This window comes from Symphalangus syndactylus, chromosome 14, assembly GCF_028878055.3.
Source record: "Symphalangus syndactylus isolate Jambi chromosome 14, NHGRI_mSymSyn1-v2.1_pri, whole genome shotgun sequence".
Lineage (NCBI taxonomy): Eukaryota > Metazoa > Chordata > Mammalia > Primates > Hylobatidae > Symphalangus > Symphalangus syndactylus.
Window position 1 is genome coordinate 56,632,567 of NC_072436.2, and position 288,358 is coordinate 56,920,924.

The following is a 288,358-nucleotide window of genomic DNA, read 5'->3' on the forward strand; positions in this document are numbered from 1 at the left end:
CCATTTTTTGTGTGTTTTATTTTTGCCTTTTTAAGTTTTTAAATAATTATATGGGGTACATTTGTGTTACATAAATATATTGCATAGTGGTGAAGTCTGAGTTTTTAAAGTAAGCTCACCAGATAGAGTACCTCGGAACCATTAGTGATTATTGATCTAATTCTCAACTCTTATGAGTCTTCCATGTCTATTATTCTACTCTCTATGTCTATGTGTACCCACTATTCAGCTCCTACTGATAAGTGAGAAAAAGACATATTTGGCTTTCTGTTTATGAGTTGTTCGACTTAAGACAATGACCTCCAGTTCCATCCATATTGCTGCCAGAGATATAATTTCATGTTTTTTTATGATGAAATTATTTTTCATGGTGTATATATTCCACATTCTCTTTATCCAATTATCCATTACTAGACACTTAGGTTAAATCTATATCTTTGTTATTGTAAATAGTGCTGCAATGAACATATGAGTGCAGGCATTTTCTGAAACAATGATTTATTTTCTGGGGTACATATCATGGAGTGGGATTGCTGATTGAATGATAGATCTATTTTAGTTGCTTGAGAAGCCTTTACAATTTTTTTCACATAGGTCGCACTAATTTACATTATCAACAACAGTGTATAAATGAGTTTTCTCTGAATTCTCATCCATATCTATAATTTTTTGACTTCATAATAATAGGCACTTTGACTGATGTAAAGTTGTGTCTCACTGTTGTTTTAATATTAATTTACCTGATGATTAGTGTTGTTCAGCCTTTTATTTCCACATGCTTTTTGGCCATTTGAATATCTTCTTCACAAAATGTCTGTTGATGTCTTTTGCCCACATTTTAATGGTGTAATTTATTTATTTGTTGTTGTTGCTGAGTTGTCTGTGTTCTTGTTAGATTCTAGATGTTATTTATTGCACAGTAATGTAATAAATCTAAAAGTCAGGAAACAACAGGTGCTGGAGAGGATGTGGAGAAATAGGAACACTATTACACTGTTGGTGGGATGGTAAACTAGTTCAACCATTGTGGAAGGCAATGTGGCAATTCCTCAAGGATCTAGAACTAGAAATACCATTTGACCCAGCAATCCCATTACTGGGCATATACCATCCCATTACCGGGTATATACCCAAAGGATTATAAATCATGCTGCCATAAAGACCCATGCACACGTATGTTTATTGCAGCACTACTCACAATAGCAAAGACTTGGAACCAACCCAAATGTCCAAAAATGATAGACTGGATTAAGAAAATGTGGCACATATACACCATGGAATACTATGCAGCCATAAAAGATGATGAGTTCATGTCCTTTGTAGGGACATGGATGAAGTTGGAAGCCATCATTCTCAGCAAACTATTGCAAGGACAAAAAACCAAACACCGCATGTTCTCACTCATAGGTGGGAATTGAACAATGAGAACACATGGACACAGGAAGCAGAACATCACACACTGGGGCCTGTTATGGGGTTAGCGGGGTGGGGAAGGATAGCATTAGAAGAAATACCTAATGTTAAATGATGAGTTAATGGATGCAGCACACCAACATGGCACACATATACATATGCAACAAAGCTGCACGTTGTGCACATGTACCCTAAAACTTAAAGTATAACAAAAAATAAAAATTAAATAAAAATTAAAAAAATCAATTGCAAAAAAACTGTTGAAAGTATAAAAATATGAGGCAATTAAACAACACAATTTTGACCAATCATTGGTTCACCAATAAAATTAAGATATTAATTTTTAAAAACACAAAGAAAAATGAAGCCACAACATACCAAACCCTCTGAGATACAGGAAGAGCAGTACTAAGAGAGAAGCTTATAGTTCTAAATGTCTACTAAAAAATAGAAAGATTATAAACTAGCAATCTATTGATTTACTTCAAGGAACTAGACATTTTGGAGCAAACCAACCCCAGAGCTAGAAGAAAATAAATAAAGATCGTGGCAGATTTCAAAAATATTGAAACAAAAAAGCAAAATATAAGGAATCAACAAAACAAAATGTGGTTATTTTAAAACATGAACACAATTGATAGAACACTAACTAGGTCAACCAGAAAAAAAAAAAAAAAAAACCACACAGAAGATTCAAGTTAGCACAAGCAGAAATGATAAAGGTGGTATTACAACTGACCCAACAGAAATACAAAAGATTATCAAGACATGCTGAATATCTCTATGCTCACAAACTAGAAAATCTAGAGGAAATCAATAAATTTCTGGAAATATTCAACCCTCCCAAACTGAACCAGGAAGGAAAAGAAATCCTAAATACACCAATACGAGTAATCAGATTGAATCAGAAATTGAAAATCTCCCAACCCCAAAAGCCCAGAACCAGATAAATTCAAGGTCTAATTTTACCAAATGTACCATTCTTACTGGAACTATTCCAAAAGATTAAAGAGAAGAGATTCTTTCTCAGCTTTGTCTAAAATACTCGTGTCACCTGATACCAAAATCAGGCAAGGATACAACTACAACAACAAAAAGCTACGGGGAAATGTCCCTAATGAACGTAGATACGAAATAGTAAGCAGAATACTAGCTAGCTGAAACCAACAGCACAATAAAAAGATAATACATCACAACCAACTGGGTTTATTCCAGGGATGCAAAGCTTGTCTAAAATAAACACATCAATAAATATGATTCAACATATAACATAATTAAAAACAGAAAACATAAGACCATCTCAATGAATGCAAAAAAGTCATTCAATAAAATTCAATATCCCTTCATGAAAAATTCCTCAACAAGCTTAGCATCAAAGAAACCTACCTCAAAATAATAAAAGCCACATACAAAAACCAACAAAAAACTCTTAAATAAATCAATAGAACAGGGATCTTCTTAAATTTTGTAAAAACCTATGCAACTGATTTATTCAATATGCTGGACTTGGTAGTGAAGAAATGAATGACTTTAATTAAAAAAAAAAAAGCCACATACGACAAAACAACATTATACAGAATGAGAAAAAGTTGCAAAAATATTCCTGAAGAACATGAAAAAGAATGCACACTTTCACCACTCCTATTCAATATATTAGTGAAAGTCCTAGCCAGAATAATCAGAAAAAAAAAGAAACGTATGTTTCAAGTTCCAAGCTAAGGAATCCAGGAGTGCCGTGCCCAGAGACTTGTTTTTTAATCTATGAATAACATCCAAACCCCCGGCATATCCGTTGGAACACAGGATTTACGGGTGATTGAGGCTCTTTCTTTTGGGTTAAGTGGAAGTTGCTAGGTGGAGGGGGTTAATTAAAATTACTACATAAGCTGCATGCGTTGTGTCAAATGATCATAGTTTTCTTGTCCAGCCTGCTGTTCCTGAACCACACTGTTTGAAAGTCCTCAATAAACTCTACGTCTTGTTCACTGGTTTGGCCTGTTGCACATGATGCCAGTCCTATTGGTGTCAATATTGGTCTGGCATGACATCCAGTCAACCTGGCAAAAGGTCCAAAAATAACCTCATGAGCACCCAGACAATGGAATCTAAAAAGAGGAGACCCCTGCAGAGACCCTGGGCAGGCTCTTAATTTCTACGTGGGGCTCAACAGCTGCTATCCATGATGGATGGGACCCAGTGCATGAGTATGGGGATACCGCCACAATGCCAAAAGTTCTGGAAAAACTGCCTCAGTGGGTGCATCTTACAAAGTGAAAGTCAGATGCCCAAGCTGTGGCATTTTCAGGTGGGTGGTTCCTCCTGACTCCACTCTGAGCAGCCACTGAGACAGTGCTCACTGTGTAGGCTACAGTGTGTCAGTCACAAGAAAAGCTACTCCTAGAAAAACATGCCAGACTAGCTCAGACTAATCAGAGACCTTTCTGTCCTGCCTGTGGAAGCAGAATGGCAAACTGGGGACCGCGGCTTGTGGAGCGGCACATTTGAAGGATTTCTGGCCATCACACGAATCAGTTAGGGCTGTGATGACTAAATTATCATGGGACCCTAAGGCCTGGTTCCCATGAAGAGCTCCAGGGGGAGGAGGATGAAGTTTGGGGTAAGTCCATGGGGGTTCCTGTCCTCTCTACACATCTGGTAGCTACCACCAAGGTAAAAATGGGCCAACTGCACCAGCAGAGGCGAGTCCCAGAAGACGTTTCCCACCTGAAATAAGGAAGCACACCACAATGTGGGATCCCACCACTGTGGAATTGCTGACACTTAGAAGAGAGAGTTGATCACAGGGTGGCTTCTTCATCTGTGAGGCATGCAGGAGGAGGGCATTATACTCCCTGAACTCAAGATTATTAAAGTGGGCCTGGCGCAGTGGCTCACGCTTGTAATCCCAGCACTTTGGGAGGCCGAGGCGGGCAGATCACGAGGTCAGGAGATCGAGACCATGGTGAAACCCCATCTCTACTAAAAATACAAAAAAATTAGCTGGGTGTGGTGGCGGGCGCCTGTAGTCCCAGCTACTCGGAGAGGCTGAGGCAGGAGAATGGCGTGAACCCGGGAGGCGGAGGTTGCAGTGAGCCGAGATTGCGCCACTGCACTCCAGCCTGGGCAACAGAGCGAGACTCCATCCCCCCCCCAAAAAAAAAAAAAAAAGATTATTAAAGTGACATCCATCAAAAACCATCTGGGCCTGAGGCAGCACCTCGATGGTGTCAGTCATGGAGATTGGACCATCCCTCTCCTTAGATGGGTGATTGCAGACTGCAAGGGACCCTGGTGAAATGAGGGAGATGTCCGCTTTCTTAGTGTGTTCTCGCATTGCAAGAAATACCTGAAACTGAGTAATTCATATAGAAAATAGGTTTAATTTACTCATGATTCTACCGGCTGTACGGGAAGCATGACGATAGAATCTGTTCAGCTTCTGGGGAGGCCTCAGGAAATTTACAATGATAGTGAAAGGCAAAAGGGGAGCAGCCACTTTATATGGTGGGAGCAGGAGCAAAGAAAGAGTGAGGGTGGAGGTGCTACACAGTGTTAAACAACCGAATCTCATGCAAACTCATTTACTATCATAGCAAGGGGATGGTGCTAACCATTATTCATAAATCCGCACCCATGGTACAACCAGCAGGCCCTGCCTCAAACATTAGGGAAGCAAAATCACATACAGTTGTTATGACAGGTGGGACATCCTGAAAACCTCACTAGACATGTCCCACATCGCCCTGGAGCTGTCTCAGGGGAGCAGTCTCCTCCAGTGTTTAGAGGCACAGGCACAGATAATAGGGCTGACACTGTCCAGATGTGTCATATTCAACACATTGCACAACTGCTCTGTTCTGTATGTAATTTATCTTCTTTAAACTGTAACTTGACACTTCAATTAAATATATTCTGCAAATATGTAAAAATAAGATGATTGCTAAATGATTATCAAGGCATAATCACATAATCTGAAGTTATACTTTCCTGAGAGATAGGATTACCGCCCATATTTTCCAGGACACTCTCATCCGCTCTGGACACTTCCCTGTCCTCAGGCGTCCCATCCCAGAGCTTGCTATATAGTAGGAGACATGCAAATAGGGTCCTCCCTCTGCTGATGAAAACCAGCCCAGCCCTGACCCTGCAGCTCTGAAAGCAGAGCCCCAGCCCTGGGATTTTCAGGTGTTTTCATTTGTTGATCAGCACTAAACACAGAAGACTCATTATGGAGTTTGGGCTGATCTGAGTTTTCCTTGTTGCTATTTTAAAAGGTGAGATTCATGGGGAACTAGAGATGTTGAGTTTGAGTGGACACGAGTGAGAGAAACAGTGGATTTGTGTGGCAGTTTCTGACCAGGGTGTCTCTATGTTTGCAGGTGTCCAGTGTGAGGTGCAGCTGTTGGAGTCTGGGGGAGGCTTGGTCCAGCCTGGGGGGTCCCTGAGATTCTCCTGTGCAGCCTCTGGCTTCACCTTCAGTGACTACTACCTGGGCTGGTTCTGCCAAGCTCCAGGGAAGGGGCTGGAGTGGGTTGGCCGTATTAGAAAAAAAGCTAACAGTTACACCACAGAATACGCCGCGTCTGTGAAAGGCAGATTCACCATCTCAAGAGATGATTCAAAGAACACACTGTATCTGCAAATGAACAGCCTGAAAACCGAGGACACGGCCGTGTATTACTGTGGTAGAGAAACAGCGAGGGGAGGTCAATGTGAGCCCAGACACAAACCTCCCTGCAGGGGCGCGCGGGGCCACCAGGGGGCGTGCGGGAACCACCGAGGACAGGACAGGTCCCAGGAGCAGGTGCTGGGGGAGGTGTCCTTTCTCAGCTGCAGGAGGCTAGTTTGTTTTTGCAGGACTCTGGAGCCTTATGGGGTTGCAATATTTTGTACCAGATAAGCACAAAACACTTAATTTCATTATGCTTTGCTTTAGTTTTTCAAAACAACATAAAGGTAATCATTTTCCCAACAAACATGATACAGCCTACTACATATGAGATGCTTCTTATGTTCCAAGGTTTCTTTTCAGGACTTACTATGGATTACATATTTTCAATTTTTTTCTGACATGGAATGCCAATGCCTCCGGATTGCAGATTATTTTTTCAATTTATCCCTTAAAAATAATTTTTCCAAAGCCCCACTCAAAACCAGGGTATTATTAGAACTTTGTGGTGTAAGCATTGGACCAGCATTGAGAATACATTCAATTTGGTTCACGTGCTCTCAAATATCCTTTTTTATTTAAAAGTTGTTCTCAGTTGTAATACCACACAAAATATTAACAATTTATAATATTGACACAGGTTAAATATCGTATAATTTAATGACATTTGATTGGAAAAAACTACGTTTCATCTGTCTTGACTATTTTTTCTTCTCTGTGAAATGTATGCTAATTAATTACTAAGTTTCTGGTGTTACTGTTATCTTTTCTTATTGCTAGGATTTAATTTTAGGAGGTATACTGAAATACATTTTATTAATTCATATAATAATGTTCATATTTTGGATAGGGTTTTAATATTCACTGTATTATTTACTGAATTTTAAACTATTCTACACTTTTTAATTTTTTCTTTTTATGAGATAAAATGTACATGTAAGAAAAAATTTATAGATCCAAAATGCGTCACTAGAGAGTTTCTGGCAAATGTGAATACGCTTGTCCCAAACACCTAAGGTAGCCTGAAGAGCAAGTCCATACCCCCAAAATGTGTCTTTCTCTGTGCCTGCGGTCAAACCCTGCATGGGGAAATGTTTTGATTTCTGACGCCATAGATGCATTATTTTCTGTTTTGAGCTTTATATAGATGGAATCAAACAGTATAGACCTTTTTTTGGTAAGGGGCTACTTTGCTATTTTTTAGGTTAATTCATGCTATTTAATGTATGAAATTAGATCAACATAGTGTCGTTTATTCAATTAATGGGCTGACTCTGATATGAAACCTCAAAGTTTTCATGTATATATGGAGAGAGAGAGAGGGAGGAAGGACAGAGATTTTATATCTGACACAGTCCATTAAGTAAATATATGACAATATATTGATCTATTTTTTTGTTGATGGACTTTGTATTTGTTTCCAGTATATGAATATTATAAGCAAAGCTATTACAAATACCTTAGTGAAAGTTTTTCTACCTATGTTGTCTCAATTTTGTTGAGAAAATATGTATTGTAAGAGTAAGTTTAATTTTTTTCAGTTTTATTGAGGTAGAAATAAAATATATTTTAAAATGTATAGGTTTAAGGTGCACCACTTGTTGTTTTGATAGTATTAGTCCATTCTCACACTGCTATAAAAAATGCCTGAGACTGAGTAATTTGAAAAAAAAAATATATTTAATTGGCTCACGGTTCTGCAGGCTGTAAAGGAAGTGCAGTGGCTTCTCCTTCTGGGGAGACAGGAAAGTTAGGGTCATGGCAGAAGACAAAGGGGAGCAGGCACATCACATGGCCAGAGCAGGAGCCACAGGACGCGGGTCGGGGTGTGGGGGGTACTACACACTGTTAGACAACTATATCCTGTGAGAACTCACGCACATTCGTGAGAACAGCACCAGGAGTCGGTGGCAAACCACTCACGAAAGGCCCACCCCATGACCCAGTCATCTCCCACCAGGTCCCACCCCAGGACTGAGGATTATAACATAACATGAGATTTGGTCCAGGACACAGATCCAAACCACATCATATACCCATTGTGGAATGCTCATCATGGTTAAGGTAATTTGTATATTCATCTTCTCACAGAGCTACCATTTTTTGTTTGATTTTTGAGACGGAGTATTGCTCTTGTCGTCCAGGCTGGAGTTCAATGGCACCATCTCAGCTCACTGCAACCTCCAACTCCTGGGTTCAAGCGATTCTCCTGCCTCAGCTTCCCGAGTAGCTGGGATTACAGGTGCCCAACACCATACCCAGCTATTTTTTTTTTTTTTTGTACTTTTGGCAGAGACAGAGTTTCACCACGTTGGCCAGGCTGGCCTCGAACACCTGACCTCAAGAGATCTGTCGGCCTCGGCCTCCCAAAGTGCTGGGATTACAGACGTGAGCCACCGCACCCAGCCCATTTTATTATTTTAAAAATGTACTGGGTGTGAGTGTGTGCATGTGTTTGTGTGTCTCATTAGAACACCTAAGATCTACCCTTTTAGCAAAAATCACTTTTACAGTACAGTATTAAACACAGGAAAATTGGTGTACATTAGATCTCCAGAATTCATTCACCCTGCACAACTGAAACTGTCTCCTTTAACCAACATCACCCGATTTCCCTCTCCTCCCAGGTCCTGGGACCCACTAGTCTACCCTCTGCTTTCAAGAGCTTGGATGTGTTAGATCCCACACGTAAATGAGATCAGGCAGCATGTGTCTTTCTGCATCTGGCTTATTCCACTTAGCATCATGTCCTCCAGGCCCATCCGTGTTGTTGCAAATGCCAGAATTTCCTTCTTTTCAAAGCTAAATAAAATTCAGTTTTATGTGGACACATTTTCTTTAAACATTCATTAATCTATGGTCATTAAACTCTTTCCCAAATCTACACTATTATAAATAATCTGGCAGTGAACGTATGTTTAACATAATAATTTTATTTCATTTGAATATATAACAAGAAGTGGGATCACCAGATCGTATGATAACTTTATTTTTCAATTTATTGATTAACCAATCCTACCACACCATATAATGATTTCCTTTCCCCACATTCTTGCAAACACTTGTTATATTTTGTCTTGCTGATAATAGTCATTTTAAGTGGTTTGAGGTGATATTTCAATGTGTTTTAGATTTGAACTTCTCTGAAAATTAGTAATGTTGAGAACCTTTTTAGGCTCTCTTTTTCATGAGTGTGTTAGCTGAAAAAAAAAGTCTAACCAGGTTTTTTCTCTTTTATCAGGTCGTTCGTAATTTGCACATAGTTTTTTTTTTCCTGTGCTTTTGGTATTAAATTCAAACAAACTATTTCTGAATCAATGACAGGAAGTTTTTCCATGTTGTCTATGAGTTGGTGGTTTCAAGTTATGTCCATTTTTAGTTGATTTTTTACATGGTGTGAGAGAAGATCTAATTTTATTTCTTTTGTGCATGGATGTCCAGTTATCCATCATTTATTGAGGAGACTGTCTTTCTTCACTGTGTCTTCTTGGCATACAAAATCAGAAAGACACATAATTAAAAAAAGAAAATATCAGATGAATATTCCTGATGAACACAGACCTAAAAGTTCTCAACAAAATACTGGCAAATAGAATCCAGAAGCATTTAAAATATAATACATCATGATCAAGTGGGTTTTACCCTGGGATGCAAGGTTCATTCAACATCTGCAAATCAATAACTGTGATTCATTGTGTAAGCAGAATAAAAGCAAAAACCATATGTTATCTCAATAGATGCTGAAAAAGCTTTTGATATGATCCAACACTCACCCATAATAAAAGCTCTTAGCAGACTAGGCATCAAAAAACATACCTCAAAATAATAAGAGCCATCTATGACAAAACCACAGTCAACATTATACTGAGTGAGCAAAAGCTCAAACCCCGTGAGAATTGAAACAAGACAAAGATGCCCTTTCACCACTCCTATTGAACATAGCACTGAAAATCCTAGTCAGGGCAACCAGGCAATAGCAAAAATAAAAGGCAGCCGATATGGTTTGTACTAGTGCCCCCACTCAAATTTCATTTCAAATTGTAATTCCCAGGGTTGGGGGTGGGGCCTGGTGAAAGGTGATTCTATCATGAGGATGGGTCTCCATCTCTTGTGCTGTTCTCGTGATAGTCCTCAGAACATCTAAAAGAAGAGGAAAGACCATAGTTTAGTAATGCCTGCTTTGTATAGATGTAATTGGTTACTCAACATAAAGAAAAAAATTTCCAAAACATTTTTCTTGTTTCCTATGCCTTTGAATACTAGAATTGATATAATAAATTATTTAAGTGAATAGAATTAAAGAAAAGAAATTTCAAAACTTTCCATACAAGTCATCTTAATTTTCTTTGAAGAGGATAGTATGCAAACTGATGCTGAAAAACCACTGTGGCTTCTTTGAAGAATCATTTTAGTTCACTTGGGAGCTTTATCATCAATACCTATAGTTATTTCTATTAATCTTGTTTTTCTTGTAAATTTGAATTTAATCATTGATAACATCCTTTACATGCTATACCACCAACCCACCATTTCCTGAAATATGATATAAACTCAGGGAAAAGGCAATGTCACGTAAATTCATATACACATATAGGCACAAAGTATAAACATTTGCATATGCATATTTTCAAAAGGTTGAATCAATAAAAATCTTTGCACTCATAATACTGGAGCAAGTTATTACAAATCTTTTTTTTTAAGTGGCTTTATTGAGGGCATGTACCATCATGAGTGAACCATCAAGGATCCCATAAATCTTTATCAGGAATGTTGCTGAGGTTATTAAATATTCTAAAACAAGATGAAATGCAATGTAATAGAAAAGTAATGTAAAATAATACTCTAAATATAATCCACATGATCCAAATATAAAGTGTAGCATTGAATTGTGGTCTTCTAGCCATAAAAATGAAAAAAAAAAAAAACTTCTTTTGATGAGTATGTGCAAATGGTTCTGAGTGTTTGTCCTTCACATAAGATTCCAGAACAATGGCTTTCAGTGAAAGTTATTACAATAGGCTATTAATTAAACTCTATAGGAAACAAATGCTCACACCCTTCTTTTTTCCCTTGGGGAATAAAAGATCTTTTAAAGAAGACTGCTCAGATTTTAAAGGAAAATTTTACACACATTGACTTCATTAATGATTCTGTGGAAAGCTTTGGTTTTCCTAAGTAAATATACCATTACATATTTGTGAAATGGAAAACCATCTTCATAAGAGTTTGACCACCTTCACCAGATGCTTTTTCTAATAAGGCTTTGCTATTAATAAATGAACAAAGTAACTTAATTAGCTTTTATATTGAAAAGTATACAGAGTAAATTAACTGTTCTTGTTCAGCTACACAGACAGTGAACAGCCAATAGAAAGTAAATACTCTTTTGTGTTTTGTTTTTGTTTTTGTTTTTGTTCGAGACTGAGTTTCACTCTTGTTGCCCAGGCTGGAGTGCAACAGCATGATTTTGGCTCACCACAACCTCCACCTCCCAAGTTCAAGAGATTCTCCTGCCTCAGCCTCCTGAGTAGCTGAGATTACTATTTGGTTGTAAAAGCACTTGCAGGCCAGGGTGGTGGCTCACACCTGTAATCCCAGCACTTTGGGAGGCTGAGATGGGCGGATCACAAGGTCAAGAGATCAAGACCATACTGGCCTAGGTGGTGAAACCCCTGTCTCTACTAAAAATACAAAAATTCTCTGGGCGCGGTGGCACACACCTGTAGTCCCAGCTACTTGTGAGGCTGAGGCAGGAGAACTACTTGAACCCGGGAGGCAGAGGTCGCAGTGAGCCAAGATCGTGCCACTGCCCTCCAGCCTGGTGAAAGAGTGAGACTTCGTTTTAAAAATAAATAAATAAATAAAATAAAAGCATTTGCTTTTTATTTATTTATACTAGATTGTTCTAATACTAATTCTAGTATTTATTTTTTATTTATAAATAAATATATTAATTAAATTAAATAAAAGCATTTGCCCCACCAAACAGGGTCCACTTGGTAGATCATTTCTGTAATCCCTAAACTTTGAGAGGCTGAGGGGGGAGAATGGCCTCAGGCCAGAAGTTTGAGAACAGCTTGTGTAACATAGTGAGAGCCTATTTCTACAAAAAATCCAAAAAATTAGCTGGGTGTGGTGTCTTGAACCTGTAGTCTTAGCTGCTCTAGAGGCAAAGGCAGGAGGATTGCTTGAACCCAGGAGTTCAAGGTTGCAGTGAGCCATGATCCTGCCACTGAATTCCAGCCTGGGAGACAGAGTGAGACCCTGTTTCAAAACATAATAAAATAACATTTAAAATAAAATAAAAGCATCACTTGCTCCTATATATTCTTATGAATAACTTATAGGGTGTTTTGTGATACACAGAAAAAGATTCACTTCAGTCAATTTGGATGAATTAGGCAAGAAAAGATACTATACAAATCATTAATGTAACTATATACTCGATAATAATTCTTTGATGTTTTAAATACACATAAAGTGTGAATTCTCAGATTGATTTTAATACCATTTTAAGTCATCAACCATAATTCTAAATCTCTGGACTACTTTTGGAGCCTTAGCACAAAAATATTTTCACTTTATCAGAAAGGAGTTTATAGAAGGGCCTAAATACAAAGATCAGATTCAGACTGTAGCTTTCCAAAGTTTCAGTAGTTAAATTCAGATGAACTAGGTGCAATTACAGCCTTTGTTTCTCAAATGTGGAGACATGGGAGAATTCCAATAGGAACTTCAGAGACCAATTCTGATGTTCTCTGTGGTGGGGGTGGGGTAGGCTGTTTCCATGGTAGCCACACCAGTAAGCTTCCTGTGCTGGGAAGTAGCTCCTGTATGTCTGGACCTTGGAGAGTATGCCAAAATAATTACTAAACATTCAAGGCTTTCTCATTAGAGGGATGGATATTAAAAGCATTAGTCTATCCAGCCCCACAGAGAAATAATTGAAAATCGTATTAAAGTCCCTGAAGACATACATTTATGTGTTTTTAAAATGAACATACAACAATTGTAGAATTGTGTGAAATGTTCAGCATTCAAACTCTTCAACAGTTACGTCATGATGATTGAAGTAAATTTTACCTCATTACCAAGAAATCAATGTGTTATTACACCATTGCCAAAAAAGTACTAATCCACATTTTCTTCTCACTTTTCACTTTTTCAGGTATGCTATTTTTGTTTCTAATTTTTACTAAAAAAAATAAACTTTTAAAGTTTCCAACCAGGCATTCTCCCAAAATGAAGAATGGATAGATTGATATCTTAGCAAAATGAATAAGCATAGAAATAAATAACTGATTGAAGTAAGAATAAGAGGGGAAAAGTGTGTACCTTTTTAATGTGACCTATGGTTTGCCTTATTAATGTCAGATTGATTTTTTGAAAAAAATAGTTGATGGCATGCCAAGACCAGCTTGTTGATGGAGACCCTAACCCAGTGGCACTGGAGGAATTAAAGACACACACACAGAAATATAGAGTGTGGAGTGGGAAAATCAGGGGGCCGACAGCCTTCAGAGCTGAGAGCCCCAAACAGAGATTTACCCACATATTTATTGACAGTAAGCCAGTGATAAGCGTTGTTTCTATAGATTTACTAAAAGTATTCCTTACAGGAAACAAAGGGATGGGTGAAACAAAGGGATGGGCTCTGGCTAGTTATCTGCAGCAGGAACATGTCCTTAAGGCACAGATTGCTCATGCTGTTGTTCATGGCTTAAGAATGCTTTTGAGCGGTTCTCCACCCTGGGTGGGCCAGGTGTTCCTTGCCCTCATTCCAGTAAACCCACAACCTTCCAGTGTGGGCGTTATGGCCATCACAAAAATGTCACAGTGCTGCAGAGATTTTATTTATGGCCAGTTTTGGGGCTACTTTATGGCCAGATTTGGGGGCCTGTTCCCCAAAAATGGCATTTCAACCATGATCTCAAAGCAAGTATGGCAATTTTCAAACATTTTTGCTTTCAGGAGTCTTCCAAAATAAGAAAAGCCACACTATGCCTCTTCCTAGTGTAATAAACTCATATCCACCAGTAATACTTCAGAAAGAAATGCAGAACTGTACATTAGTAGAACCACAACGAGGCAAGGCTATATTTTTAAAAATCTCACAAGGACTTAGCAACCAGATGAGTAGTAAGAACATTACCCTTCAAAATATGTCAGTTTTTCAATAATGATGTTCTAGAGTAAAACATCTGGTCAATCCTTAACTTGTACAACAAATGCCCTTCCTTTCTAACAGTACATATACACACATTCTTATATATTTTAGCCAAAAAAATAAAACTGTATTATTCAGCTTAATCACCTACACCTATTCATCAAATTTGTCACTAAATGACTTGTGATTATTTCCAAATATAAATCCACTCTCACAGAAAAAGAAATTGCTGCCATCAAGTATACTCAAAAGCATATTTACTGTCCTGAAGGAAAATTTATAAAGAGTTCTTAAAATATATTGAAAAAAGAACATAAAAGCAAAAATGTATGGCTTTTCAAGCCTCCTACTTTGAAAAGGACAACTACTCTTTAGATTATCAACGTAGAGATAATCTAAGCTATGAATCTCACATACCTAAGCTAGAAAGTGCCTTCACAGACACACACATGCACACACACACACACACACACACATTCACATGCATGAAAAAAGAAAAACTGGTTAACAGGATTTCTTTAAAAAGATACAACAAGTACAAACCAAGAGGAGGACTGATATATCTGACTACATTAAAATTAATAATTTCTGTTCATCAGAATATATCACAGAAGAATAGAAATACTGCAGGGAGCAGGGGCTTATGCCTGTAATCCTAGCACTTTGGGAGGCCAAGGCCGACTGATTTCTGGAGGTCAGGAGATCAAGACCAAAGTAGCCAACATGGTAAAACCCCATCTCTACTAAAAACACAAAAAATTAGCCTAGCATGGTAGTGAATGCCCTTAATCCCAGCTACTCAGGAGACTGAGGCACAAGAATTGCTTGAACCCAAGAGGTGGAAGTTTCAGTGAGTCAAGATCATGCCACTGCATTCCAGCCTGGGTGACAATGCAAGACTCTATCTCCAAAAGAAAAGAAAAAGAATAGAAATACATGCCATGGATAGGAGAGATATCTGCAATGCACGTAACTTTGATAAGGATTAAGTTCCAATATATCTAAAGTTATCCCCTCAACAGTAAAAAAGAGAGAGGACAATAATAGACTTTTTACAGAAGAAACACAAACATTTCACAACCTCATTCATACCTTGGGAGATGAAAATTAAGATCATGAGATACCATTTCACATCCACCAGATGGGTAAAATTTAAATGTTTGTCAATACAAATTGTCACGGATGTGAGGGGCAATCAGAAAACCCAGGCTAAGTTGCAATCAGGTAAAATCGGATAAAACTACTTTGGAAAGGAATTTGGTATTATTTAACAAATTTGAATCTTCACACACATTAATACCCAGGAATTCTACTTCTATATATATACACTAGAGAAATTACTGAACATATTTATCAGGATACACCATTAACACTGTTTACACAAGCACAATTTGGGAGAGCAAAATAACTGGAAATGATTCAAATACTATCAATAGCAGAAAGTATCAAAAATTGGGTTATAGAAAGGAACATAATATTAAGGAAAAACAAGAGGTAGAAGAATACGTGCAAAATTATTAGATTTCTATAAGTAAAAGAACATTCAAAGCTAAACATGCACATTGCATATGGGAAAGTATTTTGAAGAAGAAACCTTTTGAAAGCTAGGCTCTGATAAGCTGACTTGTAGACTATTAGTTCACAGACTCACAGAATCAGAGTCTTGGAGTTTGAGAAAGATATAGGAGATATATTATGGTTCAGCCACAAGGAATCCCTCCTACACCTACACAAACTTTCTCTAAGCAAATGCTATGTAGTCACCACTAGAATGCCGCATGAGATAAGGTTCTTGCCATCACATCAGGCTGCTCATTTCACTTTTGGTCCATTTTAATTAGCAAAATACTGATCCTCAAGATGACTCAATTTAGACTTCACTATAACTTGCGTTTCTTCTTTAGTAGTCTAGATTTATATAGAATATTTCTCTTTTGTTCCTCATGTGACCATGTTTTCGGCACTTAAAAACAGTTATCCTTTCTTCCTAAATCTTCCATCTATCCATGAAATATTATCAATTATTTTAAATATATGTTATGCTGCCTGAACTTTCTCAGGTATATTAAAGTCCTTTCTGAAGCATGGCACCCCAAAATGAACACAATACCCCAAATGGCATCTAAATATTTCACACTCTTGCCTTTGCCATTGCCTCAATAACTAACACGTATTTTAATATTCACATTTAGTGCTTCAAGACTCTCCTTATTTATGATAACCTTTTATAATCAGATGTTTTGTTTTGTTTTTATATCAGTAGTACGCAAGCTTTCTCTTTAACATTAATATTGTAAGATTGGTCCCATAAAGGAATTGCAAGAATAACTTTAAGTACATTCGTATTTCAACTGTTCTAAAGATAGCATCTGGATTAACATGAAAATCTCATAAGGCCAAAAGGCAACATCTGATTTTTAAAAATAAAATGGCCTATTTCTCATGTTAAATTTACTGAGAGCTAATCAATATAAAAATGCATTCAATTCCCTCACACTCTCAGTTAGTGTTTTGAATCCAACTGACATTGAGAGGCTCATCTTTAATGTTCAATTTTGTATAAAATCCCTCTTTGAATGTTAGCGTTCATTACATCATTTAATTGTATAAAAACAGTAAAAAATGTTTGGGGAGGGAAAATAGAACTTGTAGTTTGAAATGGTAGAAGTTTACCATTGATGGTGGCTAGCCTGAATAACAATTTGTGTCCACTCTGAATAACAAATTGTGTTGAACATCAGCATAATAGGCAGACCATATTGTATCAACCAAGTCACTGGAAAAGGAAGCAGATCTTTACAAGTGAAGTCTCAGTTCAATAATAGCAGAAATGAGAGTCTAGTCTTTTAAGAGTCGAGGGGAATAATCACAGATCACTTAGAGTTAGTATAGAAATGCTCCATTAAAAGCATCATTTGTCTAATAACTTGAAATAATTGTTCCTTCTTAAAAAATAAAAATAAAACCTGTGAGAAAAACAAAAGCAATGCTATTGATTGTAGATCGATAATAGGGCCTTCAAGGTACATGGTGGAGTTTAATTCCAAACATTAAGGACACAGAGGGGGACCAAGAATTAAGCCAAATCATAGTCATTCTTTCAATAAGAAAAAAGGAACTAATAAGAGAAGAGGAATGGATGCTAGATGATCTATAGAGAGGTCAGTAAGTAGTTCAATATTCAAAGGTTGCAGAGAGAGGCCTAAGATGTACTTATAGGAAATATCTTGAATTTTTTCTTGTCAAACTATTGCTGTTCAAGTTTTATTATTTCTTGCAAATAGATAATTTTTAATCCCATGGTTTAAAGCTATGCATCTTTTATGGGCTCCCCAAGTTGGAATACACATAATAAACATGTAACAATTTTACTTCTAATCTGTACTTCAAAAGTTAGCACTGCACAGTCCTTAGGCATGGGGACTCCATGGCTAAGATGTGTATTTCAACATACTAATTGCATAGTCTCAGCCAAATTATTAACTTCTCCAGGCATCAGTTTCCCATTTATTAACATGTAGATAACAGAATGCCTATCTCTTAATGTCATTATGAGAATTAAAAATTTAAGACCTAGAAAGTGGCTAAACACTACCTGGCATATAAGTAACTAACAGAAGTTATTATCATTAACAAACACCTCATGAAAAAAATTTGGTAAGTTCTAGTGTTCTATAGCACTGTAGGATGACTACAGATAATGATAATACATTATGTACTTCCAAGAGCTATAAGGAGGATATTGAATATTCCCAACACAAAGAAAATGAAAAATGTTTGAGGTGATGGATTTGCTAATTACCCTGATATGGTCACTATACATTCTATGTATCAAAACATCACCACGTTTGCATGACTATTTACAGCTACTGTACATAAATTAAATGAATAAAACAAAACAAAACAAGTTAATTTGAGTTAAATTTGAAATGCAAATAGATAATTGATGATTTCATCAAAAAAGTTTAATTTAAAATAACCAATAGTCAAAGAACACTAAACACACACTTGCCATTTAAAAAATTAAAATTTATCTGCTTCCATCATGAAAGATCACAAAATATGAACAAAACCAATATCTCTAAGCAAATCAACCACTACAATAGGTATAAATTAGACATTTCCAATACTAGAATATTAGGTAAAATTCACCCAAAATAAAACATCACCAATTCTAAATCACTAAATCGAGTTTATTTTGGATGAAAGTAGACTAAAGTTTATCTTTATAATAAAAAAGGAGAATAGCCGGGTGTGGTGGCTCACACCTGTAATCCCAGCACTTTGGGAGGCCGAGGCAGGCAGATCACGAGGTCAGGAGATCGGGACCAACCTGGCTAACATGGTGAAATCCTGTCTCCACTAAAAACACAAAACTTTAGCCAGGGGTGGTGGTGAACACCTGTAGTCCCAGCTACTTGGGAAGCTGAGGCAGGAGAATGGCGTGAACCCAGGAGGCAGGGCTTGCAGTGAGCTGAGATCGTGCCACTGCACTCCAGCCTGGGAGACAGAGTGAGACTCTGTCTCAAAAAAAAAAAAAAAAAAAAAGGAGAACAAGAATATTAACACATGCTACCACCTCATAATTAAGGCCAATGTCTATCTGTTTAAGAAAACAAATTGTATCCAAATGTTCTGTAAGACTCACTTAAATATTTTAACGTAATTAAAATATAAAAAGAGCCTTAAGCAATATAATCTCCTTATCCTACTGCCTTAAGAAGTTAATTCCAAACAACATTGATCAAAACTTGAAACAGAAACTTCTGCTAGGTAACACTTTTAAGTATCTGAAATCAACACAACTCATTTTGCTTGAAAATACATGATAATGTATGCATACTACACCCAGATGACTTTTCCCTAGTCATCCTAATTAATGAAGTCTTACCATATGAGTATTCTCTTTTAATTACACAATGAAGCATTTCCTCAATTAAAACTTTTTTAAAATTTAAATAATTATTTTTTAAATTTTAATTATTTTGACATAAGGCTATTAGCACAAGATCTGCTAAAGTTACATTGAGCTGGCTAGAATTACCATTTAGGAAAAGATTGGGATCAGGTTATAAAATTGTAGTTATTTTAGTGAGTTTAACTGAAGGTAATCAACATCATTGCAAAAGTTGTGACTCTGAACATTGATATACTATTTAGAACCCAGTTTTTAAAAGGATAATTAAGATGTCATGCTGTTTACTCAATCTAGCAATAAAAGGAATATAAATTAAATTTATTAAAATTATCATGAAGCAATGGGGAAAATATTAGTATATTTACCTGGGGAAACAATGTCATCTATCGTGAGTATTTCTTCTTTGTTAACGTTCGTGTGCGTGTGTTTGTATCAAATATCTTCGTTTGCTTCCCTCTCTTACCTCCTTACCATTTAGCATAAGTTGTATTGACTTTATATCATAGTATTTAAGTATTGTTCAGTTCACATCATAGTATTTAAGCTACGGGATAGCAATGAGATGAGTAAACATCACCCAAGAACTTTGTGTCTCCTTTTGCAGAAAGGGTTAATAAATTTGCAGTTGTACACAGGGTTGTTCAATCATGTTAGGTGGAAGTATGACCTTGTTCTTGTCTTTATTTGAAGATTAAATAGGGTTTAAGGAGATACGTATGGGTGCCAAGTTGACAAGGAGTTGATTGATTCTGATGTTTAATTTTACATGTGAACTTGAATAGGTCACAATACCAGAAAGTTGCTCAAATATTATTCTACTGCAGACGTTTTGGTGAAGGTAATTTTTTCAGATGAGATAAACATTTAAATGAATAGACATTGAGTAAAGCTGATTACCCTCCAATAATGTGGGTGGGCATCAACCAATCAGTTGAATAGAATGAAGTCCAACCTTTCCCCTAGGAAGAGGAAATTCTGCCAGCAGACGGCCTTCAGACTTAACTTGCAGCATCTCCGACTGATGGGCCACACCCTGTAGATTTTGGACTTGCCAGCCTCCACAATCACATAAACCAATTCCTTAAAATAAATCTCCTTCTCACTGTATATAGACACACACATCCTATTTGTCCTGCTTTTCTGGAGAGCCCTAATACATAGCCCCATACTTAACAGTTTGAGCTCTGAACCCAAATAACCTGGGTATAAATCCTGACTCTACTGTAAACTAGTTGGGAGACCTGGGCAAATTACTTAACCACATTGAGCCTCAGTCTCCTCATCTACAAAATGGAATGATAAATATTAGCCTTTACCTCACAGGATTGTTTGAGGTTTAAATAAACTTTGTATGTAAAAATATTTAGAAAAATCATGTTCTATGTGTTGGGCATTTTCTAAACATTAACAAATATTAACTATCATTCCCAAGCTTCTTCCAATATAGCTAGAGACTTTCAGTTAGGCTTAGTAAGAAGGGACAACACGAATAAATTTTAGAAATAATTTACACGATTGTTTGGGAATCTATTTTTTAAGACATATTCAAGATGAAGGAATATTGAACCCACAGGTGTTCAAAATTGTGGTTTTCTGAATGAAATAGCAATAATTAGCATTTGAAAACAGGTGAAGTAAAAGTATACTTTCCTTTATACAATAGTTGTTTTATTAAAAAGTGCCGACCAATATCTGAAAAATAGTATCATATGAAGCTATTGATACAATCTCAGAAATGCTTTAAACATGTTTTCTAGGCCAGGCACGGTGGCTCACGCCTGTAATCCCAGCACTTTGTGGGGACGAGGGGGGCGGATCACAAGGTCAGGAGATCAAGACCATCTTGGCTAACACGGTGAAACCCCATCTCTACTAAAAATACAAAAAATTAGCAGGGGGTGGTGGCGGGCACCTGTAGTCCCAGCTACTTGGGAGGCTGAGGCAGGAGAATGGTGTGAACCCAGGAGTCAGAGCTTGCAGTGAGCCGAGATCGTGCCACTGCACTCCAGCCTGGATGACAGAGCAAGATTCTGTCTCAGAAAAAAAAAACAAAAAAAAACATGGCTTCTAATTTCTAATTGTTAGTAGTTCTTAAGATATTGCCTCTATTTTTATATTCTATACTTGACCTCTATATATATTTTTTACTTTTCTCATCCTTTCTTCTCACTATTCACATATAGCCTTGTCCTATAATTTCATCTCTCTGCAATTCTCTGCCAAGTGTACATTATGTGTATTTTTGTTTACTGTGTTTTGTCACCAGAAGAAAGTCTAGCTGAATATTTATATTTTTTGGCCTGGAAAGAACTTCATATTGTTGACACAGGAGGTGAAAACTATTAGGGAAAAAAATGATAGAAATTACTACTCAAAAACAGAATGCCTAACATATATCTAAGAAATTGACAAAGAATAAATAAATGAATGAAGAAAGAATATTTCTTATACACCGTCAACCTTTTAATAGAATAATAATACTTATTATTATATTGTGGTGTTCTATACTTTACAATAAACATTCATACAAATTATCTTATTTTATACCAATCCTGTAAAGAAGACAGAATGCAGGATTTTTTAAATGTTGGCTCTAAGGACATTTTGGGTCAGATACATCTTTGTTCTGGGCAACTACCCTTTTGAGCAGTATGCGTGGCCTTTACCCAATAGAAGTCAGCAGTCGCCCCTACTTCACCCGCTTTGTGACAACCAAAAGTGTCTCCAGATATCACCAAATGTCCCCTGGGAGACAGAATCATCACCATTTGAAAACCATTGGCAGAAAGAAAGAGTATCTTCTTTTTTAACAAATTGGTTAGGTGAAAGAGAGAAATAAAGTGACTTGCCCAAATACACGCCTTTTCTGAATGACCTACAAGTTTGATAATTATAGGACACTATCACACAAATCTTTTGGATAAAACATTAATCACCACCTAAGAAACTGATTTTCATGTGTCACCGTCTTACATTACAGGTATTTCTGAACTCACTTTCTTCCCAGCTAATTCAGTCATTATCTCAAGCTACTTTCTTCCTACAAAAGAAAAATATGTCATTATAAATTTCAATTCAGAAATAAGTATTAGGAAAATTTGCCTAGGCATAAAACATATTTACACAGTGCGTGCTTCAGTTGGTTTCAAAGCACTTTCTATATTAGTCTTTACAAGATGTATGAAACAAGCTATCATACCTATTGATTAGGCAGGTAATATACCATCCAACCTTTATTATCTGCCTCTGTCATACACATGAAAAACATTTTCTTTTTGCTGAAGCTTCATAGCAGGAAAACTAGTTACATATTAAAAGTTAAGGGTAGAGTTGAAGATGCTTAAATTATCGGACCAAAAATACTTCCAGTGATCCTGAGCTTCTGCTGAAGCTTTGTATGTTTGCTCAGTGACCTGACTACATGCAGTCTCATTCAGTGTACTAAACAGCATTTCTTTTTTCACATTTTTAACTTTACCCTCGTCTGAAAAAATACCGGATTTTCGTATTAATATTCTTTTTTTTTTTTTTTGAGACGGAGTCTCACTCTGTCGCCCAGACTGGAGTGTGGTGGCGCGATCTCGGCTCACTGCAAGCTCTGCCTCCCAGGTTCACGCCATTCTTCTGCGTCAGCCTCCCGAGAGCTGGGACTACAGGAGGCCGCCCCCATGCTGGGCTAATTTTTTTGTATTTTTTAGTAGAGACGGGGTTTCACCGTGTTAGCCAGGATGGTCTCGATCTCTTGTCCTCCTGATCCGCCTGCCTCGGCCTCCCAAAGTGCTGGGATTACAGGCGTGAGCCACTGTGCCTGGCCCTTTCATATTAATATTCTAAACACAAAAACTTCACATAATTAGTTAACCACTGTATCTAAGTAGTGTTTAAACTCTTTTCAAACTAATTTCTCAATAAAAGAAAGAAAAATGGAATTTTCCATGTGATGCATTGCCATCTGTGTGCAGGCTGATAAGATGAAAAGAGAATATTTGAATGTCAGAGGATTAGAGTTAGAAACCGTACCTTCCATGACATACACCAGTGACCCCATATGTCCTTCTTTGATGATGCAATTGTCTTTGCCATACTCCACCGGGTACATACAATGCACAATCTCCTGGATCTGCAACAGCTCCAAGTTCTTCATAAAGTAATTATCAAGGATAGCTTCCTTTGTAAGATCCTTGGACCTATGGCAAGAAAGGGAAGATTTACTGGCACATCTGACAAGCTCTTTCATAGTTTATGCAGTTTAGCAAAGCCATACAGTGCTCTGGCACACCACAAATGTATTTTCTTGTTAGGAATCCAATAATTTTATGGAAGACCTAAGAACAAAGTAGTTCCATGGCAGCAAAAAAAAAGGCACTAAGAATTTTTTTTAAGTACTCTATCATTTAATGAATAAATGACCTACCAACCAACCAACAAACAAAATCATACAAGTTCATTGTGCTTTGGACTTTTTCTTAATCACAAAGATTGCTGGAAAATCAATGGATACACACTTTAAAGTTTGTAATTTAGTTTAAGAATAAATATGAACAAAAATTTTAAACTCCAAGACAAATACTATTACTACGGTTTATATTTGTAAAAGAACATCAGGGATGTATTGTACTATACACAACTACAGAAAAAAGTCTACATATTTTATATGTGCCTCTTCTGCTAGACTTTATGCTCCCTATAGACAGGGATCATTTTAAATTTGTTTTTTACTGTATGCCCAGTATCAACTAAGATGCTAGTCATCTATAAAATAGTATTTAAAAAACACCAACCTAACAGGTTTATGTGTGAAGACTGGTGAATATAATTGTTACTTTCAGTAAATGGTGGGAGATAGTATTGCTCCAGTAATATTTTTGGATTGAAAAAGATAAGAATTGGGCCGGGTGTGGTGGCTCACACCTGTAATCCCAGCACTTCAGGAGGCCGAGGTGGGCAGATCACGAGGTTAGGAGATTGAGACCATCCTGGCTAACACAGTGAAACTCTACTAAAAATACAAAAAATACAAAAAACTCTCTACTAAAAATACAAAAAACTGGCCGGGCGTGGTGGCAGGCGCCTGTAGTTCCAGCTACTAGGGAGGCTGAGGCAGGAGAATGGCATGAACCTGGGAGGCGGAGCTTGCAATGAGCTGAGATCATGCCACTGCACTCCTGCTTGGGTGACAGAGCAAGACTCCATCTCAGAAAAAAAAAAAAAAAGAAAGAAAGAAAAAGATAAGAATTGGATTCCTACTTAGCTGTTTGAAACAACTGGTAGAAATCAGATAGTTCTTTATACATGTCTCACGCTTTTTTAGAGAATATTTCTTTCTTCAAGTAGCTTAGATTGAGGTAATCAGGTAGACAAAACTATTGAACAAGATGTTTGAAGTGCAACATGTTTTAGGTATGGGATTCAAAACACTCATAAATTTGTAATTGAAATTCAGTGGTTAACAAAAAAGTTTGAGCAGAACTTAAAACATTGTGGTGTTTATTTGCTGGGATAAGAAATTCCAAATGACTTTCTAAGAATGCAAAAATCGAAGTGGAAGAGACATTAAGAAATATTTTATCAAGAGGAGGACAATCAGAGCACTATCAAAAAAGTTAGAAGCTGGATAAGATGAAAGCAAAGACCTTAGAAATCCAGAGAGGAGACAGCACATTTGGAACGTGGGTTATCTTTCTGTTTCTGAATTTTCATATTATCATCTACAAAATGATATTTTAAAAATACCAACTTAACAGGTTTATATTTTTATGTGAAGACTGAGGAATAAAATGTTACTTTCAGCAGATGGTAGGAGATAAATGTTGTAGCAGTATTAATTGCAGTATTATCTTCACCACTCCTTATAATTACCTTCACCACTCCTGGTCTCAAGAATACCAGTGGCACCTTCATATTGACTCCTGAGATCTACTGTTCTGGGATTATTTTTTCAAGAATCTGGGATTATTTGGTATTCAGGAAATTAATTTTGGCCAAATTGTATTATATCTTCTGTTTCCTAAAAAATTGTTTTCTTTTTTTTTTTTTTTCAGAGAGTGAGGCCATTTGATGGGTTCATAGTTTCTTGCACAATAAAAACGAATCAAGAAGCACAACTTGTTTAGCTACATACAGATGGTATGTTACTCTTTGGGAAGTATTTATAGTGCCCCAAAAAGATTTAATTAAGTCCTAGAAATGCAGCAAGATTAAAAATGAAGCCCTCTTCCAAGAACATAATTATAATTAGCACCATCCAAAGATGGTTGAAGAAAGCCACTTTCTCCCCTGTCATAAATAAGATTATTAACCTGTTTGATGAAGACATTACAAAAGATTGAACAATGGGCTCTAACACAATTCCTTAGAATTATCCAAACTTTCCAATTGTTTATCACAGAGTGCAGAATGGGATGAGAAGGAGGGGATTTCAGGATGCTTTTGTTTCTCAAATTTTATTTTGGATGAAGGACATTTAATTTCAGGTCTCTGAAGAAACAAACTGGAGGCTTCCATATAGGCTGTTGTGTCACCTTAAAAGAAACTAATCAATACAGAACCTACATCTTACTATTTATACCTTCATACAGGTATTGCCAAATTGCATTATTGTCTTTGAATTGACACAGATAATTTGTCTCTGTTCTCACAGCAAGATAGATATCTTGTGCCTATGTGTAGTACAACCCTAAAGATGTTCTTGTCAGAGAATAATACTCAAAGCCCTGCCTTTTCATGTAATTTTCCTTTAAGTCCTTTCCCATTGAGGGCTGAAAACCTTAGGTCAACACTCATTATTCTTTACTTGCTCCAACATTACAGATTATAATTAATCAGGGCCTCTAGCTAACTCTTCTTTGAATTCTTTTCTTTCCCCAAGGAAATGTTCTAAGACACTCACTGTAACTAAGATATAATGCATATACAATCAGTTAGTTGAGCTGTGTTATTAGTATTAGAGTCGGGGAAAGCTGATATCACAAGTACCAGATGGTAGCCATCTGCTCAACCCAGAGTATTTATTTTAACAACATTTTGAAATAATTCAACAGCCTGACTTATATAAGAGGCAACCACAAAGATCATAGTTTTTTTTATCTTTACTATCTGCCTCTGTGTACAAATAATTTATTTTTAAAAATCTTTTTCTTCCCTGCCCAAAATGTGTGGCTTTTTAAATCCAAACACCCATAAAGGTAACTTGATTAATTTGAGCTAGCCCTATTCCTTTGTCATCATTGAGTTGATATATATAGCTAATAATTCAGCTTCTGAAATATTAGTTATATATAATGATATGCTAGCATTCTGGTTGTCTGGATGGGGTGGAGAAAAGCGGAGGAAGCCATGGTATGTAGCATTTGCCAATTTCCATGGTGTAAATACTCCCACCATGGCCAATTTCAAGCTTTTATGCAAAATTAACCTGTTTGCAAAGTTCCTGGAAATTAAAAAGCAGAACTTACATGAGCCAGAGAAAGTTGGCTCCAGCACAATATTGGATAGAGGTTATTTTTCTAACCCCTTAAGAATTTAGTGTAACTTAATTTATAAATTCTGAAACCAACATGATAATCTTTTTTCTTTCCTTAAAAAAAATTTATGAGGTGGTATAATATCCACAGATAATTTAATGCCAGGATTAGAAATAGTTCTTCCAAACGTTCAATTTTAGAATAATAAATTGGAAAATCCATTTCCCCATTTACTTTTTACAGAGAAAATTTCTGAGTATAAAGAAAGAATACTTAATAGAATGTCTTTCTACACAATCTTAGGTAAAAACGGGCAATTTTAGAATATAGGAAAACATATACCTACTTCTCAAATAAGGGAGACAGCACTATTTACTGTTTATTAACAGACCCTTGCTAGTTTTTCTTAAGCTAATAAAAGGACATTCCACTTTTTCATTACCATGTAGTAGGCTTGCAATATGTAAGGGCAGTAGGGTTATTTCAAGGAGTAGAGAAGGCTAGTTCAGATTGGGTGGTCAGGAAGGCCTCTCTGATATAAGGATTACATGATAATGAGATCCAACCATTGTCTTCTCTATTGCAATGATGAGGAAAAGCATTCTAAGTAGAAGTAAAAACAAGGACAAAGGTGTAGAGTTTGGAAGGACCTTGATATATTCAAGGATCAGAAAGGAGACCTGTATGGTTGAAGCATACAGTGAGAAAGAAGGAATAGGATGGGAGAATAAGATAACTGAAGTAGGCAGGGGATGGGTCTCATAGAACCTTGAAGGCTACTATAAAGAGTTTTATTTTATTCCAAAGACCAGTGAAGGACTATAAGAAGGGGTATGATTTATAGACAATATGACAGACAAAAATAATAAATTACATAAATTTACTTTAAAATGTTACTGAATTCATGGAGGTTTTCTGTTGTGGATTTCATCAATTAATGAATATTAAAAGCAAAATTGATTATCATGTTAATGAGAAAGTTTTATAATGGAAACTCTTGGGAACCACTGTCTCATAATGTTTACATTTATTTGGACTTTAAATCACTTACTCTCGGGCAACTCTTACATATTAGGAGAGAATGATGTCTCATCTCAATTTTAAGAACTATCTCCAGAGGCCTGAAGTGTGCCCATTCTCTACTTTCACTCATGTTTTAGATCAGTTTCCCCCTCAGTCAGGTCACAGGCAATAGTAAGCATGCCAAGAACAGACTTTCCCAGAAATGTGAGCATTAACATCTGATCTATTTGATTAAAAAAGACTTCCAGGTACTTTAAAAGACATAGTCAAAGCTATTAATTTATTGCTAAGAATGGAAATCCTCTAAAGTAATTTGAAAATGTAGCACAAAACTTCCACACTAACATTTTTTGACTAAAAACATCACTCACTAAATTTCTTTTGCACTCAGTGGTCAACTTTGGGGTCAAATGTCAGGAGAAACAATAAATTATTTTCTTTCCATTTAACATTTTTTTAATTATAATTTAAGTTTTAGGGTACATTGCACAACATGCAGGTTTGTTACATATGTATACATGTGCCATGTTGGTGTGCTGCACCCATTAACTCGTCATTTACATTAGGTATATTTCCTAATGCTATCCCTCCCCCTCCCCCCACCCCATGACAGGCCCCAGTGTGTGATGTACCCCTTCCTGTGTCCAAGTGTTCTCATTGTTCAATTCCCACCTAAGAGTGAGAACATGCAGTGTTTGGTTTTTTGTCCTTGCGATATTTACTGAGAATGATGGTTTCCAGCTTCATCCATGTCCCTACAAAGGACATGAACTCATCCTTTTTATGGCTGCATAATATTCCATGGTGCATATGTGCCACATTTTCTTCATCCAGTCTATCGTTGTTGGACATTCGGGTTGGTTCCAAGTCTTTGCTATTGTGAATAGTGCCACAATAAACATACATGTGCATGTATCTTTATAGCAGCATGATTTATAATCCTTTGGGTATATACCCAGTAATGGGATGGCTGGGTCAAATGGTATTTCTAATTCTAGATCCCTGAGGAATCGCCACACTGTCTTCCACAATGGTTGAACTAGTTTACAGTCCCACCAATGGTGTAAAAGTGTTCCTATTTCTCCACATCCTCTCCAGCACCTGTTGTTTCCTGAGTTTTTAATGATCGCCATTCCAAGTGGTGTGAGATGGTATCTCATTGTGGTTTTGATTTGCATTTCTCTGATGGCCAGTAATGATGAGAATTTTTTCATATGTCTTTTGGCTGCATAAATGTCTTAGCTTGAGAAGTGTCTGTTCGTATCCTTTGCCCACTTTTTGATGGGGTTGTTTGTTTTTTTTCTTGTAAATTTGTTTGAGTTCTTTGTAGATTCTGGATATAAGCCCTTTGTCAGATGAGTACATTACAAAAATTTTCTCCCATTCTGTAGATTGCCTGTTCACTCTGATGGTAGTTTCTTTTGCTGTGCAGAAGCTCTTTAGTTTAATTAGATCCCATTTGTCAATTCTGGCTTTTGTTGCTGTTGCTTTTGGTGTTTTAGTCATGAAGTCCTTGCCCATGACTATGTCCTGAATGGTATTGCCTAGGTTTTCTTCTAGGGTTTTTATGGTTTTAGATCTAACATTTAAGTCTTTAATCCACTAGAATTAATTTTTGTATAAGGTGTAAGGAAGGGATCCAGTTTCAGCTTTCTACATATGGCTAGCCTGTTTTCCCAGCACCATTTATTAAATAAGGAAGCCTTTCCCCGTTTCTTGTTTTTGTCAGGTTTGTCAAAGATCAGATAGTTGTAGATGTGGCATTATTTCTGAGGGCTCTGTTCTGTTCCATTGGTCTATATCTCTGTTTTGGTACCAGTACGATGCTGTTTTGGTTACTGTAGCCTTTTAGTATAGTTTGAAGTCAGGTAGCGTGATGACTCTCGGTTTGTTCTTTTGGCTTAGGATTGACTTGGCAATGTGGGCTCTTTTTTGGTTCTATGTCAACTTTAAAGTAGTTTTTTCCAATTCTGTGAAGAAAGTTATTGGTAGCTTGATGGGGATGGCATTGAATCTATAAATTACCTTGGGCAGTATGGCCATTTTCATAATATTGATTCTTCCTACCCATGAGCATGAAATGTTCTTCCATTTGTTTGTATCCTCTTTTATTTCATTGAGCAGTGGTTTGTAGTTGTCCTTGAAGAGGTCCTTCATGTCTCTTGTAAGTTGGATTCCTAGGTATTTTTTTCTCTTTGAAGCAATTGTGAATGGGAGTTCACTCATGATTTGGCTCTCTGTTTTTCTGTTATTGGTGTATAAGAATGCTTGTGGTTTTTGCACATCAATTTTGTATTCTGTGACTTTGCAGAAGTTGCTTATCAGCTTAAGGAGATTTTGGGCTGAGATGATGGGGTTTTCTAAATATACAATCATGTCATCTGCAAACAGGGACAATTGGACTTCCTCTTTTCCTAATTGAATACCCTTTATTTCCTTCTCCTGCCTGATTGCCCTGGCCAGAATTTCCAACACTATGTTGAATAGGAGTGGTGAGAGAGGGCATCCCTATCTTGTGCCAGTTTTCAAAGGGAATGCTTCCAGTTTTTGCCGTTTCAGAATGATATAGGCCATGGGTTTGTCATAAATAGCTCTTATTATTTTGAGATATGTCCCATCAATACCTAATTTATTGAGAGTTTTTAGCATGAAGGGCTGTTGAATTTTGTCAAAGGCCTTTTCTGCATCTATTGAGATAATCAAGTGGTTTTTGTCATTGGTTCTGTTTATATGCTGGATTACATTTATTGATTTGCGTATGTTGAACCAGCCTTGCATCCCAGGGATGAAGCCCACTTGATCATGTTGGATAAGCTTTTTGATGTGCTGCTGGATTCGTTTTGCCAGTATTTTATTGAGGATTTTTGCATTGATGTTGATCAGGGATATTCATCTAAAATTCTCTTTTTTTGTTGTGTCTCTGCCAGGCTTTGGTAGCAGGATGATGCTGGCCTCATAAAATGAGTTAGGCAGGATACCCTCTTTTTCTATTGATTGGAATAATTTCAGAAGGAATGGTACCAGTTCCTCCTTGTACCTCTGGTACAATTTGGCTGTGAATCCGTCTGGTCCTGGGCTTTTTTTGGTTGGTAAGCTATTAATTATTTCCGCAATTTCAGAGCCTGTTATTGGGCTATTCAGAGATTCAACTTCTTCCTGGTTTAGTCTTGGGAGAGTGTATGTGTCGAGGAATTTATCCATTTCTTCTAGATTTTCAAGTTTATTTGCATAGAGGTGTTTATAGTATTCTCTGATGGTAGTTTGTATTTCTGTGTGATCGGTGGTGATATCCCCTTTATCATTTTTTATTGCATGTATTTGATTCTTCTCTCTTTTCTTCTTTATTAGTCTTGCTAGTGATCTATCAATTTTGTTGATCTTTTCAAAAAACCAGCTCCTGGATTCACTGATTTCTTTGAAAGGTTTTTTGTCTCTATCTTCTTCAGTTCTGCTCTGATCTTAGTTATTTCTTGCCTTCTGCTAGCTTTTGAATGTGTTTGCTCTTGCTTTTCTAGCTCTTTTAATTGTGATGTTAGGGTGTCAATTTTAGATCTTTGCTGCTTTCTCTTGTGGGCATTTAGTGCTATAAATTTCCCTCTACACACTGCTTTGAATGTGTCCCAGATATTCTGGTATGTTGTGTCTTTGTTCTCGTTGGTTTCAAAGAACATCTTTATTTCTGCCTTCATTTCGTTATGTACCCAGTAGTCATTCAAGAGTAGGTTGTTCAGTTTCCACGTAGTTGAGTGGTTTTGAGTGAGTTTCTTCATCCTGAGTTCTAGTTTGATTGCACTGTGGTCTGAGAGACAGTTTGTTATAATTTCTGTTCTTTTACATTTGCTGAGGAGTGCTTTACTTCCAACTATGTGGTCAATTTTGGAAGAAGTGTGGTGTTGTGCTGAGAAGAATGTATATTCTGTTGATTTGAGGTGGAGAGTTCTGCGGATGTTTATTAGGTCCATTTGGTGCAGGGCTGAGTTCAGTTCCTGGATATCCTTGTTAACTTTCTGTCTCCTTGATCTGTCTAATGTTGACAGTGAGGTGTTAAAGTCTCCCATTATTATTGTGTGAGAGTCTAAGTCTCTTTGTAGGTCTCTAAGGACTTGCTTTATGAATATGGGTGCTCCTGTATTGGGTGCATATATATTTAAAATAGTTAGCTCTTCTTGTTAAATTGATCCCTTTACTATTATATAATGGCCTTCTTTGTCTCTTTTGATCTTTGTTGGTTTAAAGTCTGTTTTATCAGAGACTAGGATTGCAACCCCTACCTTTTTTTGTTTTCCATTTGCTTGGTAGATCTTCCTGCATCCCTTTATTTTGAGCTTATGTGTGTCTCTGTTCGTGAGATGTGTCTCCTGAATACAGCACACTGATGGGGCTTGACTCTTTATCCGATTTGCCAGTCTCTGTCTTTTAATTGCAGCATTTAGCCTATTTATATTTAATATTAATATTGTTATGTGTGAATTTTATCCTGTCATTATGATGTTAGCTGGTTATTTTGCTCGTTAGTTGATGTAGTTTCTTCCTAGCCTCGATGGTCTTTACAATTTGGCATGTTTTTGCAGTGGCTGTTACCAGTTTTTCCTTTCCATGTTTAGTGCTTCCTTCAGGAGCTCTTGTAGGGCAGGCCTGGTGGTGGCAAAATCTCTCAGCATTTGCTTGTCTGTAAAGGATTTTATTTCTCCTTCACTTATGAAGCTTAGTTTGGCTGGATATGAAATTCTGGGTTGAAAATTCTTTTCTTTAAGAATGTTGAATATCGGCCCCCACTCTCTTCTGGCTTGTAGAGTTTCTGCCGAGAGATCAGCTGTTAGTCTGATGGGCTTCCCTTTGTGGGTAACCCAATCTTTCTCTCTGGCTGCATTTAACATTTTTTCCTTCATTTCAACTTTGGTGAATCTGACAATTATGTGTCTTGGAGTTGCTCTTCTCGAGGAGTATCTTTGTGGCATTCTTTGTATTTCCTGAGTCTGAATGTTGGCCTGCCTTGCTAGATTGGGGAAGTTCTCCTGGATAATACCCTGCAGAGCGTTTTCCAACTTGGTTCCATTCCCCCCATCACTTTCAGGTACACCAATGAGATGTAAATTTGGTCTTTTCACATAGTCCCATAGTTCTTGGAGGCTTTGTTCATTTCTTTTTACTCTTTTTTCTCTAAACTTCTCTTCTTGCTTCATTTCATTCATTTGCTCTTCCATCACTGATAACCTTTCTTCCAGTTGATCGAATTGGCTACTGAAGCTTGTGCATTCATCACGTAGTTCTCGTGCCATGGTTTTCATCTCCATCAGGTCATTTAAGGACTTCTCTACACTGGTTATTCTGGTTAGCCATTTGTCTAATCTTTTTTCAAGGTTTTTAGCTTCTTTGCTTTGGGTTCGAACTTCCTCCTTTAGCTCAGAGAAGTTTGATCATCTGAAGCCTTCTTCTCTCAACTCATCAAAGTCAATCCAGCTTTGTTCCATTGCTGGCGAGGGGCTGTGTTGCTTTGGAGTGGAGAGGTGCTCTGATTTTTAGAATTTTCAGCTTTTCTGCTCTGTTTTTTCCTCATCTTTTTGGTTTTATCTACCATTGGTATTTGATGATGGTGACCAACAGATGGGGTTTTGGTGTGGATGTCCTTTCTGTTTGTTAGTTTTCCTTCTAACAGTCAGGACCCTCAGCTGCAGGTCTGTTGGAGTTTGCTGAGGTCCACTCCAGGTGCTGTTTGCCTGGGTATCAGCAGCAGAGGCTGCAGAACAGCGAGTATTGCTGAACAGCAATGGTTGCTGCCTAATTGTTCCTCTGGAAGGTTTGTCTCAGAGGAGTACCCCAGCATGTGAAGTGTCAGTCTGCCCCTACTGGGGGGTGCCTCCCAGTTACGGTACTTGGGGGTCAGGGGCTCACTTGAGGAGGCAGTCTGTCCGTTCTCAGATCTCAAACTCCATGCTGCGAGAACCGCTACTCTCTTCAAAGCTGTCAGACAGGGACATTTAAGTCTGCAGAGATTTCTGCTGCCTTTTGTTTGGCTATGCCCTGCCCCCAGAGGTGGAGTCTACAGAGGCAGGCAGGCCTCCTTGAGCTGCAGTGGGCTCCACCCAGTTCGAGCTTCCTGGATGCTTTGTTTACCTACTCAAGGCTCGGCAATTGTGGGTGCCCCTCCCCCAGCCTCACTGCCACCTTGCAGTTTGATCTCAGACTGCTGTGCTAGCAGTGAGTGAGGCTCCGTGGGCATGGGACCCTCTGAGCCAGGCGCAGGATATAATCTCCTGGTGTGCCTTTTGCTAAGACCATTGGAAAAGCACAGTATTAGGGTGGGGGTGACCCGATTTTCCAGGTGCCATCTGTCACCCCTTCCCTTGGCTAGGAAGGGGAATTCCCTGACCCCTTGCACTTCCTGGGTGAGGAGTTGCCTTGCTGTGCTTTGGCTGACACTCGGTGGGCTGTACCCACTGTCCTGCTCCCATTGTCCAATGAGCCCCAGTGAGATGAACCCGGTACCTCAGTTGGAAATGCAGAAATCACCCATCTTCTGTGTCACTCACCCTGGGAGCTGTAGACTAGAGCTGTTCCTATTCAGCCATCTTGGAACTGCCCTCCAATCTCATATTTTTCGTTCTAGCTCAGATCTCTCTCATATCTCCAAAGTGGTATATCCAAGTCACTCAACACTTTCATTTGTATTTCTCACACTTAACATACCTAAAACTAAATTTCTAAACTTTGTCCCCCAAATCTGTTCCACTGACAGTCTTTTAATACCACAGTAAAGGTTCGGTGCGGTGCTCACGGCTGTAATCCCAGCACTTTCAGAGGCCAAGATGGGCGGATCACGAGGTCAGGAGTTCGAGACCAGCTTGGCCAACATGGTGAAACCCATCTCTACTAAAAATACCAAAATTAGCCAGGCATGGTGGCAGGCGCCTGTAATCCCAGCTACTCGGGAGGCTGAGACAGGATAATCACTTGGACCTGGGAGGCAGAGGTTGCAGTGAGCCGAGATTGCGCCACTGCACTCCAGCCTGGGTGACAGGGGGAGACTCTGTCTCAAAAAAAAAAAGAAAGAAAAAGAAATCCTATTGGTCCTACTTTCAAAAATGAACAAAACAGACACCCTACTACCTCAGAGCGTTTGCTCAATCTGTTCCTGTTGCCAGAAATGTTCTTTTCTAAGATAAATGCAGTTTATTCCATCTTCTCCTTCAGATTTTCTCTCAAATGTCACCTTCTCCATCAATCACACCCTGAACATTCCATTTAAAACTATAATCCTTCTCCCAGAGCTCCTAATCCTCTTTACCTTGCTCTATTTTTTCCTCCATACATTTTTGTTACATTTTAACATACTCTACCAAATTCTAATATGACATATAAATGTCCAGTTCCTGCTTTTAGAATTTAAACTCTATGAAGGCAGAGATTATTCTATTCCAGCAGCTAAAATAGGGTCTAGCACTTAACAGATACTATTAAATATTTAGGCCGAGTGTGGTGGCTCACGCCTGTAATCCCAACACTTTGGGAGGCCAAGGTGGGTGGATCATGAGGTCAGGAGACCAAGACCAACCTGGCTAACACGACGAAACCCTGTCTCTACTAAAAATACAAAAAATTAGCCAGGCATGGTGGCGGGTGCCTGTAGGCCCAGTACTCGGGAGGCTGAGGCAGGAGAATGCCATGAACCTGGGAGGCGGAGGTTGCAGTGAGCCAAGATTGCTCCACTGCACTCCAGCCTGGGCAACAGTGAGAGACTCTATCACAAGAATAAATAAATAAATAAATAAATAAATAAGGTAAAAAGATATCATTAAATATTTAACAAGTTAATTGACTATAAACTAGCATTTATCCATTCTATTCATTCATTCAAGAAATATACATTGTCAGCTGGGCACGGTGGCTCACATCTGTAATCCCAGCACTTCGGGATGCTACTGGAGTTAGAAAGATCAATAAGAGGAACAGATAAAGAAGGACCATTTATTAACTATCTACTATGTGCCAAGCACACACATTATTTGTCAGAATCTAAAGTAATTTCTTCAAGGTTACATAGCTAATAAGTATAAAAATGAATTTCAAAAGTTAGTCAACTTGACTTTGAAGTTCACATTCACTCCACTATACCAGGCTGCTCCTTCATAAATTATACTAATCCCTGTCATAAAGCAAGATTTCATATTTGGCTATTATTATTTATCCAAAAATACAAATGTTTCTAATACTTTGGGATACAATTTTACCTGTTACAGAACACATTGCAGAATCAAATATGGACTTTATACAGAGCATCACTTAGAGAATGTATGAAGAAGGCAAGGCAATCTTCTCAACTTATGCCTTTAACACGTTCAAAGCTGACATTTTTCATCTGGACAGGATCTATTGCAGAATCAAGCCCCATTGTTGTCCAGAAGCAGACTAAAGGGAAGAAAAGAAATGCTTATATTTGATAGATTAATAACATTCCAATCACCTTACTTTTTAGATGCAAGAAAGCAAAGCCTAGAAAAATTAAATGTCTAAGAGAACCAACTTCACATATCAAATCAGAATGAGGAATATAAACTAGGTCTTCTGGATTTCTAAACCATTTTCAAAGAGTAAGTGATTCACATTAAAAAGACATATTTCAGCTGTTCTGCCTATGGAGTAGCCATTCCATTCTTTTATTCCTTTACTTTCTTAATAAACTTGAAAAAATAAAAATTAAAAAATAATAAGACATATTTGTACTTTCCAGTTAATAAAATCAAAAATTATTTTCCACTTCTCATTGTAGTATCTAATGATAGAAATCTTAAATCAGCATTTCTCAATCTTTGGTGTGAATAAAACTCACTTGAGAAATATGTTAAAATGCAGGTTCTCAGGCCATAGCACAGAACTCTGTTTGTAAATTTGAGAAAGGGCCCAGGAGAATTTGCATTTTTAACAAAAACTTAGATTATTCTGATATAACTGGTCACAGATCTACACTTTGAAATATATTGCCTTAAAGTTAGCAGAAAATACTGACACACACTAATAAAAAATTGAGGTTTAACACATTATTACACTTCCCATGTAGTCTTCTTCCTCTGACAACTGTTATTACTTGCCCTCAGATGACCTATCAGTTATGACATCATTAAGTACAACCAAGACAGAAAAAGTCTGATAGGACAGTAAAATATTTGAGATCAATTTTGGAGAACTATTACAAGGATTTGTTAAATCTTTCCCACTCAGAAACTTCCAAACTAGAGCAGTTATAAATGAGTAAATTGAGCAATTTCTAATTTCCTAAAAAGAAGCCCAAAAATACTTTTAAGATAGGATGAAAAATGAGTTGGCAAAATACAGGGGTAAGAAGAAATCCTTAATAAATCAAGAACACAAAAGTTGGGAGAGCAAATTTAAAACAGTAATTCTAGAATGGACACTAATGGTTTTAGCCCACTAAAATATTTTTTTAAGAATCTGTACATATCCTTAATAATAAAGAGAATAGAGAACACAGGGTGAAAACTGCATGGTGGTTGAAAAGGTAATTGGAAACACTTAAGTCTAACACTATTACTTCATTTCAGATAAGCAAACTATGAAAAAGGGAAACATTTAATGTGATTTTCTGAATAAATTGAATTTATTAGTTTATCTTTGAAATAGAAGGCTATTTCAGCTTGTATTGCTATTCTAAAATTCTTCCACGTAATTTTCAAATTAATTAATTAATTAATTAATTTTCCTTTCACCCTGTTGATCAGGATAATTTTTAAATTTTATAACTGGACAGGTATCATTTTCTAAAAATCTGAGAAACTAACCACTACTAGGAATGAAAGCCTAGCTTCTAGAACTATAAACATTAATATGTTCTTTCTTTAAGGTTTAGATTAAGCATTAAATAGAATCATGTATTTAAAGGAATAAGAAACTAACAAGTTAGATTAATAAAAGAACTTTTACCAGGTAAAATGGGTTTTTTAAAAATCCATAAATGCCGAATAGCAGCAGAACGAAGAGAGTCAGACAGGTTCATCTTAGGGAATCTAGGAGAGAAAGAAAAAGCCTTACATCAAATAACATTAATGAAATATGACAGCTCAATGAAATGCAAATGTTAGGTTATTGATAATCATATTTCATCACATGCAATTTTGGAACCTGACATTCTTTTTCATAACTGCTATGATTTCCTGTAAGTACCCTATTATCAAAAACTTCATTAAGGCTGAGCATGGTGGCTCATGCCTATAATCCCAGCACTTTAAGAGGTCATGGCAGGAGGATCACTTGAGCCCTGGAGTTCAAGACCAGACTGGACAACATGGCAAGATTACATCTCTACAAAAATCACCTGGACGTGGTGGCACACGCCTGTGGTCCTAGCTACTCAGGAGGCTGAGGTGAGAGAATCACTTGACCCCAGAAAGTTAAGGCTGCTATGAGCCGTGATTACACCACTGCACTCCTGGCTTGGGCGATGAAGCAAGACTGTGTCTCAAAACACACACACACACACACACACACACACACACACACACATACACACACACAAAACAAAGAAACAAAAACCTTTATTAAGCCACTCATACTTCCTATTCTTCAATTTGTTTTCTCTCTTGAGAAAGGGAAACCATCAGCAGAATCTCCATTTCTACATAAAGTTACAAATATAGTGGAATTCAATCAATACAAAGATGGATGGTCTTAGAAAAGTTACTTAAAACTTAAATGTAGGACTATGACTTCCTTCCAGTTATTCTTCTCAAACAGGGACAGTTTCAAATCAACTTACCACTGGTTTTTTTTTGAGAGTGATTGCGCTTTCAGAAAACCTGCTGCAAAACCAGTTTTCAATGCATCTTGGTGAGCTTCAGGTATGTTTTTGGTTTTCATGAGTTTGTCCAAACTCTCAACATCTGATACTCTGTCCCACAAAAGAAACCCCTGAATACACAAACAACACATCAATACTGGTTAACGACACAGTGACACTCCCCAACAATATTGTGACCACTCAAAAAATTTCACTAAAATTCTATAATTTTTACTGTCAATGTGAAGAAATGGATTAAGACTCAACAATGAATTAATCAATAACTAGGAAACCAACACTAGATCCTATTCCTGCATTAATCAATTAATAGTATCAAGAAAGTGGCATTATTCTCTACAAGAATACTATACTGAAAACAGGTCACATATTATCTCAGGGTTTGATTAGCTTAATGTTCACATCCCTTTATCTCTGCTAGAGGAAAAATTTCATTAATTTACTAAATGTCTACTAAGCACCACTCACATACTTGGCCTTATATAAGTTCTGAAGATGTGGCCAGGTGCAGTGGCTCACACCTGTAATCCCAGCACTCTGGGAGGCCAAGGAGGGCAGATCACGAGGCCAGGAGATCGAGACCATGCTGGCTAACATGGTGAAATCCTGTCTCTACTAAAAATACAAAAAATTAGCCAGGCATGGTGGCAGGCACCTGTAGTCCCAGCTACTCAGGAGGCTGAGGCAGGAAAATGGTGTAAACCAGGGAGGCGGAGCTTGCAGTGAGCTGAAATCGAGCCACTACACTCCAGCCTGGGAGATAGCACAAGACTCCATCGCAAAAAAAAAAAGGTTTTGAAGATGTAACTATAAATAAACCACTGGCCTTAAAGTTTTCAGTCTATTAGAGAAACATATGTAAATAGCTAAGTTTCTTAAATCATTTCGATATTATGTTAGAAGTATTATATATGGTAACTCAGGAAGACAGGAAAGGCCTTATAGAGAACAGGACATCTGAAACACCACTATACAAATTCCACTATATTTGTAACTTAATCTATGTAGAAATGGAGATTCCGCTGATGGTTTCCCTTTCTCAAGAGAGAAAATAAACACCATGAACAATTTGACAGGGGTATGAAACAATTAGCCTTCAGTGCTCAAGAACTACCAGCAATCTTACATAAGACTTCAATGCCAAGAGAAGAGCAGGAAACGGAGGGGCATATTGAATGGCGAGAAGAGAAACATGGCAGGTAGAGACCAAATGATGAAATTCCCAGTGTATCGGGTAGAGGTACGCAATAAAGCAAAGTAATGTAACTAGATCATCATTTCAGAAGGACTGATGAGTGGCAGTCTGGAGGTGCGACTGAATGCAGCAAGACTAGAGACAAGGAGACTACACAAGTATTCATTAGAGTAATTTAGGCAACAGATGGTTATAGCCTATCTATGGCAGTGGAACAGTTTTAAGAAAGATTTAGGAGGTTGAGTCAACAGGACTTTAGTGGTTAATGGATGTGGGAGGTGAGGCAAGATGGACAAATGTAGGTTGATAGCCAGGTTTTTAGCTTGGGTGAATGCTGCTCATTCCGCAGGTGTAGGTTTGTGGGAAAAAAATCTAGTAAGTGGAGAGGCAAGTCTGGTGGCCAGAAGAGTTAGAGGTATAATGATGACACAGGTTAATAATCCCTTATTGCTAGTGGAAAGAAGGAAAAAAATCTATCAGCCAATGAAAGAAATCAGATATTGAATCTCTTCATTTTTTGTTTGCTTGTTTGTTGTTTTTTGTGTTTTTTTTTTTTTTGAGATGGAGTCTCACTCTGTCACCAGGCTGGAGGGCAGTGGTGCAATCTTGGCTCACTGCAACCTCCACCTCCCAGGTTCAAGTGATTCTCCTGCTTCAGCCTCCCGACTAGCTGGGACAACAGGCGTCCACCACCACGCCTGGCTAATATTTTGTACTTTTAATAGAGACAAGGTTTCATCATATTGGCCAGGATCGTCTCAATCTCTTGATCATGTGATCTGCCCGCCTTGGCCTCCCAAAGTGCTGGGATTACAGGCGTGAGCCACTGCGCCCAGTCTATTTCTGATTTTAAATTCATGTTTTTCTTCCTCCAGTTTTTGATAGCATTTTATCTAATTTGTTTATACACGTGCTTTATATAATACTTTAGAAATTTAAGCTATGAGTTTATCTTTAAATATGACTTTATTCATATTCCATAAATTGTACAGGTTTCTTTTACAGCTTTACTGAAGTATAGCTGATACACGGTGAACAATACTAATCCACTTTGTCAGTATAGACAAGTTTGCATTCTTTGGAAACTTATGTAAATGAAATCACATAGTATGTATGCTTTTATTTCCGGTTTTTCACTAACCACTTTTACTTTGAGATTCATCCATATTCATGACATGTATCAATAGTGCATTTTTTGGATATATTGCTATTTATTCATTTACCTGGAAATTTGGGTTGTTTCCAGTTTTTAACTCCTATAAATAAAGCTGTTATGACATTTGTATGTAAGCCTTTGTGTGGAAATGTGCTTTCATTTCTCTTGGGTAAATACCTAGGAGTAGAATAGCTAGGAGGGTGTATGTTGAATGTTTTAAGAAACTACCAAATTGTTTTCCAAGGTGGCCATACTAGTTTACATTCCCAACAGCAGCATGCCAGTTGCTCCACATCCTCACCAACAATTGCGATGATGTAATTTGAGATGTTCTATTAGGTATGTATTGTTATCTTATTATGGTTTTGGTTTGCATTTCCTCAAACTATTCATATTGAGCATCTTTTTGTGTGCTTATTTGCCATCTGCATACCCTCCAGTACAATGCTGAGCAGAAGTGGTGAAAGTGTACATCATATTTTCCTGATCTTAGAAGGAAAGCATTCAGTCTCTCACCTTTAAGTGTGATGTTAGCTGTAGGGTTTTTTGTAGGTGCTTTTTATCACGTTGAAGAAGTTCCCTTCTACTTTGCTGGGAGTTTTTAATCGGGAATTTTGGATTTTGTCAAATTATTTTATGAAATCTATTGAAATAATCATGTAATTTTAAAAAACCTGCTACTAACATTGATTTTTTGAATGTTAAACCAATTTGCACTAAGCTAAAGTCTGCTTGGTCATGATGTATTATCATTTTTATAGATTATTGGATTTATTTTTCTAAAATTATGTTAAGAAATTTTGAATCATGTGAAGGTGAGCCCTTTGGCTTCCCAGCGATTATATTTCCTCAGCTATTTGAAGGAGTTTGGTTAAGGTGGCCTAAAAAAAACTTCCTAAAAACAAATTAAGTCAGCTTGAGACTTCCTTCTTTGAGAAGACATTTAGGGTGGAGTAAGAAGTAAATTTTTAAAAAGGTATATGGACATTTTTTTCTACCTGTGCAATACCATAATTCAGAACTATTCCATACTGTTGTTCTGGAAAAATTTTGCTCGTGGAATGTCAATGTAATGACTGATATTAAAATGTCTGAAAATGAAGCATCAAACAAAACTGTTGTTTAAAATCTTAAAAAAATAGAAAAAGATGAACAGGTATATATAAAAAGAGAGGGTGATGAATCAAATGTGATAAAATGTGCAAGAATCTGGGTGAAGGGGATACAGGAGTTCTTTGTACTGTCCTTGCAATGTTTCTGTAAATTTAAAAAGACTTCAAAATAAATTATTAGAAAAATAATTTTTTAGAAGAGAAAGTTTGGGTCGGGTGTGGTGGCTCATGCCTGTAATCCCAACACTTTGGGAGGCCAAGGTGGGCAGATCACCTGAGGTCAGGAGCTCGAGACCAGCCTGGCCAACATGGTGAAACCCCGTCTCTTCTAAAAATACAAAAATTAGCTGGGTGTGGTGGCGCATGCTTGTAATTCCAGCTACTTGGGAGGCCGAGGCAGGAGAATGGCTTGAACCCGGGAGGTGGAGTTTACAATGAACCGAGATCGCACCACTGCACTCCAACCTGGGAGACAGAGCAAAACTCTATCTAAAAAAAAAAAAAAAGTTTGCATCTATGTTCACGAGGAATACTGATCTGTAGTTTCTTTTCCTTTAAATATCATTTTCTGGTTTTTGTATCAGAATAACATTCAACTGATAGAATGAGTTGGGAAGTATTCTATTCTCTTCATTTTTTTGGAAGAGTTTATGTAGAATCAGTATTATTTCTTTATGAAATGTTTGGTGCAATTCCCAAGTGAAGCCATTTTCCTTTTGCCTTTGCATTTCATCTGAATTTTAGAATCAGTATGTCAATTTCTACAAAAATGCTTACTCTCATTGTGATTGGGATTACAATGAATCTATAGATAAATTTGGAGAGAACTGCTCATGATAAACGCTTTCATTTTTTCTATATCTTAAAATGTCTTTATTTTTGCCTTTCTTTAAATTTTTTTAAATTAACCTTTTATCTTTATATAATAGTAGACTAACATGCAGTTGTAAGAAATAATACGGAGAAATCTCATGTAGCCCTTACCCAGGTCCCCCATTGGTAACGTCTTGAAAAACTATAGTACTGTATCACACCAGAATACTGACACTGATAGTGAAGAGACGGAGCATTTTCATTATCACAAGGATTCATCACTTGCCCTTTTGTATCTACACCCATTTCCTCTCCTCCCAACCTCTACACTACCCCTTTAAACTCTGGCAACCACTGATCTGTTCTTCATTTCTATAATTTTGTCAAGAATTCTGTATAAATGGAATAATATTGTATGTAATCTTTGGGGACTGGCTTTTTTCACATGGTAGTTCTCTGTAGACTCATCCAAGTTGTTACATTGTATCAACAATTCATTCCTTTTTATTGCTGAGTAGTATTCCACAGTATGGAGGTGCTGCAGTTAACCATTTACCCTTTGAAGGACAGTTAGGCTGTTTGGGTTAGTGTAAATAAAGCTACTACAACCATTCATATATAGATTTTGTACCCAGGAGTGAAATTGCTGGGTCGTATGGTAGTTACATGTTTAAAGAAACTATTAAGCTGTTTTACAGAGTGGCTGTACCATTTAACATTCCCACTATCAATGTATGAGTGATCCAGCTTTTCCACAACCAGCCAGTATTTTATGTTGCTGCTATTTTCATTTTTTTAAACATTCTGATAGATGTGTAGTGATATTGCATTATAACTTTGTTTGCGTTACCCCAATGGTTAAATGATGTTGAATGTCTTTTCATGTGCTTTTCATCTGTATGTCCTCTTTGGTGAAATATTGGTTCGTATCTTTTGTAATGGATTGAGTTTTGAGATTAATTTACATATTCTAGATACTCATCCTTTGTTGCATATATGGTTTGCAAAGATTTTCCCTGAGTCTGTAGCTTGTCTCTTCATCCTCTTAATAGGGTCTTTTGCAGAGCAAATGTTTAATTTTAAAAGTCCAGTTTATGTATTTTTTTCTTTTATGGATCCCGAGTATTTTCTCCTGGGTTTTTTTCTAAACCTTTTACGTGTTTACATTTTACCCTTAAGTCCATGACTCTTTTTGAGATGATATTTGTACAAAGCATGAAGTTTAAGTCAAGGCTTTTCTTTTTGCCTATAAATGTTCAGTTACTTCAGCACCACTTGGTGAAATTGTTTTAGTATTTTTGTCAAAATCAGTAGATCATATTTGTGTGAGTCTATTTCTGGGTTCTCTATCAACTTCCAATGATCTATGTTTCTATGCTCCTACCAATGCCAAACAGTCTTGATGATTGTAGCTATATAATAAAAATATTTAAATCGGATAGACTGACTCCTCCACTTTGACCTTCTTCAAAATCATTTCAGCTTTTCTAATTCCATTCTTTTTCCATATAAGTTTTAAAATAATCTTGTCTATATCTACAAAAAGCATTGCTGAACTTTTAGTGGGAATTGCATTATATTTATATTTCAATTTGGGAGAATTTACATCTTTATTATATTGAGCCTTCCAGTTCATAGTCAACTGACATTTTTATTGAGGTGAAATTTGCATTGCATGAAATTAACCATTTTACAGTGTAAAATTAAGTGGCATTTAGTACATTCACCATGTTGTACAACCACCACCTGTGTCTAGTTCCAAAACATTTTCATTGTCCCCAAAGAAAACCCTGTCTTGATTAAGCAGTCACTCCCCATTCCTTCCTTCCTCCAGCTCACTCTGCTTTCTGTCTTGATGAACTTAACCTATTCTGGATATCGCATATCAATAAAGCCATACAATATGTGACATTTTGTATCTGGTTTCTTTTAGTTAGCATGTTTTTGAGGTTCCTCCATGTTGTAGCATGTATCCATACCTCAATCTTTTTTCGACTAAATAATATTCCAGAGTATATATATGCCATAATTTGCTCATCCATCTATAAATGTACATTTGGGTTGTTTTCTGCTAAGAACATTTGTGCATAAATATTTGAGTACCTGTTCTGCTTTCATTTTTGAAAGATATTTTTACTGGGCATAGAATTCTACATTGTCAGTTTTACTTTTCCAGTACTTTAAAGATATTGGTCCACTCTCTTTTTTTATTTTTTTTTGAGACAGAGTCTCACTCTGTCACCCAGGCTGGAGTGCAGTGGTGCAATCTCGGCTCACTGCAAGCTCTGCCTCCCAGGTTAACACCATTCTCCTGCCTCAGCCTCCCGAGTAGCTGGGACTACAGATGCCCGCCACCACGCCCTCCTAATTTTTTGTATTTTTAGTAGAGATGGGGTTTCGCCGTGTTAGACAGGATGGTCTCGATCTCCTGACCTGGTGATCCACCCGTCTTGGCCTCCCAAAGTGCTGGGATTACAGGCGTGAGCCACTGCGCCCAGCTGGTCCACTATCTTTTTGCTCGCATTGTTTCTGAAGAAAAATCTGCTGAAATCTTTATTTTTGTTCCTCTGTCCATAACACATAATTTTTCTGTGGCTGCTTCTAAGATTTTCAATCTATATCTAGTTTTGAGCAGTTTATGATGTTCCTTGGTCTGATTTTTCATAATATTTCTTGTGCTTGTTTTTTAATATTCTTGGATTCATATGTTTCTAGTTTTTATGAAATTTGAAAAACTTTTGGTCATTACTTCCCTGTCTTTCTTCTGCCTCTGCTACTATAATCACACATTAGAATGCCTTAAGTTGTCCCACAGTTCACTGCTGTGCTCATTCTTTTTTCTTTATTTTTTTAATTTTTTTTTTTTACAATCTTCTTACTCTTAGAGCTTCATTTTGGGATTTCTATTGCTAAGCTTTTCTTCTGCAAAGTCTAATCTCCCATGAATCACATTTATGGTATTTTTCATCTCACCTCACACACTGTAGTTTTGATCAGAATTCCAGTCTTTTCTTATCTTCTATATCTCTCATTAACTTTTTGATCATATGGAAGATAGTTATAATAGCTGTTTGATTGTCCTTGTCAGCTAATTATAACATCTATGTCAGGTCTAGATCAGTTCGTGTTGATTTTTTTCCTCATTGTGAGTTGAAGTTTCCTTTCCTGTCCATGCCTGGTAATTTTTTTGCTGGATACGGTACCTTGTGAATTTTACCTTTTTAAGTGCTGGATATTTATGTATTCCTATAGATATTCTTCAGCTTTTTTTCTAAGATATGGCTAAATTACTTGGAAACAGTTTGATCCTTTTAGGTCTTGCTTTTGAAATTTGTTAGGTGGGATAACACCATGTTTCATCTAGGGTTAATTATTCCTCATTACTGAGGCAAGAACGTTCTGGGTGCAATAGTTAATGACTTATAAGACTTTGCAGACAATTTGTTGAGAATAGGCATTATTACTACCTTTGTGTACCAAGTATTATTCTAATCCTTTCAGGTGCTTCTTTCCCCAGTCTTGGGTAGTTTCCTTGCACACACGCACTGCTCAGTACTCAGCTAAATATGTGAGGAGGCCCCTACAGATCTTTGAAGTTCTATCACTGTGCAATTCTCTCCTCTCAAATAATCTGTCCTGTGAACTCTAGCTCTCTGGGTACTCTTAGACTCTTGGCCTCATCTCCTGTAGTCATGGGGTCTGCTATATTCTACTTGGTTTACCTCTTTCCTCAACGTTGGCAAGAAACTCTCTCTAGGCAATAATCTAGAGCAAAAGTGAGGTTCACCACTTTCCTCTTTCTCATGGATCACTCTCCTTCATTGCCTGAAGTCCAGTGTCTTGAAAATAATTGTTTCATATATCTTGAACAGTTTTTTGGTTGTTTCAGGCAAGAGGATAAATCTGGTCCCCCATACTATATCTTGGATTGAAGCAGAACTCTAATGAACAGTAATACTTTTAAAAATCATTATTTCAAGAATATTATTGATAATTTGGGTATATTCCCCTCAGTGGCTTATTCTCATCACTTCCTTGGAAGTCTTTCCGCAGCTTGAGGATACTCGAAATCGTGTGGATATCAATTTAAAAGACTATTAGAAACCAGGAGTGGATTAAATTGTTAAATAACTTACAGAACATTATGTATGTTGGACAACTCCTCTATACCATTCCAAAATCCTCTTAGCTTCTCCCTTTACTCCAGGCATTGCTGCAGCACCCAGTTCCTTTCACACTTTGACTGGCTTCACATGGCTGCAATTGGACAGTGCCTCTCCTTGGCTGGTTCCATACACTTCTCACTTCCTTTCCTGGGGCTTGGGTCCATCACTAGGAACCTCCTCTGTATTAGACATAGACAACCAGAAAGTGTGAGGGAGTTTAACACACATGGAGCTGCTCTTGACCAGTGGGGAACAGGGGCCAATAGATAACTGATTTCCTCCTTTGACTGTTGAGCAGACACTTCTGAGACCCATTTCTTAACACTTTATAAGAGATCCCAGGTGCAGTGAGCACCAATCTTCTATAGTGGTGGCCAACTCTATTTTTCTTGGATTGGCTCTTTTCTTCCTTCCCTGTTCCACTGTGCTTCTTGTGCACAACTGCTTCCTGGAACCACACCTCTAAATAAACTACCTGCCAACAAGACTTAATCTTAGGATCTGCTCTTAGGGGAAGCCAGCATAATATGACAACATAGAATATTGACATGTATATATGCATATATTAATCTAGTTTGATGTAGTTATGCAATGATACTTTTGAAAACTAATGTGAAATAGTACCCACAGTAATTCTGAAAGTTCACTGAAAATAAAAGGTTTTAAAAAATCAAATTTAAAACATCAAATCAAGCATTTATTGGGTGCTTACTATATATAAGGCATCATGCTAAACACTGTGGAAACTAGCAAGAAGTAGAATTATCATACATATGAAGCCAAAGAGAAAAATGTTTAGAACACTTGCAACTAAATTGCCACTAGAACTGGCACTAGAACTAGAACACTACCAACTAAAAATTATATAACTACTATTTTTTTGTTTTGCTTTGTTTTTTGTTTTTGAGATGGAGTCTCACTCTGTCTCCCAGGTCTCGAATTCCTGGCCTCAAGTGATCCACCTGACTTGGCCTCCCAACGTCAAGTGGCTAGGATTACAGGTATGAGCCACTGTGCCTGGCCCAGTCTTTCTCAAATCAATTGTGCCACATAACATAATTATGGTAGTGACTATCCTATCATATTCATGATTCATAACCGTATTCAAATGGGAAGGGATTATATAAAGGTATGGGTCACTGGCAGGCATCTTAGAATTCTGCCTACCACATTCTTGTTCCCATCAGTCAGAGTCAAAAACTTCACTAATTATGAAGAATTGGGTAGAGTGCTAAGAAGGGTTTGCTTCAGTATTGGGAAAAAATTAGCCCTTAACTAAAGGCTGCTCTTGTCTTGCCTAACAAAGCTTAAAAGCATGACCTTAAAGAAGGAAATTGTTTCCATGTAACTTAACCATACCCTAGAACAAGCTCACAACTGTTTAAGAGAATATAAATATATTCAGCACACCACAAAATAAAAGTCTAAATTTTGGCATCTAAAAAAAATTAGTAAGCATGCAAAAGGCAGGAAGATATTATCCATAATGGGGAGAAAAATCACTCAAAACAGACAGGGAAATTGCTTAGATGATAAAATTAGTAGATAAGGATATTTGAACCATTATTATAACTTTATTCCATATATACATGAAGCTAGAGGAAAAACTGAGCATGTTAAGTAGGGACATTAAAGATATAAAAAGACCTAAATCTAACACCATGTACAGTACAAGATGAAAAATATAGTGAGTGGGATTAATGGCAGATTAGATATTACAGAAAAAATTATTAATGAACTTGAAGACTAAGCAAAAGACACTATCCAATATGAACCACACACACACACACACACACAAATGAAAAGAGTGAACAAAGCATCAGTGACCATGGGACAGCTTTAAGCAGCCTAATATATATGTAATAGGAGTCACCAATGGAAAAGAGAGGAGTGGTAACTGAAAAAGCACTTGGGCCAGGTGCAGTGGCTCATGCCTGTAATCTCAGCACTTGGGGAGGCTGAGGCAAGCGGATCACCTGAGGTCAGGAGTTCAAGACCAGCCTGGTCAACATGGTGAAACCCCGTCTCTACTAAAAATATAAAAATTAGCTGGGCGTGTTGGCAGGCACCTGTAATCCCAGCTACTTGGGAGGCTAAGGAGGTGAATCACTTGAACCCAGGAGGTGGCGCCTGCAGTGAGCCGAGACCGTGCCATTGCACTCCAGCTGGGCAACAAAAACAAAACTCTGTCTCAAAAAAAAAAAAAAAAAAGGCACTTGAAGAAAAGATGGCCAAACATTTTCCAAATTTTATGAAAATTATAAGGAACCAAGAATCTCAACAAATCCCAAGCACAAGAAAACTAGCCCAAGGCTCATCATAAACAAATTGTTTAAAACTAGTGATAAATAGAAAAAGTTGAAATTAACCAAAGAGAAAACATATATTACATACAGAGGGACAAAAATAAAGTTGACAGATTTCTCGTGTGAAAAAATGTAAGCCAGAAATAAGGGGAGCAATGTACTTAAAATATAGAAAGAAGAAACTTTCAACTTGGGCATTTATACCCTGTGAAAATATCTTTCTAAAATGAAAGCAAAATAAATATATTTTAAGACATTTTAAAAGAAAGCAAAATAATTCATCACCAACTGACCCATACTACAAGAAATGTTAAACGAAGTATTTTAGGCATAAGAGAAATGATACCAAATGGAAATATGGATCTGCACAAAGGATTAAAAAGCAAAAGAAATGGTAACTACATAGATAACTACATTAGTTTTTTCTTGCTATTTAAATCTCTTTAAAAGATAATTGACTATTAAATAAAAATAGCAATGCAGTGTGGGGCTTAAAACATATGAAAAGTAAGGTAATAATAGCACAAAATTTAATAGGGGAGAAATGGATGTATACTATTTTAAGATTAGTATACTATACCATACATCATTGGAAGGTAGATTGTGCTAAGTTAAAGGCATATACTGCAAACCCTAAAAAACCAATATAATAACAAATTGAAGAGTTACAATGAAAGGGTCCAGAATAAGCCACTGTGGCATAAAAGTTATTTTGAGCTGAAGGCATTTGAGTTCCTGAAAAACTTTCTCTGCCTAAAAGCAGTGCCTCCCAAAAGAACTCAATTGTCATAAATCCCCTCCCCAGGAGCAACTGTCTACTGGATTGTTTCACTAGTAAATTCTACTAAATGTTTAAGGAAGAAATAATACCAATTCTATACAAACTCTTCCATAAAATTGAAAAGGAAGGAATATTTCCCAACTTATTCTATGAGGCCAACATTATCACGAAACCAAAACCAGACAAAGACATGACAAGAAAAGAAAACTACGGATTAATGTCCTTCATAGATTATCATAGGAGAAAAAGTTTAAACAAAATTTCAGCAAATTGAATCCAGCAATTTATAAGAAGGATAACACATCGTGACCTAATAGGCTTTATTCCAGTAATGCACAGTTGGTTTCAGAATTTTAATATTCAAAATTCAATGTCATTTTCAATTAAAAAGTGGACAAAGGATTCAAGTAGTCATTTCTCTAAAGAAAATTTACAAATGGCCAAAAAATACAGAAAAGATGCTCAACATCATTAGTCTTTAGGGAAATACAAATCAAATGAGCTACCAGTTCACATGCAGCAGGATAGCTATTTTAAAAAATGGAAAATAACATGTGTTGGTGAAGATGTGAAGACACTGGAACCCTCATACATTTAAGGTGGGAATATGAAATAGTTCAGTCACTATGGAAAACAATTTGGCAGTTCCTCAAAAAGTTAAATGGAGAATGACTATATGACCCTAGACTTCTACTCCTAGGTATATAATCAAAAGAACTGAAAACTAGTACTCAAACAAAATATATGTGCACACGTTTATATAGCAGCACTATTCATAAAAGCCAAAAGGTGAAAAGAACCCAAATGTCCACTGATGCGTGAATGGATATACAAATTGTGGTAAATCCATACAATCAAATATTGTTCAGCCACAAAAAGAAATGAAGTAGCAATACATGCTACAACATGGATGACCAAAAACATCATGCTAAGCAGAAGAATCCAGATACAAAGGTCATATACTGCATGATTCAATTTATATGAAATATTTAGAGTAAGTAAATTCATAAAGACAGAAAGGAGATTAGTGATTGCCAGGGGGCTGAGGGCAAGAGGTATAGAGAATGACTGCTTCATGGGTATGGGGTTTCCTTTTGTGGTGATAAAAATATTTTGGAACTAGAGGTGGTGGTAGCACAACATTGTGAATGTACTAAATGCCACTATATTTTACAATTTAAAATGGTTAATTTTATGTGAATTTTATCTTAATAAAAAAATTAAAAATTAGCCATTTACTATATTAAATAAGTACTATATTTAAAAAGAAAAATATGATTCTCTTAACAGATGCAGCAAAGTGTTTAACAAAATCCAAAATCCATTCCTGATAAAATCTCTCAGCAAAATAGAAATAGTAGGGAGCTTGCTAAGCCTGATAAATGATGTCTACTAATATCCTACAGCTAACATCATACTTAATGTTGAAACAGTGAATGCTGTCCTTCTAAGTTCAGTGACAAGAAAGGGATGTCCACCCTAATCATCTCTATTCAGTGTTGTACTGGAAGTTCTAGCCAGTGCAATAAGACAAGAAAAGGAAATAAAAGGCATTCATATTTGAAATGAAGAAGTAAAACTTTATTCATGGACTAATATCATCTATATGAAAAATCTGATCATCTATGATTGTCTATTTGTATCATCCATGTGAAAAATCTGATGATGTCTAAAAAAAGCTGCAAGACTAATAAATGAGTTTATTAAGGTTGAAGGATACAAGATCAATGTAAAAAATCAAATAAATTAAAAATGTATATTATCTTCTAGCAACAATCAAAAATTAAAATTTTCAAAAATTACCATTTACATTGGCATTAACAAATTTGAAATACTTAGCAAGGAATCTGTCAAATATGTGCAATACCTGCTCACTGGAATCTACAAAACATTGCTGAGATAAAGAAGCTTTAAATAAACAGAGTGATATACTGTGTTCATGGGCCAGAAGACTCAATATTATTAAGACAACAATTCTCTTCAAATTGGTCTGTAGATTCAGTACAATCCCAATAAAAATCCCTACCATGATTTTAGAATTGACAAGCTGATACATAAGAAATTGTAAAAGATCTAGAATAGCCAAAATTACTATGCAAAGAACAAAGTTGGAGACTTAATGCTACTGATTTCAAGGCTTCTTAAAAAGCTATAGTAAACAAGACAGTGTTGCATTAATGTAAAGATCAGCACATAAATCAGTAGAACAGAATAGAAAATCCAGATATAGATCCACACATAATTGACAACTGATTTTCTGCAACAGTCAATTCTGTGGAGACATGTTAATCTTTTCAACAAATGATGCTGTAACAATTGGATATTCATATACAAAAAAATAAACTTGGAGCCATACTTTGTACTGTATACAAAAATGAACTTGAAATGCATTATAGACTTAAATGAAAAACCTAAAACTACAAAACTTCTAGAAGGAAACACGGAAAAAAACCTTTGTGAACTTGGTTTATACAAAGATTTATTAAGTATAACACCAACAACATAATCCATGAAAGAATAAATTAATAAAATAGACTTCATCAGAATTAAAACCTTTTGCCTTCCAAAAGACCCTGTTAAGAAAATGTAAAGACTTTTGAGAAGTGTCTGTTCATATCCTTCACCTACTTTTTGATGGGGTTGTTTGTTTTTTTCTTGTAAATTTGTTTGAGTTCATTGTAGATTCTGGATATTAGCCCTTTGTCAGATGAGTAGATTGCAAAAATTTTCTCCCATTCTGTAGGTTGCCTGTTCACTCTGGTGGTAGTTTTTTTTGCTCTTCAGAAGCTCTTTAGTTTAATTAGATCCCATTTGTCAATTTTGGCTTTTGTTGCCATTGCTTTTGGTGTTTTAGACATGAAGTCCTTGCGAAGGATATGAACAGACACTTCTCAAAAGAAGACATTTATGCAGCCAAAAGACACATGAAAAAATGCTCATCATCACTGGCCATCAGAGAAATGCAAATCAAAACCACAGTGAGATACCATCTCACACCAGTTAGAATGGCCATCATTAAAAAGTCAGGAAACAACAGGTGCTGGAGAAGATGTGGAGAAACAGGAACACTTTTACACTGTTGGTGGGACTGTGAACTAGTTCAACCACTGTGGAAGTCAGTGTGGTGATTCCTCAGGGATCTAGAACTAGAAATACCATTTGACCCAGCCATCCCATTACTGGGTATATACCTAAAGGATTATAAAACATGCTACTATAAAGACACATGCACATGTATGCTTATTGCGGCACTATTCACAACAGCAAAGACTTCGAACCAACACAAATGTCCAACAGTGATAGACTGGATTAAGAAAATGTGGTACATATACACCATGGAATACTATGCAGCCATAAAAATGGATGAGTTCATGTCCTTTGTAGGGACATGGATGAGGCTGGAAACCATCATTCTCAGCAAACTCGCAAGGACCAAAAACCAGACACCGCATGTTCTCACTCATAGGTGGGAAGTGAACAATGAGAACATGTGGACACAGAAAGGGGAACATCACACACTGGGGCCTGTTGTGGGGTGGGGGGAGGGGGGAGGGATAGCATTAGGAGATATACCTAATGTTAAAAGAAGAGTTAATGGGTGCAACACACCAACATGGCACATGTATACATACGTAACAAATCTGCACGTTGTGCACATGTACCCTAAAACTTAAAGTATAATAAAAAAGGGCAGAGATAAAACCGACTGGAAAAAACAAAAACAAAACAAAACAAAACAAACCAGGAACCTGTGGTACTATAACAAAAGATCTAACATCCGTATAAAAAAAAAGGAAGTGTAAAGACAACTATAGTCCGAGATAAAATATTTGGAAATCACACATCAGATAAAAAGCCTGTGTTCAGAACATATAAGGAACTCTCAAAACTCAATAGGAAGAATATAAACAATCACAATGAGCTACAGTCTTTCCTTGATATCTGTGGAGGATTGGCGCCAGGACCTCCTGCAGATTACCCAAATTTGTGGATGTTCAAGTCCCTGATATACAAAGTGGCATAGGTGTTTACATATAACCTATACACTTCCTCCCATATACCTTAAATCATCTCTTGATTACTTACAATACCTAATACAATGTGAGCACCATGTAAATGGTTGTTATACTGCGTTGTTTAGAAAATGACAAGGCAAAAACGTCTGTGCATGTCAGTACAAATGCAATTTTTAAAAAATGTTTTCTACCTGCATTGGTTGAATCAACATATGTGGAACCCATGGAGATGAAGAATTGACTGTACTACTGCACAGCTATTAGAATGGCTAAAATTTGAAAGATTAACCATAACAAGTGTAGGGGTAGAAATGTGTACTACCCTCAAAAAAAAAAAAAAAGCGGCCAGGCATGGTGGCTCACGCTTATAATCCCAGCACTTTGGGAGGCTGAGGCGGGCGGATCACGAGGTCAGGAGATTGAGACCACGGTGAAACCCTGTCTCTACTAAAAATACAAAAAATTAGCTGGGCGTGGTGGCGGGCACCTGTAGTCCCAGCTACTCGGAGAGGCTGAGGCAGGAGAATGGCGTGAACCCAGGAGGCAGAGCTTGCAGTGAGCCGAGATTGCGCCACTGCACTCCAGCCTGGGTGACAGAGCAAGACTCCGTCTCAAAAAAAAAAAAAAAAAAAGAAATGTGTACTACCTTTCCTTACCATAACAGTCATGGCCAACACTACTATAACAAAAGACAGGTTAACAAGAGAAAAGCGTAACAAATGTATTTAATCAAGGTTCTTTGTGGCATGGGAGCCTTCAGACCCAAAGACCCAGGACAAACTATTTTTACGCTTAGGTTTGATGAAGAATTGACAGCTGTGTGGAAATGTGATTGGACAAAAGGGTACAGTCTAATGGTAATGGACTGAAGGGGGAAGCTCAGTAAGGCCTGTCCATTCATATGCTTTTTGGTCTTTCTGTGGAGCATTTCTTTCCGCTGGGCATAGGACATGACACCTGTCACATGAGGGTCTCCAAGGGAAAAGGGGGAAGGTCAGAGTATGACCTTTCTAGGTTCTATGACCTGCCTTGGGGAAGAGGAATTCTGGTTTCTATGACACTTTTCTAGGAGAAAACGGGATAGAGAGAGGAGGGCAGGAGAGGGTCAGAGAGACCTTGCCTCTGAGGACTTCAAATCTCCTTTAAAGTTTTGTTACTGGAAAGGGGTCCCAATCCAGATGCCAAGAGAGGGTTCTTGGACTTCATGCAAGGAAGAATTTGAGATGAGTACATAAAGTGAAAGCAAGTTTAATAAGAAAATAAAGAATAAAAGAATGGCTACTCTATTGGCAGAGCAGTGGCATAGGCTGCTCAATTGAGTATACTTAGAGTTATTTCTTGATTATATGCTAAACAATGGGTGGATTATTCATGAGTTTTCTGGGAAAGGAAAGGAGATTTCCCAGAACTGGGGGTTCCTACCCTTTTTAGACCATATAGGGTAACTTTCGGATGTTGACATGTTTATTAGTTCATTTTTATGCAGCTATGAAGAAAGACCTGAGCCTGGGTAATATAAAAAGGGAAGAGATTTAATTGACTCACAGTTCCCCATTGCTGGGGAGGCCTTAGGAAACTTACAATCATGGTGTAAGGCAAAGGAGAAGCAGGTACCTTCTTCACATGGCGGCAGGACAGATTGAGTGCAAACAGGGGAAATGCCAGATCTCTTGAGAACTGATTCACTATCATGAGAACAGCATGGGGGAAACTGTCTCTCATGATCCAATTATCTCCACCTGGTCCTGTCCTTGACACGTGGGGATTATTGGGATTACAATTCAAGGTGAGATTTGGGTGGGGACACAGAACCAAACCATATCACCATGGCATTTGTAAACTGTCCTGGCACTGGTGGGAGTGTCTTCTAGAATGATAATGCATTATAATTGGCATATAATGAGCAGTGGTGATGACCAGAGGTCACTTTTTTTATTATACTTTAAGTTCTAGGGTACATGTGCACAACGTGCAGGTTTGTTACATATGTATACATGTGCCATGTTGGTGTGCTGCACCCATTAATTCGTCATTTACATTAGGTGTACCTCCTAATGCTATCCCTCCCCCCTCCCCCCACCCCACGACAGGCCCTGGTGTGTGATGTTCCCCTTTCTGTGTCCACGTGTTCTCATTGTTCAATTCCCACCTATGAATGAGAACATGCGGTGTCTGGTTTTTTGTCCTATAGTTTGCTGAGCAGGATGGGACATGGATGAAGCTGGAAACCAGAGGTCACTTTCATCACCATCTTGGTTTTGGTGGATTTTGGCCAGCTTTTTTACCACATCCTGTTTTATCAGCAAGGTCTCTGTGACCTGTTTCTTCTGCTGACCTCCTATCTCATCCTGTGACTAAGAATGCCTAACCTCCTGGGAATGCAGCCCAATAGGTTTTGGCCTTATTTTGCCCAGCCCCTATTCAAGACGGAGTCGCTCTGGTTCAAATGTCTCTGACACTCCTAAGTCAGGCTTTCAGTTATTTACAGTTCATTAAGTTAGGAGTCAAAGTAGAAAGGCAGCCTCGGGCCAAATTTAGTTTAATTTAACAATTTATTATCTTGGTTGGGGTGATGTGTTGTGTGTGTGTATATATATATATATATATATCAACTCATCAAATTGTATACTTAAATATGTGCAGTTCACTGTTAAGTCAATAAAGCTAGTTTTTAGAAAGTTATTACTGTTAGTAATATGCCAGACACTATGGTTCTCAGACAACATGCCTCCCCTGGGTAACCTTATCCAAACTCACAATTACCATCCATACTCTGACGATTCTCAAATATGCATCTCCAGCCCAGGCCATTCTGCTGAGATTCAGACCTGTTAATCCAGCTGCGTTAACATGGCCACTTATCAGTTCCGCAAGCACCCTAATTCAGCATGCCCAAAGCAGAATTTTTGATATTCTCCCTTCACTTGATTTTTCTCTCATGTATCCCAGCACAATGAAAGGCAACACCATCTATCCAGCTGTGAAAATGAAACAGTCATAATTTTGATTTCTTCTCCCTCATCTCCAACATCCCAAATGCATCGTGAATCCCTCCACTTCTCACCAACGTTACATTAATCCAAACTACCCATCACTTCTCTGGCAACAGTCTCCTGATCAGTCTTCTTGCCGCCAAACTCACTCTTAGAGTTCACACACACAAAGCAGCCAGAGATTTTTAAATACAGACATGATCTTTCCATTCCCCAGATTAAAATATTTCAGAAACTTCTCATTCCCTTGGGATGAAGTGCAAACTCTTCAACGAGTCACACACACAAGGTGGTCCCTATTTTTGTCCCGACTCCCCTCTAAAATGGTCATCGTTTGCCACTTCCCTTCTCACTCTCCTAGCTCCAGTCATAATTAAAACTGGGGGTATTCGCAGGCGCCTGAAATGGCCGTTCAACTCCTGTTCTTTATTCAACAGGTGGCCTCACAGCAATAATGAAAAGTGGTAGCACAGGAGAAAAAAGCAGGCAAAAGTAATTTTATCAAGTTCCTATTTCAGTCAGAGGTTCTTGTTGTATAGGCAAAGTAGGAAAAAAGAAACAAAGATGACTTTGGTGGAAGTATTTCTAAAGGAGAATGCATTTTTATGTTTTCACCAAGCTATCAGCTCCTCTGGATTTTAATATTATAGTGGGGTCATAACAAGCATTTCCTCTATTGTTGGCTTTACACAGATGTAAAGTGGTGCTCAGGAAGCCAGGAGACTGATGAATAGTTGGTTTAATGTATTTGAATCATTCAGCACTTTGAGTTAAATGTGCATATTTCTGTTCAAAATAGACAATGGGGAGGGTCAGTCCCCTCTTTCCCTCTCTAACTTACATAACATCAGGCCTCACTGCTTTAACTAATGAGTATTTAGAAGTAAAGGCTCCTACTGATTCCAGAGAGTCATTAATTCTCTGCTTGCAGAGCCGCTGTGGAGTTTTTAATTGGCCACATTTTTTTAGCTTTTACCAAGCTGCTTCTGAGCAGCAGTGCTGACCCCTGGGCTCCTGTGTGTACCACACACCAGACACATAATGGGCTTGAAAGTACCCTTGCAAGGAATTTTACTGGGGACCAGGAACAAATTACAAAGAAGATGCATATTCTAGCCATTCTGTTGACAAAGATGTCTCAGAACTCTTAGTTTTAGGGAACCTAACTGACCTTGAAAGAAAATGTATATTTAAAACCAGTATGTATAACCTGGTAGAATAAGCGGAGGAGGTGAGTTACAAAATTCTCTTAAACTAATTGCACAGTCAGCCCTACCCTTTGTAATAATGAATATTTGCTCCATTATAGCTCCAGGTTTATTATTTTCTAAATAGCCTCATTGATCTTGCCTCAGTGGGCTTTCCATTTTTACACATTACATTCTCTTGGGAATTGAAAAGCATGGTGTCTCTGAAGACGCTCAGTCAACTTGAAAACACTCATTTTTGAAAATGTCTTAACCCGCCTTCAAATTGAAGCAATTCAGACTTTGACCAAACAAACGTTAGAGCCGAGACACATCACTCGTGTTGTATATGTTTCTACCATCGCTGGCAAGCTGTTTGTCTGAAAGGTCATTTACAGACCATTTTTTAAGGGTATTCAAAATTCAGAGATGTATACTCATAACTAAAATGAATGTACATGTAATTGAGAGCATGACACTTTATTATAATGGATTCTGCATTTATTCAATATCATAAATATTTTGTGGAAGGCCCTACTATTTCATTATGACTCCAACTACTAAACTTATAGCAAAATCATAATGTGTGGTGGAAGGGAAAGGAGAAAGAAGAAATAAGTAGAAAAGGCTAGGAAGCAACCCCAACTCAAGATAAATTCAAGTTGGAAAGGCAAGAGTTTTGTGTTTTGTATTGATTTGAGATTTCATTTTACTCATCAATAATTCCCTATTTGAAAGAAGGAAGGGCAATTTAAATATTCTAAACTCATGGCTGAGGGGTCCATAAAGTCTGGAAGCTCTATGACCCCAAATAATCAAACTTCAAATACTCTAGTGTTTAAAAAAAAAAATAACAAGAATGGCATATTCATCAGTAATTGAATCAAAGGCAATACAGGAAATAAAGTAGGCAAAATGTTTAAACTATTATAATGCTTGAAAGTTACAAATCTTCCCTCTGTTGTCTAAAATTTTAACCATTTTAGTAAACTTAAGCTAAAGTAAACCAATAGACTTACCCACATTACTTTTCAAGTAGTTAGGTAAAAAAGGTAATAAAAGGCAAATAAGTACTGCGAATTAATCCTCTGCTGGCGACATCATACCTCACAACAGTGCCTCAGCAAGCCACTTAATGTGAACTTCAACAGCTTTTAATCAGTTTTGTATGAAGAGACATGATTTGATTTGGGTTTTCAAATGGCTTTATCAAGCATTCCCACAGTTCCAAGAATACTAAATAACAATTAGTTCTTAGGACAAAAAAGTTTGCCTATATTAACCTTCAACACCCAGACATCCAAAGGCGGCACTTGCTTTTTCATTAAAATGAGATCATGTTAGCAGCTGAAAATGTAAGTATATGGAAAGGTTGTGAAACTTCTTTCAAATTATTACCTTGGAACAATGACAATAGTTGGGATTTCTCTTTTGCAGAGGGAAGAGGAGAGGCAAATTCCAGTCCTCCTCTCCCCAAAATTTTAGTCTCCGGATTTATTTGTGCTGAAATCCAGAGTTATCTACTGCTTGAAACCTAAGGAGAATGCATCAGCATTTCGGGACCACCTGGGACCAAGGGGGGCTGGGAGACTTCCAGATGGATTGTAAGACAATTCACTGATATTTACATAATGAGAATAAATATTTTTCCTAAGATAGCATTTCCCTTCAGTGTCTTGAGACCACCAGCAAAACAGGGAGGTACAGAAATTCTATTACATTAATAGTCTTTGTTTTTATGGCTTTGGCATTTATTAACTAGTGGGAGCTGCTTATTGGGTCATAAACTTTACTAATGGGGATATGATCTCTAAATTATAAATCTTGTTCAGTATATGGCTTAGTTATAAAAAGAATAATTATTTAAAGTGTCTGTATGGCTGCAATGTATCATGTTTATCGGCATGAATCCTATAATGGCCATTTCATTGCTAATTGTGGGCTTGAACCAGAAACAACCAGGGCAGTAACACACATCTATGCAATAGAATAAGCAGTTGTCACCCCACAAACTCAGGAGCATTGTCATTGGTTTGCTTCCTTTCTTTTCCTCCCCCCACTTCTCAAATGAACTACATTATGAGCCTCTACAAGGGCTAAATTATCTACATATTTAAACTCTTGAAGGAAAGACAACTGACTGAAGAGTTGAACAGGTAAGTGATGAATGTGTCAGCTTGAAAAGTTCTAGGGAAGTGTCATCCTTCTAAAAGCCTGCTGTCTGGGGAATGAAAAATCTTAAAGTGACAAAGTGGCTTGGCACTGTCAGTTGCCTTAAAAAAACCTGGGACAAAAATCAAGTAGTCAAATTTAGGGTTTATGGTAGTTTTAGTATATAAATTGAGTATACTAGTTTGGCGTTAAGTCCTGAAAGGGTCGGGGGGAGCGTCTATTCTAACAATAGCACATGTGGAATTATCCTAGGCTTATATATAGAAATCATTTATTGATTAACTTCAATTTTTTAAAAATGAAAGGGCCATTGTTGTGGAGAGTAAATTGGTACATGAGTGCCAAGAAGCCAGCAAGACACTGCTGCAAATGTGGAGTGGTAGAGTCCAAAGGATCCCTTGAGATGTCATCAGCTCTTCTTTTTCTCAGAGTAGTCCCTGAAAGGTAAATGGTGCAGCTCCTTCTTGAGAGGCCTCCATTGTCTCCCAGAACACCAGGAAAAGGGATTTATGATACATAGCACCCAACACTGAACAATGAGATAGACTGGGATAGAATTCTTACACTGAATTCCCAGAGGTACATGGCTATGGGTTTTAATCAAATGTACACTACATGACAAGAGTTCTGCTGAAGAAAAATAAAAATAGAACTAGAAAAATGTAGGGGAAAAATGTTGCAGTTTCTGAGTATTTAAACCTCTAGGGTGGGGCGCGTGGGATGTGTGTGTAAAACAAACCAAAAAAAAAAAAATCTCAAAATCTTCCGCTTTCACATTTGTAAATATTTTAGACATAATAAAGTTTTGGTCAAACTATAATTATATACACATGCATATATTCCTAAGCTAACAAACTGACTTTAGATAGAAAAAAGGGCATTACAAATATAAATACTGCACGTTTCCAGTGTGTGTGTACATGCACGTGCGCGCACGTGTGTGTGTGTGTTGGAGGGAGGTTCTTTTTCTTCCCATAGCTTTACTAAGTTCAAAAGATAAACATATTTACTCTAGAGAGGTTTAAGATTATTTTGATGAGGTGGGTTGCTACAGAACTTAATTATGTAAGTAATAAACGTGTCAAAAGCTTTCAGAAATGTTTAACAGAATCACAACTTATTGCTGTGATATAATTTGATTTTGTATTGTCATATATAACCTTCAAAAGTCATTTTCTATTCATATAGTAATGAATCAAACTATGTTGGATGAAAAATTATCAGAAGATTTTTTGGTATAAATCATACATATAATAAAAATATTCAACATGTTTTAAGATGGCATTTTAAATAGGAACAGTACATCGGCAATATAACATGATGTTCTGTAAAACTAACATGACAAAATAGGATTCATTGTGGTTTATGGATTTCCATTTAATATAAACCTTGTTTCTTTTTTGTTTTGTTGTTGTTTTTAGATTTTCCATTTGTTTACTTATTTAACAAATAATTATAATAAAACTATATTGTTGGGCTTATAATGTACAAACATATACAAAAATAATGCACAAACAGTGGGAGAAGGAACAAAGAAAGAAACTCACAACAAACTGGTTATACAAGGGGATTTCCTCAGACTGATAAAGAATAGTTATGAAAAACCTATGGTAAACATCATACTTAATGAACAACTGAATAATTTTAGCCTAAGGTCAAGAACAAGGCAAGATGTCTACTGTAACCACTTACATTCCACATTTTAATGGAGGTTCTTGCTAGTTCAATCAAGAAAGAGAAATAAAACACATCAATCTTAGAAACGAAGAAGTAAAATTGTATTCTCAGACAACACTCTCCTATATGCTAAACTTTAAAAAATTTTATTATTATTATACTTTGAGTTTTAGGGTACATGTGCACGACGTGCAGGTTGGTTACATATGTATACATGTGCCATGCTGGTATGCTGCACCCATTAACTCGTCATTTAGCATTAGGTATATCTCCTAATGCTATTCCCCCTCTGTTGCGGTAAGTCAGGGACTCCAAACGGAGGGACCGGCTGAAGCCACGGCAGAAGAACGTGGATTGTGAAGATTTTATGGACATTTATTAGTTCCCCAAATACTTCTGTAATTTCTTACGCCTGTCTTTACTGCGATCTCTAAACATAAATTGTAAAGATTTCATGGACACATCACTTCCCCAATCCATACCCTTGTGATTTCCTATGCCTGTCTTTGCTTTAATCTCTTAATCCTGTCAGCCGAGAAGGATGTATATCGTCTCAGGACCCTGTAATAATTGCGTTAACTACACAAATTGTACAGCATGTGTGTCTGAGCAATATGAAATGTGGGCACCCTGAAAAAAGAACAGGATAACAGCAGTTGTTTAGGGAATAAGAGAGATAACCTTAAATTCTGACCACCAGTGAGCCGGGCAGAACAGAGCCATATTTCTCTTCTTTCAAAAGCAAATGGGAGAAATATTGCTGAATTCTTTTTCTAAGCGTGGAACGTCCCTGAGAAGGAGAATGTGCACCTAGGGGTAGGTCTCTGAACTAGCCCCCCTGGGGCACACCTGTCTCTTAGGGTCACGATTGCAGAGGTGAAATAAACTCCAGTCTCCCATAGCGCTCCCAGGCTTATTAGGAAGAGGAGACTCCCGCCTAATAAATTTTGGTCAGACTGGTTGATCTCAAAACCCTGTCTCCTGATAAGATGTTATCAATGGCAATGGTGCCTGAAACTTCATTAGCAATTTTAATTTTGCCTCAGAGCTGTGGTCCTGTGATCCAGCCCTGCCTCCACTTGCCTTGTGATATTCTATTACCCTGTTAAGTACTTGATGTCTGTCACCCACACCTATTTGCACACTCCCTCCCCTTTTGAAACTCCCTAATAACTTGCTGGTTTTTGTGGCTTGTGGGGCATCACGGATCCTACCAATGTGTGATGTCTCCCCTGGATGCCCAGCTTTAAAATTTCTCTCTTTCGTACTCTGTCCCTTTATTTCTCAAGCCAGCTGATGCTTAGGAAAATAGAAAAGAACCTACGTGATTATTGGGGCAGGTCCCCCAATATCTGGCACCCACGTATTCTTTCTTTTTTCCTAAGTGCATGAGGGAACCTGATTCCCTTTGGTAGGTGTGGTGAAACGTCAATCGGCTTGGTCCACAGATAAGTGTGTTCAACTCCCTGAGTGGTGAGTAGTCTGTGTAAGGTCTGGGTTAACTATGGGTCTATTCAGGGCAGTACAAAAATACTGTCCTTCGTTTCCTGAAAAAGGAACCGTGTATATAAAATTGTGGAATTGTGTTTGTAAAGCATTCAGGGAACTGGTCTCCACAGGAAATTATGTTCCCGTAACTGTTTGGGGTGACTGGGCCTTGGTAGGTGCTGTCCTGATGACATACCAATCCCGTGACCCCCTACAGTTACCACAGTTTTCTGAATCTGACGATCCTCCACCTTTTCCTCAACCTTCCTCTCCCACCAGGCCTTCATTATCTGACCAGACTCTCCCTTCGGCTACTGATCCCCCACCTAAGGATGCTGAAAATTCAATGTCTAACTCTGGTAAGTTTAGCTTAAAGTTACCCCCTACTTATCTTACTTCTTTTCACAAAGAGCAGGTACTTGAAACTCTGGCGGCTGAGACTCACACAGCCAGGTACCATAGATATGCTAATTCTTCTCTCTTCAAACCTCCAGCATCAGCTAATGGCTCCAGCACCAAACTATAATTTATCTATCAGTCTCCAGGCCCTCCCCCATCCACTACAGCCCCTCACTCTCCTGTCGTTTCGGTTCCTCAACTGGTCTGCGTCGATATGTGCCACTCAATCTTACCTTTTTTAAAAACAATTTAAGAATTCTTGTACTCAGTATGGTCCTACTTTTCCTTACGTTAAAATGGTATTGCAGACTTTTTGTACTAAGGTCATTTTGCTTCCTTTAGACTGTGACCTTTTGGCAAAAAGCTGTTCTAACTCCATCTCAGTCTGGTGGTTGGAGGAGGCCGGTTTACAGGCTCAGCTAAATCAGAGCAATGACATTCTAGTTACTCAGGCTCAGCTTACAGGCTCCCATAGTTTCTCTAATACTTATGCCCAATTAAACTTTGATACTCTTGCCACAGAACAAGTAGCAAAGGTGTGTGTGAGAGCTTGGGATAAATTACACGCCCCAGGCCAAGCTCCTGTTTCTTTTACTACTATTAAACAAGCTCAATTGCTTTTACTACCTAATATCATTTTAAACAAAGGAGATAAGACACGTGGCCCTGGGATTCAGCAGTGGCCACTTTCTAAAGAAAAACTGGAGACTTTAAGTCAATTGGTTTCCGAGCAGTTACAACTTGAAAGTGTAGAATCTTCTCTTTCCCGTTGGAATTCTGTGTTCCTACTAAAAAAGAAATCAGGCAAATGGCAGATGGTAACCGATTTAAGGGCCATTAAAGCTGTAATTAAACCTATGGGGTCCGTCCAACTCGGCATGCCTGCCCCTACCTTAATACCTAAACATTGGCCTCTTATAGTTATTGATCTTACAGATTTTTTTTTCATATTGCTTTACATAAATCGGATTATGAAAAATTTGCTTTTACTTTACCATCTATAAATAATCAGGAGCCTGCAGCTCGTTATCAATGGAAAGTACTTCCTCAGGGAATGCTAAATAGCCCTGCAATCTGCCAGTTTTATGTTGGACAAGTGCTTTCACCAGTTCAAGCCCAATTTACCGAGGCCTATATTCTTCATTATATTGACATTTTGATTTCTGTCCCCACTGATAAAGAATTGACTGTTAGCAAATTTTGAGCCTCTGTGTTACAGAGGCTGGATTACACATCACTCAGGATAAAATTCAACAGACCACTCCTGTTCAGTATTTAGGAACGGTGGTCGATAAACAATGTATTCAACCTCAAAAAGTTCAAATTAGGAGAGATTCTTTAAAAGACTTCCAAAAACTTTTGGGTAACATTAATTATTTAAGACCTATTTTAGGCATTCCAACCTATGTGCTAACTTGTTCTCTGCACTGCGGGGAGATTCTGATCTCCGCAGCCCTAGAACTTTGACCTCTGAGGCTTTACTAGAACTGGAATTTGTAGAGGAAAGAATCCAGACTGCCCAGTTGTTTAGAGTACAGCCATTTCAGCCTCTTCAGCTTCTAGTTATTGCTTCATTACACTCCCCTACTGGACTAATAGTTCAACATGATGATTTACTGGAGTGGTGTTTTCTTCCTCATTGTGTCAAAACTATCTAGACCAAATAGCCATATTAATTGGACAGCCTCGGTGCACAGAATACTTCACATTTCTGGATTTGATCCGAATGTAATTGTAGTTCCTTTGAATCGGCTCAAAGTTCAAGCTGCCTTTCAACATTCTGTACTGTGGCAAATTCACTTGGCTGATTTTATTGGTGTTATTGACAATCATCATCCAAAAAACAAATTGTTTGATTTTATAAAAATGACGTCTTGGGTGGTTCCTCGATGAACCAAAAATCAACCCATCCCTGAGGCCGTTAGTGTTCACTGATGGCTCCAGTAATGGCAATGCCGGCTATATAGGTCCTACAAACTTATTTCTACCTCTTATACTTCTGCTCAAAAGGCATTTAACTGCTACGACTACTGCCTTACAGGATTTTCCCAAACCTTTAAATATTGTCTCAGATTCGGCTTGTGTTGTACATGCCAACAAAATATAGAAACTGCTACTATCAAACATATTGATAATTCTGAATTGGCTTTATTTTCAAGGTTACAACAGGTGGTTCGCCAACGTGGACACCCTTTCTACATTACACATATTAGGTCTCATACCACTTTACTAGGACCCATGTCTGCCGGTAACCATGAAGTCAGCTGTTTGGTCTCTTTTACAACCCAAGAAGCTCAGGAGTTCCATAATCTCACTCACATCAATGCCGCTGGCTTAAAGGATAAATTTGCTCTTACCTGGAAACAGGCTAAGTTTATTGTTCACAGCTGCCCTCAGTGCCCGGTCTTCATACTTCCAAATCAGGAACCTGGTGTTAATCGTAGAGGCCTGACTCCTAATGCTTTATGGCAAATGGATGTGACTCATGTTAGCTCCTTTGGCAGACTGTTATATGTGCATGTCTCAGTAGATACCTTCTCAGGTTTTATCTGGGCTACTTGCCAAACAGGGGAAGTCACGGCCCATGTTAAAAAAACATCTGTATTCTTGCTTTGCAGTTATGGGGCTTCCATATCAAATAGAGACAGATAATGCCCCTGGATATGTTAGTAAGGCTTTTGATTCATTTATGCAACAGTGGGGAATTCCCCATATTACTGGAATCCCTTACAATCCTCAGTGACAGGCTGTGGCAGAACGGGCCAATCGCACTTTAAAAACCCAATTGTCCAAACAGTCTGAAAAACCAAAACATGATTTAACTATTCCACACTCCCAATTACATTTGGCATTGTTTACCTTAATTTTTTAAAATGTTCCTAAAGATAATACTCTAACTGCAGCCGAACGCCATTATACAGGCAAAAAATTCTCTTTAAACGAAGGCAAGCCAGTATTATGGAAAAACTCCCAAACCAATACCTGGGAACCTGGCACAATTATAACGTGGGGAAGAGGATATGCTTGTGTTTCACCAGGAGATCATCAATCCCGCCTGGGTACCCACCAAAAGACTCAAACTTCAGGTGAATACTGACAATCAAAACCACAGTAAAGAGACATCTGTGTCAGAGACAGCCTTCAGACGTGGTGAGATCTGTGCTGACTCCTCAGAAACAGGCACACCAAATCACAACGGGTGTATATCAATCCTCCCTGATGGCAATGGAGACCCATCTAACTAATCACACTTCTTCTGATTACCTTTTTCTCCTTACAAACCTAAAAATCTCACCATTTCTATTAGCCTGAAAATAACATCCCTCTGTTCTTCTCTTCCTCCTTCAGCACTCAATCTTGCTTACACTAGGTTTTATTTAATGATTCTCCTCCTTATACTTTCTGTCTCACTAGTTTCCTCTCACTGATTTACCTGCTACACATAATTATTCTTATTGGGCTTATGTGCCTTTTCCTCCACTTATTCGACCTCTCACCTGGATAGATGCTCCTGCAGAAATCTACACTAATGATAGTGTGTGGATGCCTGGAGCCACAGATGACCGTTGCCCTGCTCAACCAGAAGGCACTGCATTTAATGTTACCATGGGTTATAAATACCCCCCCGTGCCTCGGACATGCACCTGGTTGCATCCATCTAGAAACTCAAGTCTGAGCTGCTTATCTTCCGGAAACATCAGCTACAGATAAAACGGGACATTTGGTCTCTGGCCTCTCCCTTTCTCCTTTAAAACAAATGAAAGGAGTAATGTAAGATACCCCATACTTTCAACATAAATCTGCAGGAAAACCATGTCCTAAAAATTTTGAGGGCCCATCTAAAACTTTAATTTGGGAAGATTGTGTTAACTCACATGCAGTAATATTAAAAAATGACTCATATGGTTTAGTAATAGACTGGGCACCAAAGGGCTATTTAAAAAACAATTGCTCTTCTGGTGGAAGGGAATGCCTGGATGCTACTTATTTCTTATCAGGAGAAAGAGAATGATCATTCTACTTTGCATACGAGGATCAGCTCATTCTTTACCTTAAAATGGGAAGATAAAGGCATTACCCGCCCCCAGGTCTCGTATGATACTCCCTATTCTGAGCCCAGAACACCCAGAACTTTGGAAATTGGCCTATTGCCATGTCTGGACTGCGAGTATGGGAAGGGAAAATTATTCTGTTGTCCCCACTACAGTCCCACTCTCTCAGTATCAACGTAGACCCAGACATTCTGCTTTACTTACCTCCAACCTGACTGTTCCCATACAGAGTTGTGTTAACCCTCCTTACATGCTATTAGTAGGAAATATCAAAATTTGGATGAATAATCAAACTGTCCAATGCATCAATTGTAATCTATACACTTTTATTAACTTCCATTTTGACTCCAGGAAAAGTGTAACGTTGGTTCGAGCTCAAGAAGGAATCTAGATTCCGGTAACTTTACCTAGACCTTGGGAATCCTCCCCCTCAATACGTTTAATTAATGAAGTTCTACAGCAAATTCTAAAAACATCTAAGAGATTTGTTTTCACTTTAATCACTGTTATCATGGGCCTAATTACAGTCACTGCAATGGCCACCACTGCGGGAATGGCATTACACCAATCTATTCAAACGGCTCATTTTGTTAATGATCAGCAAGCCAATTCCACCCAAATGTGGAATTGTCAACAAGGAATTGATCAGAAATTGGCAAATCAAAATAATGATTTAAGACAGTCTGTTATCTGACTTGGAGATCAGGTAGTGAGTCTTGAGCATGGCATGCAAATGCAGTGCAATTGGAATACTTCAGATTTCTGCATGACCCCGTATTCCTATAACAAGACTGATCATTCATGGGAAATGGTCAAAGGACACCTTCTAGGTAGGGAAGATAATTTATCATTGGACATAACTAAATTAAAGAAACAAATTTTTGAAGCCTCTCAAGCTCACTTATCCATCGTGCCTGGAGCTGAGGCGTTAGATCAGGTGGCAGAAAATCTTTATGGATTAAACCCCATGACTTGGATTAAGTCTATTGGGGGCTGCACCGTAGTAAATTTTGGAATTATGTTTCTCTGTTTAATCGGCTTGCTTTTAGTGTGCCGGACCAGTCAAAGAATCCTGCTTCAAAATCGAGAGAATGAACAAGCCTTCATCGCCACGGCACATGTATATAAAAAGAAAGGGAGAGATGTTGCGGGAAGTCAGGGACCCCAAACGGAGGGACTAGCTGAAGCCATGGCAGAAGAATGTGGATTGTGAAGATTTTATGGACATTAGTTCCCCAAATTAATGCTTTTGTAATTTCTTACGCCTGTCTTTACTGCAACTCTAAATTGTAAAGATTTCATGGACACTTATCACTTCCCCAATCCACACCCTTGTGATTTCCTATGAATGTCTTTGCTTTAATCTCTTAATCCTGTCAGCTGAGAAGGATGTATATTGTCTCAGGACCCTGTAATAATTGCGTTAACTACACAAATTGTACAGCATGTGTGTCTGAGCAATATGAAATGTGGGTACCCTGAAAAAAGAACAGGATAACAGCAATTGTTCAGGGAATAAGAGAGATAACCTTAAACTCTGACCACCAGTGAGCCCGGCAGAACAGAGCCATATTTCTCTTCTTTCAAAAGCAAATGGGAGAAATATCGCTGAATTCTTTCTCTCAGCATGGAACGTCCCTGAGAAAGAGAATGCGCACCTAGGGTTAGGTCTCTGAACTAGCCCCCCTGGGGCGTACCTGTCTCTTACGGTCGAGATTACAGAGGTGAAATAAACTCCAGTCTCCCATAGTGCTCCCAGGCTTATTAGGAAGAGGAAACTCCCGCCTAATAAATCTTGGTCAGACCGGTTGATCTCAAAACCCTGTCCCCTGATAAGATGTTGTCAGTGACAATGGTGCCTGAAACTTCATTAGCAATTTTAATTTTGCTGCAGAGCTGTGGTCCTGTGATCTTGCCCCGCCTCCACTTGCCTTGTGATATTCTATTACCCTGTTAAGTACTTAACGTCTGTCACCCACACCTATTCGCACATTCCTTCCCCCTTGAAACTCCCTAATAAAAACTTACTGGTTTTTGTGGCTTGTGGGGCATCACGGATCCTACCAACGTGTGGTGTCTCTCCCCTGGATGCCCAGCTTTAAAATTTCTCTCTTTTGTACTCTGTCCCTTTATTTCTCAAGCCAGCTGATGCTTAGGAAAATAGAAAAGAACCTACGTGATTATCAGGTTCCCTCATGCACTTAGGAAAAAAGAAAGACCACGTGGGCGCTAGATATTGGGGGACTTGCCCCTATAACCACGTAGGTTCTTTTCTATTTTCCTAAGCATCGGCTGGCTTGAGAAATAAAGGCACAGAGTACAAAAGAGAGAAATTTTAAAGCTGGGCATCCGGGAGAGACATCACACATTGGTAGGATCCGTGATGCCCCACAAGCCACAAAAACCAGCAAGTTTTTATTAGGGAGTTTCAAGAGGGGAGGGAGTGTGCAAATAGGTGTGGGTGACAGACATCAAGTACTTAACAGGGTAATAGAATATCACAAGGCAAGTGGAGGCAGGGCTAGATCACAGGACCACAGCTCTGAGGCAAAATTAAAATTGCTAATGAAGTTTCAGGCACCATTGTCATTGATAACATCTTATCAGGAGACAGGGTTTTGAGATCAACCGGTCTGACCAAGATTTATTAGGCAGGAGTTTCCTCTAATAAGCCTGGGAGCGCTATGGGAGACTGGAGTTTATTTCACCTCTGTAATCTCGACCATAAGAGACAGGTACGTCCCGGCGGGGCCAGTTCAGAGACCTACCCCTAGGTGCGCATTCTCTTTCTCAGGGACGTTCCATGCTGAGAGAAAGAATTCAGCGATATTTCTCCCATTTGCTTTTGAAAGAAGAGAAATATGGCTCTGTTCTGCCCGGCTCACTGGCGGTCAGAGTTTAAGGTTATCTCTCTTATTCCCTAAACAACTGCTGTTATCCTGTTCTTTTTTCAGGGTGCCCACATTTCATATTGCTCAAACACATGCTGTACAATTTCTGTAGTTAGCGCAATTATTACAGGGTCCTGAGACGATATACATCCTTCTCGGCTGACAGGATTAAGAGATTAAAGCAAAGACTGGCATAGGAAATCACAAGGGTGTGGATTGGGGAAGTGATGTGTCCATGAAATCTTTACAATTTATGTTTAGAGATTGCAGTAAAGACAGGCGTAAGAAATTACAAAAGTATTAATTTGGGGAACTAATAAATGTCCATAAAATCTTCACAATCCACGTTCTTCTGCCATGGCTTCAGCCGGTCCCTCCGTTTGGGGTCCCTGACTTCTCGCAACACACCCCCTCCCCCCACCCCACAACAGTCCCCTGTGTGTGATGTTTCCCTTCCTGTGTCCATGTGTTCTCATTGTTCAATTCCTACCTATGAGTGAGAACATGTGGTGTTCGGTTTTTTGTCCTTGCGATAGTTTGCTGAGAATGATGGTTTCCAGCTTCATCTATGTCCCTACAAAGGACATGAACTCATCATTTTTTATGGCTGCATAGTATTCCATGGTGTATATGTGTCACATTTTCTTAATCCAGTCTATCGTTGTTGGACACTTAGGTTGGTTCCAAGTCTTTGCCATTGTGAATAGTGCCCCTATAAACATACGTGTGCATGTGTCTTTATAGCAGCATGATTTATAATCCTTTGGGTATATACCCAGTAATGGGATGGCTGGGTCAAATGGTATTTCTAGTTCTAGATCCCTGAGAAATCGCCACACTGACTTCCACAATGGTTTAGCTAGTTTACAGTCCCACCAACAGTGTAAAAGTGTTCTTATTTCTTCACATCCTCTCCAGCACCTGTTGTTTCCTGACTTTTTAATGATCCCCACTTTAAATGGTGTGAGATGGTATCTCATTGTGGTTTTGATTTGCATTTCTCTGATGGCCAGTGATGATGAGCATTTTTTCATGTGTCTTTTGGCTGCATAAATGTCTTCTTTCCAGAAATGTCTGTTCATGTCCTTCGCCCACTTTTTGATGGGGTTTTTTTTTTTTCTTGTATATTTGTTTGAGTTCATTGTAGATTCTGGATATTAGCCCTTTGTCAGATGAGTAGGTTGCAAAAATTTTCTCCCATTTTGTAGGTTGCCTGTTCACTCTGATGGTAGTTTCTTTTGCTGTGCAGAAGCTCTTTAGTTCAGTTAGATCCCATTTGTCTATTTTGGCTTTTGTTGCCATTGCTTTTGGTGTTTTAGACATGAAGTCCTTGCCCATGCGTATGTCCTGAATGGTACTGCCTAGGTTTTCTTCTAGGGTTTTTATGGTTTTAGGTCTAACATTTAAGTCCTTAATCCATCTTGAATTAATTTTTGTATAAGGTGTAAGGAAGGGATCCAGTTTCAGCTTTCTAAGTATGGCTAGCCAGTTTTCCCAGCACCATTTATTAAATAGGGAATCCTTTCCCCATTGCTTGTTTTTCTCAAGTTTGTCAAACATCAGATGGTTGTAGGTATGTGGCATTATTTCTGAGGGCTCTGTTCTGTTCCATTGGTCTGTATCTCTGTTTTGGTACCAGTGCCAGGCTGTTTTGGTTACTGTAGCCTTGTAGTATAGTTTGAAGTCTGGTGGTGTGATGCTTCCAGCTTTGTTCTTTTGGCTTAGGATTGACTTGGCGATGTGGGCTCTTTTTTGGTTCCATATGAACTTTAGTTTTTTCCAATTCTGTGAAGAAAGTCATTGCTAGCTTGATGGGGATGGCATTGAATCTATAAATTACCTTGGGCAGTATGGCCGTTTTCATGATATTGATTCTTCCAACCCATGAGCATGGAATGTTCTTCCATTTGTTTGTATCCTCTGTTATTTCATTGAGCAGTGGTTTGTAGTTCTTCTTGAAGAGGTACTTCACATCCCTTGTAAGTTGGATTCCTAGGTATTTTATTCTCTTTGAAGCAGTTGTGAATGGGAGTTCACTCATGATTTGGCTCTGTTTCTCTGTTATTGGTGTATAAGTTTGCTTGTGATTTTTGCACATTGGTTTTGTATCCTCAGACTTGGCTGAACTTGCCTATCAGCTTTTTGTTTTCAATGAAATTATATCTACTAAAGTAAATGTGGCAAAACGAGAGAAGTAAATCATAGAGAACTGACCGACACTGGCATGGTTTTTTCTAAGCCAAACACGTCCTTCAAAAAGGTCCAGTAGTCAATGTATTTCGCAGGAATAGGTGATGGCATACCAAGCCAAACATCTTCACATCTCTAGAAAAAAAACAAAAATGGATATGATTAGAACCACATTTCAAAGTACAGTTTTGAAAATTCCACACCAAACAGTTTATTTGCAAAGTGAAAATTTCTACCATCTACTTTAGGTTCATAAGGACTTTGTGGTTCACTGGATACTTGTTCTTGATTCTTCATTCCCTGCCCGTATAAGAATTATGTGCCCACATTCTTTGTCATATGACTCTGTAGAACCTCCCGTGGAGTAAGAAGGGTATATTTTCCTGTTCCTTTGATATGGGTTGGTCCACATGACTGGCTTTGACCTATGTACTGTTAGCAGACATATCATGGCCAGAGGCTCTAGCGTGCTGGCATCATTTGGCTTGGCCTTCTGTGCCTCTGCCATCACCATGAAAAGAACATGGCCCAGGATGCTGCTGTTCTTAGAATGACCAAGGTGGATCAGACCAGGATGGACTTGCGGACTAAGAGCCAAGCTTAGCTGAATCCAGCCATGCTTCACTGACCTACATGCCCATAGACAAGAAAAAGAAATGTGTCTTGCTGCGAACCACTGAAATTTAAGGAGTTGTTATGCAGCATGAATATAGTGATAGATCCCCCTATACTTTCTTAAGAATCCAATTTTTATTTTTATTTTACTATTTTTTTTAAAGACAGGGTCTCACTTTGTTGCCCAGGCTGGAGTACACTGGCGCAATCTCTGCTCACTGCAACCTCCGACTCCCGGGTTTGAGTGATTATCGTGCCTCAGCCTCCAGAGTAGCTGGGATTACAGGCACATGCCACCACGCCCGGCTAATTTTTGTATTTTTAGGAGAGATGGGTTTCACCATATAGGCCGGACTGGTCTGGTCTCACAAACTCCTGGCTTCAAGTTACCCGTTCACCTCAGCCTCCCAAAGTGCTGGAATTACAGACGTGAACTGCCACCTAAAGAACCCAATTTTTAAAATACAAACTGGTAGCTATACTGGCTGGTTGGTTACTGTTTCTTCAGTAAACAATGAAAAGAACACTGGATCATCATGGTATGATCATGCAGATAAGCCACTTTGTGTGTGTGTGTGTGTATACATATACACACACAGATGCACATTTTATATAATATGTAAATACATGTATATACATACACACAAACTTTTTGCATATGCTTCAATGGTTAATATCAACAGGAGACGAAGTCCATACATATGGTTGCTTGTATTTCTACTGTCAAGGTTAACTGTTGTAGATAAGAGGTTCTACATCTTTACTAGTGTTACATTAGTATCCAGAATCACAAGGTGTCACAGAAACATAGGTAAAGGCTCCATAATTTGATGTGATGGAATTTTGGAAGAAAGCTGAATAAGTGGTGTTTCAGTTGCACTTTATAGGATGAAAAACAGTTCAAAAGAGGGTTTAGAGTTGTGAAGGGTGTTCCAGGCATAGGAACCAGCATAAGCAAAGGCCTGGAGATCTAAAATCTATTTTCAAGAAAGGGTGAGTAGCCCAGTGTGGTTTGTGGCACATGGTGCAAAGTAGCAAGGGAGATGGTTAGAAGGAGAAGCTGGGGCCAAACTTCTGGACTTCTGTGCTAGTTTATACTTGAGGCTGTGGTTAGGGGAAGTCACTGGTAGGTCTTGGCCAGGGAAATGACAGAAATCTGATTAGAAACTGATTAGCTAACTTGCTGCAGCTGAAGCGGGCATGGAGGACAGGAGCTACCTCTGAGAGACACTGCTGCAGGAGAACATGAAATAGCTAGAAGGGGATCAACTTGAAATGGTGACAAAAGGAAGGTGTAGTGCTATGGCTTGAGTTGTGTTCTCATGCAAAAGAGGTATGTGAAGTCCTAATCCCTAGTACCTCAGAATGTGACCTTCTTTGGAAATAGGGTTTTTGCAGACGTAATTAGGTAAATTAAGATGAGCAAAATGAGATCATACTGGAGTAGGGTGGGACCCTAATCCAATATGACTGGCCTCCCTATAAAAAGACAGCCAGGTAAAGACAGAGACACACAGGGGAAACATCAGGTGACCATAGAGGCAGAGATTAGAGTTTTGCAGCAGCAAACCAAGGAACACCAAAGATTGCCAGCAAACCATCAGAGTCTAGGAAGAGGCAGGGAAGGATTCCCACACAGGTATCAGAGAAAGCACCACCCTGCTGACACCTAGATTTTGGACTGCTAGCCTCCAGAACTGTGGAAGAATAAATTTCTGTTGTTTTAAGCAACTCAGTCTGTGTTACTTCGTGAGGGCATCACTAGGAAACTAACACATGTAAGGATGGTTCTAAGAATTGTAAATTTAGTAATAGTTGACAGTGTCTGTTATTAGTTTCCTGGGGCTGCCGTAATGAAGTACCACAAAGTAAGTGGCTTAAAGCGACAGCAACTTATTCTTTCACAGTTCAGAAGGCCAGAAGTCCAAAACCAAGGTGTTGGCAGCGTTGGATCTTTCCGGAGGCTCTAAGTGAGAATTTATTCCATGCCTCTCTCCTGGCTTCTGGTGGTGGCTGGCAGTCATTCCTTGGCTTGTAAGCACATCACTCCAAAGTCTGCCTCCAACTTCACATGGTGTTCTCTGTGTATACCAATATGTCTTCATGCGGCTTTCTTATAAAGTCACCAATCACTTCATTTAGGGTCCACTCTAATCCAGCATAATTTCATTTTAATTAATTATATCTGCAAAGATTATTTCCAAATAAGGTCACATTCTGAGGTTTAGGGTAGATGTGAGTTTTGGAGGGGACAATATTCAACCCAATGTAATATCATAAGGAAAGCAGGAAAAGTTTAAAAACATTTTTTAGTAGGAAAACAAGGCTCAGAGGAAAATTCTAAGTTCAACTGTGGGCATTTTTTCTTTCAGGTGCCCATGGGACATCAAGGTGAAGATTCTGGTAAATATCTGTAAATACGGTTCTATATAGCACAGAGCTAGAATCCAGAACTGTGTAAAGATATAGAAGTCACTGGAATATGAGTGATATGTAAAACTGACAATTGATAACACTGTCACAGAATCAGAAGAGAACTAAGTACCAGCATCTCTAATTCAGGTGTAAAACCTTAATTTAAGAGATGATTTATGATAATGGTAAACTAGTTGCAGATTTGTGCAGGGTTATAGGTAGGAATCTTGTAATCACCTAGTAGTAATAGGAATAACAATAAACTTATTGGATATTTACTACATGGCTGATACTCTTTTAAGTGTTTTTACATGTATTAGGTTATTTAATCATCACAGAAACCACTTAAGAGATACATATTATGATGATTATTTACAGAAAAAGAAACTGAGACACAGAAGGATTAAATAGATTGTCTCAAGTCAAACCTCCAGTCAGTGGAGAAGCCTGGATTATAATAACCTGGGCAGTGGAGCTGCAGAACTATGCTCATCTGCCGGGCTATCCTCCAGAGCTGAGAAGGATCTATTCAGAAGCAGCTGGCTTTCATCCTACATAGCTACATTTGTTCCTCACACTTCCAACAAGAAAAGTTAAGTAGAAAACAAGGCAGCTCTTGAAGTGACACTACTCTTCTCTCTCAAGGATGCTGCCTCTCAGAAGTTGAGCCCAAATCACCAACTGGCAGTATGAAGAGGGAAATGACCATTCAGATGGCTGATGGCTAAACCCACTCCTAAGGGGTGTTTTGTGCAACTCATACCACATGGAACTTGGTAAAACAAAGTTCCTACTTTACTACTTACTACTTACATCAAAAAGTAGTAAACCATTACACACACACACACACACACACACCAAATATATTTTAATCAATGAAGGCTAAGATCAATAGTCATTCAACTCCACTATTTAACATGTCCTCAAAAATTTCATTACAAAACTTACAGCAATATTTGCTCTTAAGTGATATTTGTAAATTTAATCTCATTATAGAGAAACAGCACAAATATATGCCTTCAAAAATCACCATCCTCTAATAGGTCTTTTAAATAAAAGTTTTCAACACAGAAATAATGCATTATGTAGCTCATATAAATATGATGAAATTATTCGGGGACTGGATCCACTTATGAAACAGGTCAGGACTGGAAGATTCTGCCTCATAGCTTATGAGTTAGCAAAAGTGGTTTTGTTTTTCTATTTTTTGAGCAAGGAATTGTGATTTAAATGCTGACAACAAAGAGAAAATAATAGAACTTACAATGCAATCATGACAACGCAAGAATTTGGAGATGAGATCAAATTTGTTAGCAACTTGGGCACAATGAAACTCAAGTAAATATTCATGAGATTTGGAATTATGGATAATTTAAGATGAAAAGGTAACAATAGTCCATTTCTTTAAATCCTGACCACTTTAAACACCATGGCTCTCACAAAGCTCTCCTGACTACGCCGGCCCCATTGTGCTCTTTCTTTCGAATCAATACCACTTCCCTTGATTACTTTTCCTTTTGTCACTCTTCCTTAGGTTCCGGGTGGGAGTGACTTTCTGTCCAAATAATTCATAAATGCCAGAAGCACATTAGCAGTGCTGTAGGTCCATCTATTTCCAACCCCCAATTTCAGGGAGATTATCACACCTGTTGGCTTAAAATGGACTAATGGAATCAAATTTGGGACCAACGGAAGGTTAGGAAACGGGAGGTTTCCAAGGCTCAGGGGATGGGGTGAGGGGCATCAATAAAGTAGAGGAAAAGACACTTTCTTCATCATTTTGTCTATAATTGGATCTACTTAAGGAATCTCATGGCCAGCCCCTTGGTAAAATGAAGACATTTTTGGCAACATAAGAAATTCACATATTACCACTGCCTAATTGTACTTTCTAATAAATCTGCAAATGTTCCAAATATTATAGAATCTTTATGAAAATCCGGGCAGTGAGTTAAAATACTGTCTTCATTGACTTTTTATTAATCCTACGCTATGCAATGCAAAGAAAACTCGTATCATATGGCTTTCCCAGCAGTGCATATCAATTTTAAGTTGGAATAACTGCGTGGTACTTTTACAACAGGAGGAGTCATCCACAGAAGTTGATCCCACCCACTCCAAGTGAGAACAAGCTTACTTGTGTCTCTGTAAGACAGATTCCTCTGGCAGTGCAGGTTTGGAATTTGGGATCTTAACTGTCTATGTGTAGCGGGCTCTGTCAGCACCATTTCCTATCCCCTCATCCTTTCCATCCACTCTGGAGCACACCAACCTGACTTCCAACTGCCAGCACCTGCGTTCCTTTGCCCTTGGGCTTCTCTTTGGCCTCTGAGGCTTGATTTGGCTGTCCCTGTGGCAAGCCACAAGTGCCAGGGAATTATTTCCTTTCCTCCACTTCAAGAACAGCCCTCAGTGACTGATGGGAGTTGACGGATGAATACCACAGCTCCCTTGCACTTTGGGTGGGATGACTCTGAAGTGTCAGTGTTTCCCAGTTGCATTAAGCTCTAATCATTAGGTCAGGTGTGGGGACTCACACCTGCAATTCCACCATTTGGGGTGGCTGAGGTGGGAGATCACTTAAAGCCAAGACTTCTGAACCAGCCTGGTCAACATAGTGAGACCCTGCCTCTACAAAAGAAAAAAAAAATAGCAGGGTGTGGTGGTGTGGGCCTATAGTCCCAGCTGCTTGGGAGGCTGAGGTAGGAGGATTGCTTGAGCCCAGGGGTTCAAGGCTGCAGTGGGCCATGATCGCACCACTACACTCCACCCTGGGTGACAGAGTGAGACCCTGTCCCCAAACAAAACAAAACCCTCAATCGTCTACGTCATCTACATTTGTAACTGGCTTGCTAATATGCCTTTAGTAGCTCCTTCCCTTTCCTTTCTCACTCTCCCACTCCCTTACTAGTGTTTTCACTCCTCCTCCCAAAATGATTTACACTTAAATCTTTGTCTCCAAGTCTGCTTCTAGAGGAAGTCAGATGTAGATTCTAAGCAATTTTCCATTTATCAAAATTAAGAATATGTCTAAGAAAGCCACAGCGCAGCTTGAAACAAAGCAACTTCCTGGCAAACTGGATGGATCCAGAGTCTCCAAGTCACTTCCAGATAACTCAAAAGACAGCACCCAAATCTCAGAAGAAAACTTGATGTAATCTGGAGCATAAACAATACATGCTACATAGTGTTTTCTGGAAGAAGGAAGAACTATGAAATGCAGAGTGAAATTCAATGATACAAAAATCATGATTCTAAAATGGGAATAATTGTCTCCAAGAAGGCCCTATGACATCTTCCAAGCTGGCCGTCACTCGAGGCACTTGAGATGTAAAACCAGTTGGCAATAAACTACTCGTTCATCAGTGGTGAAAAAACGTAGCTGCCGATCTGTAAAATCGCACACCCTTGAAATGGGAAGCAAAGATGGCACTGGGTGAAAACCCAGTAAACAGCAGCTGCCCAGTGAGAATAGCAAAGCTGTGTGTGAGCTAATGGGCCCTAGATTCATTTGCTTTGACATTTGTAAAAGGAAATTTAATTGGATTATGTCTCCTTCTAGTTTAAAATTTTCTACTGTAATACTGGCCACCAGATGCATGAGGGGAAAAGATCGGGAGCCAATTAAATTCCATGCTTCACTGAAGCAAGGTTATTTTTATTCCTCCCAAATGCAAGGCAGATAGAGTCATGTTAGTGATTTCACCATGTTACTCCCCTCTACTCTCTAGGAAAAGGATGGTTCTATGAGAAATATCTATACATTTATGGAAAAGGCCAGTGGTGTGTACAGTATTAAAATTGTGGTTTTCTCAGATTTTCTCCCTTCGAATAAAGTTAACATGGCTTTAGAAATAATCTAGTTTGACAAAATCATAAAAGCAATTAAATTTTAAGCAAATCAAACTGAAATAAATTTGGGGAAGAGGATTTTGCGAATATTTCTTGAGATAATCAAGAGCGTTCTGATAGCAAGGAAAAGCTCATATATAAAGCCAGAAGATTAGCTTATATTTCTACACATTTCTGACTTTACAGCAATGCCAGTATTTCATGATTGTCTCCCCTTTCCTTAGACAAAGCTTCAACAGAGTTGTCATCTATGTGTGAGTTGTAGCTAGAAGACAGGTGTAGTTTCTAAACAAAACCTTTCCTTGGAAGTGCAATGCAGGGCAAGTAAAGTTTTCAGGGAGATGTGGGTTTTTGGGCTTCAATGATAGGCTTACGTGCACAATTCAAGTGGATACAAACGGATGCTGTAGATGAAAGTGGATTCCTGGAGTATCATTTCCTACTAGGTTATTGCTCTGTGTTAGATCACCAGTATGTGTTTGCCAGTTATTTTTTAAGTCTAAGAGGAATGGTTAACAACCTTTTATTTTGACTGTTACATTCAACCACAAATATGAGAAATAACTTTACTTATTTAAAAAATTGGCACCAGCCCGACTATATAAATCCTTACCATTAGGAATATCTCTGAGCCTCAGCTTCCTATCTATAAATTGGGGATAATACTTATTCTTGCAAGATTGTTGGGACAACAAAATGTCACAGGTTATTCCATGCTCTAAATGCCAAAAGGAGAGTCTCAACAAGGCGGGTGTCCAAAGATGTTTCCCAAGGTGTACCCAACTGCCCCCTACTTCCTGATGCCAAGGCCTTATATCATCCTATTGTGAAAGAGACTGCTTTAGAGCTGACTGCTAATGCTTCTGCAGTTATGATGTTCGTAAAATGAAGCCACATCCAATTTTTCTCAGAAATGTCGAAAGATAAGATGCCAGACACACAGTGTAAGTTATAAAGTTTATATGAGAACCGATTTAGTGTTATTTTTTAAAACGTGACTTCTGAGATTAACCAAGACAGGCTCTAAACAGTGGGACCTATTCTGCCAGTTTTACAGCTACCATCTGTGAGCAAACACAATAGAATGGAAGTGGGGTCTCCAGGCCATGATAGTGCCAGGGCAACATGCTGAGACCATAGATAGTCACATAATGGAGTGAGAGTTAAATTACAGCCCCATGGCTCACCATGGGCTGCTGCGGGGCCAGGCAGAGGGATAACCAAGGGAGTCCAATGAGAATCCAGGCTACAGGCCATTGGCTACAGGCCATAGCCAACAGTCATGATGGATGACAGCTTACATCCAACCATGTAGGAAAAACCTGTCACCAGAGGGCAGTAAGACTAATCAAAGCTAGACTAGCTACACTATAGTACTCTTTAAATTCTCCTTGTTTGTTGTTGACCCCTATTCTTACTAGCTGAGGCCACCTAACTAGCACATGAGGGGAGCCACCTCTGAGTCCAGGAAACTGGTCCTCAAATCCAGCAGACCAAGCCCCAGAAGCAGTTAGTGTAGACCTGGCTTTTATACTGGCTGTGGGGCTTGTTCTGAGCTCAAGGCTTTATTCTGCTAACAGATTGTGCTGGGTCAGTCTGTTTGCCCCTCAAGATCCATTCTTTGCCCTTTTCACTCTGCATTCTGCCCTGGGAGACTGACTCTGTGGATTGCATCACTCCTCAAGCTTCCTTGCTCTCTGGCTTCTGGGCGGGTTCAGCCAATGTGAAGCAGCATCAGGAGATCAGAAAACAGGAGAATCAAGAGGTCAGAGTATGGATTTCACTTCTTCACCCTGTTCCCTCCCTGCCAGGCCATGGTTTGGGAGTGGCTATAGTAGCTACACTACTCTACCTGCTGCTATACTTCCAGCTCCTCTGCTGGGCTCCAATAACACCAGTCCCCCAGTCCCTCCCTGTTTCTCCTGTTATTGCCAGTCCCTGAGTGCTCCACCCCCCTTCCCTGCCCCGCCACCGCTTGGTTCCCTTAACGCTACCCACCCTGTCAACAGTCCCTTTAACAAATCCATCTCCAGGATCCCTTTGAGTATGCTGTGTATTTCCAGCTGTAACCTCACGGGTATAGGGACTTAGCCAGCTCTGACCCCATGGCAGGGTGAAAGCTTGGTCTGAGCGTGCTGAGTGGCTCCCTCTGATTGCCGAATGGTGCTAACTTCAAGATTTCCCATCACTATACTCACTGTTTTGGAGAGATGCCCTGCTACAACTCCCTTCCAATCTCAAGTCTTATGGACCAGACCACACCCCTACTCAGCCTGTGGTTGGCTGAAGCCTGTGGTCTTGTTCCTGGTTTCTGGCCTCTCCCTTCTCACCCCACGATGGTTAGTCACACTAGACTGGGAAGGTGTCCCAAATTTCCACCCATAACATCCATCCTATCCATTCACGCTGATGCAGACAGAATTAGAGTCGAATCTGGTACTGAAGCCTACTCAGCTTTCATCAGCCAGTAAGTTTTTTTTTTATTTCTCAATAAGATTCCCAGTCCAGAAATGAGATCCTGCTGATGACAATATGCAGCCCAGGAGTAAAAATATCCAGGTTCCAGGTGGTAGCCTGCCCTGGTAACTTCTACAGAGCTCTTCATAACACCTCTGAAACTTTAACCCAAGCCAGCCTGTCCAGCTCATATACTGGAGGAAGGGTGCAGCTTCCCAACCCTGGGGCCTCCATCTAACCTTTGCTTCCACATGGGAGCTCAGCCTGCCATTCCTTCTTCTCAAAAGACCTCTGGTCTCATCACTTCACACTCAGGGCTGGGGTGCCTTCACAACCTGATGGATCTTACTCTGAAGCCCTACATGGGACCGGCTGGCTATGGAAGACTGCCCAAACGCTGGCAATCCCGAAAGTCTTAACTGGGAGGTTTTCTCTGCCCAGTTCCACTCCCGGGACCTACACATCTGGTCTGACTCCACCATGGCCTCTTATGGCATAACCACTCTCCTCTCAGTTCCCTACCATGAATAGAAGATCGGGAAATAACCAGGGAACCAGCTGGGGAGGAGGCTGTCACACTGCCAGGCTCTCAGTTGATACCAAGAACAGTCAACAGGGGCTTCAAAAGTAGTTGCTTGACAAGCTGTGATGTACTATCCAGAATCCCCTTGAGGAGGTATTTGGTAGCCCAGCTGCTGGGAGTCCCCTTCCTAGATTTCCTGAGCTACAAACATGTCTTGGCTGCAAAGAGCCACGCTGCACAAAGTCATATCTCTTCTTGAACCAAACCACTGGGACAAAGGCCAGGCCATTCTGGCCCAACTCAGGATAACGCTGAAAAGACATGCTAACTCCAGAGCTCCCTATGGGTTGGCCAAGGCTATCTTTGGGCTTCCATTGCAATTCGACTTCTCCCTCTGCCCACTCTTCTTTTTTTCCCCTACTTTCCATGGGAGTTGATCCAAGGACACTCCCAAATAAACATCCTGCACATTAGACTCCATCTGCTTCCTGGAGAGCCCCATCTGTGACAAACTCTGACCCAGCAGTGTTTCAGGGCATTATTCAACATTATTAATAACATTTGAGCACACTTACATGGGTCAGTAGATATCATACTTTTTGCTCCTGTATTCTACTGTATAAACTGTTCAACATTGTGCTCAACCCCTTCATGCTAAATATTTTCACATGAGATTATAGACTCACTGGTAACATTCCCAAGGTATTTTATGTCTTCTTTATGAAATAATAACAAGCTTATCAGTACCAGAGTGCTTTGAACTCTTTGGAATCTAGTTAAGTTCTCATTATTGGTGAAATTGATCAGGTACCATTTTATGTCTATTTTTCTTTTCTTTTTAATTGGCTGAAAAAGAATAGTCCTTTCTGAATGCCTCCTGCAGACTGAAATATTTCTAGGCTTTATCAGCAGAATTGATGAGGCCCTATGACTAAATTTCCCACCGTAAATGAATCACAATTAGAAGAACCTAGTGCTGAAGCACAAGCTGTTTCTGATGTGACGTTCCTGGCCTAGAACCATTCTCTTGCTGTTAAAGAATAGAATCTCCCATCTTAACCTTGGCAGGGACTGCCCAGTCCCCTGACTTGAGGCAAGTAAGACATCTCCATTTTACAAAAAATAATAGCATCTAACACTTAAGCCCTTACCATGGGGGAGGTATTGTGGTAAATGACTTGTGTATATTGACTTCCTTAATCCTCACAACCCTAACGGAAGAACTATTCTTATCACCATTTTTGAGATGGGAAAACCTGAAAGGTTGAGTACTTTGTAAAAAGTCATCCAGTTAGTTGATCGTAGAGGTAAGGATTTGAACTAGGGTCCCTGTGATTGGAGACCTTCTGTTCCACATTGCCTCTCAAAAGCATCTGAGGTCCACGGCTTGATACCTGTCCCAGTTGAAAGAGTTGAAAAGTGATGGAACTGGGGAGGGGTGATTAAAGGCAGAGTGGATCTTTGGCCTTCCTATGCAGTGACTTCTCTTCTAGTGTGGATGGTGATCTTTTAGTGGGTCATGAAATCAATGTAATGGGTCACGAACAACATTCAAAAGAGAGGAGAAAAAGAGGTGGTGGGGAATGAGAAAAAGGAAAAGAAAGGAAGAGAGAAATGAAAAAAGAAAAGAATGTATCATACTGAACCACATGTAGTCAGAACAGTATTAATCCGTGAAACTTTTGTTCTGTTATATATGTGCATGCTGTGTTATGAAAAAAATATCTTTCTTACTGTAGGTTGTAGTACCAAAAGATGACTGGATCTCATTCAAACTCAATAGTCATCAGGAAAATAAAAATTAAAGTAGTAAAATATGTTTTCGGAGGCAAAATGTGTAAAAACAACCTGAATGCCTGTCAATAAAGAGCAGATTTATAGGGCCAGGCGCAGTGGCTCATGCCTGTAATCTCAGCACTTTGGGAGGCCGAGGCGGGCAGATCACAAAGTCAGGAGTTCAAGACCAGAGTGGCCAACATGGTGAAAAGCTGTCTCTACTAAAAATACAAAAAAATTAGCCAGCATAGTGGCGTGTGCCTGTAGTCCCAGCTACTCAGGAAGCTGAGGCAGGAGAATCACTTGAACCTCGGAGGTGGAAGTTGCAGTAAGCCGAGATCACACCACTGCACACCAGCTTGGGCAACAGGGTAAGACTTCGTCTCAAAAAAAAAGAGAAAAGAGATTAGTAAATTATTATATATTCATAATAAAGCTATTAAGAATGGCTTAGGTCTATACATATTAAACTAGGGAAATTTTCCATGATTAAGAAAGAAAAGCACACTCCAGAAAAATGCATGTGGTATGACCTTATTTTTGTACAATACATGATGAAATGATAAAATCCCCAACACAGAGGTAAACATTTGGGTGGTGGATTGAGAGGAATGGAAGAGGAAAGACAGAAGTAGAAAGTAAGGAAAACAATGACAAAGGTTTATAGCAAAAATAGGTATGTCCTGTATATTATTCAGGGGCTCATGGGAAATGGCAGACATATACAAACTGTGGAAATCGAGGAGAGTTTAATAAAGTGACTAGTTACAAAGTTGTGGGAACTGTTTAGGAAAACCAACAGGGGCTAGTCCCCTGGGTTTATAACAGCAGGGAGCCATTACTACCACCTGAGGCTGAAGGGGTACATGAGGGTGGTTACCAGAGCCTGGAGTGACCAGCCATATGCAAAGAGCCTCTAGAGAAGTGTTGTGGACTTTGGAAGGAGGAGGCCATCAATCTGCTGTGACTGGCAGGGAGGAAGAAGATTTCTCTCTCCTTTCACCCTCTACTCTCCTGCTGGTGCATCCCACTGGTCAACCCAACTGGAGGCGTAGGGGACCCACTGATGTGGCCTACAAAGGTCAGCTGCCAAGGACTGCCCTGGGCAGGGTCAGAGCACGGTAGAGGGCTCTGGAGAGCAGTCTTAAAGGGACACAGGGACACAGTCAATACAGACTACTAGAACATTCAATGAAAAGGTAGAAGAATACAAATCCCATCTACCATGTTTCTATTTGTATGTAAAAATTAAATATTCACATGGATAAAAATGAAAGAGTTATCAGGGCAAATGACAGTATTGATTTGTTTTTGTGAATAGTATTTCAGATTTGGGTTAATCCAATCTAATGTCTTCAAAAATAATTATATTTAAAGGACAGTTTTCTTTTTTATTCTCCGCAGCAACAGACCTGAGTTAAAATTCTGACTCTGCCTTACATTGCTGTTTCTCTAACTTCCTCATCTCTGAACTGGGAATAATAAATACACCTAAGATTGCTAAGAGGATTAAATAAGCTAGGTGATTTTGAGATCTTAGAACAGTAGTTGGCACACAGTAAATGCTTTAAGTGTTTGCTGTTATGTATGGGGACAACAGGACAAGAGCCTCCATGGCCAGGCGTGGTGGCTCACGTCTGTAATCCTAGCACTTTAGGAGGCCAAGGCAGGCGGATCACTTGAGGCCGAGAGTTCGAGACCAGCCTGGCCAACAAGGTGAAACCTTGTCTCCACTAAAAATACAAAAATTAGCTGGGTGTGGTGGCGCACACCCGTAATCCCAGCTATTCAGGAGGCTGAGGCAGGAGAATTGCTTGAACCCAGGAGGTGGAGGTTGTGGTAAGCTGAGATTCCACCACTGCACTCCAGCCTGGGCGACAGAGTGAGACTCCACCTCCAGTCTACCCACCATCCAGCCAAAGCAAGTTCCCTGTAAAGGGCACTCTTGATCATGTTGCTGTCTTCCTTGAAGTTAGTCAGTGGTCTCCAGACCTCAGAGGACAATATTCAAATGTCACCCTTACAGCTATCTCCAGCTTCATCCTTTTCACCTCTTCCCCATGTGCCTTCCCTCTGGCCACATCAATTCCTCCTGGTTCTGTACAAGTACCATGCTGTCCCATGTCCAGAGAATTGTTAGAAATGCCTTTTCCAGACCATGTCACTTTCCTACCTGGCTAACTCTTACTACTCATCATTGAAATTTCAAATGTCACCTCCCCTGAAAATACTTCCTGTTCCCCCCAGTCTGTTTAGAAGCAGCTACCACACCTCATCCCATAGAATCCCATGCAGGCTCTATCACGCCACACTCCAATCATGAGCATACCAATTCCCCCATCAGTAGTAGGCCTCTCAAAGGTAGCAGTGACAATTTTTGTCTCTGGACCCCAGCCTAGAGCAGAGAACCTGATGAGAGTTGATACTTAATCTTGATTTATCTGGGGATTACATTCATAAATGAACAAGATAAGTAACTTAACTGACCCTGAGTCATTCAGCTAAGTAAGTGGCAGGGCCAAAATTCAAACCCAGCTCTGTTTGACTCCAAAGGCTACTACTTTCCCCCAAGCATCTGGAAGTTCTATGGCTGCCCTTGGACGAGCTACATGCCTGAGGGAACTCCCAGGGGCACTAGACCAGCTCCAGCCAGAATGAGCTGCTCAGCAGAGACCAGGAGAAATAAATGCCTCCTTTCTGGGAGAATCAACCACATGACATTTGCTTTATCAAGGGACTTTCTCAAGAAAATCAATTTCTGGAGCATGTTAAAATACAAACAAACCACCACCCACCCGCCCACTTCTTAAAGATAATTGGTCCTAAGAGATCTTAGAGAATTCAGACAATTCCACAATGCTGAGAGCACCATCTGATCACGTGAACTTTGTTTTCCCTAACTAAGCATTTTTCTACAGAATTTTGATTTAAAATTTGGCTTCACTGTGAAATGTGCATCCCCATACTCTATCGTTTCACCCATGGCAAACCTGTGTGCACAGCCATGGATACCCTAGGGATTCTTGCCATAGGCACTTGAGATTTGCTCTTGTGGCTTATGATGATGTTACCAGAATCCCTTGATAACAGTGTTTATATCTATTTATAACTGTAACCTATTATCCTATTTTCCATATAATTGGATGGAACCGAGGATAAAAAAAATTTAGCTGCATAAGAAAAGTCATGCTTTTACAGAGCAGATGTTTGCTCAGCATGAAAAGTAAATTAGCCTTTAACACAAATACCCAGAAACACATAAGCACCCTTTCCAAAAGCACTAATGTTAATATTTTATCATGAAAAATAATTTAAAGATAAAGGATATTAAACATTCAAGGGAAGCAACCACAGATGGTTTTTAAAATAGGTATTCATTTTACCTCTTTAAGGTATGATGCTGGTTGCAATTCAGGCACTGGATTCTTTCTCCAGTTCAGGGCAGAGAAAAATGACTTATAATCTATTTGTTTTTCACTGTCTTCAAACCTGAAAATATAATAATACATAATTTGACTCAATTTGCAGAATTCAAGACCAAAATGTCAGTTTCAATTTTTATCATGAAAACATAATATCATATATGCTTCAATATCTGATATTTTTCTTATTTCTTACAATTTCTTATTGCTTCTGACCCTCCAGAATGTTAAATTCTTTGAGCAGGGATCTTGCCTATCTAATTCATCAAAATATCCCCAACAACAAGATCAGTGCTGGCACTTAGTAGGTGCTCAATAAATACTTGTTGTAGTTGCCACAGAAGCAAATTTGCTCATTCAGTAACTAAGACCATAGTGATATTTTGTTAAAAATATTTAAAGGTCCTTTTAGTTTAATGGTTGATATTACATGTCAGCAAAATAGAATGTCCTTGTATTTCTTAAATTGCATACCTTTTAAATCTTTAAGGCAAACTAGATTCATTTGTCTACCAGTATATTTCTTGAAAAAATAAAAGACATCTTTATCATTTATTATGTAGCCATTAAAAGGGGTTATTTAGATCGAAATTTGCTATCATATAAATATGTTCTTGATACACTGTTAAGTAGAAAGGAGGCTGTAAAACAATATGTAGAGTTATGATCCCACTTTAGGTTTATATTTATATTAAAAAACAGAAAAAGTATGGTAGCAATAGACTTACATATTAAGAATAGGTATCTCTGGGAAGAGAGATTTTGATTTTTTATTTTTCTTTAGGCTTTTGCGTATCATCTGAATTGTTTTAAGTTTATGATAAGAAAAACTTCAGCCCATTTTCATTTTGAACAAAAATTAATAAATGATTAGTCTGTACCATAAAAATATAGGTCAAAAATAATGAATCTCTTTGACCACTATTTCCTAATTATGGATATTAGCTAAAATTCTTCCTTAACCATAATAGAGATTTGGCCATGAAGATTCAGTAATTTCAACACAATTGCTACAATGACCTAAACACAAAATACTTCTTAATATAATGCCTCAATGCCACCTATCCTAAATATGATCACATTCTGCCAGTTTTTAAGGCTAATCATCATGTAACACCAGTTTTTGAAGGAAAATACCAAGTGGTCACTAGACATTGTTCCAGGCACCCTATTCCAGGCTCCTGCCCTTAAAATATACTTCTAATCAGTCCAAAGATTTTTCTCTTTTCTTTTCAAAGTACTAAAAAATTAATAGCTTATATTTATAAACTAATAAAAATTAGCAGCAATAAATTAAATGTTACAAGCTGAAGTCACATAGCCTCATGAATCTAAACAAAATGGAATCAACAAAGTGACCAGAAGAGGGAAAAGGGGAATTCTGTAATTCTTTTGTGTACACTTTCTTTGGCCAAGGATTCTAAGATACAATTCCAATATGCTACCCCCTGCCCACTGTTTACCCTTTAAATTATGGCTCACTAGTCATTTCAACTCCTTTAAAGGACATACTCTGTTTATGGAAAGATTTATAGCCAAAATGTAGGACCATTATTCCTTTTATTTGTGTATGTTTTGGGGGAAGAATGAAAACTCAATTAAAGATGTCTCATAATAAACTTTTTTTTTTAGCACAGAGCCTTGAAAGAAAGTATTTCCTAATATCCCCAGTAGGAGCTAAGGTCAAAGAATGAGATCATGTAGGACCTTTGGTTTTTATGCTGAGGAAAACTAAGAGCCACTAGAGCATATTATACAGAAAGGTTATGAGACCTTCAATGTTCTGAATGTTTGTGTCCCCTCAAAATTCATATACTGAAACCTCATCAATGTGATGATATTAGGAGTTGGGGCTTTAGGAAAGGTGATTAGATAGTGAGGGCTCTGCCCTCATGATGAGATTAGTGCCCTTATATTAATTAAAGAGGCCCCAGAGAACACTCTTGCCCCTTCTGCCATGTAATCCTGTAAGGATTCAGAGAGAAGGCATCATCTGTGAGCCAGGAAGTGGGCCCTCATCAGACCCAAATCTGTTGTAATCTTGGTCTTGGACATCCCAGCTATGAGAGCTCTGAGCAATGAATTTCTGTTGTTTATAAGCCACCTAGTTTACGGTATTGTTATAGCAATCTGAACAGACTAAGAAGGGACTTATGATATTTTTAAAAGATCACTCTGACTGATATATTCAGAGTAGAACACAGAGGGCAAGGCAGAAGTGGCAAGGACAGTTAGAAGTCCCTTGCAGGGATCCAGATGAGAGATAACGGCAGTTTAGATGAGGGTGGTGGCACTGGAAGGCAGTGAGGAGTGGCCAATTCTGAATATATTTTGAATGTAGGATTCCTAAAAGACTATATATATTATGTAAGAGAGAGAGGGAAAAAGAGAGCGTATTCAGGATGACTCCAACGCCTTTGCTTGAATAATTGGAGCAATGAAGCTGCCCTGAGATGAGAAAGACTGCAGGGGCTGCAGGTTGGAAAGATCTTGAGTTCAGTTTTGGATATGCCACATTTGGATGGAAAGTGAGCAAGTGGGGCTATGAGTCTGAAGCTCAAGGAAGTAGTCCATTTGAAGATACAAATATGGGAGTCATTAGCCATATAGAAGGTATTTAAAGCCATAAAATTGGGAGACTTGAGGAGATCATCAATAAAATAAGTTTCTGTATCTGTTCTTAAAGTACAGAATTTGTCAGTAAATTCCCATTACATCAATTATAAGAAGCACTTAACTCAATCCTAGAGGTTTCAGAAGTATAGTATCCTGGTAATCTGGGAACCAGACAAAGACTACCAAATAAATCTAGGGTCACATCAGACTTCACTCCTCATATACAATCCACTAAGCAGTCCTGTGGGTACTACCGCTGTAGCATATAACAAGTCTATCTATTTCTGTCCATCTCTTTTACCACTCCCTAATTCCAGGCCACTATTGTCTCTCATCTGGATTATAGCAATAACTTCCTGTCTTGGTATTGCTACTTCTACTCTTACCTTGCTACAGACCATTCTCCACCACAGTGCTCTTTCTAAAACACAGATCAGATCAATCACTTTCTTGCTTGCAATCTTCCAGTGGCTTCCCAATCCACTTAGAACACAAGGTAAACTCCTTATCAGGGTTTATAAGACCCAACTTAATTTCGCTGCTGATGGCCTCTCTGATTACATCTCCTCACTTGAAAACTCTGTCTACAATGTTTCCGGTATACTAGCCTTCTTCTGGTTGCCTGACCATGCCAAGACTGCTGGCAGGAATGCAAGGCATTTGCATTTCTGGTCCCTTTGTCTGGAAAGTCCCATTTCAAATGTTTCTTCCTTAGAAAGTCCTCCTGAAGTTCCTCTTATCTGAGTCCCTATGCCTGAATTTGCATTTGCCCTAGATGATGGCACCAGAACACACTGGAAAATTTCTGGAAGTCACCACAGGAAGTCCTATCATTAGACTTTGTTACCAGTAACTCTGATATTTACCTGTTACCTCATAACACACAGTCTTCTTTCCTGCCCAGTTCATTATGTCAGACTCAAAACATTGAACCATTTATCCATTTAGGGGGACATTTAAGAAGAGTATTTAGGAATCAAATCATATTCAGGAAGGCCCACTGAATAAAAGTATACATAGCTCAGAAATAATGTCTAAAAGTTTTTTGAGAAAAAATGCTTGAACGAGTTCATCTTTCCAAAATCCCAGAGCCAGGCCTAAAGGAAGAGTTGTGGTAATGTGGTAAAATACTCCCAAGTTTTTCTTTTCAGTTCTGTCTTAGAGGATCTCAGTGTGTGTGGGAATCCCCCCAAGAGGCACAAGGGAGAAAAGAACAAAGGATATTTCAATTAAAAGGAATAAAACTAGCTCATGTTTCTTGGAAGAATTCTCTGCTCTTGGGAAGTAGATAGAGTTGCGGTAAATCACGATGAATCAATCACAAGTACTTCTCTCCCTTTTCCCCCAAATCCTACCAAAATGACCAAAAACCAATAAAAATAGGTTATAATCCACAATGACAAAGAGAACTGGAAAAAAGACCACAGTAGAGAAGAGATGCCACTCTTTTCAAGATGAAAAGTAAACAGAGGATTGGTAACTAACTTGGCAGAGCTGAGGAAGAGAAGCTGAACCCTAAATGTCCCTGTCAGTAGGGAGAGGGCACTCAGAGTCCAGTCGATTTGGCCCACAAAATTCCTGGGAGACTGAGTGACTGCAGACTCTGGGGGCCAATAAAGGCAGGAATATGGTGTGGCACTGAAAACACACTGTTTGAAAGCCTGAAGACAGCGGGGGCTGGGCGCGGTGGCTCATGCCTGTAATCCCAGCACTTTGGGAGGCCAAGGCAGGCAGATCACGAGGTCAGGAGATTGCGACCATCCTGGCTAACACAGTGAAAAACCCCGTCTCTACTAAAAATACAAAAAATTAGCCAGGCGTGGTGGTGGGCACCTGTAATCCCAGCTACTCGGGAGGCTGAGGCAGGAGAATGGCGTGAATCCGGGAGGTGGAGCTTGCAGTGAGCTGAGATTGCGCCACTGCACTCCAGCCTGCGTGACAGAGCGAGACTCCATCTCAAAAGAAAAAAAAAAAAGACAGCCTGAAGGAAGCAAGAGCAACTGAACTGCCACGTATCTTCCTCCATACTGTGCTCCTCCCTGTAGAGAGCAGAGGTTTGTTCCCCAGATAAATTCAATGAAAGAAGCTCCAGTTTGAGAAGAGGAGGCAAAATGGAGTGCAGAAGACCAGGGGCGGTCAGGTGCCTTCCTTCCCCTTTTCTATTCCCAGAATACCAGTGGCCATGCTTAAACTCTCCCTTTCCCCCATCACACCCTCCCTCTTATCTTTGCAGGAGAAGATAGGATTCTTCTCTCCATACTCTGAATGGTTCCAGAGAAATCTCCAGATTCCAGCTGGGGATTCTCTAATAAAATGAAGGCTCAGGAGTTGACTGGGTAGTGAAATCCATTAATCAACAAACCCCTTCCCCCAACCAAAGCATCTAACATTAAAGACAGAAGCCAAAATGGCAACAGAAAAAAATAATAATAAGGAACCAAAGGCAATTCAGGGAATAGAGGGAAAGATGTGAGATACGAGGATGTATTACATTCCTGAAAAAAGAACAGAAGACTACAAGAAAGGAATATCTGGATGAAAAATGTGCTCTTGGAATTAAAAATATTAATATGATAGTAAAAGATGCTGTAGAAGGGTGGAATAAAAACTTAAGGAAATCCCTTAGTAAATGCATCCTAATGAAAAACAAAATCTGGGAGAGAAAATATCCAAATTCGAGAGATCTAAAATCTTTGTATTTATTATTTATTTATTTTTCATACAGGGTCTTGCTCTGTTGCCCAGGCTGGAGTGCAGTGGCGCGATTATAGCTTACTGTAGCCTCGATCTCCCAGGCTCAAGTGATCCTCCAGCTTCAGCCTACTGGGTAACTGTGACTACAGGCGCGCACCACCATGCCTGGCTAATTTTTTTATTTTTATTTTTTTGTAGAGACAGGGTTTCGGGTTTCACTATGTTGCCAGGATGGCCGAGAACTCCTGAGCTCAAGTCTCCTCTTGCCTTGGCCTCCCAAAGTACTGGGATTACAGGTGTGAACCACCACATCTGGCCTTAAAATCTTAGCAACAGGAGTTCTCATAATAGAGAAGAAATTATTAAATAATAGAAAATTTCTCAGAACCAAAGGACAGTGACTCCAAACTAGAAGAGCCTATAGGGTGTTAAGCAGAATGAATCCATATATAGCTACACACGCACACACACAAACACACACACACACACACACTCTCTCTCTCTCTCATCATGAACTCCCAGAATACTAGGAATAAAGGGAAGATCCTAAGAGCATTCCAAAAGAATAAATAGCAATGGAAATCAATATTAAGCTAAATTTTCAGTCACTATAACAGGAAGTTAGCAGACAGTATCCGCAAATGATCAATTATGATATCATATGCAGTGCACTCAATATGTGCATGCTATTTTAAGTAGCAGAAGCAGCTAGAAGTGCTGAAAGTGGCTTCTTGTTGTGAATGGGTCTGGGGGGTGGAGAAGAATGGCCAGAGACTGCTGTTGTTGAAATAAGCTTTTTAGAATGATTTGCTAATTTTTGACTATCAACATATGTCAGTGTGATATGAAGAAAATTTTAAGGAGTGTAAAAAGCAGATGAGAGACTCTGAGACATGATTTTCCAGGTAGTAAACATGTAAAAGTCAGATGTGGAAAGAAAGAACTGCTCCTAGTCGGGAGTATATTCAGGAGGAATGAGTCTCTCAGTTTTCCTCCCTGCTCCAAAATCCTGCCCGTAGCCTCCTGGGCCACTGACGTAGGGTGACTTTTCATGCCATCATTTGTTGTTATAACATGCACTCTAATATACAACATGCACTCTAATATACACCATGCTTGTTAGATGAGGTTGTAAGGAGAGAATAAAGACATAAGGAAGATCTCCAGTCCTAACAATAGTATAGGTCAGAGGAGGAGGAGGAGGCAGGGGAAGCAGTTCAGAGACAGAGAAAGGTCTGAATATTACAGGAGAACAAATCAGTCAGTGACTACAGTTACCCCTGAAGGTTATCTCTCTAAGTCCCCCATCACGGAGGCCTACCTCTGTCTCATGGCTAGAAGCATCATTTACCAAATCCTAGCCATCCTTTCAAAATAATCTGGAAAAGCCTACGAATCGTATAGAAGATATATCTCCTTATTTCATGGCCATGCTGTGCTTTCCATAAAAAAAAAAAGTGGTTCCAATTCTCCACCTGAGTCCCCTGCTTCACTCCTCTCCAAACGACATTGGCTCTTGTTCAAACTCTGATCCATGGTCAAAGGACAAAGATTTGCCACTCTGGAGGAAATTCTTTTCAAAAGGCTTTGAAAGCACTTCCAAAGAAGAACTTTCTATGGCCACATTGTTGGAATCAGTGTGCAGCCTTCCAGGGTGACTGCCCTAAAGGGCAGCACTAATTCTGGCTTTTAAGTGTTCCTACACTTGTTAAAAAGTCAGCCTTCTTACTTTCAAGTCCTAGCTCACAGTGCGAAAGTGTTTTCCTAAAACCTCCATAAATTCTTCTTTCCCTTTGATACTTGTGAATCCACCATTTTCTCCAGTACACAAACTCAGAGACATGTTTGTGGAAAAAGGGGCGGGGGGAAGGCAATTCCTCTGGTTCCTTTCTAGATAATACGACCCCTCAAACAGAACATGCTTCCTGATGTCTTGCTAGGTGGGAGTTCTTAGAACTGGGTCTGATGTGACATTTGACTGATGTTCATACCCCCCCTCCCCAAAATGATAAATGGCTTGAAAATCACAGAAACCAAGAAGGCATCCATCTCCTTGCTACGGGGAATAATCCTGAGCTGCTCTATTTCCACCCTTGGTAGAGGTAAAAGCCTCAGTGGCAGCTGTATTTTGCTGAAGAGGAGCCTTCTTCTCCTCTATTGCAAAGGTCACCTCATCATTTAGGGGAATGGTCTGGAAGGGAGAGAAGACGGTGAAGATCCATTTTTTGACTCAGTTGTATTTGGTTTCAGTCCATTACCCAACAAACCCAGGGTTGCATCTTGAAACACCTGGTAAAAGTCGTCAAGGCCAGACACTTGAGAAGAGATGGAGCTCTGGGCCCCCGCGTCAAGTTGCCAACAAGTAACTCTGGTTATCTCTAAATAGTCATGCCTCTAAATTCCAATTCTGACTCCACCACAGAGGTGGGTCACAGCTGCCAGGTAAGGACTGTAGATAGAGTCGATACTCTGTCCATATGGTTTGGGATTTAAAAGAAAAATCTTTTCAACTAGAAATCCCGTCATATTTGAAAAGGTAGAAATCTGGGTGGGTGGATGGGTCTGACAAAGAGACAGAGTGAGATGAGAGAGCACACAAAGGAGGAAAAAGGGAGACAGAAAGACAGAGAGAAGGGGCTTCTCTGTGAAAACTTCATCAGTACACTAAACACTCTGCCACAATAGCTACCACATGGCTCAGCCCTTGCTTTTCAGCCTCACTGCCAGGTATTGTTGGGTGAAATCACAGGAGCCCCAACCCTGCCTCTGGGAGCGGGGCAGGGGGCAAGGCTGGGTAGACTATAATTAGATGATTTTAAAGCCCTGTTAACTTTTTCCATTTTAACTGATACTTCTGGATGAGGTACCAGCTCTTTTGGGAGGCCAGTTCTAAGGCATTCCATGGAACCCAAAGCCAACTATAAAAGTCTAGCTCAGGACAGAGCTGCTAGGGAAAGAGTTATACTTGAATCTCTAGTTATTCCAAGTCTAGATCCAGAAGGCCACAATTAGGGGAGGAGGCTGCCTCTTTCCTTCCCAGTCCCACGAAGAATACAGAATGGAATGGCTCAGAATTCCCTCTACCTCTTATGGTCTAACAATCAGAATTTTTTGCTTATTATTACAGAGGAATATTAATATCCAAATGAAGACTCAGAGGGGTTGAGTAAATGCCCAAGAATCGCATGGTCAGGAAACAGTAGAGTTGACCTGCAGAGGCAGGAGCAGCTCTGGTGGACACCAAGCCCATGTTTTTCTCCCCCATGTCCAGTGCATTAGCACAGGACAAGTCTTTGAGGCTGCAAAAATGAACGAGACCTAGTCCCTACCCTCAGGAGCTCAGATAGAGGCAAAGGTTTAGAGTATCTTAGGCAGTTGTAGTCCTACTTCCATTAGACGCTCATCTTGGCCTGGAGCACAGTCTTTTGGTAAGAAACTCTCAGAGTTTATACTTACGAAATGAGGAATAATGCCTACCGTCAATTAAAATGCACCTTTTCATATGCTCAAAAATTTACAAAATATTCTAAGGCCCTTAGCACTACATCAATACAAAGTGTCACTCCTATTATTAATGGATAATTGCTACCACTATATAGAACAGTTAAGTCTTGATGCTCTGTACATTAATGAAATGAATTTGCTTGGTAAGTAAGGTGACCTTATACCAGCTCCCACAGCACAAACTGACAGGGGCTGAGGTAACCAGATATAAAAAGTTTTGAAGTCCTGATTCCAGTTTGAGTTATGCTAACATAATAAGGAAAAGACCAAGCTGAATTATAAGAAAAATGGGAATGGAGTAGAAGGAAAGTCCTGGTACCAAAATGTAGGGTTAGGAGAAATACATGGGTAACAATTACTGGGTGAAAGAAAGCATCCATCCCTTTAGCCATATTGTTTTTCATCTCCTGATCTGAATTCACCACACAGCAGGGTTACACAGCTGCTCAACAGCTGCCCAGCTCCATCCCAAGGCAGGTAAAACTATTCTTGGGCAAGAGCATGCATGGAACAAAATCAACAAGCTCCATGCCTGCCTCCCACGGGAGACTGTAGACGTCAGAGGGGGCTCTGGCTTAGCGTGCCATAAGGAGGGCTGTGCAGAAAGAGACTCTCGTCAGCGGTCTGTAGGGAACCATAAGAATGCAGAATATAAATGTAAGCTGCAGGCTGATGGGCCCATTAGGAATTTGGGCAGTCTTTGTAAGGAATTATAGAGATGATGCAAAACACTAAGCATGTGACCCAAATCATGGCAGGGCATACTGGAGGGAGAGGGGAATGGGAATGAGACATTTTCTAATCTGATTAGTCTGAAGTTTCCCCTGAGTGTGGTGAAGGGTCACTGCACAATTAGAGGCAGAGTTAGACTGAACATGGTCTGCTTAGCAGCTGAGTGGGATGACCTCCTCAAAGCTAAGCTGGGCTTGAAGACAGATGTGTTCAGAGACTGAGACGACTTCGAAGCAAGTTCTGAAACAATCTTTTTGCATTTAAGGTCAAATCATAAAGGCAAAGACAAAACAGTCTGCTGAGAGAATGAGAGAATGATGACTTGGTGGCCTTAGCACTGGATAAGAAACATGTAGTTCCTCCAGAGGCCAGGCTCTCACATTACTGGACTCTCCAAGACAACTCATCCTCAAGACCATCAAAAGATAATCTAATAAATATCCACAACTTCCTGACTAGAAGACAGCTTAATGGGTGAAAGGCATTCAGATCCAATTGTTGAAAAACATGGCTTCCTCTACATAGAAAGACACAGGTTTCTTCCAGTTCATTTCTAAGTCCAAGTGTGTGGTCTATGGTCCCTGACTTAAATTTATCTCCTAGTCCTCAATCAATTCTTTGCACCAGGTATTGTGCTGGGTACTTTATGTATGTTCTCTCAATTAATCCTCCAAACCACTAGGAAATAGGTACTCTTACCTCATTCGAGAGATAAGGAATCTGAGGTTCAAGCAGGTCAAAACCCTTGCACGAGATCACACAGCTAATAAGTGGACTCAAAGAATTTAAGAGATGGGAGTGGAGGAGGGGGGTAAAATTGTCAGGTTGTGACAACTCATTGGTTATTTATAGGTGGTAAATCAAACAGAAGCAGTGTCTGCATCTGAATGAATCAAAGTTCAAGTCACAACTCTTCATTCCAAGGTAAGGGATAAAGAGACACATAAATACTGATGTGAGAATTCTTAGGAGGAGATAATCACTCTGATTATCAGCCAAATGAATGCAACAGAGTTTCATGGATATGGTGCCACTTGAAATGGGTCTTCAAGGAAGAGGAAGCTTTCAGCAAGTGAAAACCATTGGGAGCTATTGCCTACTGAAGAAATAGCAAGAGAAAAGGCCAAAAAAAGGGGGGGGAGGGGGAAGGTGGGAGGTACATGTGTAATATGCTAAACGGCCCATGTGACTGGACTACTGGGAACAGGAAGGGGAGTTTTGGTGGTGGGGGATGATAACTGTGAAGAACTCTGAGTCCAAGGCCTGCCTACTTCATCTCAGTTCCTTTACGGCAGGATCCCTTACACGGCTGCTAGCAAATAAAAGCAAACAGAGTTAAACAAAAACAAAATCAAAACAAAACAAATAGAGCTGATAATCTAGAAAATTATTCCAGGTTGATTCAATGCACACACACATCCAACTAGATTTGCCCTCTTCTGGGTTTCCCTCCTGATACCTTGGACCCTAGTTCCCTGACATAGAATTTGGCTTTATCTGTTCCTTTGGTTTCTCCTTTTGTCTCATACAAGGACTCCCCACTTCAGACCCTATTTGAGAACAATGCTTCAGCTGTCAACCCTAAGCCCAACTATGGAGAAGGAGCTTAATTCAAAGTTAAAGAGCTGGTCCTTCCTTAGAGAGCAAAGAGACACCACAGAAGGTTTGTGAGTAAAAGTGCAATATGATGACATACATTTTTGCTCTTAGAAGGTATTTAGCTGCTTTTTGTAAAGATGGATTTAAACATTTAGAGACTGGTGGATGAAAGACCAATGTGGTGGCACTGCAGTATTTAAGCAGCAATGTGGGTCAGAACAAGAATGATGATAGTGGAAATGGAGAGGAGAGAGTAGACGCAGGCAGTAAGGAGAAGGTAGAACTGTCAAGACATCCTAATATACTGGCTATTTGTAGACAGTAACTCAAAATGATTAGAAGCAGAGGATGTGCATTTGAAAAGTTCAGGATTCAAGTCACAGCTCTTCTTCTACACTATGTGACTTTGGGCAAAATACCTCATCTCTCTAAACCTCAGCAACCTTATGTATGAGATAAGAAAGATAACAGTTTCCACCTCACCAAGCTGTTCTCAAAAAGTAAATGACATAATGTATCCAAAGCAATGATGACAATGCCTAGAACACAGCCAAAAATGTCAGAATTATCAAGATATATAAGTCAGAGGAGCAGCTAGAGTGAGTGATGCTATAGGAAGCATAAGAGATGGCCAGAGTCTAGGTGGCTGAGAGGGAAATCAAAAGTCAGTTTCGACAGGAGAATTGATGTGTTTTAGAAAGCAGTTCACCATGCTCTCGTTTTACAGCATCATAATCTCTATGTTTTACATCTGGTGCTCTATCAGGACAGAGCCCCATGCTAATAACCCTAGGTTCTCTTACTGCATAGCTATCAGGAACTGCTGCTTTGAAAAACCTGCCCTGAATTTTACATCTAATGTCCTCCTAACCAACAAAGTTGTGTATTTCATTTTGTCCCAGGAATCTGTGGATATATAAGTGTGTACTCATGTTAAAAATATAAAATAATAATTTGTAATAGGCTCTCTAACATTCAAAATCAAGACAAACTTTTCCTTCTATAACACTTAAATGGAGGTAGGTCACCAATAATATAATGAAAACAGATAAGGGTAAATCAAGGGTAATTAAAGGGAGATGTAAAACCAGGAATGGTCCCCCAAATAAAACTATGCAGGACAATCCCTATCAAGAGTGGAACTCTAACTTACCTTGACAATAAGGATTCTAGAAGATCATCACTCAAAGGTAATCTGAAGGATTTGCACAGCCTCTTAATGTCTTTGGTGGGTAATACATTTTTTCTGCATTAAAACAAAGTAAATGAACTTTTATATACCTTGTATACCTTTAGTAACAATTACATACTATAGGAAAGAAAATACATTTGTGATGTTTCCTGAGAATGTACACATGGAAGTATAAAAATTGGTATTGGAATTCACAATAAGGAAGAACAGTCACATTTCATTTCATCAACTTTTTCTATTTCAGAGGCCACCAGATTCCATCCTTACAAAGGCTTTTCCTTCAAGATACAGATTCTTGGTTGGTGACAGTATAGCCTATTAAGGCTGCAGCCACAAATGTTGCTCTAAGTAACTGATGTGCATTCTTGACCACTAGTCAAAAATGGTTCTAATATTTGAAAACATCTCTTAAGTTGACAGGCATCTATGAGCCTCCAACACAAGTATGATATGACTTGAGGGTGTTTTTCTGTTCTTTTCCTTGGATCCAAACCTTATAACCTGGAAGCCCCAGCTGGGGCCTCAATCTTCACTTCAATTTTTTCAGATGCTAGCAGTTTTCTCTAGAGCAGCCCAACAGTCATTTTCTCCAGTCTTCTGGGGGGCAAAGAAATGCTTGTCCAATGTTCTCATTGAGCCAACACTTTTCTAGGCATCGGGCAAAATTAGAACCAACAGGAAAGAAAGTTGGTTCTTTTCTTTGCAATGAGAATGTTTATATCTAGAATCAAAGCTTGTTAGATCTGGAAGAACCTCAGGCTATCTGGTCAAGTGGCCTCGTTTCTGAGAAGCGTTCCTTGAATGAAGGGGGGCCACACTTCTCACTCTGGGGAAGGGGGCACCACCAGGGTGGAAGGCAGAGACAGGGCAATGCAAAACTCAGGCCGCACATCTTCTAGGAAGCTTGGGGAAGCTTAAAGAGTCAAGGAAAAATATCATCTTTATAAAAACTCAAAGAGGATGCATTATGGATTAATTAAAAACATGTTTATTTCTAAGACAAACTATGGGACCTACACAGATATTCAGGGAATGCAGTTGGCCACTTGGGTTCAGACTTCAAGTTTGGGGATAAGGCAAGAGGTCACAAGGAAGAGAGATGGCAGTGGTGTGCAGCAATACGGATTAGAAGCTAGAGCGAGAACTAAGATTTTTCTAATTCCAGATGAAATCAGTAAATTTATATTTCTCCCCACTGTATCAGGTCTGTAAGATGAATGCAAAGAAACATATTAAGTTGTTTGCATCCAGTTGCATATAACAATGACTCAATGAAGCTCAACACGCACATAATCAATGTATAAGAAATAGCTTATGCTGAACTTCATTATTTTCAAAAAGAAATAATTTCAAAGAAATTCTACAGAATGTTTGCTTGAAAATTCCATTTTCTGTTTATTATAAAAGTTACATTTATAAATCCCCATCAGTACTAAAATAATGTTAAAAAGACAACATCTCAGAATTAACCCTCCTAACATTTTGATTTACTATGCTTCAGTTGAAAGCTTCCAGAAACAAATGAAAAGAACATGCAAGGGAGAAGCCTATTCTTTCAAAGATACAGGGCCTCCCCTATTCCATCAACAAGACTAGCCTGGCCAACATGGTGAAACCCTGTCTCTACTAAAAATACAAAAAAAAAAAAAAAAAAAATTAGCTGGGCATGGCGGTGCGAGCCTGTAGTCCCAACTACTCAAGTAGGCTGAGGCAGGAGAATCTCTTGAACCTGGGAGGTGGAGGTTGCAGTGAGCCGAGGTTGCGCCACTGCACTCTAGCCTGAGCGACAGAGCAAGATGCCATATAACACACATACACACACGCTCACCATCACTGGGAAATATCTGTACCCAAATACTTCTCCAAAAATGATTTAAGGTGTTTGTGCTAAATAGTAGAGTATGAGTATGATGACACATGTCAATTTTCTTTTTGCCCTTTTTGATAAAATAGAAATTCCTTCATTACTCAGGTTTACAGAAATGTAAATGATTAGAATCAATAAAACAAAAGCTCACTTTTGTCGATCTTTATACACACAGGAATAAATCAAAGTGTCGAAATCCTCAAACATATTTTTCTTTAACTTTTCATGGGCCAGTGCAATTAACAAATTCGTATCTGGACATGTGCCCTCAGGTGCACGGTAGTGACATGCAATGGTTACAAATTCTTGCTCTGTGAGGTTTCCAACAGTCAAAGACATCAATATGTCTCTGTAATAAAAATGGAAAAACATTTATAAACTGATATCTAAGAACACAGTATTTCACATCTCCTTCTATTTAAAAGATCCAAATCCCATTTTGCAAAACTTTTAACAACTGTACAGAGGTCAGGTGATTTTTTTAACTTAATTTCTCTACTTAATTTGGGAGCAGCAGGAAGGCACCAATGCCAGAATGGAAAATCATAGGCACTGTAGCTTATAAATAAAATGGCATTTTGCCCAGAGTCAAACACCTACCAAATAACAGCCTGCAACCAGGAAGTAAATTTTTAAAGGCTTTGAATGGTCAAAAAACCTGTCACTAAGTACTTGACTTTATCCAATGCCTACTAATCTTCCTTACACAAAGTAGTAACAGGCGTGGGTTTCTGGTTTCCTGGGACATAAAATTTGTAAGTTAATAAATTAGGTGTTTTGGGATGGAGAAAGCAATCATGCACATTTCTGTAATAAAAAGTAAAAATGGACACATCCCGGCAGTGAGAAAAAAAATAAGAGAAAAAAATTAAAAGTTAAAAGACCTATGTAAGCGTACAGCTGTCTGCGTCTTTAGAAGGCAAATGATACTGAGATTATTAGGTAGAGCTAAAAAAAAAACTAAACAACATACCAATGAAGAAGACTCAAGGCTTAACAAATTGGCTGAATTGTTTTCAATGTAACTCTGTATGAAAGCCATAAACTATGCAGCATATATCAGACAGAATTATATCAAAATGATTAAAATGCAAAATGTTATGGTGGTTACAGGAATAAGCTTCCACTGTCTAGAAAGTTTACTTACTGGAAATAATTCAGTTCCCAAGAATCATGAATAAACAAGGGAATAGAAAATTTTATTTGGCCTTCTGCTAGAAAGAGGTCTTTCAGAATAAAAGCTTTCACTTCTTTCAGGTATTTCTGGACATTATCATTTAATAATTCTAGATTCTCCTAGTCAAGAATTTCCAGAGTCTAGGAAATCCCAAAGCATTGCTGTTGACCTATCTAAAGGAAATTCTTTTAATCTCCATCTACTTCTCAAGTTTCCTGGGTTCTTTTGTTTCAATTTGGTTTTGCTTTTGTATTTTTAAGGGGAAATGAATGCAAAATCCAACCAAGATGATCCCTGAATTTCAGCAAGTCAGGTCAGACAATCAATTAGTAATATTGGCAGGCGGCTCACTATATGGAAAACACTGTAAAAGGCTCTCTGGCATTTGAACTTTTCAGGGTCTGTTATCTATTTGCACTGTCCAAGCATATAGATGATCTTTCAAAGCCACAAACTGGTAGGGCCACTTAAATAAACTGAGTAATAGCAATAACCTCTGCCATTTGTTGAGTACTGCGTGCCAGGTCCTGTGCTAGCAAGGACTTCTGGCATCTAGCCTAGGAGGTGGTGCTACTATTATCCCCACTGTACAGATGTGAACTGAGGCACAGAAATGTTAAATAACCTGCCTAATGTCACAAAAGCCAGAATGTGAACCCATGTAGTCTGGCTCTAAAGCTCATGCTCTTGCCTACTACTCTATCCCTCTTCTGTTGGGACACAGAAGGCAGAGAGAAATGATGGAGTGGGGCTCAGTCAGGAAATGTGCCTAAAGGCAGTGGGGTTTAACCTGATTTGTTACGGACCTCTATTGCCTTTATTGTCCATCATCTCTGCTTTGAGGGCTATCACTAACCATTATTTAAAAAGTAAGAGAAAATAATTTCAGAAAACTTGAGTCACCAACCATCTCTGACAGAGGGCTAAGTAACCACGAAAGAGCCACTCCAAGGAAAGCCCCTGGCTCCACTACAACGCTGGTCAAGAAACAGTCATGCCATGTGTGTTTTTACACTACACCATCATTAAAAGCATTATGTTTGGGGCCAGGCGTGGTGGCTCACGCTCGTAATCCTGGCACTTAGAAAGGCCAAGACAGGCAGATCGCCTGAGGTCAGGAGTTCGAGATCAGCCTGGCACATGGTGAAACCCCATCTCTACTAAAAATACAAAAATTAGCTGGGCATGGTGGCACACACCTGTAATCCCAGGTGCCTCGGGAGGCTGAGGCACGAGAATCACTTGAACCAAGAGGCAGAGTTTGCAGTAGCTGAGATCATGCCACTGCACTCCAGCCTGGGTGACAGAGTGAGACTCTGTCGCAAAAAAATAAATAAAAATAAAAAAGAAGATTATAGAAAAATAAATCTAAAAGTTAAAAAAAAAGTTATGATGTCTGGGAGGCTGAGGTGATTGCTTCAGCCCAGCAGTTTGAGGCTGCAGTGAGCTATGACCATGCCACTGTACTCCAGCCAGGGCAACATAGTGAGAACCCATCTCTACCAAAAAAAAAAAAAAAAAATAGCTGGGCATGGTGGCATGCACCTATAATCCCAGCTACTTGGGAAGCTGAGGCAGGAGGATCACTTAAGTTTAGGAGTTTGAGGCTGCAGTGAGCTATGATCATACCACCGCACTCCAGCCTGAGTGACAAAGACCCCATCTCTAAAAAAAGTATGGTATTGATTGATATTTATTGGTATGATAGATGTCCACGCTATGTTCATAAATGTAGTATGATCCCAGTGAAAAATCAAGATACAGGTGCACATATGGTCATAGAAATAAGACCAGAAGGATGCATGCCAAAACATCAATAGTATCCTGAATGGCTGAGATGTCTTTTAAAAAAAAGTATTTCCATTTTTTTCTGAATTTTTATAATAATCAAATATTTTTTCTAAATGAAAAAAAAATTCGAAAGCATTTCCTTTTGAGAATAGGATATGGCGTGAAGAAGAGAAAGTGGCATGTTCCCAAGAACAAGGAAAAAGAACATGTGGAGCAATAACTAGAAACTTTCCATACACCTTTCACTAAGCTTATTATAGCACCACCAGAACATAAACGTTTATTTGCCTTTTCATTGGATAAACTGAAATTATCCTGGCTTCACTGCAGTTAAAATTTATATCTGCTGGGTTTCTGTATGTTTGGGTTTTAAACAGCTCAGTATTCCAGTTTTACATGACTTTACATCAAAGTTTCAAACAAGCTGTGCTATATTTGAAACTGCCGACAGCCCTGCAAGGCATCAGGGGCTCCTGGAGCGGCTGCCTGTGTGGCTGCTGTGCCCACATAAGGCAGGTTCCTGCACCAGGAATCTCAATCAGGATGTACAAGCCTCACCTTGCAGGCCTCAGATGGCTGTCTCCACTCTGCCCCGCATTTGCCACATGTGTGTTTTTCAGGACTCATCCCCGCCCTGTTAAACTTTAGTAGGATTCACAAAGAATTAAATATCCAAAGTCACGCATTCCATTTATTGTGGTAAAATACACATGGCATAAAATTTGCCACCTGTGACATTTAGTATATTCACAATGTTGTACTACCACCATCTCTATCTAGTTCTGAATCATTTCCATCACCCCAAAGAAACCTCATACCCATTGAGCAACCATGCCTCTTTCCTCCCTCCTTCCTAACCCTCCTCCCTACCCAGAATCTGCTATCTCTACAGATTTGCCACATTCTGGATATTTTATATAAATGGAATTATGTAATATATATTCTTTTGTGATTGGGTTCTCTCAGCACATTTCCAAGGTTCATCCATGTTGCAGCATGTATCAGGACTTCATCGTTTTTCACGGCTGAACTCTTACTCATTGTACTATTATACTATTGTTCATTCTATGAATGTGCCATATTTTGTTTATCCACTCATACATAGACCGACATGTGGGTTGTTTCCACCTTTGGCTGTTGTGAATAGTGCTGCTATGAACATCTGTGTACAAGTTTTTGTGTAAACACCTGTTTTCAATTCTTTGGGGCATATATACCAAGGAGTGAAACTCCTCGGTCACAGGTAAGTCTGTTTAACCTATTGTGGCACTGCCAAACTGCTTTCTGCACACTCTATTTTTGCTTAGCAGCAGCCACAAAAACATAGGTCCAACTTCCATCAAGCATAGCCCGCCCTTCCTCACCTGAAACATCATACTGAACTTGAAATAAGATCTGATACCAAAATCTAATCTCAGTACTTCTTGACCAATCATTTCAGGGAAATAAAAATGTATTTTAAAAGCATTTGTGACTGTATTGATCTTGTGTCCTGTAATAATTATTACTAATCTTGAAGATTTAGATAGCAAGTTACCTTTGCCTTTAGCCAATATTGCACTACATTCCTGGCACTAATATTTTATAGAGTATAATACTATAATATCACAGTATTATTTAGTTAATCTTATAAAGGATGCTGCCATGATTTTCTCTTGACTTTTGTAACTAAAGTCATAAGACTCAAAAAAATGCCAAGATGCTCTAGGGTATTGAGAATTCTATGCAGAATTCTGAAACATGAAACGCTAAACAGCTTTATAAGACATAATTCCATTAAAGTCATCCAGTAAAATGGTGAATCAAAACTTCCTTTTAAAGCTCTGAATCTCAGGGTATTTTCTTACTTGTTGCATCATTGAAGTCTAAGCAATGTCTTTCAAATAAACTAAAAAAAAAAATTAAGTTTTAGCATAAACAAGGGCTCAAGAGCCTAAGCCTTCAGACCCTAAGGCATACAACAAAATCTAGTTGAGCCTAAATTAAGCCAAGCAGCAGTTTTGGCGACAGTTAGGTAGCATCCTTTCTCATTACTTTCAATTTGATACTCATCAAATAAAATGTGTTTTGCTTCCTGTAATCAGAAGCTGTGCCCACCTGCTCATATCCTACCCTCCCTCCCTCAGGCTTTCTCTTACACTTGCGGGCCTAAGCTGCCCATACAAAACAGAAACCCTTGCTGTATTGTCACTTATATTCCAGCATGTCATACTGTGGTTTTGTTCATTGTTGAATCTGTGGCTACAGTATTGTCAGACAGTAGGGGTGGTAGAGATAGCTGGTAGAATATGTGTCAGAGGAAGGAGAGATGGGAAAATACATCACAGAGAGTCCGATACAAATGTCTGACCAAACAGGTTTTGCTATAGGCCTAACTAGAGTTTAATGCCATATACAAAGCTCTTCAACTTCACTGGAGAACAAGGCCACTATAGATGGCCACTTCACTTCGGCTTCATACTGCCCACCTTCAGAGAGCACAGTTATAGACTTGTGGTATAAGTGGTTTCTTCTGGAGTTATGCAACATGGTGGCCTCACAAGAGAGACCAAGGAATTCCAAAGAAAAGGAAAAAAAAGGGATCACTGTAGACTATCAGAAAACTACTCCAGCTGAGGTCACAAGCTTGTTTTCAACTGGGAGGTAGTGTGGAAAAAGTGTGAGCTTTCAAATTACATTGACCTGTATTAAAATTCCAGTCCCACTAATTCACCAGTAAATGGGAACTGTGAGAAACTACTCAACTTCTCTGAACCTCAGTTCCTTATCTGTGAAAGGGGACAAGACCACTTGTGAAATAGAATTTTATTTTCCTATAGAAGCCAGGATGATATGTTAAAACAGAAGTCAGATCATGTTCTTTGCCTATTCAAAACCCTGTGAGGGCTTGCCATCTCTCTCAAAGTAGAACTCAAAAGTCTCAAGATGGCTTACAAGGCCTTACATGATCTGGCCCCTCCTCTGTCGTCGCTAGGAATTCACCCTCTACAACCCTTCCCATCCTTCCCTCCACACCTGTCTAAAACAAGCCAGGCACAGTTCAACTTCAGAGCCTTTCTACTTGCTGTTCTCTCTACCTAGAATGGAATGTTCTTCCCCGAGACAGTCACATAGGCTGTTCCTTCACCTCCTGTTGGGCATCTTATCTTGTTAGATGTCATCTTCTCTGTGAGGCCTTCTCTGGCCAACCTTCTTAAAAGCGTGACCCCTGGCCGGGCGTGGTGGCTCACACCTGTAATCCCAGCACTTTGGGAGGCTGAGGCAGGCAGATCAGCTGAGGTCAGGGGTTGGAGCTCAGCCTGGCCAACATGGCAAAACCCCATATCTACTAAAAATACAAAAATTAGCCGGGTGTGGTGGCGCATGCCTATAGTCCCAGCTACTTGGGAGACTGAGGCAGAAGAATCGCTTGAACCTGGAAGGCAGAGGTTGTAGTGAGCTGAGATTGTGCCATTGCACTCCAGCCTGGGCAATAAGTGCGAAATTCCATCTCAAAAAAAAAAAAAAAGTGTGACCCCTTCCTCTACAACTCTGGCACTTCTTAACACTTTTCCTGCTTTCTCTTCCTCAGTGTCATTCATCACACTCTAACGGTATATAATTACTTATTTTGAAGACAGTCTTTATCTCCCTCCCACCCCCACTGGAGAGTAAGATCCACAGAGAGTAGTGGTTTTTGTCTACTTTGTTCATTGTTGAATCTGTGACACCTTAAATAGCCCCTGGCACATAGTAAGCTCTCTATAATGAATAGTCTGATGAATAACTGAAAAATGAGGATTAAGTTAGCAAGATATAAAATGCATTCAGCATAGTACCTTGAACTATGAATGCTCAATAAATGATAGCAATTTTTATTATTCTCACCATCTCACAATGGAGATAATTTCAAATTGTATTAAACTGAAAGGACTACTTCTCTTAAGTTTATCTTGGAGAAATGTGACATGCTTTTGATGACTCTGAAACCTTAGAATCTATCTGCAGGATATAAAATGAAAATGGCATGCTTGTTTTAAACAGTCATATTCAGGAGTAAGTCTAAAGTGCTAAAGAAATAAACTCCAGGTGTGCCTTCTTGTATACAATGAATAAATCTGAAATGCTCCATAAATACTTAATTTTTAGAAATTGAATTAGATGCCCTCTTTCACTCTCTATTACATATAAAGATAAGCTGTCTTTATCTTGGTCATTTTAAATTGGCAGTGGCATCTAACAGCTTTAAATTCCTCTAATTTCTGTCAAGTTCTTAATGACAAGCAAGCACACTGAACCCTGAAATAAATAATAAATCCTTTTTTTTTAAGAGGCGGTGTCTCACTTCACACGCAGGCTGGAGTGCAGTGGTGTGATCATGGCTCACTGCAACCACAAACTCCTGGGCTCAAGCAATCCTCCCACCTTAGCCTCCCAAGTAGCTAGCTCCACAGGTGTGCACTACCACGCTTGGCTAATTTTTAAACTTTCTTGTAGAGATGGGGTCTTGCTATGTTGCCCAGGTTGGTCTCCTAGGCTCAAGTGATCCTCTCACTTTGGCCTCCCAAAGTGCTGGGGTTATAGGTGTGAGCCACTGTGCCTGGTTTAAAGAAATCCTTTTGAAACTAAGTATTTACATACTATAAATAACAGCCAAATTCATCTGCCTTGTAAATTGATTTTTTGATATATTTTCTCAAAGAGAAGTACATCTGCAGTGAAAATCATTGACCCTGTTGTCTTATTCCAAATAAATGTAAGTAGCTTCATGTTTTCTCTGTATTACTGTTCTAATCTTCATTTCACATCAACTATAATACTATGGTTTTTTCCTGTTTTGACATGTAATAGAATGTACATGGTAATTTTAATTTATTTAGTTTGAAATTCAGTATGTCTTGGTGCACTAGACTTCAGGCCTGTTTAAGTGTAGCCAAACAAAATGAGATATTTTCATGCAGTTAAGAGTAATTGCTGTATACCATTAACATTCTATTCTTCATAGAAGTATAATTTTAGAAATTCTTTAAAATGTTCATCTATAATTCGCCCATGATTTGGTACAATATGCATTTAAACAAGCTAAAGCAACAGTGGGTTTTTTAGTTTTGTTTTTTAAATTGTGTCAACATTTTTGGTAACTGTTAACAGCAAATGAAGTCTCAATACTGGTGGCTTAACTTGCAAGGTAAGCAGGAGTGAATATTCATTTCATTTACAAGCAGAGTTCTTCGTTTTCTACCACTGCCTTTGCATTAACACCCACTTTATGTTCAGGGATTATTCGTCTCCAAGCAAACCCCATTTGTTTGGCTTTTTGTTTTTAACTGTCTCTCACTTGGTTACCAGATGGTTTAGAGGCCTACAAGACCATGGTGAGCTCTGTGACAATCAGGGGGCCTTACATGATGAAGGGTGCCTCCAGATCAACCCACAGGTACTTACTGATCACACAACGGGTGAATACAAAACAGTCTGTGCCGTATCGGTGCTTGTAATCAATTTAGTAATTCAAGATTTACTCACATCAAATAATTATCAGTAATATAATCAGATTCTTAAATCTTTTTGAACACACACTTAAAAATGTAAAATTTGGGCCAGGCACAGAGTTTCTTGCCTGTAATTCTAGCAACTCGGGAGGCCAAGGTGGGAGGGTGACTTGAAGCCAGGAGTTCAAGGCCAGCCTGGGAAACCTAATGAGACTCCACCTCTACCAAAAAGTTAAAAAATTAACCAGGTATGGTAGCACATGCCTGTAATCCCAGCTACTCGGGAGGCTGAGGTAGGAGGATCATTTGAGCCAATGAGGTCAAAGTTGTAGTGAGCTATGATCATTCTGCTGTATGCCAGCCTGGGTGACAGAGCAAGACCATGTCTCAAAGGAAAACAAAATGTGTACATATATATATGCTTTACTCCATTGTAACAGTAATACATTTCCAATTATAGAGATTTTGGATAATATGCAAAAGCAAGGAAAAAAAGAAAAGAAAAACAATACACACTCTTGCCACCCAAATATAACCAAGTAAACATCCTGGTATACTCCTCTGCAGTCTCTTTACTATGCATGGGCATTTGTCTTTTTCTTAATAGGTGTGAACATATTTTCATCTTTTTCACTTAACTAATACATGTCCATGTTATTACAGACTATTCTGAAACCAAAATGCTAAACCATACTTCTGTTACTAGATATTACATGTTTTTTCAAATTTTTATATAAATAATGCCATAATGAGCATCTACATGCATAAACATTTGTCTGTATTTACAATTGTTCCCTTCAGATGGCGTTCCAGAAGTACAATTAGTGAGGCAAAACAAAGGAACATTTGACCAGCTTAGGCAACATAGCAAGACCCCGTCTCTACAGAAATTTTACAAAATTAGCTCAGCATTGTGGTGTGTGCCTGCAGTCAAAGCTACTTGGGAGGCTGAGAGGCAGGAGAATTGCTTGAGTCCAGGAGTTTGAGGCTTCAGTGAGCTATGATGGTACCACTGCATTCCAGCCTGGGTGACAGAGTGAGAAAGTATCTCAAAAATGAAAAGTAAAATAAAAATTAAAAATAAAGTAATGCTTAAAAAGGCCTTGACACATAGTACTAAGCTGCTTTTACCCTTCCATCAGCAATGAGTAACAGCCCACAACAATGGAATATCCTTTCAAAAAGTGTTTCCTGTCAAACATGGAGACAGAAGTAAAAGAAAAAAAAGTGTTTTTTTTTTCTTTCTTTAACAGAGTCTCATTCTGTCACCCAGGCTGGAGTGGAGTGGTGCAATCTAAGCTGACTGCAACCTCTGCCTCCTGGGATCAAGTGATCCTCCCACCTCAGCCTCCCGAGTATCTGGGGACTGCAGGTATGTGAGGTATGTGCCACTACGCTCAGCAATTTTTTTTTTTTTTGGTAGAGACGGGCTTGGCTTTTTGTTTTGCCCAGGCTGGTTTCAAACTCCTGGGCTGAAGCCATCTGCCTGCCTCAGCCTCCCCAAAGTTGGGATTATAGGCATGAACCACCATGCCTGGCCATAAAAGGTGTTTCCTAATTCAACAAGTAAAAATGATGTCTCATTTTAATCAATAATAATTTGATTACTAATAAACTTCAACATCTCTTCCCCTTATTTGTTAAGAAATATTTCTTCTATTGTGTTCTGTCTGCACACATCCCTTGTCCATGAATCCATTCATTCATTCATTCAATAAACACTGATTGAATATTAACTTTATGTCAAATGATGGAGAATAATAGAGGAATGGACCAGATTTGACCCCCAACCCTCAGTATCTACATCCTAGAATTAATCACAGACTAAAGGGAAAGCCAAGTCAATGAAGTAGAAAAATTGCTACAGAAAAGATATGTCCAAAACCTCCATCCAGTCTGACATGTGTATACATATAGGGAGAAATCCAGGAAAGCTTCACAGCAGAGCTGGTAGCAGAGCAGATCTTGAAGATGAAAGGCAATCTGCCAACCAGAGAAGTGGGAGCTGAGTAAGGGAAGAAGGCTGAGAGGAATGACAGAAAGAATCATATCCTCAAAGATTCAAAGAGGGCAAGAAGAACCAGGTGTGGTGGATCACACCTGTAATCCCAGCACTTTGGGATGCTGAGGCGCGTGGATCACTTGAGGTCAGGAGTTTGAGACCAGCCTGGCCAACATGGTGAAACCCCATCTCTACTAAAAATACAAAAAAATTAGCCAGGCATGATGGTGCACACCTGTAGTCCCAGATACTTGGGAGGCTGAAGCAGGAGAATTGCTTGAACTCGGGAGGTGGAGGTTGCAGTAAGCCGAGATTGTGCCACTGCACTCCAGCCTGGGCAACAACGAAGCAAGACTCTATCTAAAAAAAAAAAAAAAAAAAAGAGGGCAAGAAGATGGTATAATAACATCTGAGAAGCTGTACAAAGTGTTAATAACAGGCAGAGACATTATCAAGAGCTCAGTGTATGTCAAACACTGATCTGCTTCACACACATAGACTCATTTAACCCTCATGACAATCCTTTCAGTAGGAACTTGGTTCCCATTTTACTGATGAGGAACTAAGGCCCAGAGAGCTTTAACAGATTGCCCAAGGGCACAGTACTATTAATAGTAACTAGTGGAGCCAAGAATTGAGCCACGATGTTCAGGATTCATAGTATGATTAGAATATAGTGAAAACAAAGCAAGAGATAAATTAGAGAGCTGGCAGGCGGGGCCCAATCATGAGAGGTGCATGTGTGCGCCATGTTAGGATGCCCAGGTTTTCTTCTTTTGGTTAACGGAGTCACTTGAAGGGTGCTGAGCAAGACAGAATTATGAGCAGAGAGTTAGAAGCCCCACCACTCAGGAAGCAATGCAGAGGTAGGCATGGGAGTGCTTCTGGGATGAAGAGAATGGGCTGAGGTTGCAGCTCAGAGGCATAAACTAGAATTAAATGTGCTGGACCTCGGATGGACTCTAAGCCTCTTGTTGAGTGTCTGGGAGACAGGGCCATCATGGAAGCCAGTTTGGACAGCAGGAGGGACACCTTTTCTACCGAGATGAAAAAGGAATGCCATGTGGGCATGAGTGTGGTTGACATCTCAGGATCTCTCTATGCTCTATTAAACTGGAGATGAGGTTTTCTGTTATAAATTGGAGGAAAATGGTGAAGTTAGGAGCTTAAGAGTGAGAAACTCTGAAATATCCATTGTGGAGAGTGGAAACAGGTACAACTAGGCCTTGATTCCCTCCTTAACTGCTTCTTCATCCTCAGCTACTCACCAATCCGATCCATCAGTTGTCCAGCTTCTCATCTGTGCCTTTGATTTCTATTGGCCCTTTCCTTTTGGACCTCATTGGTCCTTTCCTTTCAGCATATAGAATGTTCATGTCTCTCTCAACTTAAAACAACAGCAAAACCCAGTCCATGACTTTCTGCCCAGTAAAGTCGTCCTGGTAGTGTCCACCAGCCTGCCAGAACCTGTCTTCCACAGCAGCCTGGTGACAAGAAGCCACAGCAGCAGTGTTTGGCAGTGGTCTGGCCCTCCCCAGACAAACTGAGCATCCCTGGGGTTCCTGGACAACGAAGGGCAAAGGAAAAGAGAAGAGGTCTCAAGAATATACTGACAAATCTCCAAGAGGAATTCCAGATAATATGGCAAATGCGAATTAAATGAGAAAGTAAAAGAGAGGTGACCATATGCCAGTCTGGAGCAGGTGGAATGTGTAATGATGGTTCCAAGGGCAATCAAGGAGTTCACATTTATGGTGAAGATTTCTCTTGATTTTTTTTCTTCCTGTCACCTTATTTTGTGTTTTCATTTTTTCATGTATTGTTACTATTACCTTATACTGATTGCTTCTTGTCTTTTGCAATACATCCTAAATATAGCAGGTTCTTGAATAACATCACCTCGTTCAACATTATTTTATGATAACATTGATGGGGAAAAAAATGGCTCCAGGCTGGAGCCAATGTCTGCATGAAGTTTGTACTTTCTCCCCATGTCTGTGTGGGTTTTCTCTGGTTTCTTCTCACATCCCAAAGCTGTGCACATGAGGTGAGCTGGCATGTCTATATGGTCCCAGTGTGACTGAGTGTGGATGTGTGAGTGTACCCTGCAATGGGATGGTGTTCTGTCCAGGGCTGGTTCCCACCTTGTACCCTGAGCTGCTGGGACAGGCTCCAGCCACCCATGACCTTGAACTGGAATAAGCACATCGGAAAATGAATGAACAAATGAATACGAATTAGGACAAAACAAAAACTCATCAAGTCTATGGCAATAAAGGACATGGGACAAAAGCGCTCAGCAAGCCTGCTCTACTTGTAATTTTTTGGTTTTGAACTGCAAGGTGGGAAAAGATGCTCCTTAAAATGTTCGCTCTGCAAACATTTATTCCCTGATTTAACCCATCAGTACCATGGCCACTGCCACTCACTGATTCACCAAAATTGGGTAAATCATTGTCTTGTTTTTATTAATTTTTTTTTGAGACAGTTTTACTCTTGTTGCCCGGGCTGGAGTGCAATAGTGTGATCTCAGCTCACTGCAACCTCCGCCTCCCGGGTTTAAGCAATTCTCCTGCCTCAGTCTCGTGAGTAGCTGGGATTACAGGCATCCGCCACCTCACCCGGCTAATTTTTTGTATTTTTAGTAGAGATGGGGTTTCACCATGTTGGCCAGGCTGGTCTTGAACTCCTGACCTTAGGTGATCCACCTGCTTCGGCCTCCCAAAGTGCTGGGATTACAGGCATGAGTCACTGCACCCAGTCTGTTTATATTTCTTAAATGTATGTATAGCTGACATTTATTTCGGTGCTTGATATTGTAAGTGTTTGGGTCTTTATTTAGAAGTTTGGTGACTTTTTTGTGAACAGAAATATGCTATAGGAACTTAACTTTCGTTTATCTCAATTAGCCTAAGGGAAAATTGGTTTCATTATATGTCATTCACCTAAAGTCAGTTTCTAAGAACCTACTGACAGCATTAAGGACTTACCATATTTGGTTTGCTCTTAGGTTCTGCAATTCCATTTAGAATCCTATTCTTGATTAACTTGAAATTGCCCTAAAATATCTTAAACCTATATATACCTAATTATCAAAGAAATGGATGAAATATGATTTTACATTCAGATGAAATATGAGGAATTTTACCATTAGTCTCCTTATTCTGAGTTTCAGTTATTTTATTTGTGGCATAACCCATTTCATCTACCTTTTTAATTTTTCTAATCATGTCATTCACCTCTTTGAAATAATGTTTTCGCTTTGAATTCACATATGTAAGCGCGTGTGTGTATATGTGTATAAAACCTGTTTTAATGTCCAATGCTGCTCCAATTTTTAAAGATAAGATGTCCTCCTGAGTTCTTAATTTTTGATTTTTTCATCATGTTCTGGATTAAGTTATTAAGGTAACATATTACTTTGAGCAATTCACTAAAGAAACTAGATATTTTTTGTTTTCTTAAAGGTTTAAAAAACATTTCTATTGTTCCATGCATAAAAAACAACTTGTTTACCCTCAAAGCACTGAAGATTTAACCACTGCCTCTTGTGTATTGCCTGAGGTCATACCTTTTTGGGTTTTAGAGCATTGGTTCTGCTGGTGATGGTGGTATTTTTAAGCATTGTTTTGGATAAGTTTGCTTTGATGCTTGTAAGAGTCTTTTATGTGACCTTTCACATTTTTGCCAAGTATATTTAATGATCTCTTTTCGTATATTTTACACGGATCACAGTGAATTCTCTCAACTTACAAATACTTTATTTAGCTTAGAAAATGATTTTTTAAACGATCTTTGATTATCACTTTAGCTGTTCTCTCTCTACCTTCGTTTCTGCTCTCTTCTTTGTCATTGTTTCAATCCCTCTCTAATTTTGCTCTCTAGGTGGTATTTCTAAAGATAGTTCTCTGGCTTATTACCAAGTTTCTGCAGTGTCCAGTTTTCTATTAGTGCCTCTAATTTAATTTTTAATTCAGAAAATGTGTTTTGTAAGTTTTAACACATCTTTCTTTATTCTTCTCTGCTTGCTTCTCAAAATGGCTTGCTCCTGCTGAGACTCTGATATATTTTGTTGTGACCATAATGAAAATTCTAAGGCCCCCCAACCATCTGAATGGACCCCTCCTCTCAACCAAGCACATTCCAAAGTTAACCTGAAAAACTAGTTCAGGCCAGGATGGGAAGTGGGAGCCAGACATGCTTCATTATACCCTCCTCCCTTTTGGAATTATTGATAGAACAGACTTTTTAAGTCTCATTAGAAACATGTACAATCTATTCTCTCTGAAGCCTGCTACCTGGAGGCTTCATCTGCATAGTAAAACCTTGGTCTTCGCAACCCCTTATAATAACACAGACAATCCTTTCTATTGGTAATAACTCTTTCAACCCATTGCCAATCAGAACATCTTTAAATCTACCTATGACCCAAAAGCCTGCCCTAACCCCAACCCCTTCAAATTGTCCCACCTTCCTGGACCAAACCAATGTATGTCTTACATGTATTTATTGAAGTCTGAAGTCCCCCTAAAATACATAAACCAAGCTGTGCCCTGATCTACCTTGGGCACACATCTTGGGACCTCCTCAGGCTCTGTCATGGGCATGTCCATAACCCTGGCAAAATAAACTTTTTAAATTGATTGAGACCTTTCTCAGATACTTGTGATTTGCAATAACATAACTAGTTTCTTAGAACAAACAAAAAAAAACTAACTTTTCGTACAATAAAACTAACTTTTCAGAATCTGTATGGATTCTCCTACACTGCGTGGTTTAGTTTTTCTCTGCTCATGCAACTTTACAAAGAGGTCCTGGGCAATGGTGTGTGGCTATGGCTCACAAATTCCACAGGCTCTGTCACAGATGGCATGCATGTGTATGTGTCCATGTGTGTAGACAGAGGCAGAGTGGTCAAGGAAAGGAGGGACCTAGTTGTATCCATTCTAAATAAATGTGCTGAATCACTATGAAAAGAGGGCATATTTATTTAGGGAAGGAGGGTGGGAGGGAGGAAGAAAGACCAGCTTTTGATTTAGAGACCAAGAAGCCAAATTTGGGATAGGTGCTTGGTAGCAAAAGAAGAGGATGAGGGGCAGAGCAAAAGCTGGGAGCCTTGTGCCAATGCCCCAACCACTGACAAAGGAATTCCAAGAGAGGCTCTCCATGCAGTGTTCCAGAGTTGTGTAGTTCACAACCAGCACAACCCTTAGCAGTGGCTCTTCTCTGGGACCACTGAGTCACATGGAAGCCCCAGGGTAGACTTTTGGGCTTGTGCTCAATTGACAAATTGTCATTAAGACAACTAGGTCTCGCATGCCAGGAAATAAATCAAAAAGGCAGAAATATAAGTCCATCAATGAATAAAATGATTTACTTCCTTCCCAGAATATGAAGTAGGAGAATTTCTTACATTTGTTGTTGTGGCCTATTTTTTTTATTTGTTTTGGGTCTTCTATGAAGAATTCTGAGCTTGGGAGAGGGTAGTACTGGGCTGAGAATCAAATCACTTATCTGAATTAGAAGTCATAGACACGATCTAGGCAAGTTACCCAGCTACATTTTGACAGTGGCTGGAACTTTGAAACTTTGCAATGTCAGTAAGAAATCATTTTCAATCCAGATAATGTAATGAGAACTTGTTCTTGGCTCCTTGTTTAAAACACTCTGTGCTTAAATCGTATGTAATGGATCCCAGCATGTAACCACAGAACATCAGTCCTAAACATAGCAGTTTTCAAAGTAATGGAAGAAATCCATATGCTGATAGCTTCAACTCTAAAACTTAGGTGGCTCTAAATCAAAAAATAAAGTAAATATGCTCACCTAGTGTTTCACATTTCTATTATAAAATATAAGGGAAAATGGGCACAAATAATAAAGATCAAACAAAATGGGGAAGCTGGTTGTCAGTTATAACCCTAACTTCCCTGCCACTTCAGGGGCCCAGCCATATTCCAGCTTAGGGAGGGAGTGTGCAACTCTAGCAGGCGCTGGCACAAAGTTCTACCCAGGTTACAGAATGGTCACTCACAGGGTCCAATTTGTACTGAGCTCATTTGTCGCAATGGTAACTAGCCACAACCAGAGCCACTTCATGCCCAAGCCTCCTGCAGCAGGGAATTAAACCTGCATGGTGGCAGCAGATACAACCGGTGCAGGGGGCCTCTGTGCCTCAAGGGGCAGTGAGCTTTTCTCAAAGTCATTTCCATTCCCTCTGTGGGATACTGCATCATTGCCTTCAATACCTCCTTCTTGCTATCTACACCGTTTCCCATGTCACTGTGCTGTCACATTCTCCAAAGGGGCACAATTTTCCTGTTCTTTGACAATGGGGTCAGCCACAGGACTGGTTTTGGCCAAGAGAATGACGTGGAAGTCAAAGTATGCCAATTCTGCGCCTAGGCCTCAAGAGGTCTTCTTGTTTCCTACTCCGACTGCACTTCTGCCATCACCATGAGAACAACATACTTGGGTTAGCCCGCTGCTCCTTGAAGGAGAATGACAGACATGTGGAACAGAGCCATCCCAGCTGGGCCCAGCTCAGATCAACGAATGCCCAACCGACCCAAGGACCTGTAAGCTAAATAAATGTGTGTGTGTGGTTTTTTTGTTGTTGTTGGTTTTGTGTGTGTGTGTGTTTTTTTTTTTGCGTGACAGATTTTCAGATCATTTATTACACATCAAAATTCTGGCAATTGATGACTGATGTCCAGCTGATTTTTATATTTCTAGTAGAGATGGGGTTGCACCATGCTGCCCAGGTTGGTCGGAAATTCCTGGGCTCAAGTTGTCCACCAGCCTTGGCCTGCCACAGTGCTGAGACTACAGGCATGAGCCACCACACCCAGGTTACAGTTGCTTTATGAACACCATGAACGCATCATGGTCTCCTCTTTTGCACTGACTTCTAGGAAGCTCAGAGCCAGGCCTGTGGCTGACTGCTAGTAAATGCCTCCAACTTCAGAACCTGTAAATATACTCTGTATGCCAGCCCCACTCCTGGCTCCCCTGTTCTTTCTTACTTGCATTTTTTCTTTTATTTTTAGCATTTGCATATTCATTTTATCCTACAGAACTGTCTACATCTTTCTAGCTTGCCTTAAATCCAATTCTGAAACAAGGCAAAATAGATAAATATAAAAATACATACAACAGTGAGAAGAACAACTGAAGGGGTATTTACTCAGAAAGTGTTTTTTAATCCTACTCCAACTGCCCCCATTCCAAAAGACAGTCTTCAGAAAGGCAGAGTCAAGGAAAAAGATTTTAATCAGAGCCAAGATCTCAAAGTTGATGGAGACAGCTACTGAGTCATCCAGGGGCACATACATGCTTTCTAGACCCAGGGTGTAAGTTCCATGTGGCCAGTGGTAAGAAAAAGTGGATGGAACTAATCTCATGGATATTTGCTGGCTTAGTGCTTAGCATATGTTAATTCATCTAATGCCCCCAGTAAGCTCTTGAATGATTCTCATTTCAAGATGATGAACCTGAAGCATTAGAGAGGCAGAACGAATTGTCAACCTTAGCTAGTTTGATTCTAAATCTTAACTTATGAAATTGCTAGACTGCCTGGTGCAAATAACAGCTCTGCAACTTAATATGTAATTCTGGCTACATTCCTTAACCTCTCTGCTTCTTAGTTTCCTCATCTGCAAAATGGGAATAATAATAGTGCCCACTTTGTAGGATTGCTGTGAGGAGTAAATGAGTTAATATGTAGAAAGCATTTAGTGCAACATTTGTCACATGGTAGGCAGCAAGCATATAAATGTTAGCTTTTATGATTATTTTAAGTGGTAGAATGAATCATCCTTCAAGAAAGGTCAAAATAAGTCTAGGAATGCCTGTCAATATGATCCTATTAAGTGAGAGAAAATTGAATCCAAACAAAAGGCACCACCCACCTTTGTTCATTCATTCATTCATTCATCCATCTATTATCCAACTAACACGCATGTGGGAATAAAAAGATATGCTGGGTAGCACCAGCCATAAATAAAATGAGTTCAAAGAGGCAAGGATTACTCTGAGCTGCGGTGGTAAGGAATATCTTAAGAGAAGAAATATAATTTAGTTCATGTCTTCAGGAGCAGGCAGAAGAAACTGGACAGCAAAGGAGAGACCCCTCCAAAATGGTGTGGGGAAGAGAGTGACCCAGATTGGCAGCACAGAACCAGCAGTCCAAGGCCACAGATGAGGCTGGCACTCCCAAAAGGCAGCTCATTCATCTCTGAGCCTCTATCATCCACCATGGGACCCGATACAGAGCATGTGCGCAATATATGTTTATTGAATGAAGAAAGAATAAACTTACATGATTAAACACTGTACTATGTGGCACGCCTTCCACACCCAGTACTTTGAGTTGCAAAATTTACTGGAATGAAAAGCCTTCCCTATGGTGGCCCAAGTGCCATTACCCTCCTGCCATGCAGTATCCTCTCATTTTATACCCTAATTTTTACATCATAACTCTCCCTCTGAGGAACTACAAATTAGCATTTACTTACTGATCCCATTTTTGAACACAAAATTTGCAATCTAATTAAAGAAGAAATCATGGGTGGCACTAACCAGTTCATTTCTTACCAACTAAATGGCTATATAGCGGCCTTGCTTTTATTCATAGAAGCTTCATTTAGAAAACAGACCATTAGAACATTGTATTTTGGATGAAACAGTAGTTTCACTGTTAATGATTTCCTGATTTCCACAAGAATATAATCATAGAAAAAGAAATAAAATAAACACAATACAAATATATGTGTATATATAAAACCCCAGAAAAAGAGTTGGTCCTTTTTCCACTCTTTAGAAACGTAAGAAACACTCTATCTGTTTTGGCACAACATTATATGGTTTATTTATTCTAAAATGCCAATAATTTTTTCTAGCGTCCCATAAAATTCAAGGTTATAAGAATGGATGTGCTTCAAAAATAGAAAGAGAGAAGCTTGAGCATGATTAAGATTTTTAAATAGTGTAACTGATTTTAACTAGGCCTATACGATCACAGCCAAATCCAGTTTAGCATAGGTAACAATAATAATGTGACATTCCCTAATAATAACGTGTCTAGTCAGTATTTTCCACAGTGTAATTTTAGAGAGTCTTATGGTATGGGAGAGAGATTGTGCATGGCAAAATGGTAGACTAGGCAGCAATTAAAACTCACACTCCTGGCTGAGCTTGCAAAAAACAGAGAGAAATGTCCCCAGGTACCAATGCAAAGAGGTAGCTGACGGCCAGAGAGGAAGGTGAACAAGCTAATAGGTGGCAGCAGGATGAGAGGTAGTTGGGGTGGGAAGGAAGGGGGATCAAACCCTGTAGCAGGTAAGAGCTTAGATTTTTAACACTCACCGGGGCACAAAAGACAAGACCTCCAGTCCAGGAGAGCAGCAATTGGGAACTCCTACACATTAAACCTATGCATAAAGCTAGAACTGTAAAAGGCTGCCAAGTGAAGTGAAAGAATTAATCAATTCTACCCATTGGACAAGAGAGATGACAATGAGGCTTTTCTCGACTGAGTCTCTAGGTATAAAAAAATAAGTTATCTGATAGAAATCAAAGCCAATATTCCACCTAATAAGAATTTGGAGTATACATTTATTTTGCCCACTTACGATATAAAGCTCTGATATAGTTCACATGTTTGTCCCCTCCAAATCTCACATTGAAAGGTAATCCCCAGTGTTGGAGGTGGGGCATGGTGGGAGGTATTTGGATCATGGAGGCAGATCCTTCATGAATGGCTCAGCGCCATCCCCTCAGTGATGAGTGAGCTCTCGCTCTGAGTTCACATGAGATCTGTTTAAAAGAACTTGACACCTCCTTACTCTCTCTCTTGCTCCCTCTCATCATGTAATATGCCAGCTCCCCCCTTTGCTTTCTGCCCTGATTGTAAGCTTCCAGAGCTCTCACCAGAGGCAGATGCTAGCACCACACTTCGTGTACAGTTTGAAGATCCATAAGCCAAAATTAATATTTTTTATTTATACATTACCCAGCCTCAGGTGTTCCTTCATAACAAAAAAAAATTGACTAACCCACGTTCCAAGGCAATTAATTAACATCAAAATTAGTATGAAATTAGACCAGTTTATAAGCTAGCCTGGAAGGGTAAAATAAAAATTACTCAAAGAGTTCTATTGCCAGATGCTAAAATTAGCAGGTGAGTTTGAGAAAAAGTAGGGTTTGCATAGTCTCAAAGTATCTCTTTCAAGGTATTTATTAAGTGCAAAAGGAAAGATAGTAACTTTCCAATGGAGAAACCTGGCAGACATTACCTGAATCAAGTGATCAAGGCCAACATCACCAGTAGTAAGACATACTGACATCATGAACCACTTGATACGATGTTCTAAGAAGGAGACAACATCATTTCTGTGGTATTCTTTCCAAAAGTGTATAATCTCAGTCCAACTATGAGAAAACATCAGACAACTCCAAATTGAACAACATTCTACAAAATAACTGACCACAATTCTTAAAAAGTACCAAGGTCATAAAAGACAAAGAAAGGTTGAGGAACTGTTACAGACCACAGAAGACTAACAAGAAACAACTACTAAATGCAGTGTGGGATCCTGGATAGGATCCCGGGACAGAAAAATGACATTAGTAAAAAATTGGTAAAATTCAAATGAAGTTTTTAGTCTGTAGAATTGTCCCAATGTTAATTGTTTGGGTTTAATAACTGCACTGTGGTAAGATGTTAACATAGAAAAAGCTGGGTGAGGGAAATATGGGAATTCTAGTTTGGTAAATTTTCTGTAAGTCTACAATTAGTTCAACATAAAAGATTTCTAAAAAACTACTCTAAATGGTCAACCAAAGCAACAAAGGAACAATGAAGTGGAGGAATAAAGTCCAATTGAAGATGAGCTCAGAAAACAAAAGGAAACAATCCACCCTAAGTCAGCAGATATAACAGAAAAATTGGCATTCCATGAATTTGGGACAATAGAACAAAAATCAGTAATGAACCATGAAATTATTATGTTTAAAATTATTAAAGAGATAAAACACAGAGAAGCCATAAGAACAAGATGCTATGGAAAAGAACAGAAACATGAAACAACAATTAAATAGTACAAGAATAAGAAGGCAGAGTCACTGAATCAATGAACTAGATGGGACATTTAAGGAAAATTCCAGAAATGTAGCAGCACAGAATGAAAAATAAACGAAAAGAATGAAAGATCAAAAGACATGGAGAAAAAGGAGTTTGACAGGATGTTAAGAGAGAACAAGAACAGGTTGAAAGTTTGAGAAGGAAAACAGGCAAAATGAACAAGAGAAGTTATTTGAAGAGATAATGCCTCAGAATAATTCTCAAACTGACGAATTATAAATAGTCCCAAGATGCATTGTAATAAAACAGCAGAACACCAAAAACAAAGAAAGACAGCCAGAGGGAATAAAGGCTGATGACTACAAAGGAACAATTATATTAACAAGAGATGTACCAACAATGGAGGCAGAAGACATAGAGTATCTTCAAAAGATAAAAGGAAAATAGTTACATCTAGAATTATGTACCCGTTTAAACTTCAAAAGTAAGAGAAAAATACATGCATTTCAGAAATTAAGACTTAATTCCCAGGGTTATGAAGCAAGTCTTATTAAATATCAAAGAATAAAGAAGACGCAGACAATGTTCTCTAACTAAATGTAATAAAAAGAGAAATTAAGAACCAAATGAGAGTAACTTCATACATATATGGAAATGTCAAAACAAATTTTTAAATAATTAATTGGCAAAAAAAGAAATAATACTAGAAAATATTCATATATGGAGGATAATAAACACTAAATACACCACACCTAAGTAATACTCAGAAGGCAAATTAAAGCCTTAGTACATTTCTTAGAAAAGAAACACTGAAAATCAGTGAAACAGATACCCAAGTCAAGAAGTTAGAAAATAAACACAGAGAAAGTACAAAGAACAACATGATAAAAATAAGAATAGAAATTGATGAATTAATGAAATAGAAAACAAAGTTTAAAAAGAGGGTTAACAAGTTAAAATTTGGTTGTGTAAAAAAAATCTAAAAAACAACTCTAGTAAAATCGATTTTTTAAAACGGTACAAATCCACAATAACAGGAGTAAAAAGGTGATAAAAAATTAAAAATTAGGTGAAATGGAAAAGTTTCTAGAAGCTACATAATTTTCAAAACCAACTCAAGAAGAAATAGAAATCTGGAATAAAATGTATTAGACGAATTGAATCATTAAAAATCTACCAACTGAAAAAAGGAAGGGCCATATGGTTTTACAGACAACTTACAGAAAATCTTAAAAAAACTGACATAATCCAGCATATAAACAGAACCAAAGACAAAAACCACACGATTTTCTCAATAGATGCAGAAAAGGCCTTTGACAAAATTCAACAACCCTTCATGCTAAAAACTCTCAATAAATTAGGTATTAATGGGACGTATCTCAAAATAATAAGAGATATCTATGACAAACCCACAGCCAATATCATACTGAATGGGCAAAAACCGGAAGCATTCCCTTTGAAAACTGGCACAAGACAGGGATGCCCTCTCTCACCACTCCTATTCAACATAGTGTTGGAAGTTCTGGCCAGGGCAATCAGGCAGGAGAAAGAAACAAAGGGCATTCAATTAGGAAAAGAGGAAGTCAAATTGTCCCTGTTTGCAGATGACATGATTGTACATCTAGAAAACCCCATCGCCTCAGCCCAGAATCTCCTCAAGCTGATAAGCAACTTCAGCAAAGTCTCAGGATACAAAATCCATGTACAAAAATCACAAGCATTCTTATACACCAATAACAGACAGAGAGCCAAATCATGAGTGAACTCCCATTCACAATTGCTTCAAAGAGAATAAAATACCTAGGAATCCAACTTACAAGGGATGTGAAGGACCTCTTCAAGGAGAACCACAAACCACTGCTCAATGAAATAAAAGAGGATACAAACAAATGGAAGAACATTCCATGCTCATGGGTAGGAAGAATCAATATCGTGAAAATGGCCATACTGCCCAAGGTAATTTATAGATTCAACGCCATTCCCATCAAGCTACCAATGACTTTCTTCACAGAATTGGAAAAAGCTACTTTAAAGTTCATATGGAACCAAAAAAGAGCCCGCATCACCAAGTCAATCCTAAGCCACAAGAACAAAGCTGGAGGCATCACACTACCTGACTTCAAACTATAATACAAGGCTACAGTAACCAAAACAGCATGGTACTGGTACCAAAACACAGATATAGACCAATGGAACAGAACAGAGCCCTCAGAAATAATGCCACATGTCTACAACTATCTGATCTTTGAAGAACTTGACAAAAACAAGCAATGGGGAAAGGATTCCCTATTAAATAAATGATGCTGGGAAAACTGGCTAGTCATATATAAAAAGCTGAAACTGGATCCCTTCCTTACACCTTATACAAAAATTAATTCAAGATGGATTAAAGACTTAAATGTTAGACCTAAAACCATAAAAACCCTAGAAGAAAACCTAGGCAATACCATTCAGGACATACGCATGGGCAAGGACTTCATGTCTAAAACACCAAAAGCAATGGCAACAAAAGCCAAAATAGACAAATGGGATCTAACTGAACTAAAGAGCTTCCGCACAGCAAAAGAAACTACCATCAGAGTGAACAGGCAACCTACAGAATGGGAGAAAATTTTTGCAACCTACTCACCTGACAAAGGGCTAATATCCAGAATCTACAATGAACTCCAACAAATTTACAAGAAAAAAAAACCCCATCAAAAAGTGGGCGAAGGATATGAGCAGGCACTTCTCAAGAAGTGCAGCCAAAAAACACATGAAAAAATGCTCATCATCACTGGCCATCAGAGAAATGCAAATCAAAACCACAATGAGATACCATCTCACACCAGTTAGAATGGCCATCATTAAAAAGTCAGGAAACAACAGGTGCTGGAGAGGATGTGGAGAAATAGGAGCACTTTTACACTGTTGGTGGGACTGTAAACTAGTTCAACCATTGTGGAAGTCAGTGTGGCGATTCCTCAGGGATCTAGAAGTAGAAATACCATTTGGCCCAGCCATCCCATTACTGGGTATATACCCAAAGGATTATAAATCATGCTGCTATAAAGACACATGCACACGTATGTTTATAGCGGCACTATTCACAATAGCAAAGACTTGGAACCAATCTAAATGTCCAACAACAGACTGGATTAAGAAAATGTGGCACATATACACCATGGAATACTATGAAGCCATAAAAAATGATGAGTTCATGTCCTTTGTAGGGACATGGATGAAGCTGGAAACGATCATTCTCAGCAAACTATCACAAGGACAAAAAACCAAACACCTCATGTTCTCACTCATAGATGGGAATTGAACAATGAGAACACATGGACACAGGAAGGGGAACATCACACTCCGGGGACTGTTGTGGGGTGGGGGGAGGGGGGAGGGATAGCATTAGGAGATATACCTAATGCTAAATGACGAGTTAATGGGTGCAGCATACCAGCATGGCACATGTATACATATGTAACCAACCTGCACATTGTGCACATGTACCCTAAAACTTAAAGTATAATAATAATAAAATTAAAAAAAAAAGAATGTCTGGAGCTTTAACTTGGAAGATTCTATAACTGGAAGCTTGAATCATGCATGACAAGGGCCATTAACTGAGATATCAGCTGGGGCTCTCAATCAAATTACCACGCACATATGGTTGGTTTCTCCGTGTAGCCTGGGCTTCTTTATAGCATAGTAGCCTCAAGGTGGCAGGACCTCTTACACACGCAGTAGCTCAGGTTCCAAAGGGAAGTGTCATAGCAGACAATGCACAACCTGCATCTTTTCTAACTTGGCTTGGAAGTCACGCAGCATTACCTCTGTCATATTCTATTGGTTACATGTGAATCACAAGCCCACTCAAGATTCAAGGGAGGTGCCAAGATCATACACTGGGGAAAAGATAGTCTCATCAATAAATGGTGCTGGGAAAACTGGATATCCATATACAAAAAAATGAAACGAGACCCCATCTCTCACCATATCAAATCAAAAATAAAATCAAAATGTATTAAAGACTTAAATCTAAGACCTCAAACCATGAAACTACTACAAGAAAACATTGGGAAACTCTCCAGGACATCAGTCTGGGCAAAGATTTCTTGGGTAATACACCACAAGCACAGGCAACTACAGCAAAAATGGGCAAATGGGATCACATCAAGTTAAAAAGCTTCTGCACAACAAAGGAAACAATCAACAAAGTGAAGAGAGAAGCCACAGAATGGGAGAAAATATCTACAAACTACCCATCTGAGAAGGGATTAATAACCAGAATATATAAGGAGCTCAAACAACTCTATAGGGAAAAAATCTAATGATATGATTTATAAATGGGCAAAAAATTTGAATATACATTTCTCAAAAGACATACAAATGGCAAACAGGCATATGAAAAGATGCTCAACATCATTAATCATCAGATAAATGCAAATCAAAAGTACAACGAGGTATCATCTCACCCCAGTTAAAATGGCTCATATCCCAAGAGACAGGCAATAACAAATGCTGGAGAGGATGTGGAGAAAAGAGAACCCTTTTACACTGTTGGTGGGAATGTAAATTAGCATAACCACTGTGGAGAACAGTTTGGAGGTTTCTCAAAAAACTAAAAACAGAGCTACCATATGATCCAGCAATCCCACTGCTGGGTATATATCCAAAAGGAAAGAAATCAGTATATCGAAGAGATATCTGCACTTTCTTTTTTTTTTTTTTTTTTTGAGACGGAGTCTCGCTCTGTCGCCCAGGCTGGAGTGCAGTGGCGCAATCTCGGCTCACTGCAAGCTCCCCCTCCCGGGTTCACGCCATTCTCCTGCCTCAGCCTCTCCGAGTAGCTGGGACTACAGGCGCCCGCCACCACGCCCGGCTAATTTTTTCTATTTTTTAGTAGAGACGGGGTTTCACCATGGTCTCGATCTCCTGACCTCATGATCCGCCCGCCTCGGCCTCCCAAAGTGCTGGGATTACAAGCGTGAGCCACCGCGCCCGGCCAATATCTGCACTTTCATGTGTGTTGCAGCTCTGTTCACAAGAGCCAAGATTTGGAAGCAACCTAAGTGTCCACCAATATGTAAGTAAATAAAGAAAATGTGGTGCTCATGCACAATGGAGTACTATTCAGTCAAAAAAAATGAGATTTGCTCATTAGGTTAAGTGAAATAAGCCAGACATAAAAGACAAACATCGCATGTTCTCACTTATTTGTGGGATCTACAAGTCAAAACAATCAAACCCACGGAGATACAGAGCAGAAGGATGCTTATCAGAGGCTAGAAAGGGTAGTAGGGGAGGGGGAGGGCAGCAGGTGGGGATGGTTAATGGGTACAAAAAAATCGAATGATAGTATTTGATAGCAGAGCAGGGAGACTATAGTCAATGACAATTTAACTGCATACTTTAAAATAACTTAGAGTGTCATTAGATTGTTTGTAATACGAAGGTTAAATGCTTAAGGGGATGCCTCATTTTCCATGATGTGATTATTATGCATTGCATTTCTGTATCAAAACATTTCAGGTATCCCATAAATATATACACCTACTATGTACCCACAAAAATAAGAAATTGTAAATTAAAAAAGATTCAACGGGAAATGACATAGCCGTATCCCTCAGAAGAAGGAGGGTCAAGTTCACATTATAGGGGAGCATGTTGGATAGGAGATACTGTTGAAGCAATCTTTGGAAAATATAATCCACTATATGTGTGGTATACAGTTTCTTTCAGTTAAATAAAGATCATTGGTATCCAGCATTCCTCAGTTAACTGGGATATTATTTTAGTGAGAATACTTCAGTTTTCAAGAAATACAAATGTATTACATAAGGAAACTATGAAAACTATAAGATTTGAGAAAATATAAAAGGCCAGTATTTTAGCTTCCTTTGCAAATGAGATTTTGATATTTTAACAGTCAAAACTATACCATAGAATAAGAAAAAAAAAAACGTATGGGTAAGACATCAGTAATTAAATGAGAATTTGAAAATTATGAAAACTCTTCCATTTAAAAATTATATTCTAAAGCTCTAGAATTATTTTTTCTTTACTTTAATATAAAATATGTTGGCCCATAATGTAAGAATTTCAAATAAGCATTTTAAGAATTTAAGATGAACCTTGATCCCTACTTCACACCATATACAAAATTTAATTTGAGATAAGTCATAGACTTAAAAGCGAAAGCTAAAACCATAAAGCTATTAGAGGGAAACATAGGAGACTATCCTAGGCAACTTTAAGCCAGCAGAAGGCATCTTAAACAGATCACAGAAAGCAACCACCACAAAAGACTGACAATGTGGACTTGGAAATGTAAACTGATACAACCACTTTGGTAAAAGGTCTAGCAGTTTCTCAAAAAACTGAACACACACTTACTTTATCTATGACCCAGCAATTCAATTCCTAGGTATAACCAAGAGAAATAAAAACACATGTTTACAGAAATATTTGTGCCAGGAATATTCAGACCAGATTTATTCATATTAGCCCCAAATTGAAAACAACCCAGGTATCCTTTGGCAGGGGAATGAATCAACAAATGGTGGTATATTCATACAATGGAATGCTACTCAGTAATATAAAGAAATTAGTGATACACTGTATAATATGAATGAATCTCAAAATACTGAACGAAAGAAGTCACAAAAGAGGATACATTGTATAATTCCGTTCATATGAAATTCTAGAACAGAGAAAAACCACCTATAGTTTTAAAAAAAAAACCACCTAAAGTGAAAAAAAAAAAAAAATGAGAACAGTAGTTACCTCCTGAATGGCAGATGTGCACAGGAATCGACTAGGATGGAGCATGAGGGAACTTTCTGGAGTGATGGTAATGTTCTGTGTGTTAGTAGGGATCTGGCTTGCACAAGTGTACATTTGTCAAAACCCAGCAAATGTATAAAGTTTGTGCATTTTATTGAACATAAATTTTACATCAAAAGAAAAACCATAGTAAGCATGGTAAAATATTTAGAGGGAGGTAACTGATGTCTACGGTTTTCCTTGAAATGCACCAAAATTAAGATGGGTTAATAGATGGATATAAGAATGTATAAATGGAGAGATATGTGATAAAGCAAATAAAGTAAGAGGTTAATGGTACAGTGGTGGATATATGGGGTGTCCACTGTTTAATCTTGCCAAATTTTCTGGATGTTTTAAAATTTTCATAAAATGTTGGAGAAAATGAGTGGGTAAAACATGCTAATTTGATAGGAATTTGAAAATTATAAAAACTATTTCATCTCAAAACTTAACTTTAAACCTCTGAAACTTTGTAATTCCATAAACATAAAATATTGTGGCCCCTAAAATAGGAATTTTAAGGAAGCACATTACAATTATTTGACTGTAGTCAATAATCAGAGTAGGTAGATTATCAACTACAACAACCTGTGCACTACTCTATGATTCTAAGCCTCTTGACTTTTGCTCAGAACATTGTGCCAGCATCTGCCATTAGCTGTTTCTTGAAACTGAAGCAAGAAATAAAAAATGTTCTTTCTGAAAAAATGTTCTATAAGCTCTTTTCCCAGACTTTTTGGTTTTATTTGTTTGGGTTTTATTTTATTTAAACTGAAGTTTTAAAAAATAATTGCTCATTGTAAAAAAATTTAAAAATCAAGGAATGAAGCATACTCCACTAATAGCTTGGTGTGTAGCCTGCTAGCATTTCTTCAAAGGATATACATTCCTTGAAATATTTATATAAATATACATGCACACACAACTTTTACATTTTTGGCATAAGTAGGATATTAACGTACTTCTGGATTTTGCTTTATCTACAAAACAGCACAACACATATGTGGTAACCACTCATAGCTGTTCACCAAGATCTGGTTTCCCTCCTTCTTCTGAGCACATGAGTGGGGTCCTGTGACTAGTGCTAGCCAGTAAATTGAGAGTGTAAATGATATGTATTTCCTTCCAACTAAGAATTTGTTGTACTTGACCCTCCAAAATTCTCTTTCCTTTATGGCAATGTGACTGGGAACATTCAAGGTAGTGGCTATTCTGTCAGCCTCAGTCTCTGAGTGGCTACTATGAACAAAATTCCCCGGACAACCACAATGGATACATAAAGTCAGCAAAAAATAAACCTTGGTTGATTTAATTCCCTGAGGTTCAGGGGTTGTTGTTACTGCAGAATTACTTAAGACAATTCTAACTGATACATCAAACATTTTTTCTGGTATGCATATGTGGTCTACCTCTTTCTAATGGCTAAAAAATATTGTCTGAAATTAATGCAATAGAATATGTCCAAGTATTTCCCTATTGTTGGGCATTTTATTTTTCCAAATGTTTACTATTACAAAGTTTGCTGCAATAAATATTGTGTATGCACATACACACATATTTATCAATCCACCTGTCCAAATTTTTTCAAATAAAACATTTCTACAAGTGCAATTACCAGGTAAGAATCTAAACATTAGACACATTCTGCCGACTGCCCTCCAAAATGCTGAACCAACTTAAACTCCCATCAGTGGAAAATGAGAGTACCTGTTACCACACATGTTCACCTGGAGTCAGTTATATTATTCTTTTTAAATGTTGCCAATATAGTATGTGGAAATAATATTTCAGCATTGTTTCCGTTTGTGTCATTACTGGGCATCTTTTCATAGGTTTAAAGACTATGTGTATTTCTTCTGTGAACTATTCCTGTCTTTGATCCATTTTTGTCTGTTGATTTTATAGGAGTTCTGAAGTACTTAATGTTAATCCCCTGGCTCTTACACTGGTTATAAATATTTTCTCTTAGTCTGTCCCTTGTCTTTTAAGTTTGTGATATCTTTTGCTATAGAGAGATATAAAATTCTTCTGTAGTCAATATAATCTTTCCTTTATGGCTTTTGGAAACTGTGCTCCACAACAAAATAAGTGTATAAAGGCATTTTCTAGTTGACTGTCACCAGAATCTTTATTAATAATCCATTCTTTCTCTACTGATTTGAAACGTTCTCCATACTTATACGAAAGTTCATAAAAATGGGTCTTTTATGGACTCTACACTGTATTTCACTAATATTTTTGTTTCTCTGCTGGAAAATGTTTTCAAATGTATGTAAATCATATACCTTCCTAGTATCTACATTTTAATATTCTTTCAACATTTTATTGGATATTCTCAACCCCTTATTCTTCTTGATGAACCTTCATAATCGATCAGTCAGTTTATCTCCCTTAACTCTGTTAAACAAAACCAAATCTAACAACAGCAACAGCAAAAACCTACTGTATAATTCTGATTGGAATTGCTTCAAATCTATAAATTTGGAAAATCAGAATTTTCACAATATTGTCTTCCCATTCAGAGATATCAAGTTTAAAAATTGCATTCATTTTAGTCTTATGCTTCTTGTCCAATTTATTCCCAGATATTTCATTTTTGTTGCTACAGCAAATAGTATTCTCCTTTTCAGAACACTTCCTAACTAGTTATTGCTGATGTAAAGTAAAGCTATTGTTCTATATATAGCTTTCTTATATTCAGCTACTTTCCTGAATACTCTTAATAGTTCCAACCATTTTAAAAGTGATTCCTTTGGATTTTCCAAGTATACAATCATATTTGGATTCTAATTTTAAAAAATTAGTCTTCAGTTCTATTTTTAACTATTTATACAGTGATTCCTAAAGGCCTCTTTCCACAATACCTAGAGTAACAAAATAATGGAATTTCATGTCTGGGAGGTGCCTTATATGATCTAATGGAAGAATTACCTAGTCTAGTACCTACTGGGGTAGGTATGTAACATAAATAGGAGAAAGTGCCTTAGTGTGAGACAATAAGGACTTGTAGAAACTGAGAAGAAATGCAGAGAACAGGCTCTATCTAAGGAAGGCGAGTGCCATTCACCCCCAAAAGATTGTTGCCATAGAGAAATGTGGGTCCAATTTCTATTTTCCAAGAGGCACCAGATACATATATTCTTAGGTTTAAACTCCTAATTTTAAAAACATTAAACAAAAGCCATACAAAATATAACTCCCAGCTTTCAGCCTATAAACCTGTTTTTAATCCAATACCTTCATTTAAGGCAAGGGAAACTCAGAAAAGTTCATCAGAGGTTGCAAAAGTAGCCAAGCGTAGAGGAGGGCTTTGCCTCTTGTTTAGCTGCTTGGCGAGTCAAAACAATATTTTCAAAGTACTAAAACTAGGTAGATGCTTTGCTTGTTTTGGTTACAAAGACTTTAGTCCCTGTTGTCAACATATATTCGTGTTCCCTGTTTGGCTCATGTTGGTTTGGATTTACTATCCCTGCAATATTCATAGCAAATGAAAAGGGTACCTTTTATTTCTTTTATTTCCCCCCAGGTTTATTAAAGTATAATTGACAAATAGAATTGTATATATTTACAACACATAATGTAATGTTTTGATATACGTATACATTTAGAAGTAATTAACTCAAGCTAACTCACATATCTATCACCTCACACGCTTATTTTTTTGTGGTGACAACATTTAAGAGCTACTCTCTTAGCAATCCAAGTATATAATACATCATTATTCACTATAGTCACCATGATGCACAATACATCTCCAGATCTCCAGAACTTATTCATCCTAACGGAAACTTTCTACAAAGGCTATCTTTTAAATAGCCTTTCTATATTTGGAGAAATTCCCACATAAGTTTCCTACCACCCCAACATAGAGGTCAGAGCTCAATTTCCCAGACTTCCTTGCAATTAGAAATATGCAGGTGACCCAGGCTCTCTACCAATCAGGGAAGCTTACTTAAGACTGTGCCTCAGAAGGGATTAACAGAAGAAAAGCAGCTCACGGTGGGGCACGTTTAGTGTCAAAGGAGCCCAGCCTTCAGGGGTGGTAAAGGATGATTGCCAGAAATAGTGGTAGTTATGGCTGTGGTAAAATCAAGTTCTTGGCATCAATGCAAGTGCAGCAGTGAGTCATGGGTGGTGGTAACAGAGGTCATTTTCTCATGAGACAAGTTCTACAGCCCTCTTTTGGGCACTGTTCCTATAGTTCAGCCTTGAGCTTGTTTCTCCAGCCCTTCCAAAGACACTGTGAACCACCCAGCCTCCTTTTAATAAATTCTTTTTTTTCACTTAATTAGCCAGAGAGGATATTCCTTTTTAAAACTAAGCCCTCACCAATACAAACACCACCACCAGGCAGTGACAGAATCAAATCAAAGATCTCCATCTTTTGATTCCCAGGCTAGCATTCTTTCTACACCATCACATTATTTCTATTTAATGCTTTTAGGAAAGTTCAAAATGCTGTTTTCAAAAACATATATGGAAATTTCCATTTTGAAGACAGGCTATGAATACTGTCCAAGAATCTATTTGGTTCATGATAAGAACCTATGTTTGAGTGCTTTGGGATTTTGTCTTTGTTTTTGCTTTTGTTCATATAGATTCATAGACTAGCGGCTTCCTTAAAAGATGCTAGACTGCTTACAATAAAAAACACCAATAGCAATGTACACAGAGTAGTCCAAATAAAAATAGGGCAAAACCATATAAAGGGAGAGATAATTTTTCTAGATAAATCAGGATGAGATCATTATCACATTCTAAGCACTAAATTTACAATCTGCTTCCATGAAGTAAAGGACAGCAATAGGGTGGATTATATTAATGTTTCCCAGCCTTGGTCCACCAACAATGATGTTTATTATTTTCCATCTTCAAGGCCTACAAGTTTTTAAGAGTTTCTCTTTCAACCTCATTTATTAAAGAATGTTTTGAATGACCCCCACCATGAGAAAATATAAAGCTTATTGAAATACTGGAAACAAGATGTACATTCCTATCACTGTTGTTGATGACACCAGTTTACAACTATCGGGATAAAGCATTTTCACTTTCTGAGTATCCACCATGCATTAGTCAGCTACAACAAGAATTTTCGTATCAAATGTATTCATCACAACAGTTGTGCCCTATGTATTACTATCCCCATTTTACAGATGAAAAAATTATTTAGCAGCTTCCCCAAGGCCACTAAGCTGGTAAACAAGAGAGCCAAGAGCTAGATCTGGGTTTGCCAACTCCAAAACCAGTGATGATAACTATTTCTATTATATTACCTCTTTTAGGAAGAATTTTAGTTTTACAAGAGAGAAAATTTCCTTGAGGTTCTAAATCTTAGAAGGAATTTATTACATGGATGTTCACAGGAGAGCTACTGACTCTGCAATTGATAATGGGGATCTGAAGAAAAAATCTGTAATAATTTACTATGTTCATTGAGGTCTGATACACTGGGTTCTGGAGGTATCTGGGAAAGACACAAGAGTGAACCATGCATGGGCCCTGCCCTCTGAGAGCTTCCCCAGGTAGAGAGAAGAGACAAGCATTCAGCTAACCAAAATACACACAGGCTACATGGGGCCAGGTGTCATCTCTGATGGGTAGATCAAGGCTCAGGGAGGTGGCCAGAGAGATGGACTGACCACATCTTCCTTGGCATTGGGCTCCCAGTGCTGCTGCTGCGGCTGCTGCCTGTGGTTCAGAGTCCAGGGCCCTCACTGGGAAGCCCCACCCTGCCTATGTTCCGAACTGCATGAAATACTAGCCCTGCCAAGCTTAGTCCCTGCCCTGCTCCCTGCTGAAATCTGCCCACCACTGCCACCAGGTATCTATCCCAAGGCTCTGAGCAAAGTTAGCTGCACTCTCTTGGATAATGATCAGCAGCTCTCATAGGCGAATCTGATAGGCGATGCCAAAAAGATTCTCGAGAGGATCACTGAAACAGAAGCAGAAGTGGTGAATTCCCACAAGGCAAAAGAGAAATGTTCCCTACCCAAATAAAAAAATTAAAAAAACAAAACACAACATTCCCTACTTCTGTTTCCTGATGGCTGCCTGTCCCTGCATTCCATCAGGTCTATTCTGAGGCAAATATCTCCAAAGGCCCACACATTAATCCGTTATTGACCATGGCACCTTATACAGAGGTAGTTTATCAGCTCCTATCCTCAAAATTTTTCTGAGAAGAGATGCACATCTCTGAGAAGAGCAATGCTGGGGGCTTGGACCACTGCCAAGAGCAGCAGGTCTGGGCCCTGAAGCCCCAGGTGTATGCTGAGAGTGCCAGCTATCTAAGCAGAAGAGAGTCAGGGCCACAGAGGCCAAGCCCATAGGCCTATGCTGCAATCCTGCCTTTGCTTGCCTCTGCTCTTCTCTACTATCTCAATGTACAAATTTGAAAAGAGAACGTTTTACAAGAATATTGTAAACTTACATTTTCAGAGTTTCCAGTTGTCAGAGCCTAAAAGGGACCTCAGAGACCAATATATGAACAAAAGAGTGAGATACAGGTAGGTGAAGTGAGTTGCCCAAGTTGGCTAGTGAGGATCAGGCCTAGCTTCTCATTTCCCTAAGTAACAGCCAGATGGCCCTTCCCTGGTGCAAGGAAATCAATTATTTACTTGATTGCTACAAGCTTTAGACTGAACGTTCCTTGAGAAATAGGATCGTTCATTAAACTATTCGAGAAATAGGATCGTTCATTAAATTATTCAGCAAACATCTATTGCACTTGGCAGGAGCTGATGTGGAGACAGGGAAGCAAACAAGTAACAACTTGACAGGAGGCTACCAGTGAATAGTAGGTGTAAAGCATTTAGCATGATGCTTAGCCCCCAGTAAGTGCTCAATACATGGTGGCTTCTACAAAAGTATTCTTCTAGTGAGATGGAAATATGGAGAGAAAGGTAGGCAAACTCACGTGACACACTGATGCAGGGTTAAGAGCAGAGGAATGATCCAATCAGAGTTTAGGAAGGTCACTCTGGCAAAACTTTGGAGGATGAAAGTTAAGAAAAAGAATCAGTTACACTGCTCTCCAGAGGGTCCAAGTAAACAGTGATGAAAAGCTGAACTACAACCATGAAGCTGGAGATGGAAAGAAGGGAAAGTTCCCAGAGGTAGTTCAAGACGTATAATTCCGAAGGGTGAGTGGGAGAGGTCGAGAGAGGAGAGACACAAAGCCAACACCTGCTCTGGGCTCTTGGGGATGCCCATAACGGCCTTTATCAGGATACAGTCTCCTAGCTGCTACTTTATGAAAGAAGAAAATGAGGTCAAGTTAGGGAAAGTTATTTTTCGGATGCCTAAGAGACATGCGAGGGGGAAATGTCCCAGAGGTATTCATGTTTCCAGGTTTATAGTTCAGGAGAAAGGTCTGAGCTTGAGGAACTAGCATGGACACAATCAGCCTACAGGTCAGAGCCAAAGCAGTGAGGGCTAGATAAAATGTACACATTCAGAACACATGTACACAGGGAGGGGAACATCATACACCGGGGCCTGTCGGGGGGTCGGGACCTAGGGGAGGGATAGCATCAGGAGAAATACCTAATGTAGATGACGGGTTGATGGATGCCGCAAACCACCATGGCACGTGTATACCTACGTAACAAACCTGCATGTTCTGCACATGTACCCCAGAACTTAAAGTATAATAAAAAAAAAAGAAAGGAAGGAAGGAAGGAGAAAAGAAAAAAGAGAAGGTGGAACACAAAAGACACAAAAGCAGAGAATTATCTCAGTGGATTTCATCTGAGGCATATTGAACACTAAACAAAAAAAAAGTACCCATTCAACTAGTACTTATTAACACCCTATTGTTTGCTAGACACTGAAATAAGTCATAAGGCTAAAGCAGTAAACAAGAAAGAGAAGGTACCTGCCCTCGAAGAGGTTATATTCTGATGAAGAGAGTCAGAATATATACACACACACACACACACAAACACACATACACACACATACATAATGAAAGGAAAATATTAGCTAGTAAAAGCACTGAGCAAAGAATTGAATTAGGGTATGATGTGATAGACATGGGCTATGTGGTTCCTTTTTCTTTGCTCAGGAAAAAGTTTGAAAAGCATAAGATGGGGGTGAAGACAAGGTGCAGGGACCATTTGTGGGCTGAGCACAAATGAGCAGCCCCAAGCACAGAGGGCTGAGCACCCGGCACCAAACATGTCATATGGATCCAGACATCTAGACTATTGGTCTATGCTCTCATTTGAAGGCCATGCCATCACCTCCAAACTAGAACCCCCAGGAACAACTCTAGTGGTTCATTATTTCATTTAGCAACTCTATCGAGCCCAGCAGTAGGGGATGCTGCAGGGAACAAGACCATTGAGTTTCCTGCCCTCAGAAAGCTCACATTCGAATAGGGGAAGACACACACAGCACACACAGACACCCCATCCCCAAGTAAACAGATCTCTAAATAAAATAACTGCAAGTTGTGCTAAGTGCTGTGAAAAATATAAACAAGTGGCTAAGAATAACAGCAGGTGATCTACTCTAGATAGGATCTAGAAAGCCCCTCTGGGAGTTGATATTTGAGATGAGTCCTAGAGTGTGCCATGCACAGGATGGTGGTGACTGCATTTCAGGCAGAGGGAACTTGGTGTGCATAGGCTCAGAGACAGGAAAGAGCTTGATGTGTTTGAGAAACCCAAAGACAGTCAGTGAGGCCAAAAGACAGGGCTGCAGAAAAAGAGGTGATGACACTGGAAATACAAACAGACTCACATCACTCAAGGCCTTGGTGGCTGCAGTTAAACGTTTTGATCTTATCGTGAGGACAATGGCAAGCCACTGAAGGACCTTTCAAGCCAGGTGAAACCTGATCTGAGTTTCATTTTAAGGAATTTCTGGGACGGGGAGGTCCTTCTTTTTGAGCATGCAGCTCCTTGAGGCCACCCCTCCAATCACAGCGTAGGTGCCCTTCATCCCACCCACAATTAGGGTCAGGCCTCCATCTGCAAAGCAACTTTTCCTCCTTGGATTGCCTGCCTGGCCTAAGTGCTTCCCAAAAAGCCCTATAAACTCACTAAAGTGTTTCCAATAGACTTTGCGAGTGTTGGGAAAATGGATGCTTTTGTAAAAGGACACAAATAATAAAACGAAACCACTCCCTCATTTCTGATGGAAATTTCTTGCTTTCTCCTCCACTGCTTTCCATTAGCCCATGGCCTGTGTAATTGTCTCTGCTCTTTACTGTCTCCATTTATTTTCCAAAACTCTGTGAACATGTGTATGTGACTATGAACGATAACAAAGAACTATAAATTCTTATTGATCCCAGAAGGTTGGGAATTCTAAACAATAAAAACACGTCCTCTGACTGCTTCTCTCCAAAGAACATTTTGGAGACATAAAAGAGCTTTGTTAAAACAAGAAATGAGCTCTTGGGACACTCTGGGCCTAATGGTGGGCTCCAGGCCACCAGGTAGTGATGCAATAGGCGACTGCAGACACAAAGTTAGAAAGACCTCCCTGCTACCCTCTCCTGGGCTCACTTCCTCATTTCTCAGCCCACATCTTGACTGCATCAAGCGGAGTTTACTATATAGCTTTCAGCCACTATTGTTGTCAGGAGCCAGAATTCTCAGCCTAAAGAGAAAGTCCCCTTTGTCCTCCATCCATGATTTAATTTATTCTCCTAAATGCTCCTGCTCCATTCACTTTGTTTTCAGCCTAAGAAGTCTCACAAATGTACTAGACCCTGAATTTGAATTTCCCTGTGTTTCCGCTGTTTGGAAATTTGCCTTGGTCAGCCACTGGATAGTCCCAGAATTCAGCTTCACCTTAGAGAAAATCTTTATCATGATTTGTTATAATATTTCCAACTACTGTCATATATTTTTCCCTCAATTCCTATATTTTCAAGTCTTTCAGAATACACACGTGTGTAAGCACATGTATACACAGATGCATACATATCACCTTTGCTCTGATAATCGGTGAAGTTTTTACTATTTTCCAACTTCATCACATTCCTGGAGATGTCCCTCCTTTGTCCCCCAGATTTTGGTGGGGAGGAGGTGCTCTTAGTGGTGCTTTTTTCTGTCTTTCTCACTCAGATGCACCATTCCTGGCATTCTGCTGATCCTTCAACCTCCTGATTCATAAGACAATGTGTGACCAGCTGACTTTCTATGCTCTTGTCCCTCTGTTCCCATGTACAAACTCCATTTATATGTAAATTCATAACATTTACTAGTGTTAGTGGCCAAAACTTGACCACAAAATAATACAAACTCAAAGAAACGCCACTTCCTAATAAAAAATAGTTAACTGATTAGGAAAGAAATAGTTCTTTCTGTTCTTTGGACAACCTTGAGGGGAAAACAGATGATTGTTAGCAGAATATGGCTTACCTGAATGTATTATAATCCATCATGTTTGTGTGCTTACAGTCAGCAGCTTTAAATACCTGCTTGAGCTCTCTGAATTTTCCTTCTTCTTGCTTCAGCTTTTGTAGGATAAGTCTGAGGTTACTGAAAGGATACTGTAAGGGGGAAATGAAAGGAAAAACATATTTAAATATTCCTTACAGTTCAGGAGCCCAATCTTGCTGATGGCCAGCAAAGGGACTTCACACTGTGAACATGAAGTTAGCAGGTTTGTCTCTGCAAAGAAACCAACACCGAGAAGGCATGACTAGCTTTGTATCTCCTCAGTTAAAGCTTCTGGACAACAGCTGACATCAGCATAGGCCCCAACTCTGAGGGAAATGAGCTTAGGAACACCAGACCACAGAGATGAGAAAACCACCCCTGGTTCCATCTCAGCCTACTCCCTATAACCCTTGGATATTGGCCCAATATGCTGGGAGATCCTAATGGAGAAAATGGGGATTCAGAACTGGATAAGTAGCCCTCCATTTTCTCTAGATCTTTAGAATGGGGTCCCCTTGGAACTGTTGTCCATTAGGCAACGCACTGATGAAAGCAAGGCTGGGTATCAAAGATCCATGCAGGCACCCTCACCCTCGCACAGTCATTCTCGGGGCTGTCCACTGTTCCTGTCTCTTATCCTGTGACTAGCTTTTTGACTTGGTAAGAATACTTCTTGCATCCAGTGAAACATAAGGTCATAAATAATTATAGCTAAGAGACCAAAAATGAGAAGATTAAATTTTACAATAAAAATATTGATGGCAATTTAGTCTAAAGATCCCTCTCTCCCACCAGAAAATGATCCAGATGGTTTGGCACCTATCGCAGACCCCTACTCCTCCCACCTTTTTGCATTTCCTTTCATCTATTTCCAAGACAGGATCTATTAGCTCTTTTGAAAAGATTCCTCAGGCTGATATTAAATAGTATAGCAATCTTTCTCTGCTTAGAATGTCTTTGTTAAGGGCAGTTTTCAAATAACGCAGTTTTCACTTGGGATGCTGATTCCAGATAATGTCCTACCCTGCTTTTATTATCCCCAAAGGAAAAAAAAAAAACCTTTATGTCTTATGTTTATGCTATATATATTTCATATTAAGGTATAGGCTCACCCTCTGATTGGAAATAGAACTCTAATTTACCATGGCAACACTAATTGAGCTTACCATGGGCCTCATGGTTAGCTCAGTGCTTCATACACATTATCACATCTAATATTCATAGCAATTCTACCAAATAGGCACTGTTGTTCCTCCCGTTCCAAAGATGAAGAAACTGAAGCTCAGGAAAAACACATATCTAAGGTCCCTCAGCCATGAATGTGGAGTCAGGTTCCCAAGCCAGGCCTGCTGGTCTATAGAAATCTAAACTCCCAATGACTGAGTTTCTCATCCAGATTCAGTGTTTTTGAATAGCTACTGGTTCAAGGTTTTATGATAACCTGAATCCCTAAGACTACAAATGGAGAGATGGCATGGCAGCCATGGAGGGCGCTTCTCACGCCTCCTGTAAAGAGAGACCCTGTGGAGAAGAGCATTGTTGGCTGACAGACTCCAGCTGCCATACCTTCCAGATTCACAGAGTTCACAGGCAATGTCGCTGCTGGGGCCACCCTCTCCCCAGGCTGTTCCCACCCAATGACACAGCACAGCAGGGGGACTAGAACCAGGCCATTCTTGCCTGACAGGGGACCTCTCTGATGGGCAGTCTGCTCCGGGGCTCCCCATCAGCCTGGTGGAGACTTTCTCAGAGCTGTGCTGTCAGCTGAGGCTCTCCCTACCCACCCCTCCTTCCTCTCTCTCTCCTTCCACAGGGGTTCAACCTGCCTCCCGGTCTGAAGTTCCCCCCTGCCCACTCCTGCCCCCTCCCCCTTTATCCTTCTCAGAAATTTCCACCACGACATCTCTCACACTTCTCATTATGTCTTGGCGTCTGCTTCTCAGGGGACCCAAACTGATATGAACGATGTGATGTACACAGAGACATCCATCTTAGCAACTTAACCCCAGCCATTTTATATATAAATGAGACAAAATTGGCACTGTATGTATATAAATGACACATAAATATTATCACTTATAGGTAAACTTTTAAAATAAAATTTTCCAGATAGATTTTTCCATATTAGGCAATGACTCCCAAATAAACATGTTTGTACACTGAACTAGTCCGCATTTAAAATCAAGATTTTATCAATATGTTATTTTTACTGAACAGCATTGCCATAATGGCACTTTCAGTGACAGTACCCACCTGCCATCTTATTTCAAAAAAACAAAAAAAAACAAAAAAAAAACTCTTTGAGCTCACTGTTGCCAATGTATCCTTCAATCCTTATTTAGGCCTCAGGTGGCTACTGTTATGGGAAGCTGCAAACCCAGCAACTATTAAGTTCCCTTGAGGTTTCTGTTTGTTCAGGTCTTGGCCTTCTCTGTTGGCCTGTGCCAATTAACTGGGACGGCACAGTGTGTGACACCAGATTTTTCTTCCTTTCCTATAGTTGTTGAATTTCTTTCTGAAAACATTGTTAGCATCAGCAGAAAACCCAGGAAAACTTGATTCAACCCCGGCCCTCCCTCCCACCTGTGCCTGGAATCCGTGATGCTGGGCAGAAGAGAACCCAGCATGTGAACAGAGTAGACAAGAACCTGGCCTCTGTGATGGGACATGTGGCCAAGTCACACGAATCCATTATTCATGCCCACATGTGTGAATGCACAATGTAAAACTGGTGGCAAGATGAAGAAGAAAAGGCCCTAGAGAAAGAAAAACACAGACCGAGAAGGGCTGAGAGGCAAGTCAAGAATTACACAAAGTAAATTCACCTTATCTGCATTCTGCTCCATGTAGTTTAAGGTATACTCATCAGCATTGAGCAAATGAAATAGGTAACCATTCACATTCACTGTGACTCCAATGTACAGATCCTCGGCCTTGATATATTCAGATAGTTCACTTTTAAAGACTTCTTGTCCAGGCTTCTTAACGTGACTTCTTTTCAAGAACATCCTACCAGCAATTCCTATAAAAAAATAGAAAAGTTCATGAGCAGCCTTTATTCTTAAAAGAACCATCTGACTTGCCTTCAGTTACTTTATCTTCAAGCACAAACTACCATATAAGTTACCTGTGAACTCATATTGCCTGTTATTTTTGGACTTAAGGGAAGAATCAGGCAGTGAATGAAGAAATAAGACTTCCTAGGTGAGGATATTCAAGACAAAAAGCAAAGCCAGGCATGGTGGCTTGTGTCTGCAGTCCCAGCAATGAAGAGGCTGAGGCACGAGGATCACTTGAGGCCAGCAGTACAAGACCAGCCTGAGCAGCATAGCAAGATTCCATCTCAAAAAAACAAAACAAAAAACAAAAAAAAGAGAAAAAATGGTGTGTAATTCTAGCCTTTTCTTCTCTCTCTCTACTCCCTTCCCGGTCCAATGAACGCTTGGCAAGGACCTCCTATATATGCCCAGCAGCATACTGGGAGTGTGGAACATCAGGAAGACACTCATCTTTAGAGCATGTTTAAACAGTACCAGTTAGAAAATTCCTCACTTGTGCTTATTTCCACCTATTTGTCCCAGATGATGTCTTATACTTAATGTGACATGCAAACTACGTAGCAAATACTCTACTTCTGTAAAGGAGATTACTTAAGTGTTTAAAGATAACTATGGGAGTCCCCTTAAGTCTTTTTTTCCTACAGGTAAAATCCCTTTGCTTCTTTTAGTAATGCCTCATATTTCTTACTTTCCAGAACTGTCATCATTTCATCTGTTCTCTTCTAGACATTATTTGTTTTGACCTCTTGGAAAGTAGCCAGTAGAGCTGAACAGGCAACTCCAGCATCTTCTGATACCGAACTGAAATCTACAGACCTACAAATATAGCCTGAGACCAGATAAGCTTTTTGGTCACTTCATCCCACTCCTCCTACCACATTCAGAAACGATGGGTGGTAAAAAGACACAGGCTTCCGAGCTCTGTCATTTGCTCGCTTGCTGGGTGATCTTTAGGAGTTATTTAATCTCTCTGAATTCTTATTGGTAAAACGGGAATCAGATGTGTGGAGGCCCTGAAAATGTACTTCTCAGGTCGCCTATAGTGGGGAACATAACTGATGGAAGGCCCCAGCTGCTGTGTTCTTACATCAATCTTCAGGTGTGTGTTGAGGTCACTCTTCCCACAGGCTGCTGCCAACAGATGAGTGAGCAAGGCAGGGACAGTAAGGCTCACTCCTACAAAACAAGGACTCCTCCAACTAGCAACTTTGCCTCAAGGACTCCTTGTCAACCTTGTCGAAATTTTCTTAGAATTTCACTGTAGTCTAAGACTCCCTCTTTCCTCCTTCCCTCTGTGCTTCACAGACATCAGAACTGCACTACAGTCTGACAGCTCTCTCAGCCACTTCTGGCTCCTTCCACATTTTCCCTCACCAGCATTCCCCCTATTAAATATCTTGCACATTTAATCTTGTCTTGGCATTTGCTTCTTGGAGGAGCTGGACTAACACAAAACTTAACCTCATAAAGTCCTTGTAAGGATAATAGTAAGTTCTCAATCATGGCCACTATGATTACTAGTAAGCTTGTTGTTGACTACCATCACTCCTTTCTATTTCATACATGCTGCAACTTGTTTGGCCACATCTTCCCCATTCTAAGTGTATAGAGTTGATTTTTGACCTGTAAGAGCATGACTTATATTCATCCCTATGCAATTTCATATTTTAAGATTTGATCCATTATTCAAATCACTCTGGAGCCTTAGTTATACAAGTTATTCATTACTCATTGGTGTGCTAAGTAGCTCATACCAGCTCATAGGAGCTGACAGTTGAATTTTCAGAGATTTTGCAAGCCAGTTTTTAAACTCTTGGCTGCTTGAAATTGGCCATGGTTGGGGTATTCACACCATGGAAACTGGCAAACAGTACAAATCAGGGCTTTTAAAATCTTTTCAAAGAGGCAGTTAACCAGCACATCACTGATTATTCTTCCCAAATGTGTGTCTTCAGCACTGATAAAAGTTCTAAACATGTTGAGACAAAGAACAGGATCCTACAGTGCCATGACTGGGTAAGTCAATGGCTCTCCTCAGCAATGACGGTGGTACCAGCATATTGCAGAGAGGCATTCTGTGGACCTGAGTGCTGGAACCTTGGCAACAACCTGAACAGACAGAAGGACAAGATAAAGATGGACCCTGACGATTCAATTTGTGTATCTGGGATTCTTGTCTTACAGCCAAAGAAAAATTTTGTAAGTAGGACTACCAAGAATACAGACTTCCTCTTGGCTTGCTGGCTACAAGTAAAACTAGTGGTACTCAGACCATGATTTTGAAGCCCTTGGGTTCCATAGAGGTGCCTCAGAGGCCACAGCAGAAGTGGGGATAGTGGCAAAAAGGAGGTAACTCCAGGTCCCCCAGCCCTAAGCCAACCATAACTGTTCCACTTCTATCATTTTAAATGTTTAAGTTCCCATTTAAGAGATCTGTAAAAAGAACCCTATTGTTCGGGGTTTTTTTTTTTTTATAAAGCCATTATTGTAGATAATCTAAGCTACAAAATCAGATCATGTTCCCTTATTTTCAACATGAAGAGACATTTAAAATGTTCTCAAGAAAATACTGTGAAGAGTATATCTCTTACCTGAATTCCTCTGTATAGGTTCAAACACTGAAATGGTGTCATCACTGAGATAATATGAAACAACAAACCTCCTGTCCAAGTCAACAGATTTGTCTGTGACTAGTTTTGCAAAAAAACGGAGTATATTGCTTTTGGAGCCATAGCTAAATGGAAGAGAAATGACAGTTACAGCATTATACAGGTAATCTTCCACATATTATGTTTTTAAAAAGTCTGCAAAAGGTATAATATCGCTTTAATATAGTAGGCATAAACTGTCCAAAGTGAAAGAGTTCAACCATCTTCTAATTAAGGTTCTAAATCTAAATGCAGAGGAATTTTCTCAGTATATTGAGATATCTCTCATTCTTTACATGTCCTGGGTAACACATTGGGAAAATGAACCCAAAACAAACGTCATAAACACACTGCTCAAACCAGTTGCAATAACAGGCTGTTCTCTAATGACAAGGCTAGTCACCAATCACAATAATCATGCTGGAAAGAAGAGCAAGCACCTAGCCCTACTGCCTGGGAAATCCTGGGCTCTGCCAGTATCTGGGGCTACCTCCCCAATTCACCACTCACTGTCTCATGCCCTTTACTTTTCTGTCTTCCAGCCCACATCCTCCCCTCTCAGACTCACTCCTCCAGCTTCCCAGCATGCCCCCAACTTCCTTCAAGGGAAAAATTAACTTTTCCTTTTCAAATGCTGTAACAAATATGATCGACCCACCTTTTTTTTAAAAAAATAGTGCTTATCACTCGTACTGTAAGCCATTACAAGTCTGTTTTTCAAGGACAAAGACTGTCTTATTAACCATTATCTAATATAATACTTTTTACATTGTAAGTATTCAATAAATGTTTATGGAAAATTGTTATGAGATCTGTATTGATTGGAATTTGCACTCAGAATTCTATGCATAAATAGAATAGTCTAGTAGACTAAAGATAGGATCAAATTACAGAATTAAAAGTTACCGAAGTTGATTGCCTGGTCACTGAAGAAACTGATTTATGATCTGTCAGCAGAAGCATGTCTGTGGATATCAGCTAGTGAAAGGTGGACTTTTTAAGAAACAATAAACCCTTGGAGAGGTCTTTGATAACTAAAATCATTACCCCAGGGAGGTACACAGGAGAATAAACCATGTCCTCTGTCACAACCCTAAGCAGAGAAGTCTTCCCTTGCAGGGTCTCCTATGCTGAAAATCATTCTTTCCTTGTGTTCTCCTCAGTGAGCCGAGATTGCGCCACTGCACTCCAGCCTGGGCAACAGAGCGAGACTCCGTCTCAAAAAAAAAAAATAAATAAAAAAAAAATAAACCAAGTATTTCTGATTTGCAGAGGCAAAAAGTGCTTTTCTCTGCTCCTTTCTCAGGCTGTACAAGAATCCGGGCTGAGAAAGGATGGCACCAAGATTCCTAGGCTTGAGGCCCCATGTGAGACGGTGTGCAGCAGTTTGGAAGGCTCACCCCAGAACAACCTGAGCAAAGCAGCCAGGTCTGCATGGCTGTTTTCTCTGTACCCAGTTTCCTGGCTTCAGACAGACCTCATATAGTGTGGGGGAAAGCTATGCTTTGTCAACCATCTTCTCTGGTATATAATTGGATTTATACGTAACAAATAGATTTGGTAGCCCCTCTCACACAAAAAGCCGTAACATTTCAGATACTCGAAATATCACTGAAACAACTGAGGAAGGTCTAACTTCAGGAAAAGGAATATTACTGTAAATTTAACTTCTTGGAATTTATAAGTGTATATGTTAACTGTGGGTTTTTCACACTTTCAATATGCCTTTTTTTTTCACCTAAATCTAGTGTTCTGGAGATCTCATCAATTGAGAATATAATCTACTCAATAAAATTTTTAGACTAGCAGTTCACAAAGTTTATTTTATATAAAAGTCCCCTGGGGAGCTTGTTAAATATACAGAATCCAGAGTCCAATCCCCAGAGATATGGGGTGATTCAGTAGTTAGCTCACATCTCCAGAAACCTGCATTATTAATAAGCACCCCAGAAGATTCTGATAAGGTGGTCCCCTGGGCATACTTTGAGAAGCAATGCAAATGTTTTCAGATATTTCCCTATTAACTACTTTTCGAGCTTCCCAGAATATTCTTTTTTATCACAATACTCCAGCTGACCACCTACTTATACCTCCTGCATCAATTCTAAGGTCACACTCAATGTAGCTCTATATAGACTTGTACTCTTGGATGGCTGTTTTAAAAATGTGTTTATTCCCATTGTCCCCAAACAAATTATAAGTTCCTAGGTCCAGAAGCCATGTCTTAACTTTTTCTACATACAGCCCAGAGTTATCTAAAATCGTTATCTCAAATTCTTCTCCCAATTTCTTTTGAATCCATTTCCATTAGGTTTGCTCTACCTGAACTGCTCTTGTAGAGGTCAACAATGATCTCCACAATGCCAATTCCAATGCTTAATTTTTTGTGCCTATCTAACTTAACCAATCAGCAGCAATTGGCACAAATGATCACTCCTTCAGTGTTACTCTTGCTTCACTGGCTTCCGGGATCCAGCATTCTCTTGCTTTTGCTCCTACCTCCTTGTTTGCTCCTTTTTAGTCTCCTATGTTGGTTCCTCCTTTTTTCCCCAAGCTCCTAATTGGGGATGTTCCAGAGTTTATTCCTTCGTCACGCTCTGCTCTAGGTATACTCACTCCCTTGGTGATCTCATCCAATCTCAAAGGCTTTAATACAATTTGGTATCATGGCTTTAAAAACCATCTACATGCTGATGGCATCCACATTCACCTATCTTCTGAACCCTATACTCACTCACACACGTATCCAACGGCCTACTTGGTATTGCCACTTGATATCTAATAGACATCCCAAACTTAACTGGTTCTAAAACTGAACTTCTACTCCTGTCCCGAAACCTACCCTATCTCCAGTCTTTCTCATCTCAGTGGATGGCAACTCCACCCTTCCAGTTGCTCAAGCCCAAATTTTGAGAGTCATCTTAACTCACTTGTTTCATACTTCATATCCAGTTTGTCAGGGAATCCCACTGGCCCTACCCTCAAAGTAATTCCAGGATCCACTAATTAATTTCATCATTTCCACTGCACTCACCCAGATCTGAGCAACCAAACTTTTCTCTTGGACTACTGCAGTAGCTTCTTACCCAGTCTTAATTTCCACCATTGCCATCTATAGTCTGCTCTCAACACTACACTGGAATGATTCTTTTAAGAAGAAAATCAGCTCAAGTCACTTCTCTGCTCAAATTTTCTAATGGCCCCCTTATCACTTAAAGTCAAAAGCGTCCTTAAACAGTCTGTAGAGCTCTGTGTACCCAGGCCCCCATACACTCTCATCTCCTTTCTGTGTGCTCTGCTCTTTACTCATCTACTCCATCCATGTCAGCCTCCCGGATGCTCCTTGCACATCCCAAGCACACTTCTTGCTCTGGGCCTTTACACCAACTGTTCCTTTTGCCTGGAGCACATTTCTTCTCCTCAGTAAAGTCCATCAAGCCCACACTACTTAAAATTGCAAACAGGAATGTTCCTCAGCCTCATACTCCCAATCTGCCTTTATTCTTTCCACAGCAACTTAATACCTTCTTTATTTTTTTCATAGTACTTAACATCTTGTAAATACTTCATAATTTACTTATGTATTAATTGATGGTCCACCTCCCAGAATTAGAATATAAGTTCCACGATGGCAGGCCTTGGTGTCTATTTTGTTCACTGACGTATCACAAACACCCAGAACACTGCTTGGCACACAGCAGGGATTCAAGAACTAGTTGTTCACTAAGATAATGAATGGCTCATCCAGGGCTATACACCCTGAAAGCCTCAAACATATCTAGAGCTATAGAGTCTTATGATTGGAAGACACATGAAGGCTTATTTTTATTAATGGGGAAACATTTTTCAAAGAAGGGAAAAATGGAGACAGCAGATGGGCAATATCTGTAACAAGACAGAGATGAAGATTAAACCATGAATTTTTGGATGCTATATGGTTATGACTGGCACAAGTCTGGTATAATAACCCTCCTGGTGAGAAGACATCTGTCTCTTCTATCCATGATTAAGAACTGGATGAGTGAACATTTATTCTATTTGCTCACTTCATCCATTCCTTCTCTTCTTAGACAAACTACTGATCCCCAAATATATAGCCAGCACCACTAATTCTTATGGAAGCAATAAAGCTGGCCCCTGCCCTCAAGGAGCTCTTGGTCTAAGAGGAGACCACAAATTACATAAACAAGTCATTAAGATGCACTGTTATATGTATAGGTATAGGTTCTGTCAAAAGACAGGTAAATTCCAGAAGTCAGATTTCCCTGGGTTCAGTTCCTAGTTCAGCTAAAAATTAGCTGTGTGACCTTGAGGAAGTTGCATGGCTTCTCTGAGCCTCAGTTTTCTCATGTAAAAAATGGGTACAATAACATTATCTACTTTCCAAGGATTTGATGATTACATTAGATTAAGTATTGTAACATAGCACATAGCAACCATTAATGGCTTATTATGAGTAATCAGTAATAGTAGCAATATTATTATTAGAGATATAATCAACAGAGTACTGTGGGCACACAAAGAACAGAGTAACCAACTCAGCCTGGTGCAGCAAGAAAGATATTATCCTGGTTCTCCCTCCTCAGACTAGACAATCTGCCCGGCAGGCTACCGCAGCGATATCTACCCAGATAATAAAGAAGATCTTTATATCCATCAAAAGCTCATATGCTTTAACCTGAAACGATTCCCTTCAATGACTCACAGATCAGTGTTAACCTCATAACAATAGCACCAAGTACATTTTCAATAGCAACATATATAATCAATGTGTCATGTACAATTTCATGTCTCAATTCACAGTTTATTTGTATTTTAAAAAACTATTCTTTGTATGTTTTGTGAAATCATCTTCCTTAGGTTCTTACAGTTTTGAAACCTTGGGTTATTCAAACTCATGTATAAGTCTCCAGCTGAATGTGCTAGTTACTACGGAAACACCGTCCCTGTGTGATAAGAGCTTGAGGAATGTGTATTCCTGGCACAGATTGAGCAGTGGACAGAAAGAACAAAATGAGAGACATTTGTGCCTATACTACCATTCTCCAGCCACGACAACATGACAAGAACATGGAATACCATCTACAGTCAGTGTTCTGTGGGCAAGTTTACCCAGTGTAGACAGAAAGAGGCACTAAGTCAACTACTCACAAAGAATGGTTTTCCCCTGGGTTCCAGAAGCAACACCCTGGATAATATTTCATCTTGTTTACTTATAAGAAAAATTCCCTCTCCTTTTACAATAGGCACATTCTTCCTGCCCACCTCCTTTGGGTGGTTGTCCTTAAAAACAGCAGTTAGCAATCAAAAGTCCTACCCTGGAACCTCCCCTAAACACTGTTCTCGATAAGGGAGGACAGAGTATAAGCTGGCAACCCTCTTATGTGATAAAAATCAGTGGTTCTCAAACACTGGTGTGTCTCAGAATCCACTGGAAGACTTGAGAAAATTCAGAATGTTGGGCCCCTTCCCCAGAGCTTTTATCTCAGTCAGTCTGGGGGCTGGGGGCGGGGGGCGGGGGGAGGAACCAAAATTAGCATTTCTAAAAAGTACAGGGACCATTCCTGAGAACCATCAAATCTAAAACTTAAAAATAGAACCCTAAAATCCTTAAAAGATTATTTCTAGAAAGACAAAAGGACATCATGTCATAGCAAAGGCAGACTTTAAGACATTCTATATAATTCTTAATTGATGTTTACCATTTTTATAGATATAAGACAACTGCTGTTCTCTCTCCTTCAAATGTGGTACAATAGCACCTGACCCCAATCAATTTTATGAAATTCCGGATGTCTTTTTCTTCTCCTTCTCCTAGACTTACCACGTTCCCTTTATCACTGTTTCTCCCCAGGATCTCCTGATCCATTATTTCCCTCACACAGGACTGTAACCCTTAGCCCACATCCTATTCAAGCATCTACAGTGTTTCCCCACCACTTTTCCCCTGACTTCTTTCTCCAGGGCCTGCTCTCCCTGCAGAAGCAAAAAGTAGCCGAGGGCAGTGTCTACACTCTACATGCATGATTTACAGGCAGGTTTTTCTCCACGCCTATTAGGAATACTTCTGAAAGTCCATCATTTAAAATTATATTCAGCCAAGTGAGAAGTCTATGGTTACTGAACTCAACCAACCTATCAAGTGAAAACAACATTAATCACCAAATAACATTTTTAAAAACACGTATAAACCCTTGAAATCTCTATAGCAGGGGTTGGCAAACCACAGTCAGTGAGCCAAATCTACCAGGCCACCTGTTTTTATATGACTTTTGAGATAAGAATGGTTTTTGCATTTTGAAACGGTTGGCAAAATCAAAATACGAGTAATATTTTCTGATACGTAAAAATTATATGAAACTTGAATGTCATTGTCCATAAAAAAAGTCTTACTGGAACACAGTCACACAATCATTTACATTCTGTCTGTGGTGCTTTCGCCCTACAAAGGCAGATCTCAGTGGTTGTGACAGACACGGTATGGCCCACAAAGCCAAAAATATTTCCTATTTAAGAAAGATTTCCCTTTAAGAAAGAGCTGGATAACTCCTACTCTACATCTTTCCTATTTTCGAGAGGCAAATATATAGATAGATATGGAAAGGCAACATATATTGGAGATAATATTACTTTAGGGGCCTCCAGATGATACTTACTAAAATAAGCACTCAAGTAAGAACCTGTTAATACGTGCATGTTAATCAACCTCATTCAAAGCCTATAATAATGTCTCCCTGGACTTGCAATTAGATGAGCTGCGTGACATCTGTTTTGTCATAAGAACTATGTTATAAACCCCAAACACATTTGGGAAAGATCAGACTAAAATCATGGTTCCCTCAAGCACCTGTCTTTTTCCATAAACTTCTTGAAGTTCCTCCGATGAGGTGTGGGCCTGAGGTCTATGCAGTTACGGAGAGAATCCTCCTCAGAACCAAAACCGTTGTAAGGTGGAAATTTCCTTTCTATTTTTGGAGGAGGAGAAGGACGCTTGCACGAAACCGAAGTAAAGTTCTCTACAACAAAACAAAGGCACACAAAACATCAATATTTTTTTTTTGCCCTGATTATGGCTATTTTGAAAGGTTTGCTATGTTTTCAAGATGAACATGGAGACCTTTGTAGACTCTTTTAAACTCTTTCAAACAAAACATAGCAAAATCCTGTGAGAGTACTTTTCAATCATGTTTACAAAAACCATGGAACTCACTTAATAATCACCATTGGTTCAAAAGTAAAAAAAAAAAAAAAAAAACTATGTCAAATAAGTAAACGTTTATATTTTGTCATCACATTCCCATTTCTGAATATTTTTTGTTCTCCTCTGGTTTTTCCAATAATATGAAAATTCACACTTGAAATTTATGCCACTCATTCCATATTTTAACCTGTAATTTAGCCCTCTCCTATCTCAGTCAACACTCACTAATAAAATTCTTTTCCAAACAGGACTTACTCCTGACTATTCACCTTTATCCTTCCCCATCCACCATCTCCTCCTACTGCACCCTCTATTTGAGTACCCTCCATTGCCTCCAAAGCAACTCCAGGTCATAGTACTTCCCCATGTAGTTCAAAAAACAAACACCAAAACAAAACTTTCCTCTCACCAGCCACGGCCCCAGGTAGCTTTTGTCAAGCCCAAGAAAAGACTACAATTGCACTCAAATGCAATGAAGCAAACAAAACAGAAAGAGAAAAAACTTTTAAAATAGCCAACTGCCTACTCTCTCCAAGGGAGTGCTACGCGGTAAATACTGTTGATTTTATTTATATACTTATCATCTGTGAGGAAAGAGAGGTGGAGAGAGAGCTGGTAACATATTTGTAATAGACTAGAAGCTTTCAGGTACTCATTTGCGAGGCTGTACAATCTCAGAAGCAACCGTGCTCTCCAGAGCAAAGAACATATTGACCTGATCTATCCAAGTCACTGTTTGTCCCCAACATAAATGGCAAAAAAAGATGCCAGATCTTTCCTAAAACAAAACAAAACAAACTCCCACAGAATCTATTTTCTATTTCTTCACCAAGCTTCAGTATGACATAGGTGTTTTCAATCATGAATGAAAGGAGTTCTACATAAGCAAATATTTCCTTTTCCACTGTCAAAGTTCCCACAGAGGAAGAGTACAAATTTTAGTGCACACCTCCAGAAGAGAAAGTGGAGATCAATTTTTCATCCAAGACAACCTAACTCTTAATATTAAAGTCGTTGTTTGGTTTTTGTTTTGTTTTTTAACTGATGATCAAAAGGCTAAGGGCTTGAGGTCATTTCTAACTCTTGTTGAAAACATTTTCAGCTTTCATATTTCCTTAGAATTCCTAGCAGCCTTTGTGTGAAATTTCCCCAAAAACAATCCCCAAAAGAGTATTGTTACATCCTAACAGAGACTGCTTACAGCAGACATGTTTATAAAGGTGACTCAGTGAAAGGGGGAGCCAGTCTGCCAGTACAAGTGACTTGTGAGCTTCAACTATTGCTATTTTTATGGTGATTAAAGAAAAGTCTTGGAAATAAAGAGGAGAGTTCAAATCTTGGAACTGGGCAGAATTGTGGTAGACTCTATCATTGCTAACCATGACATCTAACGCACCACTGTTTGGTCTTTCATTTCAGGAAGAACATCATAGCCATGGCAGGAGAGCTCTATGTGATTTAAAAATCTGGGCCTGAGCAGTTTCTTAAAACAGGAGACATACACATACAACTCTACATACCAATCTCAGCAGTCTAACCAAAAGAGGACACATATTGAATCTCAAAGTAATTAGGACCGCATTCTACACTTCCCCTCAGAATTACGGGGCTTATAACACACTGTTGTTTTCTCAACCACATAATTTTTGCAACAAATTTAAGTAACAAAAGAACCAATTTAGAGCTTTCCTCTGCACGCACAGTGCCATCTAGTGTATAAAAGCTGAGAACTTTTCCACTCCATCATGCCTGAGTTTTATACCACCACATACATCTTTTTCGAAACTCTGGCTCCAGACCCAACTTTAAATCCTATTTATCTGAGTAATTTGCATACATTCACAAAGCTCTGGACTCACAGCTGAATGACAAGTTTCCTCACTTTGGTTTTCCATCATCCCAGCATCCTGCATGTTTTAGGTGTTCAAAAATATTCATTGAATAAATGAAAATCTATACATTTTTGTACAAAGCATCTTCCCCAATGTCTCAAGTTGGCATTCTGCTAGATCCTGAGACAGATATGTCTTTTCATTATCTGATTCCTCTAATTCCAAGTGACTTGTCAAAACATATATATATTATCTCGAATGCCCATCCATGGTTGACTAGATTCCAACAAATTGGCAGACAGATGATACGTATTGCAAAGGAGTCCTAATGCTTCTTCGTGGTGATTTTCTATTCACCTTCTCAGTGGGAAAGACTCCTGGGAAAAGCCTTTAGTTACCTCAAAGTTCACTGCTTATGTTCTAGTAGCCTAGAGATGAATACAGGTTTTGGGAGGCTGGAAGCCTAAATAATTTGGGCAAAGTTCTTCTAGACAAAGAATGTCAAATTACTAAGACAAAGGCCTTTGATTGGGACCCCTGGAAAGGAAGACCTCTAAAGATTATGCTTCATTAGCTTCAAGGTAAATCCACTTGTGCTTGTATTCAATACCACGTCAAATGATTTCAATGAAACCTAAATTCGTGAATCACATCATGTTAGAGCTATAAAATCTTTAAGAATCCTCCCATCTCAACCATCTTCATTTTATAGGGGAAGCAAAATAAACAAAATTGTTAGGTCCATCAGGGCCATGTGATGAGACCAGAAGCCAATTCTATCCTATTGGTGCAATTTTAAGGGTCCAATTCACTCAAATAATCATTAAACACTCATCTTAAATGTCCTGCTGTTCCTGAAAATTCAGATGGCCAGAAATGACTCCACAAAATTAAAGGTGCTTTAAGATTTTTGTTCAATCTAAGCATAGCCCAATAAGTGTTCAAAACCAATGAGAATGAACAATCTTGTTACTAGTTTCATTGTCCCAGCTACTAAGAAAAAATAAGAAAGTCCACTGATAGACAAATAATAACCTAAAGCAGAAATTCCTACGTAAGAACAGTTTACATTTGATCCCTGTCCTTTTAGTGAAAGAGACACCTGCTGGAACCCTTAGAGCCTTTTTCAACCTTCATGCTATAGGAAAGATCAACAGACCTCCCTCTGCCGGACCGTGTTCATTCACATAAAATAATGAGGGAGTGACATGCTACAGCCTGGCAGGCAACCCAGGGCCAGCAGGATGGCTAAACCGCCTGATGGAGGGGGTCACACTGCACTATTAAAGAGAAGAAATCTATGGAATCACCTTCTCCTTAGAATCCTTAAATGTATGAAGGAATCATCTTAAGAGATTGAGTTTTACACAGGAGCTCAAATGTCTCTTGGAATTCTAGCAAGCCCTCCACTTCTACATAAATAGAAAGGTTATCCGTGTACCTTTCTTGGGACTGTGGCCAACTCCTCCTCTGTCTGCCGTTTTTTTATCCCCCAAAGTATGTTGGGGTATCATTACACAGGAGAAGGTACTAGAGCACCAAGGTGGCATACTGCGTTAGAAATCTCCCCCGACTTCCTGCTAGAAAGGCCCCTAGCTGTGTTGCTGGTGCTTGTCAGATCCTTCCTGCGTGCTGCACAGTGGAGATACCCACGTTTTCTACTGAACACAATTATTGACAAGGGAGGAAATGTGACCACAACTATTGACAGAACCACAATTATTGATGGGACTTTGTCCTGGTTTGGGTTTTAAGGATACCAAAACATAACGTGTGTAATTTGGTCAATTTAAAAAATTGCTGAGACCAGATGAACTATAAATAAAATTAAAATGGCAGAAATAACTGTATCTAAGTAACATTAAGGATATTAATTTAACCTTACCAAAAAATCAGGAAAAGCAAATGCAAAGATTATCAGAGAATACTGATTCATTCTCCCCTCCACCTCAACATAATTTCTAGTCTTTACTTACATTAAGTATACTGTTGTAACTCAAGAAATGTTGTGTAATAATAGTGTCTGTTAAATGGGATATTTTAACATGTTATGAGAAATATAAAAAGTCAATGTGACTATGAAATGCATCATAATTTTGCATTTGTATAATTTTGTTTAAATGCATAATGCTCATGCTGTATTAGCTTTAAAGGCAGACTACTTTTTTTTTTACATAATACAATTAGTCCACAGAGTGAACAAAAGAAGTGAACAGAAAGAAATTAAGCACAAGGACTCGACTGAAATGGACCATAGGACATTTGAAGCTGATACATTTACCCAAGATGGCTCGATTTGGAGCACACCAGGGAATTCACACTGCCTCGAAAAATCTTCTAGAGAAGCCGTTAAGACCCTAACAACATAGTAAGTCCCACCAGTAGGACGTTCATTTTCTCAAATGCAACTTTCGTATTCTCACCAAGCTGACAGACAAACATCAACCAAAAGTTAGACTTTATGTTTAAGGAATCATATAATGCTTTGGAACACTTACCACATCCTTTATATTAAGGTAATCATCAGGTGAAATTAAGGTTTTTGGTGACTCATCTTAATATATACATATAAATTTTCATTCTACACTAAAGACTTACGGATTCCAAACAGGCATCTACATTTATTAAAGGCCAAATTCTTTTCCCATAGTCTAGGGGCCACCAGCAGCTTCTCTATAGCAGCTGCCACCTGCACATTCCTGGCTGCTTCTTGTCCACAGTCCCCAAGGCAAATATGCCCAACTGTGTCCACTGAAGGGGACTAATTTTAGAAAATAAAATAAAAAGAGGCCACCAATTTGGCCCCAGTAGGGCCCGTACATTTTGACTAATCTGGCATGCAGATGCAGTGCAACAAATTCCCCTAATGAACCTAAGAGTAAAACTGAAAGCCTTTTTCACTCTAACCCCCTTGTGTACTTGATGTGCCTTCTCTCACAATATAAAGATTCCTAGAAGGCCAGGAATACTACAAAATGCAGACAACAAGACACATAACATGGCTTCATCTCATTCTAGTGACAAAGCACCTTGTCTTTTAAGAAGCTGCGGTTGCACCTGGCTTCCATCTCGCCCCTCGGGGAAGTGTGTTCATATGAATACTCCAAGGTTCAGAAAGAAGTACAGGACTAAGTACCCACTATCCCAACTCCAGTCCCAAACTGGGAGGTCAGCAAGTCCCATCAATTCCTAGCAGCGGCAGGTACCTGGAGCCTCAGGTAGAGGGGAGTTTAACAAATGAGGGTTTATGCTTTAGGGTTCACGTCACGTCCTCCACCAGCTTCCAAGACACTCATAACACGGTGTCACACGCTGCAGGTCTCAGTTGCCCTTCCAGCCTAGAAACCTCTTACACAACTCTATCTCCTAAGTCTACTACAGTGACCTACATACAGTAGGTGCTTAATCAATTGCTCATTTTCATTCTGAGCTGAACTAACCTTATTGGAATGGAGTTAATATCTGAGAAGAGAGAAGCTTAAAACCTGGCTGAGCCTCACCAGGAAAGGTAGAGCAAACTAGCAGAAGAGAATTCCCTCAATAACTCAATTAGGTATATCCATTGTGGTAAGAAGAATTAAGTGAAAAGAAAAGTATTCAGATTTCCATTTCAATTGCTAAACCAAAACATTTGCCCCCCAAGCATCAGGCAGACAAGTTCAAATCTTGGCTCACTCTTTGCTCACTGCATAACCTTGGACAAATGAGCGCCCTTTAAGCCTCGGTTTCTTTCACCTCTAAAATGGGGATAATGAGCCTATCCATAGAGAATTGTTAGGAATATATAAGACAACAAACGGCTGGAAGATAGCAAATGCACAATAAGTGGTAGCTATTATGAGCCTAGCATTTGAAACTCCAAAGTAAAATCTTAATTAGGGAACAATTTAATTTAAAAAATATTTTTAATTAACATATGTATCACTTACCAATTCCATATTTAGACTTATAATAAGACTTTGTAAATTCATCACAGTCATAAAGGAGCACTTTTCTTCCCCACACATTGATGGTGACTCCTAGGGACAGGTCACTATCTTTGTAAAACTCTTGGTCTATTTTTCCTAGCTAATAAAGACAAAGGAACATAGCATTGGCACCATGGACCCTCCAAAGAACCAAGAACCCCTTCCCAGAGAAAAAAAGGAAATTAAAGATAAAACTTCAATCTTTAATAAGTAAATTTTAAAAATCAAATAAAAAGGCAACCAGTTGATGTTAATATTCTAAAGTATTATTTTAGCACTGTAGTATTATACTTACAAACTGCAATGCATTGCATATATTTATATAGACATTTCAGCATGTTTATTACTGATAAATAGCAGTACAATGCATACATTTATGTATTCATCGATTTCATTCACAATCTCACAAGAGAAGAGTACGTAACTCGCCCCACTGTTCAGGTTCCAAAAGAGGTCACACTAGAAACAGGTAACAAAATATGAGGTTCCTTCCCTTATATCTATCGAACAGGTAGCTACCCGCTTGGTTCTTTATAAAGTCACCATATGAATTGGGAACTGCTCGATCTGTTACCTGGCCTGGTTGGTAGACTCTAGGTGGGCAATTCTGGAAGACAAAATCAAAACAAGATGTAGGATTTAATCCACTCCCTTTCTTACTATAACCCCAGGGCTGGCATAGAGGTGGCACTCAATGAATATTTGTTGAATGAATGAATAAAATGAATTAACTGATGTTGGCATGCTGTAAATGTCAGGTTTCTCATTATTATTTTGTATTTAGCCTATTTTTCAAAGCCATTCTAAAAGCAGGTTTTTCTGGCACCTCCTGGTTGCCTGCTATGCGTATCCCAGGGCTCCCTCTGGGACAAATTGTGCCTCCCCTGCCTCCTAGCAAACGCAGTAGGGCTTCCAGCAGTGGGCTCAGAGAATCTGGGAAAGCCTCCCGGTGAGGACTGAATGGCCAGCAGTTATTTGCCTCGGAAATTAGCATTATGGTCACTTTTCCATATGCACTAAGAAGACACTTTATCCAAATAAGAAAGAAAATATAACATAGAGCTTTTGAAAAAGCCTTTATGTTTTTAAGTGTCCTTATAGGTGTTTACAGGTCGTTAGACGACATTTTTTTTGTTTTTTTTTTTTTTTTACTATGTTATGACATTTTAAAGACGGGAAAATAAGCTGAAAGAGGTTAAGTGATTTGCCCAAGGTAACACAGCTATTAAGGGGCAGACTCACAACTCTAATCCAGGTCTGGGCTGTTTCTGCTGCACCCAAATTACATGAGGTCTCAAATGGCCATAAATATTTGTAGAAATCAATCTGACAACTCTTTTTAATATTAAACAAAATCGAAAAGTCATCACTGCCACTAGCTAGTGGCCAGTTGGTGACTAGTTGCTACATTCAGAAAAGGCACTTTGGTTTGTAAACTTGCATGTGCATGTTTGTGAGTGCATGTGTACATGCACGTAGGTGCACGTGTATAAGTGTGTGTTTGTATTCACAACCCAGACCAAACCATGGGCTCTCTTCAGTAGTCTGCAGTGCCCTGTCCAAAGCCACAAGCAATTCTTTTACTAAGGAGTCATTTAGTTTCATAAAACTGGATGTGAACTCAATGATGAATAGGTGCTTTCTCTTACATTTGACTTTTTTCCTTTACTTGCCTTAACTTCAATGTTCCAACTCTAATTGATCATATTCTCTGTATTTCTTTCACAGATGTATATTAACAGAGAGCATAAAATGGAAGTTTTCTGAATACCTGAACTAGTGCATGGTTACTATCATCATATAGTCATAACACACAACATTCCGAACAGTGACTAGTCTCTTGACCCACAAGCAAATTCAGAAGGTGGTTGTGTCCACTGCTCACCTTGGGCAGCTTACTCCTCCGGAGGAACACGTTGACAGCATCTCGGCCTGAGTTGGGTGGAAGCAATTCTTTGATTTCAATAGTATCATCACACAAGAAGTAATGCAGGATGAGTTCTCTACGGTCTCCAAACATCGAGACTGAGTCATCCCACAGGCAGAAGAAACGCAAAATCTTGCCATGATACTGGTAGAACTGTTTTGGGGTGTTGAGGGATTTGTAGGGACGTAAGGGCTCTACGTGTTCTACAGCCTGCAAATGGAGAAAATGTCAATAATAGTTGCAGGCTTTGCATAATCACTTCTAAGATACACACAATCAAGTGACAAATATATAAAGATATATTTTTGGTCAGGCACGGTGGCTGATGCCTGTAATTCCAGCATTTTGGGAGGCCAAGGTGGGAAAACTGCTTGAGTTCAGGAGTTCAAGACCAGCCTGTGCAACACGGCAAAAACACAACTCTTAAAAAAAATAATACTAATTGCCAGGTGTGGTGTCACACGCCTGTAGTCCCAGCTACTTGGGAGGCTGAGATGGGAGAATTGCTTGACCCCAGGAGGTCAAGGCTGCAGTGAGCCATGTTCACACCACTGCACTACAGCCTGGTCAACAGAGTGAGACTCCATTTCAGAGGAAAAAAAAAAAGAAAACAAAAAAGATATATTTTTCTACAGATTATTTTGTGATTTTGTTTTTAATTTCAACTATGACATAGATACATATGCACCTATAACCAGTTTTAACCTTAAGAATTGGCCGGGCACGGTGGCTCACGCCTATAATTCCCAGCACTTTGGGAGGCCGAGGCGGGTGGATCACGAGGTCAGGATATTGAGACCATCTGGCTAACACGGTGAAAAACCTCGTCTCTACTAAAAATACAAAAAATTAGCCGGGCGTGGTGGCAGGCACCTGTAGTCCCAGCTACTCGGGAGGCTGAGGCAGGAGAATGGTATGAACCTAGGAGGTGGAGCTCGCAGTGAGCAGAGATCGTGCCACTGCACTCCAGCCTGGGCGACAGAGTGAGACTCCATCTCAAAAAAAAAAAAAAGAATAGAGACAAGCATGAGGAAGTTTTTCATATAAACATTAATACACTAAACTACACTTCTGGCTAGGTGGGGTGGCTCACACCTGTAATCTCAGCACCTTGGGAGGCCACAGTTGGGTCGATCACTTGAAGCCAGGAGTTTGAGACCAGCCTGGCCGTCTCTACTAAAAATACAAAAAAGTTCCGCCAGGTCCGGTGGCAGGTGCCAGTAATCCCAGCTACTCAGGAGGCTGAGGCAGGAGGATCCCTTGAACCTGGGAGGCAGAAGTTGCAATGAGCCGAGGTTGTGTCACTGCACTCCAGCCTGGGCAACAGAGCAATACTCTGTCCAAAAAAAGAAAAAAAAAAGATTAAAAAAAAAAAACTATACTTCTTTAATATTTTTTAAAACTGACTTTTCAAGAAGATTTAAAATTCTTATTTAAGAACAGACAAAATAATCTACGGTGACAGAAATAAGAACAGTAATTGCCTCTGGGTAGGGAATTTGACCAGAAAGGGGGAGAAAGGAACTTTCTGAGGTGGTAAAAATATTCTACATCTCGATTTTTGTGTTGGTTACTCAACTGCACACATTTTACAAAACTTGTTGACCTATACACTTAAGATTTATATGTTTGACTCTGTTAATTGACTCTATCTCAACCAAAAACATAATTTGTCTTTTCACTGGGAAATTCATATGTGTACATACTTCTTACTCATTCAAAGATTTTTGTGAAGGTAAAAGGGAAGAAATATATTCACTGTTTTATTTTAGCTCAAAAAGCTTTAGGTACAAGGATAAGAATGCCCCGGAGAAACAGGAGCACAGCAAATGGAGAAGGTCTTAAGGTCTGCAGAGCCTCTGCCTCGGCTGTCCTGTCCCAGGAACCACTAGTTCCAGAGTCTTCTTGAGGCAACTCTTCCCTCTATTTGCACTTTCACAGCCCTTTCATGGAGTAAAACTGCCCCCATTTCATCTGATGTAACCAAATAGGACTGTTATATAAGGAAGTGCACACTGACAAGGAAGATATTATCCCAAATCAGGTTATACAATCTTTTTGTAAATTCTCGAAATTTCTATCTGTCGAGGGCAGTCTTAACCCAAGACAGTGGGGAGACATGATGGCTTTCCAAAGACTCTTCAGTCTTATCCCTGATATTTAAATGAAATTATGGGACCACTATTTCAATCGATTGAAAAATGTTTCTTCGGCATTATGAGGCCTCTAAGAAAAGCATTATTGATAATATACCATTGGGATTCTTTTCAGTCTAAGTTAAATTGTTTAATTTTAACTTTACAGTTCAAGACAGCAAACGCTGCAGAAGTGAATATGTGAAAGTCAACATAGAAGCCTCTTATTAAACTCCTAATTTCCCAAAGATTTCTATATTTATTGAAGAATCTTCTCCCTGAGGGAATAAATGCTAAAATGATGTCCCCACTCTGAAAGGAAATTATTTAAAACATTTCTTAGCTGTTCTTGGTATTTATTCTCAATTCCTGGCACAAAAGATCTTTTCCTGGAGGTGGCTGGCAAGATGGCCGAATAGGAACAGCGCTGGTCTGCAGCTCCCAGGGAGATCAATGCAGAAGGAGGGTGATTTCTGCATTTCCAACTGAGGTATCCGGCTCATCTCATTGGGACTGGTTAGACAGTAGGTGCAGCCCATAGAGGGCGAGCTGAAGCAGGGTAGGGCATCACCTCACCCTGGAAGTGCAAGGGGTTGGGGAACTCCCTCCCCTAGCCAAGGGAAGCCGTGAGGGACGGTGTGGTGAGGAATAGCGTACTCCAGCCCAGATACTATGCCTTTCCCATGGTCTTTGCAACCCTCAGACCAGGAGATTCCCTCGGGTGCCTACAGCACCAGGGCCCTAGGTTTCAAGCACAAAACTGGGCAGCTGTTTGGGCAGACACCAAGCTAGCTGCAGGAGTTTTTTTCATACCCCAGTGGTGCCTGGAACACCAGTGAGACAGAACTGCTCACTCCCCTGGAAAAGAGGTGGAAGCCAGGGAGCCAAGTGGTCTAGCTCAGTGGATCCCCCCAGCAAGCTAAGACCAATGGCTTGAAATTCTCGCTGCCAGCACAGCAGTCTGAAGTCAATTTGGGACGCTGGAGCTTGGTGGGGGGAGGGGCGTCCCCCATTACTGAGGCTTGTTTAGGCGGTTTTCCCCTCACAGTGTAAACAAAGCTGCCAGGAACTTGTAACTGGGCGGAGTCCACCACAGCTCAGCAATGACTTTGTAGCCAGACTACCACTCTAGATTCCTCCTCTCTGGGTAAGGCATCTCTGAAAGAAAGGCAGCAGCCCCAGTCACAGGCTTATAGATAAAACTCCCATCTTCCTGGGACACAGCACAAGGGGGAAGGGGTGGCTGTGGACACAGCTTCGGCAGACTTAAACGTTCCTCCTTCCAGCTCTAAAGAGAGCAGCAGACCTCCCGGCACAGTGCTCGAGCTCTGCTAAAGGACAGATTGCCTCCTCAAGTGGGTCCCTGACCCCTGTGCCTGCTAGGAGACACCTCCCAAGAGGGGTTGACAGACACCGCTTAAAGGAGACCTCCAGCTGGCATCTGGAGGGTGCCCCTCTGGGATGAAGCTTCCAGAGGAAGGAACAGGCAGCAATCTTTGCTGTTGTGCAGCCTCTGCTGGTGATACCCAGGCAAACAAGGTCTGGATTGGACCTCCAGCAAACTCCAGCAGACCTGCAGCAGAGAAACCTGACTATTAGAAGGAAAACTAACAAACAGAAAGGAATAGCATCAACATCAACAAAAAGGATGTCCAAACGAAAACTCCATCTGAAGGTCACCAACAGCAAAGACCAAAGGTAGATAAATCTACAAAGATGAAGAAAAACCAGCACAAAAAGGCTGAAAAATTCCCAAAACCAGAACACCTCTTCTCCTCCAAAGGATCACAACTCCTCGCCAGCAAGAGAACAAAACTGGATGGAGAATGAGTTTGATGAATTGACAGTAGACTTCAGAAGGTGGGTAATAACAAACTCCTCTGAGCTAAGGGAGCATGTTCTAACCCAATGCAAGGAAGCTAAGAACCTTGAAAAAACGTTAGAGGAATTGCTAACTAGAATAACCAGTTTAGAGAAGAACATAAATGACCTGACGGAGCTGAAAAACACAGCACAAGAACTTTGTGAAGCATACACAAGTATCAATAGCTGAATCGACTAAGTGGAAGAAAGGATATCAGAGATGGAAGATCAACTTAATGAAATAAAGCGTAAAGACAAGATTAGAGAAGAAAGAATGAAAAGGAACAAACAAAGCCTCCAAGAAATACGGGACTATGTGAAAAGACCAAATGTATGTTTGATTGGCGTACCTGGAAGTGATAGGGAGAATGGAACCAAGTTGGAAAACACACTTCAGGATATTATCCAGGAGAACTTCCCCAACCTAGCAAGACAGGCAAACATTCAAATTTAGGAAATACAGAGGACACCACAAAGATACTCCTCAAGAAGAGCAACTGCAAGACACATAATTGTCAGATTCACCAAAGTTGAAATGATGGAAAAAGTGTCAAGGGCAGCCAGAGAGAAAGGTCAGGTTACCTACAAAGGGAAGCCCATCAGACTAAGAACTGATCTCTTGGCAGAAACTCTACAAGCCAGAAGAGAGTGGGGGCCAATGTTCAACATTCTTAAAGAAAAGAATTTTCAACCCAGAATTTCATATCCAGCCAAACTAAGCTTCATAAGCAAGGGGGAAATAAAATCCTTTACAGATTAGCAAATGCTGAAAGATTTTGTCATCACCAGGCCTGCCTTACAAGAGCTCCTGAAGGAAGCACTGAATGTGGAAAGGAAAAACCAGTACCAGCCGCTGCAAAAACATACCAAATTGTAAAGACCATTGACACTATGAAGAAACTGCATCAAATAATGGACAAAATAACCATCTAGCATCATAATTACAGGATCAAATTCACACATAACAATATTAACCTTAAATGTAAACAGGCTAAATGTCCCAATTAAAAGACATAGACTGGCAAATTGGATAAAGAGTCAAGACACATCAGTGTGCTGTATTCAGGAGACCCATCTCACATGCAAAGACACATATAGGCTCAAAATAAGAGAAGGGAGGAAGATTTACCAAGCAAACAGAAAGCAAAAAAAAGCAGGAGTTTCTATCCTAGTCTCTGATAAAACAGACTTTAAACCAACAAAGATCAAAAAAGACAAAGAAGGGCATTTCATAATGGTAGAGATCAATGCAACAAGAAGAGCCAACTATCCTAAATATATATGCACCCAATACAGGAGTACCCAGATTCATAAAGCAAGTCCTTAGAGACCTACAGAGAGATTTAGACTCCCACACAATAATAATGAGAGACTTTAACACCCCACTGTCAATATCAGACAGATCAACAAAACAGAAAATTAACAAGGATATTCAGGACTTGAACTCAGCTCTAGACCAAGCGGACCTAATAGACATCTACAGAACTCTCCACCCCAAATCAACACAGTATACATTCTTCTCAGCACCACATCACATTTATTCTAAAGTTGACCACATAACGGGAAGTAAAACACTCCTCAGAAAATGCAAAAGAATGGAAATCATAACAAACAGTCTCTCAGATCACAGAGCAATCAACTTAGAACTCAGGATTAAGAAACTCACTCAAAACCGCACAACTGCATGGAAACTGAACAAAATTAAGGCAGAAATAAATAAGTTCTTTGAAACAAATGACAACAAAGACACAATATACCGGAACCTCTGGGACACAACTAAAGCAATGTTTAGAGGCAAATTTATAAGCACTAAATGCCCACAGGAGAAAGTGGGAAAGATCTAAAATCAACACACTAACATCACAATTAAAAGAACTAGAGAAGCAAGAGCAAATAAATTCAAAAGCTAGAAGGAGGCAAAAAATAACTAAGATCAGAGTGGAACTGAAGGAGACAGAGACATGAAAAACCCTTAAAAAAAAATCAATGAATCCAGGAGGTGGTTTTTTGAAAAGATCAACAAAATAGATAGACTGGTAGCCAGACTAATAAAGAAAAAAAGTGAGAAGAATCAAATGAACACAATAAAAAACGATAAACAGGATACCACCACTGATCCCACAGAAATACAAACTACCATCAGAGAATAGTATAAAAACCTCTACGCAGATAAACTAGAAAATCTAGAAGAAATAGATAAATTTGTGGACACATACACCCTCCCAAGACTAACCCGGGAAGAAGTCAAATCCCTGAATAGATCAATAACAAGTTCTGAAATTGAGGCAGTAATTAATAGCCTACCAACCAAAAACAGCCCAGGACCAGATGGATTCACAGCCAAATTCTACCAGAGGTACAAAGAGAAGCTGGTACCATTCCTTCTGAAACTATTCCAAACAATAGAAAAAGAGGCATTCCTCCCTAACTCATTTTAGGAGGCCAGTATCATCCTGATACCAAAACCTGGCAGAGACACAACAACAACAACAACAACAAAAAAAAAAAAAAAAGGAAATTTCAGGCCAGTATCCCCAATGAAGATCGATGCGCAAATCCTGAATAAAATACTGGCAAACCGAATCCAGCAGCACACGAAAAAGCTTATCCACAAAGATCAAGTCAGCTTCATCCCTGGGATGCAAGGCTGGTTTGACATACGCAAATCAATAAATGTAATCCATCACATAAACAGAACCAGTGACAAAAATCACATGATTATCTCAATAGATGCAGAAAAGGCCTTCAATAAAATTCAACACCCCTTCATGCTAAAAACTCTCCATAAACTAGGTATTGATGGAACGTATCTCAAAATAGTAAGAGCTATTTATGACAAACCCACAGCCAATATCATACTGAATGGGCAAAAGCTGGAAGAATTCCCTTTGAAAACTGGCACAAGAAACGGATGCCCCGTCTCACCACTCCTATTCAACATTGTATTGGAAGTTCTGGCCAGGGCAATCAGGCAAGAGAAAAAAATGAAGGGTATTCAAATAGAAAGAGAGGAACTCAAATTGTCTCTGTTTGCAGATGACATCATTGTATATTTAGAAAACCCCATCGTCTCAGCCCAAAATCTCCTTAAGCTGATAAGCAACTTCAGCAAAGTCTCAGGATACAAAATCAATGTGCAAAAATCACAAGCATTCCTATACACCAATAATAGCCAAATCATGAGTGAACTCCCATTCACAATTGCTACAAAGAGAATAAAATACCTAGGAATATTATTCCTTATAAGGGATGTGAAGGACCTCTTCAAGAACTACAAACCACTGCTCAAGGAAATAAGGGAGGACACAAACGGAAAAACATTCCATGCTCATAGATAGAAGAATCAATACCATAAAAATGGCCATACTGCCCAAAGTAATTTATAGATTCAATGCCATCTCCATCAAGCTACCATTGACTTTCTTCACAGAATTAGAAAAAACTACTTTAAATTTCATATGGAACCAAAAAAGAGCTCATACAGCAAAGACAATCCTAAGCAAAAAGAACAAAGCTGGAGGCATCACACTACCTGACTTCAAACTATACTACAAGTTTACAGTAACCAAAACAGCATGGTACTGGTACCAAAATAGAGATATAGACCAATGGAACAGAAGAGAGGCCTCAAAAATAACACCACACATCTACAACCATCTGATCTTTGACAAACCTGGCAAAAACAAGCAATGAGGAAAGGATTACCTATTTAATGAATGGTGTTGGGAAAACTGGCTAGTCATATGCAGAAAACTGAAACTGGACCTCTTCCTTACACCTTATACAAAAATTAATTCAAGATGGACTAAAGACCTAAACATAAGACCTAAAATCATAAAAACTCTAAAGAAAACCTAGGCAATACCATTCAGGACATAGGCATGGGCAAAGACTTCATGACTAAAACACCAAAAGCAATGGCAACAAAAGCCAAAATTGACAAATGGGATCTATTTAAACTAATGAGCTTCTGTACAGCAAAAGAAACTATCATCAGAGTGAATAGGCTACCTACAGAATGGAAGAAAATTTTTGCAATCTATCCAACTGACAAGGGGCTAATATCCAGAATCTACAAGGAACTTAAATTTACAAAAAAAAAAAAAAAAAAAAAAATCAAAAAGAGGACAAAGGATGTGAACGGACACTTCTCAAAACAAGACATTTATGCAGCCAAGAAACATGAAAAAAAGCTCATCATCACTGGTAATTAGAGAAATGCAAATCAAAACCACAATGAGATACCATCTCATGCCACTTAGAATGGCCATCATTGGGAGGCTGAGGCAGCTGGATCACGAGGTCAGGAGTTCAATGCCAACCTGGCCAAGATGGTGAAACCCTGTCTCTACTAAAAATATTAAAAAAAAAAAAATTAGCCGGGTGTGGTGGCAGGCCCCTGTAATCCCAGCTACTCAGGAGGCTGAGGCAGAGAATTGCTTGAACCTGGGAAGAGGAGTTTGCAGTGAGCCAAGATCGCGCCACTGTACTACAGCCTGGTCAACAGAGTGAGACTCCATTTCAAAAAATAAAGAATGGCAATCATTAAAAAGCCAGGAAACAACAGATGCTGGAGAGGATGTGGAGAAATAGGAATGCTTTTACACTGTTGGTGGGAGTGTAAATTAGTTTAACCATTGTGGAACACAATGTGGCAATTCCTTAAGGATCTAGAACCAGAAATACCATTTGACCCAGCAATCCCATTACTGGGTATATGTCCAAAGGATTATAAATCATCCTACTATAAAGACACATGCACACGTATGTTTACTGCAGCACTATTCACAATAGCAAAGACTTGGAACCAATGCAAATGCTCATCAATGATAGGCTGGATAAAGAAAATGTGGCACATACACACCATGGGATACTATGCAGTCATAAAAAAGGATGAGTTCATGTCCTTTGCAGGGACATGGATGAAGTTGGAAACCAGCATTCTCAGCAAACTAACACAGGAACAGAAAACAAAACACTGCATGTTCTCACTCATAAATGGGAGTTGAACAATGAGAACACATGGACACAGGGAGGGGAACATCACACAACCAGGGCCTGTCAGGGGGTGGGGGGATAGGGGAGAGACAGCATTAGCAGAAATACCTAAAGTAAATGATGGGTTGATGGGTGCAGAAAACCACCATGGCACATGTATACCTATGTAACAAACCTGCACATTCTGCACATGTCACAGAACTTAAAGTATAATTTTAAATATATATATATTTTTTTCTTCATAAACCTATGAAATCCCACAGTGCTCTGTGCATTTTCATATAATCCATCATTATTCACAATCACTATCATGTAACAACAACTGTTAGTGAATGAGTGCAGCCATATGCAAAAGGGTGGCAATTCATTTGGATCCATTTCCTTCAAGTTCTCTCTGCTGGTTCTAAATTCTTTCTATTTATCTAGACTCTTTCATCCAGGGCATTTGGAAAAAATAAAACTGAATCCAAACCAAAAAAAATCCCTTTGTACGTCAATATACAGGCATTTCACCTTAGATATTCCAGGATCAACAATATATATATATCTCCAGAGGGTTGTAGGCCTACAACAACATTAAAGAATAATTCTGCTGGGGCCGGGAGGCAGGAATACATGAATGATCCTACAGGTGGCTTTTAAAAAGAGATCAAAACAGAATCAAAAGCGAATTTTGTTCTAAATTTTGTTACCTCTCTGCAAGGAAATGAATTATATGTTTTAAAACAATAAAAATCAGACAAAACTCATCTATAGGGATAGAAATGACAACAGCAGTTGTCTGTGGTGTGGAGTGGGATTGATTCAAAAAACACATGAGGAGACTTTCTGGGGGAAGAGAATTGCTCTACATCTCAATCTGGGGGTAGGTTATAGGGTACGTGTATTTGTTAAGACTCATCCAACTGTACACTTAATTTCTGTGTATTTTACTGTGTGTAATCACACTTCCATAGAAAAGGAAAAAGGAAACAAGTGACAATGACGGAAATCAGGGTAAGAGTCAAGACATTTGCCATCCAGTCCCAGCAAGGAGATTAGCTGAGTGTTGTCACCTTCCACCCCTTTGAGTGTTCAAATTCTTCTGGAAAACAAAATTTGGGCCCAGGGACTGTTTAAAAAATAGGAAGACAAAAATAATACTAAAAATACTGAGTTTTTTCTCCCTTACACTAGCTGGGGTCAGACCTTGTACATAAACATCCTTTCCTAAAGGGGGTATACCAGAATCACGGTCCTCCTTATTCTTCCAGAGCATCTTGGCATCCAGTGCCACCCTAACAGGACCTGGAATTTCCTAGGAGGAAGAAAAAATGTGTACCCAAGGCTTGGTTCACCAAATCACTAGTATAGAAGCAAAGATCTTTCTAGCCAGAGTTAGGCAACTAAAATGCAAAAACACAAGCCAAGGAAATGTGGATACAACTCATATACCATCAGTGACCACAAAGTCAATTGTGGGTGCCTAGAAACTGTCTCACCTGTGCAGTTCACTGAAGACTCCTACTGCCTGAAAGAGAGAGTCTCTACAGAGAGAATTTGGGTGAGGCAGTGAGGAAGTCATTCTTGCTCTGTGGCTAACACTCAGCCTTCCCTCTAGTCCAAAGAAGAACAAAACAACTGGAATAACTATGGCTCTAAAAGCTCTTTCACATCTGCATCAGGAGTACAAACACCCTTTACTGACTTTCCAAAGGGATTTTTATTTTGAAGACAAGAACTCAATGAACGTCAATTCCTTACCTCTCTCCGAATCTTCACGTAAGGATCTTCTGGACGTTGTACTGGGGGATTCACTTTGACCCCTATTTTCCTCAAAAAGTTTCTTGTGAATGCATCACAGTCATAAATCTTGAATTTCCAGCCATAGAAGACAACCTCTGTGCCGACATTAAAATGATACACAGTATAAAACTGATCGTCATCAGGAGGCGGAAGAGTAATCCGATGACGCCGGAGAAAAGTCCCTATGGCATGAAAGAAAATACAACTGTTTTATCATGTCGCTAACAAGTAAGAAGATACAGCACATTCACTAACAACCCTGAATACTTTCCCGCAACAGAAAACTGGGCAAAGGACTTGTTCTAGGAAGCAGCATTAGTACATTCCAACTCTGAGGGAGTCAGAAGGAGCTGAGATTTCTGAGGTTCAGAGCTCTGTGGCCAGCCTTGCATGTGGTTAGAGTTGCCTAAGTGGTGGTTGGGAAGTATTTTAATAAACCATAAAGACTGGGGTGAGGATGGGGGATGAAGGACAGAGGACATAGGCAGAATGATGAAAAATACCAGATGCTGCCATCATGTCTTTTCCTAGAACAAGCCTGCTCACATTCAGCCACCAGCAAGCACTCAATGTAAGCACACTCAACAGGCATTAGGGCAACAATGCAGAGTGCTCACAAAAATGTGTACTCATGGCTCAAAAAAAGCTAGTAAGCTTTGGAATGATAGGTGCCAATATTGACTTAGAAGTTTCAATAAGGATGAATGACTTTTGGCTGCTGTGAAGTTTCATGGAATCTTCTTTCCTCTATCAACCTATTTTTCCTCCTCCTTCCTCTATAACCTCTGTCCACCTCCACCCAAGCACTACCTCAAGTGAGGGTTATCAGAGGCTTCATAGTTCTAGCCAGTGCTCTGGGCCAAAAGCTCTAGATCTCATCCCATCTTCTACTTCCAACCCTGATACCCATTCATTTCTCCTCTTGAGAATATGTTCCCAGGGTCCCCACGTATATCCAAAAGAGTGGTCAGCCACTGGAGGTAAAAGGGTTCCTTGCCTACATGAGTGTACCAACTATACCACACCATACCAGCCAAGTTACCCCAATATTGCTGCAATCTGTTGTTAAGGATTGTTTAGGTGGCAGGCACGGTGGCTCACACCTGTAATCCCACCACTTTTGGAGGCCGAAGCAAGCAGATTGCTTTAGCCCAAGAGTTCGAGACCAGGCTGGGCAACATGGCAAAATCCTATCTCTACAAAAGAAAAAAAAATTAATTAAAAAAAATTAGCTGGGTATGGTGGTGCCCACATGTGGTCCCAGCTACTCGGGAGGCTGAAAGGTGGGAGGATTACTTGAGTCCAGGAGGTTGAGGTTAAAGTAAGCCACGATCACACTATTGTACTCTAGCTTGGGCAACAGAGTGAGGCCCTGTCTCAAAAAAAAGAAAAGAAAACGAAAAAAGAATTTTTCAAGGTTTGAGATTTTATCCTACTTGCAAGATGACAAGTTAGCCTTCCATAGTTTCATGAATGCTGGTAGAAGACACAGGTGCCTTGGTCAGAGATAAAAGGCAGTTTATTAATCAACAGCAGTAAGAACAGCCTGAATATTAGCATTTCTTTTTACAGTTTCCTAAGCCCCAATTCCCACAGGATGACACAGTAAGGGCCAGGTAACATTTGTACATGCAGTGGGTTACATTACAGAAGAGTAACCCTTAGCTTGGGGAACGCAAATCTTTTATAATTAACATTAAGCATACCTGCTCTTTATCTCCAAGGGAGCTACTATCTTTATTAGACTTTATTCTGGAAGGAGACCGTAAGCCTCTATCTTCCAAGGCTATAAGCAAACCTATACTTTGCTCCAGAGGAAGAGACTATTTTTGTCTTCCACAGCTACTTGCTGTATAAATATCCTTGAAGAGATAGTCCAGAACAAAGAGAAGTCAGTGCCTCTGCTTGCAAGATACAGAAATGCATGATACCCATGGAGAATTGTCTCTCAATATCTGTAACTGACTTAGGTCTGAGAATCTACTCCAAGAACAAAGAGAAAAGGAAAGCAGAACTGTGGATCTAATGATTCAATAAAAATTGGCTTGTGGGAACTCTGCATGGAGGTATTTTAATATAAAGATGTCAACCTATCTTCTCTGTATTTTATACAGCACTGAAAATGGTGCCTTTTCTCAAAGTCTAGAGACACTTAGAAATTAGTCATTGCTTATTCATTATGGAATATTTAATGAATATCTTTATGTGCCAGGAATTGTGTTGGGCTCTCTTCCATTATTCTACTTATCATCTTTTCACTCTGTTGAGAGGAAATTACCTAAAATCATTTTGGCTTCTTTTCTTTGCAGCAATTTTTAATTACTTGGTGCATTAAATTAAAATAATAAAAGTATAAAATTAGAACTGGCCTAGAATATTTTTAAATTTACTACATAAAAGATGATATAATTTTACTGCAAAAAAATTATAGTTCAATTAGCCTTTAATTCATAGCACTGAAAACAGTATGCAAATTATTTAATCATTAAAGATTAGACATTTAGAACAAATTGCATACTTAAACATGTATAAAAGGATAGGCATTTCAGGTATTTTCAGGAACCATTATATACTACTTTAAAAATACTTATATTGTGACAGTTTTTAAAATATATAAGAATTATTCAACAGTCAGAAGCTTCTTCAAAAATCCCATCTATCTTGCATTTTTACTTCATTATAGAAATTCAAATAAGCAAGTTAGTGATGATTTTTGTTCCATAAGACTTTGAATAGGAGTCCTATATTTTTCTAGGTGGGAAAAACTTGCCCACCCACTGGGCTTTTAAGTAATACTAATCACAATCATCATCATAGCCCTAGGATAAACTTTCACTTACACTGTCTCATTTAATCCTCAATAATTCTATAAGGCAGATAATACATGAAATATGAATATTCAGTTTAAGGATGAGAAAACCAAAACTCAAAGAGGTTAAATGACATGCCCAAGGTCATGCCCTAACGAATGGCAGTAAAAGACCTTGAAGTTGGGCTTTCAGACTAACTAAATACCATTACTTTCCATAGTTTGCACTGAGCTGTATCTCACTGTACTGCAGCTACATATTACTTGAGGAGGAAGAGCCCTAGGCATAACAGGATGGAAATGGATAAAAGAGCTACCAGCCACCATGAAAAGAAAAGAGAAATGAAGCTGCTCTTCAGAAAGAAAAGCCTCTCTCCTCTAAGGGGAAATTTTCAGAGATGCCCACCCACTGCTATGGCAATGCACCCTGCAGGGCCTGCCCCACCAGCTGACTTGCCTCTCCCAGGAGCCTGCAGATCTCAAGCCCCCCAATTCTTCCTTCTCTTAGCCTCTACACTTCTCTCACTAGATGCTTCTCAGAAAAGGCCAGGGAAGTTCTTCTTGGTAACAAAAAAGAATCCTGAACACCCATGAGTTAGAGAGAAAAGGCAGGTCTAACACTAACAGGTTTTGATAACCAAAAATCTAACGTCACAATTCCATATTAATCAGAAAACCAACGTGGGCCATTTGACATGTACAGTTGCACATGAGAGCTTTCAATAACATATTCATAGGATTTCTCAACTGTGTCCTTTGAGACTTAAAATTTCTAATTATCAGAATTTGTATGTTTTTAGTCTTCCACAATAAATGGCAGAAACTCCATCAGCAGGAATTTGTTTTGGGATATCGAAGAAATGGGCAGGACACCATGTCTTTGGCCCACATTGAAGAGCAGGTGAAATCATCAAGGTAGATAAATAAAGATACTGTTACAAAACAGAAAAACAACTAAAGCACCGTATTTGCCCTTTAAATTTTCAGATGTTTATCTTAACTGCCCAATAAAGACTATTGGGACACATGTCCAGCTTTTCCTCATCTTCATGTTTTACATTTCTCTTCCTTTGTAAAAGCCCTGCTATCTGGCTATACTCTTCAAGCTTTAACTTTCTAACATTTCCCAGTGGTTTAGATCAAAGTGACCATATATCCATTTATGTTTCATGTGTTTCATGTTTTTTTTTCTGAATGCTTTTTTACGATAGCATTCCTCCCTCCTTACACAAGAATGATTTTCAAGTACATCATTATGACTATCTTCAGCTTGCCTTTGGAATCTGCCTATGTGAGATTTGAAATCAAGAGTCTGAATTGAAAAGTCTTAATAAAAGCCTTTCCAAGATTCTAAAAGAAGCTACATTTCATATTTCTTCTCGGATAGTTTAATAAAACTAAGATGAACTGGACAGGGGCCAGTGAGCTATAGGATTATGAGCTTTCACTTGAAAGATAACAACAATAATGCAAGTCACTAACCCAGGCCTGGGGTGTCCTGTGACCTCCAGTCTATCATTTGTGCAAGTTTGGTGTGATGGTGGGAAAGTAATCAGAAAATAAGCAGAGCTTAGTGAGGGAGTATCAGAACAAAATGTTTAGGTGAAAACCTGTAAGAAATTTTTTCTTTTTGCTACACCAATACTATTACATAATCAAATACATATAGGTAAAATAGATGTCCACAGAAATTATAAATTGTAAATTCTTTGTTCTTAAATAATCTTCAACCATTTTCTAATGCATTCTTGCCAATCTTTAAAAACTGCCTTATATGTTTTAAATGACCCTAAAGAATCTAAAACCTCTTGCCCCTTTGTAAAATAAAATGTCATACTTTTAACCTTAAAATTTTTGAAAACCTGTTTTTAAAATGTTATGGTATTTCCATATTTCCTGAAAGATTTACCAGTAGGCCAAATTCACCAAATAAAATGGCCAGGGAGTGGATAGTGCATCAGTTGGAACACACAGAACAATGAAGACAGCTCATATTACCTCCTCATACTCATCTTCCTCTTTTCCCACCACTAGAAAAACCAAGCAGAGACACTAAATTGAATTCCCTTTATCTTTCCATCACCTCCCCAGTGGCTCTCCTCTAACATGGTAGAATAGCCTGGTCATGATCCAGGCACCTCTGATTCCCAATCTCCATTTCTAGTCTTGACTTTTTTCCTGAGAACACATGCTAAGTTTCTACCTGCCTGGAGGGACATCACCACACAGATGTCTAACACTCCTTCAAAGGCCTCATGCCCTGAAACACACCCCAGATTCAAACCCCAATCCTGTTTCTTACTCTGTGTTCCTGGGCTTTATAAAGGTATCATGACTCAACCACAGAGACCTCTGAGGCCGATACAGTTTGGATATTTTTCCCCTCCAAATCTCACGCTGAAATGTGATCCCCAGTGTTGGAGATGGGGCCTGCTGGGAGGTGTTTGGGTTATGGGGGTGGATCCCACATGAATGTCTTTGTGTTGTCCTCGCAGTAATGAGGGAGTTCTTTCTGTTGGTTACCGTAAAATCTGATTGTTAACAAGAGTCTGACAAAAAGGAGGGGATCCTTTCTCTCTTGCTCCCCATCTTGCCATGTGACACACCTGCTCTCCTTTCACCTTCCACCATGAGTGAAAGCTTCCTGAGGCCTCACCAGATGCAGAAGCTGGTGCCATGCTTCTTGTACAGTCTGCAGAACTGTGACCCACATAATCCTCTTTTCTTTATAAATTACCCAGCCCCAGGTATTCCTTTAGAGCAATGCAAAACAGACTAAGCAAATTACCTCCCTAAGCCTGTTTCCTTTTCTGTAAAAACAGTGACAATAACTACGTTAGATGGTCATCTGGAGATTAAATGAGATAATGGTAAGGTAGGCACTTTTTCATTAGATATTCCTCCTCCTCACTCTCTGTATTTAATCACTGGCCAATACGTATCAACTCTGCCCACCAAATGTCTCTCAAACCCTTCCCGAATTTTCTATTCCTACCATCATTGTCCTGGCTTGGACACTCAGCATTTCTAGCCTGAACAATTGCAAAACTCTTGGACTGGTGGCCTTGCTCCCTTTCCTTTCCAATCTGGTGGCCTATTATTGCTCCATGAGATAAGGTTATGATGGGACTCAGTCCTTTAGTCCATTGTCCTTTAGTCCATTTTCCCAAAACATAGCACAGTGCCTGAGATAGAATAGGCTTCCAACAAACACTTCTTGGCAATGCTGGCTGGCTCCAAATTCATTATTCCAACCACCAGACATAACGAAGCCATGCTCTAAGAAAAACCTCAATCTCATGAGCATTGAAGGAAGTCCTTTGCACACTTAATGAGGCTGCATGACAACCTTATTCTCAGAGCCCATGGCCCTCAAATCCCTGCTTCTCCCCCTTGAACTCATTGTGGTGTATCAATACAGAGCCCTCAGGCCTAGATTAGTAATTAGTAAGCAAAATTTGTTCAGCATAGGCAGAAATCATGAGATGTGTTAAATAACAATACATAAGTAGGTTAAGTACAGCATGGACATGTTAAACATAGAAAGGGACAGAAAAACCAAAAGATAACTGATTTTCAGTAGGTCATAAATACACGAGGCACCTGGACTCTAAATATTCATGATATGCTAAATGTATGAGGACACTAAATATTCATGAGCACCCAGTATTTATGAGGCCTCAATTTGGCCACTCATTCATCGGTGACACCCATTCTGGCCCCATGTGACCTCTGCCCAAGAAACACAAACAAAACCCAAGACTATCCAGCAGGCTTATTGACAAGCTACAGCCATGGCCAGGCACACTTCTCCCTGCATCTCTCCAACAGAGCAAGTGTGTGCCCTCAGCCTGAGGCCCCTCCTGTCAGTGGTTCTCCTTGCTTGAACCTCAATTCTGGTCTCCAAACCATACTAGTAGCAGGGAAGGTTACTGAAACAGAGACAGAACCATTGTTGACCCCAGGATTCAGGCAGTATGGTCCTTCTGCCTACTTGTGCCCTGTCCCAAGTGTGTGAACATACCCTATCACTTTCCCTCTTGCATCTCATCATGTGTTTTAAATTAATGTAGCATGTGATTCATGCATTTTAATGTGATCCATGAGCCCTGTTTTGTGGCCTCTGGGAAAGCCTGCATGTACAATTCTCAAAGGCCACTACTGCATCCAGGTAACATCCCATGCAACAACTCTCCCTGCCGCATGGAGAACAGATTGTAGGAGGAGCAAGAATGGAAAAAGGGAGACCACGTTAGGCAGCTATTCCATTCCTCTAGTAAACGGATGAGGGTAGCTTAGGTGAGGATCGTAGTGAAGGGGATGGAAAGACATGGACATATTCAGGATATGTTTTTCTAGGAGAGTGAAGAACAGGGATGGTAGTTATGAGCAAGTAGGGAAAGTAAAAGGAGTAGATATTGTAGTTAGTGAAGGCAATTTCAGAGACTGAGATACTGGAGGTGGCAATACTCTAAAAGGCAAAGAAACAACAACACACCCAAGAATCAGCTCCTCAAGGAACTGAGTACCCTGAAAGGTCATTTACGCAAGTGACCAAACACACACTCAAATCCTCTTATACTTCTAGCAGGCTGTCAGTGAAAAACCACCCCTATCTACACGAGGAAACAAACAAATCTGTGACTCTGCTCTCCTCCGCCCCTACACCAGACCCCTAACCCCAACCCTACCCAGGTCCATTCCCTACAATACAACTTCTAGCAGCTCTCTGTCAGAAAGTTCTTCCTCTTACTGACCTGAATCCTGACCCCTAGGTCCCATCCATGAAGATACAGAGAATAAGGTCACCCCTTCTCCACATGACAGCCCTTTAGATTCCTGTGGACATTAATCAAGCACACTTGAGTCTCCCCATTACAGACAAATATCTCTTTTCACTATTCTGTCTTGCACATGACAAATGTTCAGCTCTTTCGCCGTCATAGTTGCTGTCCCCTGAAGTCATCCAGAACTCAGCAGCATCGCAAGAGAAGGACCCACAGCACAAACGGAAGAAATCAGTCATCTCCATTGATCTCTGCCATACTTAATGCAACCTAGGATTAGCTTCTCTGGTGGCCACATCACAGAGTTAACTCTTACTTGTGGCTGAGAGGAGTATGGACAAAGATGACTGGCATACACAGGGTGAAGGAACAATGACTCTCTGGTGAGGTACCATCGAAGTCTGTAGTTAACAGGTTTGAGGATGAGGAGGGGGTGGTTGAAACAAATGACAGTAAATTCAAGAAAGAAGACAATACCAATCTGGAAGCTGCAGTGGAGAACAGCTTTCTCTTCTCCCCTAATGGTGTTGTGAAGGAAGTGATCTGCTCACGGGAAGGTGACCAAAGGGTTTGAGGAAAAAGTCAAAGGCACAGGAGAGTTTACTCATACCAGAGCAGCACCTGAAAGAATACAAGTATGCCACGGAGGAGTGAGAGGCCCAGCCAATGCTGACGTGCGGAGGGTACAAAGCTGGCAAGTCACAATCAGTAACTACAAGCTAATGGCATGTTCATATTCACCACTGCCAGCAGGTTAGACAACCTAAACGGTAACATGCAGTCTTTTGAAAAGCTAAAGGCAGGCAGTATATAAAGGCAGGAGTCAGAAGTGAAGGAACCATAACTCTGCTTTAAATAGATACCTTGAAGCAATCCACTATTTTTCACCTCTGGTTCATTTACTTGAATTGTGTCATCTTCAAGGTAGAAGTAGATTTTGTAGTATCTTATTCTGTACTTGGTTTGGCTTCTATCCAAATATGCATCAAAAGATAATACCTGTTGGAATCATAATTAGAAACTAAGAAATGAAAAGAAAATTCAGCAAACTTAAAATCAACAAAGCAGCTGCCTGTATACTTTTTCTTAACATAAAGAAAAAAGTAGAGAGAATTTTTCCAAGAAGACATTCTACACATCAGCTATGCAAATGGATATACAATCTAAGATAAAATACATAAAGATTATTTAATACTTTTATCACCATCTGGTTAAAACAAGGAAATGATATTCAAGTAATACATCCATCGTTCAACTTTTATAAACTGAACTAGAGTGTGCCTTTGGGATTTCACAGTGGGATTCTAAATGTATATGTTATAGAGACAAAATATTCTTTCTCACAAGATGAATAAGTTTTGTCATTTTTTTCCTATTAACAAAAACACAAAGCTGCCTTGGTTCTGGCATAAAATTATCCTAAGTGTTGGTCCTGATGATTGCTTGCCTTCAGGCAATTCAAGCAGGCATATCAAAAATTCATCCAATGCCCTGGAGACCCCACCTTACACTTCGGGAACCTCAAGAAGCCTAGCCCAATGCTAGACTCAGACTCATCTTGTATGGGGGTGGTAGGGAATAAGGAAGGGAAGGACAGGTGGATTCTAAAGCAGTTATAGTAAAATTCAGAGACAGTCAAAAATATCTTTGAAAAGTCCTTAACTACTTTAGAAAAACTGTGCCTCTCAGTAAGTAAAACACAGCCCATTTTTCTCCCATGTTACCTGCTTCTTCAGTTGAAGACCAGTTAAAATCATTTCTTTATGCTTAGGTGCCATGTTGTATGAATAATATATATCTTTAGCCATTGGAAACATTCTTAATATGGCAACCTGCTCACACACTGAGCACGACAAGGTAATTGAGGACAACTGTGGGAAAAGTAGATTCAGGCTACCATTCCAAGCTTGACCTGCGGCTCAAGCTCTCTGAGAGCTCCATTTAAATATTCTCTGTCTCTCACTTTTGATCAATTTTTATAAATGAAGTTGCAAAACTTAACTGTGCATATAACTCCAGGGTTATTCAATGTGGACAGTAAGATATATACGAGTGAGTCTGTTAGATGCAATGTATCCTCTAGGAGTGGTGGTCAGTTAACCTAAGTAAGAATATATACTCCAGGAGTGTTTAGCATTATTTTCTTCAGAAGCCCCCACTTCAGAAGTGGCTAACGGAATGCCTCAGTAGCTTTTTCTTTTATCAACACAAGAAGGTTTGTCAAATGCCATAAATGATGTTAGAATAAATTCTAGTGAAATGATTATACTGAAAATGCACATATCAGTTACAAATACTAACCAGGCACTGTCCTTACAGGACAGGTTCTAAGAGTCTGGTGAGCCCAGAGATCTACTCCCTTCAAAATGGCACCTTTGGCTTTATTCTCAAATAGTCCTATGTTCAGCTGCTTTCTTAAAGAATTCGTCTGGTCTGACTCCAATTAGGTTAGCTAAACCCCATTGCTAGAATGCTGTCACATTTGCATTGAGTGAACATTTCAGATAAGATGCTGTTGGACAAGTATAGTTTCCTTCTGGGTGACAAAAAAGGCTGGGAACTAGATAGATGTGATGGTTGCACAGCCTTGTGGATATGTTAAATGTCACTGAATTGCACACTTTAAAATGGCTAATGGTTAATTTTATGTTATGTGAATTTTACCTCAGTTAAAAAAAGATATTAGATACTGAGTCGTGTTGGACACTTTAAAATGGTGAGTTTTTGTTACGTGAATTATATTTCAACTTTTAAAAAGTAGGAGGAGGGAGCTGGCTACAGTGGCTCAGGCCTGTGGCAGGAAGATCACTTGAGCCCAGGAGTTCGAGACCAGCCTGGGCAACATAATGAGACCCAGTTTTTACAAAAAAAATTTAAAAATTCGTCGGGCATGGTTACATGTACTTGTAGTCTCAGCTACTAGGGAGGCTGAGGTGGGAGGATTGGTTGAGCCCAGGAGATCGAAGCTGCAGTGAGTTATGACCTCACCATTGCACTCCAGCCTGGGTGAGAGAATGAGACTCTGTGTCTCAAAAATAATTTTTTTTTAAAAATGAGGAGAAAAAAAGATGTTGGAACACCTAAAAGGAGAAAGAGCTGGGGCTTCATCAAACTTTCAGTATACGTAATATTTAATCTGAGATTTTTTTCTTTGTAATCAAGTAGGCAAGTGTAGAGAGAATATTCTTGGCTCTCACCCACCTCTATATACTGAATGCTACCAGTATAAATTTGTGAATGACTACACTGGCATAGGTCAATTGACAACTGTCATAGGTCATCTGTCATGTATGTAATCATTAAATATTTATCAATCAAATGATGCATTAAAAGAGAAGGATGCTAAATTGAAATAAAAAGGAAAGACATTATCTTAGGTTGAGCTTCAATATGTCTAGATGAGGGACAGACTGAAATTTCATATTCTGCTCCCATGAGAATACAGGGCTGTCAAACTCCAGCATGAAAGATACAGAGCAAGTCAGAATGAGGTAGAGATGGAAAGATAAAAAAGGAAGAGGAAGAGGAAATTATAAAATGTGGCAAAGTAGAATGTAAGAGGAGAGACACCAAATAGATTAGAAAGTAATCTTTTTAATCACAAAAATAAATGATCTAATTGTAATGGAACTTGATGTATCAGAGAATCCAGAAAACAGAACCTAAAATAAAAACTGTTAAAAATGAAAATTTATAGGAACATAATTATGATGTAAGGTGTTATCATTTATGATGTCAAGCAGAAACTAGATAAATAAGGTCCTAGGCCGGGCACGGTGGCTCACGCCTCTAATCCCGGCACTTTAGGAGGCCGACGCAGGTGGATCACTTGAGGTCAGGGGTTCGAGACCAGCCTGACCAATATGGAGAAACCCCGTCTCTACTAAAAATACAAATATTAGCCGGGCGTAGTGGCACATGCTTGTAATCCCAGCTACTCAAGAGGCTGAGGCAGGAGAATCGCTTGAACCTGGGAGATGGAGGTTGCAGTGAGCCGAGATGGTGCCACTGCACTCCAGCCTGGGTGATAGAGTGAGATGTCATCTCAAAAAAAAAAAAAAAAAAAAAAGGTCCTAGAGGATGTAATTGGCTGCAATTTTCTTGAAAACAGAATATAAATATCATTTTATATTCTGTTTTCAGATCACAGGGCATGTGATCTTCAGTCCTCCACAGGCCTCTGCAGGCCCTGTGATATTATGTGAGGTTACCTGCCTGATCCTCAAGGCATTTGGAATTTTAATTTTAGCCTAGAAAATATAAAACCTTAGACCAGGCACAGTGGATCATGCCTGTAATCCCAACGCATTAGGAGGCTACATCAGGAGGATTGAAACACTTTAGCCCAAGAGTTCTAGACCAGCCTGGGCGACACATGGGTCCCCGTCTCTCCAACAATTTTTCTTTATTTAACTAGTCAGGTATGGTGGTGCGTGTCTCAGTCCAAGCTGCTCAGGAAGCTGAGGCAGGAGGATTGCTTTAGCCCAGGAATTTAAGGCTGCACTGGGCTATGATCATGCCACTGCATTCCAGCTTGGGTGACAGAAAAACAGAAAAGAAAAAAAAAAGAAAAAGAAAAAACCCCTGAAGTCTGAAATCAATTAGCTTTAAATAACAGGTATATGATTTCCTCATTACAAAGGAAAAATTTTAAATGTTAAGTTTCTGAATTCAAGATCTTCTTACAATTAAAGCCAAAAGAATCTCAAAGCAGTCAAGAATGCATTTTGATGGGCAAGGAGTTGTAACTTGATATACGGTGCAAATTTAGCTTTGTAGAGAAGAATCTATCCTATCTTCCTGACAGTTGTTATTTGCTTAGCATTGCATATCCCAAACAGCTGGATTTTAACATTAGATTCCTAATTTTCACTTAAAATGTTTGAAAATGATTATTGTCTGATGCAGTATGACACAAAAAATAATTGCGTGGAGAAGGTTGTCCATTTCAGGCCAGACCATGCAACTATAAGGCAAAGGCTTTAAAAAGCCTGATCTCTTAGAATAAATCATATAATTTTTAAAGATGGGGAGGCTGATGTGGCCAATATGTGAGTCAGAAAGACTATCACTTCAGGAATCAAACATCTAAGTGTCAAAAACTTACAGCTGAGGCCAGGCACGGTGGCTCACGCTTGTAATCCCAGCACTTTGGGAGGCCTAGGAGGGTAGATCACAAGGTCAGGAGATCGAGACCATCCTGGCTAACACGGTGAAACCCTGTCTCTACTAAAAATACAAAAAGGTAGCCAGGCGTGGTGGCGGGCGCCTGTAGTCCCAGCTACTCGGGAGGGTGAGGCAGGAAAATGGCATGAACCTGGGAGGCGGAGCTTGCAGTGAGCGGATATTGCACCACTGCACTCCAGCCTGGGCGACAGAACGAGACTCAGTCTCAAAAAAAAAAAATCTTCAGCTGAATTTCTAGAGAAGTTGTCAGGAAAGAAAGACAAAACATCGGCAATGTTCAATGACCTCAACATTTTATAAAGGGGTCAACATCACATGTCCAAGTTTAATATGTTTAAGCTCTATTTTATGAAAAAGGCTCAGACTTAAATTGTGAAATAGTATAAAAGGGATATAATGGTAAGGATAAATGCGTGGTCTATATGTTAGTAGACAAGAAAAATTTGTGTACATTTACTACAGTGTTCTTTATTCTTCCTGAAAAAGCTGTTATTAAATCAATGGTTTCTCTCATGATTATGAAGTCCCACAATCAAGGAAATAAACGATACTACATTTTGTGTTGCATATAGAGGATGGCTTCTTTATACATGGCAATATATATATTTACATAAACATATCTGAAACTTACATGCTAATTCAAAAAACCTTTAATAAATTTTAAAAACAGAAAAATTAGACAAGTTATATTCACTGATCACAAAGTAATACAACTAGAAATGTATAATGTACCTATAAAGAAAAATTGTCACTCCTCATAATTGTACCAAAAATAAATTTAAAAATATAAAAAGTATACAAATAAAATTTATATACATGTGTAAAATAAAATTTATATAAAAGTATCTAATAAAATATAAGGCCATACAAACCTATAGGATATAGGCAAATTTGCAATCTGGGGTAAATTAATGGATTAAAATTATTACATAAAAGAATTAGAGTCTGAGAGAGAGGATAAACTGCTAACAGTGTTTCTCAGCCTTGGCTATGCATTAGGAACTTTAAAAAAATTTTGAAAGACCAGATCTGGCCGGGCCCAATGGCTCACGCCTGTAATCCCAACACTTTGGGAGGCCAAGGTGAGTGGATAACCTGAGGTCAGGAGTTCAAGACCAGCCTGGCCAACAGGGCAAAAGCCAATCTCTACTAAAAATACAAAAAATAGCCGGGTACGGTGGTGGACATCTGTAATCCCAGCTACTCAGGAGGCTGAGGCAGGAGAAAGCACTTTATAATTTGCTTGGGGTATTAACCAGGATCTAGTCTGTAGTTCACAGTCTCATCAGAGCAAGTAAATATTTCAGTCTTAGTGTCTCATTTAAAGCTCAATGAATATGTAATAGAAGTTGACCAACAAAATAACTGAAAGAATTATGTTGCATTTAGTTAGACCTGAAATGAGCAAGCTCTTCATTTTCTCAACTAGTCTGATGCTAAAATTATTCCAGATTCACAAAATATTCTACATAAGTAATTAAAGGCCCGCAAAATAGGCTTGAAAGGCACATATTAAATATTGAGAAAAACAGGAAATGACTTTTTGACTTCAAATGCAAGAGAATAGTTTAATATTAATACATTGTGGCCTCCGAGATACTTATTCAGCAGTGGTTTAAAATATTGTCGATACCCTCTTTTTTACATGACATAAAAACAGAATCTTTTCTTTGGCTCATGCAAAGTAAACATCCTATAAGATTGAGAGTAACAGAAAACTATGCAAAATCCACCCAAGTCAGTCAGCCCATAATTGTTTTTGAGCTCTGGGTCCAGCACTGAGCCAGGTACTGAAAATAATCCCAAGAAAAGAACACTGGCCGATGTTGAAAGGAGAAATGGTTTCCCAGAAAGAAAGCCTCCCTGTGGTCTGTTAGATCACTATAAGTGTCAGAACTAGGCTTCAAAAAAGAATGTGCACTCTAATTTATCTACCCTATCACAGATGATCTACCCTATCAAGATGACATGGGGATGTGTCAATTTGAGAACATTTAAATTAGAATAAAGTACTGCCAACCAATCCATGTTAAAAGCTGCTAAAAATCACCTGGTAAATTTAGCATGCTATAGTTTCAATTCTTTATCTAGTCTTGAACTATCTTTCAATTACAGGATCTAAAATAATCTAATAACTAGTTCTTTCTGGCGAGCAGAACATTGGGCTGTGATACAGGGCTATCTGATAAACACAGCATATCCATATAGCTGGTCACCTTTTCTTTCCTTTGATCTTAGCCTTCTTAAAAAAATATTCAAATACATTCCCTTTTCTAACTGCCGATATGTCCATATGTATATGTGTGTGTATGTGTACAAACATATACATTAAAAAATTCCAAGACTTTAATAATAATGGCATCACTTCCTTTCACTATTCTTCTTGCCATATCACATTTTAGCCCTTAGGGATGGGGAATCATTACTATGGTTTCTTACTAATTAGTATGGAGAAAAGAAGAGAAGTCATTTTTCTATTCCTATTTAAAGCCACATTCAGACTCAAACACAATTATTTAGTCAATGGCAACTCAAAAGCAAAAGTGACAATCTGACCAGACTCTTAGTGTCTACAGGACAGATTATCCTGTCCAGTGAAGATAGAGATGAGAGAAAGGTTAATAAGCATTAGCCAAGAAAGATAAACATTTGGCATTCTGCAACCAATGTGCCTGATAAAGAGCACAGCAAGAATAATTTTTCTTTGTTTAGGATACTTTTTTTCTTGAATTTATCTTTGCAGAAGAACTAACCTTAGTCAAAAGAAGCAAAATTTCACTTACGAGGAATACATTTAAGAGATGTATTGTATAACACAGTGACTATAGCTAAAAACAATGTATTGTACACTTGAAAATTGTAAGACAATAGTGTTTTCATCACAAAAAAGAGAAGCACATGGGGTAATGCATATGTTAATTAGCTCAATTTAGCCATTCCATAGTGTATACATATTTCAAAACATCATGTTGTACACCATAAATATATACAATTATGTTTGTCAACTTAAACAAATAAAGACAAGGGGAGAAACGCTAAAAATAAAACACTAAAAATAAAGGCAATAATAAGTAGAAAAGGCAAAAAAAAAAAGAACTAGCCTTAACATTTACCATGAAGACTCCTACTTTCTCAAACCTAAATTATTTAGCATCTGTAAAATGCTAAGACTGCATTCCTCCCAGTGTCATGTGACTTACCTGTTTATCAAAGGCTACCCATGATGGTACATCACTTCCATCTCCTTTAGGATATATGCTATATTTCGGCTTTATCTTTTGCCCTGGAAGTGGTGCTCCTCCTATTCCAGGCTTTTCATCACTCACCAACATCCTAACATTGTTGCAAAAGCCCCAATGTTGGGATTTGTGAAACTTCTCCTTTACTACCTGTGAACATGAGACAACATAAAATAGCCAAAGTTACTCTTTATGACTTTTCTAACCTCTTTGTAAAATGTCAACACATTTTATAACCATGTATTTTTCCCTCACAAAATGCAAATAAAGTGGCAAATAATTATGACCAATCTTTATCCATAAAGTTGTCATATTCTTAAATTTAATTCATTTTAAGCAATTCAAAAGATTGAAAAGCAGTAAACACAAACCTAATGTTACATGCCGTATAAAACATTAAAAATAACTATTAACCGTAAGTAAATACTTACAACATTAGCTTGCTAATTGGTCTTTCCTACTTGTTTGCCAAGAATGCAAACAGCCAAAAACAAAACAAAACAAAACTGCTCGGCTTCAGAATAAAAAGTGTATGTAACTATTTTCCACAGAAGTCTAAAAATTATTTTCACCAAAACAGAGAACAAAATCTTTTCCTCATTAAAGTAAATGTAACAGAAAATTCTTCAGAGCTGACATTCTCCTTTAATTGCAAAACCTTAACTCCCACCTTTTCTGGTGATCTGGAGAGAGAGGAGGAAAGCACAGATACAACTACCAAGGGCTGGCAAGGACACGGCCAACATCAACATTTGTGCACTGCTGGTGGGAAGGTAAAGTAGGACAATCACTCTGAGGAGCGACGTGGCAATACGAGCAAAGAGAGAGGCATATGTGTCCTATGGCCTAGCCAATCCACTCCTACAGAAGTATCTTGTCTTAGGCACAAGGAACTGCATATCAGACTATCTGTTATAGCATTGTTTGCAAAAGTGAAAAACAGGAAACCACTGAAGTGTCTACCCAATAGCAGAAAAGATACATCTCTTTATAACATGGAATATTAATACAGTCTAATATTACACATATCAATATAGACAAACCTAGGCTGGGCACAGTGGCTCACACCTGTAATCCCAGCACTTTGGGAGGCTGAGGCAGGAGGATCACCTGAGGTCAAGAGTTCGAGACCAGCATGGCCAACATGGTGAAACCCCATCTCTACTAAAAATATAAAAAATTAGCCAGGCATGGTGGTGGGCACCTGTAATGCCAGTTACTTGGGAGGCTGAGGCAGGAGAATCGTTTGAACCTGGGAGGCAGAGGTTGCAGTGAGCCAAAATCATGCCATTGCACTCCAGCCTGGGCAACAAGAGCAAAACTGTATCTCAAAACAAAATAGACAAATCTCAAAAACTGTCAGGCAAAAAATGTAGCTAAAGTACACATAAAATTTCACAACACATATATAAAGCTGGAAAATACTCAAAAAATACAGCAATACTTATGGATAATACATGCATAGAAATGATAAGCAGCAAATTCAAGGTTATATAATGTTCATGATAATAAATGAACACTCATATGCCCCACAGCCCTGAATGAAAAATAAATACCTCAGCGATAACTGAAGCTTTATCTCAGTGCTCATAGCCCTGCCTCCCTTATCCAGAGGTAACCATTTTCCTGAATTTGCTTCTTTAATGTTAGCATATTGCCCAGGACTGTATATAGCCAGGGCAATAGCCTCTTGCAAAAACATGATGGCTTGGCAGAGAAGTCTGATAGGGTCAAAAAGACCTCATTTCCTTTTGTGGTAAAGGCAGCCTGGAAGAATGAGGATGGCCTGAGCAGCCCTCCCCAGGGGAGTCAGGGCCATAACGGCTGTCCTGGGCAGATAACAGCCCAGCTCTAGGGCTGGGAGAGGAAAGCTAGATGCAATGGTTAGGATGGTGAGCTGTAGCTGGCTCTGCCCCTTAGGGAATCAATTGTCACTACCTCCACCATTCCCTCCACTGTCTCTGTCTCTCTCTCACACATAAACACACACACTTGCTCACACATACAATCAGATTACCACAAGTCAGTCCCAGATCCCCATAAAACAAAGCAAAAGTTGGGTTTCAGAAAAAGAATCGTGGAATAATATAGAATTTAATAATGATATACTGTCCCCTAAAGCAAGTAACTCTGAGTAATCACAAAATCACCTCAAACCAACAAATGTTTCTTAAATACTCACTATAGTCCTAACTTTGTGCCAAATATACGAGTTAAAATAAGCATAAGACTCAGCCCCTGCCCTGAAGAAAAAAACCCACAATCTTGCGGAGGAAGCAAGATTTAGATATATAAAATGATACCGTTTGGATGTTTGTCTTCTCCAAATCTCATGTTGAAATGTGATTCTCAGTGTTGGAGGTGGGGCCTGGTGGGAGGTGACTGGATCATGGGGGCAGATCTCTCATGAATGGTTTCATACCATCCCCTTAGTGATAAATGAGTTGTCGCTCAGTTAGTTCACATGAGATCTGCTTGTTTAAAAGAGTCTAGGACCTCCCGCCTTTCTCTCTTTCTCCCCCTCTCACCATGTGATACACTGGCTCTCCCTTTGCCCTCCACCATGATTGGAAGCTTTCTGAGGCCCTCATCAGAAGCAGATGCCAACACCACACTTCTTGTACAGCCTGCAGAACCATGAACCAATTAAGCCTTTTTTTAAATAAATTACCCAACCTCATGTATTTCTTTATAGCAACACGAGAACAGCCAAATACAGCAAACAACTAGAAAACAGCACAGCTACCATTTTGACCACTTACTGTGAGCTGGATGCTTTACTAAGGGTTTTATATTTCATTTATTATCTCATTTCATTATTACAGAACTGTTTTAGCAGTGTTATTACTGCCATTTTTCCAATGAGGAAACCAAGGCAGAGAGAAGGGGACTGACCCACCCAAGCTTACACAGTAACTTAGTGGAGACTGCATCTGAACCTACCATCATGTGACCCTAAGCTCTGGTAAGTATATGGCTAAGTGTATGGCTGACTACAGCCATACACTGATGGGCTGGAGCAGTAGTGTTGAGGTTCTGTGGATAACTGGATACTGTCTTGGACCTGCAGGAATGAGATAAATTAGATGGGAGAGGCAAGGATGTTCCAAGCAGGGTTATGAGTGATGTACTGCAGCTGAGCTGACAGCATCTAGGGAGAGGGGCGAATCTAGTAAAAAAGAAAGTCAAGGTCAAGTTTGGAAGGAGGGTGAGCTAGAGTAGAATATACAAGGAGGACTATATCATGAAAAAAGCCTCTCACGTAAATATCTTAAAAGTCTCCCTCATCAGGCCACTGTAATATTTACTAAGGCCTAATACCAGCCAGGCCCTATTCTAAAGAGTATGGTATGAAGATGAAGTCACAGCCAGCCTTCCTTCCCGAGGAGCTTTCTCCACTACTCACAAGTTTCCTCCATGGATCTAGGTTTCCATAATCACATGGAAAAAGCCCTTGCCACCGTTGAAGGCCTCACTCAGCTACCTGTCCCCCAGAATTCCACAATTTGTTCATGTGTACTCTCCTCTTTGGTCAGACCATATCTTACAGCATATAAGGTACCTTAATGTCTATTCAAAGTCATGTCCCTGGTCAGGCTATACCTCTGCACAAACCCCTCTCTCCACCAAGGGTCAGCTCACATCCCACTACATAGTCATCCCTTCTAGAAACATCTGGTGAGCATCCATTGGGTGATAAGTTGTGAGAGACTTTGGGGACATGGCCTTGGGCAAGCCACAGCTCCCAACCCTAGAATAGAAGCCAGTCACTATGGCTCTGGATTTGGCAATGGGATTCATACCTGTGGCACCAAAAGCAGAAGCAACAAAAGGAAAAATAAACTGGACTTCATCAAAATTAGAACTGTGTGTCAAAGGATACTATCAAGAGAGTGAAAAAACCCATAGAATGAAGTTTGGGTGAGGTGGCTTAAGCCTGTATCCCAGCAACACTTTAAGACGCTAAGCTGGGAGAATCACTGGAGCCCAGTAGTTCAAGACCACCCTGGGCAATAGAGTGAGATGTCATTTCTAAAAAACAGAGAAACCCAGAGAATGACGGAAAATATTTGGAAATCATATAAGGATCTATTATATAGAATATATAAAGTTTCTTACAACTCAGCAAAAACACAAACAATTGAATTTAAAAATGGGCAAAGGATATGGTAGACTGCCACGGTTACTACTTGAGATTGTCACCATGACAGTTACTACTATTACTACTTGAGACCATCATTAGAACAGTTACTACTGTTAGTACTTGAGACCATCATTACAAGAGTCACTACTGTTACTACTTGAGACGGTCATTATGAGACTGAACGAAGGGGGATGAACATAGAAATGAAAACTTAAGACAAAAGAAACTGTTTTAAAGGAAGGGTCCAGGGAAGAAGAGAGCTCCCTGCTTCTAGTGAGCAAAGGCAGCCCCCGGAGCTTCCACAGCCCTTCGTATTTATTGGGTAGAATGAGCAGGAGAAGGAGGTAATGATTTGTCAGCTCCTTAATTGATCACAGGTTCATAACAGGCTTCAGATGTACCTAATCACAAGAAACACCGCACTTGGGGCACAACTGCCCTCAGCATTCCTTCTGGGTGGCAGACGCAGTTTGTCAGTTTGCCAACATTCTGCATTTATGAGAAACGGTTTGCTGTTTACTCATATAGCCTCCAGTGGTATACTGAGTTGACCACGACCCTCATTCTTTCGGCCTGTAACAAAAGGACTTGAATAGACATTTCTCCAAAGAAGATACACAAATAGCCAAGAAGCACACAAAAATATGTCCAATGCCATTAGTCATTAGGGAAATGTAAATCAAAAGTACAATGAAGCCAGGCAGAGTGGCTCACACCTGTAATCTCAATACTTTGGGAGGCTTAGGCAGGCAGACCATTTGAGTGCAGGAGTTTGAGACCAGCCTGAGCAACATGGTGAGACCTTGTTTCTACATAAAATACAAAAATTAGCCAGGCGTGGCAGTGCATGCGTATAGTCCCAGCTACTCGAGAGGCTGAGGTGAAAGGAGTGCTTGCGCTCATGAGGCTGAGGCTGCAGTGAGCTATCTTCAAGCAATGATCACACCACTGCACTCCAGCCTAAGCGACGGAGACCCTGTCTCAAAAATACATACATACATACATACATATATACATACATATAATGTGATAATGCTTCACATTCACTAGAGTGGCTGTAATTTTTTAAAAACAAAAAATAAATGTTGGTGAGGATGTGGAAACATTGGAACTGTCGCACCTTGCTGGTGGGGATGTACACTAGTATGGCTGCTGTGGAAAACAGTTTGGCAGTTCCTCATGAAGTTAAATATAGAATCATATGATCCAGCAGTTGCATTCCTCAGCATATTCTCAGAAGAATTGAAAACATACATCCACAGAAAGAAACTTACACATAAATGTTCACAGCAGCATTTCGCTATTTCACAATAGCCAAAAGGTGGAAACAACCCAAATGTCTATCAGCTGATGAATGTTAAACAAATGTGGTATATCCATACAATGGAATGTTATTCTGCCATCAAAGGGAACAAAGCACTGATAACGTGCTACCACGTGGATGAACCTTGAAAACATTATGCTAAGAGAAAAAAGCCAGATACAAAGGGCTACATATTATATAATTCCATTTATATGAAATATACAAAATAGGCAAATTCATAGAGACAGAAGGCAGATTAGTGGTTGCTAGGGACTGGGAGGAAGAAAGAATGGGGAGTGACTGCTTACTGGATACAGGTTTCCTTTGAAGTGATGAGAATTTTCTTGAAACAGTGGGGACAGCTGCACAGCATTGTGAATGTACAAAATGCCACTGAATTGTATAATTTAAATGGTTAAAATGGTAATTTTTATACTTTGTGTATTTTACCACAATAAAAAGAAAACCCCAGCCAACATGAGATTCACACACCACAAATGAGCTATATGATGACCAAGCCCAGGGATGGGCAGATTCATAAGGCCTTCCCTGACCACCAACCCTTTGTCGTGTACATGCACCATAATACGTGCACATACTCATGGTTTGATTTGTCTCCTCAACTAGATGACACATTTTTTAAACTCTGGGACCATGGGGTGTATTTCTTCCTTTTTCTATGTCCCCTCACCATCTAACATATTGCTGCAGATACAGGAAACCCGTAAAACTTGAGTGGTAGATTCACTGGTTGCGAAATTGAGCATTGTGATCCGGATCAAATAGGCAACAAGGAGCCATTAAAGTTTCCCGAGGGACACAGGGGCAATATGAGGCAGCACGTCTGAAGACAGATCCACTAAGAGTGGGCAGGGTGGGTTGGAAGGGGGAAGGTCTGAAGGCAAAAGACTTTTTTTTTTTTTTTTGAGACGGAGTCTCACTCGTCACCCAGGCTGGAGTATAGTGACGTGATCTCAGCTCAACTGCAACCTCCGCCTCCCAGATTCAACCTATTCTCCTGCCTCAGCCTCCCAAGTAGCTGGGATTACAGGTGCCCACCACTACACCTGGATCTTTTTGTATTTTCAGTAGAGATGGGGTTTCACCACGTTGGCCAGGCTGGTCTCGAACTTCCAGGCTCAAGTAATCCGCCTGCCTCAGCCTCCCAAAGTGCTGGGATTATAGGCATAAGCCACTGCGCCGGGCACAAAAGACTTTTAAAGAGGCCACTGCCGTATCTTAACATGAAGATCTTCAACCAATCTTAAACTGAAACTGATTAAGCAAGCCACAGCAAGCCAACTCTTGTGCTGTTTCTCCATACAAACACCTAGGCCTCACTCTTTCCAGGGATGCCACCCTAGTTGGTAATGGAGACGATTTCAGAGAGCACGCAAGAATGTTCATCTTCCCTATCCTCCCTCTTCCTTTTGATTAAGGCAAGGTTAAGTCTCAATTTGGTAGTACTGACTGTACCTCCCAAATACTTGCTTATCAAAAAGGAAGCAGGCCTCAGGCTCCTTTTTGTGGACATCAAATCTAAAAACAGTTTTGTTTTTTTTCTTACCATGACCTTCCACTTAGATCAAGTGATGTAGTTTTCATTTATGGTTATGTAGTTTTCATTTATGGTAAGGATATAAAGTTTCCCTTTTAAATATGTTGTAGTTTTCCAAAAGTGATTCAATTCACAGAGATATATTAAGTAAATAATGGATCGGTTGGCATGTAGATACACTTTTTAAATTCCAAAGGTAGCATGTATGCTTCTAAAGTTTCACAGCCTCTGACCCTATCAAACAAATGTCACAGGAGTAGATAAGTTTTTATTTATATTTATTTATTTATTTTTATGAGATGGAGTCTCACTCTGTCGCCCAGGCTGGAGTGCAGTGGTGCAATCTCGGCTCACTGCAACCTCTGTCTCCTGGGTTCAAGCGATACTCCTGCCTCAGCCACCCAAGTAGCTGGGATTATGGGTGCATATCACCACAACCGGCTAACTTTTGTGTTTTTAGTAGAGACGGGGTTTCACCATGTTGGCCAGACTGGTCTTGAACTCCCAGTCTCAGGTGATCTACCCACCCTGGCCTCCCAAAGTGCTGTGATTACAGGCGCGAGCCACTGCAACTGGCCTGGAGTAGGTAAGTTTAAAACACCTGGGAGGAGGACAGAAATTAAGAGACAAAGAATAGTGATCCAGGAAGCAATGTGACCCTCAGGACCTGTGTCACATCCACAGTGTTCAGGAGCCTGGAGCAGAACAAAGGAGAAAGCACTGGGATTAACTGGCAGGCACAACAAAAGGTCTAGTAGTAGACTGAAGATATTTAGAAGGCTCTGTCCAGAAGACAGAGTGAAGTGGTGGGATAAAGCCATGCAACTAAGCAAACAAAAGTGACTGCAGTCAATTTATGATTTCCATATTCAAGTGGGCCCTGTCTCTCCTTGCAGTACTGGCTTACTTGTGTCCCTGGTATGTCACTGATGAACAGCATTAGCCTCTCCCTTCCATGACCTCCTTTCAATGAACTCAAAGACACTCAAGTCTTTCACCTCTCAGAGGAAGAAAAGCCTCCTTCAAGCCCTTAGTCTTGCTTTCATTACTATCTTGACAACCTCCCATTCTCTAAAAGACATGAACAAAATAGTCACAGTAAAACCATTCTTAACAACCCCAAACAAGCCAAATATTTATCAAGAGTAAAATGTACATATAAATGATGTGAAAATCATACAATGCAATACTACAGTCATAAAAATGTACAAACTACCTCTATAGACAGCCACATGGACTAATCTAACGAACATACTGTTGAGCTCAAAAAGCCAGTCACAAAAGAATAAACACCAAACATTTCCATCGATAAAAGGTTCAAAGGCAAGCAAAACCTAATTATAGTGGTAGGAGCCAGAACAGTGGTTGTATCTGGAGAGTAGAGAAGGAATAATGAACAGAAAGGTTCACAGGTAGAGTTGTCACACAAAATACAAGATGCTCAATTAAATTTGGTAAACAATAAATACTCCTTTCCCATAAATAGGTTCCATGCAGTATTTGAGATGTGTATTTTTATTCGCTAAATCTGGCAACCCCAGTCAAGGGTCGTATTTTTGGAGAACAGGTCATATTTTTATTTTTTTGAGACAGGGTCTGGCTCTGTTTCCCAGGCTGGAGTGCAATGATGCAATCATGGCTCACTGCAGCCTCCCGAGTAGCTGGGACTACAAGAATGTGCCACCACGCTTGGCTAATTTTTTCAATCTTTTGTAGAGATGAGGGCTTACTATATTGCCCAGCTGGTCTCGAACTCCTGGGCTCAAGGGATCCTCCCACCTCCTCTTCCCAAAGTGCTGGGATTATGGGCGTGAGCCACTGTGCCCGGCCCCCATATTTAATTTCTTCATATTCATTTTGTGATCATCCATTGTGCATCTTTCTGTATATGTGTTGTACTTCATGATCTTAAAAGTTTTTTAAAAAGCAAAAATACATGCAGAACCTTGCAGATTTCTAAATATTTCATCCATCCACTGTTTTTCCTTCCCATCCTTAATCACTGCACGTGAGGGCTGATACTTCTGCAGGCCGCAGGCACTGGTAATCAGAGTGTTGCTGGGCAAAAAAGCTGTAGGCTTTACTTTCATTTTTAAAATTACTTTTACACAGCATGCTTCTTGACTTCTGTAATCTGTTTTCATGTCCCATCTCTGGGGCCTTTCTTGTTTGCGTGGCTGGCTTAAACTTACCCAAAGGCAATGCTATGCTGGAAGGCCAGCCTCTGCCCATCAACCAAGAAATGCACACATCAGTGTTCAAAGTTGGACTGACCAGACGTGTAGGGGTCAGAATTCAATGGCGTGAAGCTACAAAGAAAGAACTGGTACTTTAGGGCCAACAACTTAGATACAGACAGTGTTTGGAAACCATAAAGCCAAATACTTCAATCTGCTTTCTAAAGTTATCAAAGGTTTACACAATTGCCTTGAGTGGCTCCATCTAATTCCCTCCCATCTAACTGAGAATTAGCATCTCCTGCAGACACAGATAGCCAACCCAAGTGAAGAGTAGTAAACAGTATAAACAAAAGCCTGAATCATTTTTCTGCTGTCGTTTAAATGAGGTGCTATTTATTGGCAAAATTCTTTCATGCTCAGCGATTTTTGTGTTGTGTTGCTTTGTTCTGTACGTTCATCTTCTTTTGAAATGAACCCCTCCCAGGACAGGCGCAGTGGCTCAGCCTCTAATCCCAGCACTCTGGGAGGCCGAGGCGGGCAGATCACTTGAGGTCAGCAGTCTGAGGCCAGCCTGGCCAACATGGTGAAACCCCATCTTTACTAAAAACACAAAAATTAGCCGGGTGTGGTGGCAGGCGCCTGTAATCCCAGCTACTCGGGAGGCTGAGGCAGGAGAATCATTCGAACCTGGGAAGTGGAGGTTGCAGTGAGCCGAGATCGCACCACTGCACTGCAGCCTGGGTGACAGAGCGAGACTCTGTCTGAAAAAAAAAAAAAAAAAAAGAAAGAAAGAAAAAAAAAAAATGAACCCCTCCTAATTATAAACAGAGGAAAAACAAAATCCCTCCAAGTTTGGGTGCCTGTCTCTATAAAGTTTGGGAGTAAACTTTACAGGCTGATAGAACTCTTATCTGCCACCTACCCCTCTTGGTAAGTGCCAGATTTCTTCGATTTGATAATTGCAACAGTATCTTTTTTCACACAGGATACTAGGGATAATGACTAGGCTTCTGGGCTGTGGAGACAAGGTTGCTTGGAAGAAACCCAGCTTCACCACTGAGACTGTGTAGCTCTGTGCCTCAGTTTCCTCAATAGTAACTGGGAATAAAAATTATTTAATTCAAAGGGCTGTTGGGACACTGGATACTGCATAAGGTGATTAAAGCACAGCGCCTGGCACACATTAAACCTGCAATGGTTATCGTCACTATTATTCGCTACCTTTGAGGGTCCTGCCACCTATAATGACTCTCTATATATGTTTCTAAATTAGGAAAAACATTCAGATGCAGTTGGAGAGATGGGAGAAGCAGCCTATAAAGTTTGGTCCAAGTTGCCACCAACCCCGGGCAGCAGCATGGGGCCTCCAGGAGAGTCCGCGGAGGTGGCCATGCCAGGACCCTGCCTGGACCCGACTCCAGCCGGGAGCTGTGACCTCGGAGGCCCTTCCTACTCACGTTGCGGTTGAAGCTATTGCCCGGCAGCAGAGGCAGGGCCATGGCGCCCAGTGTCCGAAAATCAGGGGTCCGAGAAGAGAGAGCCCCGCAGGCAGCGGCCGCCTACAGGCCTGTTCTTTGGCCCCCACGTTGCCTGGAGATGGGAAGCGGCATCACAGAGGGAGGAGGAGCGGGGGGTTGGTGAGAAGGATCGTGGGGGGCAAGGGACACCTCTGCGGCGCGTACCTCCTCCCCAGCCCAAGTTCCCCTCCACCCACTTCATCCCCGCACACACTCAGCCAGGTCCTGGTCTCCTGAGGAATCCTCTCTGCACACGCAGTGTGCACACACACAGATTGTTCCCTGCCCCCGCCGCTTTCTGGTTTAACCTCTTTATAGAACTCAAAGCCTTTCTTGTACTTTCTTGCTTTTCCAATTCTTGTCACCAAGTTTTTTGCTATGTGGTTCAAACACACAGCAAAGTACAGAAAATAATATGACGCCCATGTGCTCACTGAGATGTTACACAAGTCGATAATTTTCCTATGTTGCATAGACATCAGCTTTTATTTTGTAGTTAAAACGTTCCAGATGAATCTAAAGCCACATATACCCCTAACGAAAACGCGTCGTAATGGTAACCACCACCTCAGTTTTTCTTCTGGATATTTTTATATTTGTTGTTTGTTTTTGTTTTGAGACAAGGTCTCACTATGTTGCCCAGGCCGATCTGCAACTGGGCTCAAGCAGCCCTCCCGCCTCTGCCTCCCAAAGTGCTGGGATGACAGGTATGAGCCACCGTGTCCGGCCCATTTTTGAATTTGAACTAAACATTTGTAAGGCCCAATCAGGGGTGGCCAGGGGTGGAGTCAGGTGTCACAAATCGCAACCCCTGTCATTCCAACGTACACCCCAAGATAGCCAGGCCAGGAACCTTTTAACCTATTTAACCTTTCAAATCCATTTTCATACACAGAATTTGCTATTCAAGTTTCATATCAGGTCAACAAATATGTGCTAAACAATAATTAGGCCTCATGTGATTAAGAATATGGATTATAATGCCAGAATGGACGGCTTCCTATCCTCACTCCACTGTTTCCTAGCTTGCTGCTAATGGTCATGTTACTTAACTTTATATGCCTCCATTTTCTCATTACTAACAAGCATATAATAATAGGACTTAACCTGGTAGGGTCATTCTGAGAATTAAAAAGATTAATATACTTAAAACCTTAAGGTTTGCCATCATGCCTATGATGAAAGTGTTGTGTATGTATATAAGCTATTATTATCAACCTATAAACTGATACTGAAATACAACACCATACATCTCTTTAGGAAGACTTCCCATGTAGCTAGTTTAAGACAGATGGAATGGGAAGCTTTTATATATATATATATATTCATTCATATATATATTCATTCGTATATATATATATACACACACACATATATAACAATACTACTTAGTCATAAAAAGAACAAAATCATTTTTTTTCAGCAACCTGGATGGAGCTGGAGGCTATCATCTTAAGTGAAATAACTCAGAAAGTCAAATACCACGTATTCCCATGCGTAAGTGGGAACTAAACAAAAGGCACACAGACATATAGAGTGGAATAATAGACACCGTAGACTTCAAAAAATTGAAGGGTGGGAGAGGGATGAGGGATGAAAAATTGTGTACTGGATACAATGTTTACTATTAGGGTGATTGGTACAATGAAAGCTCAAACTTCACCACTTCTCAATACATCCATGTGACAAAACTGTATGTGTACCCTCTAAATCCATAAAAATAAAAAAAATTCTGAAAAAATAAGTTACTGCAATCTCAATAGAAACATGGGAAGAGCGCCAGAATAAAGAGCCAGTGGAAAAAGAAATGAAAAACATAGAAAGTAGGAGGCATAGTCAACACATTCTCAGTAAATGATTACATGTGGAGTTAAGGAGGAAAAAGTGATGACTCCAAGGTGTCTACAGAAGAAGTTCCTTAGGGTGATGCCTACTTTACCATGCATATTTTATCTCACAAGTCACATATGGTATTAGCAGTAGTAGTGGTACCTGACATCTTGTGTTTCTCTACCCTTCTAAGTCTTCAAACCAGACTGCCATGATTTTAATTCTCTACTTTTTTTAAAAGGTATTGTGGCCTCTAATTTTGTTCCTACCAATCAGTCATAGTTTTCTCTGCAACTCAAAAGAAGCATTATAATGTAACTATGAAAAAAAGCATTTTCATCTGGGAAAATGTAATTACAAAACTCATTTATGAAACACTATCCACTTGACAGTTTATTATACACTCTATTGTGCTTGTGAGTTTGACTGTGAGTACTATGAGATAAACTTCTAGCAATAATTTCAATATTGTAGGTTATTTAAAAACCAGTACCAGCATTATTAATGATTTTACAGAACATTTTCTTCACATTAGATATTACTTACGAAAAAAGATACAGGGAAGCACTTGAAAAACTTGGCATATATATGTAATAAAAGTTATTATATTACCTAATATAACTAAAATAGTAATTTAATAAAATTACATTTTAATTTCATAATTGATAAACTAAAATAAATAAAATAGGTATCTGTATGTAACCTCATTAGACTTCTATCTTATTTTAAAATCAAAATAATACTTAATCTAAAAATATAAATAAAAACAAAATTATAACTCTCTATCAACAGAATTTGGTAATACATAGTAATTTGTGTTCAATGAATTACTTATAAAAAACTATTTGTAATTATACTTATTTTTGAGTACAGTAATGTCAGATATTATTCTCACTTCTTCATTAACTATGAAGAATTGAGGAAAATTTGGGCTACTTTAAGACCTTATGTCCCATTTTTAATGGAAAAGGTATCCATAGTATAGATATAACTCAAAACAAAGATGGATAAAAAATTTGGACAAAATCTTTATAAATTCTAGAACCTAAATAAAACAAAAAATAGTTGATATGAATATAAGAGTTACAGTGATGATATTCAATGTGACTTATTGGTGAGATCTGTTATGAATATGAGTTACGGTGATGATATTCAATGTAATTTATTGGTGAGATTTGAATTCCAACTTTTCTATGCCATGAAATTAGAAATGATACTAAATAAGAACCAAACCAATCTTTCATTAAAAACTCTCAGAATTTATAAGATGACAGGAAGTTTAAAAATCACTAAAAATCTCAATGTCAAACTATCAGATCCTAAACTCATATGGAGGAAGATGATTAGCATAGCGGTTCCGAACACAACCCAGTAGATGGCAGTAGGCTGTTACAAGGTCAGAAAGATTGAGAAATAAATTATACATTGCTAGTATTACACATGTAGATAGAGCATCTAATAAAAAGAGTATGCTATTCTAATATAATACAGGTACCACATCCTAAAATGCATTATAATTTATCCTGATTTTGTGGTAGTGACCTATACATTTCTGAACAGTACAAACAGCTAATATGCCTTCACATAAAATGGCAACAATTACTCATAACTCAATCTCAGTAAAACTCAATAATTATTAAGAAATTTAGAGTTGGTTTAATATGAGTAAAACAAGTATTAACTTTGAGTTTCTAATTCATTCATGTGGGAAAAATTAGAAAAATCTAAAGAGGAAACATTTTGTAACAGAAACTGTTAGTGATCAGGTGTTATAAAATAGGGATTTCAGATGTGATTTATGCACTTCAACTGTGTAATTTTGAGCATAATTGTGTAGTTGTGTCATTGAACATGTCTGTACCTTAATTTATTTCCACAGTAGTAATCACAAGCCTTTTCCAACACAACTCAAACTCTACATATAAAATAAAACAGCGTATGCAAAGGAAGGGAAAAATACTATGCAAATGTAACATTATTTTCACCAACACGAAGTTAAAAAAAGGAGTTTTAAAAAGAGAATTTGTCCAAAGGCATCACATGATTCAGAAAATAAAACGCTAAGAGAAAAGTCAATGGATTTGGTTCTCTGAGAGTTGTTCTAGAGTGTATCTTGAATAACATATTCAAGGTAAATATATTGTGACCTGGATGAAGTTTGCCTTCCCATTGGCCCTATGGTACGGTCCAGAGGTGACACACACAGGCTCCAAAGTTTGGACAACCAGGCTCATAATTAACTTTCCATTCACTTTACTGTATGACCTTGAGTAAATAACCTATGTCTCTGTGCCTTAGCTTGTTCATCTCTGTGATGGAGTAGGAACAGTAACTACCTCATCTTGAACAAATACCTGTCAGTTTCTTCCTCTAAAATGGAGGTAACATCTTCTCATTTTATTGTGAGCTTCAAACGAGTTATTTATGAAAGCTATACAAATGTAATGCAGAAAGTTTTCCACTGACTAATATTTCAGCTTTATTTTTTATTAATTCCATTACCTATTTTGTCTTACGATGATGAATATATACAGAGATATATCTACACCCACACGAAGAGGATAACTAACTGGATGATTTTTCAGATACCACACTCAAGGATTGCTTTCAAATAGTATCAAGAGTACCCCTTGTGGTAGCAAACAAGGGAAGAATTATGCACGCAGCCTAGTAAGCCCCTTAACATTTTCCCTATTCACCAGACAGAAAAGGGCTGTGGTATTATCCTTCCATTATAAATAAATCAAATATCATTACAGATAATTAATAACTGTATTATTGTCCTAATATCCTTTTTCCAAAATGTAAATGCTCTTCTGTTTTCCTCAGGTGCTTATGGAATTGTTTGGCTCATCTTGCCTTCTCTCATTCGATTCATAATTTGAAAATGGGTTTTCAAGTTTAAAGTATTATTTGAGGCCATGGAAGAGAGTAAATTTATCTGGTCTCTGAAGGTACATAATCCATGGCTCGAAACTCTTCAACAACCCAATAAAACTATGAGTGTCATGAAAACAGTGGGAAAGACAAGACGTTCTATTCAAATCCAAGCAAATATGTAAAAGTTATGTAGTAATGCAAAATTTGGGACTATATATACATGTATATTTTCTTATTTTTGAATTAACGCACAATGCGTTTATCTACCTATATGTGTATATATGTTCTTACTTTGAATGAATATTCAAATATATAATATCATGCAGACTGAGATTATTTTGCTTTTATGTTTGTAAAATTGCTTCTGTTGCAGGGAAAAAACATGCTTCACTCTGGGTTATCCAACTGGAACATACAGCACAGCCAGACAAAAATAAGCCACATATGACAGAATATTGTCAGCAGTTCTACATTTTTGCCTTTTCCAACTCTATGTAAAATAATATCGTCTCTACCAGTCAAAGAGGGCCCGCTTAGTTCATTAATCCATGACATAACATTATCTAGAGAGATCATTTAACTTAGACATTTCTAAAAGTGGCACAGAATATTAAACCTCTAACCTGAAATGAAATGGTGTATACATTACTAGAACTGTAACAGACATAAATTTAATGTGATAACTAAAACCATTGTACAGTGGTATTATGAAATAACTTTTCCTTCCACTCTATTGGAAGTAGGTGATAATCTCTGTTAATTATGAACAAAGGAATTCCCTGGTGTTATCTGTGTCTTTTCTTGGTTCCTGAAAATCCTGATCCATATTCCTTCTCTTTATTGGACTCAGCTGCCCTCACAGAGACGCATTCTGGTTTGCTCTTATAGGCAATACCATTTTACTCTCCATGGGAAGGTCTGCAAGTGTTCTCTCCTTCTAATGAATGTGTAGGTTACTCTATTTCTACAGTTCAGAACTCATAAGTATATTGTTGCTGCACAATGACTCCTCACCCTGTAAGCCAGGTATCAAGATATCTGTATCTACCTGACTTCTTAGTCAACCTTTCCATTGGTTCTGAATTCAAGCAGGGAAAATGTTTTTATTAAGCCATATCAAATTCCAACAATGAAGAAATGCAAATATATCATCTAGGGATACAGATACGTGTAGTAAAAGCATAGATATGCTTGAGAATAATATGCTACAAGCCTCAGGCTAAACAGAAGTCTTACTACAGTTCAACATGTTCCATTTATTAAGCTGGGTATTAAGTATACAAGAATTTGTTCCATTATTCTTGAAAATATTTTTGCTATTTTCTTTACAGAAGGTGTGCAATTTTTGTTTAATTCTGTTTCCTCTGCTGTTGGCAGAGCACTGTCAATTTGGGTGATAGGGGGATTTATATCCAACAAATTTTTATAAAGAACAGAATAGTGTTTTTTTTTCCTTGTTAGGCACCATGAAATTTTTCCCATTAAAAGAAGCAGAAGGGTGTTACCTGTGTAACCATTTGAAAGCTGATACTGAGAGCTTATGACCCACCTAAAGGCTAGGTCTCTTGCTTTTCCCTTTACCCTGGCAAACATATAAATAAATCATAGAGAATCAAAGTCATCATTGTCTCCTTCAGTTTGGAAGGTGTTCTTGTGTAACTTATCAGCACTTACTTGGTCCTTGAAAAAGATTAATCTCTTTAAATCATTCCCGTAGCACAGATTCAAACTGCAGCCAAATGTAATAAGCTAATTATGGGTAAGATTCAAGTGTCATTCCTTATTAAGTCACTGCTCTAAAACACTTCCTAAGTTTCCTAATCAGTAGACATGAACAATTAATATCTAATTAGCCCTCCATCATACTCACTAGAAATGTTTTCAAAGGAAATTTAAAGAGATTTCTCTCATAATGATTTCACTGAAAATGTGTGATAGTGTCCTTTTCCACTTAACATATTCATTATTTACTATTTAGTAGCCTACTTGCTAAGATGATTATTTTAAGCATGAAAGATGTTGATTGGAATTCATTAGAAATTCCATCATTTTATGGCTATGAACGACACCATTGACAATCCAACCAATTACGTTTCCATAGGAGGAAATTGAGACCAAGGGAGGTTTAACTTGACAAAGCCACAGTTGCTTATTTCAAGGGTATTTGAGGCCAAGTTTCAAGTCTGTATACTATCTACCACCCTCTTCTTTCCTTTATAGTTTTAAAATAACATTTTAATGTCTTCAACCTACTTCCTAAGGTCACTGGCTTTGCTATTCTTGGTGTTATGTAAGTAAAACAGCTTTCTGGCTTCAGTACTTTGACTCTAGATCTCTAGCTTATAATTACTAGGTTATTCAGATTTGCTAAAGGTAAAAGAGTTAAATCACTGTATGAAAGATTTATGTGTTCATTAAATGTTATCTTTTTAAAATGTGGCGTCTCTAGAAGTTGTATATTTTCTCCAGATTTGTTTTCTAGAAAATAATGAACACCCTGGCCTATAAGCTAATGAGACCAGGGTTCAGAAAACACAGTTTTCTGGAGTTTGTATATTCCTCTCACGTCTAAGGCCAGTAGAGAAGATACCTTACAGGGAAAGTGAAACATGCACCAAGAGAAGAGGAAAAATAAGAAAAGTCCAACCATCAAGTGCCTCTCAAACCTGAGATGGTTTTTTATGTTCACTGGGGCTCATATGTCCTGGAAGTCAACTTCGGCATAAGAGCTGCATCAACAGAAGCAGCCCCACCAGGAGGCATCTTCAAAATGGAAAGTGACGAAATGACTTCACTCAGCCGGAGCCTGGAATAAGTGATAATGGACATTGAGAAACCCAGTACAACACCTGCGTAGATTTGATGGGCTGCAAAGGAAATGCGGTTTGAGATTTCTTTACCTCTTTTTAAGTAACCTTTTCAAATGGACCTTTTTCTTGGCCCTTTCTCCTAAGCTTCCCAGCTCCCAGTGATTCTAGGCACCCACAGGTGTCTGTGGTCCAGTACGTACACGGACAGTCTGTAAACATAATCAGTATAAAAACATAAATGATAATGGTCCTCTCCCCTTTGCCATTGAGCATTATGAAGAAATAATTCTAATCTCTTCATTAACAAACATTTCACATTTAAGAGCTGTGCATTGTGAGCAGAGTGTGCATTGCCAACTCAAACTATATGTAATACCTCTGTTTTGTTCAGTTAGAAACCTATTTTGAAATTATACTAAGTACAGAACACTTTAGAGTAGGTGTCAAGGCAAAGGAGAAGAAACAGCTCCTATCTTCTTTTCCTCATTATAATCTAATGATAAACATAGCAAGAAAGCACAGTTATTTAAAATGTGGTGAGTGCTCTGGTAGGAGGACTCTGCTACTCTGCTTCCCAGAAACTGTAAATCATTCATTACTTTGACTTTCTTCTGTATCTGGAAACTTCCCCTTCTTTTCTGGATAACTCTCTTGGCTTTTAAACATGGTCAGGTCTGGCCGAGTGCGGAGGCTCACGCCTGTAATCCCAGCACTCTGGGAGGCCGAGGGGGGTAGATCACGAGGTCAGGAGATTGAGACCATCCTGCCTAACACGGTGAAACCCCGTCTCTACTAAAAATACAAAAAAAATGAACCGGGCGTGGTGGCGGGCACCTGTAGTCCCAGCTACTCGGGAGGCTGAGGCAGGAGAATGCTGTGAACTTGGGAGGTGGAGCTTGCAGTGAGCCGAGATCGCGCCACTGCACTCCATCCAGCCTGGGTGAGAGACTCAGTCTCAAAAAAAAAAAAAAAAGTCAGGTCTCTTTGTATTAAAACATATTCCTTCATCTCCTTTCCTCTTTATAGCCAAATTGTAGAGATTTGTCTACACTCTTAATCTCCAAATATTGATGCTTAGTCCATTCATCAACATTGAAAAGCTGGTTTTCTCTCATCCCTTCTACCAACATAAATGTTACTACTATCTTCAAAAGTATTCATAATCACTACATCCAATGCACACTTTTCAATCTGTATCTTTCTTGACCTCTGAAAATTCCTTACTGTACATTTTATCTTGAAACATACTCTTTTGCTTCCAAGTGAGTATGATTTTTCTTTTACTACTTTGACTAATCTTAAATAATGATTTAGAAGATAATAATTCTCTACCAAGCTGTTAAATATTGATTTTATCAAAGTTCAAGTACAGGTATTATTTTTTCTCATTATAACCCTGGTATCCAATAGAAGTATAGTCACAGATGTCATGTGAAATTTTTACATGTTCTAGTAGCTACATCAAAAATATAAAAAGAAACTAGTAAGATTAATTTTAATAGTCCAGTATATCCAAAATGTTATCCGTCAAAATGCAACCAATATATGTATTACTGAGATGTTTTACATTCTTTGTTTCCACGTAAGTCTTCAAAATCTGATGTGATTTCAGATTCAAACTAGCCACATCTCAAGGGCTTAGTAGCCTCATGTGGCAGTGTTTCCTATATTAAACGATGCAGCTCCAGACTTAAAAGAACTACAATGGGAACACATGGACACAGGAAGGGGAACATCACACCCCAGGGCCTGTTGTGGGGTGGGAGGAGGGGGGAAGGATAGCATTAGGAGGCATACCTAATGTAAATGACGAGTTAATGGGTGCAGCACACCAACATGGCACATGGATACAAACGTAACAAAGCTGCACGTTGTGCACATGTACCCTAAAACTTAAAGTATAATAATAACTACATAATCTCATCTGTCCTTATGGCTTCCGTTACCACTTTAAAATCATGACTCCAAAATGTGTATCTCTAGCTTAGACCTTTCCTGAGTTCTGAATACTTTATATTTGACATCTCTCTTTTAGTGTTGCAGATTCAGTTTTTATATCTAAAAGTGTGATCGTCTCCTCCCAGCTTGAACTTGCTCCATTGTCCCTTCTCATAAAGGTTGGCACTACTGTCGGTATAGTGTTGCAAGATGGAAACCTAGTTGTTATCTCGATTTTTTTTCACAACTATGATGATAATATTAACATTATACCTATATCCAATGTAATACTAAAATAATAATAATTCCTTTGAGAAGCAATCTCATCACATCTTTCCTCCACGGTAGCCCAAATTAATATTAACTCTGTGATGATTACCAACTTTCTGGACAGGACCTGGTTCCCTGCTACACGTTTTCTTGCCTCTCTGTTCTTTTATGCAAAGCACATACCTTGCTTCCTTTGCTGTGTTTTTTTATACACAGCACTCTTTACAATTAAAATGTTTTCAATTATCTTGTTAATTTACTTATTACTAAGTTGTAAATTCAGTGAGCAACGACCATGTCTGCTTTGCTCACAATTGTATCCTATATGCTTAACAGGTACTTGGTACAACTGGGTCTTTCCCTGTTGCCCAGGCCCAGGCTGATCTTGAACTCCTGGGCTAAAGTGATCGTCCCACCTGGGCCTCCCAAAGTGCGGGGATTACACGCATAAGCCGCCGTGCCCAGCCGCCAATTGCCTTTATACATATTACTTCATTTAAATATGCATTTTTCCAATGGAAGGAACTGGAGCTTAGATATTCTACACCTCTCAAAATAACACCACGTGGATTTTTAAAAAAATCTTTAAGCATTTATTTATCTACTCATTTATTTGGCTAATGGAAAAAAAAGCTTCCAGTCACAAACATCCCCAGTCACAAACATCAAGATCCATGATGATAGAGCAAAATCAAATATGCTAAAAATTAGCCAAATGTATTGCATACAGTAGGTCAATACATGCTTATTGTATTGACCTACTGTCAATAAGCATGTATTAAAATACTTTAAGTATTTATAAATGTATTATACTTAAAGTATAATAATAATAAAAAAATTGTTGATGCATTACAGTATCTAATTTTCTCTAATATCCTTAATTACATAATGTGATTTTTGAAGAATTCTTATATACATTAAGATAAAGATCAAGAAGGCCATTAGCAAAGGATTTTTAAAAGAGTAGTTTTTTTACAAAGATTATCCATTTTAAACAGATTTTTCTTATGAAATAAATTTCTCCATGTCTTTTAATATGAAACTTGGCTCCCATTAAATATGCTCATTTTTAGTTACTCATGGGATACCCTTACTTATCTGTGATAACAGACACTTGTCATAATTTCCTGTATACTCCTAATGTCAGGGGTATGTTTACAAGTGGTATCATTTACTTCTGGATTTCATTTCCAGCTATTTAATCTCCAGATGCATGAAAAAGCATTTTTAAGATTACCTCTGAAAAAAATACCTGCTTTTCATCTACTCAAAATGTATCTACACTTAACCTAAGTACACCTTGGATAAGCAGTTATTTTTAGGCAAAACTTTCACTAAGTATATGATAACATAGATAATGGAGGATATCCATGTGTAACTAAAAGGGAAAATATTTACCCGGAAGCTGTGTTTTATGTTTTTAAAAAACCTGAAATAATTGATTTCATACAAAAAAAGTGCTAAAAGAAAAATGCATAATCTCTGTATGATAAAAATTTTCTCAAGCTGTGCAAAATGACCTTCTTGATTTTTATTTTACCTTATCTAAGAATGATTTTAATATGCAATAATACAATTTATAGCAATATGTAACTGCATTTAATAATGATGCAGAAAAGTAACAAAGCAATGCAGATAAAAATGTTACAGTGAACTCATCATTTGACATACTTCATGTATTAGAAAAATTTACTGAATAATGTCAATTATCAAAACATGTAGCTGCTGTGTAGTCCCTTAAAAGCTAGTATTTCCAGTATATGTGTAAGTATATTTGTGTTGAACAGTGTTAATACTTTTTATACTTTTTAAAAAAGAAATTGTATGCCTTTTGTTCAAAACCACTATAACTTACTTGACCTGTGTGTGATTTTTATTTTCCATTAAAATATTTGATTTCCAATATAGTTTGGATGCAGCATAGTCTGCATTTTAGGAAGCAAAAAAATAAATTTTAGAAAGGTAAAATATCAAAGCAAGTTTTGTAGTAATAGTGATGGCTAAAAGTTAAAATAGCAGTAGCTGTCATTAAATGAGCACCCACTATATTTCAGGCACTAAACTAGATTCTTACAGACTCTTTAATATTAATATCGTACTTTATAAATGTGAAATTTTAGACTGCAAAGTACATAACTTGCTAAAAGTCACAGATGTAATAAACCATGAATCTAGAATTTGAACTTAAATCTTTTGGCTTCAGAGAGGAAAACAAAAGGATAGGTAGATAGCTAGATGAATCAGTTGACTGACAGTCGTATCAGCTTCCCTTTACCAAATGCTGATCTCATCACACCAACATAACTTTGTAAAATGTGTTTATTATTTCCATGTTCCAAGTGAGTGATTTAAGGCTAAAAATGATAAGAAATGTGTCCTTGATGGCAGCTATCACTGGAAGATCCAGAATTTAAACCAATATTTCACTCTCCAGTATTACTCATTTCAAAGCACTCACCCTTTCTGCTATCACATACAATTTCCACCTCAAGTAACAAATTCAAATATAATCAGTACAGTTTATTCTACCCTGAAAATGAAATGTATAATATTCAAGAACAACTTGATGATTCAGATCTAAGAAAACATAGTACTCTCAAAATGACAAATACTGAATAAATAAATATTACCTCCGTATTGGATGTCAAAGAACGCAAAAGGGACAAGATACTTCAAGCTGGAAAAATTAGAGTGCAACCAAAAGACAATGGAGAAACCAAACATAGCTGGTCACATATGTATTTTTGTGCAGATTTTTAAGTCTGGGAGTCTTTTGTTTCCTAAGCCAATTTTGTTGTTAGCCAGAAATTTATCTCTCTCTAGGTTATGTAAAATACTGAAAAAAGAAATATGAAAACTTTATTTTTGGGTGTGTCATCAAACAGTGCCTTACATATTTGAATGACATTTTCAAAAGCTGCCAAATTTTAATTTCTTCTCTTAGTAGCTCTGTATCTACACATATTCAACAAAGTAAGGAATCTTCTAGTGTGTGTTATATTGTTCAAGTATTGATCATCTTGTTCCAACTCTGGAAACACTTATTAGCCCCTGAAGCCCGAATTATGGGTATCTATATAGAGAGGAAATTATTGGCTTATCAAAAGTGTGCATAGATTCTGTAGGTCAAATCTATCCATCATAGACTTCCTAAAAGGTGGATTAGATTTTAAGCTCTCCCAATTTATTTTGTTATGCTTTATTGGCACATTCATTTTATACAACTGTTTATACAAAATAAATGGCTGCTCATACCTTAAGCCCCTCCATTAGTGGAGTCCAATTCACCATCTAAGATAACAAAAACATATGAATCTTCAGCTCCTACTACTATCATCACAGAAGGCTCAAGCTGTAGAATATTTGATGCTTTCTGCTCTCAAAGTTCTGGTCCAGTTCTTTCTCTTACATAACATCTGTCCATGTCCTTGCTCAGAGGGACTCAGTGCTCATTCAAAGATCCCTTTATTGTGCTGAATGTTTAATTTCTTACTAATATTCATTCAAATGCAATACATGTATATTTCCATTCAGTCTGTGCTGCTATAATGGAGTATGAGAGACTGGGCAATTTGCAGAGATTCTTTATGGTTCTGGAAACCGGAAAATCCAAGATACAAAGGCAAGCGTCTGGTGAGGACCTTCTTTCTGTGTCATCTCGTGGTGGAAGGTGAGACAGCAAGACATTGAACTCCCAGCCTTAAGTTATTTTAAATCAGCATGAATCTGTTCACAAGGCTTCAGCCTTTATGACCTAAACACCTCCCATTGGGCCCCACCTCCCAACAGTGTTTCATTGGATTATGTTTCAACACATGCCTTTTGGAGGGAGGAACACATCCAAACAATAATGATATATAACAGCATTTTCTTTTTTAAGTGATCATTTTGATGAATTTTGACAAATGTTTACAGTAGTGTAACAACCACTTCAATGGAGACATTTCATCCTAAAAATTCCCTTGTTCTATAGATTCAATTTTTATATTCTCCTGAAATTTTATGTTGAAATCTAATACCCAATATAATGGTATTGGGAGTTGGAGGCTTTGGAAGGTGATTAGGTCATAAGAACAGACTTACTCAAAGGAGTTAGTGCTTTTCGTAAGAGACCCGGGAGATATCCCATCCTTCTACAATGTGAGGAGACAAAAAAATGACAGCCACCTCTGAATGAGGAAGTGAGTCATTACCAGGCACTGAATCTGTCAGTAACTTGAATTTTAACTTCTAGTCTCCAAAACTGTGAAAAATAAATTTTGGTTGTTAATAAACAACTCAGTCTATGATATTGTTACAGCAACCTAAAGTACTATGTTACATAGTGCCCCTTTGTAATCAATCCTCGCCCCCAACCTGACACCTAGCCCCTGTCTACCCCACTCAGATTTGGATGGCTACAGTTTTGGCTATTAAATAATGTCACAAAAATTGAATCATATACTATGTAGCCTTGATTGCGATTTATTCATGCAGTTACACGTCTATGTTGTATTCTTTTTTTATCGCAAACTAGTGTTCCATTTAATTATACTTTTACTAATACATGGGCTTCTAGGTTATTTCTAGTTGAAGGCCATGCAAATAAAGTTGCTATAAACATTAGCAAATGGGTCTCTGTATGAACATGCTTTTATTTCTCTTGGGTAAACATCAATTGATAGTTGAGTCACATGATAAATGTATATTTAAATTTAAAAGAAACTTCCCTATTGTTTTCCAAAGCAACTATACCATTGACGTTTCTACATATCCTCACCAGTACCTCTGTCTTCTGTAATTTTACTATAGCCATCCTAGTAGCTATATAGGGCATCTCATCACAGTTTTAATTGCATTTTCCTAATAACTAATGGTGTTAAGCAAATTTTCAGTGCTTATTTGCCATTGGTATAAACAGTGGTTCCATGTTCTCCATGAGGGATTAGTTCTAGAACCCTGATGGATGCCAAAATCCAGAAATGCTAAAATTCCAACACTGGCCCTGTATAACCTGGGAAAATTAAAAGTTAGCCCTCTGCATCCTTGGGCTGCCCAATCTGGGAATACTATATTTTCTATCCATAGTTGGTTGAATCTGCAAATGTGGAGCTCATACACATGAAAGGCCAACTGTATTTTTTGAAAGTCCAGTTTTTAGTCTGTTTCTACCAGTTATAAAAATTTCCAGTTGGCATATATGGGAACTGTTTTTATGTGGATGGCTGAGGATTCTTTTGGAAAAACACATTCTCAAAAAAGGAACTAAGCCTAACTTTATAGCAAAATCTGATTTTTTAAAAAGGAATTTTTATTAAAACGTCTAAAAAACATTGGGGCCCTGTTGACATCACTTGGATACCCAGCTGGTATAATCTATGACAGTATAAATTGAAAGAGCCCATCTATGTACTTTTCCATGGAATATGAGACACTGAGGACTTTGACATAGTAAAGTAAGTGCTAAGGAGAAAAGTTATAGTTAAAAAGCTTCCATTTAAACAGAATGCAGATCTTAAATCAAGAACTTATTTGTACAACTAGAAAAAGAACAAAAAAACCCAAAGGCAGCAAGACGTTGAGAATTTAAAATCTAGAGAAAAATCAATGAAACCAAAAGTTGATTCTTAAAAAAAAAATCAATGTGAAAAACCTTTAGCTAGATTGACTTAAAAAAGAAGGCTCAAATCACCAAAATCACAAATGAAAGTGAGAACATTACTTACTCTGCATAAATAAGTATTGTAAGAGTACTATCAACAATTATGTCAAAAATTGGATGAACCAGATGAAATCAACAAATTCCTAGAAATATGCAACATACCAAGACTAAATCATGAAAAGATAGAAAATCTGAATAGATCTGTAATTAGTTAGGATTATGGATCTGTAATAAAAAATCTAGCAATAAAGAAAATTCCTGGACCTGACAGCTTCACTGCTGAATTATACTAAACATTTAAAGAAGAACTATAATAACATCAGTCCTTCATAAACATTTCCAAAAACTTAAAGAGGAGGAATACTTCATATGAGGCCAGCATTACCCTACTACCAAAACCAGACAAAGACATTGCAAAAAAGAAGAAAACACAATAGACTAGTTATCTATTATGAAAATCGATGCAAAAATCCTCCACAAAATACTAGCAAACTAAATGCAGCAGCCTATCAGAATGACAAAGTGGGATTTATTCCTGGAATCTAAGCATGGTTCAACACACGAAAATTGATCAATGTAATACCCCATATTAACGGAAGGGAAAAAATAAGCATAATTGTCTGAATTACGCATTTGGTAAAATTCAACATCTTTCATATCAAAAACACTCAACAAACTAGGAACTGAATAAAACTACCTTAACATAATAAAATGCATATATAAATATTCAATAGCCAACATCACACTCACTGTTAAAAGACGGAAAGTTTTACCTCAAAGATCAGGAACAAGACAATGAGGCATACATTGCCACTTGTATTCAACAAAATACTGAAAGTCCTAACCAGTGAAATCAGGCAAGGAAAAGCCATAAAAGGCATCCAAATTGGACAGGAAGAAGTACAATTATCTCTGTTTGTACACAGCATAATATTTTATGTAGAAAACTCTAAGGATAGCACACACACATAGTTAAAACTAACAAATTTAGGAAAGCAGTAGGATACAAAAGCAACACATAAACATTAGCTTCATTTTTACTTACTAACAAACAATCAGAAAAGAAAATTAACAAAATAATTCCATTGATTATAGCATCAAAAAGAATAAAATACTTAGTAATTAACTTAGCCAGGGATATGAAAGACTTGTAAAATGAAAACTATGGAAGACATAAATAAATGGAAAGATATTCCATGTCCATGTGTTGGAAGACAATATTTTTAAGATGTTAATACTACCCAAAGCAATCTTAACATTAAATACTATGCCTTTCAAATCTTCAGTAATTTTTATAGAAAGAAATAATCTATTCCAAAATATATATGGAAAAACCAAAGGACACCAAATAGCCAAAACAATCTTGAAAAAGAACAAAGCTGGGGAACTCATATTTCCTGGTTTCAAAATTTATTACAAAGCTTCAGTAATCAAAACAGGGTGCCACAGGCATAAAGACAGACTTATAATAAGGCCAATGAAGTAAAATCGAGATCCCAGAAATAAATCTTCACATATATGGTGAAATGATTTTTGACCATGGGTCCAAGACCATTTAATGTGGGAAAAAACAATCTTAAAAAAAAAAAAAAAAAAGATGGTGGGATGGTGGTGGAACAACCGAAAAATCACATATAAAATAATGAAGTTGGAACCTTATATAACACTATGCAGAAACATTGACTCAAAATTATTCAAAGATCTAAATGTAATACAAAAAACACTATAAAACTCAGAAGAAATAATAGAACAAAAGCTTCACAACATTAGAGTTGGCAATGATTTCTGAGATGTGACATCAAAGGCACAGGCAACAAAAGAAAAAAATTAAAAATTGTACTTGATAAACTTTTTTTTAAAAAACTGCATTCAAAAAATACTATCAGAATAAAACGGCAACCCAGAGAATGAAAAAAAATTTGCAAATGATATTTGACAAGGGACTGAGATCCAGAATAGACAGGGAATTTTAAAAACTCATCAACAAAATAAAACAAATAACCTTATTCAAAAATGGGCAAAGAATTTTTCTCCAAAGACATTTCTCCAAAGAATTAATAGAAATGGTCAATAAACACATCAAAGGAGCCCCAACATAATCATCATGGAAATGCAAATCAAAACTACAAGAACATAACCCCTCATACCCATTATGGTAGTTACTATTAAAAAAAAAAAAACAGAAAATAACAACTGTTGGCAAGAATGTGGGGAATTCTAACACTTGTGCACTGTTGTTGAGGATGTATGTCAGTTCTTTAAAAGATTAAAAATATAAGTACATATAATCCAGCAACCCCAATCCAGGTATATACCCAAGAGAATTTAAAGCAAGGTCTTGAAGACATATTTGTACACACATGTTCATAGCAGTATTATTCACAATAGCTAAAATGGAAGCAATCCAAGTGTCTGTCAGTGGATTAATGGATAAGCAAAATGTGGTGTATACAAAAGAATATTATTCAGCCTTAAAAATGAATACAATTCTGACATATTCTACAATAGGATGAAATTGAGGTCATTATGCTAAATTAAATAAGCTAATAACAAAAAACAAATGCTGTATGATTTCATTTATATGAAATCTTAGGTTCTTAGAATAGTCAAAATCACAGACAAAAAGAATGGTAGTTTCTAGAGATGTATATTGATTAATGGGTCAAAAGCTTCAGTTTCACAAGACTAAAGAGCTCTGGAGATAGATAGTGATGATTATTGCATAATATAAATGTACTTAGTATCACTGTCCTATATATATATAGCCATACACTACATAATGATGTTTCTGTCAACAACAGACCACTTACAGGTCATTGTTGCCATAAGATTGTTATGCAGCTGAAAAATTCCTATTGCCTAGTGAAATTGAAGCTATCATGTCATAGTACAATGCATCAATGCATTGCCTTTTCTATGTTTAGATACACAAATATTTAACATTGTCTTACAACTGTCTATAATATTCAGTACGGTAACATGCTTTACAGGTTTGTAACCTATGGACAGAATGTATCACTGTCTTTTAAGTGATGCATGATCTACTTTAAAATAATTAAGATAATAAATTTCACATTAAGTTTATTTTATTTTGCAAACTTACCATCTCTGTCTTCACTTACGTATATTGGCCAAAGTCTGAAGCAGGTGAGAACCACGATAACGAGGAGAAGTTTGTTAGGTGGAGCAGTGAGAGTTTCATAGAATTTACTGTCAAGATACGATGCATAAGAACGAGCATTCATTATTACACAAAGAATAACAATTTTTAGAAGAGTATATGCAACATTATTCTATTTAGATAAATCTAAATAAAAATGACACACGTGTATATTTTATATGATTAGAATAAAGATCTCAAGGAAACATGCAGATACTAATAGGGATTAGAAAGTTTTGGTGGCATTGATGTCCATTTAAATAAGAGTATTACCTTTATGTTCCAAGTGTGTATCACGCTTATAAAATAAACCAATACATTATACAAAATATGCAACTATTAAATTGAAACCAAATTCTTCTAATTATCTAAGAAAGGCAGAATTATGTAATGATCAGAAATAGACCCCTAAGCCAGATTTTCTGGGTTGGATTTTCAGGTCTTCTATCACTTACCATTAGTGTGATTAACCATTAGTGTTAACTTCTCCATTCCTCATAAATTTGTCAAGAATTAAGTGTGCAAATACATGTACCTATAGATGTATGCATGTACACAGCATGCAGAAAACATAGCATGCAGAAAAATACTGGCTATTTTTAATTTTTATTGTTATTATCCTATTGGGCTATTTGTGTTCATTCCAGTTAATGACTACAGTATAAAAATTTAAATTTATGCTACAAATTTAATTAAATATTTATGCTTATCTCATAGTACCGAGTATTCAAATGCTTTCAGTTCTTTTTATCAAATGCTAATTACTGGTTTAACCAGAGATCCTAATCTGTGTCATAGTCATTTTCCAAGCTTGCTATTGAAAATAGTCTAATAGCAGTAGGTAGACCAAAATTAAGGTGATTTGATAAATATCATAAGGTATTTTATTGTGAAATTGATATCTATATGTATTGCTTATAAAGCTCAGTAATCTGTTCTTGAACTGAGAAATCACTGAGACAACATCAAAAGCTGTCATTTTTGTTTCTATGTTGTTGTTGTTATTGTTTGTGAGGTGAGAGCTTCTAAACTTTATGACCGTTTGAAAGGGGCCTATATACACCTTGCCTGAATATTAAGTCATATGAAATGATAAAAAGCTTTCTGATTGGGTTAGACAAAGAAAAAATTGGGAAATTGAGCATCGTTAAAGACTTTTGTTATTCAAACTGTGCTTGGAATGAAAAGAAAAGCCACAGGTTGGGAGAAAATCTTTTCAAAACACGTATCGGATAAATTAGTGGTATTTAAAGTATACAAAGAACTCAAAAATAAGAAAGAAAACAACTCATTTAAAAAATAGGCCAAAGGTCTAAATACAGCTGACAAATATGGATATTGAAAGGTTACTAGTCATATATCATTAGGGAACCGCAAGTCACAGCAACAGTGAGATATTATTACATGACTATTATAATGGCCAATATCCAAAAGTCTGATAATACCAAATGTTGGCAAGTGTGAGGAGAAACAGGAACTTTTATTCATTGCCGGTGAGAATGCAGAATAGTACAGCTACTTTGGGAGTCACTTTGGCAGTTTCTTATAAAACTAAACATACTCTTACCACACAACCCATCAATTACATTCCCTGGTATTTACTTAAAGGATTTGAAAACTTACATGCACACAAAAACCTTCTTCCCATCAATGTTACAGGAGCCTTATTCATGATCACTAAAAATGTCCTTCAGGAAGTGAATGGAAAAATAAACTGTGGTATATCCAGGCAATGGAATATTATTCTATCAAGCTGCAGAAGACACACAGGAACCTTTAAATGCGTATTGCCGAGTGAAAGAAGCCATCTCCTGACCTTGTGATCTGCCCGCCTCGGCCTCCCAAAGTGCTGGGATTACAGGTGTGAGCCACTGCGCCTGGCCTGGTCCATTTTCCTTAGCAAGTGTTCTTCTGATCCTTTCCAATTTCCCTCAGACACCCCCGATCTCTGCTTCACTCACTCAGCAGATGACTATCACCTGCATGAGTGAAATCAAACCCTTGTCTTCCCCCAAGTCCACCTCAAAGTTCCTCTGTCTTTCATCTTTTTCACCCTTGGCTCAGAGAGATGCTTCCAGCCCTTTCCAAGATGAGCCCCTATTCCTGTGTGTCCCATCCTCTTCCCTCCCACCTCCCCAGGCCCGGTTCCAACAGGAAGTGAGCCACTGTCTCCTCTCCCACCTTCCTTCTCCTGCCCTGCCATCTGCTCATGGACTCGGCATTCGACCCAGACAAGAAGTCTTGCTTTGCTCTTGCCTCTCTCTCCAAACTATCATTTTTTCTTCCTTTTGTGAACTTTATATATAAAAAAGTCTATACCCATTCTGTTTTCTTAGTCCCCCTTTTTCTTCAACCCACTGTGATCTCTCCCTTTTCTTAGTTGCCAAATATGAAATCTGCTTTTCTGTTTAAATCTCCTTGACCTCGGCAGCCTTTGAGACTGTGTCTCCCCCGTCTCTGAGATGTGCTTTTTCCTTGTTAGTGCAGCGCCTCCTCTGCTACTCTTTCAATCTTTCTTTGGCTGTTCTCCAAATCCCCCCACCCGCTTGCTGATAACTTAGATGTTGGGATTCCTAAGGGTTCGTCTTTCCTTTGCACATTTTTGTGGGTCATCTTGTTAAACCTTACGGCTTCAATTACTGCCTGTAGTAAGAGTCTCCTGATCCTTAGCTTCCAAGACCTGAATTTCCACCCGTGGCTGACCCTGCCCAGCGGCACAGGTGCCAGTGAGAGCAGAGGGCTCCTCTCTCTCACTCCCATCTCACGGGTTCCTCTCCCTGTCTGTCTCAGAACTCACAGTACCATGCTCTCCTTCAACCCGACTCGGCCTTGACTCTTAGTGGGCAAGTGATCCGCCTGCCTTGGCCTCCCAAAGTACAGGGATTACAGGCATGAGCCATCACTCCCAGCCCTCATTTAAAATTTTCTAACCATGGTTGACCATGGGCAAATGAAACTGCAGAAACTGAAACTGCAGATGGGGGGGATGACTGTATTCAATAGATTCCGACATTATGTCTGCAAAACACTTGTATGATAAAGCATTAAACTTTTGTTGCTGTTGCAAAAAAAAAAAAAAAAAAAAGCAGCCTGGAAGATTAGAATGTCATCTTCCTCTGATTTTTGATAGTCAGTGGCATCACACCACACTCTGGCTGCCTATACCTAAAACCTACAGTTTGTTCTGACTTACAAGCCAAATAAGGTATCTTTTTTCCCGAGTTAGGCAAGGCCACTCTGTATAGCATGGAGTCACTTTGGGCTTTTCTGTCTCACTCTAGGGACAACCAGGAGCCTGGAACTAGCCTCTGGGCCCATGCAGCCTCTTATTTTTAATAGCACAGCTATTGAGGTGCCCAGGGCATGATCACTGGCTCAACATCTGTAAAAGTTCCTTAAGATTTAGGGCTCAAAATGTTTGCTGGATAGGCCTTTAGCAAACTTCTCTTATTTTAAAAATGAGGCAACTGTCAGGTGCAGTGGCTCACACCTGTAATCCCAGCACTTTGGGAGGCTGAGGCAGGTGGATCACCAGAGGTTAGGAGTTCAACACAAGCCTGGCCAACCTAGTGAAACCCCATCTCTACTAAAAATACAAAATTAGCTAGGCGTGGTGGTACGCCCCTGTAATCCCAACTACTAAGGAGGCTCAGGCAGGAGGTTCACTTGAACCTGGGAGCTGAAGGTTGCAGTGAGCTGAGACTGTGCCACTGCATTCTAGCCTGGGCGACAAGAGTGAAACTTGGTCTCCAAAAAAAAAAAAAAAAAGGAAACTGAAATGACATAATGACATGCTGGCGGGTCACGTCCCAAGTGACTGTAAAGGAGCTGGTTCAGCCTTGGCTCTCCTTACTCTTATTCTGCGTCCTCTGCCTATGACCACCCACACATCACCTCATGATTTTGCAGAAACTGGTGGCAGAGGAATAAAGGCTTAAAAAGTCTTTACATAGTTTAGGGAAAGTTGCTTTCAACAAGAATTACTAAATTCGCAATTAATAGAAGTAGGAGACTCAAAATTTTAACTTAGACCATCAAAGGGACTATAAGCAAACAATTAGCTTAAAAGTCATAATGTCAGCCGGGCGCGGTGGCTCACACCTGTAATCCCAGCACTTTGGGAGGCCAAGGCCGGCGGATCACCTGAGGTCAGGAGTTCAAGACCAGCCTGACCAACATGGAGAAACCCTGTCTCTACTAAAAATACAAAATTAGCCAGGTATGATGGCACATGCCTATAATCCCAGCTACTCAGAAGGCTGAGGCAGAGTAATTGTTTGAACCCTGGAGGCGGAGGTTGTGGTGAGCTGAGATCGTGCCATTGCACTCCAGCCTGGGCAACAAGAGCGAAACTCCATCTTAAAAAAAAAAAAAGTTATAACGTTACTTTCTCTTAAAAAGCCATACTAGACAATGATCGGGATTACTGATGTCCTGAACTTTTTTCAGGGAGAACTACACTGAAGACCCTGAGTGTAGTGCAGTACTTGAGCAGCCTTAATATTTTATTGGGAAAACAGTAGTCAGTACACCTGCAACCCTGCCGGGCACCAACACCCCACGGGCTCACCTGTAACTGGACTGCGTGCTCATGTTTCCGCTTCCTGTCACTGATGTGCCAGGCGACTCGCTGCATTGCGTCTACAGCATCAAGCACCACATCATAGCCTTCTGTGTCCTTATCAAGGTGGTTTTCTATTTCCTTAAACAAAAAAGAATGAGGTTTTTTTTCCATTTTATTTTCATACAGACAGTGGAACAAATGGCACCTCTATGGTTAGTTCCTTATATTTTTGCTTATTTACACACTACCAGCTGGGTGTGGTGGCTCATGCCTGTAATCCCAGCACTTTGGGAAGCCGAGGCGGGTGGATCACCTGAGGTCCGGAGTTCGAGACCAGCCTGGGCAACATGGTGAAACCCTGTCTCTCCTAAAAATGCAACAATTAGCCGGGTGTGGTGGCGCATGCCTATAATCCCAGCTACTTGGGAGGCTGAGACAGGAGAATCACTTGAACCTGGGAGACAGAGGTTGCAGTGAGCTGAGATTGGGCTGCTGCCCTCCAGCCTGGGTGACAGAGTGAGACTCTGCCTCAAAAATAAATAAATAAATAAATAAAATATTTACACACTACCATCATTCTTTTAGGATTTTGAGGCCAGAAATACCTGCAAATGCTAAGACAAGAAAAAAAAAAACAATGATAGGAAAGATAAAAGTGGAATAGAATACCAGGATAAACAGGATAAAACACAACATGCATATAGCCCACTGAGTAGCACAGCGATACTTTAGTTATTATAACAGATACAGGAACTGCTCTTACAGCTGTAGAGTTCTGAGCTTGCTGGTGGCCAATGTTATACAGTTCTCAGTAACATAGTTCTCACTTTCACAAGATAAAATGCGTACTTAGTTTTTCCCTTATTTATTTAGGAAACAAAATATTTCATACAGGACCTTAATATTTAAGACTCAAAAATACAGCAAAAACTATCTTTACAAAATTATCTCTATAGCAAGTAGACATTTTAGCAGTTTCCTGTAGTCAGGGTTTTAAAGGCCAAACGAAGTTGACTAAAGACCAAACGAAGTTGACTGAAGACAATCCTTCAGAGTGTTGAGAAGGATCTCAATTCTCTGACGGTCAGAAGTATGTTACATTAGCAATCATCTTACCAGTGGAGGCCCACAATCCCAGGAACATGAGAGGGGGACAGGATCTTTGTTCTAGTTCTTTTGAGCACATAAGACACTTGTCCCTAGATCCTCAAGAGTCTAAGGATAGAGACTGTTGTACATAGTTCCTTTGATTCTTTATCTTCTCAATGCCCAGCAGAAAGTTCAGTGGGGAATAAGTGCTTATTAAATTGAAACTATTGCCTTTTTAAAAACAACAACAGTAATCCTATATTAGTGCCTAAAACAGTAAGAAAACATTGTAATCAATTACATCATTCTTGTGACATTTATCATACATAATCAGCTAACGGGTGGAGGTTAAATGTTATGGTACAACTTGAAGATTAGTTTCATTATTTTATAGTAACGATGTAAATCTTTGTTTACTTTTACTGAGTACTGAAGTATTTCATCTAGCTAGAAACTGTAAAAGAATTTACATTTTCTTTCCATGCTTGGACTCAGGTGTTAGCAAGGTCCTAAATGGCAAATTTAAAAACATAAGGATTTCTTCTTTTAGCCTGAGAGACAGCTGTACTCTCATCAGTAAACAGACTGGGAGGTACAGAGGATATTTCTGTGGGGATTTTCACACATGGCTACATAACTTTGAAATGATGGGAATGGGCCAGGCGCGGTGGCTCACTCCTGTAATCCCAGCATTTTGGGAGGCCGCGGCAGGCGGATCATGAGGTCAAGAGATCGACACCATCCTGGCCAACATGGTGAAACCCCGTCTCTACTAAAAATACGAAAAATTAGCTGGGGGTAGTGGTGCGCGCCTATAGTCCCACCTACTCGGGAAGCAGAGGCAGGAGAATCGCTTGAACCTGGGAGGCAGAGGTTGCAGTGAGCTGAGATTGCCCCACTGTACTCTAACCTGGCAACAGAGCAAAACTCCATCTCAAAAAAAAAAAAAAAAAAGAGAAAGAAATGATGTGAATGACACAGAGAAAGCCCTCTAATCAACTACAAAAGCAGAAAACACTTCAAAAGCAACCAGAAGTTACTTTTGGATTAATCCAACCACTGTTTTTTCTTCCTTGCCAGCCCTTAATACGTAGAATAAAGGCTGTTTTTCCTATTAAATTTTGTAAGGATCTTGACTTGTCTCATATGCTTAACTAAGATCTTAAACTTTCATTTTGACTGAAGACCATCTTACTGTCTAGAAGACCATATTAAAGAGATTTTTGGAACACATTAGTCTTAGACGTTATATTAACATAATTCAGCAGAGATGTGTCCTGAGACAAATATTATTTAAGAGTTATTTGGACACTGATTTAGCAAATAAATCCCACTAAATCTAAGAGGTCATAAGGATCAATTTAAAAATTAAAATAATATCCCTGATGTGACTTCATAGAAACTAAGATTCTCCAAAGATGAGCTACCCAGGCAAACAGACAAAGCTAAGAAATTGCTAGTGAAGATGGACAAAGTTCTCGGAATTTGAAATATGTATGAACCAAACAAATCTGGAATAATTATCCAAATTAGAAACCTGGAATCACTTAAAAAGAGATACCTATAAACTGCAGGCCTGTTGACATGGAGAGGAACTCTGAATTAAAATTCCTTTAAAAAGGGGATTTTAATGTATCACAAAAATAATAAAAAACAATAGCTTATTTTTATCAAGGGCCTGTGAGCCACAATGAATGTGGGCAACTTCTAAGATTTAGACCCAGGCAGTCTTTCCCAGAGCTCTGTTCCTAACCAGTCCACTGTACTGTCTCTCTCCTGCTACAGAAGCAAGCAAGTCCTGCTTACAGAATGAAAATTACTTGCGATACTTTTTTTTTCCCATTCGCATCAATTTTTTTGGAGGATAAGAAGAATTTGAGGCTGGGCGTGGTGGCTCACGTCTGTAATCCCAGCACTTTGGGAGGCTCAAGCAGGAGGATTGCTTGAGCTCAAGAGTTCGAGACCAGGCTGGGCAACATGGTGAAACTCTCTCTCTACCAAAAATACAAAAAAATTAGCCAGGCATGGTGGTGCGCACCTGGAGTCTCAGCTACTCAGCATGCTGAGGTAGGAAGATTGCTTGAGCCCAGGAGGCAGAGGTTGCAGTCATCTGTGATTACACCACCGCACGCCAGCCTGGGAAACAGAGCCAGACTCTGTCTCAAAAAAAAAAAAAAAGAAAAAAGAAAAGAAAGAATTTAAGAGCTATGACTATCTTTGTTTCTAAACCCTTCTTGAATTTTGCAAAAGTAGTGGAAAATAATATAAAAGGAGATAACCTGAAGTGATGCTAAGCCCAGCTTGGAGATCACTTACCACGCTGCTCATCTGTCCCCTCCCTTTTCAAAAGCCCCTTCTCTTTGCTCTCCATACAAAAGCCAATCTATGAAAAATAGCTTTCCCTTCCAATTGCCTACTGAATCGGGGGCTGACGGAAACATTACAAAATCTGCATTTCATTTGCATGATAGCTCCCTGCCTGAAACTGTCACTGCACAGGCGAGGCACTCCTAAGCCCCATCAGAATCGGAGTTAAGATTAATCTCTTCTCTTGGCTGTTGTCAATGGGGCTACGGGCCTAGAATATAAGTATCTCCAAATCCTCAACGCAGATTAGTCAGTTGTGAAATATGAGTGTGGGAAATGTTTCCATATGTCCATAGCATTTTCCGGTATTTTCCACCAAACTTAATATATACACACAAAACTCCCATCCCCTGGAAAGTGCTCATGCCAGGCAGAAACTTACATGCAGGAGATGATACTTGAGAATCCGCTGAACTGGTTTCGAGAGAGAGGACCCCAGAGGCAGCGAGTGTTTCAGAGTTTCCTGATGTTCCCTGAAGAATTTGGCCAGTATCTTGTTCCTCATGCAGTCTGTTAGCACAGCCACGGATCTGCAGGAAGAGTCCATGGTTTTTATCTAAATTGTAAAGCTTTATGTGGGTATTTAAATTTTAAATACTGTTGCAAGTGTAAATGCCCTAAAATGGGTAGGGTAGCTCCAGAGCTGCGGTCAGATCAGCATGCCTTTAGGCAAACTGAAGAAATGGGTCCCTCTGGGAGGGTGAATTAGAAAAAGGCACCAGACCCAGTGGCAGTGGCACGCTGAGCTCATGGCTTCTAAGGAACTAGTTCCTTCCTTCTAGGAGACGCAGCCTTGTGCCAGGGCCCATGGCTTGGCAAAAGTTATTACAAAGATTTTAACTTACCTCTCTAAAACTGATGCTCCAGTCAGACAAAACCATCAATAGAAATGTCAATCTGAACAACTTGATTACAAACTTGACATACAAAAAGCCCTACAACCAATACTTACAGAATATAATTTGTTGTACGTGCATGTGGGACCCTTACCAAAATTGACCATATTTAAATAAAAAATGCCAATTTCTGACAAAGGACTAGGATCTATGCTACAATATGTAAAAAGAGCTCTTGATATTTAAAAGGAAGAAAAAAGGAACCTCTTATTAAAAAGGAGGTATAGATAGAAAATAAACATGTGAGACAATGTTTTAAATCATTAGCGATCAGTTAAATGCACATAGCTATTAGAGAAACGTAAGAAAAAATGCTGACAACACCAAATGCCTGTTGAGAATACAGAGAATCTGGGGTGCTCACACATTGCTAGTGGGAATATAAAATGGTACAACCAGCCTGGGGATTAATTTGGTAGACTCTTTAAAAACTAAGCATGTGATTTATACAATGCAGCCATTGCACTCCTGGGCTTTTATCTCAGATAAATGATTTACGTTCACACAAAAACCTGCACAGACGTGTCCATAGCAGCTTTAGGTGTCATCTGCCAAAAAATAGTATCAGCCCAAATATTCTTAATCGGGTAAATGCTTAAGCAAGCTGTGGTATAGCCACAACATGACATATTTACCCAGCAATAAAAAGGAACAAACTATTGGTATAAACAAGAACTGGGGTAAATCTCCAGCGAATTAAGCCAAGTGAAAAAAGTCGAATCCCAAAATGTTAAACACTATGATTTCATTTGTATGACATTTTTAAATGAAAAATCTAGAGATGGAAACATTAGTATTTGCTAGAGATCAGGGACAGTGGAGGGGGCATCGCAAAGGGGTCAGTGTGATTTTAAAGGCACAGCACCAGAGAATTCTGAGGGGATGGAGCTGCCCTGGGTTGACTATAGTGGTGGATTCAGGAGCTAAGACATGTGACATAGTTATAGAGAGCTATGTGCACACATGTACATACAAATAAAAAAATAAAACGGAAAGTTTTAACAAGGCGGGTAGATTGTATCAATGTCAATGTCCTGGTTGTTATAGTTTTGCAAAATGTTACCACTGGGGGAAACCAGGTAAAGAATACATGTGATCTCGTTGTATTGTTTTGTACTACCTACTACATGTGTATCTACAATTATCTCAATAAAAATTTCAAGAACTTAAAAATATTAACCATCCCCTAGTATTTACACACAATGGGAATTCTATGTAGAAACTGAAATACATGAAACACTACTACAAACAATACCACCAATATATTTCACTAACATAATATTGAACAAAATAGCATACATAGGACGATTTCACTTATAAAAAGGCTTAAAAAAATTAATTTGGCAAGATGGGAGGAAAGGATTGTGAATGGGAGAAGATACAAGGCGGCTTTGGGGTGCTGATAATTCTGTTAAGAGTTAATCTGTATGGTGGTTCACCTTGGAAAAATATGTAGAGCTAGACCTTCATGATCTGTGCACTTCTTAGTTTGCTGCAATTCAATAAATGTGCGTATAGGGAAGAAAGAAAAATATATCATCGAACAAATAAGCAAACAAAATAATCAAAAAAGAATCTTGCCGACAAAAACAAATCTTTAGAAAGAAATACATATGCCAGGTACGAGGTGATACCTCCTTCTGGTTCTAACTTGCATTTCCCTGATGATTTGTAATATTCAGCATTTTTTCATATACCTGTTGGCCACGCACGTATCTTTGAGAAATGTCTATTCAGGTCTTTTGCCCATTTTTAAAAAGCACAATTATTTGTTTTCTTGCTATTGAGATGTTTGAGTTGCCTATGTATTTTGAATATTAACCCCTTTTAAAATATTAAAACAGACATAAGTAAATGAAAAGATATCCCATGTCCATGCACAAGAATATTGTTAAAACATCTTTATCAGCCAATGGGAGCTACAGAATCAATGCAATCCATCTTAAGTTACAGGAAGGATACCATTAGATTACAAAAGGCATTCTTAATAGAAATAGAAAAAAACCATCCTAAAATTCATATGGAAATGCAAAATACCTCACAGACAAATCTGGAATAAAAAGAAAAGCTGGAAGCATCACACTACCTGATTTCAAAATATACTACAAATCAATAGCACGCATAGTACTATCAAAATAGCACGGTACTATCAATAAAAGGGGCGGGGGAGAGACAGAGACGAACGAATGTCAAGTGAAACACAATAGAGAAATCAAAAATAAATTCATGCATTTATTTTCAACCCATTTTTAACAAAGGCACCAGGAACACACATTTGGGAAGGACAATCTCTTCAATAAACTGTGCTAGGAAAACCCAACACCCACATGTGCAAGAATCCATCTAGGCCGTTATTTTCCCAAACATCTACTCAAAATAAAGATTTATATGTAGGACCTGAAACTATGAAACTACTAGAGAACATAGGATAAAGTCTTCATGAAACTGGAGAGGACAACGAATTTTCAAATAGACATCAAAAGCACCAGCAACAAAAGCAAAGATGTAATTACATTAAACTTGAAAGCTTCTGCAAAGCAGAGAAAGCAATCGGTAGAATGAAGAAACAGGCCGGGCGCAGTGATTCATGCCTGTACACCCAGCACTTCGGAAGGCTGAGGCGCGCCGATCACGAGGCCAGGAGATCGAGACTATCCTGGCTAACATGGTGAAACCCGGTCTCTACTAAAAACAGAAAAAAATTGGCCGGGCGTGGTGGCAGGCGCCTGTAGTCCCAGCTACTCAGGAGGCCCAGGCAGGAGGCAGAGCTTGCAGTGAGCCAAGATCGTGCCACTGCACTCCAACCTGGGCGACGGAGCAAAACTGTCTAAAAAATTTAAAATTTTTTAAAAATGAAGAAACAACCCAGAGAATAGAAGCAAGTACTTGCAAACCATGCATCAGGCAAGGGGTTCATACACAAAATATATAAAGAACTCAAACTACTCAAAAGCAAAGATACAAATGATCTTATTAAAAAAATCTACCCAAAACCTTTGTCCCGCTGGGCGCGGTGGCTCACGCCTGTAATGCCAGCACTTCGGGAGGCCGAGGCAGGTGGATCACAAGGTTAGGAGATCGAGACCATCCTAACATGGTGAAACCCCGTCTCTACTAAAAGCACAAAAAATTAGCCGGACATGGTGGCAGGCACCTGTAGTCCCAGCTACTCCGGAGGCTGAGGCAGGAGAATGGCATGAACCCGGGAGGCGGAGCTTGCAATGAGCCGAGATCGCGCCACTGCACTCCAGCCTGAGCGACAGAGCAAGACTCCGTCTCAAAAAAACAAAAACAAAAAACCTTTGTTCCCCACCATTATTTCCCTACCTTCTTTTCCTGACCGCCTTTGGCCCCCCCTCCCTCTCGCCACCCTTTCTCTTCCACCATCTACCCCCAAACTTCATTTTTTTCCTACCGTCATTTCAAAGCCTTCTCTACTCTCCTGCTCAACACTCTTTTCCGCATCCATCTACCCAAACCCTTTCCCCACTGTTTCTTCCCACTGTCTTTTCCCCTTATCCCTGGCTACTCTTTTTCCCCCGCTCCTGCTCTCATCACCCTCTTTTGCTCTTTCATCTAAGCAAAAACATCTTCCATCTTTTCCCAAAACCTTCTCTCCATTCCTGCTGCTCACCACCCTCTTTTCCCCCCCTTCATCTACCCAAAAACTGTTTTCTTCATCGTCTTTCCCCCCGTTCCTCCTTGCCATTCTCTTTCTCTTCTCCATCCACCCAAAAACATTTCCCCCCGTCTTTTCACAAAGCCTTCTCCCCACTCCTGCTCACCTCCCTCTTTTCCCCCATCTACGCCCCAAAACTTTCCCCACCATCTTTTCAAAGTCTCCCTCCTGGACCACTCGTGCTTTTCTTTCCCCTATCCTGCTTGCCACCCTCTTTTTTGCCCTCCCGTCTACCCCAAACTATTTTTCTGTCGTTTTCCCAATCCTCTATCCCTGCTCCCTCTCGCCACCCTCTTTCCCCCCTCCATCAATCTTAACACTTTTTACCCACGGTCTTTTCTTTCCTGCCACTGTCTTTTCACAAAACCTTGTCTTCCTCCTGCTGGCTACCCTCTTTTTCCTTCTCCCACTGACTACCCTCTTTTGCTCCTCTACCCAAAAACTCCCCCCCCGTATTTTCTCCCCACCGTCTTTTCACAAAACCTTCTCTCACTACTGCTTGCCCCCGTTTTCCCCCATCACCACTCTCTTTCCTCCTCCCACTTGCCACCCTCTTTCCCCCCCCTCCATCCACCCTTAAACTTTTTACCCACCGTCTTTCTGCAAAACTTTCCTCCCCTCCTGCTCCCCACCCTGTTTTTCCGCCTCCATCTACCCAAAAACTTTTTCCCCGCCATCTTTTCGCCGCCATCTTTTAGCAACGCCTTCTCCTGCTAAGCTATCCTTTTTTCTCTTTGGTACTAACTACCCTCTTTACTCCCCTCCATCTATCCCAAAACTGTTTTCCTTCTCCTACCTCTGCAGCCGCGCTGTCTCCATCGCTGCCAACAACCGCAGCGAGGCGAGCTGCACTCCCGTAGCTCCAGCCTCCAGCATACAGCCAGTGACTCCGGACCTCCAGTCCTCTACTCCGGGCAGCGAGCTACCAGACAGAAAGATGGCGGAACCTGAAAAAATGTCACGGCTTTTCAGCATTATTTATAGACTGTGGTTATGCCCACGGAGGTTCCTGGACTGCATGTTTTGATTGCATGAGAAAAAAACCACCAGGCTTACTCTGATTGGACTTTATTATCATATCCTGATTGGATGAGAGCAAGTCTTAACACAACCAATCACAGCATGAAAATAAAGTCCAATCAGAGTAGGCCTAGAGGTTTTTCTCTTGTCCAATCAGAACATGTAGTCCAGGAACCTCATTTGCGTAACCTCGGCATATAAAGCAGGCTGAGTTCGCTTCACATCATTTCAGTCTCTTCTGTGTGGAGCGGAGGTGCTTCTCTGTGCCTGCCTTAGAGAACTGGGAGAGGTCGCCACCTTTCGCCTGCTGGAGGCTGGAGGATGGATGGAGCCTGGATCCCTGGAGCCTGGGACACTACCTCGCTGCGGTTGGTGGTGGCGACAGAGCAGTAGGAGGGCAGCCGGCAACGGGAGCTTCTCCTGCCGGGCTGGAGGACTAGGAGAAGGAAGAGGCACCGCCACATGCTGGAGGCTGGAGCCTGTGCCACCGCAGCGTTCCCCAGCAACTTATGAGTGTTCTTAGTTTTCCATATCTTGGTCAACATTTGGTGTTGTCTTTTTCCAAAAGAGAAAAAAAGAAAAGAGAAGAGAAAAAGAAAAGAGAAGAGAAGAAGAAAAGAGAAAAGAAAAACCTTTCTCGTGGGTATGAAGTAGCATCTCATTGTTGTTTTAATTTTCATTTTCTTTTTTTATGAGACAGTCTCACTCTGTCGCCCAGGCTGGAGTGCAGTGGCACGATCTGGGCTCACTGCAAGCTCTGCCTCCCAGGTTCACGCCATTCTCCTGCCTCACCCTCCAGAGTAGCTGGGGCTACAGGTGCCCGTCACCATGCCTGGCTAATTTTTTGTATTTTTAGTAGTGACGGGGTTTCACTATGTTAGCCAGGAAATTTTCATTTTCTTAATCATTAATAATGTTTGCACCTTTTCATGTGATTATTAGCCATTCTTATATCTTCTTTGGTGAAATGTCTATCCAAACATTTTACCCATTTTTAAATTGGGTTGTTCATTTGTTTTTTTATTATTGAATTGTAACAGTTCTAGATACAGTTTTGTCACTGGTCATTTATCCTATATATGATTTGCAAGTATTTTCTTCCACTTTATGTCTTGTCTTTTAACTTTTTCATGGCATCTTTCAAAGCTTAAAATTGTTAATTAGGATGAATTTCAATTTATCTTTTTTTGTTGCTGTTATAAGTTGCACCTTTGGCGTCTCCTTAAACTAAAGTTAACAAATACTTTCTCATATATTTTCTTCTGGATGTTTTATGAGTTTGGCTTTTATATGAGGTCTCTGAGACCTTTTTGAGTTAGTTGTATGATGGGACATACAGGTCTACATCAGTCTTTTGACATGTAGACATTCAGTTGTCCCTGTATTATTTATATGAATGGCTATTTTTTTCTGCATTGAATTGCCTTGACATCTTTCTTCAAATTATTTCACCATAAATGTGTTTATTTCAGGACTCTCAATTCTGTACCACTGATCTATGTTTATCCTCACACTGGCAGCATTCTATCTTGCTTAGTGTGGATTTATAGTAATTTTGAATTCTAGAAGTCTAAGTCCTTCAACTTTATTCTTTTTCAAAGTTATTCTGGCTGTTCTAGGTGCTTTGTAATTTTTTATAAATTTTAGGATCAGCTTGTCCATTTTTGCAAACAACAACAACAACAAAAAACCCAACCTACTGAGATTTTGATAGGCTGTGTGTTAAATTTATAAATCAATTTAGGGGAGAAATGACATCATAAAAGGATTAATTTTTCAATCCAAACATATGGAATGTCTCTCCATTTAGTTAAATCATCTTTGGATGTGTCATTGCAATGTTTTGCAGTTGTCATGTTATACATTTTGCACTTTTTGTTGAATATATTCCTAAGCATTTCATTCTTTTTTGATAATTTTGTGAATATAATTAATTTCATTTTTGGATTGTTACTTCTATTTGAAAATACAATTATCTTTGTATAAAGATCTTTTGTAGGTAAACATGTTGACCTCCTCGATTTGGTTTAGTAGTTTTATTGTGGCTTCCTTAAGACTTTTTTATGTATATGAGGACATCATCTGTGAATAAGGACAGTTGTACTTCATACTTTCTTTCTTTTTTTTTTTTTGAGACGGAGTCTTGCTTTTTCGCCCAGGCTGGAGTGCAGTGGCGTGATCTCGGCTCACTGCAAGCTCCGCCTCCCAGGTTCATGCCATTCTCCTGCCTCAGCCTCCCGAGTAGCTGGGACTACAGGCGCCCGACACCGCACCCGGCTAATTTTTTGTATTTTTAGTAGAGACGGGCTTTCACCGTGTTAGCCAGGATGGTCTCGATCTCCTGACCTCGTGATCTGCCCGCCTCGGCCTCCCAAAGTGCTGGGATTACAGGCGTGAGCCACCGCGCCCGGCCGTACTTCATACTTTCAAATGTGCATGTTTTTAATTTCTATTATTATTATTTGCCATTATATACTGGCTACAAGCTCAATTAAAATGTTAAGTAGGAGTGGTGAGAACAGAAATCCTTGCTTTTTTTTCCCCATCTTTCAGGGAATGCATTCAATCTTTCAGCATTAAGTATAAGGCTGGCTGTAGGTTTTATGCAGCTGCCTTTTAGCAAGTTGAGGACATTTCCTTTCATTAGTGTGTTGAGCGTTTTTAATCATGGCTGCGTGTTGGATTTTGTCAAATCCTTTTTCTGCATTTATTTTGATGATCATGGGCTGAATCATTATTTCCAAATGTTAAAATAACTAAATATCAAATGCTTAATAAAAATTGCTTTTTCTGTAATATCTAGAGCCATTTGTATGCACTTAAAATCACTGCATACAGGTGACTACTTTTTTTTTTAACCAGTTGTTAAGGCTGCTTCTGGCTCAATGAAATGCTGGATTATAATTATTAATGCTAGGAGAATTTTGAACACTGTCAGAAAACAGGCTCCTTTTGTGATTTAGTAATATATTGGTGAGGAGTAGAAAGGGATTTTCTTTTTTCAGTTTTTTTTAATTGTGGTAAAATATACATAACATAAAACATCTGTAAGTCATTTTTAAATGTACACCTCAGTGACATTCATAATGTTGTGCAGTTACCACCACTATCCATTTCCAGGACATTTTTATCATCTAAAGCAGACGCTTGGTACCCACTAAATATCAACCCCACTTTACTCCCTACCGCCAGACTCTGGTAACCTCTATTCTATTTTCTGCTTTTATTAAATTGCCTTTTCTAGGTACCTCATATAAGTGAAGTCATACTACATTTTTCCTTTGTGTCTACCTTCTTTCACTTAGCATCATGCATTCATGGTTTATCCACGGTGTAGTATGTCTCAGAGGAATTTCATTTATTTTTAAGACTGAATAATATTCCATTGTATGCTTATAGCATATTTTTTATATCCACTCATCTGTTGATGATTGACAGACATTTGGGTTGTTTCCACATTTCAGCTATTTTGAATAATGCTGCTATGAACATCAGTGTATAATTTTCTCTTTGAGTCCTTCCTTTCAATCCTTTTGAGTGTCTACCTAGAAGTGGAATTGCTGGATCGTATGGTACTTCTAGGTTTCACTTTTTGAGGAATTGCCATTCTATTTTCCACAAAGACTGCACTATTTCACATTACTACCAGCACTGCACGAGGGATACAATTTCTCTCTAACACTTTTCTTTTCTTTCAATAAGAGCCACTCTAATGGGTGTGAAGTTGTACCTCATTGTGGTTATGATTTGCCTTTTGCTAATGATGAGTGATGCTGAGCATTTTTTAAACTGCGTGTTGCCCATTTGTGTATCTTCCTTGGAGACAAGTTTATTCAAGTCCTTTAACCATTGTTTGTTTTTCTTAAGTTTTAGAAGTTATTTATGCATTCTGGATATTAATCACTTATCAGGTATATGACTTACAGATATTTTCACTTGATAGCATCCTTTGATGTACAACATTTTACGTTTTGATGAAGTCCAATTTACTTACTATTTCTTTTATTGCCTATGCTTTTGATATCATATGCAAGCAATCTCTGCCAAATCCAATGTCATACAAGCTATTTTTTGTAAGAGTTTTGGAGTTTTACCTCTTAAGTTTAGGTCTTTGATCCATTTTGAGTAAGTTTTTGTATGTGGCATGTGGTACAAGTTTTACATGATTCTTTTGCCTGTGAATATCCAGTTTTCTTAAGTTCCCTTTGTTGAAAGGAATGTCCTTTCCTTCATTAAATGGTCTGGGTACCCTTGCTAAAAATCAGTTGACTTTATATGCAAAGGTTTACTCAGAGGCTCTATGTCTATTGCATTGGCCTATATGTCTGTCCTTAAGCCAACACCACACTGTTAGGCCTCTGCAGTGCCTTTTGAAATTGGGAAGTGTAATTCCTCCATCTTTGTTCTTATTTTTCAAGATGACTTTGGCTCTTGAAGTTGCTTGAGTTTTCATATAACCATTAGGAAAAATTTTTCTATTCCTGCAAAAAGAAAATTCTTGGTATTTTTGATAGCTATTGCATTGAATCTGTAAATTGCTTTGGGTAGTTCGGATGTACTATTGCACAGTAGGGTGACTATAGTTAATAATGTATTGAATGTTCTTGCTACAAATAAATGATAAATGTTTGAGGTGATGGGTGTGCTAATTATACTGATTTGGTTGATACCCATTTTACATGAAACAGTACATACACCATAAATATTTACAATAATGTATCAGTTTAACATTTTAAAAAACATTTCTAATGTAAAAAGTGTCTCTTAAACTGTGTAGGTTAACTTCTTTATTTATATTTAAATATGCATCTTAAGCAAAATGGTGAAAATAACCATCTTGATTTAATGTTTTTTTCCTATATGTGAATTGTATGTACTTAGGTGAGGACAATAAAATCAACTGAACTATAAGCTTAGAATAGGACTGAGGGATAATTTTGCCCAGCAGTTTTACTAATGATACATTGTTACATTGTTGCTTCAAAACTCTCTCTCTCTGTCTGTCTCTCTCTCTCAATAAATGGCCAAAGGGATTAGTACTTTAACTTTGGAGGTCCTCAAAGCATTATTTGGAGTTCATAATACTTCAGCTAGAACCAAGTAGAATCTGTTTTTTTCTGAGGAGTATCGGTAGCATAAATGAGATTATAAACAAAGTACACTTAAGTTATATGAATGCAATGACTGCTATTTATACAAAATTTAAATCTGCAAAAGGAATCAACATGCTTATGGGCTATTAAAATCGTCTAAATTCTTTGGTTCTGTACAGTACATGTGTTGATTTACAAATAAATGATTTATTAAGTGATTAAGAAAAAAATGCAACTAATATTTGCATGTTGATTTTCTATCCTGCAACTTTGCTGTATTTATTTATTAAATTCCAACAGTTTTTCTGAAATCTTTATGCTTATCTACATTTAAGATGATGTCATTTGTGAGGAGAGATTTTCATTCTTCCCTCCCAATTTAGATGCATTTTCTTTCTTTCCCTTGCCTATTGCTCTAATTAGAACTTCCAGTAGGTGGGAATTGAACAATGAGAACACTTGGACACAGGATGGGGAACATCATACACCGGGGCCTGTCATGGGGTGGGGGGAGGGATAGCATTAGGAGATATACTTAAGGTAAATGACGAGTTAGTGGGTGCAGCACACCAACATGGCAGATGTATACATATGTAACAAACCTGCACGTTGTGCACATGTACCCTAGAACTTAAAGTACAACAACAAAAATTATATATATAAAATATATTTAAAAAAAGAACTTCCAGTAATATGTTGAATAGAAGAGACCAAAGCAGGCATCATTGCTTATTTCTGATTTTAGAGAAACAGTTGATTATTTTTAAATATTGGATGTTATCTGTAAGCTTTTCATATACATTTGTTGAGGAATTTATCTTTTATCCTTAGTTTATTTGGTGCTTTTTATCAAGAAAGAATGTTGATTTTCGTTAGATGTTCTCTCTCCTTTTTTTGTACCAATTGTGGTTATTGACTGTTTTCCCTCACTTCATTCTATTAATGTTTTCTAGATTCTTAACATTTAAAATGCTAATAATTTAATACATTTTTCTTTTTAAATGTATGCATTTACAGATATAAATTTCCCCCTTATCACTGCTTTTGCTGCGTCTCATGAGGTTTTGCATGTGTTTTTATTGGTCTCAAAATATTTTCTAATTTTTCCTGTTGTTCTGCTTTAATGAATTGGTTGTTTAAAGGTGGTTTGCTTAATTTCCACGTATTTTTGAGTTTTCTAGTTTTCTCTTTTTATTAATTTCTAGCTTTATTCTATTGTTACCACAAAAGGTACTTGGTATAATTTCAATCTTTTTAAAATTTTAAGACTTAGTAGTGCTCCAGCTTCATTCCATTGTAATCTGACAAGGTACTTTGTATGATTTTAATCTTTTTAAAATTTTAAGTCTTGGTTGTATCCTAACTATACTGGACAATGTTCCACGTGCCTTTGAGAAAAATGCGTATTCTGCTGTTATAGGGTGGAATGATATGTGTGTGTCTCTTAGATCTAATTGGTCTACAGTGTTGTTTAAGCCCTCTAAATCCTTATTGATCTTCTGTTTTATTGCTCTACCCAATATTGAATTTGGGAGTATTGAAGTCTCTAACTATTATTGTATAAGTGTCTGTTTCTCTCTTCAAATCTGTCATTGTTCTATCATATATATTGGGACTCTGAGATTTTATGCGTATGTGTTTATAATTGTTAAATGCTCTTGGTGAATTGAATTTTTATTCACATATAATGCTTTTCTTTGCCTTTTGTAAGTTTTTGAGTTAAAGTCTATTTTGGCTAATATTAATATAATATCTAGTTTGCCTTTAGTTACTACTTGCATGGAATATCTTTTTGTATTCTTTACCTTCAAATTGTGTTTCAAATATAAAGTGAGTTTCTTAAAAACAGCATTGAGTTGAATCATGTTTTTTTTTTTCTGTTCTGCCTCTGTGACTTTTGATTGGAGAGCTTAATCCATTTACGTTAAAAATACATATTGATATGAAGGAAATTCTGCCATTTGCTATTTGCTTTCTATACATCTCATAGCTTCTTTGTCTCTCATTTTCTCCATTAGAGGTTTTTTTTGTGTGTTTAGTGGATTTTTGTAGTGACATGTCTGATTCCCTTATGCTTTCCTATTGTTTACATTCCATAGATGTTTTCTTTGTGATTATCATGGGGATTGCATATAATATCTTAAGGTTATAAGTAATTTGAATTAATTATAACTTGACCTCAATTGCATAATATACTCTACTCATAAAGTTACATCCTGATGTTATTAATAATAAATATGTTACAATTTATCATAAGTATGTCAAATTACATATTTATACATTGAGTGACTAATAATATAATACAGCTTTAAACTTCTTTCTATGCTTTTGTATTTTAAATTCTGTAGAAAATAAAAAGTGGAGTTATAGACTAAAATTATGGTAACTGTGGCTTATATCTGCCCATGTATTTATCTTTACAGGAGAACATTGTATTTTCATATGGCTTCAAGTTACTGCATATTATCTTTTTATTTTGTTGTAAAGGATTCTCTTTAGAATTTCTTATAGAGCAGCTCTAGTGGTAGTGAATTCCCTTAGCTTTTGTTTATCTGAAAATACAGATAAACAAGAAAATTATTATTTTTTATCTGGGAATACAGATGAACAGTAAATAAATTACACTATTTGTAACTTCTCCCTCGTTTGTAAAGAACAACTTTGCCAAATATAGAAATCTTCATTGAGAGGTGTTTTTCCAGCCCTTTTTTATTTTATTTTATTTTATTTATTTTATTTTATTTTATTTTATTTTATTTTATTTTATTTTATTTTATTTTATTTTATTTTATTTTTGAGATGGAGTCTCACTCTGTTGCCCAGGCTGGAGTGCAGTGGTATGATCTCAGCTCACTGCAACCTCTGCCTCCCAGATTCAAGTGATTCTCCTGCCTCAGCCACCTGAGTAGCTGGGACTACAGGTCCACGCCACTGTACCCGACTAATTTTTGTATTTTTAGTAGAGACAGGGTTTCACCATGGTCACCAGGCTGGTCTCAAACTCCTGACCTCAAGTGATTCACCCGTCTCAGACTCTCAAAGTGCAGGGATTACAGGCGTGAGTCATTATGCCTGGCTTTTTTCAGCACTTCAAATATATTATTTCTCTGCCTTCTTGCCTCCAGGCTTCTGATGAGAAATTGGCTGATACTTGTATTAAACATCCCTTTTATTTTGTTGAATTGCCTTGCTGTTGTTGCTTTTAAGATTCCGTCATTGTTTGGCTTTCAACAGTTTGATTATAATGTGCTTTGGTGTAGATGTTTTTGGGTTTATCCAATTTGGTATTTGTTGGGCTTATTTTATCTGTATATTCATGTCTTTCTTCATATTTGTAAGGTATTTGGCTATGATTTATCTTACTACTCTTTTTTACCTCTCTCTTCTCCTTGATCTGCTTGATGGTGTCCCTCAGTTTCCGTAGGTTCTATTCACTTTTGTTCATCCCTTTTTCTCTTCTGCTCCTCAGACTCAATAATTTCAATTTTCCTATCTTTGAGCTCACTAATCTTCTGCAAATCCATTGTTGATCTCTGCAAGTAATTTTAAAAACTTCAGTTGCTGTACTTTTCAGCTCCAGAATTTCTGTGTGGTTCTTTTTTATAATTTCTCTGTTTGATGATATTCTCCTTTAGATAAAATATTCTGTTCCAAATTTCCTTTACTTCTTTGTTGAAATTCATTCTTGTCTAGTTGAGCAAATGTCAAGTCACTTTAGTATCTGGGCTTTCTCAGGCACAGTTTATGCCAATTAATCATCTTATTCCTTTAAATGAGCCATTTTCCTGTTTCTTTGTATGCCTTGTGAATTTTGTTGTTTTCATTGTTGTCGAAGATTGGCATTTGATTTTTATAATGTGGTGACTTTGGAAATCAGATTCTCCTCATTCCTTAGGTTCTCTATGTTGGTGTTTCTGTTTTGATTATTAAAGTCTGTTGTGTTCTATTTGTCTTGAGACAAACTATTTTTGCAAAGATTATTCCTTGGTGTGTATATTCACTATTTTGATACCTTAGCTTGCACTCAGCTAATACTTTGACAAAGATTTTCTTGAATTTCAGGATCTGAAACACAAAAACAAACAAAAAACCCCAAACAAACAAATAAACAAATGGACAGTCACCTTTCTCAGATTTTATAGACTGCCTCTGTGCTAATGTACTTATTCATGATTTTCTGCCTTCCATGAATCTGGGATTCAGCCAGGGTGAAAGATTAATGGATTTTAAGGAATTTTGAGCATGTGTCTTTCTGGGGCACGCTAATAACGTTCTAAATCCCCCTGTATATACAATTCTTTTTGAATGCCCTAATTTCCCAAAGAGTCTCAATGTGTTTCCCCTCTGGGCCTTAGCTGGTGTATTGTATGTCTCCACTTAGAATCTCTAGTTCCAGATGTCTGCAGGATTTTTGTCCTCTTGTGGTTTTTATGAGACGTTCCTGTTGCTTTTCCTACCTGTACTCTGAACTATACAAGACAGAGATGAGCAAGTCAGTTCTTCAAGTGCTTCTCTAGTCCGGTTAGGATGAACATACACAATAATTTTCAAGTAAAGTCTGCTCTGCTTCCTCCACTTTGAAGTGGGGAATTGGTAACTTATCTGTCACTGCTGAAAAGCACACCATCATCTACTATGAAGGGTCTGGGGGATGCAGAATAAAACCATCAGTAAACATTTTTATCATTTTGAAGATGGCTTTTTCTTGATTATGTGCTTAGTTGCTGTAAAACTTTGATTATTTTCCAGAGCTTCTACAAAGTTGTTTCACACTGTTTATGTTTTATTTTACTTTATTTTTTATGTTTATGATTGAGGAATAAGAGCTTGGAACTTGTTAGTCTGCCATTTTGCTGACACCACACCCCAAGGGTTCCTATTTTTGACAAGTCTAGAAACACTTTACTTATTCCTTTTTTATTTTCAAAGACCTCTAGGAAAGTGTCAATGTTTCCATAGTCAAGTTTAACATTTCATTATCATTTCTTTTTTATTTCTGTCGTTACTGGTTGTTCTCAGTTATTACCTAATGTTATTTATACATTGTCATTTACTAAACTTCAACGATTATATACAAATAATGAATCAATTAGTTCATGTTTCTATAGACACAAATATAATGGGGCATTTCTTAAAAATAAATATGTTTTTTTTTATTACTTGAGTTCAGGTAGTATAAAATGGGAATTATTTGTGGTTTTGCTATGGTTTGAATGTGTCCCCCAAAGTTCATACTTTGGAAACTTAATTTGCAATGCAATAGTGTTGAGAGGTAGGCCTTTTGAGAGGTGATTTCATGAGGCCAGAGCCCTCATGAATGGGTTAATGCTATTATCACAGGTTAGGTTAGTTACTGCAGGAGTGTGTTCCTGAGTTCAGCTCCCTTCTCCTCTTTCTCACATGTGTTCTCTTGCCTCTCCCCCTTCTGCCATGAGATCATGCAGCAAGAAGTCCCTCACCAAATGCAATCCCCTTGACCTTGGACTTCTCTACCTCCAGAACTGTAAGAAATACATCTCTGCTTTCTTCACAAATTACCTAGTCTCTGGTATTCTATTATAGCAGCAGAAAATTGACTAAGACATGGTTCTTTCAAAATTCTACTTTCTTCCCCATAACCTGCTATTCTGTCAATGTGATTTTCTTTCCAAATTTTCACTAATTACTTTAAACACAATTATTTTGCATTCATTTTTAGGTTATTGTATCAATTTGGGTATGTGAGAGTAACAGTTCTCCTATTTGCTGTATCTGCTGGTTCTCTCCATGCTGGCGCATTTCCTTATGTGGTGGTTCCATGAAATCATTGAGCTCATTTTTAGCAGCATTATTTTTTTCTGTAGCTTTACTAGATGCCCTGCATTATGGATTTATTTTGTAGATGGTTTTGTCTTTTCTTCTGCTAGAGCTTTTGGGATATGTATCTTGAGATTCCCACATTTTAAAAATCTCAAATCAGGACTGTAAGATAACAAATTTGTGTTGTCTACAGTGAGAAAAATAAATAAATAAATTCTAGCTTCAACACCTGAGTGTGGCACAGATTTAATGTCTCTATTTCTCATAGAAAATTTTTCTACACCAGAGATTCGAAAACATGAAAGCTTATTTTCTTCTGCTATGGTTTGGTGGAGTGGATATTTTATTTGCCTTTTTTATGAAGTGGGCATAACTTTTAGAAACCTGCTTTTATGCAGGTAATCTCACTGGTAACTCTATACTTTTTTTTTTTTTAACTATAAGAAGCTTCCACTTTTTCCCTTTTTTTCTTTTCATTTATCATGTTTCAATATCTGTTTTGAACAATAGAAAGGCATTTCTCTTGAGAAGTTCTTTTTACTTTATTGACTAATTGATTACATTTTACAGAAGCACAAAATGTGTATATGCTCCAGACATAGTTGAATAATACCAAAATAGAACCGTCAATATTCACTTTGTGAGATTTCAGACTTTATTCAATGTCAATGCATAAATATAATTTATTTTAAAGATGCATCAGATAAATTTATTTTTGAAATAATATATTTCCCTCTAGACAGATATATTTTAGCTAAATACACAAAGAATGATAATATTTAATATTGTTACTTTGTAATTTCCTTTACTGGCCATACATACATATACATGGGAATGTTTAATAAAGGTTAAGAGGAAAATACTTCTTCATCGAGATTCCCAAAGCATTTATCCATTATTGTCACTGAAAGAGGTAACAATATGCCTCCTAAAATTTCAACCTCTTTTCCATGTGTGAAGCTATTTGTGAATTTCATTACAATATTTTTCTACTTATTGTCTTGTGTTAACATTTAATATTTATTTTAACCATGTGTGGATGTGTATATGTGTGTGTGCTTGTGTGTGTGCATGTGTGTGTGTATGCCTGTCTCTCCCTCTCTGTATCTGTCTCCCTCACTTTATAGATGGAGAGCATAAATGATAAATATTGAACATAAAATTGAAACCTTAGTGTCCTACATTAAAGATTTCTCCTTACATGAGGACAGTCGGGTGTTCTTTTTAGCCAATATCATTGTCATAAGGTTAAAGGATGATGGAGAGGTACAGAAGCAGAAGTTTCAGGGGATAGTATCTAAATATATAGGAATTCATCTCATAGAACTTCCAAGTTCTATTAGAATGCTACTTTAATTTCTCCACTTAGCGATTATACCTCTGCATAGCTCAGTGGTGGAAAAGAGTATAATTATACCTGTATAATTTCTTCCTTACTAAATTTAATTAAAATCTCTATTTTGTTGGTATTTATGATTACTAAACCCCTAATTGAATGTTGTAGAAAATAACTACAGTTGCTGAGTTTGTGGTTGTTAAGAAGCAGATAACATCAACTAGCTGGATTAAATGACCTGTAGTAGGTAATCAATAAGTGTTTGTGTGTGTGTGTGTGCGCGCGCCTGCCTGTGTGTGTGCCAAGATTCTTCTTATTCACATTCCCAGTGTAAATGGCTCTTGGGGTAATGGATTATTTTATAAGCTGAAATTGCCTATGCTGAATGGTTGTTAGCTAATATTTATATATGACTTTTATGAGGAGAGACATTCTCTACTTCTTTTGGTAAGGAGAAATGAATGTGGAGATACGGCAAGTACAGGAAAACGTTTCAGTTTAACTCCAGTGGCCAGGAAGATAGCAGTTTTATACAAACTTGATCTGTTCTAATTAATTTTTTTCTGATTTTGAGTTTTTGTCACACTTGCACATAGCATAGACACATATTAACAACTTTTATCGTATTCAGACTGCACACACATACACATACATGCACTCCATTTAAAAGATTGGATGGCATTACAATACAGATTAGCACTTCAATGCTCCACATCACAATCTTAAAAATAGATAATGGTTTGGAAGTCTAGCTATTTATTTTCTATTTTACTTCTACCCTGGCCCAAGGAATTTGACAGGCTTTAATTTTTTAATGTGGAAGCCCAGTAGTGAATTTCAGTGGCCATTACTAGAAATATCTCTTCAAATGTGAAAGTAGTGAGTCTCCTGACTACTCGTGAATATACTTTGATGAACGTGAGGTATCTTTAGTTTTATTATAGTTTATGGCATCTTTGGCTGAGTTTCAAGCAGAATTTTGCTATTATGCACCAATGGCCAGAAAAGATTTTATTCTTTACTTTTAGAATAAATATGATTTCACACTGAGAACTTTTTTTTTTTTTTAAATTTTATAGTCTGGACTTTAGAGACTGAGGCTACAGCCCATGCTGTCCAGTATGTGGGATCTAGATGGGTGGATAGTGAAATAGTTTTCTTACCAAAGAATTCTTTAGACAAACTGTAGCTTTGTAGATTTGGTTCCAGCTGTGAACAATAGCCAAGGTAAGATAATTCAGCTAGTGTGAGAAAAGCTGAATTGGTCCCACTCTTCCCATTAGGCAATACACGAAACCCACCTGGGGGTCTTGGGAAAGTCTGTTCAACACTCCCACTATGCTTCGTTTTGTTTTTCTCCTCCCACTGCCAAACCTCTGTGAACTCCAAAGGACATTCAATCCTTCCAGTTTTCCCACCTGTAATGAAATATACGAGTGTAAAAGCCCCATTAAGAATTTCAATACAATTGCTCTTCTACTCTTACGTTTCAACCTGTTGAGAATCCTGTTAAGCAACCTCGTCAGAGCTCACTCATCATTGAACCACACATCTGGAAGCAGTTTTAATGCCATTCCATAGATATGCTATTGGATTTTGTCAAATATAAATTATCAAAAGAAACAAGGCACTAATGCGCGTTTGACAATGAATGTCCCTTGGGCTCATTTCAGGCCGACATCTTAATAAGAGCACTTTGCAGCAATGTGTACGCGGCTGGTCTCAGTCCATCCTTTTCTTAGCTGAGTAGTGCTTGAGCACTACTTGTGGACAATGACACACAATTATTGAAGTTTAATTCTAACTTCATTGCGTTTTATATTTTTAAGGAAATTTGGGAATCAGAAATACAACCTGAAAGGCCAGGTTTATGTTCATACAGACTTTCTAAAAAATGTAAGGTATCCAGAATGGTTTTATAGGAATCATTAACTTTTTAAAAGCCACCAGTGTCCTTCTGTCATTAATGATATGCGTAACAGCTTAATGTAATGCTACTTTTAATTATCACAGCCCTTTCTTTTAAATATCAAATTTCCCTCTCTAAACTGTCCTGCCTTCTCTTTAGAGTCTCATCTGTCACTGTAAATGCCATCACTTTATTCCTCCTTTAGATGCACTGACAGGCCCACTCTTATCCCAAGCTTTATCTCTTTTTCCATCCTTTATTGTACTACAAAGATCCCTTTTTCCTAGTTTACAGCTGTATCCGCTTTCCACACGTGGCAAATGATTGCCTCGGTAAAGGTATTTTCTGTTTCAATCTTGTATTTTCCCAAGGGAGAACAAAAGGGACAAGCTTTCTGGAGTTGGTTTCACTGAGAAAATTGTTTAGAATTGCCTCATTCCTCAGCAGATTAACGAATGCATACAATCCCAGCTTAAGTGCTATTGTACTACACAATTTGTCCATTATACTTTGTCCTTTCCATTCAGAAAACCCCTCACCAATTAAAGTAATACAGCCTTCCAATACCTGCTCCCAATTAAATCTGAGCTGTATTACCTGCCCTGATGCAGCTGGTCACAGATTCTTACCACTTACCCACATTCATTAGGCTTGTTCATTATCAAGGGGATGGTGGCAGGAATTCAAGCCACTGCCTTCCTTTTAGGGCTCACCAAAATTATCAGCTTTCCACCCAAGGCCCCAATAAGGACAGGATTAAGTATAAGGAGAAGGAATTCATACAGTAGCAACTCTCATTGTTTCTTCTTTCCTCATGTCTTTTCTACCTCAACACATCAAAAGGATACAGTGCAGGTACAAAAGAACACTCATCTTAATGAAAGGATCACTTTTCTCTCGGTTTCGGGCCCAAAGCGTACCCCCCAGCTTTGTTCTTCTGTCTTAACTGCCCTCCTCCTCCAAGCTCTTTCTGCAAGACCACAGTGAGAACCATAAAGAAAGGCTCTGAAAGTGACCAAGAAGCCCACTTGCTGCGAGCTTTGTCATTTAAGAGCAAGGCTTTCCAGCTTCAGGCTGGACTGGATTTTGGGGAAGTGTTATTTTTCTATCCAAGGCTTAAGGCATCTCTAAGAAAGGAGGGGGTTGTGGAGGAATGGAAAGTATGGGGAACTGTGATTTAATTACTACTGGGCATGACTGCATGAGTGGGTTCTCCCAGATAAATTTTAATCTAAATCCAGTGAACAAAAATATACAACCGGCTTTCTTTACTTTCATTTTGAAGTGGGACATACACGCAGTTAATTCTTTGGTGATTCTGGTGGGTCTCTGTCGTGATTATTGATCAGAAAAGAAAAATAAAAAACAAAGCGAAGTTGGCGGGGGGGCATGCCACAGAAGGGAAAAGGTCACAGACTAAAGAGGAGAGGTATATTTAACGCACTAGAGAGAAAATTCAGGAGAGAAGAAAATACAAGTTAGCTGCTAGGGTTAGGAAATGCAAAATACAGGTAAAAAGGACTATTGATAAAATTAAAAAGTCATGAATTTCTGAACAAGAAGTGCTCCTTCAGCCCTGAGGAGACCAAGCCTGAGAGCTTACCCAGGCACTGTTGGTTCTCGGGGTGGGGGGAAAGAGAAGTTCAGCGGGAGGCTCAAGTGTCCTTTTATAGGAGAGTACAGAGCAAATTCCACCTATCTTCTCTGGAGAGAAGACACAGATCCTGCACCAAAGTGTCCCTTTTAAGATATTTTATTATGAAATTAAATTAATATATATCCTCTTCCGAATTCCTGAATCGTCACCTATCCTTTAGTCAGTAACATTTTTAAAGGAACTTCAGTGATCTCGTGCCTGTACTGAGCAGGCACTGTGATGGAGAAATCCTGATCCTGGAGAAACTACCAGCATTCTCAAAGGAGCAGATATATGGTGGGTGGATAATCAGTGAAAATCCATTGTAAGCAACTTTACTATAAGTCTTTATTGTATACATGCAAATCTTATCAATGAACAGCACCATATGCATATCTGTGGCTTTTTTTTTCTTAAGGGGGGGAGGTTGTATATTAGTGTTTTCCTCTCAATTAACTTCTAGGCAATTTTCCCAGCTAAATGCATAACATCTTTGGCAAGATGCCAAACAAAACCTTAAGACCCAACACTAAATTCTGCACTTATACAGGCAGCTTAGATTTTCATGCGGTGAACTGGAAGCTTGCCAGCAACTCCCACTATAAACTCAGCAGTGGGAAAGCTATATATATTTTTTTTTATCAAGAAACTCTACTTTAGATTTCCAAGACCACTTGAAAATTGCACTATTTTAATGTGCCTTTTAGACAAAAATAAAGATTTAACCTGCTATTAAATTAACCCAATTAGCTATTTATTCCGTGTAACCTTACACTTTGGATGATGTTAAATAAACTGGCAGGGAATGATTTTTTGTAGTGAATTATGGAAATTACAAGACGCATTCTAGACAATAAGTTCTTATGTCTTTTTCTTTATCCTTTTCACTCTGACAAGATTATCAGAATACTTTAAAAAAAAATCCCTTTTTTGTATAGGAAATGGAATTACCCAGGATATAATAAAGCTGAAGGGCCTGGGGAGAAGTGGCTGGAAAATTAGAATGTAAAGGAATGCTCATCAAATAGAAATTTACACGACAGTCATTCCTTGGAAGGCTTGCCGTCTATCCCTCAAACTTTGCTTTTTGGTGTGCTTTTACTTGTACATCCCATTCAACACATGTGTTCTTCCAATAATGTCGTACTTTTCAAAGCACTAACTGCTGTCGGGCTGCTTTGGTCCCTAGTCAAGCTTTGTTGATGTTAAATTTAGAACCAAACTCTAAGAATTTGAGTTCATGTCCACTGGGATCTACCAGTTGAGGTAAAAAACACTTTCGAGAACTTGTGTAGTGTCCGATAAATTCTTGTAACACTAAAAAGCTTTTGGAAAACAACATTCTGACGATTTAAGAGGCAGTGAACCAGAAACATACGGATTAAGTTTCCTCTGTAATACTCAGGGGCTTAAAAATTAAGGGGGAAACGCTTGGCCAAACAAATTTTGCCCAACCAAAAAAATTCACAAACCAGGCCAAGATACTTTGCCAAACCTAAATTACTGATGAGCTCTCTTTCCGTAATATTAGATATTATTATTATTACGTTTTATTTTTGTTTGATAATTCTGGAGTTTTAAAAACCTCTGGAATGGTTTCAGAGAACAGCAGTTCACATCAAAGTGATTTTGCAATTTCAAAAACAAATCATAAATCATAACCTAAGAACATTGTGAATTTGTCTACATAAGTTCAAGAGCCAGGATAGTTTGGCCAGGAAGTGGCACACAGTTGTACCCATGGTAAGGGTGCTTAATGTTCAGTAGGTTAGGCCTTGCAAAGACAGGGAGACTCAGAGGATGTGGAGGAAGGAAAAGTCAGTACTTGTGTCATGGCCTCGGGCACCAGTTTCCACCAGACAGACATGAGACAGACATAAGGTACCACTGGAGAGCTTCCTATAAAAATATGCAGAGATGACTCCTTAGGACACCTCAGTAAAACACAAGATATGGACCCCAAAAGAATTGTTAATGTTTTCCTTTTGATTTTTCAACAACTTCCAAGAACAGACATAGCAGCTACTTCTGCCTATTGGCCCTCTGTAAGTTTTAGCAACAGCACAGAACTCTCGTCACACTAAATAACATCACCAAAATAGCAGGACAGAATACAAGGGTGAAATGAACTATCTCAACCATCTTTTCCACTGACTTTTCCTGTTTGTCATCTGTTCCCTCAAATTGTGGCCAGAAGAAAGCAGGTTCTGTGCTATGTATACGCAAAGCCTGCATTTGAAGAAACAGAAGGAGCCCAGACTAGGAAGCTAAGGACACAAGGTGCAAAATATAAATAAAAGAGAAAGAAATAAATAAATACAACGATAAAATGAAAGAAGAAACAAAAGAAACAAACCCCCCAAAATGAAAAGAATGAAGGAAAGCAGAAAGAAAGCGGGGAAGAGAAGGGAGGGAGGAAGGAAGGGAAGGAAAGAGGAAGGAAGGAAGGAAGGGAAGGAAAGAGGAAAGAAGGAAGGAAGGGAAAGTAAAAGGAAGGAGGGAAGGTAGACAGACTCTCAGCACACATATAGTATTAAGGGAAAGGAGATTATAGCCAATTTGATGAACACTTGCTATAGATTTTGTTGCATATATAATTTATATTCCTTTGATTTATTTCAGGATTTAATTACCATTTTTTTCCAGCAAGTCGATTATGATTGCATGTGGTATTATAGTGGTAGAGGTGGTGGTAATTGTGGTAATGGGATAGATCAGCATTGAGAAACTTTAAAACTGTCTCTAAGATAGAAGTAAGAATTTGATGTAAACAAACAAAAATCCTTTTTAAATATTTTGGAAGAGCGATAAAAGTCATTTGACATTTAAAGACACTGCAGCAGCAGTTAGTGGACTATGGAGAACTGATATTTATGAAAAAATTATATTCATACTGCTGAAACATCACCTAATCCCTGCAAAATTCTGAACAAAGTTATAAAATTAACTGCTCTATATGGTCTATTTTACGTAAAAGGCCATTGTGTCCACAGAATGCAATGGCTATGACAAAAGAAATATTCTTACACTATTGAAAGTATGTTAAATTAATTTTTTTGAAACTCCTAGGAAAGTCCAAGATAGGTGATTTTATTGGTGGAGGTATTTCTTAAATATATACTAATGAGTCAACAGGCATTTGGGAAATAGCTTAACATATCATTTTTTTTTCTGTCTTCTAACTAGAAAAATATTTTTTTTCTTCCATAAGGGCAGTCTAGAAGATTGGGCATGATTCATACCGCATCTTATTACACCCCTATTTATGAAAAAATTAGCATAATTTGACTTAAAACTTCTATTACTTTGTAAAAGAGTTATTTCACATATTTCTCACCACAAGCAGCAGCAGGCTCTTAGGAAGAATTTTCTGCTGTGAAGGAGTATTCTATCCTTATATTTATACATAACTACATTCTAACTCGTACAATCCAAAATTGCAGGGAGACAGGCTAGAAAAAGAATCTGCATTCACTCAAGATTCTTTGTAAAAAAATTTAAAAATATCATTGTATTAAAATATTTAAAAAGGTACTCTGTTTTACATGCACTTGCTTTGATTTAGAATGCATTTTTGAAAACCCACCTCAAGCTTCTCTGGGCACTCTAGCAGGGCCTGCTTGCCTGTTGACAGACGGGCCGTCCTTAGGAACCCAATGTGCCAATTTGCACCTAGCACGGCGTGTGCATTCAAGTTACATGTGGCAGAGCTCTGCAGCATGCACGTCTTTGTTCGGGATGCGAATTGTTAGAAATCAGGGATTATCTTTATTAGGATAAAGGCTAATGCTCTACAAGACCCAAACAAATAAAAACATACATAAAACCCGGAAGCTTTTCAAGTCGAGACTTAGTGTCAGAATCCCAGGTGGGGAGGCAATGTCAGAAAACCTAATTCAGAATTTCTGATAAAGGTAAATGAAAGGTGACAGGTAGTTCCAAAATCCAGCCACAATCAGCAACTAGAGAGGAGGAGTTACCTAAACTGGAATCAGAATCCAAAATCAGGGTCAAGAGGCACAAGAAGGAGCAAGCCAGGGAGTCTACACTAGCCGGGACTAGGGGACAGTAGACAGCTGATGATGGGCCCAGGGTTTCTTGGAGTTTTTAGAGAGAGTGAGTGAAAATGAAGTGAGGGCTCTGGATAAAAGGCAGCCCGGAAACCAGGGGTGGGGGTGGGGTCAGCAGGTTACAACCCCCTCATCAGTCAAGGTACACACCTGGCGGCCAGGCCTGGCAGGCTTCTGCCGAAGAGGGAGCGACTTCCCACGGTGACAGGAGTAGCAAATTATATAGATCTAGAGATAGAGATCTATTTATGCAGGTTGTTTATTCAGAAACTAGTCATTATTAAAAGGCTACTAACTACAGGAAAAATATCACTCCCCTAGGGTCAATTGATTTCTGTCCAACACTGATTTCTGAAAAATGAAGATTTCTTTGAAATGGAAAGACAAGATATTGTAAAATATGCATCATTTCAAGACCTCGTTCTTCTGTCTTTGCACTGATCTTTCTGCTCTTTTTATTGATTCATGGATCAGTGTCCAAACATAATTTTACCTTTTTCAACAGAGTTCAAAGCAGGGGAGATGCTATCTCATCAGTTTTCATAATTTCCATATGATTCACCATCTGGCTCTCCCCTGTCTCTGGGGCTTAATTTCCCACTATACCTCTCCGCTTACCACATACACCAGCCACACCTGTAACTCCTTCTGAAAGCCACAGGGTAGTTCTCTGTTTCTCAACCTGCTCATGCTATTCTCTCAGCCTGGACAATTTTCTCTCTCTTCATTTATGCAGTTAACATTTACGGAACACCAGCTATGTGTTTAATCTGTGCTTGGAAGTGATGAAATGACGCAGTAACCTCTGGAGCTTCCTGTTACTAAAGGCACCAAACTAGTCCACCAAGACTCAGCTCTACCTTCCTATAAAAAACCCACTCTTCTTCCCAATTTTGAATTTGTCACACCTTTTTATGTGCCACCATAGGGATATATATATATATATACACATATGTATATATATATACACATATGTATATATATATGTATATATATATATGTATATATATATATCACCAGAGTTTGTATTGTAGATTTTAATTAATTGTATTTTATATGTTAATTAATTATATGTGTGTCTCCCTAGTAGAAGGATAAGCTATATGCTCATTATGTCTTCTTCAGTACTATTGGCACAGATACAATATTTTATGCATTGAAATTATTAATTTCTTCTTTGGTTAAATGGAAGGTTATAGACTGAGGGATGGATGGATGGATGGATGGATGGATGGATGGATGGATGCATGGATGGATGGATGGATGGATGGATGGACTGACTAATGAATGGATGAATGAATGAATATTTGGATATATGCAGTTGAATATTATACCCTTTTTTGTTTCTTGAATCCACAGTACATTGCCCATGACTGTTCAAGACAATAATTCTGCATTGCCTTCCTGCCTCAACCTGGAATCAATGACTTTTTAATCTAAGCCGTATTTCCCTTTCAATTAACAAATAGGATAATTTTGTTTCGTCATAGAACTACTCACTATAAACACAATTGTCTGTGTGCATAATAGTTTTCTGTTACTACACTAAACTTTTATATGGAGTAATGATGTATATTTGTCAATTCAACAATAGAGTATAAGTTTAATATTCAAAAAACATGTAACTGCCATAAGAGGGTCTGCATTGTAGTATGACATATTTTCATGTCTAAAAGAAAAGTATTTATATGAAAAAAATTAAGCATTTACGTGGAAGAACAGATGATTATTAATTTATATTTGTAAAAAAAGGTTTCTAATTTACTTTCATTATAAAAATTATTCAATCTGAATTATCAATTTATATATCTTCAACTTTCTTCTAGAGATATTTTCAAAATGAGTACATACTATCTTTATACATTTAGAATTCATACATAGTTGATATTCATATTTTAGTAGATTCTATGTAGAAAATGAAAGTTTGCTCTATCATGTTTTGACAATTTAGAAAATTCATTTCTCCATCCAAAAAAATCCTTGATACAGTAGACTGATTCTGGCACAGGTATCGTAATTCAGAAATGTGTAAAAAAATGCTCAGAGAAAGGCATATCTAATATAGCGGTCCAAACACATTTGATATAGATATAGTATCGCCGAGCTCATTATAGCAGACCCTATACTATAATTATATTACACATATTTTAAATTATCATTATAATTTAAGTCTGCAATTTTGTTTGGGGCTTAGATTTTCCATATTTGTTCTCACATGTGAATCATTTAAATTGTTGAAGTAGAATCTGTTTAGCTGTTTTGAATTATATGAATGAAAGAAAAAATACTTTCTCTTCAAAGCAAATTAAGATATTTGGGGACTCAAGTGAGACTGTCTGCATTTATAAGCTTCAAAATTTTGGAGTAAATATGAATTTAAAAATATTTTCTAATTTCCCTTGAACACAACTTAAAATTACAAATAAATTAAATATTTGACATAAATCTGATGAAATTATCAGTTTATTCAATGATCTTAATTTTACCAGGAATACTGAAGATAAAATTAACATCATAAATTATTAGATTTGTTCAGTTACATTATTTTGGTGTATGCAAGTACAAGATGTTTATTTTTAATATTTGGTCATGACATTCAGAGGTACAAATTAAATAATGTCCTATTATTGTTCCATTTATGTCTGAAGTATAACTATATAAACATGCAAAAGTCCGAATTTACCAAACATTAATTTACCCTGAGAAGATGCAATATTTGTTCCTGGTAGTTGGGGATTTTAACTGGAGACCTGGATACCATTAGTTCTTTATGTCATGCTTTTATATATTTATACTTTGTAAGGAAACTTTGCAAAAATTTCAAATAAACATAGAAAAGACTTAGGCTAATGTTTCAAGAAATGGAGACTTCTATCTTTCTTCCTAAAAAATTACTTAAAATATCAGCTTTCAGATATTAAAAATATCAGTAAGTCTATGTGTATACTCCCCTTACTTTATGTATTTAATTTCATAATTCGGTAATCCTCATTGTATTGTTATTTCCCTTAAATGTTTGCCTTTGGAAGTCAGCAGAGAGACATCACGATCCCTTTGAACTTTTACTTTTGATGATATAAGCATTTCAAATTATAATAGAACTCCACATGCTAAATTTTGCTCTCCTGACATTTTTAAAACAACAGCAAAGACAAAAGGGCACTCGATGTAAATCCCTGAGGACTCACAGTAGCAGCCGAGTCTTACAGGTTCCCTTGGTCTTCAACACTCTCTTGTCTGACCTAGACCAAGTCTAGCAGAGGTGGTTATAAATAACTCCTCAAACACTGGCTGGAGGCTCCAGTATGAACTGGGGCTGCAGCTGCCGTGCACACTCAGGAGAGGGCAGACAGAAGAAAGCAAGACTAGAGATGACTACAGACACAAAAGCTTAGCAATTGGCATCCTGTACTCACTACTTGAGCTTTTCCTCTGTATTTTTCGAGAGATTTTATTAAAATGTCTAGTAGACAACACGACACATTTCTATTTAGCAAGCGCTCTAAACAGCAAGAGGCCCACAGAATGTTCATTATTGGAATGAGGAAGAAAGTGTTGTCTGTGCTGCCAGCACCAACATTAATGCCCATTCAAAAGTCTTTTAACCCAAATGGAAGTGGATTTAGCAGGCACTTCAGGCCAACATTATTTGGAAGGATTTTACACATTGTAAGTCATAATATATACTAAGAAAGAAACTGTGAAACAGTTAACTTGGATTTAAAACGAGAATTCTGAAGGTAGATTAGTATTAGCCAAGTTGTACCAAGAGTAAGTTTCTCCAGCAGCATATAGTACCGCATGACAGCCTCACATAGAAATCAAATTGCCTTTGAAAATTTTAGCTCACTTACTTTATTTTAACACATATTTTGGTATTATTAAGGGAAAGTAAAGTTGCCTTTTTCCCCTTTATTTCTCAATGCTGCGTTTCGACTATATAACTTTCTAACTCCTCCTGAGACTGCTATTTAAATGAACTTGATGATGCAATTGTTTATCAAATAAAGACTACTTTAAAATTATTGTTAACTCCTAATTTGCTATACAGATTTTTTTATTGCCGTGTACTAGGCTTCAAAATTTATCCCTCAAATTTCCACTTTAACTTAAGTATATGTAATGTCAATTTTATGTTTTTGTCTTGGAACTGTGGTATTTATGGCCAATATCACCAATGTTCCAATTGCTATTTAAGCATTAAGAGGTACATCAGCAGAAATTTTAATTGTCTTACGTTTTAATTTTAATTTTATAATCCTTTCATATTTTCTTATAAGCCATCTTTCCTTTGTGAGCCAAGAGATGAAACATTTTTAATTTGGTTCATCGTTTCAGCCCATTTTCTTTTTTTTTTTTTTTTTTTGAGTCTCGCTCTGTCGCCCAGGCTGGAGTGCAGTGGCGTGATCTCGGCTCACTGCAAGCTCCGCCTCCTGGGTTCACTCCATTCTCCTGCTTCAGCCTCTCCAAGTAGCTGGGACTACAGGCGCCCGCCACCTCGCCCGGCTAATTTTTTTGTATTTTTAGTAGAGACTGGGTGGCCGTGGTCTCGATCTCCTGACCTCGTGATCCGCCCGCCTCGGCCTCCCAAAGTGCTGGGATTACAAGCGTGAGCCACCGCACCCGGCAGCCCATTTTCTTGATGTTTCAAGCATTATTTAGTGTCTGTGTATAGGATGTGATAGTTGCCACTTAGATTTTGTCGATGAAAACTTTTTCCTGTGTAATGAATGGCTAGTTATAAAAAAATATTAATTGTAGTCAATAAGGGAGAAAAATCAGCAAATTTAACATGTGGATGTCATTTACGGATTAAGGTCATCTGTGATTTAAAACAAAAACCTGTAATCTAATTTTTTTTTCCTAGTGATTGGTAAGGCAGAGTGATCTAGTACAGCACCATCCAATAGAATTTTCTATGATTATGCAAATATTTTATATCTGTCATGTCCAATATGGTAGCCACTAGCCACATGACATTTGGCTTGTGACAGAAAAACTTCATTTTTAATTTTCTTTAATTTTAATTGCTCTATAGTTATATTTAAATACCAACTGGTCTAGAGCCAGAACATGGGCATTTGAGAATTGATTCCATCTCTTACTGTGTGGTTTGGGATGTCACACTCCCTGGGCCTCAGTCCTTGTATCTGTGAAATACAGGTAATAGTGCCCACCTTGTTGTTATGAAGATTTAACAAGATACCCAACCTTAAACCAGTGCCTGGCATATGTTGAGTAATGAACAAATGTTAGCCATTGCTATCACAGGGGTTTGTATTTCTACAGCAGTCAACCCAGCTTAGCTTTTATTTTCTTAGGTTAGCAACCAAAATAAATAAAGTATAATTGTAACTATGTCAACAAATAGGTTTAGGTTCAACTTTTACTTGTAGTGTAAGTGGGAAGTTCTGGAACTTTCTCTAACATGGGTACAAGTGACAGGCCAGTCAACCTTTTCTTAGGTGGAAGCACAGTGATTTTAAGAGATTGTGTAGTCTGCTTTAAAAATACTATTTTTGAATGAAGTTGAATAAGTCTGAACATCTGCATGTGAAAATAAAGCTATAAAACATTAAAAAATCTGATTTGTATATACTGCATAAAATATGCTGTTTTCAGATTAGTTGTATAACCAATGGTGCTAAGGACATTCAAATTAAGAAAGATATAACGTTTAGACTAATTTATGTGTTTTTACTATTGGAAACTTTAATGCTTATATTAACAAATCTATAATTAATATGAAACTTTTTTTCTTCCCATCAATAGGGATGAGGTTTTCTAACTAGCATCTCCCATAGTCAAAATTAACATTAGGATTTTAGCAGATAAAACTCTAGAATAGAGGTGCCCCCTGAGATTAAACAAGCATGGGGGCAGAAGGAAACTTCACAGAACCATACTAGTTACTTTCTTTCTTATATTGTCTTATGTTTGAGTGTTACGATGTTAAATTATTTCAAAGTAGAATATGTGAAATAAGAAATCACAGAAAATGAATGCTTCATGGAAAGGCTGATCTGGAGTTGAGACAAGAATATTTTGAAGCATGAAAGCAAGAATCTGTTCTTGGTGTGTTCAAAATGGAACAGGCTTCAGCCTGCTAGGTGTTGCCTCAGTCAGGCTGGTCTATTACAAAATGCTTTGAGAACTATGTTGAAAGTGGGTTGTGTGAATTCACCCCCTTCCAAAATGATTTTTTTTTCATGTTGAATTGAGGCTGCTTGAAAATGAATATCAAAAAGCAATGTCAAGGAAGGCAAATATCAGCTGCTGTCATCAACAAATATTTGCTGAATTCTGAGTATTTGTTATGTACAGTGTTACAGGGCTTTCAAAGCAGGTGGATGATGAGACTTTATTTACATTTAAAGCTGATGTTCTTAAACTTGATTAATGAAAGCTTGGGCATCATGTCCAGGCAGCCATGAAATTATGTGCACACCTTGGTGTGTGAATGTTATGTACTTTTATGTGGGAGGTGGACCAAGGGTAGTGTAAGTTGTGAGAGTATCAAAATTTTTTGGTTTGATCCTTAAAGTATTTAATGACTGCCAAAATGTTAACTGTTAATTTCCTCGGATCACATCTAAATGGTAGCTGAGAAAAGCCCAAATGTTAGCCTTCTTTTCATTGTGATGCTATTATGCTAAATAGTTCTAGACATGGAGCTTCTTATGCAGTTCAGTGTGACTGGTGATTACTAATCTGGCTTAAGCCCTGTGTAATCAGTGGTATCCTGACTGCATCTGAGTGCCTGATCAGTCTCTTTCAGATAATCAAAGGGACATTAGTTTTTTCCTGAAGTCCATTACCATGAGTTAGAGGGCTCTATATATCAGTGATACCCCCCACTTTTTTTCATACTCACACAACCTAAAAAATTTGGACAAACTATGTGCCGTCTAGCATATAATACATAAGCATACAAAATATTTTCTCTTAAATTTAAATATTTTTAAAGTGTAACTTCTGGCGTGTTGTAAATATTGACATTTAAAAATAAAACTGCTGTACCACTCCTTAAAATATATCCAATGAAATCTAAATACCATTGAGATTTGACTTTTACCAACATCCGTTTAAAAAAAATATGCACAGAATGTTCTTTAACAGTCAGGAATTTTATATTGTTCCTTTTTCTCCTTGAACCCAATTTTCATTCCACTTCCCCCAAAGAAGTTGATTCTGGGGTAATATATTTTTATGCTTAGAAGTCTTTCATTGATAATCAAATCTTGCTTCTTGGAATAAAAAAGTATGTAAATAAAAATTCTAAAAATAATATTCTATGACCATAATGATTTCTGTTTTTCTGGATGGAGTTATCATTATAACTATATTTAGTACACAGTTGATGAAAACAATATAAACATATGATCAGATTTATAGCAAAAGCAGGGAGCCTTGTGATGAGCTAGGACTGGGGTGGTTTCCCCGTAGTGTTTCCTTCAGGTGCTCTATTTCCTTGGCTGTTGTAAGACCCTCCCCTTGAAGTGATACACTCTTTGACAGTAGGGTAGTTAAGAAAGAAGCAACAAACTTTTAAAGTTACTATCAGTCTTCACTCTATTAGATGTCTGAATTCAGAGCATCTGATTTTATAGGCTAAAATATCTATTTGTAATATCACAGTCTGTTCTTAGAAGAAAACTACAGGAGAAAAATAATACCAGGGAGTGTACACCTACAACATTTTGAATGTTCCCTTTGTTCCAGACCTCAGCATAATGTGCATAGTGCAATGATGGATGGCCAGTCAGTATGCTTCATTTTGTAAAGTGTGGGAAGGTTAGTTCTGATGAGAAAATGTCATTCTGAAGGAAAATAATGGGCAGATGAGAGAAATTTTTAATTTGAAGAAGGCCTTTAGAGTCTCAGTAGTTCTAAAACCCATGGAGATATACTGATAAAACTGAATTCCATTGAATTACATCTCCTTGTGTCCGGATCCCTTTTGCCATATGATGTTCCTTCTTTGTTCTATGACTGTCTTTTCCACTTGTGTGAACAATAGAAAGTCAGGAAACTGACGATGTGTAAGTTCTGGTGTCCAGGCTTTAAGAGGCCCTGCAGCTTCTGCTTGGACACTCTTGGGAATCTCAATTCACCATGCTGTGTAGAAGCCCAGTGTGGTCTCCTGGACGATGAACAGCCAAATGGAGAAGAACCTAAGCACCTTAGCCAGCAGAGCTGCCAGCCACGCTGGAACATTCAGCCCTGCAGCTGCATTGAGGGAAACCAGTAAAAGCATTACCGAGATCACCCACCCACAGAATTTGGAAGACTTAGAACTCTGTTGTTTTAAGTCTCTAGGATTTGGGGTGGTTTGCTCTGCAGTAACATATAACTGATACATCCATTAAATTGAAAGATGTCCTCCAAAATTTTTATTACACTTATTCATTAATAGTCCCTTTCAATGAAATAAAGTTGTTATGTAAAATAGTTATGTAAAATAACCAATAGTTATGTAAAAGAACTTAGTTTTTTAAAGATCATCCTAATATAAATTAATATAAATATCTAAAGCTAGATCTGAACACATGAAAACACACATACACATCCACAAACACACAAACTGTTATAGAATCAATTACATCAATCAGATTCCATTCAAAGTATTATAGTCAGGTAGAATTTTCATGAGTATAAAGATCAGAATCTGGCTCATAGTATGTTCAAGAATAATATAGGGAATAATCAAATGAGTTATTTTATTGTGTGAATAATATCGACCCCTTCTAACAAAAATGACATTGATTTGGGAATTTGGGACACAACCACAACATCTGTAATAAAGCTTGATTTTCCATCATACACAGGCAACATCATGAAGTATTTCTTTTAGACTAAACCACAATTCTTGTAGAGGTCTAAAAGGTTTTATGTAATGCATTAAAAAGCCAAAATAAAAACCAAATGATTTTGGGAGAACTACAAGCTTATTTGCAAACACAGAGTTAAAGTTCTTCTATTCACTTTATGTCTAAATCAATTTTCAATTGCTTTAAATTTCAGTACTTTTTTCCTTGTGGACACTCTGAAATTAAGAGGATAAATCTCCTAAATACCCTCATTATGCTTGACACGCACAGTGCATGTGGTGGAAGAGAGCTGAGAACTATACTTGTCTCCTACAAGACAAAAAGTATGGAGAACTTACAAGGTGAAAATTAATGAAGTCAAAGAGCACTAGAAGAATAAAACACCTTGAAAATAAGTCTTTGAGTGCACACACGCTCTTCACAGGCAAGTGAAGGACATGGGGCACAGAGAGGCAAGATGGTAATTAAAGAGTGGGTGGCAAACAGTATGAGATCTCTTAATTTCCCTCCAAATTAACTTTTGTCTACAGGTATACAATTCCTTATTGGAAACCCTTGGAACCACACATTTTAGGTCACATGCTTCAGAGTGGAGTGGAGCACTATTAGCTGCACCTCTAGACTTCATAGCATCCTCAGTCAGATCCGGGACATTTCCCCATAAACAAGTATCTTAACATTTCTACAATGAAAGGTATGGCTATTTATACTAAATTGGCTAAATGAAAATTAAAATGCTCTTTTATAAGTTGAGGTTGGGTTCTACTACACAATGAGTTTGTTGCCAAACTTACAGAGAAAATAAATAAAACAAACACTTCTTTTGGAGTTTGGAATTCCAAGCACAGGACTCAGGAGCCTATTAATATCTATGTCTAATTCAGAACTTTCTATTTTATCCCTGTTCGTGTTTTGATTTTTTATCACACCCTGTTTCTGGATTGTAGTACAATATACAGTGAGGTTTTTATTTTTTTAAACTTCTTAGTCTTTGTCCTTTTCTTGTGTCTCTTTTTTTTCCTTCATAGTCTATATCAATGGTCATAAACAGTGGCTTAAATGCTTTTCTGTCTCAGTTAATGTAGGCAAATTATTCTATTGGGAAGATGGGTGAGTCATTATTTACAGATGCCCTAGAAATCAGCCTTTACACATAAAATGAGGACTGTATACTGATAGATCCAGACATACTTCTGACCAGCAAAGTGTCAGATGCAGGAGGCAAGTTAGAAGCATCAACATCAGGATCAAAATCTGTCAAAAGTACTCAAAGATTAAATAATACCCAGATTTTACCTGACTCAGGGATCATATAAGTACAGGAAGCCCCTACTTGTCCCATGTAATGGACATTTAATTTATTTTTTTAAAAATAGGAATACTAAGGATCAACCATGCCAATGTGTGACAATATGGTGCACAGATGGACATTTTAGGTGACACCAGAATTGAAATAAGGGCCTGTTAAAAGGAAGAACACTAAATACTCCTTTAACAGTTAAGATTTTAAAGTTCTTGGTGAATTATTTAAATGTTTCTTGAAGAAAATTTAAATTTTTTGTTTTAAAATTGATTATAAAAATAGCCAATATTTAAAAATAAAATATTCCTTTCTAAAATTCCCATCATGTTAGCACTCATTTGATTGCCACTGGTTTCTAAGGGAGATATTAGGCGTTAGCCGACCTGTCCTATTCTCTATCTCCAGGCACATGGCAGGTTACACTCCTCTACTTCTTGGAAGTGGAATGTAGTAGTCATGCAACTAGTTTCGGCCAATGATATATAATGTAAATGTCATAGGTTACTTCGGGATGAGACATTTGAAAGGCAAAGCATAGTCCCCTGTTCTCACTTCCACTGCCTCAGCAGATTTCTGTTTTGAGATGTCAATGTCATCACATGGTAAGTCTCCATCAGTTTGGGTCCCTGAGTGACCTGATGGAGCAGAGCACTTTTCTTCTTTCCTCTCTAACACCAATCCATGTTAGACCTCAAGCATGACTGAAAAATTAGCTTGTTGCTTCAAGCTATTGAGATTTCTCAGATTATGAATTATGGGAGCATAATTCTGGCCATCTGGAATAATTCTGGCCATCTGGAATAATATGTTCTTTATTAAGTGGCTGGTTATCTGTGCATCACTCTGAATCTGGATTTTGTATAGCAACTTTCAAAGTCTTTTTAATTCATATTCTAAATACCAGAGCTGAATAGATTGCCTTGCTTAGTTAAGTGAAAACATCATATATCCCCCTTAAATGGTCTAGTAAAGCACAGCTCAACATTTGTCCTATTATTTTAGGACTATGGGATATGGCCATACTTACATATTAATGTTCTATTCATAGAATCACAAATTTGAGGGTTTGTGGCATAAAACCCTCCAAGTTTTTCCCTCACATATAAGAAATTGGTTGTAGTGGTTAATGGAGAGTTGTAGTGATCTGTTCAATGTAAAGGGAGATTCTGGAAAGGCGTGACAGGTGAAGTATTATAAAAGAAAATCAACTGTTGTGCATGAATTTAGAAGAAAGTACATTAATATTGTGGAAGAACAAAATCAGCATATCTAAAGTCCAAAAATAGCCCAAATCCCCACATTAAATTCTATGAATCTCAGTTTAATCTATATATGATAAAATATTCAGGAGCTTAAAGGAATTAAATATTTTAGTAAGAACTAGATATTTTAGCAAAAGTCTTTCACAGTCTCTTTTTTTTTTCTCTTTTCTCTTACATGAACTTAACACTGGGTCCAAAACAGAAACGCCCAGTTGTGGGGGGAGGTGGGCCCAGTGTCTTCTCAGCACACCTGTGAACTATGAGTCTCGTTTCTACAATAATCCTCAATCCTGGAACTTCATGGTCCCCAATCATTGCTTTTTCTTCATTAATCTTTTGAAATCACAGTCAGGTATTATACATTGGCTGGAGAGAGAAAAAAATGGAATACTGGAAACTAAAAATAGAACTACCATATGATCCAGCAATCCCATTTCAGAGTATATATCCAAAGGAATTGAAATTAGTATGTTGAAGAGGTATCTGCACTCCCAAGTTCATTTCAGCACTATTCACAATAGCCAAGATAGGTAAGCAACCTATCTTGCTTTGTTCATCAATGGATGAATAGATAGAGAAAACATGGTGTGTGTGTGTGTGTGTATACACACTCAAAATGGAGTACTATACAAAGTTTAAAAAGAAGGAAATTCTGTCATTCATTACAGTGTGGATGGAACTGGAGGACATTATGCTAAATGAAATAAGCTAGGCACAAAAAGACAAAGACCATATGATCTCACCTATATGTAGAATCTTAAAAAAGTCAATCTCATAGAAACAGAGAGTGGAAAGGTGATGGTTACTAGAGGCTGGGTGCGGGTGGGAAGGAAGGAAAAGGATAAGAAAAGGGTACAAAATTTCAGTTAAACAGAAAGAATAAGTTTTAGTAATCTATTGCACTGCATGGTGACCATAATTAATAATGTATTGTATATTTCAAAATTGCTAGAACAGATTTTTAACATTTTCATCACAAAAATATAAGTTGGTGATAGATATGTTAATTACCTTGATCAACTCTTTCTACAATGTATGCATAGATCAAAACATCCCATTGTACCTCATAAATATACATAATGATTTTATTTCAATTAAAAGTTGAAAATTACATAAAAAGAAAAAAGGGATATTGGCAAATACAATAAAGTTGCCTTGGGGCATCAGTGGTACGCGCTTGTGAACACGCACGCGTGTGTGTAGCTGGATTCGCAGATTTTTTAATTGCTTTCAACTGAATTCAGTTTTTTCGAAATTCAACTCTTGCCTGACATGGTGATCTGAAATGAAATCCTTGAAAAATTGACTTTTGGGTCTCAATATGTGCGACGAGGCAACTAAAATGTAAAAGGATATAGTTACACATGCTAACTGTTTTGAGTTACATTTGAAAAAATTATCAATAGAAAAACCTCAGTTTTTAAGTCCTGTAAGTTTAATAATTACTTCATTATTACATCTTAAAAAAGAGAAATAAAATCCATGTAATTTGGAGAACCAAGGTTTATTTTAAAATGTCATTAAGAACATGCTATATTTTTCATTCTGAAAAATGGGTATAATAAGTTCTTCTTAAAAGACAGTTAATAATAGAATGAAATAAAATATGTGAAAGTGTTTTCCAATAAGAAATCAACTTAACAAATTTAAGATATGGTTTTAATTTTTTATTTTTCTTGGCAACAATTTTAATGTAATGCAATATATTTTTCTCATCAATCTGCATCTTTATGTAAGAAATCTACTCCTTCATATTAACTGCAGACACATTCACTGTACTTGTCAAAGTTGTAAATACCAAGTAAGCTAACTATTTTTTTTTTTAAGAGAGGGAGTCTGGCTATGTTGCCCAGGCTGGAGTATAGTGGTTATTCACACACACAATCATAATTTGCTGCAGCCTTGAACTTCTGGCCTCAATCATTCCTCCCACCTCAGCTTCTTGAGTTGCTGAAATTACAAGTGCATACCACTGCAGCACCCAGCAAGAGTTAACATTTATCCTGGCTAAATTGAAGTTTATCAAAATGTGGTTTGTAAATATAAAAATAATATTATTTATTCCAAATCCTAAACTTGATCATTTTCAAGGAAACATAATTCTCTTTCAGTAACACACATTGCATCTAACTTATCCACATTTATTTCAGTCATTTGTATACAAATACAGAAACATAATTTTAACGATGCTTTTAACAAAAATATTGAAAAAATTAGAATCCTTCAGTTACTCATGTAGTTTTCCTTTATGAATTGCTGCATACTAGTAGTTAAGCAGGAAGACATAATTCTGTGATATTTTAAAAATAAGACTGACGTTTTTTCGAAGCTTATGAGAATATTTATATGAGTGCTATACTTTTGTATTATATCAGTTGACTCACAGATCCACGTATATAAATTCAGCTACAGTTTGCGTGTTCAAAAACATCACAAAGGTTTTCAATAACTAGAATTCATGTCTACTGTACTTAAAACCTGGTCCTCTAAAGTATATTGGCAAATGTTTATCAAAATTCTGATAGACAACACCATATCTAAGACACTAAACCTATCCCAAATGCATTAGAAACCCTCCATTCTGCTCCTTGACAAGTCTCTCTTCCTTTGTTTGTTTATTTGCTTTCTAAAGTAGTTGCTTCTCTTAAGTTCATTTTGCTATGTCCTTAAATCTTACCTCTCCCTGCTGGTTGTGCAACATGGAGCGTGTCTAGGTAGAGTAAAAAATAATTTGCAAAGGTTGGAGACCTTTCAGAAGGGCAACTAGTAAAAATACATAGGTTCATATATATGTTTACAAATACATATACACACATACACACACAATGAAACTAGACTTTTTTATAAATTAGACTTAGATGAGAATTGTTAGGGCAATAATCTATAAACAAAATTTTATGTGAAAGTGTAATATCATAGTTATAACATGAAAGACACTCAAGATATATCCCACATTTATATATGCTAGAATAGTGAAGTGTATTTGAGTCAACAGTTTTCATTATGTTATCACATACACAGTTTGCACAATGGCTTATCTGGAACACTAAGAAGACATATACTCAGTTCTATATGTTGATGCAGATATTAGTTGGCCAAAACCATTGATTATCTAGTAATAAATTGAATTTTTATATGCAACCTTTATTGACTTATCACAGCATAATTTAGTTTACCAGAAGTTTTGACCATTTCCCTCCTTTTAAAATTAGACTGGCTCTTCAACTAGAACTTCTAATCTGTAATGCTGAAAATGCTTGCTAAATCAAACATATACGGAACCACAGGATGCATAATTTTCAGAACTGTGTCTACATGGTCTGCAATTTACATTAAATTGCTATGTTTTGGTTAAATGGCACCTTAGCTTCCAAGCAACTCTTTCAATAGTTGTTTCTTTAATTATTATTTAATTTTGTGGTTATGACTGGTTTTCAGTTAAAGAGGGTACTACTGACAAATTCAATTAAATGAAAATAGAGGACTTAATGGTCCATGCTAATGCTTCATTTCATACATAATATTTTATCATTTTCTGTGCAAATTTGAAATGAGCGCTTGGTTTGTATTAATAAATGCTTACATTTAGGCCACATAAAGTACAGTAATTAAAATACTTTGCTAATATTATTTACTTATAAGTGCTCTAAAAACAATTAACCCGTTGATTCCAATCACTTTTACTAAACCAAATTCCAAGAATACAGTTCTTTGGCATCAAAAAATATTATTTTAATCCTACTTTTCATAAAGTGCCCTGGGTGCTATTTTATTATATTTTAAGAGCATGTTATACATCTGCCGCTTTCTGGAACACAGATTTCATAGAATAATAGCAAACAAAAATTTAAACAAAACTACCATTTTTTTTTGAATTTTAAACAAAGGACGCATATGTTATAGATCTCATTTCCAAATATTTAAACTGAGAAATGTAACTGTTTATTGTATTGAAATGAGCAAAAGTTGGTTGTCTTTTGCTCTTTAAAGTAAATGTTACTCTATGGTATTTTTTCTTTAACCTATAACAGAAGTCATCTGCAGACAATTTACATTCCTTCTCATACTAAAAGAAGATATGCTGCCTCCCCAAATGAATAAAGATCTTATTTATAAACATGTTGCAGAATATGTTACTTATAATTCAACTATGTAATAACATAGTTCAAAATTAAATAGATATATAAATGTATAAGCTAAACATAAAAGATAAGTTTAAATTCATAAAGTTGGAAACGAGTTTGTATAGGATTATTCAGTTTTCTAGTTTACATGAAAAAGCAACAATTAAACATGTCTAAAATCTTACCTCTAGATATGTGGTCAGTATATTGGCTAATCAAAGCTTTTGGTTTTTATGAAAGTGGCACTCTGGAAATCAGACATATTTAAAACAGAATGATGTGTTTTATTGTTAGTACTTTTTGCTATTGATGTTGAATCAATACCCTAAGGATAAGGAGAAGCAAAATTCCAAACTGACATAAAGGTTGAGATTACAAAATAAATTATGGAAAGGAAAAGAAAATATCTCGAGGTAGTCTGTTCCTTTAAGACCACCAATGAAAAAAGTAAAATGCAAATCAAACTCTTCAGGTAACTAAAGCTTTAGATATGAGTTTTTTAAAAGGCAGAAATATCTGATTCATTAGAAAAAGCCCTTATTTTTAAAAGCAAGCTGGTAATGACAGCCTTAGTTTTCACATGGAAATACAAAGTGTCCAGTGATAATAACTTCATTAGATATGACCCACAGTACTTCAAAGCAGTCTCTTGTAAAGGAAAAGTCACTTGGTTGTAACATATAAAAAGGAATTATTACTATTTTAAAGGTGGGAAAACAAACACAACTTCAAGTCAAACACTGAAGCATAGGATGGCTAAATTTATAACTCAGATGTGCCTTGGCACCGAATTCTACCATTTCCATTAGTCTCCAGAAAATTTTCTAAAAATAAGCCTGTACATTTTCATTTGAGAGTGATATTTTGAGTAATTGTAAGGGGCTTGACATAAAGCACATCTAGTGACATTAAGGTATATATCTTAATACATATTGAAAGAGATCGTACGTAATAATATATGATGAATATCAATAGCATCTAAAACAGAGTAGGAATTAAAATACACACACATACATGCAAATAAAGGGCATGTGTAGTCATTGGAATTGATGGATACAGAGTTAGTTCCACCGTTAGCTAACTAGGAAGAGTTGTGGGAATCAACGTGCTCCCACAGTGCATGCACACACTTCGTGTAGGTCCAGGGAACAGGAGAACGATAAGTAATCCTCATCAGTCACCACTATCTGCAAAGGCTTTATTTCTCAAGACGACGTGCTGCTGACCAAATGGACAGATTTGATAGAATTGGGCAAAGTAGTTCACTTCAGTTACATAATATTTAAATATGTTCTACTATTTACGGAATTATTGAACTCCTTCACTTTCACCATAGAAAATTCTGTGTCTGGCTAATTTTTGATATTATTGAATACTGAGTAAATATTTCAATATGATTTTTCTTGTCTACACTTGAAAATAGCTTCAATTTGTAAAATATTTTTTCTAATTCCTAAAAAAAATCTTATTGTAGAGAATGCTTCTGTCAAAGTATTAATGGCTGAATCCTTTCTCTTTCTGAAGCTACTGTTGGTACAACAAGATCTGATTCTGCCTCTTGCATGGCAAAATATGCCAGAGGAATCAGGAAACTGGTGTTTCAGCACTCAGGTTTGCCTGCTCTTCTCATTTCATGCATGTCACAGTATCTTCAGCAACTGTTGCTCAAAACATAGGAGATGTGAAACTTTTCTGTCTGGTTGCCTTTGGAGAAGTGGATAAATATGCCAACTAGAGTCCAGAACACATCCTTGTAATCACAGAGAAAATGAAACAGCATGCTCTACTTGGGGTAAGGAGATTACACAGCATTGCTTGCTGGACAAAGGAAGATAAACCTTTTTCTCTCTTTGATTCTTTTAAAAAATCCTGGTAGTTGGGGTTTGCCAGGCCCATTATTGACATCATAAGCAATATTCTTAAATGCATGTATTTTTGAATGAATAAAAAATACAGCTAATCGTACTTAAATCCAAGCCAGAAATGCTTAGAAGACCTCAGCTTGACGTTTGAATGCTACTTAACATTAACTGAGTACAATTAGGTATTAACAATTCCAAAACACTCTCTTTGGACAGCATTTGTTAATAATAACATTTGTGTTACACGTTTGTTGAAGTCATGCCTAAGATGCAGAATTCATCTACATAACACCCTGCTTTGCTGGGTCTCATCTCACCTGATGGCTCTTCTACGCATCCCCTTACTCAGTGCCTTCGATCTTACCTGTTGTGTTTCCATTTCACCTCTTTCCCCTTGTGTCCTTGTATAGTTTTTTGAGACAGAATCTCACCTATCACCCAAGCTAGAGTGCAATGATGTGATCAAGGCTCACTGCAAACTTGATCTCCTGGGCTGGAGTGATTCTCCCACCTCAGACTCCCAAGCAGCTAGGACTACAAGGACGCACCATCCTGCCAGCTAACTTTTTGGTATTTTTTTGTTAGAGATGGAGTTTTGCCATGTTGCCCAGGTTGATCTAGAGCTCCTGGGCTCAAGCGATCCTCCTGCCTTGGCCTCCCGAAGTGCTGGGATTAAGTGAGCCACTGCAACCACCCAATTTTTAATATTTTGTACCTTCTAAACTAATTGTTGTACTAAAGATATGCTATTGATAAATATTCTCAATATTACTGAAAAAAAAAACACTGTGATGCAGAGATTGGGCCTAGCCACTGGATGACCCACTTATTGCCATGCAGAAAAATACCAAATCGGTACTTTAGTTGCAACATAAATTGCTAAATAAAGCAATTTAGTTAGAAGGAGAATATTAATCAAAGGAAACACTCAGTCTTCAGAACAACTTGATCAGATAGCTTACTAGCTTAGAAATTAAAAGAGTAAAATTAAGCCTATATTTCCTCTTCTGTAAGAGACAGGGATAATAACTCTATAGAGGCATTACTTCACTGTCAATTTTGTTTTGCTCTAGTTTTGATGGGGATTAAGATGGAGAAGTGAAAGAAGGAGGAAGAATCTGTGAAACGATGGGGCAAATGAGCTGACGTGTAAAACGCTTGGGTTGTATTATGATTGGATTTTGTTACATTAATTCGAGTAGGTTATCTAACACATACAAACTTCAAATTGTAAACCACTTCAAGCAACTAGTATCTAATAGCGTAATATAGAGAAACTATTAGAAGTAAATAATGGGCATATTTAGACAACATTAGCTTCATCATGTTGAGTAGGCAGTAGGGAAAGACTTTATGTATAAAATATGCACACAAAATGCTGTTGGGGGATAGAGAAGGAAGTAAATGTTAATATACTTAATTCTCTTTTAAAAACATAACGCAAAACCTAAAACAGAGCAGGCATACAATCGGTGTTTGTGGGGTGCCGGAATGAATGAATGAAAGATGCCATAGCCAGGGATTCCATCAGGGTAGGCAGAGATACACAGATTGCAACCATAACCTGGTTGTGGCCATATTGATTATTAAAAAAATACATAAAAATTAAAAAAATGTTTTCAGATAATGCTCTAAATAAAGGCAAAGTTTTTGTAGCTCAACAAATTCAATCATGGTATGTTTTCACGCATAGGTTGTATAAATTATTATTAGGACTTGCTTTATTTATTAGAGAGTTTTGAGGAAAATGAAGTTTATAATGGATGTTTTATGGTCTATTGTTAATATTATGTACTGACTTTTTGGTAGACTTTCCCTGTTTGGAACAAATCCAAAGCATCATACCAGGGCAGTTGGAACATGTCTGTTCTGTAATGTCCATGTGCTAAAAATCCTCTAGAGAGTTCTACTGGGAGAGGATTAAAACTTGTCATTAAGCCAAATAACAAATCTTTGTTGGTTCTCTGCAGTGCACAGCGATGTTAGAGCTCATGCTACAGGTTAATTGCTTTCAGTGGTGGAATAGCCTGAGTAAGGTTTTCCTTGGCTTAGCAGAGTATTAATAAGGAAATCCAACACAACGTGACCACCAATATTAGAGACAGAGAACTCTGGCAGGCTAAGGCAGCCAACGGCCAATGGGAAAGCTCTGTTACCGAGGGACCATCAGATATGCAAGGCGCAGAAGTATTTTACCCTGATGTGGTCTACTAACTTTAAGCAACAAAGACTTCGTTCTTAAGCATTTGTGAGATTTGAACACACAGTGCATAAAAGGTTATGTTCCAAGTGCAAAGTGGAAAATAAAGCGAAAGCAAGGCATCAGACAGAAATATAGAAAATTTAGATATTGTCCACTTATTGGATTTCTGTAGCCTGGAAGTAGCCCTGATTATTTTACTTTACTTCAAAATTTTTAAAAGAAAAATAAAATTGTCCATAACTGAAACTTGGGTACCAATTTTATCTACAGCATTTTTTTTCCTAGCCTGATTATAAACCCCTGAAAATCAGCATTCTTGGTATAATGGGAATACTGCATATCTTTATAACAGCCTTAGCAGTACTAATTACCCATTCTGTACTTAGAAAGTAGAAGGATCAAGACTATATGCATTTACAGCATCCATGTTTGCAGAGGTAGCTAGCCTGTCAGCATTTTCATTCTGTACAAAATGCCTGAGAAGATTTTAGAAATGGCAAAGCTGCCTCTTTAGCATCAATCTACATTGCAATTTTAGCAAAGCAGCATTACTCAGAACACCATACAGTATATCCTAGTGTACACAGTCAAAGTCCAGTTTGAATCTGTGGGATGAATTAAAATACCATATACTAAAGAGCCGTTCAAAAATAGTAAACTACCGCAGCTACCAGCTGCAATTTCTTATTTTTCCTAAAAACTCTTCTCCGTTTGAACAAGATCAGCATATGGCTTTCCAAACTATACCTTTTAATAACTCCATAAAAACGGACTGACTTGGAACATTATACAGCACCGGTAAGAAGGGCTGATGAACTGCACTTCTACTGGGGTCTTCCTACATGAGAAAAATCGTGCAAAACCCAAGATAACACGATAAAACATGTATATCTGATCTTTTGCCTTTTCATTCCACTGCCAGTCTTGCCTCCTGCATTTCTACTCCAGTGATTCTGTAGCAAGATACATACCCAATAACAATTGTCAGAGCCCGTGCTCCACGGCTGACCACCTAGAAAGAAACGTTCTCTGTTGTGAGTCCTGGCGCTGTGCACAGCCGGCAGAGGTTTCTGCATGGCTTGTGCCGGACAATGTTGTACAATCAGTTTCAAAATGTGATGTCAGTCAGCGCTCTGGCACATGTGCAACCTCAAAGGGTGAAAGAAGTCGCGACTGGGCTGTGGTCAGTGACTGGTGGCGAGGCTGCGCTGCTATTGTGGGTGAAGCAGGGTAGAAGGAAACCACTTTCGAGTGATAGCATTTGGTTTTCCCATGATCTGACAACCAGCAACCCAAGGAGAGCTTTCCTTTTCTTTTCCTGCGTATCCACCTTCCCCTCCTGCCCTTTTCGCCCTCACCCCTCCCTGTTCACCTCACCCCCACCGGGCCCTGCCTTTGGTGAAAGAAAGAGACCAAAGTGCCACAAAAGGGCAAGGGTAGCTCAGTTTCAGACCCCAGGGCAACATGTGTTCAGCGAACAAGAGTGTAAGAAACACTGAATATAACAGTTAATTCTTTAGACATACGATTTTCTGACTATGGCTTTCTTTTTAGCCATGCATATTTATTGCCATTCAAAGAGATTGTGTCTGCATACTAGCAAACAGCTATTGAGAACACAGCAAATCTTAAAATGATTAAGGCACTGGAGTCTGCTAAAGATGTGGCATGCAAAGAATCACGAGAAAGTCATAGAATATTAAAAAAATATTAATAATGTCAGTTCTAATAATTCAATCTCAGATTTATTTTGCTACAATCCTGTTCTAAGTGGTGTGCCCTGTCTTTTTTCTTAAGAATGAACAAAGATCATAGAACAGATTGTAACCTAGGTAAATTGCATGTCTGTTTACAATTGTATTTCACATATTCTATATATCATTTGCAAACTATTCCCCAAAGAAATATGTATCAAACTTTTGAAAAAAGTGAAGATTTGATGACGATCTGTTTTCCTTTCATTTGTTTCAGATGCTGCAGGAGATTTCATCTGCTGGTTAGATTTTTTTGTCTGCATTTTGAATATAGTGTCCTGTCATGTTTATCATTTGTTTTCTTTTGTTCTCTCTGCTTTTACATTCATAAACTACATTTCTTGAAATTATATCGCCACCATTAAGCAAAGAGGATAAAGAAAAAATAGAAGATTGAAGTGAAGTTTACATATGCAATGTAATCATAGAATTCTGATCAAATGTGAATGACAAATGTTTCCACATATCATTTGAAAAAAAAAAATCAAAATGCCCCCCTCAACTCTTTTAACTTATAAGAATATGCAATTTGTGAGTTTTAGGACTTGTCATCACAAAAATGTCTTAGGTTATACTTTGAGGAAAACAGTTAAGTATTGCAGCATATTTATAAACGTGTTTTCATGGTCTGAACCTTTGGGATGAGAAATTATTCCCTAGCAATTAATTGCTGCTACTTTTTTAACTGTCAAAACTAAAGATTAATCTTGCAATAGCAGTTTAACCAGAAGAGCAACCAATGGCAATTGCTGAGGAGTATGACTCATAGAAAACACTCAGGAAGAGCAGAGATTCCGAACTAACACTAAATGGATTCTAACAACTCAATTCTGGCATTACTCACAGTGTATTAATAGAACCTCTCTACTCCTAAGTTAGCACTGAAATCAGACAAAAACACTCTCATTAAGAAGAGACATTTCTATCCCACTACAAATAAGGATTCTTAGATTGTACTCATACCCAACACTATTATACAGTAAATATTTAATTATTGTTTGTACTGGAATTTAAATCATTGAAAAAATGCACATTTGTTTTTCTTAAATATCTTCAAAAATAATTATGAAAAAATAAATCCATATTATCATGTAAATTTGGCATATAGACATGTAATAAACATGTATTCGATGACTAATCATTATAATTAATTATAATAAAGCTTGGGTGTAAAAGTTGGCTTTGTCTTAGAAACTAAAAACACGCATTTAGTAGTAAATGATAAGGATCACTGGAGAGACACCTTACAGAGCTTGGGGAAAGGAGCAGTTACCCAGTGAAAATGCTTTTGGCAACTCTTGACCTTTGAGTTCCTAACTTAAAGGACATACAAACAGCACCATTCTCCAGCAAGTTTCCCTTGATAAACTGCTGGAGAGGGGACAGAGTATCCTGAAGCCATTTGACATGCACAATTTAGCAATTATGTCGTCAGAGGAGGAATGATTCTGTTAGACCATCAGGGATTGCTGATGTTTACAACCTTTACACACTTACTAAAATCTAACACAGCATAATCAATATCAGAATGAATTCTCCTTTTGAGCCGTGAATGATAGCTCACATTTTATAGGAAAAGCAAATTTGGAAGATTTCGAATGTTTGATTGAATCTATTTTTTTTTTAAAGGAAATACGTGAGGGTGTGAGACTATGTGGTGAGGGGATATTCATTACTATATTTAAATGAGGAATAAAAATAAACATGAGTCAAAATGCAATGTGATGCTTTTTTTAACCATGGATTTCAAAACTAACATTTCTCCAGGTGAAAAATAATAAAGTTTATTTTACTTTACTTTTCAACTAAAAGAAGTTGTTCTTTTTTCTAAGTCTCCTTTGAGCTCACAGCAGTTTATTTTTATTTTACTGTACATGAAGAAGGTTGCAAGACCAATAATGCTAATGCTTTAAATATTTCAATCTAATTTGAGATTCTTAATTCATTTCCTCTGTGAATAATTTAAACTTGTTTTCCTTTTGTTTAGTTTCCTTGATATGAAAACACAATTTGCATTTCTCTTTTTAGCAGGTAAGTTAGCTAGAAAACAGTTTTCTTGCCCCCTCAAAAAGTAAAATCATTTTCAAGCTTTTATAGTCACATAAAAGTGCAGCTCAATGCTTTCACTCTCAAACTCTATTTTTAATGGGTTGTTTCCAAAATTTCATGCATTCATCAATCAGATATCAATTGCGGGGTGCCTGATTGGGTCTCCCTCCACCTCCATCGTTCCCTGCTGCCTGGGCACTGCCTGCCAAATGTTGCAGGAAGTGACTTGAATAGCGACAGCAGATCCAGCAGCACCCTCAGTGTGCTGGTGGGTCATTGCCATCTCCACCGAGAACCCAGAACATCTGCTTTCTAAACACAGGGTCTGACGCATAATCAGATTGCAGAAGACCATCTCTCCCAGTACATCACAGACCCTGGCACCTCGACACGTGCAATTGAAACAGCCCACACACCCACACCTCCACGTCTTCCTCTGATGTCTGGATTTGAAATGCAAAGTCTAGCTTTTAGTTTGTTTTCTTTCAAAAAAAGAAAAGAAAAAACAAGCAAGAAAAAAACCACATGGATTAAATAATGAATGAATCCCTTTAAGAATCTAATGGAGGACATATACATATGAAAGGAAATGATCATGCCTGATAGAGGCAAGTTCAAGTGATAAGGAAAGATTGGTTGGCATAGAAATTGGCTGTTGCTGCTCCAAGGATCCCAAAGTGCACTATTTTTCTGATGTAGTCTTGATGCAAGTGTGATTTTTCAGCATATGGAATGTAGAAGGATAGGGCTCCCCAAACTAAGTCACACAAAATTGATATTCGCCTATGGGGACTTAAGAACTTTTTGAGAACTACCTGGCATGGAAATTTATGTGAAGATTCTTCACAATGCAAAGGATGATACAGTGGCTCTTGAACTATTTCCTTATTGTGCTCATCTCAAACAGATGTCTTTTTGTTCATTGCATTCCTTGCACAGACATATTGGCTGTAACCTTCTGTTTTACAGGGACTGTGCAGGATGATTTTCCACATGCTGATATGCTAAACAGGGTTGTGTGCTCCGTGTTTGATTACTCAGTGCCTCAGTGGCAACAGGCAACTGCAGCAATGCCTTTGATAATATTTCTTAGAGGAATTAGGAAAACCGAATTTGGCGCACTTTATTTTTGTTATTAAAGAAAGGTGTTGAATTATCTTTTATTCTTTTTTTTTTCCCTTAGCATATTAGAATGAATTTCCGGTTCTCTATTTCACAATGCCACACAGACACACAGCATATCATCGGGTGATAAATAAGAGCTTAGTGTATATGAAATTACTGATACTGTGGGTTAACAAAAGCTACCTGTGTGCAAAGTTCTTATGCATCTGTATCTTGGCTTTGTGACCGTGAACAAGTTGCCAAACCTCTTTGAACTTCATAATTCCTAAAATGTGGTAAAATAAAAATTACCGTGTAGCTTTGGGGAGGTCTACGTGAGATCTGCTTCTTATATTTGCTGGCATCTAACAGCCCTCCCCTTCAAGTCTTCATGTAAAATTCCCGGGTACTCATTACCCATCCCCTCTCCCATTCCCAAGGAACACTCTCACCAGCTTCTTAGCTTTATTTTTCTCTGGAATACTGTCTACCCTTGAACTCCAGGATTTCCCTGTTTGCTTCATTTCTTGTCTGTCTTTCTCTTACTAGAATACGAATTCACCAGAGCAAGGGTTTTTGACTGTTTTGTTTATTACTGCATCCCCATTGCACACTCTGATCCAAATTATATTTCCAGCTCTGTAAATATGGATTAGTTGAGTGGATAAATAAATTTTTACACTAATAAATGAATGGAAAGCCTAGACTTAAAATATCTCTTTTCCATCCTGTGGAGTTACATGGGATTCTCTGCCAATGAATTTATTGAAAATATCTTTTCCTAAACCTTTCAGGGGCCAAATAGAATATTTTCTTCCAAATGTACAAAGTAAAGTCTGTATTTTTTAAAGCATGTTTCCCAAGGCACATCTGACGTTAAATCTAGCATGGAAGGGAACCCTTTGTCCACTCAAGAAAATGTTTCCCTTATGGAAGTTGGACAGCCAGGTGGAAAAATTGCACTATGCTGTCCACCTAGTCGATGACCCAGCAGTGTGGCATAGTGACCTAGCCTGTTGTAGCCCAAGTCACTAAGCCTAGAAACCACCTTCTAGTCTCTGCCTGTTTTGAACAAGCTGGTCAATTATCAGGACTTCCATTTCCCCATTTACAAAATACATGCACAGATTTAGTTTCCAGTCTGGCACTAAACTACTCCGAAAATTTTGACATTTCATGTTGTACCCCATGAACTAGATAGGGAAAAGGACAGATTAACCACATTTTTTTTTTTTTTTTTTTTTTCTGTGAGACGGAGTCTCACTCTGTCGCCCAGGCTGGAGTGCAGTGGCACGATCTCGGCTCACTGCAAGCTCTGCCTCCCGGGTTCACGCCATTCTCCTGCCTCGGCCTCCTGAGTAGCTGGGACTACCGGCGCCCGCCACCATGCCCGGCTAATTTTTTTTGTACTTTTTTTTTTTTTTTTTAGTAGAGGCTGGATTTCACCGTGTTAGCCAGGATGGTCTGGATCTCCTGACCTCGTGATCCGCCCGCCTCTGCCTCGCAAAGTGCTGGGATTACAGACGTGAGCCACCGCACCCGGCCCAGATCCACCACATCTTATGTCTAATTCCATTCTTTGGTAAAACATGAGTTCTGGTGCATTAATAGCATTGAGGGCTCACCTTTTGTAGCTACCCTGATCATTGGAAGATATGAGAGAAAACAAATACTAGGAAATAAAACCCAGAGACTGTGGCAGTACCTGGAGCCCGTGGTCCCATCCATATTCCCATATCCTCGACCCCCACCTTTTTCTTTTTTTTTTTTTAACGAAGAACATCTACAGATTTGTTAAATCAAGAAAAAAACAAGAAAAAAACCCTAATTTTAAATGCATACCTTAATGCCAACTATTTTTAATGTAGATGAAAGTCCACACTGAAAGGCATATGATTACAATAAAGAGAGGGAAAAAAATCTTTCTTCAGGAGGGAAAGTTATAACTTACACATGTTTAGAATTACCCAGAGAGCTATTTGTCCTCCTAATGCACACGGAGGGGCACTTGTATCATCACCGTGAACACTGCATTGAGCAAGCACTCAGGTCTTTTGCGGACTATCCATGTCACTTACTTTAAGTGGGAGTGTTAATACCTTTGCCATTTCTCTAAAAATGAGGTTTGCTTCTTTTTGAGTTAAAAAGAAAAAAGAGATTTCTATAAAAGGGAGCATTAAGCAAGTTAACAAAGTACTTTTTTAGAGGATCAAGCTAAGGAAGGTAATACTTCCTTAAAAGGTTTCACTTCTTATTTCCCACCTTACTTAACAGGATGACAGAACATCCAGGAGAAAGGCTCAAAGGAGAAATATATTGAAACTCAATTGCCTGTGTTGGTGAACCACCTTCAGATATTTAAAAATATTCTCTTCTCACAGGTACTCAGTATGAACCAAGTGCTTTTTTTATTTGTGTCTCTGATGCCCCATTAACATAATGAAATGCCCTGTGCCTTTTTTCACAATAGGAAAAAAGGGCCAAAGAGTGATAAGATATCCATACTAACTGTAAGCCAGTGGACAGCGCTTTTAACTGCTTCCTGGCTGACTAACATGCGTGAAACACCAAGCAGGCGTGGACAGTGTATCTACTTGTAGTTCCCAGGGAACCAGAAGCTGACCTGAGTTTTGATCGGGACAAGAACCCTTTGGTTCCATTGATTTTCTGAAACTTGTGAAATCAGCTGACTGAATTTATATAACACCAGGAAATTTTTGAAGATTCGATGCTCTACCTTCTTTCATTTGATACAGAACTGTTTACCTATGAATGTAGTCTCTCTGGATAAAACCTCTAGCTTTTGCCTGCAGCTTTGGCCACCTTCAATTCACATTCAAGGGAATAAAATGCTCTCAAATAAGATGGAATCTGTATATTGACTATCCAGTCTTTATAAAAAAAATTTTTGAAGTTTCAGATACCAAATAGTCATGTAGAGCCACTCTCATATTCTTTCATTCATCTCCTCCAAAGATAGTGCTGGAATATTGTGCCAAATATTTTCCATTCAACTGTTGATTTTTCAGATTAATTATTGATTACTAATTCAACTTATGTCTGTTCAACAAATCTGAGCACAATAAATTTTGAGATTAATAAGTCATCACTGTGTCCAGACACAGTGCTGGCACTCATTCTTTGAATCCCTTACCATATGGGGTAGACCCAGCTGCCCTCAGCTCCCTCCAAGCTGTGTCTCCTTCCTGGTGGTTCCTCCTACACTCCTCCTTGTATCACATCCCTGATCAATATTCTCCAGCAGTTCTCCACTGCCTGCACACAGGATCAAGTTCAAACTCCAAGACCTTGCATTCTCAGCAGCTCCCTAATGCTGTCTCTAGGTCCTTCCCATCCTTGCACACACCCAACTCATACCTTACTTTTTCCTGCTCCCAAAAATGTGTTGTCCTCAATGGCTTTCCTGCCTCTTTTGTGTGCCATTTCCCTTCTTAGAATGCCTTCTTCACCCTTAGTTACAGAAACACCCCACTCAAGCCCCTCATCCTCCACAAAGCCTTTCTGAATAGTTCCTGCTAGATGAGGCTTCATTTTCTACCCTTGGTTGTGGTCAGAGCACTATTTTTCATAACGCCCATTCCATTCCACATGGTGATATTTCATTTTTATTTGCTTAATAGCTTATCTCACCAAATGAATTATCATCTTGCAGAACACGAGAACTAGGTCTTATTTTTGTACATATATTTGCATCCCTATCCCCTTGTCCCCACCCATAAAGACGTGGAAGAATCCCATTTTAAAATAAAAAACCATAAAGACAAAAAAACCTTGCCTATTGAAACATAAACAAATAATTGAACATTTTAAATGCATTTTTTACTTACAAATTAATTTCTCGTGATTTTCATTCATTGGCTTTACTAATAAAAATTCATTATGTATTATTCCACCTGACTTTTAAAGTACTTCTATTAGACAAATGTCCCAAATATGAGAAAACAAATATAAGTTAAATTAAATCCACAAAGCTAAAATTCTCTATGAAATAATTTAAATAATTGAAAGTTTCTCTATGAAATAATTTAAATTTATGGCCCTTTAGATGATTACTAAAATAGGCATGTCTCATAGATTTGAAGTTAAAAATGTGTGTGTGTGTGAACTTCTATATTGATCAAGGAGTCAGAGGCAGGGAGGATAAGAGAATATAGTCTGGGAGTTGCAGCCCAGCAGATAAAAATAATAGAAGGACAACTTAATCATGTGTAATTTAGATCATCTAAGCATTAGGAACCAGCTACGTGAAAAGGGGTATTTTGACGAACTCCATTTGGCAGGGGCCTTAGGCACAAGGCACAGGAAAGTGCCTGTGAAAATTGAGGATGGCCAGGCATGGTGGCTCATGCCTGCAATCCCAGCATTTTGTGGGGCTGATGCGGGTGGATCACTTGAGGTCAGGAGTTCGAGATCAGCTTAGCAAACATGGTGAAACCTCATCTCTACTAAAAATACAAAAATTGGCCAGGTGTGGTGGCACGTGTCTGTAATCCCTGCTACTCAGGAGGCTGAAGCACGAGAATCACTTAAACCAGGGATGCAGAGTTTGCAGTGAGCCGAGATCATGCCACTGCACTCCAGCTTGGGCAACAAAGCGAGACTCAATCACAAAAAAAAAAATGAACGAAAATTCAGGCAAGGAACCAAAATAAAATGAAGAAGATAACATTCGAAGCAGAGAAGACTAGTTCTGGAGACAGGAAGCAAGCACAGAAGGGAAATGTTTCAATCATCCAGGTCAGTCTATTTTAAGACAATGCAAGAAGTTATAGAGTCAAAAGGAAAAGAGAGGGGTAAAGCAAAATATTCTTTCATAAGATAAATGGAAGCATTTATTAATCAAATGAATTTTCCAAATGTTGAGCCAAAGGTAACAGATAATTCAGTTACATAATCCACTAATTAATCAGCATCATTAAAGCATTTATTCATTTATTTAGAGAAGCTCACTGTAGTGGTGGAAACAAACAATACTCTGATTATCCGGCTATAATAATGTGTTCAGTAGGCACAGTTATAATATGCTATAGGAACAGAGATGGGGAGAGAATAATTCTTTTGGGGACTTAAGGGGCTGCTTCATAGATATACCAACTCCATCTTTGTATTCATAAATGGTCTAAATTTCATCAGGCTGTAAGGATTCATGCTCAAAAGCCTATACGAAGGAGCCTAGGGTGTCCCAGAACAGCACTGCCTTATAGAAATATGATGTAAGCGGTGTGCATAATTTTTGTATTTTCTGTAGTTATATAAAAAAGAAAATAAATAGAGCTACAATTAATTTAATCATCTAACATGTAATCAACATAAAACATTCTTAATGACTTTTTACACCTTTTATTGGCTGGGGGAGGGAAATGTTACAAAGTTTTTGAATCATAGGAAAAGAAGGACTTGAGTAGAAACAAGGGAAGATGGATGGGGGTTGTAGTTAGACATATGGGTGGAAATGAAAAAGACAATTCCAGTTTAAATTAACATAAGGTTGTCAGATAAAATATAGGATGCCCAGTTAAATTTGAATTTTAGATAAATGATTTTTGGGAGGTGTAAATATGTCCTAAATATTGTGTAATTATACTAAAAATATATTCGTTGGTTATCTGAAATTCACAACACTGTAATGCTCAAGTAAAATCATAAAATCAGAGATCAAAAGTTTATACCAGGATGTTCATGAAGCTAAATTCTAAATCAGTTTATATGCATTTTTACATTTAGTTCTTAAAGCAGCATTATGTGGTGGATCCTTTGTATTATCCCTAATTTACAGATGAGAAAACTGATTCTTAATTAGATAATAAGTCAAAGGTAGCATAGCTAGTAAATTACAGAACTAGGATTTGAACCTAATTATGTTTTCTACCATTACAGTGCTCATATCAGAGCTGAAGGATATTGGAAAAATATGGGTTAGAAGTTCACAAAGGGCATAGAAGTCAATAATCTCTAAGCTCACTTGTGACTCTAAAATTTAGAATCTACTTCTGGCACAAAAAAGTATTAAACTGTGGCTTAGATGTAACCAACTCTCCTGCCAAGAATAACTAGAAAATCTGGTAAAATATGGAATCGGAGAGTTATGTAGGCAGCCAAGGCTTCAGGGGCCAAGGTCTCTGAATAGAAAATGCATTAAAGTGAATTAACATTCTGCTCTGCATTCTCTCTGGAGGCATTTACTTCTTAGACTGAGAATCTAAGATAGAATAGCAGCAAAGATGCTGAGCAAAGCTTCTGGTAGTCCCATGGCATTGAGAAAAGAATATATTTCAGATCTGTTATTATAGTCAAGATTGAGAAATCAGGATTCCAGAAGGACAAGAGCGCAACATCTATACTGCCTTTTACTTCATAGCATGTACCTCTTTATGAGCAGTGGTAAGAAATTGATCTGAGCTTTTGACTAGGGAGACAAGAATTAGAGTCCAGGGGCTATCAATGCGGAAGGAACTGAAAACAATGTAGACTTTTACTTGGCATCACTGAAGAGCTACACCCTAAAGGTAAGGCTAGCTTTAAAATGAACCAGCACTCACAAAGACGAAAATTCACTGTCAAATCAGCTCAATCACAAACCGGATTAAAGTAAAATATTTCTACTCTAACAGGCTTGAGAAGCAAAAATAAATGTTTTCTAGGGAAGGAAAACATTATTTTGAACCTTTGCTATATTTAATATAAAGTTTTTCTACAAAATTTTATTTAAAAAATTAGTGGAGATAGGACCAAAAACAAAAGAAAAAAAAAGAGACAATAGAAATAGATGTACAGATGATCCAAGAGCTACTCTTATGAAACACAGATGATAAAAATTCTGTGATTAATATAATAAAAATGTGTGACTAGATATAAACTTTGAAAAGGAAAATGGAACACATTTAAAGAAGGAAGAGAGTAAACTGAAAAAAACGAGTTTAATAATAGATAGAACACTGCTGATTACGATTAGTTAACTCACACATAGTTTAGTGGAGCATATACACTGAAACGCATAGAGAAAAACTCGTGGGAAATATTAAAACAAGAACAAATTCATAGAGCATGAAAATATACATGTTACTGAAGTTCCAGGAGAAAATTAGAGGGAAATGAAACAGAGTAATTTTTCAGGGATGATTTGGAAAAATTTTCAGAAACAATTAAATAATTAAAAATATATTCTAGAAACACTACCAATCTGAAACATGATTATAAAAGATAAAAATCATAGCAAAGTAGTTGAAATCCAAATATATACTAAAAACTTCCAGAGGAGGGAAAAAACAAATCACTTTCAAAAGAGCAACAGTAAGGATAATAACGAACTTCTCAACTCAAAAACCAAATTTAGAAGATGATACAATGATTTTTTCAAAAATCTAAAATAATATAATTTAACCTAGAATTCTATAGCCAGCTAAAATATCATCCTTCAAAAATGAAATAAAATTATTTTCAGTAAAAGAAGGACTTTTCAAACAGCAGACCCGCAAAAATGACAGAAAGAATTCTTCAAGCAGAAGAAAAATTATCATAGATGGAAACATCGAAATACAAGAAGAAATAGAGAACAAAAAGTTACAGTAAATCTAGATGAATATGTACTGTGGAAAAATGTCTTATGTGGTTTAATATATATACTATTAAAATAAATTATCACAATCCACAAATGACAAAAGGAGATAAATTGCATTAATGTATTGTTAAAGCCTTTGTACTGTCCTGAAATTGGAAAATCATTCTAATTTAAGACATACTGTAATATTTCAAATATACATGCTGATGTTTTAAGATAGCTAACAAAACAAGAAACTGTATAATGAAAAACTTACAAAGGACAAAGAAATGATAAAAAAGTAAATAAGTGAGTAATCAAAGCAGAGAAGGAAAGAAGTGGCCAAAAAGCAACAGAGTACAGACAGGACAAATACAAAACTAATAATAAGATATTAGACTTAAACATAAATATGTAATTAATTAAATGCCAACGAACTAAATAATTCAAAATTAGAATTAAAACTTATCAGACTGGATTGACAACAACTGTACACTGTTTATGAGATCAACACTTTAAATGTAAAAGAAAAAAAGACCCTAAAATCCCTGTCCCTAAGAAATCTGATATGACACTAATTAGAAATATTGATGTAAAACTGACTAGACTTTAAAGAAAGATGCAATACTAGTATATTCATGGTTCAATCACCAGGAAGAGATAATAATTCTTACTTTGAATACGCTGATAACACAGGTTAAATATCTAATCTGTATTTTATATACATCTATATAATATAGATAAAATGTAAATATAATATAGATAAAATGTAAATATAATATAGATAGCTGATATATCTAATATAGGTATAGTATAAATATAGTAAATATATAGTTTTATATTTATAATTATATTTTTAATATTCTATTCTATTTATATTTATAGGAAAATAAATATCGATTATATTTATATTTATATATAATATTTATATTATATTTATAGTATTCTATTTATATTATATTATTAATAAGATATAGATATAACATCCATATATCTTTCTATATATAGACATTATATAAATATAATATGTAGATACATAGGTATTTATATATATTTATAGACCTATAAATATGAATATATATCTATAAATATCTATATATCTGTATACATAGATATCTGTATGTATACCTAGATATAGAGATATAAATATCTACATGGAAATTGTTCAGAGCTTTTGGATAGGGAGATAAGATATATCTATATAAATATCTATATGTATATCTAGATAGAGGTCTATAAATACCTATAAAGATATAGATCTATACATTTATATAGATATATATAAAGATATATATATAGTCAGAGAATATCTCCCTGTAAAATTTTGACACATTGTTCTAACTAACTGGCAGAATCACAGGAGCAAATTAGTAAAGATATAGAGGACACAAATAACATAATTCATGAAAAGGACCTAATCAAAATCCATAGAGTTTTGCTTGTTTCTCAGTAAGCTCAGAAAATAATATTGAGACTATTGAATAAAAGAAAAGAAGGCATAAATTACTAATAATCAGGATGCAAAAGAGGCTATCATTACAGATCCTGCAGTTACTAAAATGATAGTAGGAAAATATTATTAAAAAGTCTATGCCAATAAATCTGATAATTTACATTAAAATATATATTATGTAGATATAGATATTTATATAGATATTGATGTGTATAAAGATACAGATATATTAATATCTATATGTAGCTGTCTATATATTTATAGATATATCAATCAAATGGAGAAATAAAAGGACAAAGGTAATTTAACTACATTGTGAAGGATTTTGACATGTTTTTCCAATTGACTGGCAGAGTCACAGGAGCAAATCTATGGAGATATAGAGGACACATATAGCATAATTCATGAAATGGACCTAATCAACATACATAGAACACTGCAACCAACAATTGCAGCCTATCATTTTTTCAGTTGAACATAGAATCTTTCTAAAAATTGACCATAATATTGACAAAACACTCAAAATTTATTAGATATACAAGGATGAAAACTATATGGAGGCATATTCTCTTACAAGAGCAAGATTAAATAAGAGTAAAAAGGCACTGATATGGTTTGGCTGTGTCCCCACCCAAATCTCATCTTGAATTGTAACCCTCACAATTCCCATGTGTTGTTGAAGGGACCCAGTAGCAGGTAATAGAATCATGGGGGTAGGTCTTTCCCATGCTGTTCTCATGATAGTGAATAAGTCTCACGAGATCTGATGGTTTTAAAAAATGGGAGTTCCCCTTCACAAGCTCTCTCTCTTTGCCTGCCACCATCCATGTAAGATGTGACTTGCTCCTCCTTGCCTTCTGCCATGATTGTGAGGCTTCCCCAGCCATGTGGAACTGTTAAGTCCATTAAATCTCTTTTTCTTCCCGGTCTTGGGTATGTCTTCATCAGTAGTGTGAAAACAGACTAATACAGGCACTTAATGAATTCTACAAATTTTTGGTAACTTTTAAATAACATGTAGATCTAGGAAAGAATCAAAATAAAATTTTTGAGATACTTTTAACTGAATAATATATAATAATAATAAAATGCAACATATTAAGTTTGTGAGATACAAATAAAGTCCTACCTGCAACGGAATGCTTATCCTTCAATACATATGCTTGGAAGAAGAAAGGCTTTTATCTCAATAATCAAAATATCCACCTCAATAAATTAGAAAATGAATAACAAATTGAATCCAAAGAAAATGAAAGGAAAATGAGGCAAAAGCACAACTGCAGAACAAAGCTCTAATGCAATATGCAAAAGAAGAATTCTAACAGAGCTGTCATTAGTTCTCTGAAATCTAATAAGTTGAGAAAATAATATTCAGGCTATTAAATAAAAATAAGGGATAAATTACTAATATCAGGATGCAAAAGAGGCTTTCATTACAGATCCTGCAGTTACTAAAATGATAAAAGGAAAATATTATTAAAATCTCTATGCCAATAAGTCTGACAATTTACATAAAATAGATATACTCCTAGAAAAATTATGTGCCAAAACTGACAAAAGAAGAAATAAAAAATATAGAAAAACCACATTTATTAAGTAAATTAAATTGGTAATTTAAAATTTTCCTCAAAATAACCAATGTAAGCTCAAATAGCTTTACTGGTGAATTCTTCTCAAGATTTAAGAAAGAAATATCCTGAATCTTATACTTTTTGAAGACAATAGCAAAAGGAGAGTCCTTTGAAACTCATTTTATGAGATGCTTTTAAACTCTCCAGAACATTAACAAATAAGAAAATTACACTTTGATCTCACTAAGATAGATGAAAAACTCCTAAAGAAATATGTGAAACAAAATATTCAAAACTAATCCCAGAAATATTCAAAATCGAATTCAGGGATCTATAAATAAAGAAAAATATATCATCATCAAGATTGGAATATTAGGTTAATTTAACTTTATAAACACACATCCATATAATCTACCACATGAACAATGAGAGGAGATAAATTATACTATCTTTTCAATATATACAGTAGCTGGAGGGAGAGGAGAAGAAGAGATTAGGAGAGGGAGAAGGAGAAAGTAAGAGACAGAGGGAGAAAGAAAGACAATGGAAAGTAAATGAAAAACATTCATCACATATCTACAATTTAATTTTAAAAAACAAAAAATATGTTTTAGTAAACTGAGGAAGAAAGGTATCTTAGAATACCTTTACTAATAATGATACCATTTGTTGAATTAATAAATACCATTAATAAATGGTATATAAGTAAAACAAACATTATTCTTTATACCAGAATATTAATGCCTTCTCCCAAATTAAATTGGGGAAAAGACAAAAATGCTCAGAATCCGCTGGGCATGGTGGCTCATGCCTGTAATCCCAGTACTTTGAGGTCAAGAGATCAAGACCATCCTGGTCAACGTGGTGAAATGCTGTCTCTACTAAAAATACAAAAATTAGCTGGGTGTGGTGGCGTGCATCTGTATTCCCCAGCTACTCAGGAGGCTGAGGCAGGAGAATTGCTTGAACCCAGGAGGCAAAGACTGCAGTGAACCAAGATTGCACCACTGCACCCCAGCCTAGTGACAGAGCAAGACTCCATCTCAAAAAAAAAAAAAAAAAAAGTTCAGAATCAACATTTTTATTCAACATTGTGTTGGAGGTTCTATTCAGTGTAATTGACAAGAGACATGTATAATTTTGAAAAAATAAAATAAAAATGTGAACTTTTGCAGATGGCATAATTGTGTATAAGTAACATTTTTTCAAGTCTATAACCCATGTCTTCAGTGAATTTAGTAAACTCAGTGGATACACAGCCAGTGTCCAAAAAAATCAATTGCATTTCTCTATTTCAATAAGAAATTAGTTAAAATATTTTTAAGTACTATTCAGAGTATTACTAAGAAATATGAAATGTTTACAAATATATTTACCAAAATATAAGCAAGACTGTGGCACGAGTTCAGTGAATATTATAAAGATGTTAATTCTCTCTATAGTCGCTTTTTAAATACAATACCAATAAAAACTCTAGCAGGTGTATTTACAGTAGTTTAATTGTTTTGAACACTTCTAAAGATGACCCTAACATTTATATTGAAATGTATATGGTCAAAGGTAGCTAAGGTAATCATGAAGGACATTTCATGAATTTCATTTCCAGATAAAAATAAATGATAATTAAGATAACTTAATATTAGCTTAAGTGTATACAAAGAGACCAATGGAATAGAATAAGGAGTCCAGAAATATATTCCTAAATATATATGGCCAATTAATTTATCACAAAATTGACACTGCAGTGTAGTGTGCAAAGTTTTGATAGTTTTCTTAATGGGTGTTACTAGGTCAATTTGATATTTCTTTTTTTTCTTTTTTTTTTTTTTTGAGACGGAGTCTCGCTCTGTCGCCCAGGCTGGAGTGCAGTGGCACAGTCTTGGCTCACTGGAAGCTCTGCCTCCCGGGTTCACACCATTCTCCTACCTCAGCCTCTCCGAGTAGCTGGGACTACAGGTGCCCACCACCACGCCCGGCTAAGTTTTTTTATTTTTTAGTAGAGACGGGGTTTCACCGTGGTCTCGATCTCCTGACCTCGTGATCCACCCGCCTCGGCCTCCCAAAGTGCTGGGATTACAAGCGTGAGCCACTGCGCCCGGCCCAATTTG

The 288,358-nt window shown here is 38.2% G+C and overlaps 1 protein-coding gene and 1 pseudogene across 1 annotated transcript; one reads left to right on the plus strand and one right to left on the minus strand.

The window, feature by feature from the left end:
* The first annotated feature begins 5,626 nt into the window (after positions 1 to 5,626).
* LOC129462566 (immunoglobulin heavy variable 3-72-like) lies at positions 5,627 to 6,889 on the plus strand (annotated as a pseudogene).
* Positions 6,890 to 71,283: 64,394 nt separating this feature from the next.
* Positions 71,284 to 225,531, minus strand: LOC129462644 (EF-hand domain-containing family member C2-like). The gene is made up of 19 exons (XM_055242783.2): positions 225,410 to 225,531; positions 222,289 to 222,420; positions 217,662 to 217,768; positions 212,173 to 212,574; positions 206,566 to 206,705; positions 188,449 to 188,637; positions 180,925 to 181,060; positions 172,424 to 172,647; positions 161,643 to 161,894; positions 160,253 to 160,364; positions 159,719 to 159,859; positions 153,604 to 153,772; positions 146,700 to 146,842; positions 143,875 to 144,071; positions 141,029 to 141,159; positions 102,470 to 102,667; positions 100,413 to 100,505; positions 88,076 to 88,181; positions 71,284 to 73,189 (listed from the first exon to the last, which is right to left on the minus strand). The coding sequence occupies exons 5-19, from the start codon at positions 206,596 to 206,598 to the stop codon at positions 73,064 to 73,066; spliced, it is 2,250 nt and encodes a 749-aa protein (XP_055098758.1). The 5' UTR covers positions 206,599 to 206,705; positions 212,173 to 212,574; positions 217,662 to 217,768; positions 222,289 to 222,420; positions 225,410 to 225,531; the 3' UTR covers positions 71,284 to 73,063.
* Between the last annotated feature and the right edge of the window lie 62,827 nt (positions 225,532 to 288,358).

Coding starts and splice junctions, on each gene's coding strand:
- LOC129462644 (XM_055242783.2), bottom strand. CDS start 206,598: ATGAGCCCCAGTGAACATAAAAAACCATCTCAG. Junction 146,843..153,603: donor AAGTTTATGGAAAAAGACAG/GTGCTTGAGGGA, acceptor TCTTCCATTTAG/CTATGGCTCCAAAAGCAATA. Junction 73,190..88,075: donor CAGCATCATACCTTAAAGAG/GTAAAATGAATA, acceptor TTTTTTTTCTAG/AGATGTGAAGATGTTTGGCT.